At 44.1% G+C, this 243,793-nt stretch overlaps 6 protein-coding genes and 1 pseudogene across 23 annotated transcripts; 2 read left to right on the top strand and 5 right to left on the bottom strand.

The window, feature by feature from the left end:
• Positions 1-4,570: 4,570 nt before the first annotated feature.
• Positions 4,571-74,706, bottom strand: ST8SIA5 (ST8 alpha-N-acetyl-neuraminide alpha-2,8-sialyltransferase 5). 4 transcript variants are annotated; one of them, XM_038124477.1, is made up of 9 exons: positions 74,535-74,706; positions 51,649-52,357; positions 36,606-36,713; positions 25,047-25,139; positions 22,570-22,656; positions 19,080-19,224; positions 16,658-16,770; positions 13,270-13,362; positions 4,571-11,383 (listed from the first exon to the last, which is right to left on the bottom strand). In XM_038124477.1, exons 2-9 carry the CDS (start codon positions 51,777-51,779, stop codon positions 10,921-10,923), a joined length of 1,233 nt encoding a protein of 410 aa, XP_037980405.1. In that variant the 5' UTR covers positions 51,780-52,357; positions 74,535-74,706; the 3' UTR covers positions 4,571-10,920. The 4 variants fall into 4 exon arrangements, with proteins under 4 accessions (XP_037980405.1, XP_037980407.1, XP_037980406.1 ...); XM_038124479.1 differs by having other exon boundaries at positions 51,649-52,217; XM_038124478.1 differs by lacking the exon at positions 74,535-74,706 and adding an exon at positions 68,291-68,421.
• Positions 74,707-76,737: 2,031 nt separating this feature from the next.
• LOC119695517 lies at positions 76,738-92,588 on the top strand (annotated as a pseudogene).
• Positions 92,589-99,111: 6,523 nt separating this feature from the next.
• PIAS2 (protein inhibitor of activated STAT 2) lies at positions 99,112-127,245 on the bottom strand. Of its 9 annotated transcripts, none has more exons than XR_005255331.1 (15): positions 127,137-127,245; positions 117,625-118,099; positions 115,279-115,363; positions 114,617-114,667; positions 114,432-114,522; positions 110,983-111,117; positions 108,909-109,014; positions 108,262-108,335; positions 107,296-107,456; positions 106,592-106,725; positions 105,979-106,150; positions 103,613-103,752; positions 102,112-102,273; positions 101,743-101,780; positions 99,112-101,101 (listed from the first exon to the last, which is right to left on the bottom strand). XR_005255331.1 is itself a non-coding variant. In XM_038124630.1 (14 exons), exons 1-14 carry the CDS (start codon positions 127,158-127,160, stop codon positions 100,919-100,921), a joined length of 1,872 nt encoding a protein of 623 aa, XP_037980558.1. In that variant the 5' UTR covers positions 127,161-127,245; the 3' UTR covers positions 99,112-100,918. The 9 variants fall into 9 exon arrangements, 4 of the variants coding, with proteins under 4 accessions (XP_037980558.1, XP_037980561.1, XP_037980560.1 ...); XR_005255333.1 differs by lacking the exon at positions 102,112-102,273 and adding an exon at positions 103,048-103,106 and having other exon boundaries at positions 100,999-101,101; XR_005255334.1 differs by lacking the exon at positions 102,112-102,273 and adding an exon at positions 103,048-103,106 and having other exon boundaries at positions 101,027-101,075.
• A 7,415-nt stretch (positions 127,246-134,660) lies between these two features.
• KATNAL2 (katanin catalytic subunit A1 like 2) lies at positions 134,661-163,188 on the top strand. Of its 2 annotated transcripts, XM_038124716.1 has the most exons (16): positions 134,661-135,227; positions 141,590-141,660; positions 142,041-142,207; positions 144,244-144,283; positions 144,693-144,816; positions 145,794-145,889; positions 146,404-146,502; positions 147,200-147,277; positions 149,888-149,986; positions 150,568-150,631; positions 151,860-151,978; positions 154,040-154,131; positions 155,675-155,785; positions 161,263-161,425; positions 162,339-162,441; positions 162,766-163,188. In XM_038124716.1, the coding sequence occupies exons 1-16, from the start codon at positions 135,177-135,179 to the stop codon at positions 162,903-162,905; spliced, it is 1,617 nt and encodes a 538-aa protein (XP_037980644.1). In that variant the 5' UTR covers positions 134,661-135,176; the 3' UTR covers positions 162,906-163,188. The 2 variants fall into 2 exon arrangements, with proteins under 2 accessions (XP_037980644.1, XP_037980646.1); XM_038124718.1 differs by lacking the exon at positions 145,794-145,889.
• Positions 163,189-164,850: 1,662 nt separating this feature from the next.
• On the bottom strand, positions 164,851-178,341 carry HDHD2 (haloacid dehalogenase like hydrolase domain containing 2). Of its 4 annotated transcripts, none has more exons than XM_038124722.1 (8): positions 178,192-178,341; positions 177,807-177,875; positions 175,945-176,077; positions 173,651-173,859; positions 171,441-171,525; positions 168,055-168,271; positions 167,267-167,330; positions 164,851-166,120 (listed from the first exon to the last, which is right to left on the bottom strand). In XM_038124722.1, the coding sequence occupies exons 3-8, from the start codon at positions 176,043-176,045 to the stop codon at positions 166,017-166,019; spliced, it is 780 nt and encodes a 259-aa protein (XP_037980650.1). In that variant the 5' UTR covers positions 176,046-176,077; positions 177,807-177,875; positions 178,192-178,341; the 3' UTR covers positions 164,851-166,016. The 4 variants fall into 4 exon arrangements, with proteins under 4 accessions (XP_037980650.1, XP_037980648.1, XP_037980649.1 ...); XM_038124720.1 differs by having other exon boundaries at positions 175,945-176,080; positions 178,192-178,336; XM_038124721.1 differs by lacking the exon at positions 178,192-178,341 and having other exon boundaries at positions 177,807-178,020.
• A 2,408-nt stretch (positions 178,342-180,749) lies between these two features.
• IER3IP1 (immediate early response 3 interacting protein 1) lies at positions 180,750-184,339 on the bottom strand. The gene is made up of 3 exons (XM_038124723.1): positions 184,152-184,339; positions 182,539-182,640; positions 180,750-181,628 (listed from the first exon to the last, which is right to left on the bottom strand). Exons 1-3 carry the CDS (start codon positions 184,240-184,242, stop codon positions 181,573-181,575), a joined length of 249 nt encoding a protein of 82 aa, XP_037980651.1. The 5' UTR covers positions 184,243-184,339; the 3' UTR covers positions 180,750-181,572.
• Positions 184,340-200,365: 16,026 nt separating this feature from the next.
• SKOR2 (SKI family transcriptional corepressor 2) lies at positions 200,366-233,899 on the bottom strand. 3 transcript variants are annotated; one of them, XM_038124625.1, is made up of 9 exons: positions 233,778-233,899; positions 224,681-226,921; positions 223,796-223,856; positions 223,402-223,476; positions 216,062-216,127; positions 215,573-215,671; positions 211,587-211,654; positions 203,334-203,398; positions 200,366-201,096 (listed from the first exon to the last, which is right to left on the bottom strand). In XM_038124625.1, exons 2-8 carry the CDS (start codon positions 226,886-226,888, stop codon positions 203,336-203,338), a joined length of 2,640 nt encoding a protein of 879 aa, XP_037980553.1. In that variant the 5' UTR covers positions 226,889-226,921; positions 233,778-233,899; the 3' UTR covers positions 200,366-201,096; positions 203,334-203,335. The 3 variants fall into 3 exon arrangements, with proteins under 3 accessions (XP_037980553.1, XP_037980555.1, XP_037980554.1); XM_038124627.1 differs by having other exon boundaries at positions 200,366-201,093; XM_038124626.1 differs by lacking the exon at positions 233,778-233,899 and adding an exon at positions 227,449-227,568.
• Positions 233,900-243,793: the final 9,894 nt, after the last annotated feature.

The raw sequence follows: 243,793 nt of genomic DNA, 5'->3' as shown, positions 1-243,793 counted from the left end.
TTGTTAACATGAAGGTTAATTAATCCCCAGAAATCAAATCTTTTGGTCTTGCAGCTACAAAGTTTTCTAATCATAAAAATACATTTTTCAAGCAACAGCTTAGCAATACATAGCAAAACTTTACACTAGGGGTGGCCAAAAAATACTCAGCAGAGGAGATGGAAATGATCTGTGCATAAAGACACACAGCTGGTGCATCAAAGACCCTGCTGAGGACAGTCAGCATCTGGTGAGCTGGTTGAAAACTCACCCAAAACATTTAATGATAAGAGCTTATAAAAATGTAAAAATACATGCCACTTTCTTCAGAGAACCACGGAGTTGCATTTGTACATGTCTGATCAGCCTCTTCTCTGTGACAAAGCTGAGCATCTGCCTGGCAAAATGTCTGCAAACCTATTTGGGTTTAATATTTGGAGTAAATAGTGGCTACTGATGTGATTTCTTACAGAGCACATTGTGTAAGTGCCCTGCCAGTGTCCGTCAGTCTCACCCTTCCACCTTCCATCTCTGGTGCTGAATTTCAACCAAGGCAGACAGCAAGACTTAAACTGCCAGAGGGCAGGGTTAGGTGGGATATTGGGAAGAAATTCTTCCCTGTGAGGGTGGGGAGGCCCTGGCACAGGCTACCCAGAGGAGCTGTGGCTGTTCCATCCCTGGCAGTGTCCAAGGCCACATGGGACAGGGCTTGGAGCAGCCTGGGGTAGTGGAAGGTGTCCCTGCCCATGGCAGGGGGTGGGACTGGATCAGCTTTAGGCACCTTCCAACCCAACCTATCCTATGATTCCATGATATTTACCATCATTTATAGCAGTGGCTCGTCTACTGCTGCCACAACCAGCCAGTCCTGAAGCAATGAGAGGGCCTCAGGGACTCTCTGCTCCCATAAGAATGGAAAATCCAGGGATATCCCTCTGTTCCAAACACCTGCCTTGTTGTGTGCAACTCACTGTGAAAAGTTGCAAGGCAAGAAAGACCAAAGAGCCAATAAACTGTGAGTGCTAAGGAGAAAAAGAAATACATTAAAAAAATGCATCTTCTGCTGAAGGTCAGACAAGCCTGGTGCAGGGGCTATTCTGAGAGTGGTGCAGGGTAATGTGCAGAGCCTCTGTTCAATCTTCCTGTCTCCCTTCTGCTTTTGGGAAGAAAACGAATCAGAAAGATTCCCTCAGGCCATAAATGGCAGCCTTGAGATTGCTGCAACCAAAATTTTTCTGGAGTAATGCACTCTGGCAGAAACACATCCACGTTACCTTGTAGAGAATGCAAACAAGATTCCCAGAAAAAGGCAAGAGGAGCAGTGAGACTCATCCCACTGAAACAGGAGAAAGGAGCTGGTGAACGTAGCAAACTGCACTAAGATATTTAGATGTTTAGATTGGGTACTTTGAAAAAATGGTTCATGTCAAGGGTTGTAAAGCATCAGAACAGAGCATCCAGGAAAGTGGTGGAGTCACCATGCCTGGAAATGCTCTACAAATGTGTGTGTATGACACCTGAGGATTTGGTTTGTGGTGAACGTGGTGGTGGTGCTGGGTTGATGACAGGAATTGGTGACAATAAAGGTCTTTTCCAACAGTAATTCCATGATCCTGTATTCCCTTCAGGGGGTTGTGGCTACACACCCAAATCTCATCAGGAGAGAGGGGCATGTACATGTCCAACGATCTGGAATCAGTAGTTCTGCACAAGCAGCTGACTGTCCACCAAGGACAAAGAGAAATATCTGAGGGTGGTTAATTCCCATTCTCACCACCATCCAAAGAGCCTATTCAATCCGTTTCAAGGTAAGGAGAAATTGAAATTCATCACTATTACAAATCCTTCCCCAGTGTTGCCACATGAAGGAAAAATTGTGAGAGATTTATTAAAGATGTGATTGGGAAGACAGATCTGAAACAAAAATCCCCAAAACCCATTCTGAGTACACAGTATTTCATGAAACACCTAGATGGGAAGTCAAAAATTGAATTAATCTTTTCAGAGGGAAGGGACACATATCCCGTATTTATCATCCTGCACCACATGCTCATGGAAACCTCCAAAGAGCAGGGCATTAGGGACTCAGTATTTCATTTTATCACCTGCTGGTGTCTGTGTAGAGCAGTAAAGATGGCAAATTATTTGCAAAATTATCAGGCTCCCTCAGTGCCTCAGCACTTCTCGAGGGAAATAACGTGCTTAGAAATACAGATATCACCAAGATTAACTTCCAGGGCCTGAAAGGCATTTGCCTGCCTGACCTGAGTGCAGACCATGGCTTTGCCAAGTGATGCTCAGCAAACAAAAATGCTCACGTGGAGCTCCAGACATGAGCTCAGACACCTCAATGGCATTTCACTCACCTTGTCCAGGGGAAGGGTGAACTTCACTCTCCAAAACCTGACTGAGCCCAACAAGGCAGAAAGACTTCTAAAACTGACAATGTGGATGTTTGTACAGCTGACAAAATCTATTCCTTGCAAAAACAAACAGAAGATGCCCCATGAAGGGAAAAAGGTGGATTTTAGCCCCTATTATTTCTAAATATGCAATAAAACCCAGAGAAAACTGGTTTGTGTGGATTAATTTTGTCACCCTCTCTCAGGCCTGGCAGACCACCTTGTATCTTGTATCTGGAAGGCCCTTAATTCACCAGCACATCTGGGGGGGGGTCTCAAAAGGCAGAACTGAATCCCAGGAATTCAGTGGAATTCCGAGACCCTCTTGTCCTTCACCTGCAGGACCAGCTACCCCAACAGCAAGGACCTCTGCACAACTCAGAGGTTCTATTATTGTCTCTGAGGTCTACAGAAGTCTGTATTCACCTTCAACAAAATGCTCATGCTCTCAGCTCAGGGCTAAAACCTGAACTTGCTAAACCAAAAGTTTAAAGGTTTGGAAAAAAGTGAGTGGGGTCTGAAACCTTTCTCATAGGCAGCTTTAGCTCTGACATCCTTGCAACCAGCACCTTCTGCACCTAAAAAGATGACTTAATGTAGTGTTTTACCTCTCTGTGATGGACAATAGCTTCTTTATGGATTAAAATGTTTGTTCTTCTAGCCAGATCCATTGAGATGACTAAAAGATGACTGAGGATGTAGAGCAAGAAAAAACTAAGTGATAAAATTACCTGACTGCTAGCACTTCACCACCCAGGGGCAGATTTGGGTTAGCAGTGCTAGGGAAAAAATAAAGAAAAAAAAAAAAAAAAAGAGCAGCAGATACATAGAAATTCATAAAACTTTCATTCCAAGAGGCACTCCCTACGAGGCATGTGCTGGGAGAAGGGAGGTCAGTACCTGCCTGGCTACATCTGGCAGGGGCCACAACCCAAAAACATCTTGCTGGGCACCCTTGGGAGCTCACGGAAGCAGAAGGAACCACTTAATCACGAGCACAGAGCTGAAATCTGACTCTCAGTACCACACAGCACTGCCGAGGCCAAAAATACAAGCTGTCAATACCAGTCTGAGGGAATACCAGCAGAAGGGCCATTTATTACTTCCCCTGTTTCTTCTGCTCTTTCCCTAAGTGCCCACTTCTGGGCACTGTCAGACTGTGGTGAAACATCTCTGTAATTCACTACAGCTTTTTATGGAGACTTTCTTGGAGCCAAGGCTGCAAATGCCACTGAGGAAAATGACGGATGCTGCAGGCTTTAGGAAATTAACCATTCTTTGATTGCTTGCTTAGCTGAGCAATTTGCAGTGTGATAGACAGAAATTATATCATCCAGTGTCAATTTGTCTATTCATTTTTCCCTCTCCACATGCTTCCTCTCCTTGATTGAATAATCACTAACAATAATCACAAGCATCTGGGGGAAGGAAGTACATCCATCAGTTTTAATGTCAGCAAGAATGAGGGCTGGTTCCTCCAGCATTCACCACAGCTCTGCATCTTCAAAGTCATTTACATTTTCCTTATACCAGCACTAATACCCAGATTGTATTATTTCTGTTACGTACTCCCATTTCAGTTTATAATCTAGGAACAATGGAACGGCAATTGGGAAAATACCCAGTTTCAAAAAATAGATGGTTGTTTCATCTGCTATCACGCATTACCACAAATATTTTTACATCTATATTTTAATTCTCTGAGAATGTTGATGGAAATGTAAACTTGAAAGACTGAGGCTGAATAAGGCAGACCAGATCCAAAGAAGATGATTTTATACGAAGGATGAAGACAGTAGAGGACAGAGCTGTTAGGAAGGTGTAAGTAGGCAAATCCCAGGGATTGCAGAGGCTTTTCAAAGGCTGTCTGTGCACAGCTTGATATTTCCAGCAATAAATTACTTTACTGTGTCTAGATATTTTGTAGACAACAGTCCAGAACATATACCGAATATTCAGGGATCAAAATACCAAATTCTCAGTTTGTATGGTTGCATAACTCTAAATATACTTTTATATATATATATATATAAATGATGCTATATTATCATATAATTCCACAGTGACATTCTCTAGTTTTGTGAACAAATTTCTACCAGCTGATATTCCAACTCCCCCTGTTCAGGGACACAGAACAGCAGAAAATACAAAATCATTTTGAAGGCACAATAAGTGGCCCAATGATTGCCTTTCCCAGGAAACTCTTAAAGTGGTTTGTTTATTCAATAGAATTAAATCATCTTTCAAACACAGTGACACAGACAAAAAAAACCAAACAAACCCAAAAACCCCTGATTACTGTTCTAGTTATGGCTTACAGCAATTGATAGGCTTTCTATCACAACCATAGTACAGCTACAGAAACAATAATAAGCCAAAATTACAAGGTGTAAGGTTGACAAAATAAAGGTCAGCCAAAGGACACAAGAGACTAACATCATCATAAAACCAACATGACTCTGCATGGATTTCTTCACCCTCACTGCCACTGCCTTACAGAAACAACAAACATGAAACAGCTTTATTTTTGTCATAGCCCAAGCTCCCCTACAATGAAGACACAAAGTTTTACTCCAGTATTCCCAAAATAAGCATTTGTTTCCCACCAGGTAAAATCAGGGATATACTCAACAGGCAGCAGTTGCTCAGTACAATTTACATGGGCTCAATGCAGAGGCTTGATCAGGAACCTCAAGGTTGACAGCAAGAAGGGCCCAGAAAATGAAGCAAAATTCACCAGATTTTTGTCCTGTCCCAGACAGAGAAGGGATTTTTCTCCCTCCCCTCATCTCTAAGGGGACAGGCTTAAATGCACACCTAAGTGTGAATCACTTGGCCAACACAAGGTCAACAAATAGGGATTAATTCTGCCTGTTCCATGCTGATAAGAAGGAATTAACCAGAGTCTTCACAAGCTGTATGGAGCACTGGAGATACTTCAGTGTCTTGGTCCATCAGTCAGTTTCAGGTACAGCAAACATCTCGAGAACCAGCCAATGCAGCATCTGATTTTTTCTGGCTTAATTTGTCTCTGTTTTACATGCTAACACATTTTACAGTGATTAGTACAGTCAAAAATGTACATCAGCTTACCCAAAGACCAAACACTGAGAACATGTATGGCTTCTAAATAGAAAGTCAGACACACTGGTAACATATTTACATCTTTCAATCCTTGAAGTGCTGAGGCAGATTGGTCTTTCTTCAAGCTTCCCACTGTGGCCCAGTCCCTCATTTCTCATGTTTCTTGGGTGCTCACAGCTTTGGGGAGCATGGGAGATGCTGACAGCCTGGGGCCCAGGCTCCCTCAACCTAATGCCTCTTGTACATTTGGATTTCCCTTAAGTTTATTTTTAAAAGCACTTAAGTACAATTTCAGTTTTGAAGAGAATCAGGTTTGGTTTTTTTTATTATTTTTATTTTTAATGACATGCAGACAACACAGGATGCCAAGCAAGCTCACCCACATTAGACAGGATGATAACAAGACACAAAATGATAATAATCTGGGAGGGTTTTTTGGGAGATGCAGGTTATTGGCTTGGCTTAAAAGCACTGATGTAAGGCCTGAATTCTCTTTCTTCTGAACCCAAATATGAATGTTGTGGTGGCTTCAAAGGTAGTAGGCTGCATCCTGCCTTGAACACAATCATATCACTGACAAATTCTATACAGGCATTTTAAAGCAAGCAGAAAAAAAACCCTCTTTTCCTGAGGCCTATGGTTCACATACATACAGCCAGGTACAGGGGGCTCATGCATGATTTACACCATCATGATGAAATGCTTTGCATAGATGAGTTTGCAAAGATGAATTGATGAAATCTGGAAGGGAGAGTGACAGTCACAACACTTCTGCTTCCAGGGAAGCTTGTTCTTTACTGATGCCATTAAAAACATGATATTGCTGCTGCACTGTATCTAAAGCATATTAAAAAGTGTATCTGAAATCAAGTGAGGGGAAAAAAGAGGCTGCTCATCTTGCCCAAGATCAAGGCCCATTTCTGGAGCGCACAAAAATTTCCACCCAGTTCACTGGATTTTGTAAAGGCCCTAAGCATAAATACTGACTTCTTTATTCCTGAAACTCAGCTCGCTCCAGAATTTCCCAGGGAACTTGGGAATTCAGCAACCCTTTAAGGATTGCTGAATTTTGCTGTTTCCTTTTTCCTATGCTTGTAAAAGCTCCAAGGCTCTCTGCCCACTCAAATGCGAGTGAGGTGGGGAAAAGGCCCATTTCAGAGCACTTCACATTCGCTACCCAAGCAGACAAGTGGACAAGCCACCTGGGCTCAGAAGATCAGAAAGGACAGATTCCCTGCCTCTCCACCTCAGTTTCCCTGGCAGACAAAGCAGAGATTGCTCCTTGCTGCCAGGGAGGGCTGAGCACGGGCAGCCCACCCACGCAGCTGCATCACCACCAGCTCTCCTGCCTCCAAGGCTTGAGCAGCCCTTACACTGATTCACCAAACACCCACAGAGGGGACTATTCTTGGAGCTGATTTCCTTCCGTCTACTACATCTGGCCATCCCGAGTCACCTCGAATTCATCATCAGCCGAGCCTGCAAGAGGGTGGATTTTTCAAGGGCTGGAGGAGCCACCCCTGATTGCTGCAAGCTGTGAAACTTCGTCTGTTGTCTCTGCCATGTTATTCCAGGGCACTAAAGGCTCTGGAGCAGCGTTGTGCTTGCAGCATCCTATATTCCCTTCACATTGTTTCTCAAGGAGACCATGCTCAGCACGGTGTCTCTCCTCATTGAGATAGCAGCAGAAGGAGCTGCTGCTGTCATGGCATGGTTCTCCCTTTTGCAATTCATGAGCTGGCTTTGACAACTCTGTTGCAATCACAGGAAATATGCTAAAATATTATAATGGCCCTATCGCCATTGAAGCCATTCTGTCCAACAGCAAAGTTGGATTTCATGAATCAAAAGCAATCAGCTAAACTATTCCAGCTAAATACTTCCTTCCTTTTGATGACAGCACTGGCAGATTCATAAGCCTCCTCTGTTGACCCGACAATAAAGTCAAAGCAATCCTAGTTATCATTTCCAAGTCAACTTGCATTGCCAGTGTATGCAGTATCAGGAACTTCTTAAGGGATTCTCCTAAATAATGTGAGGGATTGGGGATTAAACCATAACATTTTCTCTCTGCCTGTCTCAGGCTTCATATCCTCAGCAGCAGAGCTGAGATTTCAGCTGAAGCTCAGGATGTGGTACCAGACAGCTGACAGCCTTTCTTCATGGACAGATCAGAATTATTGGTGGAGGGATTTCTCTGGGGCCTGAAGACTTTTTTTTCTGGGAAAGCACAACGTGCTACACACATCTTTTACTTGCAGCAAACACACCTGACAGTCACTTCTTATCACTCATCTATCCTGTTGTTCAGAGGTTAAGATTGGACATTTGGAGCTTAGACCTCATGGGAGAAGGGAAAACAAAACCAGCCCCAAACTCAGACAAATGATAGATGTCAAAAGAATATTTTCTTATGCTCAGCACACAAAAGAATGATGGCAGAAACCAAGGAGGGTCCTTCTTTCTGCAAAAGCCCTTCTACATATGGCATTTCTGACAAATGCCATAGTTTTGCAATCATTTTTTGAGCAACACCTGAAAAATCAATCAGAAAGTGAACATGTTGCAACATGTATTTCATCCCAAGGACTATTTTATATATATTTAATTAATTATCTTTCTGGCTTGCAAATCACTCCTTAACTGTACACCTATGTACACCTTCACAGAAATATCTGGGCCTGTTTCTGCAGCCCTACACAAATAAAATGCCCACCCACCTGAATGGGGGCTCTTTTCAGATAAATGTGGCAAGATTGGGCCTTTGGTGCATATGTGCAAGTAACCTGCACACACTTCTTAAAATCATTAAAAAAATATAGTAGCTATAGATTTATAAGCAATCAAAATCTAAACACAGTAACACTGCACTTATTACAGTGAATGTACATTGCTCATTTATATGAAGCAAACAATGGAAAGGAAATGTCTGTGACCCTGTATTTACAGATTAACTGTAAATGCAGTTTTGCTTATCCTTTTGTCTGTCCAAAAGGATTTCTTGCAACTAAAAAGAGGGATTTGCACTGTTTCTATCAACATATGGATGCTTCTCAAGTGCTTTCCCATCTTTTTTGAAGTGCCTTTTGCAATGTATCAGACTCCTTTCAGTTGGTTTTGTTCACTTCCATCACCATAGTAAAGAAGAATCTCTTACTAAAGAAGGTAACCTTAGCAGAGCAGCAGCAGCAAAGCAAACCTGAAGCCACTACTAGTCCCAAATCAGGCAGAATTAGGAGTAAGGGCTCTAAGTACCAGCTTCAGTGTCATTACTGTTATCATAAAACAATGCACAGCGAGACGGCCAACCTGCAGTGTCACATTGCTCTCTAAATAGCACTTTCATCACAGCACTTCATTGTCAAAGCCCTTTGCACACAAATTTACAGAACACAGCAAAGACAAAGATCTCTTTTGCATATTGAGTCAAGGAAACCATTTCACCTGCAGGTGGATGGGGGTGCTGCCTATTTCACAGGTAGACGATACGAGGGGGTGCTCAATAACACGCAGTGTAACTGTAAGATCTAAAACACATCACCACAAATAACATATTAAGCTTAAGCACTGGTCCTTCACTTGCCCCTGGCTGGTGTTTCCCAGGTGAGTACTGACTCCTTCGTCAAGGATATGGGTTGCTTCTAAAGTAATCAAACCTCAGGAGTGTAGTGTAAATAAAGTGCACTCTCACATACCATCCAGGTCACTGCTGGCCAGCAGGGGCTTTTGAAATGGTGGCCAACGTGCTTTCACTTTCTTTGTGATCATTTTATCTGTAGTGTGAGTAACTTGCACAGCTCTCAGCACAGCACAGAGGCTTTTAAAAGAAGCTTTGTGCATTCATGCATAACAAAGTCAAAATGCAAGCCCATATTTGGATTTAAACCCTTTCCCCACCAGCCCCCCGCACCAAAAAAAAAAAAAAAAAAAATCCCTCATACAGAACTTTAAACTTCAAATCCTTGATCAAAGATCTTATAATCTACACAAGACAAGACAAGGCAACAGCCCTAGTGCTTCAGACTAAGAAGTTAGACAGGGAAACTCTGTTACTTTAACTATGCCAGCACAGCTGGAACAGCAAACCTCACCTCCTGTGTATGCAGCCATACCAGTACGAAAGGGCATATACCAGCAGCCTGCTACAGCAAAACAAACTCCAGCCACTTGTGGCTTCTGCTCTGCTTCAGGATTTTGTCAACTTTAGCAGGTGAAAAATTAGGCTTGGCATACCTGACAGAGCTACACTGATGACATTTAAAGAATACACCACCAGCCCTTTTACTATCCTAATAACATTCTCAATATACAAAAATGCCACATTAAGACATCTGACATCTCAAGATGCAAAATTTTAAAATAAGCATCATAATCTAAGCCACAAAATAACTTCTCTGAATTTTAACTTCATTTCCTGACATTAACATATTACAGATACCTGAAAGTGTTAACTCAACCTGTACAACAGTGAATCAACATTCAGATACTTTTACAAAGTCTCTAATAAAAATCAATGAGAAAATGTTTTTTTTCCTTATCTTATGCTGGACCAAAAAATCAACTTGCAAAATAGAACTATGTAATCCCCTTGCTCTTCATCTCAAGAAAACCTTGTGAAGGAGCTTGTTTTTTCAGCAAGGACTCCAATGTGATGCTGAGATGGTGGCTGTAGGAGGAAGCGCACACATTGCCATGTGTTAGCCAGAAGGAAAGCATCACAGACAAGGAGAAAGGAAGCACAGTCAGCAGAGGAGAACAGAAATGCAAGGCGCAAGAAGGAAGAAAAAACAATCTCTAAAACAGTATCACGACATGATTCACACAGTTACCTGTTGCTGTGAATGGGAGTTCAACATTCTGTTCTATCCTGGTTGAAAAAATTCATAAAGTGATTTTGTTTATTCCTAACACATCTATCTGCTATTTTTGATCAACACTTTGTGACATTACAGAACAAAGATTTTAAGTTATATATCCCCATTAAGCTATAATGCTAAAGAGTATTTTCAAAAATCTAAAGGCCAGAGAACAGAGTGTTCAATAACATCTGGCAATACCCCAAGGTACTCGATTCAGAAACCTATGTAAAGTCACATAATCTATACTAAAATTCTCCACCTCGGTTTTTCCTCAAAAGTTTGGTGCTTTTCTCCATAGTGAAATGATAAATACATTAATGTGCTCTATTTATCCCTAAATGTATTGTAAATGTGCTTCTTATCTGACTTGCTTTCCAGGACAGCATGTACCCTGGGGCACAGGAGTTTTGCTTCTCCCACACTGTTACGGACCCAACTCTGCTAGCAGGAAAGATGCTGGTGTCCTAGATCTTATGGGATGCAATGCCTTGAGGAAATTTATATCAAACAATTATTGCATAATCTCGGGCTGTAACAAAACCTCCTACACCGTACACAGGCCATCGAGCTCCCGCCACACTCTCGCAGTGTCCCTGTCAGCTGCAGGTCCCCGTGTGAACCCGCAGGATCCCCTTGCTGTGCATGTGGAGGAAGTTGAATATCTCCGAGGGCATCGCGTGGAAGCCGGGGCGAGGCTTCACGTTGTCGTAGTAGTGGTGAGTTATAAAAATCCCTGAGGGGTTCATGGGGAAGGCCCAGAAGCCGAAGAGGTGCACCTCCTCGCAGAGCTCCAGGGCCGCAGTCACCAGGATCAGCCCGGTGCTGACCCGCTTGGCCCGCACGCCCTGGCCGAGCCAGTAGCGCGAGACGTTGATGAGATACTGGGGGTGGAAGTAATAAACTGCCTGCTGGGACTCGAAGTCGTCCAGGACGTACTTGACGCGGATGGACACGTCCGTGTTGCGCGTGTTGTAGAAGGCCGGCAGCAGCACGGAGGCGTTCTCGTACACCTGGAGCACGTCGTAGAAGGGCTTCCTCCACTTCTCCAGCTTGTGGAACCTGCAGGGGAGAGGGTGCGGGTGATGGTCAGACCGTTCCCAGCAAGAAACACCCCGTGGGCTTTCACTGGAATATTTCTGACACAGGGATGATTGAGATGATGTTTCCCGTTGATGGCTTCCCATTATCAATGGGAGTGAACTTATAACATAGCATCAGCATGCAATGTAGGGTAGAAATCACCTACCTCTAGAAAAGTATTAAAAAATAAAAGAATTTTTTTAAAATTTGTTTTTAAATTTTTTTTAAAAAATTAATTTTTTTAATTAAAAAAAATTAAAAATTCATAATTGAGAGGATGCTTCCCGTTGATGGCTTCCCATTATCAATGGGAGTGAACTTATAACATAGCATCAGCATGCAATGTAGAGTAGAAATCACCTACCTCTAGAAAAGTATTAAAAAATAAAAGAATTTTTTTAAAATTTGCTTTTAATTTTTTTTTTAATTTAATTTTTTTAATTAAAAAAAATTAAAAATTCATAATTGAGAGGATGCTTCCCATTGATGGCTTCCCATTTTCAATGGGAGTGAACTTATAACATAGCATCAGCATGCAATGTAGGGTAGAAATAACGTACCTCTAAAATAGTATAAAAAATAAATAATTTTTTAAAAATTTTGATTTATTTTTTTTTTATTAATTTTTTTAATTAAAAAAAATTAAAATTCATAATTGAGGTTATGCTTCCTGTTGATGGCTTCCCCTTGTCAATGGGAATGAACCTAGAATGTAGCATCAGCATGAAATGTAGGGTAGAAATTTACATACCTCTAAAAAAATATAGAAAAAATAAAATACTTTTTTTAAAAAAATTTGGTTTTAACATTTTTTTTAGAAATTTAATTTTTTAAATTAAAAAATTTAAAAATCATGATTGAGATGATGCTTCCCATTGATAGCTACCTGTTATCAATGGGAATGGATTTGTAGCCACAGCATCAGCATGAAATATAGGGTAAAAATTACATACCTCTAAAAAAGTATAAATAAATATAAACCATATTTTAAATTTTTTTTAATTTTAAAAAATATTTTTAAAATAAAAAATTTAAAAATTCATAATAACTTCATATAACCAATAAATTGTGGATATTTCTGATCACATCTCCCTTCTCATGGTATTATTAGAGGTACATAATTTTTCCAAGCTCTTTGGTGCACGGTGCAGTACAGAGCTGTATAAAAAAGTGGCCAACACCAAAGCTAGCAAGTGTTTAAAATGTCTAACCGTAACATTTTTAAAAGAAATCCAAAGTCACAGAAATTATTTTATGTTGCTTGATAAAAAAAATGCATCCCCCCACATTGAGAATGGAAAGGAGTAATGAGCCCCATGGTCCCAAAAATATCGCAAGGCAGCATTAGGGCATTAACAAATTTAAGATTAAAATCACCTAATCAGTCCTGTCTACAGTGAAGTTTCACTGACATTTCCTTAAAACATGTGACAATGTGTGTTACTTTATTTACTTGATATTCTTAATTTTCCAAAGTTAATGATTCTGATCCTATGACTTCAGCATTTCGGGTGGGGTCCAGTTTCTTTCACCCTGGTTGTTTCTAAGATGTTTGACTGGGACTTGCAAGCAGAGCAGGGGAAGGATGGCTCTGTTGTTTTAATTTAATTTTAGCTCATTGCCTTTCCATTTTCTATCATCAAGGTGTGGGTTTAAGTGTTTAACACATTTCTGCAACTTGTTACTTATTCAATTCAGAACGAAATGTATGATTCATAGTGATGGCATTAAAGTAGGATTTGGGAAAAAATTCTGTGTAACAGAATTAAGTTGAAGGCAGATTTGGGAAATCAAGAGAAAATTTAAAACAAAAACAAAAACAAAAAACAAAACAAACAAACAAACAAAAAAACCCCAGAAATAACCTCTCAGTGATTATACTGGGATTGACTGTCACAACATCTGTCTTCACCCCAACGTCCATGAAGTATTTCTCAGATATAGGAGGCAAATTGCATCTGTAAAAAAGAGAAATTAGTAAGAAAGTTTAAAAATTTCTTTGACCTTTTCAGGACTAGTAAATAAAATTTATTTAAGCATTTCTGCCAAGCAACAAATCTAGAAACAGAGTGAGAATTTAAAATTGTATCAAAACATGTTGATGCCCAAACTGTGCAATGATCTAACAAGTTCTTGAGGGCTGTGTGAAGACCTCTCTTGTTCCCTCACCTGTGAGAGATGAACCCTCTTTGCAGGTGTAGCCAATGCTCATTTTGCCTCCTTAATAACAATTTACCTATTTACTCTGGCAGTTTAGGATGCAAAATGGATTAAAGCTCCAAGGCCAATCAGCCTATAAAATCAAAGGCTTGCTGAGCAGTAGTTGAGATGTATTCAATAATTAATGAACTATATCTAAAACACTGCCTTTAAGATGCTCTGGTTTATACCCAGGAGAATTTAGGGGAAATGTTCCACAAGAGAGAAATCAATCCAGACCTGATTAATCCCAAACTATCTGCTTCACTTCCTTTTCCATTTATAAGCATCTCCCAAACATGGTGTAATAGCAGCAATTCTGACTCTACAAGTTCACCAGAGGACATCAAAGTTATTGGAAGCAAACTTGTGAGATTTGCAAGCCTTGACTGTGCCCAGCCTCCATTCACCTTGGCCTTGTCCTAGATACATCATCTCGCAAAATTTAGAGCCTCTCTCAAGAGATGCTGAAGTTACTGAAATGCACACTCACAAACTATCACACTGTCTTTCCTTCCAAAGGAAATCCAGCTGAAAAAAAACTTCAGCATACGTTTTCGGGGATGAAACGTGGTCGGGCAACTGGTTTTACACTCAATTTGAGCTGGAGTTAGGCACAGAGTGATGCTTTGAAAGCTTTTTGAAGTGACCCGCAAGCCTCAATTAAAAGGATCACTGTGAAGACCCCCCACATCTCAAAAATACGGCTGTGCCTCATTCTCAAAGTTGTCCATATTGCTGAAAAACAGGGCTGAGTAAAAACTGTGATGGTGTTTAGGGTAAGAGATGCTTACTGTTTTTACAGTGCCACAGTTCAGCTGACAGGATAATTTCTCAGTCAAAGAGAGAGGAGAGCTTGGGGAGCAGAAGAATTCACAAAATTCCTCCAAAGTCCTTTAACACTCAAAAGGTTCACATCCACCTTATAGACAGTCCATCTTTATCTGGTCAGAGAATTGGTTTTGGCTATCCTTTTCATAGATAATGCCATTTCTAGCACTTTCTTCTGCTGGGTCATGACACTCATGACACTCACTGGGCACCCCCAGTATCACTTAGCACTGGGCACTGTGCTTATTAGATGATATTTGAGGAGGGTTTTCAGATAATCAGCTTCAATGTTTCTGAACAGGAAATTCACACCAGGATGTAGAGTGACTGAATTTTTTGAAGGTGAAAATGCCTTATAAAAATGGTCCCGTCTGCACAAACTGTACTTTTGTCACAAGACTCCAAAAACTCATCCTCACCAAGAGAGCAGTCCCATCTCTAAATTCACCCAGTGTTTCACCACAGAGCTCTGCTCTGGCCAGTAGATGGAGACAGACAGTAACTACTGGTAAATGCAACCCTGGTGTGTATTTTATATATTCTAATGTACTATAACTAATTGCTTTCAGAATTTACTTCACAGAACAATCCTGGCTGCATGCTGCTGGCCACAAGAAGGTATTGCTGAATGTAATCAGGGCTCCATAAACAGCTTGTGAAATATTTTAAATAATTTCACTGGTGGCCAAGATGATGATTCCTGATAGTTTGGTGGAGTGGTGACTGGAAAGCAGATGTGCTCAAGATGACCTTGAACACAAGCTTTACTTAAAAACTGACCCTGAGTTTTAAAACACTGCCACATCTTTTTGCATAATCCATATTTTGGAGCTGGTGAACCTGGGGTTTCTTTGGCACTGATATGTTTATTCATATTCCAGTTCTGACTAAGCCTCTATTTAATTGTTACAGTTACCAAACACACCCCAGTTTCCAAGTTCTGTAATAATCTCCTCTTTTTTTTCACTGGTTTTGGTACCATTCAAGGAAGAGTAGCAGGGGTATAACAGGACCTCTACTAAAAGTCCTTAAACATTAATGAGATTTGCCAGACATATTTCAGCTTCTGCTTAAAAGGTTGCCATCTCCACGTGTCACATGGGCTGCTCCTTTCATCCATACTTACGGTTGTGATCCAACACAACAGCAGGCAATCTACAGTAATTATTTAATGCACATGGAGTACACTGGGCTTTCAAGGAAGAAGTTATGTGAAGCCTGGACAGACTTTTTTTTCATTGAAAGCTAAGATAATAGTTTTCTGTAAAGTTGGAATAAGAGGAAGACACAGGGGTCTGAAAATAACGAATCCTGAATGTAGGACCTGTAAAATTTTCTCATATGATGTCAAATTAAATTAAGACTGCACTGAACCAAAATCTGAGTTAATTTTTGCTGGTGGGAAGTCAGAGAAATTAATTGTTTTATGCATGGTTATTCTAAACTGACAACAACACACCCAAGATCAGAAAATAGGCCAACTGAAATAAAGAGATTTTTATTTTCTAGAGAACAAGTCATGAATCTATGAGCTAGTGGTCATATGCCATGACCCAGGCAAAGAGCTTAACAGGATTTATAGAGGGATTAGTCATGCGTATGAATAACAAAAAAAAAAAAAAAAAAGTCTTTCTCATATATATTAAGGATTATAGAACTGCTGCTAAACTCTCTTATCCAGGGACACTCATTGTGGGACATCTCAGTTTATGCAAAACTTGGATGATTCCACATATAATGAGGAGCAGTGAAGACACTTAACCTTTAAAGTTATTCTGGTGAGTCTGGAGGCCCTGGATTGATTATCAATTACAATAAATCCCGTTATTGAGCACCTGAGCTCTGCACCAGTCCAGAAACACACCTCTGAGGCACATCAGCTGTGAGCTATTAACAAGCTGACTTGTCACTCAATAGAGGCTGTACCTCTGGCTCAGATCTGCCCCAGAAAATTATGCCCAGGTTCATAGGACACTGCTTATAGGGTAATATCCATAGAAGGATAAATCCACAGCCTCAGTGGCAGGGGATATCCTGAAAGAGAGCATCAGACTTTGCCAATAAGTCAGTGATTAACCCCATGGAGTTAGGAAGAAATAATTCCTCAAAGCTTAATTTAAAAAAAAATTTATAAAGTAAGATGTTTTGGGGTTTTTTTTTGTTTGCATAGCTTCACAATTAGAAAAGGCAAAAAAAAGAGGAGAATGGAGCCATGGTGGTTACCGGAACACGAAGTCTGCGCTGTCAATCTCCCGGCCACATCTGCTGTTCTTCAGAATTCCTCCGTTCCCAACCACTGCACACCTCTTGAACTGGGAACGGTGGTACGGCATGTCCTGCAAGAGCACGGCAAGGAAACAGTTAAAGACCCCAAAACACGGACTCAACAAACTCTCTTTTTCACTTCTTCCTTTTTTTTTCCCTCTGCAGCTGCACCTTGATGCATCAACAACAGGATGTTGACACTGGTTCTGGGGTGCAATATTCTCTCTACACAAAGTGATGGGAGGTTTTGCTGTGCAATTTGAGAACACACAGGCAACAAACCCAAATGGAAAAGAATACTAACCTCTTTTCTCCCCAGGTTCAATAACATAAGGAGTAATTTTAGACATTTGCTTTCCTCTTTGATTTCCACGTGAGGGCACAAACCATGAATTAGTGTCGCTCAGGCACTGTTTTCTGGGCTGCCTGCAAACTGCTGGCTCCTCAGGCTCTCGTGTCCTGCTTTTGGGAATTCTGCACACAAAGCTCCAGGGCAGCCAGTAAAGCCCAAGAAGTCTATCAGACAGCACATCACAGAAAGCAGCCCAAATTTCACTGCTTACCAACTCTAATTTTACTAATAGCATTAATGATTATTAATTAGCATTTGCACCACCAGCTCTGCCTTTGGTCGGGCACCTTTATGGACTTGTGGATGATGCATCCTCCTGTAATTTTTGGGCAAAATCCTGCCTTCACACACAGAGATGCAGCTGCTGCTGAAGCCAGAGAGTGAAAATCACATCCTGAGAACAAACTGGGCTGTTAGGGTGAGAGGGCTGTGACGAAGAACTGAGCCATGCTACACCTTATGAATATGTAAGGATGTGCTTATATAAGCATGAGAGTGCTCGTTTTTGGTACATACATATTTTATCAATAATCTCACGCTGCAAACTACAGAGGGATGCAGGAGTGGCTTGACATTTCTGGGTGATTATTCCCAGGATCCTTCCACGGCATCCATAAGCCATGAGGCAAAAAGGGCATGTAATTACACCTGTCTGAGAAAAGCAGCAGCTGCCTGACAAAGAGGAAATATGGAGCTGTCTGTGCTTTATGCAGTGATTTCTTAACTCACAGTCCCTTGGCAGCCCTGCAAGGGAAATCAGAAGCCAGGTGTCCATGCTTAGCACAAGGCTCTTGCTCCTACAGCATTATTCTGGGTTTTCAGCCCTTTATTGCCTACATGTGCCAGGCTGCAGCCCTGCTCCCATGCAGAGGGTGGTTTTGGTCACTGCCCAGTGACTCCCAAAGGCATTTTGGCATGTAATGATGCCTTCACAGCACCCTGATCATACCTGGACAAGAAGCACAGCAGCTCTAGCACACCCCTAGCAGATCTCAGGAGTTTAGACTTTCATCCACTCATCTGCCTAATCAGGGTTTTGAGGATAACAGTCCTGGACTTAGGTGTACTCATTCTTTGCACACCCAGGAAAAGTGCTTTCCTGGATCCGAGCCTTTCCCTGCTTCTGCCCCAGCTCCCCATGCTCACATTCAGACAACAACACTCCCTCTCGGCAGTGCCCGGAAAGTCAAAGGATTAGAAGTGGTTGAACCCTGAAGGACAGGTTCAGTGGCACAAATTCTAAGTACTTAACCTGAATATAGGTCTGACTTTTGAAAAGGGATCAATTTCAGCCACGCCCTCCGAGTATGCTGCTGTAAATTGAAGGGGTGTGCCTCGTGACAAACCTGCAGCCACATCAGCCCATTCCTGCTCATCAGTCACTGTGTGAAGAGGGAACTGCCCACTGATTATAACCTTGAATGCCCCTGGAGGTTCAGCATTATTTGCTGGAAATGCTTTGAATAATCATTATGATGAACACATTTAAAAATTATGAAGCCTTTTCACAGATAATCTGCAAACGGAAATAGGTATAAAAATAGTCATTGTGAATGTTAATTATAAAACAATCATGCCAAAAAGAAAAGCAGACCTACCCTCAAATGTTGAATTTATTATAGGTGAATATTATGCTTTGAAAGAGTTGTGATAAATCAGTGTCTCTTTTATTTAGCTTTCTTATTTCATTATCCACTTTGCTCCTAAGTCAGCAATATTCTGCAGGAAATTATATATATATATATACATATATATATATATATATATATATATATATATATATGTATATGTATATATACACATATACAAACACACACACATATATATATATATGGATGGATGTGTATGTATATATTTTGCAGATGACACCAGAAAACAGAATAATCATCTAAAATATTGTATCAAAAATAAATATTTTCAAAATATAAGCAGTGAATCTTGTACAAATGTCAAAGAACTGCTTGGCTATAGTATAGTGCCTAATGCAGCAAGTACAGTGAAGCTGATCCTGCAAATGGGCAGAGGCACCTTAGGAAACATTTTGAAGATTTCTTGGTTGATATGAAAGATTCCACTCGTGTCCACTTCATATTTCAGTTTAGTTCCCAAGGGAGTATTTTTCTGGGTGGTGAACAGAAAGGATGGGGCGTTGCAACACCTTGACAGAGTAGACCTGTGAAAAGAAAAGGAAATAAGATCAAGGAGATGATGGCATGACACAGGATTTGCAATTGCTGTTACTCCTAACAAGGTATTTTTCACCAAAAAGAAATTTTTTAGCTGTAGGATGGGTAAAATGTTTTGCTGGATTTTCATTCAGAAAGCTTTAGATTCTGTGAAATTTTCTTAGATTGAGAAAACTGTGGCAAAACAAAAAGAAAAGGAAGTAACTTAGATACATGCACTTGTTTCTTCTAGGCTGTGGCAAATTCATGTGCAAATTCTGCCCTGCTCTAGCCCCAAAGATGAGCTTCTGCCTCCCATATCCTGGCAAAACCAGCTTAGTGAAGTAGTTCCTCTCTACTTTAAAGATCTGCAACATTTTATGAATTATATACTCATCAATGGGCAGGAAATGTAGGGGTTCAAGAGTCCCTCTGGAGATGTGGAAATGTGGCAGGGCAATATTTAAAAAAAGAAATACCCAAAGACACTGTCCCACTTGACAGACTGCTGTGGAGCACAGCACACAACAAAAAACCTTCAAAGATCTTAGTTTTGCCCTTGGCCTTGCACATGTGTGCAACAGGAAGGTGATGTGGCCCCGACAAATTGGTGCCAGGCAAACTGGTCATGCCTAAAGCTCCAAAATCTCAGACAAATGACCAAAATTTTCTTTGTCCCTGGGACAAAATGGAATAAATTCCAGCGCAAGTAAGAACTGCATAAAATCCCAAACATGGGATTCAGAGTAAGAGAGAAAAAGCATTCAGCTCTGATCCCTTTGCCGTGTTTCACATGAAATGAAAATGGGAAAAGCAGCTTTGTGAATAAGATTCCCTTTCCCACCTCCCATCCTGCCCTGGATGCTTTTCTACTTTTACTGGTGGCACTGAAAGCCTTGGCTTCTGCTCACCCTTATTCCAGAGATGGTTTATTTCTCAGTCAATGCATTTGATACCTTTAGTGAAAAATACATGTCATGGCAAATTTACAAGCATGAAGACAAAGCCAGATGGCTCTCAAATAACCCAGATTAAATGCCTTGCCTCTGGGGTGCATGGCCTCATATTCTAAGTTGGAAGAATAAGCCAGTCTTCTTTATGGGCTTTATTACAAGCACCAGAAAGCAAATAGAGAATTATGCAAACATTTCGGTGATGTCCAATTACTCTCATACACTTGACTCATGCAGGATGGCACAAAATGACCATCAGATCAAGGCAGCAAATGAGACTGAAAAAGTCAGTGAATAATGTCCAACAGCAAAAATAATTACAAACAGACAGTGGAATTGAATTGTTATAGTAGGGATATGAGAAAAACCTCTTCATTGAATTGTTATAGTTGGGATATGAGAAAAACCTCTTCACTGGCTGCTCCTTAAGGAATTGAAAGAGATGTTTTTCCTTAATGTCTAGCTGTTTCCCAGAGGCACAGTCCTTTTTGTCAATGCCTGATATCTGATGGAAGAAGACTCTCAAGGAAAAACTGCTTTCCTTAGTCCCTAGATACAAACTTTATTGTGATTTTTGCCCTTCATCCCTCTCTGCTGCGCAAGTAGCTGCCATTTAAATCTGCTGGATTCTCCCCATCTCACATGATGAGACTGGACTGGCAAAGCTCAAAATCCCACAGCTTGGAGGGTTACACATTTCATCCTCCTCCTAAACAGCCTCCAAACTCAGAGACCTTGGTTTGCTTGTAAGGGACAGCAGCTTCCCCACAAACTCACACCCTGATGTCTCTGCCCCAATGAACACAGATGAAACAGGCTTTAGGCATTTTTTTTCTTTTTAATTGCAAGCACTCCTGTTGCTCCTGAAACCAGCTGACAGAGATTATGTTTACATCTGGGTGCCAGTGAGGGTTCCTGGAGCAGCGATATATCAGCCAGGCAGGTAGAAGCAGTGACAGTCTTTCATCTCTTTTTTCTCTCAATGGACAGGGTGGAGAGGGATTCTTTGTTTAATGTGCTGGTGTTGGTGGCCTGAGATAGACCGATGGTCCTCCTGGTGGTCTTTGGAAAGTCCTTTCTCATTGCTCCCACCTCTGCTCTGGCCTCCAAACCTCAAAGGGCTCCTTTCCATACCTCAAAGTGCTGCTTCCTCTCTGGGCACAATCATTACTCCTCTCACTCCAGCTGTTTTTAAAATAATGAGCTGTAATCCTGAATGATGCTTCTCTTCAAAATGGGCTCTGATAATTGCCTACCAAGTAATTTCCAGGAAAAATACAGGGAAAAAAACAACAAACCAACAAAAACCAAACACCTAAAAAAACTTAGGTGTGGAGATCACATTGGAGAAACTGTTATGAGTCTGAGACTAACAATGTTATTTTTAAAGATGTCAATGACTAACTCAGCACATGCATTCTCACACTCTCTCATTAACTCCTGACAGCTATTTCCTGGAATCATGCAAGAGAATTTGGGATAAAGCTGGGGGCCTTATTACAAACAACATCTCTGAATTGTACCAGTGGTTTGCAGGCTTCAGTCTACAGCACTTACCCTGAAACAGTTTGTTTTCTCAAAACCTACTCAAATATGGCACTGGAATATATCAATATAAAACATTCAAAAACTGGTTTGGCTTCAATCTACTGTTGCCTTCACAAGGCCAGTTCCAAAAGCTGTGTCTTGAGAGGATCATGGAGGACCTTCAGCAGAGAAGTTACATGAAGAAAGACAGAACACTACAGAAATTAACTGAGATGTCTCAGACGACCAGGAAAAATATGTAGGTAATCTGTAATAGCTAAAAAGCCATTTAAAAAACAAAAAAAAAAACCAAAAAAACAAACAAACAAAAAACCCCAAAAAAACCCAACAACAACAACAACAAAAAAAACCAACAAAAAACCCCAAAAAACAACCAAAGCAAACAAACAAAAAACAAAAACAGAAACAAAAACAAAAACAAACAGACAAAATCATAACCAAGGTCTGACAGTACCTAAAACACCCAGAAGAAATCAAGTTTGAGTATTTTGTAGGCCAAATTTGCAGTATCAGCAGTGATGTTACCATTCCAAGCCAGAGAGTTAGGCTGATGTTTTAGGTGCAGCCATTAAATCTCATCTCCATCCTCACTGCTGCACAAATAACACCTGGAAGTCTTTCCCACACCAAATTCTTTGCCTTTCCTGGAAGACTGTTCCACATGCCAGAAATCTTGTTGCTGAGTTATTTTTTTTTAAGTAGGGGGAAAAGTCCACATTTATTCAAAAGGATGGTACTCCAAGTGTTGTCAGGCTTACTTTTGCTATCCATGTGAAATTTTGACCTCTGCAGGAAGCTAAACTCAAACTAAAGTAAATTTTACTCAGTCTTATTAATGTGAGACATTCTTACTTGAATAAATTGGCTTCTGTGACATTCATCTCCCATTTGCACATCTGTAGGCTCTTCCATCTGTCGAACAATTCGGTTTGTTTCACCCTAAAATATATTTTAAAAAGAAATTAAGTTTATTACAAGAGCTTAATTTTCCAAAACAGCTGCAGATAGAATTGATGCAAATTGATGGGACAAATCAGCCAGTCTAGACAGTACAAAATTTATAATTTTTCTTCCTTTTTCTGCTCAGACATAGCCACTCTAAGCCCTGTGCATGCAAGAATTGGTGCTTGGGACTGATTTCTTCTCCCTGATAGGCTTTCTCTGTTTTTTTAAGAATAAAAAATGCAATATTGAGCAAGAAGCAGCTTCTCTACCAAAATCTGCTGGGAAGCAAATGGCTCCTGATCAGCTGGGTTTTGGGGAAAAGGTGCACCCAGCAGAAGGGCCCAGGAGGGGGGTATTGGAAAAGGGGATTAATTTGGTCAACTAAGGCTGCATTTTGGTGAGGTTAACCTAATCTGTGAGATCCTGCAGCACAACACTGTAGGTAAATTTATTTTATGAACAATTTATAAGCTCACGTGTAGGGATAAGAGTCTGTGATGGTGAGAGGAAATGAAAAGCTCTTTACATAAGGATCTCTACCTCCTCCTCCTCTGCTAATCAATACACCTGTAGTCACATTTAAAAAGAACCAAAACACTCCTATTTCAACTAGGCTGATACAGGCTGACTCATTTTTTGATGATATCACCAATTCCAAGAACTTCCACACTGAAGTTCGCACATATTCTGGTGCATTTGGACAACAGAGATAATGAAGGCTTTGCAAATGTCTAGAGGTAGGAAGCAACTGCATAATCTGGCTAAGAAATTTGGAAGTCTGTGATTTCTGCTAGATTGATAGGTCTTAATGAGTTTTCTTCAGGCTTGAGGGCTTTTAATGTTTGAATAAAGCATAGACTTTTAAGATAATTATATATTTAATGTGAGTAGAACCGAGCATTTCCCAGGCTGAGGAAGTTGCAGGAAGGAATTAGGTCATATTGTACTTTCTGTAGCCCACCACAGCACATTAACTTGGAAATCTTCCATTACCATAAGGGCTGACTTGGGAAACATAGCACATTTGAATCCAGAACACCAGAAGAGACCAGCAGAGTAAAAGAGCTTAATGTCAAACGGCATCTACTGTAGAATTTAGGGTAACTCATATCTAGCTGAGCAGGACTCCACTACATTCCTTGGGCCACTGGGTAGGATGAAGAAAAATGAGGAATTCTCTGTGTACGCAAAAAGGAAAAAAGCAAACCAGAGCTCCTGATCTTCAGCAGAACATTGGCAGAAGTGTGACATTCTCACCCCTCCTATTTATTTTTAAGCGCTGCGAGTCAGCACGCCGTGCAAAGTGTGTTACTCGTGTATCCTTCATCCAGTGCGGGAGGCAAGGACATAACCTACATTTCGCTGTGCACAAAGTCAGTCAGGCAGGCATGCTCAGATTCATGCAGACCTGGAGCAATAAACTGTATTTTCTGTAGCCCTGGCTGCTTTAATGTTATGCACATGTGGAGCTGCACTTTGAACTGACATTCCCAGTGCACTTTTCAGACCCTGAGCATTGCCTGTAACATTACTGGCTTTAGATGTAGTGAGGGATTAGGCATAATCTAAGCACCTAAACTCAGTAAAATGCTGAAAATGCAAAAAGGCAACACTAAAATCACCCAGCTATGTGCTGTCTTACTGGCAAACTCACTTTTTTCACCCAATTCCTTCGCTGTGGCTATACACCTCATTCAACTCATTGGTTTCCTGACATACTTTTTGGACCACAAAACAAAATTTAGAGATATTTTATTGTTTCCCAGAATCACATTTTCTTATCTTTTCACTGAGGGGTTTTGAGTTGTGAAATTCTGCTGTTTGAAGAGGCCAGAAATACAAATGGGCTCAGAAAACATCTAAACCAGTTAATAGAAAAGTCTGTTGTCCACTCTGATTATTCCATTCTGGACTCCTTCTACCAGTCCACAAGTCCCCATGTCAGTATTTATTATCAGGAAGAGCTGAACATTTTCTTCCTTTCTCAGCCTTCACTGCTGGCCGCTGTCAGTGAAAGAGCCTTCAGCTAGACCCTTGCATGAGTCAGTCTGGCTGTTCTTACTCTCTAATTACTGGAAATATGATATTACAAACACCGTATTGAATTCTCAACAATAATTGTGGGCCTGACCAAAATGCCTCCATGTATGGGAAAAGCTTCCACATTCTGTAAATGGACCTCAGATCAAATTCAAACACTGCTTGCTCGGGTGAGAGAAGTCTAGAAATCCCTTCTGAGATCCCTGTTGATGTCATCTCTTGAGCCTTGCACCTTTTGACAGTGTCATTGTAAGATACCATTCCATCCTGCCTCAGAAGTAACACTTTTAGCAGTGTTTTTTATTGCTAAGTACTTCTACTTTTTACATTTAGCTCATACTTACATAGACAAGACCTTCACCTCAATGATGTCCTGCCTTAATTCCAGGCATTTTGTGGAGTTGTATTCCAAAGGCCCTTCATAAAACTCAAAGTACCTGAGGAAGGACAAAAGAAGATATCATAAATAAGGTTTAGGCAAGAATAATTGTCTTGCACATCAACAGAATTTTGCTGAAAGTTGTCATTTATGATTTTTTTCCCAACTTGAGGCTGCACTGCCTGGCCCATAGGCAGCTTGTTCCTTCACAGAAAAGCACAGATATCCCTGCTGGTCCTAGAACAGTCTCCCATGCCCAGTTTGTCCATTCCTACAGGAGATCATCTATCTTGAAGCAACAACAAGGACCAGCTACCTTTTCCAGCAGTTAGCACTTGGCAGCTGGAACTGAAAGTCAGGGCAAAAGCACTGATCATTTAAGGAAGACTGTTCCCACCTTTTGGGTGCCTGACTGTGCTGGGTTGGAAAAAAACAGTACCATAAAAGTGCTAGAGGTTGTATTCCATCTGTGGAGGCTATTCCATAGCTCCTGAGCAACTGAGCTTTTCACTGGGATTTAGTCTTTTGGCCTGTTTGAAAGGGAATGGAAAAAGGATTATATTCTGGGGAAAAAAAATTGAGAACAAAAGGATTTGAATGCTCAGACACAGAACAAATAAGAATGATATTCTTCATTAAAATATAGACAGAAATATTTACTGTATTGGCCAATTTCTTTACCTTAGTCACTGGGCTGAAGGGGAAGAAAACCACAGTGGTAGCTACTCATGCTGAGGGAAAAGAAAAAGCCCAGGCTGACTAGTGAACTCAATGAGTCTGCATTGAAATGACAAAAAAGATTTAGGTTTTAAACCAAGCTCTGCATTAGTTTCACTCCTAATCATTAGAAGTCTGTATTTAAGCCTAATTCCTAAGACCTGCACATACCCATGAAGCACTTGAGAGGACAATGAAAAACTAAGAGAAGGTGACCTGGAGGAATGGGTATTGTGAACAAGGCTAGAGAAAGCTCTTTTTGAAGGATCCTTCAAAATCCTGGAATTCATGAGGTTGTAACTCCAAAAACTTCATTTTTGAATCTTCAATGAGAAATACAAAGATAAGATTTGTGGAAAAGCTTCATTCAAGCCATCACTGGAAATGAAATATTTGAGGTTAGTGTCACTGCAAAAAAAATCAAAATTCATATTTGATCCATGTAAAACTGGAAAAAGTCTAAGAGACTCCCTGTTTTCGACAGGGAATATTTCTGTCCTGTCAAGTGCTGCTTTAGAAAGTGTCTCCTTCACCTCTCCCTGAGGTTTTCACCACCTCATCTTTGTCAAAACCCAAACCAAACATTTCTGTGAGCCAGTGAGAGGCACAAACCTCGAGACTGAAAGGAGGAAGCCCATGCTTAAAAGGTGGCAGGAGGAGAAAAAAAATCCTAATAAAAAAGTCAGAAGAACCCAATAGCTCATCTTTAAAAAATGTGGCTATTTGGAAATATGTTTGTATAGCCTTCAAAGCAACAAACATGTATTTTTATAGGCTTTGTAGAAGAAAATATGTAATTAAAGTATTCCAAAATCAGTAAGAACTCTATGAAAAGACTTCTTCAGCCTGCTGAAGGGACACCTAACATGAATCTTTGAGTGGGTTCTCACCAAAAGGCTCACACTCTCCTTCCAGCTGAATTATTCACCTGGACATTCAGCATTTACTGAGGAGCAGCTGGAATCCACTGCCCTGGCAAATCTCCCATGTGCTTGTCTTGTTGAGCTGGAGCTGAGCAACTTGTGAAAGAGGCTTCAACTGGATTTGGATTAAGAGCCCACCTGCTTGCACCAGGCCAAAGCCCTGTGTGGATGTACTCCAGGTTAACTTCCACAAACTAAACCAAAATCTCTCTTTAGACAGCACCACAGAATTTCTCACTGGTCCCAGAATTTTCCGGGGTTGAAGGAGTACCCTCTGGCTACCAGTACAGACAATATTTTAATCCTCTGAAATAATCGTTTTTCTGACTGTCTTTTTCAGAATCAATCCTTTTCTTTGGTTCTTTGAGTAAGACAATGCTGGCACCCTGGATGTGCATGTTCTACACAGTGTCTAGGGGCAGATACACACCCTCATGCAGCACTCAGCCCCTTACACACCCCTCCTGCTTCTCAGGGCGTGCAGGAGTGAGCAATGCCTATCAGCCTTATCCTCACCTGTCTCCTAACATGTCATTTCAGTACCTTGAATGTGCCTCAGGACAGATAAGCAGAGCAAAAATCTAGATTAAAGCTTATTTTTATCTTTCCTGGGCACTTCTGGCTGTGCTGCTAGGTAAGAGAGCAGCAGCTCAGATGTTGAGCAGCGCATGCTGTCACGTGGGAGCACCACAGCACAGGAAAGCTGCCTTCAGCCTGTGGCATTGGAGTCAAAGATGTCATTTTATGAAATGGAGATGAAATTTCCTGTGTCCCAGCCATTCCCTTTGATCGTTGCCTGTTTACTCAATCCACAAACCAAAAATAGAAATGAAAAAGGATGTGTTACCACAGCAGCAGAAGGTTAAGAAGGAAAGGATTGGGTCAAAAATAAACCACTTCTGGATCTGAAAGGAAATCAATCCATGAGGCAACACTGCGTTTCTGGCAGAGCTATTCCATGAGCCTATAGATTGAAAAAGCACAGGACTGTCCTGCAAGTCTCACAACAGCTTCAGCTTTCCCAATAGAGCCACTGGGAGCATTGAATTCACCATTTACTACCCATGGAAGTGCAGAGGAAGGATGCATGGGACAGGCTGGATGACACATCGCTGGTGGGACATGTGCAGCAAAGGCAGGGGACACCAACGGCAGTGTCATTCTGCTCAGAGAGGGGAGAAAACGCTGCTGGCCATGGGGTCAGCTTGACTGAAGTGAATTCAGTGATCCCAAGCTATTGAATAAACATCCTTTGGACTGTCCTTCACCAGCCTGAACCTCACTGGAGCAGACAGCCAGCCACTGAACCCTCCTTAGCTGTAATGCTATGGATGCTTCTGCACATTAATAATGATGCTGCAACAGCACTGGAATTTTTCAAGACAGTGGCTGGTCAATAGACTCAGGAAAAAAAGGGTTTCTCTCTTTCTCCCAGGAGCATTCATGCTTTTTATTTGCTTCACAGTGATTCCCCCTGCTGCAGATATTAGCAGGATATTAGCAGAGGCTGTTCCCTGGAGCACTGGACAACCTCTTCCCACAGAAGTGCTCCTTTATTGTGCTTTCCTAGAATGCAGCTTTTGCTCAACACCAGGCCCTAGCATAAGGAGCATGGGTTCCCTCAACCTCCAGAGATGTCCCTTAAGCACATGTCCTCATTTTGCAAGGGTCTGGTCCTGCAGGGAGTGTTTGGAGATCAGGCCCCCACACTTTCCCAGAGGAAGCATCAGTCTCACCCACTCCCTGGTCTCTGAGAGCTCTTCCTGCCTATTAACTCCCACTCTAAAACGTGTAGTTCCCTGTGAACGAAGATACATTTGCCTGTCAGAAAGCTTAATTAGCACAAATGGAAACTGTCCTCCCCATCATCCTCCTCAGTCTGATCTCCAGCTAAGGAACAAGGATGTAGTTCAGTTTATTTTGATTTATGTTCTGGATTAGTGACAAGTGACAAACCTGACTATACTACTTACTCCTTTTGCTACAGAAAAGGTCTGTGTTTTGGCTTTACAAGAATGACAGTCAAGTTTTATTATCCATAAAACAGAGTTGATCTGTCACTGCCATAATGTCCTCTCCCTGCATTTTTCCACTGCCCCAATGAAACATAAATAACTTCTATCCCTTTAAAGGTCACAAGTCTACAGGAAAACCAATAAAAGAATTCATGATTCTTTTCCTTGAGATCACAACTGCAAATGAATTACAACGAACAGCTCAGTTGCATGTAGGATTGTGCTTTCCCAGGGCACTGGGTACTACACACCACTCACTGCTCTGGGTCTGCTCACGTCAATCGTAGCTTTCAAACCTGCAACACTTTTCCAGGGTCAAATTCTGTGCCTGAACACCACACAAGCTGCAAGTGCTCAGAGGGCACTGGTTTTTTACAGCCCACTGCACTGAGTACCCAGGAATTAGATGCTATTCACTCTGTAATTTTCCATTTTTGACTGACTGAAACTTTATTATTTTCTAACCTTCACGTCCCCCATTGCAACCTCACCTCCAGCTGAGCTGCCTGCTGAGCTCACTAGTGAGAGACACATTTGGTTTCTCAGTACATCAGCTAACACTTAGGTCTTTGATCATCTGCAGTTGGGCTGCTCCTGCTTTGATCAGAAGTAAGCTTTTCTTGATCACACTACATGAATTAAAAAGCGAGACTTCAATCCTGCCTTCAAGAGACGCTTGGGTTGAGACACTGATTTGTCTGATATACTTAACAAAGGTTTAAAAGTATAATTTACTGCAGTGGTCAGGCATCTTTTAAGCAGGATCATTTTCTGAAGCTGTCTTCCCATTCCTTCTGCTCTTTCCTGGAGTGCCAGTTCTCGACACTGCTTGCAGCGAGGCTGCAGCACGAGCGTGGCAAGACCGCAGAGCATGGCAGGAAGGATTCCACCTACCCTCCAGGAAAAACAAAGATCTTTCCAAAAATATACATTATCCAGTGACTAAGAAATGAGAATAAATGAACCAAGCCCCGCAGGCTTCTACTAAATGCTTATTAAGAGTGCTGTCCAATTAGCAGTGCCTGTGTTCATCAGTATGGGCAGATCCACGGTCAACCTTGGGTCGAGATTCATCTTCCTTACTCAGGAATGTTCCAAGTGTGCCAGAGCACATTCCCCAAAGCACAGGGGACTCACATCACCTGGCAAGGCCCTGCATGGAGTCTTCAGGTCCCTGGAGCAAAAGTACTGCTGGGATGGAGCCTATCACAGCTCTAGAGGCCCTGGACAACTCATCCAGAATAGAACACAGTAGGTGTTGACTTCATCAGAGCCCATTGTGAGAGACAAAATCCCTCACCCACAAGATCTGGTCAAAATGTTTAAGGGCTTTGCATTAATTCAGGAGCTTTTCTCCCTTAATAAAAGCATCCTACCACTTTGCATGGCCTTTTCTCCCAAGACTGTCTTGTCCCATTGGGAAGGGATGATCCCTGTTCAGTAGGTGAAGAAGCTGATGTCGATGTAGCAAGGGAAGCAGGAATCTTTGATGCTCTTAGACTAAGTTAAACATCACCAGGACTGTGGCACAAGAAAAAACAAAAACAAAAACAAAAACAAAAACAAAAAAACCCAAAATAAAACAAAACAAAAAACAACAACTACAACAAAAAAACCAACAAAACAACCAAACCAAACCAAACCAAAACAAAAAAAGAACCACAAAAAAAAAAAAAGAAAAATCACATTGCTTCTTGTGCTGTTTCTTCTATTTGAGAGCCTGAGTCAACTTGTCCACAAAAGGACAATACTTGAAAAGCTGAACTAAGAGAGGAAGAGCTGTGGGCTCAACAGAGGAGACTGGAGAAGCATCAGGCTTCTTTTACACAGCTTCATGAAACTATTTGATTGTCTCAACCTTGGGGACAACTAATATCAAAAAAGATGGTTCACATTCCTCCTGCCTACCACGTGCTGATGACATGTAAACCCTATACCATCTTCATTTCTAATGCATTAGATGTCTAACTGATCATGAAGTTTTAGTATGTGTCTGTAGGTGGAAGCAAAATATGCCACCATGAGCTGTGTCACGTAAAAAAAAATTAAAATATGAGCAAGATAAAATGGTCATTTATCTCTGTATGTATTGTGTAGTAATAGCTCTTCTGAATTACTGCATCCACTTCTGACATTTCATCTTTGGGGTTTGAGACACTGGTGAGAAAAAGGACCTGCAGAAATTTTCTGGATTCTAAAATATTATGAGAGGCGTGTGAAGCTTAATCTAAACATATGGTGACTGAATAAGGAGATACTGCACCAGGAAGCAATTACCCGTGGCAGGAAATTTTCAGTGTATTGAAAACAGTATAGCAAGGAAAAACAGTATTCAATGCCTGGAAGCTAAAGATAGAAATGGCATCTTTAGTTCAAGATTGGCTGTCTTTCTGGAAGAATCAGAGTAACTAAAATTCAGGATCTGGAATTCTTGTACAGAGGCTCAAGTTTTCCAGGAGATTCTTGTAGCTGAGGTTAAAAGCTATTGATCCATTAACCCACTGATCATTCATTTAGGATATTTTGAGATGGTTGGTCTTACAGAGTTGTAAGCTTTTTTGGGGTTTGATAATAGATGGCGTTAGATAGGTCCATCCATCAGGGCAAGGAACAAGATACTGTGCCTGTTTTCCAAGTTAAAATTTTTATTTTCAAAAAACCAAAAGTGCTTCCATGGACCAGCCATAAATCCTCAAGTTTGATCTTCTTCAGAGGAGGAGTGGCTTTTATATTTCTGTCCTTTAAAGGCAGCTCACTGAGCATCCCCAGAAAAGTGGAGAGTACACAATTTTTATATTTGGAGGTGCTCATTTTCTGGATTCCTTTTTCTGACCTAGTCCCATGACTCCACAGGATATCCTACACATCTGTGCAGTCAAGAGGATGGTTGTGATGCCCTCAGGATATATTTTTCATCACAACCATGGAAGCTGCTGGCAAACTGTCACTGGCTGCTCACTGCCATTCTCATTATGATCTCCCATCTCCCAGTCTCCACACACAGATCACTTGGAATTGCTTGGCTCTGCTGCTCATTACCTCATTAGCAGTGTGAATTGACCAAACATCCACTCCTGCCAAAGGCACGTTGTTCCCTTCCCATCTGTCCACTGATTTGGGACACAAGCCTCTCCGCGGTTTCAGCCTAGCACAGCACCAGAGTGAGTTGCAAAACACAGCTCCGCTGCAGCAGTCGTGGGTGTAGCAGCAGGAGCTCCAGCAGAAACAGCCCTAAATGGCACACCAAAGTCCAGGCTGCCTCCTGCTTCTCCCTGGAGATAAGCCCACCTTGCAGTCCACCAGCACCACCACCCCCTGTGCTTCCCAGGTCCTCTCTGAACCAGACTGACACCTGTCCTCATTTAGATGTTTTCCCACTGTGCAGTGTGTGAATGATTTACTGGAAACTGCATTGAATTTGAGTTTCAGGGACGTGTTGGTGCTTCTTGTCTTTTGCTGTATCAAACCAATGCTGTCTGCTAAAGCAGCAGTGGAGTATGCTGCAGGAAGCCTTATTTTCCCAATTTCATTTCAAAACACTCGTATTTTTAATAAACTGAGAGTGTTGAGTGTCTTAATCAAGCCCTTTCCCATTCACTCTGACTGAAATAATCTGTTGATGTTGTTATCCATATGACCACCCACCTAGAAGATATAGCAACATTCAGGACAACCCTTATACATCAAAGACACCTTAAACCCCACATTTTAGCTTATTGCAAGCAACTGCCTTATTTTTTTTTCCTTGTGGTTTTTAGATTTTAGGATCCTTGTATGAGGAACTCAGCAATGTGACTTAAGCAAAATCCTAAGCTCTTACGTCCACTCTTGTAAAACATGTATTTGACAAATCTAATTGATTCTACTTTTTATTTGTGTAGCCAGTGGGGACAAAACTTCAGATTTGTCACACTAGAGAATTCAGTGTACAAATTGACAGGCCTTAAAGCAAGATCTCCTCTCACTCACCAAAGGCTTCTGTGGTCTCATCACAAAAGCTCTACACTGAATCTTATCTGCAGCTCCAGTAGACTGAAGAGAACACTGTAAACCAACTCATATGGCAGATAAGTCATCCTGTCATTAAGGCAGCTTCTTGCCAGTGAAAAATTATTTCAGTATGACGACTCACAATTCCAGTAAGTTGCAAAACATATTAAAAGGAGAGCAGAAGAATCAGGGCTCTGGGAAAGGGCTGTATATATCACTTGTCTTAACCAGCACTAGATAAAACCCTTTATCTGATTCTCCACAAGGATGCTGTAAGGTTTAACGATGTTTAGCACAAAGTAAAATGCAAAAGATAGAAATATGAGTAATGGGTGATGCACAAGAATCAAAAATAAGCCAGTGTTCAACAACTGGTTCTTATTGCATCTGTGTGGGTAGTTCTCCTTTGGTTGAAACCCCTATGGTTTTTGGAGAGCTCCGGTGCTTCACTTTTACTTCTTGTTAAGAATCGCTATTTCCTTGCTACATAGAAGACCTTCAGCAACATAATCTGAATAGAAATGAGGGCTCAGGTGCCCAAAAAGGCCCAGCAAATCGGGATCTGTCAAGTGTCAGCCCAGAGCAGTGTTAGGTGACACAAAGGGGATCCACGCTCTTGGTTGCACCACACACATGACACAAGATTTTATTTCCATGGACTGCTAACCATCTTTAAACACTGTGATGAAAACCTGGGTTAGCTGAGTTACCCCAGCACAGCAGAGCTCTCAGAGCAGGGTTCAGTGAGAGAAGTGAGTTTGATTTCAGACCTCAACCATCAGAGGGCTGGAGCCCCTCTGCTCTGCAGCCAGCCTGGCACAGCTGGGGCTGTTCAGCTGCTCCAGAGAAGGCTCCAGGGACACCTGCGAGCCCCTGCCAGGGCCTGCAGGGGCTCCAGGAGAGCTGCCCAGGCACTGGGGACAAGGCATGCAGGGCCAGCAGCCAGGCAATGGCTTCCCAGGGCCAGAGGGCAGGCCCAGATGGGATATTGGGCAGGAATTGCTGGCTGGGAGGGTGGGCAGGCCCTGGCCCAGGGTGCCCAGAGCAGCTGTGGCTGCCCCTGCATCCCTGGCAGTGTCCAAGGCTCGGATGGATGGGGTTTGGAGCCACCTGGGCTAGTGGAAGGTGTCCCTGCCTGTGGCAGGGGCTGGAACGAGATGAGCTTTAAGGTCCCTTCCAAACTATTGTATGACTCTATTTAAGGAGTGTTTACTGAAATCACATAACACAATAATTATCTCTTTCTTACTTGATCATTTTCATGCAGTGTTTAATCTTCACTGTTCATTGGTTTCTCTAAGGCCACTATTCTCATGAAGTTTGGCTGACTTGCAACTCTAATGCACTCATTCCTTCAGTGTGCTTCTGCTTTGGAAGTCCTCCATTTTCATCTAAAACTTCACTCCTACAGTATGAGTTGCCAGCATCTCTATACCCTGTATTAAGTTACATAATTAAAAAATAAAGAATGTTCTAGAATATGTTCAAGTTGATACTATATATGCATGAAAAACATATGTCTCTCTATATATAAAAATAGTACAAGTTAATGTAAATCATATTCAAATCTATTTCAATTAATATCTTTAAACACAGAAACTTTTACAAGAAGGTGGTGACACAGCAAACTGCAGAGCTATGCAGTGAAAGGCATTCTGTGTGCTTATGCTGACATACAACTAGTTTTGTGCACTTCAGACATCTCTCTGGAGTCCTGTAAATATATACAAATAAAATCAGTTCTGTGAAATGTCGTCTGCAAGTTCTCCATTCAGTGGAAAGAATTATTCATTAGAGGAAGACTTGTTTTCATTTTATATCAACAGCATAAAGTTGAGTGTCAGATTAAGACTCTCAGGAGATGTCTGGTGACAACACAGTCAGAAAGGTGATCAAATGTAAATAGTAAACAATTTTGACACAGCTCTGCAGTAGTCACCACACGGTCTCATCTGCACACTTATACAGTACTTTTTTATTTTCCTATATTCCCATATTCACAGGTTCCATACAGTAGACAAAAGGATAAATAATATCTCTGACATATGTAGGTGTGAAATATGTTGCAGGTAGACTTATCCCTGACAGAAAAGATTTCAGCTCCACTGTCAGTAACACAGAACCACAGAATATTTTGAGATGGAAGAGACCCACAAGAATCATCAGTCCTGCTACTGCCCTGCACAGACCCCCCACAACAATCCCATCCTGTGCATCCCTGGCAGCACTGTCCAAATGTTCCTGGGGCTCTGACAGCCTTGGGGCTGTGCCCATTCCTTGGGGAGCTTGGGCAGTGGAGATACAGTCACTAACATATCACATAAAAAAGGCTTTGAAATACACTTCTTTCCTTCATTGATATTATAACTTTTTCCCATTTATATCTAGCTTGTGTGGTTTGTTTGTGTAAAAACCACTTGCACCTTGAACCTCTTTGTCTTTGAAGAGGCTGAGGAGACTGAGAGCAGCACTGTGGTTCAGCCCCTCCGACTCTGTCTTTTGTATTCAAGGCTTTTGGTTCCCAGTCATGCAATCAATGATGGTTCAATTGTCTCTGTCAAAGGTGTCTAGAGGAGGAAATCTATATTTGTTTATTTCCTCATGCCTTCAAGATGATATGTGTCTTTGTGTCACACTGAGTTCTTTTGTATGCCAAGTGCCTAAACTGAAGACTTTGTAAAGTACAGACTATACATGCAGATACTGAAAAGGCAACAAGAGTGGAAGATAGAGAGATACACCCACACATATACACATGAACCCTTTTTCCCCTGCTCCAAGTGCAAAACTGCAGTGGAGGTTGGTTGCTCTTATAAAGAACCTTTACAAGACCAACAGCCGAGCAGCAGGCAGCACTCTTACAGGATCACATTACAGCAAGAGCCTGAACAGGAGCTGCAGCATTGCTGTGGTTCAATGACAGGATGATTTCTGGCAGGTTAGACTCTGCAACTTCTGCTTGCCTTTGAAGTGCTATTAGCTCCACAGCTGCAGTGGTTTATGGTTACAAAATGGTGATATTTAAAATAAAATGGGCAATTTACCCAGAGTTTTGTTTATACACAAGTACTAAGTGTAATGTTCTTTTAATTGTTTTTAGTTTTTTATTTATTTTACATCTCTTTCCCTGCTGCTTATTGAACTTGATGCCACACATGACTCAGGAATTTTAAACTCCTGTAACTGGTGTTCCAGGAAGAGAGCCCAAATATCCACCCTACGCCCGTGCCTGGATTTGTGCAGATGGCCTGGGATAGCTGTGGAGCTCTTTAGGCACAACTGCTGCCAGTTTTCTGACTCTGCTCATGAGCCTGCAGACACTTGAGCCCACGTCAAACTAGGAAGTACAAAGAGTGCAGCAGCACATCAGTGATTCTCATGTTGCCAAATACTGTAAATAAAGGAAATACTCCAGCCTTATCTTGACAGAACACTTTTCCCCTGCTAGACTCTGAAAAGAATTTAAATTAAACTATGTTTTCATGGAATACATGTTTTACTCTAAAGACCACATTCCCCAGAGTGCTCTGTATGCCCCAACACTGTTGTGTTGGGGCATTCTCTGCCAAAGTCCCATTCTCCCATACTGCCACACCCTGACACACAGCATTGGCAGGGAAACAGGAGAGGCCAGGACATAGAAGTCACCCTCCTGCAGACTTCATGGATGCTTATGGCATATTCCAAAATGTCCCTGAGGCCTGCAAAAGGGAAAACAGCACAGTGCTTGGGCATCCCTGACATCTTCTGTACTGTGAGGAGCAGTGCCAAGCAGCCAAAGCACACCGCAGATCTCATTTTTCATACAGCCTGTGCTCACATTTGTGGTTCACACAAGGAGAGAGAGATGTCTACAGTCATTCCCTCGGGTGTTGGTACCTGGTGCCTGTGTCACTGCCACTCTTCACTGGTCCGTCATCCGTGAAATTAAAGGTGCCGGTCCAATTTGCCAATTCCTCTCCATTCTGCCAGCTAAACTGCAGCCCTCTAGCAAGAAAACGAGGCAGTTGATATTTGATATCATTCATCAGGTTAAGTCTATCAGCATGAGTTCTCATGTCCTATTTCTTAACATACAAATGTGACTATGACACATTCATCAAAAACAATTAAAAGATACCAAGAACAACAAGATATTACCTTACTAGGGTAAACAAATAATTTTTACTTCCCACTGACTCTGCAAGTCTTGGATGAAAACAATGCCAGGCTCCCCATATAAATTTGAAGGCCAGTAATTATCTGTGCTCATAAACAACATACATGTATGAGGAAGTTTTGAAATTTCGTTCTCCAAAAGGCAAGGGCAAAAAGCTGGAGACATGGGAAAACCACAGGGCCAAAGAAGTAAAAGCTCCAAACTTCAGTTTTACATCTACAGCAGTTCCTAAATGTGGTGGGAACTCGGTCCTTCCTCTGATTTGCTGGCTCTTTTAGCAAAGGATGTGTCATTTGATGACGTTTCTAAAGTCATAATACAGGGCTTATTTTGCCTGTTTGGTAAGATGGCATTTTTTTAAGCCAATGCATACAATCATTACAAGTCTCTGTTTTCCAGACTTTCACAGATTTGTTCCAACCCCCATGATGCCTGCAGTCTTCTGGAAACTACACCAATAGCAGGGTAGAAAATTTAAAATGCTGGGGAAATATTTGACAACACAAGCCAAAACCCTTCTCTTATCTCAGAAGCCAACAAAAAAGGATCTTGCAGACTGTTATTTTTAAACTTCTCCTTTTTAACCCTATTTCATTATTTCAGAAGCCTGGCAAGCTGAGTTGCGAACATTTGGTGCTGCCAATACTGAAAGTTAACTTCCCAGTTGGGCTGTGTGGGGACAGCCAGGAAGCAATCTGCCAGCAAGCTTTGTCCAAAGGAAAGGGCATCCAGGACCCTGATAGTTTCACTGGTGACCAGGGTTATGATAAGGGCTGGTGAATCTCTCTGGCCACATCCATCCTCTAGTCTAATTGGAGCAATTATTAGCACAGGGAATAAAGAAGGAACAACACGGGATGTTAGAATATGCCCAGGGGACTCTCATGAGGTTTAACAAGGCCAAGTGCTGGAGCTGCACCTGGGCCAGGGCAGCCCCTGGGATCAACCCGGGCTGGGGGTGAGCAGAGGGAGCAGCCCTGGGAGAAGGAGCTGGGGGTGCTGTGGGGGAGAGCTGGACCTGCCCCAGCCTGAACCCCCCTGCCCTGGGCTGAGCCCCCAGCGTGGGCAGCAGGGCAGGGGGGATTGTGCCCCTCTGGCCCTGGGCTCAGGTGAGAGCCCACCTGCAGAGCTGCCCCAGCCCTGCTCCAACAGCACAAGGACGTGGAGCTGCTGGAGCCAGCCCAGAGGAGGCCACGGAGATGCTGCCAGGGCTGAGCCCCTCTGCTCTGCAGCCAGCCTGGCACAGCTGGGGCTGTTCAGCTGCACCAGAGAAGGCTCCAGGGACACCTGCGAGCCCCTGCCAGGGCCTGCAGGGGCTCCAGGAGAGCTGCCCAGGCACTGGGGACAAGGCATGCAGGGCCAGCAGCCAGGCAATGGCTTCCCAGGGCCAGAGGGCAGGCCCAGATGGGATATTGGGCAGGAATTGCTGGCTGGGAGGGTGGGCAGGCCCTGGCCCAGGGTGCCCAGAGCAGCTGTGGCTGCCCCTGCATCCCTGGCAGTGTCCAGGCCAGGCTGGACAGGGCTTGGAGCCACCTGGGACAGTGGAAGGTGTCCCTGACAGCGGCAGGGGGTGGCCCTGGATGAGGTTGAAGTTTCTCTCCTGCCCAAACCGCCCTGTGATTCCATGATTCATATCAAAATGTGAATATGTTCTGCTACAATGGCCACTGGGTAATGCAGTGCTCTGGATTATCAGGCAGCCCCATAACTTGTGTGTTTCTCTGGCAGCTTTTAGTCTGCTGACCTGCCCAAGGTACAATTTATGAGTGGAATATTGATGTGAAGAAAACATAAGAAAATTACTTGGACACCTTCACTTTGAGGCTTGTTGAAATAAATGCTTGTGGTTCTCTCCCATATACTACAGTCTTACAAACTTTTTGCCACACTGTAAGTGGTATAGAAACATGGTTTCTTCAAACATATCCCTCTGTAAAAACATTTAAGTATACGGCCTTAAAAATATGTTTTAATTGTTAAAGGATCACTGAATCATGATACATTGGGAGACAGGGTAGAAGTGTGGGAAAGCCAAGCTGGAATTGTGCCTTTTAATTTGATTTAAATTCTCTATCTGGGACTTCAATATTTGCTTGCAAACTGAAATAGAGAGCATTAATCCAGATAAATGGCTGGTGTTGGTGTGTCCTTCAGAGGTGAGCTCTCCTACAGCATAGCCAATATATTCAGGCAGATTAAATGAAGAATTAAAACATGCGGTAAAGTCCTTTCCCTGTCTATGTCTTTACTTTGTATGCAACAGCTGAAAGTAAATCTAAGTAAATGTTCCACGGTGGAGGGGGGTGAATCTGTCCATCAAGCAAAACAAATTGTAAAATCACTCTTTAATGCCTCCCTTCCATCAAGCTGGTTTTGTGGGAGGACGTGCACTGCAGCAGAGGCACCAAGTGTAAAGGACATTGACATTTTGGGTAAGATCCAAGGGGAGATTGGAAGACTAGCCCTGAGGAATGGCAGATATGTCTTACGATGACCAGCTTGATATACTTAGCTTTGAAGTGGCAAGGTGGGGATCTAATTGAGGTTCAAAAATATCCAGTGAGAGATCTGGGTATGACACTTCTCTGTGGTTAAGGACAAAGTACAGAGCTGTGAGCTGAGCTTAGGGTCAGATTAAAGTTAGGTGTCCAGCCCTGAGCCAGGCAGACCACACAGGGCTCTTCTTCCAACAGGTACTCCAGGGATTAACAGAATACAGACTTACAAATACACAAAACACTCCACCAAAGAAATTTTGCACAGCTTATAGAGCTATGTGTCTCACTGTGAGTGTGCAAGACGTAGACCAAGCTGCTGCTCGGCATTTTTTGCAGAGGTGGTACAACAAATCTCTTTCTCACAGTAAGAACAACTTCCATACGTAATGGTTTGTAGCATTAGGACTGAGTAGATACCAAGGATGAGACATTTAAAAACACTTAATTAATTCTGTTTCTAACAGGATTACTGAGAGCTTTACCATTGATTTCAATCAGCCTTGAGTTGGGAGAATTTAATTTTTGAAATACAAAATTTTCTAATCCTCTCAGGTTTGAGTTGTAAGCATCCATAAAAAAATTGTCTGGCCAAATGTGCAAACAGCCTGAGAAAACAGAAAAGAGACTTGTACAGCTTCATCTGTGTATTTCCTTGGCATTCTATTTCAGTCAAATTCTACCATGTTCACTCTCAGCAGTAACTGCATTTAAACAGGTAAACAAATTAAGGTTCTGTGAATCAGAATTGCAATATAAAAGCACACAGAGGACAGAAGCACAGAAAAGGAAGAGAAAAAGCATCAGAGCAAAAGGGAGGGTAAGGAAAGATTAAAAGAAGGTGAGGAAAGCTGAGGAAATGACTGAGACATCGAGGTCTACTATGTAATTTACATAGCTCGTATCAAACAGTTTGAACAAAAAAGAAAACGAAAAAGGAAAAAAGAAAATTAAAAAAGAAAAAATTTCAAAAAGAAAAAATAAAGAAAGAAAAGCTAATTTGAAGCGTGGAATGATTGTCAAGTGGAACTTTGCCATTTGCTCAATTTGCCCTAATAAAACAACTTCTAAAATTGGTATGTGTCCCCAACGTGTGATGCTGATGACGGCAAGGAAAGAATTCATAAAAGGTGTAATCACCAGAAAGTCTCTCAGTGCAGAGATGCTTTGTTTTGCCCATGAATGTAAGCAAATTGTTCATCAAGGAAGATGCACGTCAGTTATGGATACCATTAATCACAAGACTTATCCCTAACAAATAAAAGTATGAGCAATGCTCTGCCTTGTGTTGCAGAAACTCAGTGAAGTTGGATGTCTTAGCAACAGAGGCCTTGAGTTTCAGGTAAATGTCAAAGCAATGTTTTGATCCTAATTGGTAACTGTAAGTGTTGAATCAGTGTGTGGTCAAATAAACATCGGTGTAAAGTAATAATAGGAGGAGGGGGTGAAAAGCCAGAAAATTAACAAAGCAGCAGTGACTCTGAAGGGCTTGTCAAAACCGGCTGTCAGGAAGCAGCAGGAAGCAAAGACTGAAAGCCTGTTGCTGCAATCCAAACAAAAAACAACTCCTACACAAGCAGAGGTTTTAATAGCAGAGGATGTCAGATAATTATGAGGATTCTGAACTGCAAGGCAAGAATGAGCAAGCGGATGAACTGCAGAGAGAAGCTTTTCACCCGTGCTGCTGTCACACTGCGATCCCCCCTCTGCCTATTGTCCTTCTGAAAAGGAAAGGTGAAAACTCACTTCAGACCAGAAGGCAAGGTGTATAAAAGGGAGCTGCTAAAAGAAGGAGACCCAAAAGTCTCCAAGCACAGCTGGAGGTCATGTCTGGGCTTTACCCAGAGAGTGGGCCATGACTGTGTGTGCAGCAGAACTCTTCAGGAGAGATCCATGTGCTTCCCAGGCACAAGAGCAGCTTGGTGCAAGTGGCTGAGTGACACTGTCATCACCTCTGGGTGACAGGGGGGCAGTGGGGCCATCACCTGCCACTCCAGGTGGCACTGGGAATACCACTTGGCATTCCCCAAATACCACCAGTTCATCCCATTTAATCCCAGGCAGTAGGCAATTTCCACTCATCTTTAAAAGGTGACAGCTACAACTATCCTGATTTGGCATCTACCACAGGCAGGCTAAATCCAAACCCAAGCAAAACCAGGCAGAAATTAATGTTGTTTTATAATGGTGAAGCTAAGCCAAAACCTGACTCAGTTTGCTGGCCTACACAGATGGGCAAGGAAGGAGAAGCAGAGGAAGGGAAGGAAGATATGGATGTCCCTAAGAACAAGGATAATTATTTGACTTTCTGAGCTCCCTCTGTTGTTCTTCACTTCTGCTCTTGCTTTCCAGCAGTTCTCACATCCCTTTTCCATATGCACTCTCCCTAACAAAGAGGCCATTAGGAGCTGATGGGAAATCCAGGTTTTGTGACTGCGGCTCCTTTTGAAGTTATAAGCAAATAGTACAGTATATTTATTAATTCCATATATATCATTAGCAATTTTATAATCCTGTTTCTGCAGGCCTGGTCATGGTGCTGCACTTCCCTGTTACTCTCAAATAAAGAAGCCATATCCAGTCACTGTCCTGATGACCAGCAGCCCAGGCCATGTAAAGGCTTCCTAAAGTCACTGGAAAATCACTTTCAGCGTACCTCAGTTTCTCTGTTTTGTAATTCTTGTGCCGTTGAGGAGGAGGAACTGAAGACTTTAGTGTTAAATGATCACTCTGCTCTCTTTGAAAATGGAAAGTGATGCCCTTAGCCTATTAACAGGGGTGTCACAGAGGTGTTGGAAAGTCAGATGGTTAATCTTGCCAGAGATCCAGTTCCTTCTTTCCGCAAAATAAGGAAACTATGACTCACTGTGTCCACAGGGTGTACGGAAAATAAAACTAAAACCGTGGTATGCATGAGTGACCTGCAGATGAAAGTGATTTGAAACACTCACTAAAATGGATCGGGGAGTTAGAGGAGCTTGGGTGAGGGGAATTTCAGGAGTCTCCAGTGTGATAGACTGCAGCACAGGTGAAGAGAAGCACAGCAGCTGGCAGAGACAGCAGTAAGAGGAGTTTTGCAGCAAAATCAAGGATCCCTTTTCATTTTTACACAGGCCAGGAAAAGCAAGATTATTTACACTGCACTTGAAAAGATTTCAGAGGTGCTCAAAAGGAGTAAAGGACTAAAGTTACCACAGAGAACAGTAAGACATTGGGCCCAGCAGTGCCCAGTCAGACCAGCCCGTGTCCAAAACCCCTTTCCTGACAAAAGGGCCAGACTTAGTCCCTGAAGACAACGAAGCCAGGTGACAAGAATAAAGCAGATGCTTATTGGAATAGTTAAATATCACTTTAAACACCCCAATCAATTTTGAAATAAATATGTAAAGCACAACAAGTTAAAAGATACAGCAGAGAGGGAAGGGGAGGGGAGGGGAGGGGAGGGGAGGGGAGGGGAGGGGAGGGGAGGGGAGGAGAGGAGAGGAGAGGAGAGGAGAGGAGAGGAGAGGAGAGGAGAGGAGAGGAGAGGAGAGGAGAGGAGAGGAGAGGAAAAGGAAAGGAAAAGGAAAGGAAAAGGAAAGGAAAGAAAGAAAGAAAGAAAAGAAAGAAAGATCTGCCTGTAGCAGGCCAGGTCCAATTCAACAGTGCTGTGCCAGGTAATACCTGTAATGCCAGGCAAATACCATGTGTGTGCTGGCCTCTTTCAGCCCAGAATCCAGGGCCATACCCCTGCCAGGCACGGCACAAATAAATAAAACATTATTGGGGCCAACTCAAGTACTTGAGCAATACTCTCCTTCTTATGTGAATCCATTAAAAAAATCCTATTTTTCAGTGGAAGCAGCTTTGAATCTGACTAGAGGAGTTTGGAGAAATATTTATTTCTCCAGAGAAATTACCAAAATGCAAGTTTTAGTCCTGATACAAGCACATACATTCTTCTGCTCGCTGCTTTAATAGAGATCAAGCTTTGTCTCAGTGACCTACAGCTTTGTGAATATACTGACAGTGGATAATTACTGAGCTCGTCACTTACCATCTCACAGGGACAAGATTATTAAAAGGTTTTGAAAATTGTATGAAAATAAGTGGAAGAGCAGGAATGGTATATTCAGAGCAAAAGGAAGGAATTAAATAACATGGGCCCCCACAAACCACAAAATATGGATGGACAATGTGGGAAAGGAGCACGCCTGGTTTCGCCACACTTTGGCCTTACAGAATTGTACCAGGGACAAGTTTGGCTCTTTATGTTAGAGGGAAATAATAGTATTAAAATGGTGGAGGAGTATATTTTGACTAGTGCAAAAAGTAAAATTGGAAACATAGGTGGGAAGATCCTGGATTATAATCATTATTACACAGAAAAAAGGTTTTGTTTCATGTAGCACATTTCACATTTGGGTTAAATCTTGCCTCAGATGCGCACAAGCAATATCTGAAAAACTTGGCCTAAAATCACTTCCCAGGAAGGATAAAACACATTCAAATAGTTGGCTTAAACTGGATCTAATGTTGACCAGGACATCAAGAACATCAAAGGATACCTTCCACACCTGTACAATCTTACCTTTCCTCATCTGTGGCTGGAAAATAAACATCTAAGGAGTAATAGATAATCTTTATCAATCCTACTGGCAATAATTATTCACAATTATCATTATTTATAAATATTAATGATTGAAATATCATTATTTGTAATACTGAGGGGCAGCACAAAACCAGCAACAGAATGAAATTATAGTGAGGCAGGTGATTTTCAAGGAAAGAAAATAAAAAATGAAAACAACCAAACCCTGAGCACAGACACTCACAGGAAATCCCAAATGTTTTAAGATACCAGCAAATTCTGACATTTGAGATGGTAGATGCCTGATACAGTGTGGGTTCCAAACCTCACCACACCACAAGAGATCTGACTAAAATAATTGCACTGCATCTCACGTTTCCAGTACCAGTACATTCAGCATCAGGTCTAGTGTCCCCACACTGCCCTGAGGGCTCATGCTGAAGACAATGAGCAAAATGCATTCACAGTCAGTGAGTGTGTACCCAGTGCCAGGCACAGGGGTAGCAAATATTCTCTCTCTCCATCACAGAAGAGGATGGCACAGTCTTCTCCTGCCACTTAGGCAACCCTTCCAAAATATTTACAGGCTAAGATGTTCAGTTAGGACTGTCAAAAACCCAGCCTGGCTGTATTTGTTCTGATAGAAAATGCCAAACCAGTGACAGAGGCTGCTTTTAAGGCATTCACCCTGAGAACTAAAGCATAAACCCAACCAAATAAAATGGATGTGAAAGGACATCAACTATCTGCAGGGCTGATGGAAAAGCAAAATGGATGCAAGCAACAGAGGGCAAGCCTGCCTCAAAGAAATGAGAGGTTAAGTCCACAATTTGCCTGAGGGAGACATGGACTGCTGAGCAATGAATACACTTGAATTAAAAATTGAGAAATGAAATGAAAAAGCAATCAAGGGTAAGAATGAAGCACAGTGGAAGTAAGAAAATACAAAGCTTTGCACAGTGAGTATGCCTGAACCAAACCCAGCAAGTGCAAGAACGATCAGGAAACTCCAACTGGGTGAAAAATAAAAGACCAAGTTACCAGGTTGTCAACACGGGCCACAGAGGTCAGTGGTCAAGGGTGTGACCCATCACAGGTGGGGCTGTGGGGAACATGGGTGGAGCACAACCCAAAATAGGAACACAGGGTTCTGGGTTTGGCTTTTTACAAATGAAGGCAAGACTGAACTTTGTACCTGCCCACATACAAAGAGGCCCAGCAGGTAATTCTTTTCAAAACATCATAAAACAAGTTGATGGATTTCTTCTCTAAAAGAAATGTCACAGCAGTTAAATCATGTTGGAGGAAAAGGTGTTGAATGCTGGTCATTGCCAAAACTCAACCATTACTTTGTCATACCAAGGCAACAGATCTATGTAAAATGAGGATTTAACCCAGATATTCAGCCAAATGCACAAGAAGAATTGTTTGCTTGGACAGAAACTTCACACAACAAAGTTAGACTGAAGGGAGCTGCTACTGGGTACTACATGAATTAGAATCAGGATTTAATTGTCCCCGTATTAATCAATAAGGACAATGGCCACTTTTTGGCTGGTAAGCAGGACACCTGTGATTCACTGCTCCAGGGCAAAAAGTTTCTAGAGAGCTTCTACAGCCCAACACAATTCAAACCAACCACAGGGTGGGCTTGTGAACCCTGGTCTAGGAGTTGCTGGGTGGCCACAGTCACAATAAAAGGGGCAAGTGTCCAAAGGCCACCCTGCAGGACACATCCCTCCTCATGATATGAGGTCAGGAGGGACCATGGTATAACACACCAGGGAGTTACACGCTTGGGATAATGGAATTTGCACATGTAAAACGCTGAAATAATGGATGCTCATTACCTCAATTTACTGTCATCTGAAGAGTGGCGAAGGACTGGCAATTCACAGACCAGACCAGCAGGTGGTTTTGCCATCTCAACAGCAGAGGTGGAACAAAACAGTGCAAGAAATCCAGCATAGAAGGAGCAGGGATATAAACTCTGCTGGTTTTCTGCATCAGGGCCATGGGAAGCACTGCCAGAGGAGGAGCACAGGAGAGGAAATAACATTTCCTCGCACTCTAGTACTAAAATTTCAGCCACTTGATGCTCTCCTTTAAAAGAAAATTAAAATCATGGTTAAAAATCCCCAAGCCTTTAAGCAGAAGAAGGAAAAATTTTTGGATTCAGGAGAGTTGCCTCAAGCAACCAACAGCAGCAGTGGAAAAGGGAACTGGATGACAAGTGGGTTGGGGTGACTGCATCCAGTCTCTGGATGGAGGAACATCAGCGTGTTGGAGCCAGTGCAGAGGAAGCCACCAGGATGATCAGAGGGATGGAGCAGCTCTGCTGTGAGAAAAGGCTGAGAGAATTGGGACTGTTCAGCCTGGAAATGAGAAGCCCTGGGGTGGCCTTTCAGCACATGAAGGGAGACAACAAGAAAGATGGAGAGAGACTATTTACAAGGGCCTGGAGTGACAGGACAAGGGGCAATGGTCTCAAATTGACAAAGGGTAAATTTAGGGTAGATGTTACGAGAAATTATTCCCTAACAGTGAGAGTGGTGGCACTGATTGCCCAGAGCAGCTGTGGCTGCCCCATCCCTGGCAGTGTCCAAGGCCAGGTTGGATGTGGCTTGGAGCAAGCTGGGATAGTGGAAGGTGTCCCTGCCCATGGCTGAGGGTGGGACTGGATGAGGTTTAAAGTCCCTTCCAACCCAATCCATTCAGTGGTTCTCTGATCCCATGAATTTGGAGAGAGCTGAATTAATCGATCAGGTCCCTGTTGGTCCTGCCCCCTCCACCCCATTGCCAACAGGGATGCCTGCACCCCATGAAATGGTATTGGGAATGCTCTGCAGCAGGAACAGCATGGCTACAGTCTCAGCTTCTCCTGCTGTGCTCAACTATATCTGGCTTCTTTAAAGTGATGTTCATATCCTGTAAAACACACTTTTTTTTTGTGTGTGTTCTATATTGTTTGAAGACTTTGCCTTGTTCTGAAGTTTCCAGGACTCTTCTCTGAAGAAAGCTTCCCAAACCCAAGACCTGCCCTGCACCCTGTCAGGGATTCATCCAGATGACTCACAGGATACATGTAATTTCTGTGGAGTAGTAATTCCCTCTGGTTAGAGCTGGCAGCACAGAGCTATGTGACCAGAGAGAGATGACTCACTAGGTGACCTTCAGATTACGCCTTTTGGGGAAGATATTTCAATGGAAGGAGAGTTTTAACACAGGAATAGATGGTCTTAGGTTATGGCTAACACTTTCACAGGGTGTTATGAGCTGGCCAGAGGAGCATGAGCCAGGGATGGGGCAGGAGCTCTCAACTGACCTGAGCTGGCTGTAATTAGGACAAAAAACCCAGTTAAGGACAGAATACAACTTGGGCCACATGTAGCCTCCATGTCCCCATTGCAATTCCTGCTGTCCCTGCTGTGAGAATGACATGAATTTAGGGTACAGACTAAATGTGTTTTTCAGGTTCGTTTCCTCTGGGTTTTTCTCTTTAGTCCATGCAGTGCAGAAAGTGATCACAAATAATCTTATACAGTAAGGAAAGAAGTAAGGATGCCTGGGAATTGATTTGCAACTGTTGAATAAAAGCTGCCTAAGATATTAAAAAATGGTGGGTTTACTTTAATTCATGAGATTCTGATATTAGTAAGAGGGCACACATACATAAGAGTGATGTTTTATTCTCATTTAGAAGATAGAAAGCTTCCAAATAATGCAGGCTGCCTGCATGGGAAGGTTTGCTGATTCTTGCTGTGTGACTATTTGCAATCTTTTATTTACCCTCTGGCAGGCCCTGGGGTAATATTTGTTTAGAGTCTTTAATAGTTTTGGAAATGTGTTCTCCTCACTCAGCAGAAAAAAAAAGGAGTTTTAAAGGTGCAAATTCCTTTCTTTACGTGACACTCTCCCTGTGCAGAAGTCAGTCTGTTAAAACACCCAGAACTTAGTGAATTTCCTGCCAACAGAATATTGGTATATAGCAAAATACTGCTCTGATATCTTCCCCTTGCCAGAGGGAAGGACTGTCCTATTGATCTCTCCCATGCTACAGGTTGGGAGATGAAGACAGATTTCAACATTTTTTTACTGTAGTGGCAGTTTCCTGATGTAATCCAGGATTATTCCCTGCTGCCCAAACAAGAGCTGACAAAAAAAGGCCAGCCCTCAACTGAGCATCTGATTCAAAAGAAAATTCAGCTGAAAGGCAAGCATTGGAAAGATGAGTCAATACAAAAGCAAGCAGCAGCTCTGGATTTAAGCAGAAGACCACAGCATTTAACCTACTTTAGCAGATCAATGCAGTGGATTTTTAATCATCACATTAATCCTAAAATAAAAATAATTACCCCAGAGATCGGTATTAAAGTCCCTTAATTATATCTCATTTCATCATCCTTTTTACCCAGGATCAGAAGCTACAGAGACCAGAGCTTCCTGATGTCATTTCTCCAGCTTGTGCTTTGACTGTCCTGTTAGGACTTCAGCTGCAACTGCAGGGATGAGCCACTGGCCTTGTGAGAGCACCCACACCCATCCCACCTGGGAGAAAACTGAAAAAAGGGCAAAAAAGAAGGAGGACAGGGGTCTGCTTTCCAATGACACTGCACAAAACTGCAAAGGAAGGAGTGGGGAACATTACACGGTGGGTGAAAAATGTGTGAATGCCTAGAAATTCAATCTCTACACTGTCCCCTTCTTCCGGCAATGCCAGGAGCCCATTAACATCCCATAAGGGGAAAGAGAGAACTTTGCCCAGAGGCTGGGCCCCTTATCAAATTTCACTGAGCAGAGTTTATTTCCTGGAGCATCTTTTCCTGTACATAGTCCTATAACCCCCACAGATGCTCTGGGAACACGGCTATGGGCAAATTCAGGACCCCAAGCCTCCATGAACAGCCTCAGGTGGGATTTCATGGCCATGAAACCAGCCCATTCCCTGCTTGTAAGGGCAAGTGGCATGGCACAGCTCACAGCCATGCGGCAAACTTTCCAGTCTTTCTCCCAGAAAAGGGTACCTTTCTCCCAGAAAAGGGTACCTTTCTCCACTCTGCTCCTTGGGACCAGTCCTGAGTCTGTGCTGTCACCTTCACTGCGCCCAACCTGCTTGTTTTAGGTCACACTTCCCTGCCTTGATGGCCTTTACCCATTTCCACCATCTTCTTACAGAGAAAAGAGCTACCCTGGTGTTATATTTAGACTTAAAAGCACTGTACACTTACTGAAATAGCACTTTAGGGCAATTTTCTGGTTTCTCCAAATACATGGGGGAATTTCTCCGTGGGGCCTGCTGTTGCTGCAGGTGTTGGGATGCAGGCAAAGGCATCCCAAACAAGCAGCACATGGAATCCCAGAGAGTAAATGTCTGCGTCCCCAAGCTCCAGCTTGGCAAGTGGCACCAGGGCTATAAATATCCCACTTCCCCTCTCCAAGGGGAGCCTCTCCAAAACCACCAGGTACAAGTTAAAACATGTCCAAGGAGCCTCACAGCCGGAATCAGCTTCTAGCAGGGGGCTTAACACCGGAGGTTTGTGAAGTGCAAGAGTAATTAAAGGTTACAGCTGCCCCTGCACAGAGCTCACTGGCAATCAGGCTGCCCTGGAATGCTCACCAGAAGGTACTGCATGGAGAGAGAGGGAAAGGAAAGCTGGAAAAGGAAAAAAAAAAAAAGTACCCTCATAACAATATTGTGGTAACAATACAGGCTGATGTTTAAATCAACTTTCTGTCACCAAAAAACTTACAGCCACATCCTGCATTTTTATTTCCATGGAAGAGGGGAACTGCCAATTCCCAGCAGAAAGGAGCTGAGGTGTTTTGGTTTTTTTTCCCTGTACTGAGTTAGGAGAGCCCTCTATGAGACTATTTTCACATTATTAATTAAAAAAAAAAAAAAAGAAAAAAGTAAAATAAAAAAATCATTGCAAGCTGGAGTTAAAAAAAAAAAAAGTCATATTTTCCAGTCCAAGTGATAACATATATGCTCATCTTCCTACTTGAGACTCTTTGATGGCAGAGGGCTCAGAACCAGATTTTGTCCTTGCAATCCTGGTAATTGGGCTTCAGCCTTATTTCATTCCCTGATGATGACAGGAGAGGTTCCCAGGGCATGAGGCAGGACAGAGGCAGGCCCCAGAGATCACTCAGTGAAAGAGTTTTTGGTTGCATCTCCTCATAATTTTATCTTTACTCTGCCATTTTTCATTTCAGTTTGTACTTGTGATTTATTTTTCTTCTCTCTAACCCTGTTGCAGTAATTCTGACTAGGAAAAGCAAGGATTGGTAGGACTGCCAGGCCTCTAGGACAAATGGGAAAAACTGAGAAAATATGGCAAGATAAGACCTCGACCTGGCCATAAAGTAATATTCTTATTGCTAAGGAAGTTTAGTACTACCCTTGTCTACCTACCAGGTTTCTGAAGCTCCCCAAATATGAAGATTTTATACCTCCTCAGGTAATTTTTTTTTTTTTTTAAAGTTCCCCATCATGATTAAATCCAAATCTTTCCTGATGCAACATTTTAGCACTTTGTGAGTGTTTAGAGAGAGGTGTTTATTGCTTTTTCTTCTATGATTTAATTTGGGTATTTCAAGTCAGTTATCCCTTCTCCCCTCAATTTTCTGCAAGCCAAAAAACCCCATGTCTTATACACTGCTGCTCATTCTTGCTTCTTCCAGCTGAGAAAGTCACATCTTTCTGGAGCTGAGGTGCCCCAAAAAAACCCCAAAAAATCAGAGTCCCTCAGACAAGGCCTTGTGCTCCACAAGGCACACAAATTGCTCTGTGGATAAACAACACCCCTGTCTAAACATATTAATATCATGCTTGCTTTTCCCTCCCAGAGAGAAGTGTTGGCTGGTTTGCCAGCATTTTGCTTGCTCTTGGCACAAGGCAAACAACTACATGAGTTGCAAGCAAGGCAAGAACCAAACCATTTATCTCTCCTGGCAGAATGCAGCTTAATTCCAGTAAAAAATTCCACAGCAGCTGCCTACACAACTGAAACACTTACCTCAAAGCATGTAAGGGAAACATTCATCTTCATAAAATCATGCAAGCTGTTACTTCTCAAACTAGGTTTAAGTAAAATAAACTCTGCATGGGTCAAGGTTAAACATTTATAGAGCCCCATCGGTGTTTGCTGTGAAAAGAGCATTTTCAGATCAAAGAGTGATGTGCTCTACAGCGAAGCAGCAATTCATAGGAACACAGCAGTGCAAAAATAAAGTGCTCTCTCAGTTATCTGGAACACTAATATTGATTTTAGGAACTGCATCTGCATGTTTGTTTCTAAAGACATTGAAGTTTCAGCAATGAACATGCTACTTCAATTCAACCCCTCGAGCCATTTCAGCCTGAACTTACACAGAGTGGGAAGCCTTGTAAAGGGCAAATACTCAGGTGGCACAAGTCTGTTTAAGTTGAATACGAACCCACATTTTTGCCACAGCTGAGGATTTAAACATAATCCAGAAAACTCACAAAACATTATATTTTGCCTAACCATCTCCTGCACCCATAATCTAACAAACATTACAGATGCTGGATGCACCTTCCCAGACTGATAAGATATTGTTATCACCAGCAAAAAACTGAGAAGTGGTTTGAACAGCTATAATGGTCTGCCTGGGGCTCCATCTCCCCTCAGCCTGATCAGACAACTTTTCCCATTCCCTCTGATCCCCCCTTACCTCTTGAGATAGTTTCTCCCGTAGAGGATCTGCTGCAGCAAGGTGACCACGGCAAAGGCGCAGATGAAGATGAAGAACAAAGTTCTGTTTCCCAGCAAATCCCGGCTTGATGAGGGGTCAGTGTATCCCATCCTTCTGAAAAGCCACTGGAGCTTCACTGGGTAAAATTCAGTTCATCGCCACCTTCATGCCCTTTTTGCTGGGGACTGGAGGGGAGTGCCTGCTGGCTTTTCTGTGAGCAATCCAAGGACAAGGTATCCCATTGTTTGTCCCTGCTGCCCCTTCCTTGCCCCTTTTGGATGTTAGCTCCAGGACTGTGCGCAATGGCTTGCTTCCATGGTAAAGTTTCCAGGAGATTCAGACGTGGGTAACATCTAAAATCATCTCTCAGAGCTCTCTCAGCACAGGCAGCCTGTGCTGTGTGAGAGGCATTCTGCTCCCTCTAAGCCTCTCTTGAAAACCCGCTGCTAGCAATTATCTACTTCAATCCCATTTTCATATTCCAGATGGGGGAAGCTGCACACAAACCAGAGAACTGCAGCCAATGGCAAACACGGGGCTCCGGCAACCTGCGTTGGAAGCACATAGTCGTCAGCTCTTCTCTGCTTCTGCTCAGTGATTCCGACCAAATGTGCTCACAAGGAGACGTGACTGGGGCTTGCTATTATTGAACAAGCATGCAACAATCATGAGGATTTCATTCAGAACCCTGCAGGGGAAAAAAAAAAAAAAAAAAAGAAAAAAAGAAAAAGAAAAAAAGAAACACAGCAGCAGCAGCAGTCCGGTCAGGCTAGCAGGAAAGCTGCATTCTGTGTAGCAGCGCCGTCCGTGCCGTGGCTCTGGTGCTGTGGCATTTGCATGCAGAATGCAGAGCCTTCAGTCCCACACTGCTCACTATTTGGGCTCCTCTGTTTCCCCTATTCCTCCAGAGTAAGCATGAGCAAGGTCACTGTGCATCCCTTCAAGGACAGAGCTCTCAGTGCCTGCATGCTGATTTATTGGAGGCTCTGAGTAGCCTCACAGCCGCAGAGAGGGAGCCTGCCTCTCAGTGCAGGCTCTAAGAACCATTCATTTAAAGAGACAAATATTCTGATTGTTCCTCCACTCGACACAGTTCTCTTTTGAAAGGGCAGAGCAACAAGACCCTGTCCACAGCCATCATAACTCCTCTAAACTACCCCCCTTTTCAGGAGAGGCTCAGTTCAGCTCACAGGGCGTTTTGTCACTTATTTCACTGGGAGCAAAATCTGCCGTAACCCTAAAACAAGTTCCAATGAAAGCTTTATCCATGAATGAAACATCCAGACTAGGAGGTTGTTTTGCCCCAATAACAGATGGGAAAACGATTTTGACAACAAAACGAGGGGGGGAAAATCCATTGTCTAAGAGAATAGGAAGATTTTTGTGTGAATAGATTTTCCAACAGTTAAATCAGTGTATGCAAATTGCTCTAGTGTGCCAGCAGCCCAGCTGTGTGGAGCAGCAAACAGAGAGTGTTCATGGACTTTGTTTCAGCTGTAACTGGTGCTCCGTGTGAAGGGCCAAAGGTAACTTAATGAAACCCTTTCAACACAATCCTTAAAGACAGGGCTAGTCCTCAGCATGACCTACAGCAATTTAGGTAAGACAGACAACTGCTAAAGCAGGCTTTGCCTTACCTAATTTTAAGCAACAGAAGTCACACAGGTGTTTAAGGTATGATGCTGGTCACCCTGAACTCCTGCAGGCTAAGAGCAACACTTTAGACACAACTGACTTTGCAGAGAAGTTTTAGGGATCCAGCTCCTGGTATGTCCCCACCTCAGTGCCTCTCACAAATCCCACACCTCTATTTCTGAACCCTGCTAAATGCTTCCATTATCACCTTGCTTATAAATAGAGTGGGGACCCCAGGTCAGATCAAAGATTATCCGGGGAAAAGCAGGGGTAGAGGGCAAGGACATACTGATACTTCCTTGGAAGCACTCTTCTACTATTTTGTCATTCAGGGTCTTCCAGAACAAAGGAAAGAAAACCAATATTTAGGTTAGAGAAATAATTCAGTGGGATGCACTGTCCTGGGAATAATACATATGCCAGGGGACTGCAAGTTAAACACTATGAGTAGTTTGATTCTCTATTGTCAAAGCCATCAGCTCTGAGGCCAAATATTTATCCTTTAAATAATCAGTTCTTATAAGCTCACATTAGATGAGACTGTTTCCATATAGAAACTGTACCATTTCAATGGATCTAACCAAAAACCCTCTCAGGAAAAGGAAAAGCTGTATGGCCATCAAAATTCCCAGTCTGAGACCCCACAAGACCCTACACTGGCAGATTTGTATGCAGTAGCTTAGTCAAGGCCAATAAGTTCAGAAGTGAAGGAAAAATGACTTAATTTCTACTGATAGCTTCAAAAACTCAGAGAAATTTGCCTCCGTTTTTCTGGGAGTCATTTTACAATAACAGCAAATTATCAGAGACTAGAATTTGGCTTCCTATGATTTTCTGTAGGTGTGACACTGATTTTGCAGATTCTTATATCCCCTAGGTTTTGGTGAAAACACTTCCACCTTTTCTACTTTTACTGCCCTCCATTCAAAGGGTTTGTTTTTGTTTTTTTTTCCCTTGAGATCTGTGCAGTAATGCACAAATTCCTGAGCCTAGCAGGAGCTCTTTCTCCTGGAGTGATAGTGAGCCCGAGCTACAGGAAACAGCCCATGTATTCTGTCAGTCTTTGATTTTCTGTGTCCTCTCATCATTCTCTGCTGTATCAGGACTGGCCAGAAGATGCAGAACCTGAGAGACCTATGAGCAGGAGAGCTGCAGACCCAAAGAACAAAGTACAAAGGTATCTACAAAAAATAGGAGAGGTTTTCTGTGCCACGGCTTGCACAGGCATCATTCCTGACGTCACATACAAAAGAAATCTGTTTGCTGCCCTCAGCCCAGTACAACAACACTGCACGACTGGAAGCAGACCGACTCTGTGCAAGCTGAGAGAAATAGGATGTCTGTTGACAAATTTTCATAGGATGCTCAAGGTTGCCTGCAATATTTATTGTGCGTGAAACTGTCTGAGAGTGCAGCAGAAGTGCTGAATGAGCAGTGTCAGCACTCATTCCCAGGGCCCTTTGAGAATTTGACTTGTAAACTGCAGGCCTCCTTGAAAGCATCAGGCCTCTGCAGAGAAAAAAATAATAAATTTTAATAAAAATTTTACACCCTGCACTTAAACAAGCAGCAGACAACAACAGATCCCCTCCAGAGTCTGAGAAAGATTGGAAAAGCCCTGGAAGACAATTGAGCCCAACCATTCCCCCAACACTGACAGGTCCACACTGAGCCATGCCCCCATGAGCTGCATCCCCCTGCTTTAATAACATTTCCAGCACGACAGACACAAGCTCAGAACGGGTATTCCTGCATCCATTCTTGGAGCACAGACTCCAAAATCTAAAGCAAATCTGGCAAAATAGATCTTAATATGAAGCTGCCAGAAGCAGTCAGTCTTACACGTGTCTGGCCTTTATTTGTTGCATGTGAGCTGCTTGCTAAATATCACCAGAGATAATCTGTCACAAGAAACTCCTCCAGCCTGAGCAGTGAGACTCTGAGTGCTCTAACACAAACACAAACACGCTCCTTACAGTGACACCCTCCAATGGGAGCACATCATTTGCTCTTAAGGCCCAAGGAAGCAGGTTTGAATTTATTTATTTTTTTGAAAAGAAGCTAGCATTAAATCTCAAAGACAAAGAAGCCAAGACTGTGCTACTGAAGCTCTGTGTGAGGAAAGAGGAATTGGCAAGAGGACAAAATCTGGTAGGGGTCAGACTCTACTTCTCTCTGGAGGCAATAAGTTCCTATATCTCTTTCTCTCTCTTTCTCTCTCTCTGTTGAAAGGACAATATACAGCCCTTCCTACTGAACTGCAGTTTACTTTTTAGTGCAAATGAACTAGAAAAATTCATTTCTGATAGGCAGACCTGATTGAGAATTTTTTTTAAGTATCTTTCACTGAACCTGTCATTTGAATCAGTGTTTGACTGATCATGCATTCTAATTTCAGCTGAAAGCAAGGGTATTTAGTGTCTGGGACAGCAGACCTGTCTCTTGGTTGTTTAATCACAGAACACTTAACTGAACGTGTAAACTCACAGAATCATACAGGTTCAGGGTAAAACAAGACATGCTTCACGTTCCCCTTCAGGATTTTTTCTCTTCCTGCCTGCTCAGCCACTCTTCATGGCTGTTATTCAGACCAAAGGACTCCACAGCCAGCATTGCAGAATACTATGGGTGGTAAACAGTTTGAGGAGAACATTTTTTACACCTCATTTTCCCCCTAAATTAAAATTAAATCATGCCTATTTACAGTTTCTACAATGCTTCTGTAAACTGCTAGATCCCTGATTTTGCAAAGAGCTGGCGCATAGGTATATGGCTGGAAGGCTCTGCTGAACACAAAACTCATAAACATATGCTTATCAATATTAATTCTTTTGCAGATATAAAACATGAATTTATTAGCATAATCGAGTGCTTAGCACAATGTCTAGTCCCCCATCACTGCCACAAATCCATATGTCTTAAACTGAGAAAGTGAAGGAAGCTGAAAGGATTCAGCTAAGATGTAAACATTTATTTTCTTCTGAGTTGTGCTCAGCCACGTGGAGATGACAGTGGCTAATTTGGCACCAGGCTCCTACCTGTGGAGACAGCTGAATTAGAGGACATGTCCTGAACACAACATATGGTCTGTACACAGGATATATATTACATCATCTCTGAAATCATGACAAAATTTCTTCCAATTATGGGTCACATAGTGCCCTATTATGGGAGAAAAGATGACCCAGTGCATAAAATACCCCTTTTTTACCCTGATGGCATAATCTCTGTTGGAAAAGGAATAAGGTCTTCTGGCAGGAAGCTCTGCAGAGGCTGCCTTGGCTGCAGTGCTGTACATTTACTGTTGACAGTTCCTTATAGCAGAGCCTGCTAAAATGTATAGTAAAATGCAAAACTCAGAGCTGGGGACATCTCTGCTTTCCCAGTGGTATTTCCATGTCCCTAGACAACAAAGGAAGTTAAGTGTGATTGTTATGGTCCTGTTCAGGCTCATGGCCCTGGAAGTAACTGAGAACTGTGGAAGCCCAGCCTCTCTGCAGAGAAAAAGAAGCAGAACCCAAATTCATTTACAGGAATCATCAATAGTAAACATCAGTTTGATTTTGGAGCACTGCATGGGAGCCCTTGGTTCAGCAACAATTCAAGGAGACTGAGATGTTGGCAGAGCCACAGAGGGGTCAAAGGGTTTCCATGGCCAGCAGTTGCCCTCAAATAAGAAACGTGATCCTGCCTCTATTCCAAACAAGTCGTAACTCCCACCCAGTTCACCAAAACCACCTTTAAAACCTGCCAAAGGAAAGTGCTGGAATTAGTGGCAGTCACTTTAATGGGTGTTGAAAGATTGATATTTCTTTTGGATGAAAATATTCCAATAGTAACACCACAATGAACAAATATATCCCATGACCAGAATAAGGGTCACACATTTTCTAATGTTGAAAACCACAATTAATAATTATTTCTCTCTTTCAACAATACATTTTTACAGCAAAAGTGAAAATGTTAACCTCAGATATTTTTAAAAATATGTAATATGGCATATTAATTCACAGAGAGAGCATATCAGATTTTGGAATATGTTTTGCTCTGTCAGTGAGTGGCATTAATCAGAATGGATGTAAATGTGAAAATGAAAATTTTCCTCTGAACTATCAGCTAATTAAAACCTTCAAATTTTTACACTGCTCTTACAATCAATATGTAAAAGAGACCTATTATAGAAAATTATTTAGGAAAAGTTACAAGGGTAACTTTTTATCTCAATTCTGCAGTGATTTTGTATTCAAAGGAATTAAGTATATTCCTCTTGAATTAACCACCAGCTTCAGTTCCCATGACCTTTCAAGCAGCCCAGACATTCAGATTTTGAGCCATTCCTCATTATGTCCTCCAATAGCACTAATTACAGTGCTGGCTACACACATTAGTAATCACTAGTCTAACTGCTACTTCACCTGAGCTCCTCCTCTAGCCAAAGCCAGAATGTATTCAGACACATCACGATTTTTAAAGTAATCCATGCTAGTCCATGTTTAGTCCATGACAAAAATTACTAATTAAAAAAAAAATCAATCTGGCTTTTGTGGTCTTCAAAAATCCCTATTCTTCATGAGGCATATTTTATTTTGCTCTTCTGGCACTGTGGAAATGCCCACTGGAATCTGGACAAGGAACCTGGAAGACAGACACCTCTACCCTTACAGGACTGTGACCAGACACACCTTTCTGCCCCTCCTGGGGCAGTGTGGATTCTGTTTTTAAGCCCTGCACAGTCTCCAGTGTGACCTGAAAGTGGCCACAGAGGTGGCTATTAATAAAGCTGGTGGCATTTCCAAATCCCTTCCTTTGGATCTGTGATCTGCCATAAATCCCTGGGTCGTGCTTTCCTGTGTTAGGGTAACAAATGAAGACCATTCCTGGAACAGTCAGACACTGCAGCCAGGCATCAGCTGAGTCAGCTCCTGCCACGGGCATTTGTAATTTACCCAGGCAAGAAGGAAAGGTGAGAGTGGGATTTATTAGCCCCTTTGGCAGGCAGCAGGAATTGCAATTTGGGAGTCGTGTTTGGTAGCATGGAAACGGCTCGGCTTACAAACAAGTGCAAAACCAAGACAACAATGGTCCATTTTGCTGCCAAACAAGTCCAAGAGTCTCAAGGGCAGCAGCAGCCACCTAGAGGGATAAGCTCCAACCACAGGCAGGGTCTGGATCACCCCTGACCTCTGCCAGCTTGGCCTTTTACAGCCCTGTTACAGGCAGGCAGGGGCAGGGAGATGGAGGGCCGCAGCCAAAAATGTATTTAAGCATCTTCCTCCCCTTAGGATGTTGGGAGTTAAATGAAAATCCTTGTTTGACTCCAGGACTGGGATTAGAGTGAGACCCTAAACTCAGCTGGGATAATGGAAGGTGTCCCTGCTGATGGCAGTGGTTGGAACAAGATGGTCTCTAAGGTTCTTTCCAACCCAAACTGGGATTCTGTGATTTATGATGACCCCATTGACATTAGCTATATTGCAACTACTTCCACTGCTGTATTCCACATATTTCTTTCTATAATTGGACCACCAGTACATCCATCAGTCAGAAAATTTTTAACTTTTATCCATGATCTTTGGTGGTGGTAGAGTTGACCTCTTGCTGGAGACCCTGCAACAGATGTTCATTTAAATAGCTGGGTACAGCCAATTGGATGTGTTTATTTTCTCTAGGAACCTAAAAAGGGGAAGACAGAGTGGCAATTTATCCACAGCCAATATTAACATCCAACACCATACGGCCTACAGGATCCGGTGCTGTGCAGGCAGATATCAAGGGAATGCCTTTGACAGGGAGAGACATCCCCAGAAGAGTGGGGATGAGGAGAGGGTAGCACAGCATGCCATTCAGCCAGAACAGGGCTGGGTTGTTTCTTTTTTTCATAATGTTCCCATCAGCATCACCTTTATTTAAACATCACTTTCAATCAGCTTTTTTATTTTCTTCCAGGTGTATCCAGCAGCTCCTCTGGAGCTAAGAAATTTGTGCGTGGGTTTTCTTTCACGCACTGTGGGTAGGAAGGTATGTGGGAACTATAATTCAGTCACTCTAAATCACATGTAGCTGAAGCTTGAAAGAAAAATAATAATAAATGGTTCAGATTGTCAGGCTCAGTGCATTTCTCAATCAATTAAAGCTTATTTTAGCACCAGGGCAGTTTATTTTTAAAAATGTTCTTCTGGCATTTTGATGCTTTCATGTTACTGTGTAGCTAAAAGGTCCTGCTGGGAACAAATTACTCTTGGTAAAGCATTCTCTGAACTACAATTTCAGTTTCAATGATAATAAATATCAAATGATAATAAATAATATCCACATGAGCATACAGCAGCAAGAAAAGGGCTACTAGAGTGAGAGAGAATGGCTTTGGACCTGGGTAAAGGAGGAAGATAAACCAAGCGCTCAAGCACAGTAAAACCATGGTTGTCTGGGCTCAGAGTCTACAAAGTATTCTTCAATGCATATGACTTCCAAATGTAATTCAATGTATTGAGACATTAAACAGTGAAAATTCACCAGTGAAAATATTCCTTCACTGTCTTGCTGCTTCTTTTCATGAATGGTTAAAATAAAATAGTGTCTGCATTTTCTGTTGTTATCATGGTTCCCCTTTCACAGATATGGATTGCCCAAATCTAAATTTCTCTTTTGCTGCACTTGAGAATTTGAACCTCAGTGTCACACTCACACTGAAGGTTTCAGAGCTTCGAAAGTTGCTTAATTGATGAGGAGAGCTCTTCCCTGATGTAACAACAAAAACCAAAACTAGTACTGTTTGCGGGTCCTTGCAGTGCATGGAAGTAGCTGGCAAACAAGAACAATGCTGTGAGTTCATCTTTCCTTGCTGGAATCAGAGACAAAAATATTTGTTTAATAAGAGGGACAATAATCTCAATAAGTTGTTTTGACAAAGATATTATGGAGGATATATCCTAAACTGTTGCACACTGTCATTATAAACTGATTCAACTTTTGCTCTAAGCTTTACCAGGCAAGGGAATTAAAAGCAAAGTGGGAAGGGTGTATGAAGAATGTCCCTTACCCCTTTTTAATTTACACATTTCTAGCCTTCTAGTTGCCCTCGCTTTTCCTCATTTGGAGTCATCACTCACAATACACTGCTCCAAGTAGAGATTTTCTATTTTCCTTTCACAACTGGAAAAAAGGACTGTATCAAACACAAAACAATAAGAAAATTAAGTCCTTCCAGTGCAGGAGGGAGTTAAGGCAGGGTCATCAGCTTCCCTCCAGCAGCTCATGCTCAGGTGCTGACCCCTCACCTTGGATATCACTAGAGGTTTGGCTTGGAAATCCAAGGAAGCTGCAGCTCAGATCTGTACATTCAGCATTCTTCTGCTCCGGACAAAGGAAGGACAAACTTTTTTCCTCAGCACTTCTCCTTCCAGTTGATGAAGCAGAACCAGCTGGCACTGCAAAAATCAGTGTTTTCACAACAAACACTGTGCTGTGACACATCACCTTAGCTAAGACGGTCACCAGCTCCACAGGTGCTTGCTCTGGGCCACACACCTGGCAAATCCCTGCAAGTTCTGACCAGCCCCACACAGAGCTGCAGATTGAGTTCACCCATTTCTGCCTGGAACCAGCACATCACCTCCCCTAAAATACGCAGAAAAGTCATTAACTCTGCATTTTGTACCCACTGCCTGTCCTTGCAATCTCTACTCTCCCATCACAACATGACTGTGCTCCAGAAATTAATGTGTCCCTCTTAGCAGTTTTATCTCCCCAGCAGCTAGTGAAGAGTTACACAGCTACAAAAAGTTACAGTTCAATATCCACCCAAGGTGATTTCAAACTACAGCTCCAAATGTTTCATACCCTATTGGCTTTAATAGGTTATTAATATTATATGTAAAAGCTTCAATTAAAGAATCGTTAATGATTTTGCTGCTTTTGCAGAACTATCCTGTCTTATTTTAATGTAAAACCCTAAACTTCCTCCCAGCAGGCTAAAAAACCAAGCCTATCCTTATCTTCATTGGACTGGGGACAGCAACCCTAACTATCATTTCCTAATTAGCTGTAGGTTTGGGCTCAGCTCCATGTTTTACCAGGCTTCCTTCCTGACTTCAGGCAGAGCTGCACCACAGTGCTGAGGTCTCCAGGCTGGCTTGGCAAGGCAAGATGGGATTTCTGTGATGGCATGGCTGCTTCCAGCACCTGAACTGTGACTGCTGCGTGCTGAGGGGGAGTCATCTGCCACCTAGTCAGCTCATCCCATGCTCCACATGCAGTGCAGATGGGCGTCTTTGCCCTCCTCAGCAGCTCTTCCCTCTTTTCTGATCCAGCAATCAGAGCATTTCTTTGCCTTGCAGGTGTACTGCAGAAGAACCAAGGACAACTTTCCACTCACTGTGTAAGGCAAAAATAAAACAACAACAACACCACCACCAAAAAAAAAAAAAAAAAATCACAAAAAAACCCCACAAAAATCAAAAAATAACCCAAAACCCAAGAACCAAACCAAATCAAACCAAAAAAAAAAAAAAAAAAAAGAAAAAATATTCCTGCTGCCTTTTAACATATGATTTTGCCAGTATAAAATCCTAAGATCTCACTCTTGCAAGATTTGCAAGAGCAGGATCCACTTGACTGGGCACAGGATCCACTTCCCTACGCAATCCCATCCTGAATTCCTTGACATGCCTGCTGAAGATGCACAAGTACCGTGCACAGCTCTTGGAAAACAAGAAATCTTGATGTTAACAGCACCCAGAGATGAGTCTGACTCCCACCACCAATGAATGTGCCTACACTCACCAAAACCCTCCAGGCACTTAGCTGGGATTTAGTCAATATGCTCCGTGGAGACTAAGAGCTCTTTGAATCCCAAAGTATCCCAAAGCTACGTCAAATGAGTCACATCCCAAAAACACCTTTTTCTTTCCTGAGTATAACAGGAGCTCTGGATGACCATTTCAGCTGCAGGTAAGATGGCGAGAGGGCCAAGTGTGAAAACAGCATGGAAACAAGCTGATGTAAATAATATTAGAAAGTGAGCTATGATTGTTTTCCCCTTCATATTTAATCCACTCAAAGTGCTAGTCTTAAATCCAGTGAAAATGTCACAGAAAATCACACTTCCTGCAACCACCTACCACTGAAGGGGGACAAAGATACAGAATTTTACCCAGATTTCCACTTTTACCCTGGTCCTCTTCTTTCTCTCCCACAGCTACTGTAGATGATCATCAGCAAATGAATAAAACATACTTCCATGTGAATGGAACAACATGTGCCAGCTTTGCTGCTGGCATTCTGTCCACATGACTAGCACTCCCCTTTGCTAACCCTTCTTCCCTCCTCTGCTGTTAACCCTCCACTCACAGACCAAAGGAAAACAAAGCAAACCTTGGGTACTTCTTTCCCCTCAGTGACATCAAAAAATAGTCTGGGATGAGGAGATGGGGGGAGTTATATTTCCACACAATATAAGAAAATCAGATATTTTAAAATAACAGGTCTCACAGAACTATTTTTTTCCCCACAGAAATATTTTTTTAAAGCAAGAAAAATGAAATAATTTGAAATTATGAAAAGGAAATAATTTGAAACTATAAAAAGGAAATGCCCACTTATATAGAAGGTAGCTTTTTGACTGCCCTGCCACAAACCACAGTGCTTAGTGAGCTTGAAAATCTGCTCTGATGGTCCATGCAAAGAGTAAGATCATTGACAGCTTCACAGACTGCATATGAACACCTCAAAATCACTGTGTGAGCCACTCAGACTTCCCTTAGCTCAGCTGTTCTGTATTCATCTGCCAGGAAGGTGGGACACAGGGACAGCTTGCATGACCTGAAGCATTTATTATTCAATATTATTCTGTATTTTCATGTTCTTCAATAAGATGCCTGACCTGCAGGCTACCCCACAGGGATGGCAGGGAATGACGACAGGAATATAAAATGAAAAAATACTAATGTTTGCATAATTTGGCCCCTGGATGAAATCTCAGAGTGAAATCAGAGGATCTGAAGATTATTAAGAGAGTCTGCCCTGATTTTTAGGTTATATTTCACCCTTTGGCCATCTCACTTGGCTGCAGAATAAATATCACCTGCTGTGGCAATAACAAATACAGTTTGCAGGGGCTAAACTTCCTGGTACAGTGCTTTATTTGCCTGGAACACTCCAGGAAAAGAATGCCTGCAAAAGAAATCTTCATTTATTGCACCATTTGAAGGCTAGCAGAGAAACCCTCAAACAACAAGGAGCTAACGACTGGGTAAATGCCAGATTTTACTGAGTTGTGCCAGGGATGTGTTTGGCCATGTATTTTTTTGTTTGTGCATCCCCCATAAAGTTGAATCATTGGGCAAATTTTGCTTAATCAAGAGCCTAAGCCAGTACATGTTTAAGTCAATGGGAAGCAATCTTGATTTTCAAGTGAGAAATGGCAGCCTAAATCACTTTATTATCAATTCAGACTCTCTTTTTTTGTTCTCACAGCAAAATCTACTGCTCAAGTAGCTTTAACCTACCCCTGTTACCATCAGTAATAGAGATCTTTAATCCAGCAAGTGGCCAAGCACCACCCACAAGCTTTTAAAGCCCTGGGGAAAGCTCAGAGCAATCCTGGGAAGCATCCAATACCATACTGGACTGATATGTAGAATAGCTATTTCAAGCTCTTTTCCCTATTTGTTAGCATCCCGGATAAAAAGGCATTAACTAATTATTTTAATTGCACTTTTTGTAGTATTTCTCATGGGACCTGGACTGCAGCTGCCTCAGCTCGATCCCATTTGGCTGGGGGATGGGATGCTACTATAAAATGTGTATTCCCCAGGGTGAATGGGGCTTTCTGCTGCAGCTGTCTGTATCGAGGTGAGGGAGCTGTTGGAACAGGTGTGTGGCACAGAAATCCTCCCTGGTTTGAAACTATCTCATAGACTCCAGCAGCAAATCTTCAGCCAGCTCTTCAGGAGCAAGGCCAGAATAACTCTCTCCCCCACCTTTTTGGTGGGGAGGAAAGCTCACAGTGATTACTTTTATAAGAACAAACACCTAACAAACACCTTTGTGGGACCAATGCCCTGACAATTGTACTGATGGGATTTTTTTTTCAGCCAGAATTTTCTTAGTTTCTGAGAGCAAAATGTTGAAACTGTTTGGAAGAGCCATGATCTCACAGGCAATGAGCTATCTGCAACAAGATTCAGATCAGTTATGGAAAAATATGCTGTAAGAATTGGAGCAAAGGAAAACACCCCCACAGAAACCTGATTAATCAAGTACAATTGGCAGTGAGCGCAGAAGAGAGATTGTGCTCTTTAGGAGATGTTTTTGTGGTGCAGATGAGTTTCTGCTCTCCTCCAAGTGACATTGTCCTGTTTTCCCTGCTCCCATTCCTGTTTCAGGCCTGGTGGAACTGTTGGTGCCTCAAACCCCACACTCATTTTGCTTGGGCTCCAGGCTTTTACAGCTGCTTGGTGAGAGGTAGGAGAGGAAGGTAATTGGGATTTCCAGCCAGACTATCACTGCTGAAAATCCATCTCTCCTCCTGAAAATCCTGCTCAGGTTAAAGATGAGTGACATCAGTATCAGAGACACTGTGGCGGGTGTAAGATGTTCCCAGCAGCTGGTCAGATCCTGTTTCACAAAGGTCCCATGGTATCATCCTCTCCTAAACTTGCTACTGGGAACCTCTTTGTTCAGGGTGGACTAGGGCCTGACATTTCCCCCCAGCACAATTAGAATCTGAGAACCAGAAATGGACATCACTCCTTCTCTATGTGTGATGTTAGGGAGTTAACTTTCTTCCCCCTTTGTTATTTCAGTTCATTTACTGAAAAAAATAACAGATGTGCCCAGAAGAGGAGCTTTGGGAATTATTCCTGGTTTTTTCAGTAAACAAACTCTGACAAGTTGAACATCCAAAGTACAGCAGCTCCCTTCCCCTCTCTGACCTTTGCCTCCCAGCTTGGGGAGATTGTCAAAGGCTTCTCCTCCTGGTCTGTGCACTTGCTTGCAAGTTACCCTGGGGTGAAACAGCATCTCTTGAATCTGGAAGAGACTGAATTATATATTGTATTATGTTTTAGGTGCAGATAGGATTTTCTTTGATTCTCCTACATCTGCACAGTTGTTTAATGAGAGTGCAGCATCTGGTCTAATGGGCCCTAATTAAAAACAAAATATAAAAAAATGACCACTTTCTCAAAAAGTTCTAACTACCTGTTCCAGACTACATTATTTTATGGAAAGGTTCATGGTGTGCCAGGGCAGAGTGGCTTTTTAATGAAGGAAACATGAAGCTGCATTGCTACAAGCACTACAACCTGGCTTAAACTGGAATACCAATGGAAAAATCAAACCTGTCCTGCTCTCAGCCACCTGTGTTTGTTGTTGCACTGCTCCTCATCTTGCTCCTCATCCTTCATTAGTGTTTGCATGGGTTTTCCATGATTAACTGAGAGGCAATCCAGTTTAGAGTAAGCCCAGCAGGGAAAGAATTTTAAAGGTTAGTCGTCAAATGGCTCAGCTTCCCAACAAACAAACAGGCCCAAAAGCAGCAGAAGGGATGCTATGCTGGAATTTGGAGATGAAGGGGTGAGAAGGCTGGACGCTTTTGGCAGTGGTGCTGCTTTCTGGGAGCTGAAAGTGCTTGCAAAGTGGTGGCCTGAAAATGTGACTTGTGGCATTCTCAAGCAAGCCTCGCTGAAATCTTTGGACAGCATCACTTCTCTTTAGTTTTGCACACCACAGGCTGGCTCTCCAGCAAAGCCAGTCTAGCTCAAGCAGGCAGGAGGATAAAGAAGTGTCACACAAGACAGAAAGCCCAAGAGCCACGTAGAGATGGAGAATTTTAAGCACAGGAGAGCTCCTGCCTCATCGTGTCCCCTCAGGAGAGGCACGTGGCCTGCACTCCCTTGGGAAGGAGGTGGGGAGGGATGTGCAGGGGGCTGTGCTTAGCTGTGCTGGATGTTGTGTAACAGAGCTGGATGTTGTGTAGCTGCTTGTGGGCAATTATGTGCAAAGTCACAACAGTGATGCTAGAAAGCTCCAGGCATCTTCACCAGATTTTGCTGGCCATTAATCCAACAGAAGGCTGCTAATGGCATCTGATCGCTTTCTTTGTGCTACTGCTATTTAAGGCCACTCTGAAGGGCACAAACTCTTCCCTATTACACAATGTGAGATTCAGGCAAAATTATAACCCTGGGTTTCAGAAGGATGAGTTCTCAAAATGACAATAAGCTAACGAGATGTGAACTTTATTTTTTAAGTCTTCAGCCATGAACTGGAAAGGAATCAACTCTTGAAAAGCAAGGATCTCTGATCATAAATGAAATATCATCTAGATAGAGGAGACAAAAAATTCACCCATGACATTCCATTACTAAAAACCTTTACAACAACACTGTGGTTATGAATTTTTTCCATTGCAAAGGTCTGTTGCACTGTAGCTCCTGCATGTCCACCCAGCATCCCTGCACATTGGAAACCACACAGCAGCAGCTGGGAATTTCAGGGCACCCCAGTGTGCAGCAGAGGTTTTTAATATGGGTCAGAAAGAGATATGCCAGCACAGGAAAATGGACAGCCAGAGGTATCCTTCATTTCCTCCCTGCAAAGACAGATCCCGGAGTAGGTCCAGGGGTGGGTGACACAGGTGATGGAAGGACTGGAGCATCTCCTGTGAGGAAAGGCTGAGGGGGCTGGGGCTGTTCAGCCTGGAGAGGAGCCCCAGCTGAGAGGCACCCTCAGCCCTGGGTGTCCCTGGGTGTCCCTGTGTGCAGGGAAGGTCAGAGCAGGGCCCAGGATCTGCTCTGGGGACCAGCAGTGGCACCAGAGCCATGGGCAGGGACTGACCCCAGCAATTCCCCTGCACAGGAAGCACAACTTCTGCTTTGGGGAGTGTCCAAGCCCTGAAACAGAAAGAGGGTACAGTCTCTCCCCCAGGGGGATATTCCAGACCCTTCTGGAACACAATCCTTCTGGACACAATCCTCTGCCCTGTGTTGTGGGGTGACCCTGCTGGAACAGGAATGTGGCACCAGATGGACCCCCTCTGGTCCCTTCCAAACTTATCCAGTCTGGGATTCTGGGATCCTGTAAACCAGAGAACAAGACACACCAGGTCCAGCTGGGCAAACTTTCAACATCCAGAACTGGTATCAAGCTTAGGAGGCTTTCAGTCCATCTTTGGGATGAAGGACCTTTAGTGGGGTGATGCAATGGTCAACCCTGGATATGGCAAGTTATTATGATTTTTTCCCTTCCAGCAAAGAGAAGACAGATAGTTCATTGTCTGACTGGGAAAGGGCTCACACAACAGCCCACAGCCACTGACTGTGAGAATTGCCCAAGAGTTGGCCTCACATTAAGAAGCAATAGATCTTTCTCAGAGTCTGGAGAGTCATCTATTATGAGCAAAAGCAGAGCTAAGCTATTGGGAGAGGCAAGGACTCTGCTTATCTTCACACTTGGCAGCTCCTTACAGCCTCAGGGAAAGACTTCACCTGACTCAGGAAGGATGGTGTGCATCATTTTAGTCACCAAAGAGATGTAGCTTCCCTATACCTAAAGACAGTGATGTCAAAATTGTGTCACTCAGAAAGTGTCACACTGCCTGCCTTTCTGCCTGTCCCCAGGGGGGACTAAGTCAGAATCCCAGCATGGTCTCTTCTGCCCTGCACAAGGAAGACACAGGGGGAAAAGCTGGAAGAGGGTAGAAGGGTACCAGGGAGTCAGAGGCACAAACACAGATTTTTCATCCAGACTGAAAAATCCTCCACTCCAACACAGGACAAGGCCAGGAATAATGACTCAGCTTTGTCCAGATCCCTTTAAAACACACTGAAAACACATTCTAAAACACCTATAAAATGGCTGGGTTTATACAGGCTAGTGAATATCTAGAGGGAAATCTAACCAGCTTGTACAGCAGGCGAGTCACATACAGTTTTTCATTTGGCTTGCAGTCAAAAAGAAGATCAAATGATGTACCAAATCCTACCTTCACAAGTACACAGGACAGCACAGGACAGCTGAGAGCAGAATTTGATTGGAAAAAAAAGGAGTGAACTGGCCATTTCAATCCCTGCTGTGAGCATTCCTGATTAACACCAGCTGATACTTTTAGAATAGTAGGTCTGAGGATTAAAGTATTATGCAGGCTGAAAACACTACGTCACATCTCTAAAATTACTTCTTTGTATCATTTAATACTCTGCATTCTCTTAGGTTCAATTCTTAGGTCCTCATTCAATAATGAGAACCTCCACCTCAAATCCAGTTAGTATTTAGGGCTATTCACTTACTCTCAGAGGCTTCTATGAGAGATTTTGCCTCCAACTCTGTTTCATCATATTTTTTAATTTGTTTTCTTCAAATCCTACCTTAATGGTTTCTCTGTGAACAAACAGAATGTCCCATATGTAGATTAAAGAGAACTACTATTTTTGTTTTACTCTGATAGTTCTTAACAGAAAATAGTTATGCAATTTCCATTCACTCAAATATCTAAGCTCCAAATAATACATTATATTAAAAAAAAATTGCATTAAAAAGAAAATTACTCAGACCCTAAAGTTCACGATCCCAATGTCCTCTCTTCACACATTCACCTTCCAGAATTCAGGCACCAGATTGCTTTACCTGTCACTGCTCTGTTTACTGAAAATGAGAGGAAAACAATTTTCTGGATGTCACATTATACAGAAAGACTTTTTAAAAAAGCATATTATAATGAAAGTGGCAAATAAAATCTGATTAATGCTCTATCCTTATATCATTATTATTATAATATACAATATAATTGTATATTACATATCCATGTAATTCAGGATATATTCTGTGCTTTTTCTGAACCAAAATTTATAAAAACTTAAGTCCAGCTTGAAATGTGCCCTTGGCCTGTACAGAACATGACTGCGGTGCATATACGCCAGAGTTCTTCTGATAGAATGTTAGGTCTCTCTCGGTGATAGATCTGTAGAAAAGCTGTTCAGAAAACACATGCTATAAACAGCAGAGAACAGGCATCTCTGGAAAAGTTGCTTTTTAAGGCAGCTAGACAGGCAAATCAGCCCTTGGGTGTGCTTGTCTCTCCCCACTCACTCCAGAAACTGCTTAAATTACCAGTTTAGATATTACAACAGGTTGAGGGAGGGGATTGTGCCCCTCTGGCCCTGGGCTCAGGTGAGAGCCCACCTGCAGAGCTGCCCCAGCCCTGGCTCCAACAGCACAAGGACGTGGAGCTGCTGGAGCCAGCGCAGAGGAGGCCACGGAGATGCTGCCAGGGCTGAGCCCCTCTGCTCTGCAGCCAGCCTGGCACAGCTGGGGCTGTTCAGCTGCACCAGAGAAGGCTCCAGGGACACCTGCGAGCCCCTGCCAGGGCCGCGGGAGCGGGGGCTGATAAAAGAGATGGAGAGCAACTTTTTACAAGGACAGGTAGTGACAGAACAAGAGGAATGGTTTTAACATAAAAGATGAATGATTTAGATGAATTGTTAGGAGGATATTCTATCTTAGTCACTTAGTTATTGTACAGAAGCTAGAGCTCTGAGCTCATCACAGGATCTCCGAATGGTTTGGGTGGGAAGGGACCTTGAAGCTCATCCAGTCCCACTCTGTGCCATGGGAAGGGACACCGTCCACTATCCCAGGGTCTTCCAAGCCCCATCCAACCTGTCCTTGGACGCTCCCAGGGATCCAGAGGCAGCCACAGCTGCTCTGGGCACCCTGGGCCAGGGCCTGCCCACCCTCACAGCCAGGAATTCCTTCCCAATATCCCATCTGAATCCACCCCTGCCTCAGGCAGAGACAATTTACTGAAGGCTGGAACTTCGGGTGATCCTCTACTCCGACTCAGTGCCATCCAGGGAAGGCCCACCCTGCAACTGTGGCCATTTGCTCAGAGGCTTTACCAGTGAAGGTCTGAGTATCTCCAAGGAAATTCCACAGTTCCTCCTAGCAGTCTCTTGTAATGTTGAATGAATGATAATAAGTTTATTAAATTAATACATTTGCCTTGAAATTTCACAAAACTTCAGTCAATTTTCTCAGGATGGATTTACTTTCCTTTCTACCTATGTAGTGATGCCAAAAATTAATCAACAGAGAAAAAAATCATATAAAAAATGGTTTGATTTGTAGCCCAGAAAATCTGATGTAATCTAGGGCCATGAGCAATTTGATTTCAGCCCTTAGTAAACCTTTTTTTTTTTTTTTTGGTCAGATATTGAAAAGTGCTGATAGTAATTTACCTTACTTATAATGTCTCTCATTCTGTTCCAGGCCTTGAGAGATATAAAAAGCTTAGGTGAAAAGCCATAGGAGTCATGTCACTTGCGCTAAGCTCAATCTTTTTTGCAAATAACAACAATCCTGGCTTTTTTGGTGATTTTAATTCAGGAGCACAGGCCACCAGAAGCTGGAATTACTCCAACATATAACACAGCAGTATTTTTTTGTTTCATTGTTAAGAATAAAACCTTCTTGCCAAACAAATCTGCTGAGGTGTGAAGTGGACAGGCATCTGCCCTGCTTTGAATCTGCTCTTTGAAACTGGCATTTTTCTCATTATCTGCCTAACTGGGAAGAGTATCAGTTTCAGCTGCAGGTCTAGGAAGCTGCTAAGAAAACCTCACCAGCTGTTGGTCTTATTTCCAAAATTTAGTTATCCATTGAACTTGAGGTTCTTAGTCCATTTATGGTTACCTTTATGTCAATAAGCACAAGCATATACATCCACTAAAACTGCATGATACTTTTATTTTCAGAACAGAATGTTGCACGTTTGAAATGTCATAAATTACATTACTTGAGCAAGGATAGACTATTGATCAACAAAAGCCCCTTACTAGGACACTGAAAAACAGATCAGAATTTAAATATTTAAAGTAATAGAACTTTAGAATTAACTGCAAAATGAGAATTACTGAAAAAATAAGAAAACTCTTTAAAAGATAGCATTTGATAGTTTGGGAGCTACAAAATATTGACAGCTTGCCAGGACCACATGGAACATACATTCCCTCCAACAAAGATGGTCCACCTAATTTTTACTTGCAAAATCACTTACAAGATATTGACAGGAGCAGCAGCAAAACAGAACTGATAACTGAGCACACAGTTCTCACATTGCCAGGAAAAACAGGCCAACAGCTATTTCCTTCTCAGATCTCAAACTGGGATATATATAACTGAGTTCACAAACCAGAAATTATCATCTGCCCAGTCTTAGAGGTTCAAAAAGTGGCATTTTGCTGAAACTACACAACCAGCTAAGAACACAAAAAATGTCATTAGCATTTAAATTTGTCGCACCAGAATTTCAGACTTTAAAGGTCAAAGACATTAGTGTGAGATTTCACTTCAGAAGTTGCACCTCTCTTCCTCTTCTTGGAAAAGGGAGCAGGAAGCTCCTCGATGGCTCCGCATCCTTGTTGGTAAGACCCAGAGAGACTCAGTGAGAACATAAATGAGGTGGGATTTTTGTACTAATTAAAGTTAATTTTCCTAACAGAGACTGCATTGAGTTATAATCAATAAATTTAAATATTTTACAGCATGTCCTACTGCCCAAATAGCAAGAATCACATTCTTGAGAGTTTTGTAAGGCAATTGCATCCTATTTCTTTGGGAAATAATTGGAAAGTTAATAAATGAACACTAAGAGTTAGAACTGATAATGAGGGGCAAACGCAATAAAAAGTAATTTTCTTGTTCTGTGACTCTGAATCCTATTAGAGCAATTCACCTGCCCTGCATCACCTCCTTTGGCTCACTCTTTCCCAGAAATGAACTATTGATTACACCTCTAGTCTGTCATTTTCAGTGACCTAGCAAGCCTCCCACACACCAATTTAAAAAATAGTTTCCAAGTAAAAGCTGTTCTGAAAATGAGGTAGACGTAAATTCATCAAACCCAACAAAAAAGGAGGTTATTCTGATTCAATCCTTTAACAATATGGTCTTTAGAAGCTCTACACAGTTAGACTTGAGTTATCTGGGAACTTTGCAACAACTTAAGCTTGTCCCTCTCTTCATGCATGGCTCCCCAGGTGCCATCTAAAGCATCCTACCAAGGGTCAGAGAATGAACAGTTGACTTATTTATTGAGACAGGCTGTTTTCCATTTTTCCAAGGTTTTTTTAACAAGTAAATCCTGGAGTTCTGAGGCTTCTGGGTGCACCTACTTCATTGCATTCACTGTAGTCAGTGATAGATCTGTAGCTATCACACAACATTTTCATCTTGGGCAACTTGGTATTTTCAAAGCACTTCCACATCCTATGAGTGAAGATGCTATATAAATGCAAATACTGACTATTCCCATTTTATCATTTTTTCTGACAAGAAAACACTGCTGGTTTTCGATACTTTAAAAGACACTTATGCCTGAAATATGACGTTAACTCCTAAAATAAGTTAATATTAAAGTAAACATAACAACAGCCAAGAATAAAATCACTCTGCAAAAGCAGAGATATAGATTTGGAGGAAACTAAGATTGGTGGTCAAAAATCCCTGTATTCCTTAAACAACTTAATACAAAATAGTTGCAGTCTTTCAAAACCATGATTCATACACATACTGATATGCTCTAGAAATATCAGAATTATTCTAGAAACAGGTTTAGGTGCTTCTGTACATTGCTCTTAAACCAAGCTTATTTGGGCTCTGTCTGAAATTTGGATAATTTTTGAGCAAAAAATAAACTTGTTTGCTTACTGTTGATTTAAAATAATACAAATGATTAGTCCATCAAATCCTTCAAACTGATGTGCCTGTGGAAAAGTCTTGTGAGAAGGGAGCTGTGTGCATAACCCTCCTGGCAAACAGTGCTGAGCGCAGGGCCAGTGGGTGGCTGGGGAGTCATTTTGTGCTTCAAAATAAAGCTGTAATAGGCCGTGGGTGCTGCATCATCCCTCTGGGGTGCAATTAATTGCAATTACTGCAGCCTCTGTTTGTGGCTTCTGACACACTTGCAGGGATAGCTGAGTATTCTCTTTTTTGCCCATGAAACAAGCTGCATTTTCTCTGTTGTGCTTTATCTGATCTGCTCCTGGTCCATCTTGGTTTTGCTTGTTTTTTTTTAAATCTTGGCTTTTGTCTTTCTACCATGATGTCTCTGCACCCTTGAAAACCTTGCATGCAATTAGAGCGTGTAATGGCAGAGAGGTGCAGGGCTGCTATCAGCCTCCCCTGCGCGTGATGGAGAGATTTATTACTGCAATCTCCCAGCAAACTGGTGGAAAGTGGATAATAGATCCTAGATAAGATATTTACTTGAAACCAGAGAAGAATATCTTAAATCTCTTTCTCCAAGGACAGAGCCAGTGTCACATTCGTGGGGTCAGGTGCCAAGACATGGGTTCCTTTTCCTCCCATCTCCACACCACACGGGATCACTTGCCTGCTGTTTAGTTTGATGGGGTCCTGCATGACCTGCAGCCTCAGCAAACACCCTGAGCACTCATCCTTGAAAACTCATGCTTGTGCTCAAATGAACATTTCTTTGATTAACTTGGCAGCATCTGCACAGTGCTCAAATTCTATTGAGGTAGCACAGGAGAAAACACCCCACAACCCCACAGAAATCATGTTGAGGCAAATCAGCTCTGAGTCAGTTTAAATAGGACTTAATTTGACTTCTGATTTGTTTACACTTCATCACACAGCCAGTCTCCATTATGATCCCTCTTTATTTCCTACTTCTACAATTTCACACCATTCTCTTAACATATGAAACTATTATAAGAATTATTCAAGTACTCCGAGGTTTTTTGGCAACTCCATTACCTGCAGGTGTTAGCAGCTTGCTAGCACATCTAAAGGAGGCAATCTTAAGTCCACGGTGAAGTTCTGCACGTAATTTCAAGAGATCTTTAGCTTTCAATTCCCCCTCCCATAGCAGGCATGCATCTTACAGATGTGTCATGCCTGCCTCTGAACTCCCACTTCCTGACATAACAAAGGTATTTTACTTTAGAGAGAAAAATTACCATTTGAAAAAAAAAAAACTTAATTTCTTTGTGTTTGGAGTTGACTCACAGTTTTTAACCCAGCTTTCAGATTAACGCAGATCGCTGTGGAGCCAGGTTTCCTGTAAAGCTCGTGGGAATGATCAGAAACGTGCAGAGCAGAGAACAGCACACACCCTCTGCAAGATACCCAGCCACACTACGAGAGCAGCAGCAACCTGGCGCTTTGCAATCAAATTGCTCCTTATTTTACTGTGATTGCTTATTTACCTGCCACACATGCTGTGGCTACCTTCCTATTTTGCCAGGCTGCCCCTTTCTCTGCGTTTCTCCTCCACTGCCACTCACGGACTCTGCTTCTCTGGCTCTTTGGATCACGGTCTGTGCCCCTCTTTCCTCCCGGATCGTCAAGCCGGATCCAGCCTTCACCTCTGCATCACAGGCAGCTTCCACCAATGCTGGATTTCAGTTTCCTCCTGATGTCAAGTTTCAGCCCAGCCCACGGCTCTTGCATCATGAGCTGGAAAACCCTCCTATGCTCCAGACTTTGCAAGGGATGTTCGCAGAGAAGCAGCAGTTTTATTCACTCTGTGCTTGATGCCCCATTTCTTTTGCAGCTTTTCTCTTTTATGTGACAAGAAACAGCTGTCTGTGTTGAGGGAAGCCTCTTTCTTGAGCTAAATCCCTTTCCTTTCCTAGAAACAGATCTTTCAGTTACTCCAGTGGCACTGAAATCCCCTGGAGTCAATAAAACTTCTCAAAGGAGCATTTCTTCTATCAGACTTTATTTTTAAATCCATAAGAAACATTTAGACCATTTCTAAAGGGGATTATTTCTCTCAAAATAACATTATTCTAAACCTAAAAATTTAAATCCATGCAACTTTTTTATGTTTATGAGTGCTAAAAAGCAAGAAAAAAGAAAGAAATAAAGAGGAAAAAAAACCAAGGGGAGTGCTGGTGAAAGAAATTACCTGCATAAGTTTTAGTTAAATGCTGAATCTACAGGGTAATCCTGCAAACCACTTCATGAGCAACTTAATTCCAACACTGACCTGTTTGGGACCACTCAAGTGTGTACAGTGGCAACACAAAACAGGTTAAAATTGTCAGGATCTGGGTTATTAGCTTAATATCTGATTGAGGTCAGGACTGACTTCTGCTGTTTGTTTAACACACTGCACAAAGCAGTTTTCTGCTCCTGCGAAAAGCCTCGGGTGTAGATCTGCAGTGAGACTGAGCGCTCACAGCAGATTGCTGATGACTTCTGGAGAAACGTCCCTGCCTTATCAACTCTACATCACATTTTGCACAGCAAATCGCATTTGAAGTTTTAAAGCTGGATGAATGTGTGAGCTTGATTACAAACACTCATGCAGATAAGACTGTGGAAGAGAAGTTACATTGCAGGACTACACCCTTTCTCGTACAATTCTGTGCCAGATCTCGGCAATTCTGTACCAGACCTTTGCAATTCTGTAATAATTTAGCAGTTTACTTGACTTAAAAAGCAGTTGGAGAATGCTTTTTCCAAGCTCTGAACAACTTGGTCTGTTTATATCCACCACTAAATCTGTACTCTAACTCAGTGAAATTAAAGGCTGTACCATATTCCGGTTTTCAGAACTCTCAAATCAGATGTATTTGCAGGGATATACAGGAATAGGAGGGATAAAATTTTGTTTCCTCACATGGAAAAGGCAGTCAAAAGAAAGTGAGAACATTTTCACCCAGTCCTGAGGATCAAGGAGAAGTGGCAAGTTCAAACTGAGCATCTCAGGAGTGAGAACTCACGGAGAGTTTTATCTCAAGGAAACAGAGATCAAAAGGCGTTGGTTTCAGAAATGCTGTAAACGTGCATGCACAGGCTACTGAGGAGATCTGCTTCTGAGCAGGGAGAAGATGAGGTCCTACTGCTTCCAAGGGATATTGTTATCAACACAGCAGTGTCCACTGTCACCCTCAGAAAACCTTGCTGCCTTCTTTTGCTCTGGTTGTGGAGCAGTACCCTGACCCCTGAGCAAAAACATCAAAACACAAAATACAACAAACACTCAGCACATGGAGATGCTAATAGAGCACACGCTGGGAAAGCAAGATGATGCTGCCACTTTGCTACTAAATGCCACAAATGACATTCTCCTAGACGCTGCCAGCTCTGCTCTGCTCAACATTTGAGAAATAAAAGAAAGCTTTCTGTCAAGAACATGGCGATGATGATGGTGATGATGATGAAACCCAAATTTTTCAACCAGCATATAGAGGCAGAACTGAAGCAGGGCAGAAAAACTATCTGATGGATGCTCCATGCATTCCACTGACAAGTGGTGACACTCACAAGTCACTGCCTGGAAGTACAACTTGGATTGCAATCAACAAGAGAATCTGCAGTATATACTTTGCATCTCTACTTTTTCGTGAGTTTGAGTCAGGTTGCATCACTCTGCATTTTCATCACCTGGGAACAATAGCCATGAAGGGGATAAGGTAAGAGAAGGAAGAAGCGAGATGGAGGCTCAGCTAGTTTTTAGGAATATAGTGAACAACTCAGTATTGTAGGCCTGTCACAGCCACTCTACAACCACCCTGCAAAGCTGGCAGTTACAGCCTTGCCCAAACAGGCATCCACAATTTCCTTTCAGCCCTGCTGCCAAACATACCTTAAGGTTTCTAAATGTTTGGGTACCACAGGGCAAAAACCTAGTGTAGAAATACCCTATGTGCAGAGAACTTTGTGAGAAGTTCATTTTGCTCCAAGGGATTTTCTGCAGACAGAAATCACAGAGGGCAATAGCCTAATAAGATTTTTATAAAGGACCGCACAATGGAAATACCCACAGTTACGACAGAAGGAGGAGCTCTAGAGATAGTAATTTTTGGAGAGATGTTGCCCCCTCCATCTTCAGAACAGAAGCCAGTCATTAAACTGCTTATGATTCCAGATTAACTTCCTGCATGAGTTTCTAATTTCAAAACTGCCATGTGCCCAAGATTTATGCCTTTTTCCTCAGAAGCCACAAGCAGCAGCCTTCCTCAGAAACTGTACTGTGTGCTGACATGATACTGAGGTATGAGACTGAAACAAATACAACTGTTTCTGCTTTTTGCCTTAATCTCTGATTACACACGTGTCCAAAGCATTTCACTACATCCCACAGAAATTAAGGCCCTAGGGGGACACAGAAGCTCACTGTGCAGTTCTTGGCTTGCCAGGCCAAGCAGAGGGGAGCAGGATGACAGGCACTGAGGTGGTGCTAAAACTTCAGCATCATCACAGCCTGAAGAGAGAAACTTGAACAACAATGAGTAAATTCCAAAATGCAATGCTTCCCAAGCAATCAACTCCAAGGGTAGGAAGGAAACACTAAGACCAAGCCAACTGCAGGTCAGTGTTATTGCAAGGGCATAAAAACTGCCCGAGGACCAGCATTGTTTTCTTTCAAGATGGGGAAAAGTTCCTTCTCCTGGAATTTCAGCATCCTAAAGTCTCCATTAAGACTGGTGAAATCCAAGCCTCTGCAAACTCTTCAACACTGTAAAAGTGGTTCAAACAACCCGTGATAAAAGTTTTCATACCTTTTATCTTTTTCTTCTGGGATTTTCTCTGAAATGGGACCTGATCTTACAGTTAGATTTGAAGATGGAGGAGCACACTATTCCTAGCCACAAACAGAAGAGCCGAATACACATCAGAACAATCATATTTGCCAGAGAAGACAAGAGAAGGAAAATTCACAGTCAGAACTGGAACATTATTGCACCATATGCTTTCCAACAGCCAAGCACAACAGGGGCCCTGCACAATCCTTGCCTTACTGCACCCTGTTGTATTTCCACCTGGAAAGACATATGGCACTGCCTAGGAGAGAAAATGTTCCTTTTTCTTTTTTTATTTTCCTAATGTTAATGTTATTTCCCAGCTTTAAAGGAACATTTGATTATGAAACATGCTCAGCCCAAGGATGAAGAAAAATCTTCCTATCTGTTCCCAGTAATGACAAAAACAGGTCCATTGACCTGTTGGTATTATGACCAAATGAAAATTTGAAGGCATGGTTTGGATACTACTTTGTCTCATGCATCACTGACAAAATTGCCTGCTCTGCAGAAACCTGGTGCCTCCCTGGCAGGGATGCTAAAATTGTCCTGGAAGTGTGACCGTACAAAAATCATCCTTCTGCTTATGAAATGAAAAACACTGTTTTGTAAAGAACTGACCAGGAGCAAACATTCAGCACAGCAAGAGTCGCTTTTACCCCTAATTACAGTCAGTCTTAAAATGCCATTTTTTACTGAGAGTACATCCAACATTACAGTAACCTGCTTATGACTGCTGCTGGGTGAGGGAAGCAGTAGTTATTTTAAAAGTTGTAAGAATAAGAAACTACACAAAAAGCTCTTATAACTACCCTCTCATCACTTGGGTAAGTAGAAATATTTTAACAGTGATGTTACTGTAGCAGTAATGCTTTTCACCTCCTTTCACAGTAGCTCTGAAAGAGGTGTGTTGATCACTTCTGCTAGAAGAGGGCTATATTTAAAAAGAAAACCTGCAGAAAGTTGATTATTACAAGTGTCACCACCCCATATCACCACTGGGTATGAGAGAAATATGGTGAAACTCTGTATTTATTTCAGCAGCCTTGATTAATATAATTGTGAAGGGTTGTTCCACCTCCCTTTAGTGAGGTTGCCCTTCCTCTGGCCACCCCAAACTTAGCCCTGTGATGTCCCCTGCCTCAAAGGAGCACATCTGCCTCAACAGGCTGTGACCAGAGATTGTCCCAGGCAGCTGATCCAGCTGGGCTTCCAAGTGACTGCTCCTCCATCACAGATTTTAGAGTGATCACAGTGGCTTTACCACTGAGTCACAGAATCATTAAGGTTGGCAAAGACCTCAAAGACCATGGAGTCCCAGCTGTGACAATGCCCACCTTGTCACCAGCCCAGAGCCCTGAGTGCCACCTCCAGGCCTTCCTTGGACACCTCCAGGGATGGGGACTCCAACACCTCCCTGGGCAGCCCATTTCAGTGTTGAACAACACTTTCCATGAAGGAATTCCTCCTGATGCCCTGCCTGACCCTCCCCTGGTCCAGCCTGAGGCCATTCCCTCTCCTCCTGTCCCTGTTCCCTGGGAGCAGAGCTCGACCCCCCGGCTGTCCCCTCCTGTCAGGAGCTGTGCAGAGCCACAAGGTCCCCCCTGAGCCTCCTTTGCTCCAGGCTGAGCCCCTTCCCAGCTCCCTCAGCCTCTCCTGGGGCTCCAGCCCCTTCCCAGCTCCGTTCCCTGCCCTGGACACGCTCCAGCCCCTCCATGCCTTCCGTGAGCTGAGGGAACATGGCTGCTGGGCCTGGCTCAGGCTGGGAGCTTTCAGTCTTAATCTCTTCATTTCCTGATAAAAAACACTCATGAATTCCTTGGATACTTCCAGACCTGTGCATGAGGGTTCACCCGTGACTGCTCATTCCCGGTGGAGCATCCTGGATGCCTGCTGAGCCCTGCATGGGCCTTGCTCAGGACAGGCTCCCTGCCCGGCCGCTTTGGCCCACTCTGCTCCGTTCAATCCATGGCAGAACACATCCTGCTCCCAGATAAACCAGATGTGACCTTCCCGGTGCAATTTGGCAGATGTTCTCAATATACCAAAGGCTGAGTGGTAGCCCTTATTTAGTACACTGTAGAAAATCTGCCTGTGTCCTTCCTGAGGCAGAAAAGCACGTAATTCCTTGTGCTTTCCCTTCTTTTCACTGTCTTTTGCAACCGGAATTGAATGAACACTAAAATGTATCCCTTTTGAATCTTTGATAACATAGAACTGCTTCTACATCCATTTCACTATATTAAATATTATAATAAAAATAATCATACATAATTGTAAAATATATTATAATAATACACTATTTTAAGATAAGGAAACATTGTTAATTTCATTCACAAGCAGGGACCTTTTGGCAAAGAAATTATGTAAATTTTCAGTAATGTCTTTCATTTATTTCCCAAATGTAGTCAGATGTCTTTTAATGAGGCCAGCCCTAAACTCTAAATAAGCTTGGATGAGTTACCTACTCATTCATTTGGTCCAGGCAGACAAGCAAGTGTGTTTCACTAGCACAAATGATCACACAATCCATTTCAAATTTACACTTAATTATCTTCGCTTAGCACTCTTTTTCTTACAGCTTTTCAAAAACAGTCATTTGGGGACAAACTGCTTAAAATGACAAAAGCAATCCCACTGATTTAAGGAGAGCTGAATAAATGCAGCACTTTTGAAGATCAGATGTGCTGCTTTTATGTGTTAGAGTTAATATCAGATGTTCTCACACAGCATCCAGTGAAGGAGCAGAAATAATATCATGTGGCACATCCTTCTTGTCATTCAGCCACAGCACATCACAGGCAAACAAGAAGCTGAAATGCCTTCCTGAAGTGCCTGTCGCTCTCCATCCCTAAGTAAGGCCTCCAAGGAAGATATCCCTGTCAAATGCCTCATATTTTGTGAGGTGGACAGAGGTGATTCTGAAGTGAAGGCAAAGTCCAAGGAGATTGCTTGACTGTAGGCAATGCATAATTTAAAAAATATGTTCATCATAAAAAAGCAGAAAAATAATTCATCACCTTTCTGATTAATACCTTTAAAGGTATTGGACTGGTGTAATGTTAGAAAAAAAGCCTGCTTGGGAAAGAAAAGTTAAAGTCACACTTAATCTATAACTATTTTACCCTGATTATCAAGATTAAATTGAGATCCATGCTAAAAGGTTCGAACACACATGCTGCTTGAGGTAACAGACTTAAAAAAAAAACCACCTCAAAAAAAACCCACAAAAAACCAAAAAAACAACAACAAAAAAAAACCAAACCAAAACCAAAAAACTTTCAGTGCTACCCTGGAAAATCCCAAATGCTCAGAGTTTAAATTATCCACTGTTTTTCAAAGATTATTATGCCAAACAACTTCAACTTACAACACAATTTTCTTTTCCCATTCCTGAAAATCAAACATTTTCAACTTTTTCTGCTCTGCACTAGGTTTACTGCCATCAGTTGCACAGATTTTTGTAGATTGACTTAGTAATAAAATCATGAGTTTTTTAATTCTCATGCATCATTACTAGAAATCCAAACAGGTAATATACTAAAATGTGGATAAATCTTCTGTCTTCAGAGGATCCCTCAGAGTTGTTAGTGGTACATATAGAGAAAGGCAATTGGTAACTAAAATAGATAGGCTGCAGATAGGCTAGGTTATCTGCAGTGCTTTAATAATGCAAATGAGAAAATACTGCAAACGAGAAAATATTTCAGTCAATGCATTTGATTTACTGAATAAAATATTTTTTAAGCTAAGTCTAGTGCCATTTTTATCCAGGGAGGGTTCAAATTTGAATTGTTCTGGGCAAAGTCACCTGTGAACAAGAAGGTGAAGGCAGGCTTGAGCTCTTCAGATGTACTTGGAATTCTCAAGATCTGAGGCAGCACCGATGTGGAAAATACAGAGTAATGATAATTGAGTTTTCTTCTGCTTGGCTACTCTGGGTGATAGCCAGAGAGGGTCCTGCCTGTTCACACAAGCCCATGTACCAATAAACTTCAGAAACACTCATCCTCTAAGCCACTAAATGTTACCAAAATTTATTTGAATAGACAAGGCGTGGAAAACCAAGTACTCCATGCACTACAAAGCAAGGCAAACCTATCTATCTGAATTGAACAGAAGGTAGAACGTAGAGCAAAATGAAATGCACAGGAAAAATCTGAATGGGAAAGGGTGGATCCAGGGCAAAACGGGGTAAGTGAAAATGGATTAAAGCTCTGAGAAGAACTGGACATGGGAAATGGCATCCCGTGTTCCATCATGGCATCTCCTGCCACACATGTGGTAACAAGCAAGCAATTTTTTAACTGTTCCAATATATCTTACTGAATAAGAGCTCGGAGTCTTTGTACCCTCTGTACAATGGTGATAAAATATTGGGTACATATTGAACCAACTTCTCCTCCTGAAGCCTCAGCTACCCCTTGACAAACCTCTCTTTTCAACATTTTCCAATCGTCCAGAATTGCTGGCCTGCTCTTATTTACAGTGCTCTAAACACAGATCAATTGATCACTTACACAGAATCATTTTAGACTCTCCTCCAAAGCAAACCCCAGCATATTAAAGAAATCAAGTCTGGCAGAAGGAAAGCACAAAAATAATGTCTCTTCAATTTCCCTTCTGCCTTTAAAATGTGTGCTGAACTGCACACAGCACTTTCATTCTTCAGGAACAATTTACATGATTATATTGATTGAAGATACAGCCAGGAGGGGGTTCAGTACAGCACTCTCCACATCCAGGGCTGAAGGCAATGCTGTGGAGGAGAGAGAATAAGGACAGTAATTGCTCCAGAAACACAAAAGACCATGCTTCTACCAAAAAAAAAAAAAAAAGAGAGAGAGAAAAGTGAGAAGAGGAATGGTTAGCACCTGTAAGAAGGTTTTTGTAGGTAGGGAACAAGCTGAAAGACCATTTGTGGAAGAGCTGTCATTTTTAAATGGAATTGAGGTCATACAAAGAATAAAATGCCCATGAAAATGGCATGCCAGTGTACACTGAGTGATTTTTTTTCCAGGAACTTGTTAACTTGGAAACTTTTCTGCACTTCTCTAAGCTTTGTTTTCTTGCACAGATTGGCATAAATTGGAAAGGAAATTGGCAGAGGAAAATAAATTTCAGTTGTATGTAGAGGACTGTGCCTGAGCACCAGTTTGCAAAATGGTCCAAAAATTGTGTACTGAAATGCACACAGACACAAGGAAAAGCTGGTTTTGTTACCAGACATCAAGTCTTCAGAAAGGACTCTTCATGCTGACAAAGAACTGTGCACAGAGCTGAAGTTCAGACTGCACAAGCAAAGCCCTTACAAGTGCTGCTCCGCTCTTCAGAACAAAATAACAGCACTCTCCCTCTGCTGTGACACAACCAGATTGTTTAAAGGAAGCTGTTTCATATGTGCTTCCTAACCCCTCGAAGATAAGCTGAAAGAAAAATGCACCTTTGGGCAGGAAAATCTTGGCAGAGAAGTGTCTTGTGAACATTTCCTCTTGCCCAGGGGAAAGAGATGAACAAAAGAGCCCTTCTCTTTCTTGGCCAAATAAAGGACTTTGGTTATTTAGATTATTTTGTCTTGAATACAGGTGCTGACAAGGCATCAAACACGCTGGACTTACAGCCTGCTCAACGTGGAGTTGTTAATTGTCTGGCCAAAGAAATTTCGGAGCTCTCAGATCCAGGTTTTCCTCTTTTATGGCTCTGCTTTGAGGAGCACGGCACAACTAATATGAAGAGCATTTTAAGCTCTGAGAGGCCTGCTTGCACAGCCCTGCATGCGTGCCTGCTAGCAGAGATGTGCCAGCAGCGATGTGCTGCCCTTGGACAGACAATATGGAGACACTTGCCAAGATGTGCCCAAGGAAAAGGGATGTGAAGCAGGATGTTCTGAGGATAAGAAAAGAAGATACGGGGCAAGATGTTCAATTGATACTTTTGCCAGGATACGCTACGTGACTAAAGCTATGTTAGCTTTTTGCTTTGTATCCAATCAAATATATTCCCACCTCGCTGAAACCTGCATTGCCACATAAATGTACCCTCAGCTTTGCAATAAACTGAGCACTGATCATTACCTCCATGAGGATTGATCTTTGACTCTGGGGGCTCCTCTCTCCCTCTCTCTCTCTCCCCCCACCCTCTCCCGTTATATTTCTCTCTTTAGTAATACCTGCTTTTTAATAAAATGAACAATGCCCTTGAGGCAACATGTAATTTTGAACTCCAGGCTGAGCATTTATGACCACTGAAATTGTTGTTTAATAAAAAAAAAAAAAAATTCTGACCCTGCAGGCTGGAATTTCCACACTCCCACATTCTGACGCTCTCTGAGTGCGTACTCTTGGTATTTTATTATCTTAAACTTATGTAATCATATTAAGCTTCATCCAGTTGAGCCAAGTCCTGCAAGTTCTCCTTTGGCAGCTCTGTGGAAAGCTACAGCAACAGTTTTCCATGCCCAAGGCTGACAGGTCCTTTTTAATAGGTCCTTTTCGTTCTGTAGGGCTGATATAACCATTTATCCCATCCATAGCCCTTCCTATATAATAATGTGCTTGATTTGATATTCATCTTTCCTGACCTTCAGTGCTTAGGAAGTATTCCTGTATAAATGTTCCCTTAGCTTGGTCCCTGAAGTTGGTGCTTTTCAGTGAAGTCATTCACACACTCACTCTGTGCTTGACAATTTAATTGCCTAATATTTCTAAAAGGCGTTTTTGGATGAAAGTCTGTATTAGAAACGTGGAGTGCTGTTATTACTTTCGTGCCTTCCATGACAGTGAGTTATTTTTAAAGGAACTTGGTGTCATCCCTGCGTTCCAACAGGGAACTGATCAGTCATTTAACTAGTTTTTAAAGGTAACTAATGGGGGGTTACAGCACTGACTACCTGCTCCAAGCCAGGAATCAAAACTAAACATCCACAGAGGGAAAACCCACTGCAAGGGGGAGCCCCTGGAGCAGAGTAGTGAACACCACAGCACGGAGTCGTGTCAGGGCAGGGTTAGGGTGGATATCAGGGAAAGGCTCTTGTCGTGGTTTAGGGCAAATTTGGGAGCAAACTTCCAAAGGGATCCCTCTAGAAAGCAGATGCAAGTGGCCCGTCCCCCAGCTGATAAAAGAAAATATTTCCTTGGAGAAAAGTGGAAGAAACTGTTTATTTAGCAAGCAAAGTATTTACAAGCATAAAAAATTAATATTAAACAACAAAGCCTCTAGGTATTCTGAAGAGATGGCAAATTTATAAAGTCCTTTTTGTGGGATGTAACTCAGCTCACTGAGTCTCTTATCAGTCCCTCCTGCTCTGGAAATGCCACGGCCCAGGGCCAGCCCAGTGGGCCACAGGTGTGAGCTCCTGGTGTTCTCCTGGGTTTTCTGTCCAGAGCAGGTTTGAACAGTTCCAAGAAAAAGAAAAACCACAGTCCAGGGAACTTCTCTGCCTCAGCTAGCTAAAAACTAACTAAAAGTGAAGGAAAGCTCTCTCCCACTGTCTGTCTGTGCTGAACAGAGCAGCTGTGGCTGCCCCTGCATCCCTGGCAGTGTCCAAGGCAGGCTGGATGGAGCTTGGAGCAACCTAGGATAGTGGAAGGTGTCTCTGCCCATGGCAGGGGGTGGGACTGGATGAGGTTTAAGGTCCCTTTCAACCCAAACCATTCTAGGATTCTCTGATTCTGTGATTCTTTTAAATCAGTGCAGTTCTCATCATATGTTTCACTCATTTTGGGTCTATTTTTATTCTAGTGAACCAGTGATAAACAGATGCTTGTACACCTTTGTATTTCTTGAGAACTAATGCTATTAAAATTCTTTCCTTTTTAATTTTTTTTTCTCAAATTCTTGTAGTCTTTCCTTGTATTAATGTTACTTTTTTATTGAAATGGGCATTCTAGTCACCCATGTCAGCTTTTTTTAAGTGTTCTCATTTTTCTTTGGCTTTCAGGATATTTATTTCTGAGGTGAAGCATGTAATTGTTCAACACAATAAGAATTTCAACATATTTAAGAGGAAGAAATGCCTTGCAGAAGAAGCCTAGTCTGGAGGCATCACTGGCAGCACTGCAATGTAAGCTACACAAATTATTTCAGCTAGGAGTTAAAAGGAAGGAAGGTCACCTTCTGCCTGTACTGGCCATAAAACTTGGGAGTTTTGGAAAAAAAAGTGATGTTCTGTTTTTAATAAAGTGGTGATATTTCTCCTTCTACAGATACTGCTTTCACCTCGATAATTTCTTGCTTGCTGGAGCACACAGAGGATCTTAAGCCCTCTGCAGCAAGGATTTCATGGCAAGATACCTTTGATCTGGTTGCTGACTGACACAGCAGAACAGAAATTCTGTAACAGGTCTTCAATTGGAATAACTTAAAATTAAAGTTGCTGATAATTTTTAATCTGAATATGTGTTTTCAATTGTATTTAAGACCAAAAAAACTGTGCTGCCCATGCTTTTCTCTCTTACAGAGCAGCACACATATCCAGGTCTGTTCTGAAATTTGTGTAAATGAAAGGTAAATAAAATGTTTGGAAGTGGACAGCATTTATTGATGCCTAATCCTGAAGTTCTTGCCACAGGATAACAACCAGCCCTGTTGAAATAATATGCCCATTTAGAATTAGTGCAAACGAACACTTGGCTTAAAATATGAAATAAAAATAAATAGTTGTGGCCATCTCTGTTCCTTGTCCCAAAAGAAAACCACAGTGTGGCCTGTGCATATAAATGTGGTGTAAACTTGAAGCAAATGGAAAAAATGCAATTATCTTTGCTAGCTAAATATTTATCGGGGGCAAATTTCAGTTGTACCATTGCGGAAGTCTAAAATTAGGAAGAAAAAAGAGCAGATAGAGAGCATTTTTCAAGCATTCAACAATACTTAGGTATTTATTTGCCTTATGAAACAAGTGTACATAGCATACTTCTGGCACTATATGCTAAGAGTCTTGATTTTAGATTATTTTAGCACAGCACAACTTAAAAAACAGGGAAAACTATGCAAGTAGAAAAGTGGAGGTGCCATCTGTAAATGGAAAAGAAAGAGAAGCAATGAATAGTTCAAAGTTGAGAAGAAGTAGGTAAGTGTTGCTGTGAGTGAGACTTTGGGTGCCAGGACACTGCAGAACTTTATGGAAAAGGAATAAAATTGTTTTTTTTATTAAGCTGAAGAGTAACCCAATAAATTCAGAAATGAGGTACCTTCGTATGAGGTGGATCACTGACAGAAGTGTAAACATACAGTAAAAATTGTCTTGTTTAGACCAAGTTTCCCTTGGTGGCAAAAGAGGGAGGGTTTGGTTGGTTGGTTGTTGGTTGTTTTCAGAGTTTTAAGTAGGAAAGAAACTATAAATGGGAAGACTGTGAGGAAATAACACATTTTTGGGTGAAGAGGCCAAGCTGCTGCTTAGATATTTCTCATTTCCAAAGAGAACTTGGCTATTTTAATTAGAACCAATTTCTGAGAAAACACACAATTAAAAATTGAACTGAAGATCCAAAGTTAGTAAGAGAACATGCAGTGATTTATATCCGCAGTGTATCTGCCCATGCACAAAATAATCCTGTTTTGTCTCTTACATTTAATTATATTTTGAGCTGGGCTGGTTGATATTTTAAATTAATATCTTATCCTTGGAGGAAGATGTGCTCATTAGCACTCCAGCTGTGTTGGAAACTTTTGTTGGTGTAGCAATAGAAACACGTGTTTAATTTGATTTTTCAGTCATTTGTGACTCCAGCTCAGACAAGGAACCTATTTAGGTGTTTCTTATGGGGTATTTTTCTTCACTTGATCAACAAGTACAAACCACTGCTGCAACATGGGATTTCTGTGCTTGCTTGTTTGCTATTCCCTACCATTTTTTCCTCCCACTTCTGTCCTTTTCCCTGTCCCTGTGAAGCACTTCCTGCATTAAGGGGATTTGCAGGAATAACCAATTAAAGGTGCTTGTGACAGACTGAGACAAGCCAAGATTAGAAACATCTCACCTGTCTTTGCTAAGTTGTCTCATGTGATTAACAGATAAATACCAGCACCTCTGGGGGTCAAGATTTTTTTCCTTTCTTTTTTTTTTTTTTTTTTTTTTTTACAATCTGAAATCTCTTAGCATGAGATAGAAGAGTTATGGAAATAAGAACTGTTTCTTTCAGAAGCATAATTTGTGAAAGGGGCTCTAAAAATTCTGCACTTGGCTCATTAATGTTTTTTAAGAGGTTTTTTGGCTGAGCTGGACCACCAGTTTCTAGATCTGGTGTTTTTTCCCCAAAAGGAGGAGACCCAGGGTGTGCTGGAGGCAGGGAAGAGGGGCTCACCTGGGAGGGCTCAGATCCTGGGAGACGGGGAGCTGGAGTGGGAGCAGGGCTTGGCACAGCGAGGAGCAGAGGTGGGAGGAGAGGAGGGGAGAAGGATGGAGCTCTGGAGAGAGCTGCAGCTCTCAGCTGTGCGCACCAAACCCTCCTGGAACATTTGGAAGGGATGAGCTGTTCTGTCTCTGCAAGTGGGTTCTTCATTTTCTGTGGTGGTTGACATTTTGTGGTACAGAACCAGGGATGTATTTTAAGTTATGCCTCCGCTCTTTGTACTCACACAAACATGCCAAAAATGTGAATGGATATTTGTAATACTAAGCCTAAAATCATGGGCAACCTCATTTCCTCTTGAGGCTGTGAATTTAATGACAGTAAAACTTTTTTCATATCATTTGTATACTTGGAAAGAAAGCAATAGCTGATTTTTCATTATTTTTTTTCTCTCTCCTCAGGGTGAATTTCACAGTAGAGCAGAACAAATCAACCTTGTCAGACTCCTCAGTGTGTAGAGCACGATTTCTTCAGCCAGAGCTTGAGGAATCTGATTCACAGACACAGAAAAAGAGCAAGAAAGATGTGTCATAATTGAATCTACGTAAATTCTGATTGTATCGTCTCTTCCTGTCTTATTCTTTAAAACCTGAAGACAGAAGAGGGCTTTGCTGAAAGCCTTGCCTCTTGCCAAATCTCTTTTAGGTTGACATGTGCCTCAAGCTCTGCACTACAGAACAGAAGCTCACAGTCCTCAGAGTGAAATCTCAGCAGTTCTGGGGGTGAGCTTTTTTGTGGTACCCACTGACCATTCCCACCTGCTCCTCAGTGTAGAGAAAGATGCTTTTGGAGAGTTTCTTAGTAGTATATTTCATGGATTTCTTACTCTGGAGGGTTGTGCCTTGTTATTTCCTCTATACTTGAGGTCTGCAACTGCAAAGTTTTAAAGCGAATAAACTTTAAAGGGAATTGGATCATTGCTCTGCAAGTGTCTCACAGTGATGTCATGCTGTGACTGTTAGGTTAGGGTGTTGGTTTTGAATAAGAATAAAAATTAAAAATTAAAGTTAAATAAATAAATAAAAATTAAAAATTAAAATTAAAAATTAAAGCAGAATTTTAGATCCTAGTAACTTTAGGAATTGAAATATTAAGAAGTATATGGAGAAGTATTGGCACCATAACAGTGTTGGCACAGTAATAGCCCAACCGATGCATATTATTATAAAATTATAAAATCAGCAGAAAATGAAATATTATTTACTTGTTACTTTTATTTTCTTCTCTTACAGGGCAATTTCTGAGAATTGTAAACTCTCAGATTACACCTTGGCCTTCATCAGACAGCTCAGGGATGGTTTGAGTTTTCTTATTAACTTAATTGGCTTCCCTGGAAATGTTGATTTCTTCTCTGAATTCACAGCAACCCTCCTGTCGCTGATGGTGCTCATGTTGTGACTGAGTGTTTCAGATAAACATGCTCTTCAGCAGGAAAGAACTCCGTGTATTTTACCTTTATCTTCTTAAGGAAAAAAAAAAATCACAAGTGATGGGGGAGGCTTGTTTCTCTAACAGTTTAACTTCCAATGATATGAATTCTGACATGAATTTTTAGCCCATGGCCTTTCCACTATCTTAGGAGATTGTAGCACTTTGTATCCAATCTGTGGGTTGAATACAGAGTAAATACATGTGTGTAGGAATGAAAGAAATAATGAAGAAATGCAGGAAATAAAGTTGATCTTTCAGGAAAATCCCGGAGAGTTGAAGTGCCTGTGTCTCTTCTCCTTCCATTAGAAAAATACAGGCAACTGAAAATTATGGTTTTGGTACCAGTTTGACTTTCCCACTCACCACTCTTATCAAGTAGATTAAAAGGTCTTAACCATATTAATACCAGTTTTAATTGTGGTTATATTCTATTAAGGGATTTGTGTACAGACAGAGACAGTTCTGTGACAGGCTATTGCAGAACACATCAAACCCATGCTGATGATGAACAAAATGAACCATTCTTTGCTGGGATTGCAGCTGGAGCTGGAGGAACTTTACCAGAATCGTATGGAAAATGTCACTGTCACCACTCCCACATATGGAGAAGGTCAAACTGGACCATTGAGTGATACTGTGGTAAAGAAGATAGAAAAACATCGCTGTGGTTGAAACCCAGTTTTGGAGAGTACCAGCCTTGAAGCAAAATAATTGCATACATTTATGGCAGTTCAGAGTCATTCTCCCTCCCTCATTGTCCCACGTTCTTTCTTTTGGGGATGTTATTTCAGACCAAACAACTGGGGAGTGGAAGGAACTGGGAGGGAGGGGAGAATTCACAAAGCAGGTCATGCTCTGGTGACAAAATGTGTATCCTCAAGGTGGTTGCTCAGTGTCATTCAAACCCCAAATGTCAGACATCTGCCCGGGACAAACTGTGAAGAGGAGCTGTGGGTTTCAAATCCATAAGACTGGCTTCCTGTGCCTCACGTTGCTGCTTCTGTCACGTACACAACAAGAAACATGGCCTTTCTGCTATTCCTAACTGAGAGGATATTGATTTTGCTCTGTTCTCATCTGAAGAAGTCTCTGTTTTTCTATCAGTAATTATATGATAATGTGCTGGGTACCTCTAGAAGCATAGCTGGATAAAAAGACAAACAGTATTTCCTGTGTTGCAGATGAGAACTGTAAAATAAAAAACCAAAGTCAATTGGAAGTTTCCTCCAGTGGTCCAGCTGCTAAGGTGAGGAATTGTCAGAACTGGGCTGGTTCAGATACTAGTTTTTTCAGCAAAGAGTTGTAAGACCAACTTTCTCATCGGTTTTGAGCTCTGTTTCCCTTTGTTCAGATGGAATTCTCCTGTACTGGCTTGTTTTCCAGCTAAAATTGACTGCAGCTTACCTAGTTACTGAAAGAAAGGTCTCTGAGCTAGGATTTTACTCTGATTCTAATATTCCATGGATCCCAGCCACCCCGAAGTCAGGTCAGCTCCATCTGCGTGGCAGGAATGAACCACCTCTATTTTAAATGCCAGAGAAAGCTCACTAACAATTCAGTTAACACTCATCACAAAGCAATCGTCCTCCATATCCTACTCGGAGCTTTACAAACACATTTCTCAAGTTTCAATTTAACCTTTGCTATAAATATTCCCACCGTGTGGAATGAAACTCTTGCTCCAGAGCTGCGGTTGGGCTTGAAATGAAGTGGAAGAGATGGTGAGAAGCCTCTGGGGTGGAAAGGAAGCAGAGGGAAGGTTAAGATCCATGCTGCAGATCCATGCTGAGATACCACAGTGACACTCTGAGGATGTCAGCGGTGCATACAAGTGCTTCTCCTGAGCTGAGCTCCCACAGGCAGCCCCTGGAGGGAGTTTGGAACTCCTGCAACAAAAATATTTAAACATCTGAGTGTTAAACCGCGACGCTGAGAAAGGAAATTTCTCGTCGTGCAGATATTCTGTGTGTGCCTTCTCTTCTCTGTAAGAGCAGAGAGAAAAGATTCACCCTCACAGCTTCAGAACCTGAACTATTTCATTGGCCTGCACAAGTAAAATTAATGGACAAACACAAGATTATGGACCAAATCCAGTCTTAGGATTCCACTGAGTATTTGTGTGAATTTAATGAACCTGAAATTGTTGAAATCGACAGGCTTGATTTGCCATTAGCTGTGTACACAGCTTGCTGTTAACAGAATGATTTATACAGGTGTGAAAGTTCAATGTATTTTCTTATCTTCTGGTGCCTTATAATAAATTGACCTACCTTGACTCATGTAGCTCACAGGTCCCTCCAGGATTTTTCTTTTTAAATTATTTTAGTGAGGCTTCAAAAGGCAGTTAGAGATAGCAGGGCTGACTAGGAGAATTCTTGATAGCAAAATTACTTTAAGTGCTATTTCCCTGTAAAAGCCAAAAAATCAAAGAATCACAGAATGGTTTGGGTAGGAAGGGACCTTAAAAGTCAACTATTCCAACCCCTTGCCAAGGGCAGGGACACCTCCCTCTAGACCAGGTTCCTCCAAACCCTGTGCAACCTGGAAAAATGCAAAATAAGTGTTTATAGTAAAATCAATCAATCAATCGATCGATCAGTCAAAGGCCTAAATTAACAGAAAGCCATCCTTTGCCTCCACAGACTTCTAGCAGTTATTCTATATTGAAATTAGCCACCTTCTGTTTGAATCTCTGCTTAAATGCCAAACTTTGCAAAGCTTTCTTTTAAAAGTAACTGAGTGGAAATTTGCAGGGGAAGTGGATACTCTGCGAGTTCAAACTGGATGAGTAAAAATAAACATCTTCTTCAGATATTTTGATCCAGCAATTGGAAAACTCAGCAAATCAGCCTCTAGCCCAGATGGAAAGAAGTTGCTGAGGACATTCTGCCAGCTAGTTCTGGATCCTGTCTTTAAGGTAAAACACTATTTTGTCTTGATTTGATTGCAAGAGGGTAAGCATAGACTTTTTAAAGTTTAGCATGTTAACCCCTAGGACAGCCAACCTTCTTCTAAAATAGGTCCATACTTTCTGAACAGAGTAGAAAAAAAAAAAAAAGAACGGTGAAAAATGTGGGACAGAAGAAGAATCTGAACCTGGAATAACATATCCAATTGTCTTTTTACAACCTGGTAAAGGGATCCCAGGGAATGTGTAAATTTCTTTAACTCTTCACTGCAGAAAGGAAATCCTAACACATCGCTGTGGAAAGTGGCCAGAGAGTTAATAAAATATTTGGGTTTATTTTTGATATTCTCTATATGGAAAATACAGCCATAAAATATGGCTATCCATGGACCTTTTTCTTTTTAGTACTGTGTAGTACTTTTTTGAAGGACTTTCATGGCTTTTTTTCAGGAGCTTAATATAACCCAAGATCCCAGCCTTTGGCTGGAATGTAAGCCACCAGCCCAATGAAACACAGGCTACAATGAGTGATGGTTTTTAGTAATTCAGTCACAGAGTTATGTCCAAATTGCTTGTTCTAAACAAGTATTTTACTCACAGCTTTAAGAGTTAAAAGATTTAAGTAGTTGCAGGGAAATCTCAAATGGCTGCCATGACTTTTTGAATTGAATAGAATTAAACTGAATTGAACTGAAATGAATCCCTGAGTGAGCCCTTCTACGTGGAATCCAAGAAGTTTATTTTGATGGTTGTTGCAGGTTTGTTGAAACAAGTTTAAATTCCAGTGTGAATTTTGGATTCCTAGGCCATGCTTGATGTGCTGCCCTTCCCTGTACCAGCAAAGAAACCACCACTGTGCACTCCTTTATGAAGGGCCCCCTGACAGTGAAGCTGCTTTGGGCAAAAAAAGAAAAAATCCCCACAATACCAAGGGCTGTCAAAAATACAGCACTCCTCCTGCACACACGAGCAAAACTGCCTAAAATGGATTTAGATTAAGTTTCTGTGTTATAATTAGTAATTTGGCACTGTTGAACAGGGTATTGCAAACAGAAAACAAGCAACAAAAAAGCCTTGGGGTACCACACAAAGTTTGGCTTGCATCTTTAAATGCTGGATGCTGATGTGTGGGAAACTAAATTGTATTTATTTTAGACTCAGAGAATGTGTGGTTGAGATCAGCAGGAATACCATGGAGGAATGCTAGAATTAAATTCTACCTCACTTAATTTTTTTGTAAAGGAGACAAAGCTCTCCTCTAATCCCAGAGTAGTTTGGGTTGGAAGGGACCTTCAGCCTCATCCAGTGCCACCCCCTGCCACTGTCAGGGACACCTTCCACTGTCCCAGGTGGCTCCAAGACCCATCCAGCCTGGCCTTGGACACTGCCAGGGATGCAGGGGCAGCCACAGCTGCTCTGGGCACCCTGGGCCAGGGCCTGCCCACCCTCCCAGCCAGCAATTCCTGCCCAATATCCCATCTGGGCCTGCCCTCTGGCCCTGGGAAGCCATTGCCTGGCTGCTGGCCCTGCACGCCTTGTCCCCAGTGCCTGGGCAGCTCTCCTGGAGCCCCTGCAGGCCCTGGCAGGGGCTCGCAGGTGTCCCTGGAGCCTTCTCTGGTGCAGCTGAACAGCCCCAGCTGTGCCAGGCTGGCTGCAGAGCAGAGGGGCTCAGCCCTGGCAGCATCTCCGTGGCCCTTCTGGACTTATTCCAACAGGTCCAGGTCTTATTTTGGGAGCCATAGAGGTGACCGCAGGATTCCAGGTGGGAATACTGAGTCCAGCCCCTCTCCAAGTTTCTGCATCACTGATCTAAAGACATTGTTCACTGTTCAACATTAGAAGAGAGCTATTGTGGTTTCCTGGAAGTGAATGTGAAAACACACTCAGGTGTCTGTCTGTTGCATCTCTGGTTTTGTCACAGTTCAGTTTACAGCTGGGTCTGGTGATCTTGGGGGTCTCTTCCTCCTCAAATGATTCAATGATTTGGCAATTTCATGTACAGGCTGGGTGCAGAATGGATTGAGAGCAGCCCTGGGAGAAGGAGCTGGGGGTGCTGTGGGGGAGAGCTGGACCTGCCCCAGCCTAAACCCCCTGCCCTGGGCTGAGCCCCCAGCGTGGGCAGCAGGGCAGGGGGGATTCTGAGAGCTGCAGAGGGACTGGGGATGAGGCATGGAGGGACAGGACACATCCAGCTGCGCTGGATCCCTGGAAGTGTCCAAGGCCAGGCTGGACAGGGCTTGGAGCAGCCTGGGACAGGAGAAGGTGTCCCTGCCCATGGCAGGGGTGTGGCACTGGATGGACTTGAATGTCCTTTCCAACTCAAACCATCCTCATTCTGTGATTCCAGAGGCTTTTTGTTCTAAAGTTATGAAAAGGTTAAATGGAAATAGCAAAATGTAGGTGGCAAAATATAGGTGGTAAAATATAGGTAGGTAAATTGTTCTTTATAAATTATCTGTCCTCTGGGGAAGTTACTATTTGAAGGTAACTTTTCTCCTCTCTTTCTGTCACTAAACCTTTAGGATATCAAGCAGTGGGTAGCCTAAATAACCAGAAAGAATTAGGGTTTTTAAAATAAACTCATTTTTAACTATTTAAACATTAACTTCTGGCCTTTGAATAACTGGATTTCTTGGTAAATTAAATTTTTCCACAGAAAGCCTGGAAAATACATTCCGTCCTAAAAGTATTTGTTTATCACTAAGCCCAGCTTTTCATATACCAATTTGTCTTAACTGTCTTAAAAGCAATTGGAAGATTTAAAACCTGCTTTAAAAAGTAATTCCAGACCACAGTGCTGGGTGGTGGGCAGGAAATATACCAGCCCAGCTGCTTAAAAAATGTCATGGCCAGCAGGGCTGAAAGATGAGAGTGCAAGGACAAAAGAGCAAAATGGAGAATTTTTTCCACCTCTGTGACTTGTGAGACCTATCCTGGCAAAGCAGTGGAGTTTTGCAGCTGTAGAGATTTTTCTAAGCCAAATTGATGGGGTTTTTTTTTTTGGTACAGTATTTATCAGACTGCTTGTCAGCCTGTTGCCCTGTACATCTTCAGTTCAGAACATCTCCAGTTCAGATCATTTACTCCTTTTTTTCCTGGCAGGCATCTCCTCCAGGCTTTGGTGCCAGCAGAGGGTGCCAGAAAGATGTGGCAGCTCCTGCACACTCAGGCTTTTCCTTTTCAGGTTGGGTTTCCATCGTTTTAAGCAAAGATTTTCCTTTGCAGCAAGCCTGGGAGGAAGAGTTGGTCACCAGCAGCAGCGGGGTAGAAAATTTAGTACAAATTTGAAGCTTTCAAAGGAGGACAGTGCCAGCCACAGGAGCTTCCATGACAGGACACCCCCTCGCCAATCCTTAGGCTACCTTTAAAACAATGTGATCTTTTTTGTGCTGCTCTGAAACACTTTTCAGTGTGGTACAGAGCCCTTCTTCTGGTACTGTGGTTTGTTTTTGTGAGTCCCATTTCACCCCTCCCTTTTAAAAATGCACTTGAGGAGTGTCCTGTGGCGTCGGGAGGTTTCACAGGGCAGATTTGGAACTCCTCACATGGAAAAACTGCAAGAAATGCCATGCTTTGTTTTGGAGGTGGCTCATTTCAAAGCATCAGTGTGGTGCCTGCTGAAGTAATCAGTGATGAAATAAGAGATGGCCAGCTTATAAAGTCTAAACTGGCAATCTAACTTCTTGAAATAAAAATCTACACACTTGCGTGGCTGGTTTTGAGTATTTAGGAGGTTTTTTTCCAGGTTTAATTTTTATCCCTCTGTACCTGCTGCCTTTCCCACGCTGGAGGGCCTGAATCTGGCTGAGTGTGTTGAGGGCTTTGTTTGTGACTCCCTTCTGGAACCTTCTCTGCAGTAATTGCTTTGATAATAACAGACAGGTTCATGATAAAGGACAGGCTGCCACTGAACATATTGTTTCGTGTCCCATTCCTTTCCTAACAGGTGCAAGCTCTCCATTTCTCACCTTGGCTGCTTCTGAGCTCTGAATTAACACTTCTGGGTGCTTACAATAGCCCAAGGAGCTCAAGCTGACCAGGTCAGTTCCTGTGACAAGTGAAACACCTTTTTCTCCATATCCCATTCTGTCTGTCTGAATTGAATTTTTGCCTTTTAATTGACAATTAATTTGGTCACATGAGACCTTTCTGCAAGTGGGAGTTGGCCTCACTTTTACCTGCTTTAAAGGATTAATTGGAAAGCAGCCGTTTCCTAGCTACCATTGGGGTGTTCTAGGGTTTTGTCTATGCAAAAACTCACAATAAGCCAGTCCTATTTTTTCCTGTAGCTGGTTCATCTCTTTTTCATTTTTTTTTTCCTTCCCACTAGATTTTACAGCCAGTTTGAGATTCCACACTGGCAGCTGGGTTTTTCCAGCACATCTTTGATCATTGCCAGATTCTGCCTAGAGATCCCTGGCAAGCTGTGACTGAAACAGGTAAAGGCAAAGGTTTCAAGGAGTTTGTTCTGGATAACTTCTGGATAACTTCCTAGGTAAGTTGTTATCACTTCTGTTTCATGGTGTGTGATGCATTGCCCAGTTTTGTCCTGACAGTTTCCTCTTAAAACCAGAAAGGAAATGGGAGATTTTTTAGATTGTCACATTGAATACACACAGTGTTAACAAAGTGTGGTGATGACATGACCTCCTAATTTAAAAAATTAGAATTACATCCAAATTTGATTTATGTGGTTGTTATTGCCTGTATGTTGTCTGTGACCACTCTTGCCTGTGTCAAAAACCCACTTTTATAAAAAGCCACCTAGGACCAATGGTTTTCTTTACATTTTGCCTAGGCCACAATTATTTTTAACCTAGCAAGTGCCTCCTGTCACTGTTGCTGTGGCCGGAATTCTTGCTGAATGATCAGGTTTTGTCCTCTCAGACAAAATGTGTTCTTTGATTTCCTAACAGGAATCCTCTGTGCTCTGGGGGATGGATGGCAAAAGGTGGGCAGTTCAGAATCACAGAAAACAATTAGATTGGAAAAGCCCTCTGAGATCATCAAGTCCAACCTGTGACTCCACCACCACCTTGTCACCCAGAGCATGGCACTGAGTGTCACCTCCAGTCTTTCCTTGAACACCTCTGGGGATGGTGACACCACCTCCTCCCTGGGCAGCCCAATTCCATGCCCAATCACCCTCTGTGAAGAATTTCTTTCTGATGTCCAACCTAAACCTCCCCTGGCCCAGCCTAGCAATGCATCCTCCTCCTGTCCCTGGGAGCAGAGCCCGACCCCCCTGGCTGTCCCCTCCTGTCAGGAGCTGTGCAGAGCCACAAGGTCCCCCCTGAGCCTCCTTTGCTCCAGGCTGAGCCCCTTCCCAGCTCCCTCAGCCCCTCCTGGGGCTCCAGCCCCTTCCCAGCTCCGTTCCCTGCCCTGGACACGCTCCAGCCCCTCAGTGTCTCTCTTGTCCTGAGGGCCCAGAGCTGTCCCCAGCACTGGAGGTGCCTCAGCAGTGCCAGCACAGGGATGGGCACTGCCCCGGGCTGCAGCCACACTATTTTCCAATTCAGGAAATGCCTGTTCCCACTGCTGGATGGGTGCACAATCTCCTGGAGCAGGTGTGGTGGTGTTGGGCAGCAAAGTCCTGCCTCCATGGCTCTCTGACAGCTTTATCTGATGGTGCATATCAGAAGCCAGTTCAGGCTGAGCCTTTGAGAAGGTAGAGTCTCTTCCTGTCACTAGAATTTTAGCAGCTAGCTCACTTCCAGAGACTGCAGAAAAAATCGTAGCAAATGAATGGGTGAGGGGAAGAAGGCCAGTGTGTGGAGCAAGGCTTTCATAGCACGCTGGTATCTGTGCACTGGGGAGGAATTCGTGTGTTAACCTCATCAGCTTTTCTGCCCTTCTGCAGCTGGCTCCAAAATGTATTTGACACAGTCCACGCAGAGCAGCAACCATCAACTCCCACAGTGGGAAGAAACAGGCAACACCTTACCTAACCTCTTCTGCAAGCTTTTTCTCGTTGGAAGTTCTTGGATAGACATTCTCATGTGTTTTAGGATTTGCTGAAAGAGAAATAAACCAAAGCCACACCTAGCAACACTGGCCAGTTTGGCCAAGCAGCACGGGAGTGGTGCAAGCTCCACCTCAGTTGCAGCCCTGACCTGCTCCCTACCCATCCCAACAAATTCCTTGTTCTCTTGTGGAAGCAGGAGGATGGAAGGGGACTCTGACACCTCGTTTCACCCTCATCCTCAGCAGAACTAAAGGATTCAGAGGTTGCACAAGCCTTGTACTGACTGGCACTGCAGGAAAAGCGCACACACCACGGCCTGTGACAATCCAGGCTGAAATGTCTTCACCTTGCACTGCTGCTGTCATGGCTCTGGAAGGTTCGAACACAATCCTGCCTCAGCCCCAATTACTGCCTGCTACGTGGGGCACAGCAATTTGCAAAACTGCAGCTGTATTTTATTACACCCTGAGTGGTTTAGAGCACATCCTAAGGACACTTGTCCTTACTTCACTTTCCTGATGTACCTGCGAGATGTTCTCATCCCCTCAGCCAGTTCAGCCACACTCGAGTTTGACATTAGGAGCACAAACAGCATTTTCAGCAGAGACCAGTTTTAAGTCTTTTATTCAGAATTACTCTTGGAACCTCTTTCCACACTCTACTTAAAGGTCAACTCGACGTGCAATGATGATGCAGAAAGCACTGATCTGCTACAGGCCGTCAAGAAACTTTGTAACAAGCATGGTTTTATTGGAAATAAATCATGCTAACAACTGATCCTTAACAGGTACAAAATAGTAAACTGATAAGAAAAAAAAGAAAAGAAAGATTGGGGCACTATTAAGACCAACATGTGAACTCAAGACTGCGTGAAAAATCATACAAAAAAGGCAATAAGGAGCAGTAATGCAGCATTAAAGGTAGGGGTACAGGGCAGACAAAAATTACAGAACATCCTGTTTCAATATACCTCATCCATGTACTTGGTTCAAATACTGTAACAGTACTGGAAGGCAAAAAGCACCAGACATCCAACTAAAGAGGTAAGGAGAAAGGAACACAAAGTTAGCAAAAAAGTAAAGATCTGGTCATTAGGGAAGGAATAATCTCAAATACAGTTACTTAACAGAAATGCAACACTTGAAAAAGCTGTTATTTCAGCATACATAGACAATACCATTATTCCAGCTCCATGGAAATGACTTGGTTTTCCTAGTCTGTAACCTCTTCCACATACAGTACTGCTGAGGTTATCCCCAGGTGTGTGTGGGCAGACACTGCGTACACACTAACAAAGCAGCACGGTCATCAGAGGAGTAAAACGGGGGGAAATTGTTCCCTTTGAAGTAGAAAAGCAACAATCAGGAGGCCAGGAAATGTGGGGCAAAGCATCATTAAGCCCTAAACACACAATTCAAAATTCGGCGGGGACACTGTGCAGCTATGGCTTCTATTTCCTAAAAAGCCAAGCCTCCCTCACAGTCCACATAGAATGCAGCAGCTACTGAGGAGCCAGAAACCATAATCAGGAAATTCCAGAAGACACTCCTGCACTGGAGGAAGTCTCTCCTACTTCATTGGCTTTCAGCTGCCACAGAGAGCAGCTGTACATTCAGCTGTACACTGGGAGGTTTTGGTGGTGGCAAGGTGTCCCAATTGTAACATGGCAGCGCAGAGACTGTGTGATGCAGGGTTTGCATAGATAGTCTGTCCCCTTCCTAGCGCAAAGAACATAAAGAGGAAGAGGTCACAGCTTAGGCTCTTGTTTCATTTGTGAACGACATGAAACTAGGAAAAAAAAACCCCAAGAACTCCATTTATAGAGGCTTCCTGTAGCTCCCCAGCTAAGGTGGAGGTGGGGAACAAGACATAAAACACATGTCATGGCTATTCAAAGCTTCATTCTCTTAATGAAGTTTATTACAGGCCCCAGTGAAAATATTACAAATTCACTAATTTCTACACTTCTGCACCTTTTTCCTAACTGCTGTCCTAGAGCAAGTAAGTGCTTTTCTTTATTAAAAAAAAAAACTCATTTGTTTTTACATTATTGCTGTGTTTTACCACAAAATTAAAAAGCACTTATGGAATCCACACAACATAAAGTCAGTATCCCCAGAACAAACCAAGAGCTTGAACATGTATTCTCAAAAGGGCCTTTTCTACACCAGCTATTCAACGAGCAGGAGAAAGCAAAATAAAAAACCCAACCAAAAATCATCGTATCGCTTCTCTTCCGAGCATCAACGAAATTCACCCTCCCACCCACACTCTCCCAGGAGGGAAATCCTTTCAATAAATATCAGCGCGAGCTCCGAGGTGCTGGAATTCCAGGGTGGGGGGAAGGAGGAGCAGCAGCAGCTGTGTGCAATGCCTGTGGGGTCCCGTGCTGCCCCGAGGGTCAGTCCAGGGAGATGATGTCAGGCGCGCTGCCGCCGCTGCTGGTGATGACGCCGGCCTCGGCCCGGCCCGAGGAGCTAACGTGCGTGCCGCTCTCGTGGTGGCTGGTGGAGGTGATGATGCTGCCAGGTGTGCTGCTTGTTAAGGTTGAGGTGAGACTATCCAAAAACATAGGAGGACAGTACTGCTTGAAACAAACAACGAAGAGTGAAGAGACTAACTGCACGAGGGAAATGTATGCTCTGAAGATACATCTTCCCCACACAACAAGCACCAGACGCGTTCCTGGCGCGGCCACAGCGAGACCTGCAGTTCTGCACATCGGTGACCAAGCGGGGATGGCAGCCACCAGCCTCCTCCCTCACCCCCTCCTTTTTTTGGGCTCCAGAATGGCTTGGGTTGGAAGAACCCTAAAACTCAGCTCATTCCACCCCCTGCCATGGGTAGGGACATTCCACTACACCAGGCTGCTCCAAGCTCTGTCCAACCTGGACAATTCCAGGGATGGGGCAGCCGTAGCTGCTCTGTGCAACCTATGCCAGGGCCTCAAATATACTCTGGGTATATTCAAGTTAGTGCTGAGCACACATTTACTTTTAAAAGGCAAACTATCAGTAAAGAACGAGTTTCCAGGCCTGGATTCATCATGGAAAGGCTAAATTGAATCCTGTTTAATGCATGCTCATTACTAGTTCTTGCTAGGTTTTCCTAGCCTGTGGTTAGGTCTAAGCAAGTGAACTGCAAACACACTTTGGATGATAATTACTGGAGCACATCACAAAAATCAGACTTGGAAATTAACCCCACAACAGATTGGAAACATACCTGTGAATCAACTGGGATTAGCGAAAGAAAATCCAGACCTAGGAAGAAGAGAAGGATGATAAACAGACAAGCCTCTCTTTTATTCACACACAACAAATTTAAGGATTTTTTTTTTGTGGTTGTAGAACAGATTTTGCAATTCATACAGAGTTTCTAAATGGAATATACCACTGTGACACCACTCTCAACGACTACTTCAGGCAGCAGCAAAACGAATTATCTAGTACAAGTGGCTCTTTTTAATAATGAGGATGACATAATGATGTATTATTCACTGAATACTGCAGGGTGGTTCAATGTGGTTGCTTAGATGGAGGTTGCCATTTGGAGCTGTTGGTTCATTAATGCAAGTTTCACTGCATATTGTACCTGACTTGGCCAAACTGGGATATGAAGAGTGTCATCACATTAAAGATGCTGGAATGAAGTAAAGTCACAACATGCACAAGTCCAAAAACAAGCAGCAGGTCTCTTCCTCCACCCACGGGCAGCCAATAAGGAAACATTTCTAATATCATCCCCGTTTTGTGTCTAGACAAATAAAAGGAATGAAGAAGAGGAAACTACAAGTAGTTCAGTGTATATCCTCCAAGAGCAGTGACAACTAGTGTCCATCTTAACACCATTTGCGTGTAAGCATTTAGGGCAAGATGTTTAGAATTATGAAACCAATGAAAAATTACCACATTTTTTGATTTTTTTTTTCTGAATATTGGCCTTGTGTTTGCTATGTCAACAGAAAGAAATGGATATACTCCCTCCCTCTCCCCTCACCTCCAAATCTCTTCTGGCCCATAACATCTCTCCTCCTCTTCTCCATTAGAGAAAAATTTTGAAGGAGATTTTAAAGGTCAGCTGCATTTACAGAATTGACAGCTTCTTTTGTCTGTGCCAATTCTAGAACTTCAGTTGGTAAGAGCTGAACAACAGCTCTATGCTTCTGTTCTCTCAGGTTATTCTCCTGTCCAATTTGGGAAGACAACTGATTTCTTAACAAGGGAGAAGTGGAGGGAGGGAGCAGTAAGGGAGCCAAGATGGACAGAGAAACAAGGGGAATGATATCCATCTCATTGCCAAACTGGTGCTGAAAGAAGAGGAAAAAACCCAGAGATGTTGCAGGGGAGGAATGGAGACAGGCAATGGAGCAGGGAAAGGGAAGTACAGGAGGCCAAAGTGACACCTGTCACCACAAGTCACCACTTCCTGGGCTCTGGGTCTGTTACAGCCGGCCAAGAGAACCCCCAGAGTCCCTACACACAGTGTTCTTTTCAAGGAGCCAGGATAGAAAACAATCAGTATCCCCACCTTTTGTCTGATATTTAGCAGCAGTGTTGAAGAATACATCATAGGCATTTAGGGTATGTCTAGGTAAAGAAAGTCAATAGAGGTCAGCTCACAGATTGTAGCTCACCTTAACCTTTTTCATACAGTCTAGACAGAGCACCACTACAATCAGCTAGCAGAGTAACTACACTGAGGGCTGGGGTGAGTCAGCACCCTCACACCTCTAGTAACTAAAACAAGCAACTACTCTCCCTTGCATCTATAACACGTAACTACTGGATGTTTACACAAAGTCTGGCTGAGCACAGCTAGAGCAGTTTCTGGCTGCCCTGCTCAAGTGCCAGTTTGCACCCCAAAAGCAGTGCTTGTCACATCACTGCTGCAAAATGCAATCTGAAAATGGGCAGACAGCCTGTACTAGGCTTGTCTAGACATCACATCAGTGCCATACTGCATATAGACTTGTTCCATTAAAAAAAAAAAAAAACCAAACAAAACCAAAGAGTTAATAAATTCTTCCAATTTCTACCCACCCCATAAATTGATACTGTTGTCAGAACATACATGAAAAACACCCAGCACCTACCTGGCAAGTCTGATGAAATACTGGATATTGGTGGGTGATGGAATGGTACTGGGTAGTCTGTTAATGAAGGAGGAATAGCAGCAGCATCGACCGTCGTCACGCTGGGCACTCTGGCAGTAGATGGCTGATACATGAGAACCCTGTTTCAAACAGCATGGGAAATTACAAACAACCTGGCTGTTAGTTGCACAAGGGAAACCAGGCACTGCTGTGCACTCTCATTCACAAGTCACCGTGTGACAACACAACTACAGCGTGGCTACTCACTACACAGTACTCCACTCTAATTTCCTTTTTCATTACAGTCTTCATAATAACATGACCGTATCTCGGCTCTCAACAGCAGCTGTGACATAAGAGCAAGTTGGCATTAAAACAAAGTACAGTGCTGGAGTCATTGGCAACAGTCAAAGACAAATGGGTGTCTGTGAGCACCCACAGAGGGATCTAAAGGTGACCAGAGCCAGAAGGAGAGTGTTCCATTTGATTTCTCCACAGAACTGTTACTTAGTGCCCACCTGTTACACCAAGGGCACAACTGACCATTATCCTGCCCCACAGGATGACAGAGATTTCACAGGTAGGAATTAAATATAAGTCTGTCTTTACTCACAGCCTCCAGTTCAGCTCTCAAGGAGCATGTCATAACCCTTCTGCTTCTCCTCATGCTGCCTGACCTCTTGGCAGCATCATTACAAACACTGCCACAGGTGCCCAGGCACCAGCCATGTGCATAGAACAGTTAATGAACTCCAAGTCAGGTGGAAACACACAGAATTCTGCTCCCAGATGCTCTGCATCGCTCCCTCCAGCCTTTAGTGTTATCCACTCATCTTCCTTCCCACACTCCTACCTGTTAACCTACTTCTGATGTAAGAACCTTGGATTTCAGACCCTCCCTTCTCAGGCACCTCTCATAATTCAGCCTATACTGTTGCTTCCTCTAAGAAGACACCCCAGTTTTCCCAAAACCAGCATTCAGACAACACTGTTTAAAGGAGATAAGCTATACCCAGAAAGCCTGACTTGGATCTGGATTTGAAGAATAAAAATATGCCATATCCATACCCAAAAAGCAAGGAAAATACATGGGTCATAGAGAGAAAAGAAGTCAGTCCTCCTACAATTACAGTTGCAGGTAGCCATCTCAAACATAGGAGCACGGAAGGAAGTCTTGGTGCCTTCTGAAACTTCATTAAGAGATGTATTTGTAGCTACACTTTCTCGTAAAAGTGAGGAAGAGTCTCTTGCAGAAGGACTCCTCCACAATCCTCACAAAAAAGCAACAGCATTGCAGTATCACTGCTGAAAGTGGTTGAAGATGACCAACTACTTGCTCACCAAGGACCACACAGACATTCCTGTGGACTAGAGACTCACCACACCTGCTCATTACTTCTGAAACAGAAGGGGAACCTTCAAAACAGAAGGGGATTTGGTTTATTATTATTTTAGTACAGGTTATAAGCCACTACACAGAGAGACACAGACACACACCTCATGCAGGCAGCAACACTAGCTGATGAGCCATTACTAAAAACTGAGCTTGGAGCAGTGAGTGCTGGTGAGCATGACCAGTGGCCCTCACTCCCTGCAAGTCTGGGGTGCCCCACGGGCCAAGAGCAGAAATGTGGGAGCCACAAGCAGCACCCAAGCTGAGGTGCACAGATCAGGACAGACAGAAGGTCTGGACAGACAGAAGGGCACAGCAGCAGAGAAGCTGGTCAAGCCTGGTGCTGAAGTCAGGCCTGACTACAAAGAGGGAGGAGCTGCCAGAGGACTTGGGAAGTCACTGGTTGTGCTAATCAAGGTGCAGGACTGACTGATGACCACAGCCAACAACAGCCACCAAAACATTCCAGAATTTAACAGAGAGATGGAGGAAAAGCTCATTTTGATTCAAAACAGCAAAGTGGCTCCCTTCCAAGACTGACAGGATGGATGAAACACACAACACAGTCTCGTTCCCTGGGCACCAGAGAAGATTAGATAGAGGATATAGGAGACAGCAAGAGAAAAGCCTTTAAGATGACACTAACTCAGCAAGAATGCATGAAGTTCCTCCACTTTGCATAATGTACTTTCTCAGGAGAACACTGCCCACTAGGTTAGTCAGATTCCTTTTCTATGGAGAAATGTCCCTGCAAACACAGCAACAGTCAGCGCAAAAAAAAGTTCTTTTGTGAAGTGAAAATCTATTTAATAGTGTTTTTCCTGTACAAAGTTACTGCATCAATACAACCTTCTACAGGAGAGGCCTACACATTCTCCTCTGCAAGTGCAGAGCTGGATTCCAAGTACATTTCTCTACAGATCAGTTTAGCTGAGACATTACAGAATAACAACTAACTTTAAAATTGACAAACCCTTTGGTTGGGCTCCCGTGTATTTCAGACATAAATATGCACTTCCTTTTGGCAGGAGGATCTTCCTCTTCATCAGAAGAGCTTTCTACTGTCAAGTCGATAACATCAACCTTCTTCTTGTTAACCTCACTGGCCACTGCCACAGAACATGGCTTGCTAACAACACTGGAACCTGAAGAAGAAAAGAAAACACCATTGCTCTCCAAAAGATGGTGATGTCAGCAGTTTCTATTTGCAAGAGAACCAGGAACCCAGATCGCGTATACTAGATCACCTTCCTGGCCATCACAAATAATATTTTGCCCCAGTACCTGCTTTCTGTGTCACATTGAGACTATTAAAGAACAAACTTTTGTTTTCACTTACCATTTTAAGGATGTAAAACAAAAGCAACCTTTTCATTTTCTTAACTGCTATCATAAAGAACAAAGACAAAGACCAAAAATGCACTCTTAGAGATAGAGCCCTTTCTTTTCTAGCTTAAATTACAAGAAGGTTAGTAGTAGCAAGCCCTCCACAAAACAAACACCAACATCCACATGTGTTATCCAAGCTACAATTAAGTCTCCAAGATTCTGTGCTAGTTTGCAACCAGTACCCAAGATGTACATACTTTCTATTTTGGTGCACTGTGGACTTGACACTTTCACAGCTTCCTTCTTTGGCCTCATGGGACACCAGGAACCATCTTCCTGGAATTTGATCTCATCCACATCAGAACATTCATTAAGGATTTCCATAAAGAGGCTGAAAAAATAAAGTTTCACTTTTGATTCTAAGTGACATTTTTATTCTAAGTGAAAAGGACATACAGATAAAAAGATAATTATGATCACCTCCTACCCACTGTGTCTCCTTTCCCCCTAGTTCCTCTTTACCTGAAAGCCTATAATTACAGCCTTTGCAGATGTCAGAAAATAAGATTATCCCAACCCATCCATAATTTACTCCAACACTACTGCAATGCACAGATTTCCATACTGAAGCAGAAACCATCACTCCTTGAACCAAGTTAGACAACTGTTAGGAGTTTGAAGTTAACACCTTCCAGGGATAGAGACACGTAAAAGGAAGACCTGTGCTTATATGTTGCATTTATATTTCTCCAGAGGAAATACACTGAGACTCAGGAGTTTGATGGTGCTCTTAGGAGATAAACTTACATAGGTCCTTATGGGAAGAGAAACTAATGGAGTCTAGTGGTTCCTCCAGTCTCAAGTATTTTGATAAAAAATAGTATGAAATGGCTAAATCTCAAGTCACAAAAGTAGCTACTGAGTACATAATGAAAAATTTTAAGTAAAGCCAGTCTCTTACCCATCTAGTATTAGGCTCTCGTAAGCTGCCTTTTTGTCACAGACAGGGCAGATCCAGGTAGGCTTCTTTTCATTCATTTGAAGATAAAGAGCAGCATCAAAGCATTGCAGGTGTGTGCAAGTCACAGCCCGGCACGGGATTGTCAGTCTCATTTTCCCCAACTGCAGGAGATGCATTTAAAGGGTGTCAGAACAGAAGACAGAGAAACAGGCCTGAATGGTTAAGAATGAATCCAGAGGCACTTGGTAAAACAACTCTTGCTGCTCACTAGAGAAGTGCCTAGGGCTAAGGGTGCTGTAAGTAAATCCACCCCATCACAGCACCCACACAGTGCTCCTAAAGGAAAAATTAAGCCCTGCTCCAAGGCCTCAACACACTGAGAACAGTCAGAAACACTTCTAATGGACCCGAAACAACATTATTTCAAAGATTTCATTTTTATTAATCAATCAACTGAAGTACCCACTTCTAATTCTCTTTTAACCCAGTATTTCAGGCATTTTCCCCAAGCTCCGGGTACTTCTTACACTCAGAATGAACAATTTCTTCCTGGGAAGAGAACCCCCAAGGCAACATTACCCTGTTATAAGGTCAATCCCCTGTTTTTTCTTTGCTTCTGTATCTGCAGTGTAGGCAAAGCCACCAAGATGAGGTGATAAGAGGTTTTAATTATCATTCCAACCTTTAATTATTCTGTCAGCCTGCCTGATTAGCCTCAGCACGTCAATATAGGAGATTAATCCTTCTACAGGCCTCACTGTACACAAGCAGCAGCTTGACTCAGTGCATCACAGCTGAGGCATCCAATCCTGAACCACAGCTGGGTTACTGCTGCTATTTTATCTTAGCTTGCTAATAAAATATAAAACAAGTGAGGTTTCTAAAGCAAGGCCTTTGAAGGCAAGGCCAGTTCTGCACTACAGATGAAAATATGAATGTTATCTGGAAATTTCCAGCCATACTTACAGGACACATCAGAGAAACCCGCAGACTGGTTGTGGCAATCTCACTATCAGGATCTGCAGTTAGTTTTTCTTTAACTATTAAAATAAATAAAGAAGTTATACATAGAGGTCATGATTTCAAATGCTAACCTTGATTCAGCAGTACATGCAATTTTTTTTCAGCTATCTAAAAATATTAATCTAGGAAACTAGTTAATAAACAACAGTTTCATTATTTATAACAACAGTTTCACTACTTATAAGCAACTGGCAAACCACATCAACATCTGATGTTTGACTGCAGATGCAGTAAAACCACACAGAACACACTCATCCCAACATGTCAAGAGATAAAAAAACCATTACAAGTGAGTGAGGTACAGGTGGAGAGAACTCAGGACGTCTAGCTGCCCCTCACAGCCCAGCACAGTAAGGGGTGCTTGTGGCATTTCCAATAACCACATTTCAGATGGGATCTCTGGGTATGCTCCCTAAAAACTCCCACTGAAAACGAGTGTGATGCCTCACCAACAGCCAAGGGAACCTGTGAGACCCTGGGCATGGAATTTATTCTCAAAATACAGCAAATCTCTTCTGTATTACCAATTCTAGTTTTAAAGAGCCTCTAACCACCCTCCAAAAGTACAGACAGGCAAGTTAATTACTTACTTAGTGCTCTGGAATGATCGGGGTTTCTGATACCTTTCATTTTTAACCTCTGCAAAAGCATAGCTGAAGTGAGCTGGCGAACCAGATACACAGACATGGAGTAATTCTACAAAAAGAAGGATTAAAGATCAAATGTTGATTTCATGTAGTACTCCCACTATAACAGATGACTATTTACACTATTTGTAGCATATAGTAAAAACAAAAATGTGACTTTTTGCTTAATCAATAATTATTAAGAGCATTGACAGACAACTTTGACTCTGTGGAGGTCCAACATTCTGCCAGAATTCTCTGGCCAATCAGGTCTAGTTATCCTACTCCAGTTATGACTGAACTAAAAGGTAATTTCACAACCAAGAGACAATCTGAGCTCTTCTCCTGGAAAGATCGTACGTGACACATTTCATACATGTAATCTTTTAAGAACTTCACACATTTTGTCTCCTTAATCTTCCCCTTTTTTCCAGTGTTAGTGGGGAGCTCAAAGAATCATGTGACAAAAGAAAAATGGTCCTTATGGTACAAACAACAGCTTCAGATGGTACAGAGCTGCCGCCCCAGTTTCTTTGTACCTTTTCTTTAGCTTGTTCTGTACTTCTGAGCTCAGCCTTGTTACACCATGTCTGTTCCACTGAGCCTGGCCCCGTTCCCCAGCATTTTCTACTCCTCCCTAACTCACACCACTTGTCAGCTTCTTTTGTTCACTGTTCACTCCCACTTCTAGGTCACTAATGAAAAGTCTGCAAGCCCCAGTGCTGCAGGATAATAATGGTTTCACTCGTGTAACGAGAACAACCCGTGACCTCTTATTTCCACTGCCCGCCAGCCATCTTCCTATGGCTCCTGCACTGCCTGGGTACTGCACGGGAACTTCAAACAACTCCCAGAGCCCTGCTCCTCCTTTACCACCTACAGGAAACCCAGCTCTCACCTAGAGCAGCAGATATAGCATTCTAATTGCACATGAAACCACTAAGAAACATAGGGTTTTGTTCTTTTCCTTAAAGAATGGCCAACTGTTGCCTTACAGAGAGGATTCTACAGGCTCAAGTCTGCCCAGCACTGAGGGGTTTATGCCCCCTTGGGTCAGCAGCCCTCCAGTATCAGCCCAGTCCATGCCAACAAGCCCTTGTGTGACACCCCGTGCTGCTCCCCAGGGTCTCACTTTGAGGATGAAAAGCAGCAAATTCTGGCACCAGCACTAAACTGCAGAACTCGCCTCACCTCTCAGGCCAAGGGAGGATGTCCAAGCATTCCGAGTCATCTGATTCCATCAGAGTATATTTTGGCAATACAGGGAGGAAAGCTAGCAGGCCTCAGCATGAGAGGCCAAGACCACACACAGGACTGCTGCCATTTTAAGATTCTGTGCTTAGACTGGGAAGCAATGGCTCAGATCTTTGTCTCCATCCCTGTTCTAGAAAATCATCCTTTGATGTCAGCACTGCCCCTCATTTATTTTTTGAACATCACCTTTCAATCCTATTTCTTTTTAAAATTTTAATATAAAAGCTTATACTGGAGTCTCTTTGAAATATGTGGTATTTTTAGTCCAGAAAATTTGATTTTGAATAAAACCTTGTAAAGAAAACTACTTTGATAACTGCATCCAGAATTAACACAAACAGTCATAGATAGGGAATAAATAGTTCTTGACGTGACAACAGCTGAAAGGGTGCTGCAACAGTTATTTAAACCTAGGATGAAGTCAAAAATTTCTTGCACTCTCCTTCTCTTTTCTTAATAAATCTGCTGGGGGATTTACTATTCGCACCACAAAAAGAGTTTGTTATTTTTGACATGCATTTCAGGCAAACTCTAAAAGCAGACTTTTGAATGTGAACATGTAAGAAAATCTTTCCATCTGTGTGTAAATCCCACATGTGTTACTGAAAACTACCACCATTCTAGAGCAAACTTTGTATCCTGGCACTGATAATAAGCTCAACCATCTAACAAAAAACACCAGGGGACATCCACAGATGCCAGCCACATCAAGCAGCAGGGGAACAGGAATGCTTGAAGAGGCTATTCAGATGACTTCCCACATCCTACAGAACATGCAGGTTACCTTTCCAATTTCAGAAGCCCAAGAGATGGAAATCTGATTTGGCACTGCTGATGACAGCCTAACTAGAGAAGTGATATTCAAGGGACGCCCAGGTCTCTTCTGTTCAATTCCATTTTTTGGTGGTGGAGCATATCCCTGTGGAAAAAAAGGACAATGGATGTGTTACCCAGTCTCCCCAGTGTACTCTGAAACTGCTGACACATACTTGTTAGTTTTAAACAGATCTATGAGAAGAAGGCAAACTTAGAGGCTTTCTAGGCTGGAGAGCAAAGCCAGCATTTATTCTGAGAAATATCAGACTCTCAAATAGATCACCAGAGACAAACACAGTTGTAAGGCATTTGTTGTTTTAAAAGGGTTTTACAGAAGCACTGGAAAGGTGAAAGAGAATGCAGTTTGGGTCCAGGTAAGTTCACAGGAAGAGTAAAAAGGTCATGTGGATGTTCTGTCCTCTTTCTCCCCATGCCCTACTGGAACAGAGAGAAACACCACAAGGTCAAAGCCTTATGACAAACAGAGCAAGTAATGAAGACTTAATTCAGTGTTTCACACACTGAAAACCCTTCACTGATTAAGAAACGATTACACCTTGTTCCAAGAGCTCCACATCACCTCAGTGACTACTCTGCCTCGTTAGCTACTGGCCCCATTAGCAACAGGTGTCACCTGTCCTCTGCCAAGGCCCCTGAAAAAGGACTGCACATGGAGTACCAGCTGTATTTAAAAGATCATGGAATCAGAGTGGTTTGGGATGGAAGTGACCTTAGAGATCATCCAGTTCCAACACCCTCGTCACACAATAAGCCAGCAGCTTATTCCGTCCACCCTGTATCTGTCACCACGACAACAAGCCAGTCTGACAGAGCCACCCTGAGAACCCCTGCTCTGTGCTCACAGCCACTCATCTCAAACTCATCCTGCACATGAAGGATGCCAGCAAGATGCAGCTCGGCCTCTTGCACAGACTGTATTGATGCATTTCCAGACAGTGTTGTTTTAAACAAAAAACTCACCCAGAAAGGATATGCTGAGAAAAAATATAAGTATTTCTTTAACCAGAGAAATACACACACATTTACAACCTAGTGCTTGGTAAAGGAGTTACTTTGAAAGATGCTAAGTCTGGAAATAAAAACAATAATAATTTTTAAAAAATTATATAAACAGCCTCTTCTACTCACTAGCCCAGTATGCCATGAGGGCTTTCTTCCAGAACACAGAGGCAGCAGACATATGGGAACTGGTAACAATTTCACATTTAAAACAGAATGATTTCAGAAGAGAGTGAATGCAAGCTCTCTTAAACTTCCAAATTTTCTTTTTCCCCAGACAGACTGCAGTGCACATGCTTTGTTTCAGTGAAGCTTTTAGTATTTTCTTCCACAGAGCTTATTCTTGAGAACAGATTCACTCTCATACTCCTACGACAATTCGGAACCTTCTCTTCCTGTCCTTTTAGGAGGTTTCTGCTTGCCTCCCAGCCAGCATGGCCTGGCACTGTTTAGGCAGGCTGCCAACTCTAGTGGCAATATTATTTGTGTCTTGAAGTCTTCCATGATTCTTCAAAGAACCACACTACTCAAGGCAGGTATCATCTGCTACAGCAAAGAAATTCATCAGGAGAAAGCATAACTGGTCATTTACCTGGCTTTTCCCAGTGACACAGATGCAGGATACAAGGAAACATAATGTTAACATAAACACAATCCCATGCAATACTGGCACACAGGCAGCATTGCTGTGAAGCTTCTGGTAAGGATTGCAAGCAAGGAGATGACCAAGAATAATTTACAGCCCAAGAATAATTTACAGAATAATTTTTCTGCAGAGACAGGAACTGCCCTACCAGGCAAAGACAGAAGTTCACTTATGCACTGTGCAAGTGGAAAAAGCTGGCTTCAGAGGTTAGCTAACTAACACCACTGCAATGGAAAACAGTAGGCCTTGAGGCAAAGAAGTTACCTTACACTTCCTGCAACAGAAAGGAAGTGCCTGATGATGCAGAGAGAGGCCAAATGAACAAAAAAAGTCTTGCAGAAGCACCCAGACTGAGACTCAATTTGTTATTCAGCTCACAGCGAATGAGGAGGGGAAGTTGCCAAGGCAATAGTGATTTATTCATTTTCCCACCTAACGTTCAGCTGAACAGATTAAAAAATCATCTTTATCATGCACAGGAAGAACCTGGCGGATTTAAGGCTAAAGCTAAGTAATAATCCAAGATTAGTAGTAGTTTCTGCTACAACTGTGACACCTTATGCACAAAATGGAGAGCACAGCAGGGTGTAACCTATATTAATGAGACTGAGAATCAGCTGACACTGATGCCCAAAAGATAACATCAGACCAAACTCTTTTTTGTTGGTTGCTGAAAGACAACCTCCAGAAGAGACAACCCTCAAAGTTAACCCACAGAACGTACCCAGCATTTGCAGAGAACACTCACCAGAAAACATGAGAGAGAAACCTTTTATAACCTGACCACTGAAGTAGGAGGAAGAGAATCTAAGGAGTCTCATTTAAGCTGAGTAGAGGCAAAGTTAAAAAAAAAGCAGTCACAGTTGCCTATGGGAGGAGGGAGGGTACACGACAATACATCTAACACACCAAGGTGGTTAAAAACAATCTGAAAAAGAGGCTTCACACCTTCTCTCTCCCCATGGTATCTTTCCAAACCCACTACTGAAAAAACCCTCTGTTCCATGACTTTCACCATACTTTATAGCCTCAGTAAGTATTTCTGAATGGGTTGTGCAAGAGTTTCTCTCTGTTCTATTGAAAGAAAAAAGAGAGAAACCCATTCCAGAGATATTTTGAGAATGAGAAAGCTTTTCCCTTTCTGTCCATACCCAAGCCTCCAAATGACCCTGTGACTATGTACTAATTTTTGCAACATCAGACACTCCTGAAGGGTGACTGCCAACAGTGTTCTGTTACAGTATCAGCAATGCAACAGGAACCCTAAAAGGTGTCTGTTCTTCATCCCCACAACAAACTGGGCTCTAACCAGACAGATGCAGAGCAGCGCACAAGTGGCACACAAGAGGCTAATGCCATTCCCTCAGAACAAGAAGGAACCTAAGCCTCTCACAAATACAGGCAGCCCACACAGCAAGGGCTACCACCCTCAAATAAACTCAGTCTGAGCACCTGTGAGGAGGATTCTCCATGCAGACACCAGATTGTTTTTGAATTATTCAGTCGCACTAACAGCAAAAGACAAGGTTTGCTGCAGGGGGCTTAATCACATTTAGTCTGTGCAGTGGCTGTAATATGATTAGCAGCAGTAATGGCTACCTCACACAGCAAATGTACAAACTCCATGCCTAACATTAGAGAAATCTGAGTGATAACAAACAGCTTGACTGTTTTGGTAAGCTAACACTACAGAAAAACACACACACTCCACAAGTCACCAAGAAGCCACAAATACATACATACATACTTACCGGTAATGGGAACAGCTTCCCATTTACTTTAATGCACAAACTATTAGGATAATTATCCTCTTGAGGGCAGCTTGTCTCTGCTAGGCATAGCCTGTATCCATAGAAAGAGAAAGCATCATTCTCAAGTGTCCCCATAAACATCCATCAGCCAATTAAGTTTTCAGAGAACACTGCACAAAACGTACCTCAGCTGAACTTGGACTGTGTAATCTCTTCTTCCTCCAGGCAAAAAGTCCCTGTGACAAAGAGAAAGCAAAAGAGAAGTACCCACTTAGCAGGACTCATATTGCAGCCATGCAGAGAAACAACTGACATATCTGCCCCAGCATCTCTAAACTTTGCTCTTGTTTTTGTTTTATTGAGCTACGAGCACCTTACAACTGACATTTCTGTTTAACTACTCCCAAGTTACACAGGACTTCAGGATCAGCATCCTCCATCAAAAGTTCATAGCAACAATAAAGTAGGATGCTGCCAGGGATGAAAAAGCGCCTATGAATTTTCATAGTTTACATCACCAACCCCGGGAAAAAACAGAAAAGCAGGCTTCCATTCCTAGAGCCAGGAGAAATGTAGAGAAGCTTCCCACCTCTCTAAACAGTGACAATTATTCAGACCGAGCAATTGTTAATTCTTTAACAGGGTACTATTCTCACAAAATGCACACAAATTCTGTGCACAGTTGTTCCTGAAGGAAACAGAAGAGATACAACTCAAGAGTAACTTCAGTGAGGATTATCACTCTGCATCTGCAGAGTAAGTGATGCATAAGGTGCCAAAACCTCACACTTTCTCCTGAAAATTTTGTAGAGATTTACCTACACTATACCACACTCTTACTTCTTACCTGGAAATGCAGATTTCTCTGACCTGCTGAGGGGTTAAAGCAAAGATAAAAAACTTCTCCTGGAACCTCTGAATACTGCTCTGTACTAGAAGAAGAAAAAAGACACAAAAGAGGTTGAACCATGGTGATTAAAGCAGTTGATTAAAACAGATCTACAGTTTACGCCTGGAAGAAGGCATTAAGTCATTCAAATGGTGGCTGAACTGCATGTAACTGTTAACAAAAAAAGCATTGGAACAAATTTTTCATTAAACTACATTCAGATGGTTTAACATCACATTACACTTCAGTACTAAAGCAGCTCGGTAAACTGTCTTACAATCCTTTCTCCCAAAGGAGAAAGGTTCAAACAAATACATAACAAAATATTTCACTGGATACCTGGCAAAAGGAATACCACAGAGATGCCATGTAAGGTAACACAGGAAGAACGTGTGCACCAGAAGTTATTAATGGACAGCTGGAAAATTCACAAACAGCTACAGGTAACGAAATCTTTGGGGAGGAAGGGAAGGACCACAACCCCTCAAGCCAGAGAAGCCAGCTAGACTTCATGTCTGGAGTTACCCTTCAGTGGCATCTGACAAAAAAATAAAGAAATACAATATTCACACCAGAATACAACTTGTCTGTCAGTGATGGGAATTGGCAGTATTTTCGTATTTAAAGCCCACAGTAGGCACATGACACTTTCTTACTTCCTTTAAAACTGAAGAGAAGTTAAAAGTTTTGACCTGAAATAAAGGCAGATTAGGCATGTCCAATTTAAAATAAGCAGCAGGAAGGACAAATGAAAAAAACAGCACAACTAAACCAAGCAAATTTGGAAGAGATGGGCTGTCTTGTGCCCTGTGACATTCAGGGGAGATTGCTTCTATAAGCAGAAAGAAAAGCACAGGAAAAGGAGGAAAACATGAAATGGAACCCAGGTGGAGCAGACATGCACCAAGTTCCTCAAGCAATTCCAAACAGATACAGTGTGCATGTATGCACACACATACCACGTAGCACATTTGATGTTTAAGAATAATACTTGAGCACGTGTAAAAAAAGACAGTGGAAGTATTCTGTTACTTAATTTGGTGTGGGTAAAAACTAAACCCCACACTTACACTTGTGCTCTCATATTAGTGCAAAGGAATACCACACTCATTCCTTCTCAAGCATGAAGCAGTGAGATGGACTATATTCCTAATTCTCTGGCTTAGCTGTTATTTAAATACTTGACTCTCAAATGCACAAAAAAAAGGTGAGTGTCACTATGCACAATGAAAAGTGACAACAAGCACTGTAATTACTGCTTGTTGGTAAAGTTTTCTGCTTTAGGTACTGGAGGATGGTAGATGATCAGTACATCCCTCACTGAGTTACAAGTCACAGCCTAAAAGACTTACGGATCAGTTAAGAAATGAAACTGTTTAAGAGGATGCAAACTATTTTATAAACATGTTGCTAAATAGTATGGGAACATTTTTTGCCATGTAAGGTAAGCCAGACTGTATTTCAAGACAGGAGACGTAGCTCCAAATAATTAAAAATGTTCAAGACTGAGGCACTTGGGGAAGATAACCTAAAATCAGCTTTATCTGGAAGACAATGTCCATTCCATATTATAACACACAGTATTGCAACAACTTTCAAGCTGAGCAACTTCACTACTCTGAGCACAACACTGAACATAGCAGCACAAAGTCTATTTCAGTGCCAGATCTCAGAGCCTGCAGAATTGCTGTGAGATAAGGGTGAAGCAGCAAAGCAATGAACTCATTCTCTTTACCCTGTTCCAATTTGCAAATTACTGACCCTGAAATCCTTTTTCTACTACTCCTGACAAAACTGTTCCTCACCTGCACTAGGCAGAAACTTCAGGTCCAATCTTTCAGCCAAAAAGTGGGGGCTCAGACTAGGTATTAGGAAACTCTTTGATACCAAGAGGGTAGCCAAACACCAGAACAAGGCCCAAGGAAAAGCAGTCAATGCTGTCAGTTGTTAGTGTCTAAGAGGAATTTGGACAATGCCCTTAACTACTATTCTCTAACTTTTGGTCAGACGGTTGGATGATGATAAGTAGGTACCTTCCAACTGAATAACCCTGCTCTTCTCTTTAATATTCAAAAGAAAGAAGTCTTTAATCATATTACTTTTATAACAGAAAACTATTTTCTGAAGTGTGGTTTTGCACTTTTGGGAAAAATGGTAAAGAAAAGGAAAAGATAAAGATATAAAAGGAAAGGAGTTTCCATTTGTCCCAGCTGCAAAAAACCCACTGAAGTCTGGGCTCAGTATTGTCAGAAGCAAAGCTTTATTTAATGAATTAAGCAAGCTGCAGAGGCATTAAACACTTACCTAGACTCGTGGGTTTAATGAGCACGTCGAGCACATCGTAGAAAGGCAAGCTTTTCAGCTGAACATCAGGATGAACAGGCGGAATCGGAGGGGATGGCTGCTGCATCTCAAAGTGGGGCTTGGTGTCTTGGAGGAGCACAGAACTGACAGGCGAGGACGGAGACTGAGGCGTGACTGAGGTGGAAGGGAGTGGGTGAATGCCCGCGACAGCCAAGTCAGGCTCGACTGGAGAGGAACTGCTGTCCAAGTTGAACGCCGCAGGTTTTATAGCCGATAGATCCGACAGTCCCTCAATCGTCCTTGGGTACCGGCGCCTATAGAGTTCTCGGATTTTGATCTGAACTGCTGGGCTGCAGCCGCTCTTCAGTAAGTGCAGTGCCCTCATCAGGAGGTCATGTTTGCGCCCACTTTTATTACGTCCAGCAAATCCTAGCAGCACTTGCAGCTCAGAAACACGAAAACTTGATACCATATTCTAGAAAGGAAAGAGAGAAAAGCACAGGTGAGCCAACAGCACCCCGAGGAGGCCTTTTCAAGGAGTGTGGTGCGGCACCTTTCATCACCTAATCTGACAACTTGTTACTTGGCTATGGGTGCTGCCCACACCTTCACAGAACACAAAAGCACAGTTAGTTTAAAATGAAGAAACAAAGCATCCAGGACGCAGGTTGAGTTTGCCCATGAAAGATTTGTTTCCACACTCAAACAATAGTAACAACAAAATCTTAAATTCACAGCACAAGCACAAGCTGTACCACAAAGAATCTGTCTCACTTTGTGGAACAAAATAACAAACAAAAAAAAAAATCAAGTGAATCAGTATTATCATCTGTTTTCCAACACATCTTAAGGATTTCCTTATTTTAATTCTTAATTTCTGAATAGTTTATTGTGAAACTCCCCTTATTTTGGACACTGTTAAAGGCAAACATAAAGAGAGATAGGCATATCAGATTTCACTGCACAGCAGATTTCATATGCACAGCAAGGAGGACAGTTCTTAAAAGCTGCATTATGTATTGTATACTGTGGCCTACAGTATGATACACAGACAACATAATTGATTCTTCAAATGTTACAAAGAACTCCCTCTCCTTTTCAGATCACATTCTGGTATCAATCGTCACAAAGGTATCTTTAAAACAAATAATACTTGGTTATTTTGGAAGACTAATTTTTTTAACTTCACAATTCAGTCCTCAGAATCCTACTGTTTGTAAAAATAGGAATTAAAAAAAAAGCCCACTGCACAAAAGGAAACAATCTTGTGCTCCACTGCTGCTAACAATTAACTTTGCACAGATGCATCATCTCATTTTTGTGAGCAATTTATACCTCCATTTCAGAGGTATAAAGTTGTCCAGAATAGATCTAACCAACTTCCTTCCTATTTCTTAGGGACTCTTTCACCATAGCAAGGAGACAATTTTATAAAGGCAAAAGAACACCTGCCTCCAATCTGTGCTGCTGCACCATGACAACTCCAGACTCAAGGAATGGAAATGAAGGTGCTAACAGAAGGTATGATATAGCAGACATCTGGAATCACATGCATTTTTAAAAACAGTTCAGAAGTGCATCTGGAATCTTAACTGAAACTTTGGGCATTGATTTCAAAAGAGACACAACTCAGAACAGTGTTTTGCCTTTACCTTCCACGTCCTTGCTACACAGAGTTAATATTCCTGTTCTGACAAGTCTGATCTCAGTTGAAGTTTTAACACAATTTTTGCTCAAACAGTGAGTCAGCCACCAATAAAGTCAAAATCCTCCCTGTGTCCCTGGCTTGTTCCCTATTCTCTTTTTAATATTGTGGAAATTGTTTTGGTAGTAAGAACAATGAATTGTATCAGATCAAAACTGAACTTAAAATCACAGAACCATTTAGGTTGGAAAAGACTTCCAAGATAATGAAGACCAACCATTGCTCCAGCACTGCCAAGGCCACCACTAACCCATGTCCCTAAATGCCACACCCACATTGCCTTTAAATCTTTCCAAGGATGGGGACTCCTCCACTGCCCTGGGCAACTTGTGCAGGGTGGGACAACAGCTTTGGTCAATAAATTTTTCCCAGTATCAGATCTAGACCTCCCCTACAATAACTTGAGTCCATTTCACCTTGTCCCATCCCTTGTTACCTGAGAGCAGAGCCCAACTTCCCCCAGCTCCCTCAGCCTCTCCTGGGGCTCCAGCCCCTTCCCCAGCTCCGTTCCCTGCCCTGGACACGCTCCAGCCCCTCAGTGTCTCTCTTGTCCTGAGGGCCCAGAGCTGTTCCCAGCACTGGAGGTGCCTCAGCAGTGCCAGCACAGGGGACAGGCCCTGCCCTGGGGCTGTGCCACAGCCTGGCTGGGACACCATGGGCACCTTGTCCACCTGGGCACACGCTGACCCAAGTCTGGGCACATGCAGTCCCAAGTCCAAGTCAATGGCTGTTTCTTGTGCCATTAAAACACAGCAGGAGTAAGCAGCCAGGACCTGCCTTCTCAAGGGCCACATTATTTATGCAAATCACAATGACCACCTAAAACACTACGGCAGCAACCTCATCTGGCACACCCTTTCCTCATCATTGATGAGGCAAGGTTATTGCATTTCAGCCCCTGATTTTCAAGATTTCCACAAAGCCCATTTGGATCCAGTGACTCTACTACCAAGAAGCTGTTCTGAGCAGAGATAGCACAGCAGCCTTCACACAGGTATTCCCCCATCACCCTGTCTATAAATGCACCATGGGCACAGAAGCCAGCAAAAAGTCATGTGAGCTGCTGAGTGGCTCACCCAAACTTTGGAAGAGACCAACAGCAGATGTCACCTTAACTTCATCCCAGCAACCTCCCTCAACAACAAAACAATACAATATGGAGAATGTTAGTTTCCACCTGGCATTCCCCTTCTACTTCTCCTCACACTCAGTCAAACAGAGTGATGAAAAGCAAGTGTTCCAACATTCATAAAAATGGCTTGAAATACTGTAACAGCTTTATATTTATGACATAAAAGAGAAACTGTGCTAAAAGATAATACTAGTATTCATGAATTTACAGAAAACTTCACGTTGCATGCTCCTGTAGGTAACTGCATAAGCTTGATAGCAACGCCAGCTCCTTTATTTCAGATGCAGGCAGTAAGCATGACGCTGGATTCCATAATCACAATGCAAATTAGTAAAATAATCCTTTACACAGAGATTATAGAAACAGCATGTATTGCAAAATACTGTCTACTACCCTGCCTGCTGCCTTCTGTGCATTCCTGCAAGTTAATCAAGGTGAAATGTGCAGTCAGTCACGCCTCGACACAGCTAACATTTCATACAAAAAAATTTCACAAACTAGCACTTTGTTACAAGATGGATTTCATTTAACTAGAAGACATAGCCTGGCTTCAATACCACAGTCATCAAAATTTTAAATTAACACCCACATTAAAAATGCTTGCAAGTATGAAAAATATACACTGTTTTGTCCATCAATGTAAAAATCTTTCACAGGCTTTAGAAAGAAGACTTGCAAAAAGCGAAGTTTACAGGAGTATCTAAGCAATAGCTTTTACAACACTTTCCCTCTAAGCCTGTTTCTACTTTCCCTTTAAGGCAACAACAAACACATATATGAAAACAGACCCGCCAGGGCCTGCAGGGGCTCCAGGAGAGCTGCCCAGGCACTGGGGACAAGGCCTGCAGGGCCAGCAGCCAGGCAATGGCTTCCCAGGGCCAGAGGGCAGGCCCAGATGGGATATTGGGCAGGAATTGCTGGCTGGGAGGGTGGGCAGGCCCTGGCCCAGGGTGCCCAGAGCAGCTGTGGCTGCCCCTGGATCCCTGGAAGTGTCCAAGGCCAGGCTGGACAGGGCTTGGAGCAGCCTGGGACAGTGGAAGGTGTTCCGCCCACAGGGGTTAAGCTTTAAAGGCCCTTTCAAACCAAACCTATAATTCTGTACTTAGCTCCTACTCCGTTTTACGAATATAGAGCAGACATCCATTATCATCAATAAACTTTTATGGGTACGTATGTCTGAGAGCATTTATAAAATCATGGTGCAAGGCAGACACTGCTTCCAACAAACCCTTACCAAGTTACTTTCTTTTGGTTTTCCAGCACATTGCAGAAGATTGCAGCCTCACTATTAATATGCTTTTCACATCACTCAATTACAATTAGACATTCAAGCTGTGTCATGTAGATGACATTTTCTCTTAAGAGAAGTTCTTTACAGCTGCACAGCCCAATAAAAAAAGCTTTTTTAACACAAAACCAAAGCCATTTTAGTTTTAACATTACTCCATGAACAGAAAGTAGTTTGACAGAACTCTAAGGAAATCAGACTGGATAATTCAAGCACTTTTATATTCCAGAAATATTTAAATATTTTTACTCCTGAAATTCATACTTGAAGGTTGTAAGAAGTTTCCAAGCTTTTTCTTGCAGTTAAACTTTAGCAGCCATGATTCATCAGCAGAAACACTGTTCTGAAGCATCAAGCTGTAGGTGTATCTGGAATGGCATTAATTTCCCTGGGAGGATGATGTTAAGGAGCCCAGGAAATGCTGACATGCCACTGAAATTAAGGGGCAGGCGTGTTTCAAGCAAAGTAAGGGATCAAACATCTCTCCAAACAAGAGCTGTGTGATTCTCCACACTCCCCTGCAATATTAACAGTCACTCCACATCTCTCTCTCTCTCATTTATTTATATATATATATATATATATATATATATATATATATATATATATATATATATATATATATATATATATATATATATAAAGAGAGAGAGATCAGTGCAAGGTAACTGAAAATGCCTGTTTATCAAGAATTTGTTTAATTCTTGATACACGCCCTACAATAAGCAGCAACAACTGTGGCTTCAAGGCAAGTACTGCTCGAGCTGCCAACTGTACACCTGCACTCCAGAAGCAATGCAGCCTACTCAGAAGTACTGGTCAGCTTGCCCCCAAGAGCTCTGCTTCAGCCCCACTGGCTTCCAGATAATCCCCAAAGTGTCTGAATGCTCTGTACAGAAGGGACACACCAAGGACAGGTTCCACAAATCCTCTCTCCTGACTTTAAGCCTTTCATGGACATTCAGCAAAGTAGTTCATTTGTGACACCTTCTACAGTAGATTTGCATCCATGCTGATTTACAGCAGGCTAGAAATGGGTAATGATGATAAGGAAAAACAACCCGTGTCCTGGGATGGTTGAAGACCTTTCTGCTCAGTGGAAGTCTTTTCTCAAACGGATATAACCACAGATAAAGAAATGCAAGTCATAGGGAGAAATGAAGATGCCATTATTAAAATCTGTGTCAGTAGTACAGGACAGCAAAACGAGTTCTAAAGAAAACCACAGTCAATGTAAATCATAACCACCAGATCCTCAGTATTATGGAGATTTTCCTCTGCACAGACTCTAGCCTGGCTCCTTAATTAGGAATTAGCTCCAAAGTTGCATGCACTTAATAACAGCAAAAATCCTAAGTTAAACAAACACAAATATTTAAGAGATTCAAAACAAAGCCTGGCCATTTCACTGCAGCTTCTTTTGTAGAGTACCCAAAACCTTATTATCTCCTTCCTCGCCCCAGCACTGTATCTCAGCACAATCAGTTAACTGTTAATGATTTTACATAAACAAACTTTTAAGGTGTCTTAATAAATCTCAATGATCTAGAATAGTGACTGTGAACCTATTCAGCACACGGGAACTTTGTGCAGATACAAGGTAAGAGCACATTACCATAGGCTATTAGGAGTATTTTACCAGCATTTATGTTATTTAATACACTCAATTTAACTGCAGCCTAAGGATCATGACAGCACCAACAGCAACTTCTCATATCTATTTGTTCACCATCTTAAGTTTAACCCAGACCATGTGGAATTTGATTTCTACAACAAAAACATAAACTGGCCGTCATAGACAATAAAATTATATTAACACGGATAAAATAAAACAGTGCTTCTCAATGACCTTGAGGAGGACGCATGAAAACAGCTCTCAGCATTTTCTTGTTAGCAATTTAACACTAAGCACTGCTTCACCTGGTAAATGTGAGGCGGTCACTTACACTGCTCTTCCAGACTGGAAAAATAAAGCAAGTGAAGTGGAAAGGCACCAAGTCTGGCATGAACAAGAGATCCAATGTATAAAAGAATGAGACTCCAACTTCTGTATTTTAATATGGTATCCAAACAACATTTCTCCTCTCATTTGAATAGTGTGACTTCAGTGCTGGGTGCACAAGAGCAAAAAGTAGAAGTGGTACCTACTTCCAGCATTTATAAACATGATTTTCTAGTAAATTTTGTGCAATGTCTCCTGCCAGAAAGGATATATTAGCACACTTCCATTTCTTCTCAACCAAATGAGTTCTTTTCCACAATGGCTACGAAACTGATCGCAAGTGTCACAGAGTAGTTTTGGCACAGGCAGAGCCATTTGCCTATAAAGAGCCTTCTTTTTTGCCCCATAAAGATGACACTAACAAATTACTTCAAAACGTGACTAAACACGAACTATGAGACTGATGCTGCCACCTAAACTAGAGATCTGTTTCAAAGATTGCATGCACTTCACATTTTTTGTTTCAATTTTAGAGTCAGGACGCCAGCAGAAACACAAGGGACCCAAGAATACTAAATAATATGTAACTGATCCTCTTATCTGCAGCATTTTGTTGAGATTCAACAAGCTTCAAGCTAAATCTTGGTGAGTTCAGAATCTGCTGGGAGCTGGAATTGTTGCTTCACAGATGGCTCTCAGAAGGAGCTGTAGTTCCCCACTTCTGGGCCAATTCTGTTCGAAAATGTGTCTACTCGTCATCTCTGACCTCCACACCAGACTGATGATTCTGTTCCACATCTGCCTGTGCCTGAATAATTCCTTCATCATTTGGTGGGCTGCTCTGGAGAGGGGATTATGGATAAAGGTATGAGCCAGGTTTAAAAACACATCTGTGAACAGCAGCTCTGGAAATGGTTATCTCAAAATTAACTATAACTAGACACTGTTGCGCTCTCCACATCTTCTCAGCCCCTCCCTAAGACTCCAGAAACCAGTAATCGACAGAAATCAATAAACACTACTAGCTAATAAAAGCTTAATCATATGGTCTGGAAGGGTAAGCCTTAGACCAGACATATTCACCAATATCCTGAAAAGCAGGAAATCCTTTAACAAAACTGAAAATTTCCAAAAGGCCTGATGTAACAGCAGGTTTCTTCAAGTCTGGTTTCTTTCACTACAGCCTCCCAGTTATAAACCTTGGGTCGCAACTCCATATAACTTTTACTGTGAAGATCCAGAGGATGCCAGGGATAGCTCTAACAAATATCAAAATACTCCTTTGCCCAGGAAAAAAACCCAAAAAACCCAACCAAACAACAACAACAACAAAAAACACACAAAAAAACCCCCCAAAAAACCAAAACAAAAACACCAGCTGTGCCTGCTTGTTTCCCTCAAGAAACAGGGTTTAAGAAAGAACTCTGATCTCCTGCCTTTAGACAGTCCTTAACAAATTACTAACATAAATTCCACTCCCAAAATGGCCCAAGTGGCCTTTTATAAAGCAGGTAGAAATTACTTTCTACAGGAAACTGCAATCAACAAGAGAGCAGCAAATAATACTGCCATAAAAACATTCAGAAGGTTAATCTATAAAGCAGCCATTTCAGATCACACCTAAAGGTCAATTCAGAAAATCTACTGGGGATGGGAGAATCGCTCTTATCTTTGGCCAAAAGCAGGAAGATTTGGTTGTCTGAAAAAAAAATTAAGCCTCAAAACCAAGTACCTGGTATTCAAGCAGATACATTCAAATGCATCCTCAAATGCAAAAAAAAAAAAAAAGGAAAAATTCAGCCACGGCCTTGCAGACATGAGGCAGACAATTACATTCTCTTCCAAAAAATTACCTAGAGCTTTCCCACAACAGGCTATGAATTATTATCACATGGATACTGAACATTTAGAGAAGCTCCAGGCTAACAGATTCATCTTACAAGCACTCCAGTTTACAAGTAAGATAAATGGGAATATCAAAAGAAATGTCCATAAGACTTTTTTTTTTTTTTAACTAGTGGCACCTCTTGAGTGATGAAAGGGCAGCCTGGCAGTCGGCCTGAAACACAGTTCCCTTTTCCCTCCATACTTCCTGCATTACATCTATCTGTGCACCTCAGTTTCCTGTCAATTTTAAAGGTATTCAGGAACCTAACGCCCTGAGAGACACTATCAATACTTATGGGTATCTAGATAAGCAATTCCAGCGCTTTGGGAGAGACAGATCACAACTCCACCTCAAGACTGGAGAGGAAGAGATAAAAGAAGAGTCACCACTGGCACAAAGTTTACGCTGGGGCTTCAGCCAAACCCTTTGAGACACCTTGGAATGAGGGCTGAGAATGGGTGAGGACACCAAGCAAGAAAATGTGTAAACACAAATACATTTTAAAGGGCAGGAAAAAACCCCAACAACCCAACACCACAACAACACACAAGGCTCACTTACAAAAAAAATAAGCCAACAATTCCTAAACCTAAAACTGAGACAGAGCAGTGTTGTCCTCAGACAAAGAAACTCAGTTCTTCCCACTATATTTTTATAAGTGAGCTCCTCAGTCGCACTACCAGTGTTAGCGCTGGAAGAAGCCCCAGCATGAGAAATTCTCTGGCGGTTGCAGCACATTTCTCCCTGGTCACACCGACAGCAGCTCTTCCTCTCCACTAAAACCCAACTCACAGTGGTTCCTATTTAAGCGGCTTTTATCCCTCCTGTAACAAAGTCCAGGTGGGGGGGGGAGCGGCCTGCACGCAGAATTCCCACGAAGAATTCCACTTCTGCAGCTGTGGACGCTGCTGAAAGACAACCTCCTCCTTCCACACAAAGGTAACAGCGGATTGTTCAGGGAACAGGAGGAAAAGCACCAACTATGTAGTCAGCTCTTTGTGTACACGCCTCAACAAAATGAAAGGGCACGCACGCACACACCCACACCGACAAATCTGCCACAGAGAGTCCACCACGACAATATGAAAGATAATGAACCGAAGATAAAACAAGTCTGAAAAGCGGCTCTGGGTTTCACGCTGTTCAAGCACAGCTTTCCCGGATGGAAACCGGTCCACAGATTTCCAGAGATTCCACAACTATCAGCATTTTTAACAGCCCGGTGGTTATTCACCGCCCTCCCTTCAGCCGCACGGAGCGCGGGGCCCAGCAGGAGCCGTTCGAGCCCGGGGCCGCTCGGCAGCGCCGACAGGGCTTTTAAAATGTCGGGAGGAGCGCGAAGAACCTCGCCGGCGGCAGCAGCAGCACAACCCGCGCGGCAGGGACGGAGAACCGGGCACTGACAGGGAGGGTCTCCTCAGGCAGACGCCGCCGACCCCCGGGAAGTCGAGGCGGGCCCGCTCCTTCCCTCCCTCCCTCTCACCCCGAGGATGGCGCGGGCCCCCCAGCATCGACATCTTGCCCCCGCAGCCGCCTCTCTCCCTTCTCCGTCCTCACCCGCAGCTCCTCGAAATCCGCCATTTTCTACCCGCCGCCGCCGGGCGCCGCCGCCACCATCATCGTGCACCCGGAGCGCGCTCCCGGCACGTGACGGGGAGGGCGGTCCGGCGGGAAGGGCGGCAGGGAAGGGCGGGGGGACCTGAGGGGAATCTGGGCTAGAGAGGTACAGACACACCGGGAACCCTGAGGGGAATCTGGGCTACAGAGGTACAGACACACCGGGAACCCTGAGGGGAATCTGGGCTAGGGAGGTACAGACACACCGGGAACCCCGAGGGGAATCTGGGCTAGAGAGGTACAGACACACCGGGAACCCTGAGGGGAATCTGGGCTAGGGAGGTACAGACACACCGGGAACCCTGAGGGGAATCTGGGCTAGGGAGGTACAGACGCACCGGGAGCTCCGGAGGGAAAATGGGCGAGAGTGGTACAGACACACCGGGAACCCTGAGGGGAATCTGGGCTACAGAGGTACAGACACACCGGGAACCCTGAGGGGAATCTGGGCTACAGAGGTACAGACACACCGGGAACCCTGAGGGGAATCTGGGCTACAGAGGTACAGACACACCGGGAACCCTGAGGGGAATCTGGGCTACAGAGGTACAGACACACCGGGAACCCTGAGGGGAATCTGGGCTACAGAGGTACAGACACACCGGGAACCCTGAGGGGAATCTGGGCTACAGAGGTACAGACGCACCGGGAACCCTGAGGGGAAACTGGGCTACAGAGGTACAGACGCACCGGGAACCCTGAGGGGAATCTGGGCTAGAGTGGTACAGACACACCGGGAACCCTGAGGGGAATCTGGGCTAGGGAGGTACGGACACACCGGGAACCCTGAGGGGAAACTGGGCTAGGGAGGTACAGACACACCGGGAACCCTGAGGGGAAACTGGGCGAGAGTGGTACTGACACACCGGGAACCCTGAGGGGAATCTGGGCTAGAGTGGTACAGACACACCGGGAACCCTGAGGGGAATCTGGGCTAGGGAGGTACAGACACACCGGGAACCCTGAGGAGAATCTGGGCTAGGGAGGTACAGACACACCGGGAACCCTGAGGGGAATCTGGGCTAGGGAGGTACAGACACACCGGGAACCCTGAGGGGAATCTGGGCTAGGGAGGTACAGACACACCGGGAACCCTGAGGGGAATCTGGGCTAGGGAGGTACGGACACACCGGGAACCCTGAGGGGAAACTGGGCGAGAGTGGTACTGACACACCGGGAACCCTGAGGGGAAACTGGGCGAGAGTGGTACAGACACACCGGGAACCCTGAGGGGAAACTGGGCGAGAGTGGTACAGACACACCGGGAAACCTGAGGGGAAACTGTTCCGCTGTGGCACAGACTGGGAACTGCGAGGGAAAGCTAGTCCAGCTGCATACACACAGGCCGGTAGGTACCAGCCCCGATTACACGGTGCTCCTGCAGCAGCTCCAGGGTACAAAGAATTCAAGTGGCCCTGGAAATGATCCCGGAGGGATCACAGAATTACAAAATAAAGATGATCTCTGGAAATCGCCTAGACCAAAGCCTTGACAAGGCAGGGTCACACAGAGCAGGTCACATAGGAACTCCAGGTGGGTGTGATATGTCTCACAGAGGGACACTCCCCGACCTCCCGGGAGCCCCTCTACCAGAGCTATGCCACCTTCAACATAAAGAAGTTCTTCCTCATGCTGAAGTGAAATTCCTGTATTTCAGTTGTGGCTATTGCTCCTCATTCAGTCGCTGGACACCACTGAAAGAGTCCAACACCATTCTCTAGAACCTGCCTTTGAGATGTTTATCTGAATTAATGATATCCCCTCTCAGTCTCCTCTGGGCTAATTATGCCCAGGTCTTGCAATCTCTCATCACAAGGGATGCTCCAGATCCCTCAGAATCCTTGTGCCCTCCCCTGGACACTCTGCATTAGCTCCTTGTCTTTCCTTTACTGAGGAGCTGGACGCACCTGCCATGTTTCTTCCCCTCCAGAATTAACACTCCACTCTTAAACTAAATTGTTCTATTAAAACCAACCAAACCAAAAAAATCAAAGAATAAAATAAATAGAACATATTCCAGTTTGCAATTGAAGTGGATTAAATAGAAAGCTTATGATTTGCAGCCTAGTTTATCCACCCAACCAAAAGCACTCATAATTTGTGTTATAATGATGATGCAGCACGTTTTAGTAATAAAAAATGAAGCGAAAATGTCACCAGCAGTAAGCTTCAAAAACTGGATAATGGGTTTCCTGCTGTAAGGAATGTAAATGTTGAGGCATTTACAGAAAAATAAACATCGAGGTGCAGCTGAGAATATTGTTTTCAAAAGCAGCCAGAGATCATTACCTAGTCACAATAATTACCTACTCACAATATTCAGTTTCATCAGCAACTTGGCTGTAAAACCAAAAACCGATTTATTGCAATAAAAAATAGGAAAGACTCAGCCAACAAACAGGCGAGCAGCCAGCACAACCCAAACAAGAAGAGACATTAGAAAAGAAAAGAGGCCTGAAATGCAAAACATATTTGCTTGTATTAACCAAAAGGCAGCTAGTTTTGCACGACTGACACATCCAGAGCAGCAACTACAACAGTAACTTACGGGCCAAGGGACAGCCCACATCAGCAGCAGGCTCTGCCAGGAGGGATGCCAGGAGGGCAGGTAATTTTGGGAACAAACAGCTGACCTGGTCTACAGGATACTGATCCCTGCCATACACACTACCTATGAGCACTTAATGCTGCTATAAGAGCTGGACACCAAGGAACTTAATAATTAACATCATTAGTTGTAATCTTGCAACAGCTTCCTGAGACAGTCTTTTCTTTTTATTTACCATTTACTCCAAGATAAACCCTTAAATGTGCCAAAGTTTTCCACTACAGGCACAGATACCTAGTCCTCTGCACTAACAGCTTTTGTGCTTGGTCCTATGACAGCCCTTTCTCTGAAGATTGAAACTTAAGGACTTCATTAATTTCAAACCCTGTCTGTTAGTCAAAACCAAGAATTGACAGGCTAATAAAACATGCCATCTGCCACACCACTGCATGAGTTCAACTCCTAAGTCCATCAAATGCTTGTTTTCCCCTCCAATTCAATACCAGACTAAAGGGGCAAGCTGTAGGTTAGAGTCCCTTAGATCATTAAAGCATGACCAGACCAAAGCCTTCTTTTGTTCTTTTAACAAACCCTCAAGTGTTCCTTCCTTCAAACGCATCGGGAAAGACATCAGTGTTCAAGCTCACATCAGAGCCAGGTGGTTCTTTTCTAGTGTACACTCACCTTTCACTTCACAACCACATCTTTCAACTTTTCCATTCATCTTATCCCCAAAATCTGTGAGGATAAGAGCAAACGCTATTTTTATACATCTCACATGTGTAAGATAACAAGAGTTTACATAGTAGCTTTCCATAATATGTTACTGACGTGTTCCTCCATCATATGTTGTTTTCCTCCATCTTTCCCTTACAGCCTTTCTACCACACATCTCTGGGGCCCTATGCTAAAAAAAATTAAAAAAAAAATAAGAAAAAAAAATTCATAGGGCATTTTCTGTCCCATTCCATTGTCTCCACACAAAAATTTCTTTCAAATCTCCCTCTTCTGTTTTTCCAGTAACTAGAATTAATCTCCCTTTTAATTAATCTCCTTGCTCTAGTTCTTTAAAATCTTGCTGTTTTATCATAACTTCTCACAAACACATCAACTCCAGGCTTAGACTCCACAACTACCAAGTCATCTTTGCTAAATTTCAACATTTCCAATATTTCTCTTTCCACCAAACTTTTAAGAAACCTACCTCAAATGTCAGAAATTCTTCTGGAATTTGAAACCTCTTCTTCTTGGACGTCCATCTCCAACGCCTCTTTCTTCTTCTCCTCTTCCTTCTCTCTAAACCTGCTGCTGCATCTCCTGAACCAGTTCCCAGGCTCTTATCTTGAGCGTTTTCTGAATTTTCAGTGCTGGTGTTTAAACTTGGCCGAGCATCAGCCATTGGAGGAAAAGGAGGAGACCTTCCCCCAGGCAGCTAATGCAGCTGCTACTATCTCCCAGAAAAAAAACACTGAATTAGCCACTGCGGTTTTTGTCTTCCCCAGCAGGCTCTAATTAGGGTAAGGAACAAGCCTATAGGTGCTAAGCAACCTGCTCCCTAAATTGAGGCTTGTTAGGGGAAAAAACCCCCTCTGGTTTTAACCTTTTCTAGTAATCTTTCTAGTGCTGTGCACAGTATGTCTATATAAGCATTGCCTGTTCCCACAGCTGTGTTAACTACGGAAAAACATCTGAACATCAAAATAAACCCTCCCGGCCTTCCACAAACACTGCAGTTAAAAAAAAAAAAAAAAAAGACCATAATCAAAAAAAGCCCAAACCAACAAACAAAACCACTCTATAGCTGCTGGCAGGATTGCAACAATTGCTTTTATCAGCATTCTACCTTATCAAACCTGTCCTGTGCTGCTTAACCAGCTGCTAATAGACTACAGTGTGAACTGCAGGCAGGGATGAGGCTGGGGTGACTGGGTGGAAAGTAGATTTGTTTTGTGTGTACTATATTTAAAGGAAAGAATTTTATGAGTTCAGCCTTAAGCTTCTCCATCATCTGTAATATCCCACAGTCATGTACTTTTTAAGGTAACATTATAAGTGAATGGCAAAAGTATTTAAGTGATGGTCAGAGCCTACAACCCTCTTGTCTGAGGTCTAGAGCTGTCAAAGTAGAGAGGCTGAAAGACACCCTTAATCATGCTGCTGACAAAAAATATGTGTGCTCTGGCTATAAGACAAAATTCTTTAAGTTGCATACTCAGGTTGGACAGGGCTTGGAGTAACCTGGTCTAATGGAAGGTGTCCCTGTCCAAGGCAGGGCATTGGAACTGGATGGTTTCCAAAGTCCCTTCCAACCCCAACTATCCTGTGGTTCTCAGAATCTGCTTATTGGACATAAATAATTTATGTGCCTGCATTGTATCTGCATTTTCTATGCAGCTGTTTGACAAAACAGAGTTTGGATGGGACATAATCTTCTGTCAAGGTGCTGCTGTTTGGGTTTTGCCTTTTTTTCTTTTATATGTTTTCTGCATTCTTCACACATCTATTTGTCACTCTATCACTTATTGTATTAGCAGCTAGTTTTCCCAGTACTTTTCCATGGCCTTTCCCTAAGCAGAAAGACAAATTCCAGAGCTCAAGCCCTGGGAGGTACAGTGCTCCTCACTATCTTGGCTCTTCCTGGGAACCAAAGCTGAGAACAGCCCTTCAAGACACATTTCCATGGGCAAAGCACAGCTAGTGCTGAAGGGGGGACTGAGAGAAGGGGCTTCACCTGGGGGCAATTGCACCACCACTTGTCCACCTAACTGGTGCTTTTTACCAATTATGCTAATTTCCTAAAACCTGTAAAAATGCACTCACCCCTGGCAGGGGGACTGGGCTTTTATGGACATTTTTCTATCACTGCCCCGGAAGGCCTTCATTAAAGATCCTCTTTTATATTGCCTTCTTATTAAAATTATCCCAAGCTTCATTTCCAGGCTGGGACAAAGGCAACAAAGGGACATGATGAATATAATTATATATAACTTCATTGATAACAGATATATTAAAGTTTAGAAAAATCCAAATTAGAAATCTAATGTGTGTGTATACATATATTCTAATCAGTTTTGATAATGAAATATTAATTTTGCCTGCCCATCCTAACATACCACAGTGATACACTTATATTTTGGTAATGAGTGCAAAATATTTAAATTTTGCTTTGAAGTTGCTAACTTGATCATTATTATTTTTATTAAATTATGTCTATTGACATAGGCCTGGATTTCACAGTCTTGAACACAGCCTCTCTGACTCTGGGTGAGCATTTGCCTCTATGGACAATTTGTGTGAAAATTACCCTCAGTTTTTGTTCAAAGGATTTGAAGAGTCTCTTTATCCAACAAAACTATATGAAACCATGTATTAAGGTAGCATTGCACCTTTAACAGTAATGGTGGAAAACTAGTCAAGCACAGCCCTGAACCCAAGCTGTTTTCCCAAAAGTGACGAATTTGGGACGGCTTGAATTCTAAATTCAATTACAGGAATTTCTCTTTCAGAGCCGTAAAGAAAGAAGTCCATGGTAATGGAAAAACAAATGCATTACCACTCTACCACCACATTATGGCCACAAAATTAAGCACACATTTTAATAGGAGGGGACCTAAGTTAGAAAAACATTAATCTGATCCACTTTGAAAAAAACTCCATGTTTTATGGGACAAATGTAATAAAAAATGTGTATTAAATTGCATCCTTGACAGGATGAATGTATACACATTTACAGCACAGCTACCTGAGCTGTGAACACACACTGAAGCCTGTGTTGGCCTGTACCAGATTTGGAACATTTTAGAAAAGGGCTGGGAAACATTCCAGAGTGGGAACAGAGTGATATCAAAAGGACAAAGCCATAACTAAGTATTGATGGTTATGTTGAGGAGTATTTTTGGAAGAAGATATGGATTTCTGGAAAAAACATATTTTTGAGGATGAGATGCTAAGCAAGTGTGGCAGCAGCTCTCTGGCCACAGAAGGCAACGCACAACTTTCCCAGGCATTGTGCTGGGAAAGGCAGTGAGAAGATCAGAGAATAGTAATTCTTATCTCCACTTGCTGCACCTGTTGTTGTGAAAATGTGGAATGTGTTATGGAGATGTGTTTACCAAACAGTGGTTTCTTAATTGGACACTGGTGATAGTGTTTAGATTGAAGGACCAGTTGGGCCCAGCTGTATCGTGGCTGTCTGTAAGGGCGATGGGTTTCTTTATTATATTTCTTTATTTTTTATTTATTAATTTATTTATTATATCTCTTTATAATATTTCTTAATTATAATTATTATATTAATTATATATAATTTCTTTATTATTTATTATAATATAATGAAGTGAGTGATCAGCCTTCTGAGAATCACGGAGTCAATGCTAATTATTACCCAGCTGGAGGCCTGCAATGGCCAGCAAGTGTGGTACAGAATCCCAGAACGTTTTGGGTTGGAAGGGACCTTAAAACTCTTCCACTTCCATCCCCCTGCCGTGGTCAGGGGCTCCTTCCATTAGGCCAGGTCATGTTGCATGATGTGAGAACCTGGTCATTACCCTGTCCAAAAACTGAGCAGCTGCTGGATTTGGGAACAGGGATAATAAAAGCCCTTCCCACAAAGCTGTGCATGTATCCATCAATTCACCTTCCTACTGTGCAAGAAAAGCATAGGATCCCTCATGCAAGAGGAGTTTTGGTAGAGATCCTGAGACTGAGCTTTAGGTTTCGTCTCACCCGATCACAGGTTCTCCTCCAGCCGGACTGAAGCCGGACCACATCCAACAGGCACAATTCACCTCTCCAACGATTCGCCCCCGGAACCCCAGGAGGCTGCAGCAGCCAGGCAGCCGAGTTGTGCTCCGAAGAGAGCGCTTCTCACAGCCCTGTGCTCCCTCACAGCGCTGTTCTCCATTTTAATACCCCTTGATGTGAAAGGCAAGCTGCACTCTGCCACACCTCAGCCGTGTGGGCGAGCTGGGCTGCGCTCATTCGGCTTGTTTTGACTTGATTTGGCTTGTTTGGGGTGAGCTTTGGTTGGACTGGCATGGTTTGGGTTGGTTTGGCTTGTCTGGGGTTGGACTGACACATTTTGGGTTGATTTGGCTCGGTTTATGTTGGTTTGGCTTGTTCGGGGTAGTTTTGGGTTGCTCAGGGGCCGGACCGCTCCATCCCCTCAGGCCGAGCCCCCCGCCCAACCGCCCCGCACCACCCCGCCGAGCCCTGCGCCCATTGGCCAGCACCGCCTTCCACCCACGCTCCTCTACTCGTGATTGGGCAAATCTTCCGTCAATCCTTCACCTTCCGACGTTCCGATTGGCTGCTTTGGGGAGGCGGGGCGCGCCTGTCCCCCTCGGGGGTCGGCGGGGGTGCGGGTCCGGGCTCTCCGTGCGCTATTCCCGGCGGCGTTCCCGGTAACATTCCCGGCGGCACCCCTTGCCGCCATGGATCTCGCCTGCCAGGCGCTGAGAACCACCCACCAGGCGAGGGAAGCGGTGAGAACCGGCGGGGCGCGCGGCTGCGCATCGCGGTTGCGCGTCGTGGTTGCCTTGTCAACGGGGGAGCGGTGCGCTGTGCGCATGCGCGGGGGTTGGTGTTGTCATGGCGGCGGGGCCGAAGTTGGGCCGGGTGGGCCGGGGCGGGCCCGGATCCCTCACAGCCCCTCTCGGAATGGTTCTGGAGCAGTAGGCACGGCCAAAGGAGACAGTCCATATCCCTTCCTCCATTCGTTCTTGTTTCAAAAAGTCACGGCTGTATTGCCCCATCCCAGGTCGGGTTTGACGGGGCAATCTGGGATACTGGAAGGTGCCCCTGACCATGGCAGGGCTTGGAACTGGATGGTCTTCAGGTCACTTCCAGTCCAAACCATCCTGTCATTCAATGGTTCTGTGGTTCTTGCTCTAGAAAGCCAAGAAACAGGAAGATTTTGCTGAATTTCATAACCTGTTCTTCTGCTTCCATCTGCTGGTTAAATTACACCAGACTTAGAGAGGCTGCTAAAAGCCTTTCCCACACAGCTGTTGGGTGCTGTGCATGCATACACCAATCCCTCTTCTCACATAAGAATGAAAAGTACAGGATTTTTCACAAAAGAGGTGTTTTGGGAGGAGTCCTGAGACCGAGCTTTAGATGTTATATCAACTTCTTGTAGAATCATAGAATGTTCTGGGCTGGAAGGTGCCCAGAAGGATCATCATGTCCTTGCTCTTGGGCTTGCACAGCACAGCCGCAAAACTCACACCATGTTCTTGAGAGCATTGTCAAAATACTCCTGGAGCTCTGGCTGCCTTGGACTACTCCCTGAGGAGCCTGTTGAGGGCCTGACCACCCTCTGGGGGAAAAAACCTTTTCCTGATATCCAGCCTAAAACTCCACTGACTCAGTTCCATGAAATTCCAATTCCATTGGATCTTGTCTGGTCACCAGGGAGAAAAGATTGGTGCCTGCCACTCAATTTCCTCTCCTCAGGAGGCGTTAATAGGATAGATATATTTACCTAGGAATAGGATCCTCTAGCATGGTCTCCTTCTGAGCCCTAAAGTGAATTCTGATCTGAACCACTGCAAATGGAGCCTGAAGGTGAGGTATTGAAACAGCATCAACATGCAGGAGGAGAGGAGAAAAGGGGACCTGATTTTTAACTTCACCAGTGGGGATTTGCACGGCCTTTGTCCCAAAGATGGTGCCGGATAATAAATGCAGAAACATTTGTGGCGCTGAGAACTGGAGCTCAAGGGCTCTGTCAGCTGTACCACAGGATTTGGTTTGATGTGCTTTTCATAAGCTGGCTTCTCCATAGCCTTTTGGCAGCATGGATTTGAATAACATTCGAGATTTTGGGTATAGAGACAAGGGAGTAGTTTGTGTTTCGCAGAGGAGCAGAAGTTCGGAGCCTCTTTTTCTGATTAGTGACTTAAGAACCACCTGAAGCTGCCAAGCAGATTTTTTCCTTCTTGTTCCTAGTCATAAGTTCTGTGGTGAGCTCACTGTATGTCTTTAATTATGAAAGCTGATTGTAATCCTTGAAGAACTTTGGCAACTCTGTTGTTTGCAGCAGCCTCGTATTATTTGGAGGAGAGAGGAGGGCAAAGCGCCCTTTCTTTGTCCTGGGAAATTCTATTCAATGGCAGCCAAGTTATACATTGTTTAAAACTCACCAGTTCCATTTTCTGCTTGTGTTTCTCAAAAAGTACGGTCAGCAAGCCAGACAAGAACTGAACATTCAGCCTTCTGAAAAGCCTGTCAAAGGTGCAAATATCCAAAGGGCTCTGGGGAATGGAAGCTGTGGGAATACAGGGTGGTGAGCCCATCAGGCCTCTCTGTCCTGATACATGGTGCCAGCTTGATTTTCAGGAATTCCATACTTGTCAGCATCCTGGGATCCCAGAGACAAAGAGGGAAGTGTGTATTACTGTTAGTGCTTTCCCTGTGTGGTTGCACAGCCACCTGGCTGCCTCTTGTCCCAGTTCCTAATCAGAGATTGTAAGAATCTGTGTGTGAACATGGATTCTTTCTGAACACATCCTGTCTGCTCCAGTTGTTTGCCCTTAGAATGCATACACTAAAGCGGAACAGTTCTTATTCCCAAGCTCCCCAGATGATGACTTACTCTTGCAGGTTGTTTTTTTTCCTTCCCAACAAACATGCAAAATTCATGCAGAATATAGAGGGTCAAATGATAATGAAATGTTACTGATTTGTTACCAATTAATATTTTAATATTTTAATATTAATATTTGTTACCAATTAATATTTGTTACCAATTAATATTTTAGTAGGCCCATTAATTTCAGGAAATTGCGCAAGAGACTTGGTTGATTCAGAATGTAAATGCATTTTAGTGAAAGGTGTGGAAATGACTAAACAAACAATTGCACCTAAAGATGCACAAGTCCATTAGAGTTTAATTCAAAATGACTCAAAAAAAGGAATATGTGCCACCCTTTTGTTAAGCTAGAAATAAAGAAAATAACACTATAAGTGTTGAAGCTAATTAGTTAAGTGCTCAACTATTTAGTTTTTAAAACAAGATCACATTTAAATGCCTTAAGGTTTTATTAATTTCATGGACCCCAAAACTCCCCATAGTAATTGAAAATTTAATTACATATGTTTTTCTGTTCTTTTAAGAATGGAAGCTTATTAAACTTTAAACATTTAAACATCTATTGAAATACCAGTGGCTATAAACAACATGCAATTCTAAATACTAATTAAGCAGGAAGGCTAGATCACTATAAAGCTAAACTGAATTTTAAGTAACTTTGCACTTGTAAGTATACTCCTGTTTTTTCATGCTGTGTAAGATTTGCATTTCCTCCCTGAGCACAGCAGAAGCCTTGGGCAGTGTTAATATCTGCCTGGACTGTGGCAGGGAGCTTTTTTTTTGGATATAAGGGCAGTGGGTCAGTCCTAGAGGACAAACTGGAGCTCAGGACAGCAGACCAGGGCAGACACAGAGCTCTTTTTAGGGGACAGATAAAGCTCCTGGTGGCACTGACACAGACAGAGGCTCATCTGCCTCGTGGAAAGCGTGTGTGCTAAAATAATGGTGAAATAATAATGTGCTAAAATAATGGCTAAAATAATGGAAATGCAGGAAAGGGATTGGTGGGACTGGTCTGGCAATAACCCATATGCCACTGGCTCACCAGATTCGTGCCTTGGTAACAGATGGATGTTGAAAGGTCCTTGAATTTTCTTTGGTTTCTGGAATTCTCACAGAACTGAGCTACCAGAGATATCTTGGTTCTGTTTTTCAGGTCCAACCTAATACAAGTCATTGTCAGTTGATTAACTGATTAACAGCTTAGTTCATTTTCTTTGGACACGTTCGATTCTCAAAATCAGCCATTGCTGTTTGCATTCTTCTTAACAAATGTTAAAGACAGAATTAACTGCTCAGTCCGAACTCTCTTCTCATTTTTAGGTGGGGCTTTTTTGGGATGTAAAGGTTCATTCTTCCTTCAGTTTGGTCAGCACAACCAGAAGAACATTGCTATGTCAAGGCTGAAGCAGGTGGCTCACACGTAGACACAATGTTATCCTACCCCAAAGCAAGTCTGTACTTAAATTATTTGAGGTGCTGCCAATCACTGTATCACTATTTATACTAGAACTTAACATGCTTTAGCGATATCAGGAGTAACAAAAGGGATGAACAGCAGCAGATGGCATGCCAGAACACAAATTCTTTTCAAGGGAAGTTCCAGCCATGGATCATGAACCCTGTCAGTCCATCAGGCCGAGGTAATTCCTCTCTTTTCAGCATATCCATGTTTATTACATGAAACACTTGATGTGTTTGTGTTCTGTGGCGGCCACTCTGTTTGCATACTGTATTTTAAATATTCAGAGGTAGCTGTAGCCTTGCACTTTGATACATTAGCAAACACAACAGTTAATCTTTCTCAGTATAAGCCTTTGGGAGCATTTCAAAGGATGTGCAGATGGGATTCTCAGCAAGTGATGACTCCAGCTTCCTTCTTGCATCTCCAGATGTGTTTCAGAACTTCAGGTCATCCAGGAGAAATGGTAAAAGGGCAACAATTCAAAATCTGTTTTCCAAGCACCGGCATATCAAAAGATTAAGAAGGAAAAGACCCTTTCATCTCAGTGTGTGTGTGTTCTGTCTTTGCTCATGGCAATTTTCAGAATTGGTTCATTTCTTGTTGCAGCACCTCCCGGGAACCAGTCTGCTTCATTCAAGAGTTACCAATCTACAAAACATTTACGCAGCACTCCTTTCTCCCCAAAATGGTTCAGAAAAAATTACCTTTGTACCACCACTGAAGTGGTATTGTAACTTCTTTTGGAAATACTTTCTCAAGTGGGTATCAGAGGTAGAGAGGGGTTATGATTTTTCCCTTTTTCCCACACAGTTTTAGCCTTCATTCTATAAAACCAGAATGAACATTCTACAAATCTTATTTGCAATGTGTGAAATGCCAGTTCACTTTGACTCTGCAGGAAACGTTAAGAGCAAACCCCAGCTCTTCCTTAGTTGTGACACTAGATGGCCCCACGACTGAAGCAAACGTCCCAGGAAATATCTGCTGGACTGGGATACTTTTCCCCAGTTCTATCCATCACATTTTACAGGCTGGCAGATTTTATTTTAAAATAAAACAGTAACTGATGATGCTATCTCAAGTGTTGAAATTGGCAGTGGAATGCCGTGTGATACCCAGCCCTGTGTGCAGAGCAGAGGGAGGTCTAACCTAGCAAAGGAATGGTGTGTAAAGAGGTAACTTGGTCTTGCACCACCCAAAAAACAGCTAAAACACCTTTGATTTTTAGAATAAGCCATTCTCTACTATCAGAAGTCTGCTATGGTTGCTCTCTCTTCCAAGAGACCAAAGTGAATAGAGTAATGGTCTTTATGTATATTTATTTCTTTTGCACATCTTGTGGGGTTTAAGAACATCAGCCTTGGTCAGTTGTAGTTCCTTGGCATCTTTGTGTGCCAGGCACAGGCAGAGAGCAGCCCAAGTCCTTGATACAGGTTCTGTCTGCAGTGTGAAGAGGACAGAAATCTGCATTCATCACCTGCAGGCAGTGGTGACACCTGGGCTGGCCTTTTCTTTTGGGGTAGATGAGGATGCTGCTCAGTTGGGATAGAGGGGAGGGAAATGGGATGGAAGTGGGAGCCTGTGTAGCTTTACTGTGCAGTGTGATCAGGGGTGTGTGTGTGCTGTGCATTCCCCATCCATTAAGTGCCACTCCCTCCTGGTCACACTGGGTCCTCACAATCACAGAATCAGAGGAAAGACACAATACCTCAAGTTGGAGGGGACACATGAGGATCATCAAGTCCAGCTCCCAATGCCTCCCAACCTAAAAGAGAAGGGAAGTCATTAATTTGTTTTCCTGTGGTCACAGTTTCAAGTCCCAGTGAAGAACAACAAAGGCAATGTGCTGATTTCTAGAGCTTTCATTGTAGCACCTTCTGTTATGACCCAAAAATCTCAGAAGTTTTCTGCAGACTGAGCATATATAGCATGTTTCATTAAAGTAAGGCTTTATTCCATCATCTTGCATAATTCTGTTCCCACTGTGCCTTTTCCTCTACTTGATATTGCATCTGATACTCTCTCAGATGAAGCTTCATTGAATGAAGAAAAGGATCTTTTATGCTGCCTTGTTTTTATTGGTGAACCATTTGTGAATGACTTTGGCTTCTCCAGTCTGTGCCAAGACATCCATGGGACTGACTCCACATTGAGTTTCTTCAAGTTGAGTCCTGATTTTGGTCAGTCCTATGTGAAAGTCGTGCAAGTTTCATGTCATCCCAATCCACTAATTCTTCCAGTGTCTGTGTTTCATTTGTTGTGTTTACACAACATCAAGGCCTATGAAATGGGAGGTGTCAGCAAGTGTTACAGCTGGTCTTTGTAGTAGACTAATGCAGATCCCAGGCCTGTTCACCAGATCCCCTTCTCCAGGCACTCAGACAACAGGTTTCTGCTTGCAAGGGAAGGACACAGCCAGGGTGGAGCACAAGGTTTCCTTGCAAGTCCCTGAAGCATTGAGGTGTAGCAAAAGTCCTGCCCTAAAATTCACAGCAATCTGAACGTTTTGGGAGCCATGACTCTAGTAAGGGAAGTAAGTTATTTGTTCAACCCTAAAATAATTTTCTCTTCTCTAGGAAAGGTTTCTACCCATCCAGTAGCCCTGATAATGTGTAAGAAAAATTAGATTGAAAACCACTTTCCTTGTGTTTATTAACAGTGAGTTGTTTTACAGTTCTTACATGCTGTTGTGTTAATTTGTTTGTTTCCAGAGGCTACGTTTAGATGTTGTTAACAGCAATAAAGAGAATATTACATTTGATCTAGAGTTCTGTCTTAATTCACAGGAGGAGATGCGAACAGAAGCTCGTCGGAAAAATCTCCTCATTCTAATTTTGCATTATTTAATCGAGGAAGGGTATGTTTTTTAAATAATAGTGCTCTACCCTTGTAGGATTGTGTGTGTCTGACCTGCTGTACTGCATCTTTCTGTCCTCTGTTGGCTGAATGGACAATGTGGGCCTTGGGGTTGATGTGAGGAAGTGGTAAACTACTATGACATGTCCTCACAGTTTGCTTTGCTAAATTGTTTCATTTTCTAAACTAAAAAATCCCTATATAATTTAAAAATAGTTTAGATCAACCAACAAAGCTTATTAAAATAGAGTTTATACCTCTATAAAAATAGGATTGTGGACAGGTCAAAGGTACCATATGCTTACTAGTGCCTCAGAAATCAGAGTAAGATGATGACTCTCAGTTTTTTGATCCTTGTTTGTTTTGTTTTTAAATTGCCAGATATGTTGATGCCGCAAATGCTTTGGAACAAGAGACAAAATTAGGTTTACGTGGCTTTGAAGTTTGTGACAACATTGATCTTGAGACAATTTTGATGGAATATGAAAGCTACTATTTTGTGAAATTTCAAAAGTATCCTAAAATTACCAAAAAGGTCCCGGACACTGGTATGTGGCTCTGTTCCAAAAAGAAAGCTTTTGTTTCCAAAGTCTAAAATGTGTATTTCCCTGCTTTACTCACAGCCTTTGTCATGTATGTCAGCGTTTAATGTTCCAATCCTTAGAGTTACAGATCTGAAGTTCTAGCACACCAGACACCAGAATTGAGAGAGGTGGCTTTGAGCCCTTATGTTTTTCCTTCTTTCTTTATATAAAGGAACCTGAAGCTGGCATTTTTCTGTCTTCTAAAATCTGCTTTGGTATTGGAAAATGTCAGCTAAGCACAAAGCATTATGGCAAAGATATATTTATCCACTTTCTTCTCATGGGCAGAGAATAGTGGATGAATGACACAGAATGAGGCAAATCAGCACATGAGCATTCTGTTATAACCCTGAGAGCCTGAACGGTTTTGCACTTGAGCACAAAATGTAACTTGGAGAAGCCATAGTAACAACTGCATGAGAATAAGTGATGAAGAGCTTGAAGGATTTAGGTTTGGATTACATATTAGGAAAAAAATTTTTTATGAGAAGGGTTGTCAAACCCTGGTACAGGCTGCTCAAGGAAGTGCTGGAGCAATATCCCTGAAAGGGTTCAAAATGCATGTGAATGTGGCACCCGGGGACATGGGTCAGTGGTAGCCACTGCAGGGGTGGGGGAGTGATTGGACTTGATGGTCTTAGAGGTGTTTTCCAGCTTAAATGGCTTAGTAATTGAAATTATCTTGAAATTTGCTTGAAAAAGGCACGTACATCTAGAACCTATGAATTGGTGTTTATACAAAGAAGAAGAACAGCCCTGCAGGACAAAACAAAAAGGATTTGTTGTGAGGCAAGAGTGAAAAAATATTATAAAGCATTTTTTCAGATCATAGTAAAACAGAGCAGTAGGCAAGACTGAATCCATGATCTAAGTGAAAAAGAATTCCCAAAAAGTCACTCTTGGACACTTAAAAACTCTCATTATGCATTTTTTTTGGCCAGTAAAGCTTCTCAGGCATGGAGTAGTCTGCTACTACCTAAGCTCAGATTTGTGACCATGGCAGGGAGGCATCATCCTTTTTCCTTAAAGCATAAGCAGCCTCTTCTCCTGCACTGCACGTAGTTTTCACCATGCCCAAATTGTGCCTGTTGCCAGACTTGGATATCTAAAAAAAACCCTTGGTGTGGTGCTCCTTCCTACTGAATTCTTGCAGCGCTCTTGGCAAGTCCTATAGTAACAGGTTGGTCATTTCCTTGCTGAATTCCTGTCGGAGGTGTTGCAGATATACCCCAAGCCTATTCCATGGGCTCTGCTGCCCCTAAATACACCATGTTCCCAAGCTCCTTCAGGGAAAGAACTGTTTGGGAAGGATTATTTTATTGTGTGAATCATGAGTGGAAGAGCATTGCACAGAGAACACTGAAAGGAGAGTTGTTTTGGGGCAACCAGGGGCATGCTGGTAGGATACAAACCCTTGGCTTTATGAGTTCACATCTGGGCTTTGCAAGTTTGACATTTTGTGAGAAAAAGGCTCTCCTTTGATAGAAGTTGTTTAAAATTATATAAATGCAAATGATAACGTAGTTTGATAACCACTGTTGCAATGTGACATTTATTCTGTCTTGTTATGTTGAACTTGATTCCTCTTCAGAGGAGTAAGGCAAATTTGTATTTCCCAATTCAGCAACAAAAAAATTATTAGCATTAAATAAGTATTCTGTGTGCTATATTAAATTATTGTACTTAATCTAATTTCTGGTGGTGTCCATTTTACTGTGAACATGATACTGGTTTTAAAATGTAAGCAGAGAAACCAAAGACTGCATGAGCTAAAATGTAAAAAGCTTGAAGCAAAAGCACTCTCACCAGCACCAGTTTGTTTTCAGTAAGTTTTTGCAAGCTTGCAGTGCTTATACTCACACTGTTCCTGTTTATGCGTAATTATTTCCACGGTCATTATTGTGTGCTTTAAAATATTTTTAAAGTGAATAAAAGGTTCAAATTGCCCTCTTTTAGATCCTTAATTATTTTCCATTTTAATATTAATTTTGCCTCAGCAGAAAATAAACAACAGCTGAGAAGTGGAGGAAGAGCAAGAAGGTGAGATATATGTGTGGGGTGTTTTTCTGGGCAGAAAATTTTCCTGGTAAAAGCAAATATTCACAGTGGTTTAGATAATGCTGTGATACCAGAGGAGCACCAAAGCCTAGAGCCATCCTCCTGACTGTGTGGTGCATTTTTTCTGTATGTGCTAGAGGAAACTAGGGACTTGTTTCCCAAATAGAGAGGCAGACAATTTACAGAGCTTCTGCAGTGTGGGTTAAGTGGGGTGGGGTATTTGAGAAAAGTAAGCATTGAACTGTGCTGTCATTGAAATTAACGCCATAACTTCAGTGGAAGCAAAGTTAGCCTAAAACTGCTTTATTTGAAAGCTTTGGGTTTTAGTCTTTTGGTATTTTGAAGAAAAAAAAAAGTCATGGAAGTCTTGCATTTTTTTTCTTTATTCTAGGACAGCAGCTTCTTCTCAGAATGTACAAAGGGTCAAACAACAGACAGTGCAACGATCAGTATCAAAAACATCACCTGGGAGTACAGCAGAACCTAAATCCTCCACCAAGGAGAGCCCCAGACAGGTTTAAACATGTTTTATCTTGGCAGCAGTAGAGTTGAAATTAATGGGATTTTGTCTGGGTTGTCTGTAGGCAGCAAGAGGATGGGAGTTACACAATTAATAATTGTGCAACTAATGGGTTTTACTGATTTTGTCACTTAAGGATTATAGGTGCAAGACCTTGAGAGAATTTCTGGCCATGAGTTTGGGGGCAGTAACAGGCAAAAATTAGAGAAAAAGGAGGCATATAATCCAACCTATACTGAAAGCAATCAGTATTAATAGCATTAATACCAATATATTCATCTTTTAGTGCCAGAGAACAAAACAAACAAATAAAGAATGAAGTGGTATGATTTGTAAGCATCTTCACAGTGCATAAGTTGTTTGAGACTGTGGGAGTAATTTGGGTCTGTAATGTTTAGGTTTGAGAGTCTCATTTTGGTGAGATTGCTATGAACTCTATTATCATCCCTTTACAGAGGGTGGATAGGAACAGCAGGTTGGTGGGCAAGCACTGTGTCTATTGCAGCCTTTTTTTTAAAGGGCTTGGCTATATTTCTGCATCAAGAGGAACTCTTCTCTGACCGATTGCTACCCCTAAAAATACCCCAAAACTTTGCCTTTTGGAATTTACAGCAGTAACTGCTGTGAAGTTACTAAAATTGCTCCTAAAATTGCTCCTCATTTCTGAGTTGACATGCTGTGCCTTTTACTTGGCCTGTCATTTCCACTGTTCATAAGAGCTGCTTCTTACGTAAAATGCAGTTTTCTGCTTGGTACATGGAATACTTCACTGCTGAGCTCCAGAGCTGTGGCTTTCACTGCTGTCACCAGTTAGGTGAAGTCCATTTAAATCTACAGTGGTGTTTAAATGATCAATATTTCTCTTGGAACTTCATCTGGGCCTGTGTGAAGAGAGGGAATGATACCTATCATCTAATACCTTCAATCCATTTACTTGGCAACACATCTGTTTTAAAAGGCATTTTTCTTTAGGATAGTGATGGCGCAGATACTCTGGATCAATCTGATTTTGGCTTAAGCATCTCAGGAATCAGCAAAACTGGAGGTGACAGCTCTCACCCAAGAAAGGTTGGTGGAAACCTGGTATGTGGTTTCTCAGATAAATAGTATGTGGAAAAAGAAGAGCACAGAGGTTTTCAAAAATATCAAATGGTTGGGGGTTTTGTCTATTTTTATATAAAAATGTTTCTGTATAGTCAGTTGAAGAGTCAGTTTCATAATTTTGTGTAAAAAATTTTATAGTTCTTTGCATTGAAGGCACTTTTTGCATTAAATACTATTTCAAACACACTCAGAGAAGAATATTTTTTTTTAAAGCCCGGTGGTAAGTAACTAAAATTGAAGATAAATTCTGAATTCCTGAATGAGGTAATGAAAGGCTCTGAGGTTAAATTATGGAACTGACTGAGTTCTGTGTTCTATCCCCATTGCTACCATGGTTTTCGAGGTCAATTTTTTGCCCTAATTAGGACTGTATATGCAGTAAGGAAACACTCTGTTGTAATTGCAAGCAAAATTTGGTCCAGTGTATTTTTAAGAGTAAAAATGGTAAAGCCTACAGCAATATCTTTTTCTCCTTTAGGGCCAAATAATTGACTTCCGCAAGATGATTCAGGATGCTGTCAGAGTGTCACCAGATGGAATTCCCTTGAACAGCCTTAATTGTGATCCAGATCCATCCGTAAGTGTTTCTGTTCATATTTCCATCCAATCAATACGAACTTGAGTTTTGCAGAACCAGGAACAAAACAAAGCACTGCAACAAGGTTGTTTTTGTTCCCAAGTGCTAAAAAAAGCCTTGGATTTCTGATGGGTGTATTTCCTCCTTGAAGCGACAGCCATACTTGATAGTGGTCTAATTTGATGACAGTTGTTTATTCTGGACATGAAAGCAGGCAACAAATAAAAATGAGGCCTTAAGATGAAAAAAAAAAAAATTGCACACACCTGCAGAACTTGTGGGGGTGAAATCCTGGTTCCTTTCAGCTCAGTATGTCTCTAGCATTTGCGTCAGCTGAGACAACAACAGAATTTTGATGGTTGATATAAATTTTCTGCAAACACTCCACGCCAAAGCCAGAACTTCTCAGATAGTGCATCCACCTTTCATGGTGCTTGTCTGCCTGGCAACTTCCTACACTGGAAGAAGCTATCCAAAAAGAGAATGTGACAAAACAGTGACCTACAGTTACATTTTTCACTCCACTTAATCTGTGTAGGTCGTATTTAGGACTATAATTGCAATAAGAAAGCTGCTGATATTTCTGCAACTTTAAAAGTTGATATTACTACGATGTATCAGTTTTTTAAAAAAAATACATAATAGTTTCCCTAAAAATACTTGCAGTCTGACAAAAACTTCTGGTTTTCTCTTTTAGGAACGATTATTGAAACCTCTTAGTGCTTTTACTGGCATGACTGGTGAGATGAGGGAACTTGCAGTGGTTGTAAGCAAAGTAAGAGCCGATCTCCATGTCATTGTAGAGAAATATTAGTTATCTTTGTCATGTGGGAATGCTGTTTATTTCTTTTTACTGTCACTGATAGTGCTCATTCTTGAATGTGCAAGTTATTTTTCCCTCCCCATAGCTCCCCAACATGTCATTTCTTTACATGTGCCAGGGCAGGACAAGCCTTTCTATGGAGGAATTTTCCCAATATTTGATTAAACCTCCCCTGGCCCAGCCTGAGGCCGTTCCTGCTCCTCCTGTCCCTGTTCCCTGGGAGCAGAGCCCGACCCCCCGACTGTCCCCTCCTGTCAGGAGCTGTGCAGAGCCACAAGGTCCCCCCTGAGCCTCCTTTGCTCCAGGCTGAGCCCCTTCCCAGCTCCCTCAGCCTCTCCTGGGGCTCCAGCCCCTTCCCAGCTCCGTTCCCTGCCCTGGACACGCTCCAGCCCCTCAGTGTCTCTCTTGTCCTGAGGGCCCAGAGCTGTCCCCAGCACTGGAGGTGCCTCAGCAGTGCCAGCACAGGGGACAGGCCCTGCCCTGGGGCTGTGTCACAGCCTGGCTGGGACAGCCCGGGGGCCATTGGCCCGGTACTTGCCCTGTGCCTTGCTTTGTGCAGCCTGCACGGTCTGCACTCCCTGCACATTCTCACGTGGAGAGATGCTGTAACTGTAGGCTCTGCAAGCAGTGCCCTCATCCCAGCACTGCCAGAGCAGCATCAGTAATACACCATATCCCAGGGCAGACTTGGGGATTCCTCCAGGATGAGCAGCTTGACCCCTGGAGGGAACCGCAGCCTTGTCAGCAGCATTTAATTTCACTCCCGGGTTGAGGTGTAGCCTAACAAACAGGCCCTGGTGTGCTGGGGATCCGTGGCTACAGCACACACAAATGCTTAGCATCCACCAATTGTGGATGAGTCACTCATCAAAAAGGATTCACAGCACCACAGTGTTTGGTAGTGTTGTGACTTTCTGGGTATTAATATCATGAGTGGTATCAGCTTGGGTGAACCGGCTTATAATCATCTTTCTAAAAAGCCTGGAAGACTTTTGCTGACTGATTTTTATATCTGTGTATTGCCCAAATTCTTGGTTCACAAGTTTTGTATTTGACATTTAGTAGAACTCAAGAAATGTCTTAGGAAATTTCCAGCCATAAAGTAAGAAAATTCTCATTTGCTTCAATTCCTGTCTGGTCTTTTATTTATGGTAGACCTTTAAAATTATGTTGTTCTTGCTGGTACATTAACAAAAAAAGCAATAAAAAATTGCTTTCCATTTGTTATGGTATGTTGTTTGAATTGTGCTCCATTATGGTATGTTCCTAGTTGCTATGGTAATCAACACTTTATAAATCAATACAAATAAATAGCATGTTATATCTGTTTCTTAACACAATCTAATTTAATTTGAAAACAGTTATGTAAGTCTCTACTTAATAGCAGAAATCTGATTCATCTTAATTCACTGTTAATAGACAGGGAAAGTGTAATCTATTCTATGTAGATAATTTTTTCTAATTGTATTAACTTTTCCCCTTGGATACAACCACATAATTTTTCTTCAGTCTGCGTGGACTATTTTTGTTGGAGAGTAGAAATTATCCTGAGTATTTGTACTGAGGATGCAATATTTTTTGCAGAACAATTAGCCCCTGGAACACAAAGCCACAAAATATTATGAAGGCAAATGGAAAGATTCATAGAAGATTTGGAAAGTTTGATGAATTAAATGAAATTAATTTAGTGAGTGTTTCAGGGCATAGACTAATTACTATCTATCTTTGGATAGATTCTTAGGGGAAAAATTTCTTCCTGTTGCAGTGTTTCTCACAGCTTTTCTTGCAGCATATAAAATTTTGCATAGAGTGGAGTAAATAGAAATTTTTCACTGTTACTTACAACACAAGAAATAACATAAGTAATAGTTACTAACATAATAATGGGTAATAACATAAATAATAGCTGCAGCCAAAAAGTTACTGAGCATGAAGTTTAAAAAAACCCAAAAAGTCACTAACAGGTCCAGCCATAAGGTTACTAAGCATCAAGTTAAAAAAAAAAAAATCACATTGCACATGAGTGAGCTGTGGAACTTGTGACTATAAAATAAACATATTTAAAAGAGGGAAGAAAAAGTCACTGAAGAATGAGTGTCAAAAGGTGTTTCAGCTCAACAATTCAGATGTAATTTGAATTACTGAAGTCCATTGGTGGATGTAAACTTGAAGCAATGTCTTACTATGATTACTTTTACTTCTTTTTTTAAACATCCAATTCTTGCAGCAATAGAGACAAAATATTAGAGTTGGTGAACCTTCTTATCAACCAACCTTATGTTGGTTGATTCCTAAATCAAACTAACAGAAAACAGATCTGAGGAAGATCTGCTCAGCATCTACATTTGCTAGGAATACATTAGGGAAACTGGGGCCTGGAGGGGAAGTGATTGCTGTGTATGCTTCCCTCCTGGGAGGTCCCTGGTACCTAGAGTTAAATAATACAGCCTGTATCACTTAACAGCACCACTATTTTATCCCTGAGTCAATCCTTTTACTTTGCCAGGGTCATTATCCGACTGCAGAAGGAGTTTTGCTAACAAGATGTGATGTGTGTTGCAGGACATTTATCTCCATAAGCCGAACGTGAAGTGGGATGATATTATAGGACTGGATGCAGCTAAAAGGCTGGTCAAGGAAGCAGTTGTTTACCCCATAAAGGTGAGGTGCTGAGTAGTTTTAACAAAACCAGTGTTGGGCTTGTTAGCTTGTTTCCTTGCAGTTACAGTGGTGTTTTAGAGTTCTCAGTATTTCTGTGCTTTTGTAGGCCATTTGTGTTAGAGGTGTTGGTGTTCCTGTTTCATGCCAGAACTATTCCTGTTCTACCTGAAATGGCACCTGCATTCTTCTACAGGAAAATTCCCTTTCAATATTAATATTATATGAGTTAGGTCCAATTCTTTGACACCTTTGGCACTGTAAGAAGTGCTGGATTTAGCCTATATTTATTCCATGAAAAATGACTTAGTGAGGAGAATGTCACATCAATTGCGCTTGAAAAAAAAAAAACAAAAAACAAAAACACAGAAAGCAGATTTCAAATAATAAATACAGCATTTTTCTCAGGACTCATACATGATCATACAGATCATACATGTCACATTGTTTTGATGAGGTTTTATGCCTCCCTTCAAATTTTGTATGTTTCTTGAATGTGCTGGGAGCAGTGAAGGTGAGGACTACAGTCTCCTGCAATTTGTTTTAGATTATACATTTTTAATCCCTGAATTACTTTCCTGCAGTATCCAGAGCTGTTTACGGGCATTCTGTCCCCTTGGAAAGGATTGTTGCTGTATGGACCACCAGGTATGGAGAGCTTTTTTTTTACCACATCTTTGTGTTTGTCACTGCTTCTTGTTTTGTCCTGTGGATAAATCATCAATGTTAATTAGATCAGATTGTTAAAAAAAGAACATGTTCTGTACATAAATTAAAAGGAGAGAATGTTGGATGGTTATGTACATCTCTGATACTCAAACATGGCCTTTCTTGTGAGTCTTGGCTATTTTTATACTGGAATCTTCCAGAGACAGTACTTACACTAACAATTCAGAGGAATGAAAACTCAGATCTCTGTTTTTACTCAGCTTGGACAATTTTAATCATGTTTGGCCTGATCCTATGATATGTCAATAAATCTGCCATGGACTTATCTCCATATTGAAAAATGTCCTTCCTTTCTTCTGCTTTAGGGGTTCTTTTGGGAATGGGGTGGAAGCTTTGCCTTCATCTAGCTGGGTGTTTTCCTTGTTAGTGCAGCTTCCCTGATCCCATTGCCCCGCTTTGACACCAGGATGTGGCTGGAAGAGGGCAGAGGGCACAAGAACCACCTGAGTCAGGTTGCAAAGCCTCTCTCTGCAATGAAATTAATTTTTTCCTGTGAATGTTTAGGTGTTCCTGCCACAGAAAGCATCCGACCATTTCAGCGTGCACTACTTCAGGATTTGGAGAATCTGCACTTGCAGTTCTGTATTACCTGAGCTTCTCCAAACAATCCTGAAAGGACCACAAAATATTCTGAGGGCTGGAGCCCCTCTGCTCTGCAGCCAGCCTGGCACAGCTGGGGCTGTTCAGCTGCACCAGAGAAGGCTCCAGGGACACCTGCGAGCCCCTGCCAGGGCCTGCAGGGGCTCCAGGAGAGCTGCCCAGGCACTGGGGACAAGGCATGCAGGGCCAGCAGCCAGGCAATGGCTTCCCAGGGCCAGAGGGCAGGCCCAGATGGGATATTGGGCAGGAATTGCTGGCTGGGAGGGTGGGCAGGCCCTGGCCCAGGGTGCCCAGAGCAGCTGGGGCTGTCCCTGCATCCCTGGCAGTGTCCAAGGCCAGGGCTTGGAGCAACATGGGACAGTGGAAGGTGTCTCTGGTCATTGCAGGGTGTTGGACTCAATGGCAATTAAAGGTCCCTTTCAATCCAAACCATCCTATGAGTTTTTTACTGGTTTTACCTGACTGGTAGTAGGATGAGGGGGATTTATTGAAACATTCACATTTTATTCCTTTGGAGAGTGAAATTCTCAAACACTGTTGTTTGTAGGTACTGGAAAAACTTTGCTTGCTAAGGCTGTTGCCACAGAATGCAATACAACCTTTTTCAACATATCAGCGTCCACCATTGTCAGCAAATGGAGGGGTGATTCAGAAAAACTTGTCCGGGTAAGAATTCCTCTCTCATGCATTATATTTTAGCAAACATCACTTTCCCCCTTGAAGAACTTGGGTTCAGCACAGAACTGGAAACAAGTGTTCTCTGATGCTCATAATCTTTCCTGATTTAGACAAAACATGACTTTGATTATCCCTAGTTCTGAAAGCAGGAATAACATCACTTCTGTAGAAATCTCATGATGGATTCTTGCTGTGGGACTGCACTTCTCTAATGTAAGAGGGAGCAGATGTTCTGAAGGCAGCAAAGATCTTGGACTGCCTGATCAGGAGTCAGACAATCAGAGTTCCAATCTAGTGTGTGCTTAGTGCTCTTCAGAGCACTTCACATCCATTTTGCAGGGGTTAGCTTCTAGGCACCCTGCAAAATGTAATTTAGATTCCCAGATTCCTAATTGTTCTTCTTGGCATGAAATGGGCAAAGAACTCCCTGGTCACAAAGATCTTCCAGTCAAAGGCAGAGGTAATGTTGTTTCAAGGAAAGTAGTTTGCTGGCAAGTGAGTAAATGCATTTTTGTGTATAAATAGCAAAGTGTCTGCATGGCTCAGCTGTGATACAGAAAGTTCAGGGGTTCATGTGTAGCATCTTTGCCCATCTGAATCTCTCCATAACATCCACTAGCTCAATGGAAATCCACAAGCCCTAAACCTGCCTTACCCTCATCTCTTGGGCTGCACTTCAGGTAAATGCAGAGCTCTTGGAAACAAATCACCACAGCAATAACTGTTCTCTGCACATGGCATTGTTTGTCTCTCTTGGAATGTAGGCAATGGCTGCAGCACACTTACTTGTCCTGCCTCCTTTGTCCTTTAAAATTGCATATTTTTCTTCTGACATTCCCTTTCTCTCTGATTCTCTCGACATCTGTCCCAGTAGCTTCCTGGAATTTTCTTTTCTGGCAGGAGTATGTGGGGACAATCTGGTTTCTGCCAACATGATACAGAAGGCTTTTTGAGCAAGCTGCAGCACATGCATTGATATTGAATTTGTGGCCTTTTACTCTTAATTAAACTTATGACAGAATCAAAAAATAAAGTAAGATTGTCGATCAGGAGACCTCTAAGAAAAGTGCTGTGTGAATTTATATCCTAAAATCACATGTGCCTGGTGAAGGGGAGGTATTTTTGGGGTTTGTGGTCATTTGGAGGCATATCCTCTCATCCTGTTTTGCTCAGTTCTACACAGCATTTCTGTGATTTTATGTATTTTATATATTATATTTCTAGTAAAATTGTATACTGGTCATGGTCTACTTGTTACTCTGGGCATATGACTTAAACCCTGTGTTTCATGCTCAAAGTGATGAAAATAATATGTATCTTTTAAAATTTGATTTTTTTCAAATGTTCAGATTTAAAAGTGCTGGACTAATATATATTGTTAGTGATGCTTATCTAAAAACTCAAAAACCACTTTACTCAAGAAGAACTGACAGTGTTTTCTTACTCCTAACACAGGCCTCTCCATGTTTACGGAAAATTACATGAAACTTCATTCTCCAATAAGCAGATCCACATTTTCTGTTTCAGCTTTCAGTCCATTTTTTAAATTGTGATTATTGAAGTAATTTATGTTTGTTTTGATCATGAAAAAGAGTGCTTGATTCTTATCAAAAGAATCAGTGCATTTTCTTTCATTATGCTTCAGCTGACCTGCATTTTTTTTCCTCAAATCCTTATTAAAAAAAAAAAAGAAAAAAGTACAAATGGAGCAACAACAAAAGGCACATGTTTAATCTCAGTAACAATTTAGGAGTTCCCAGAATCCTCTGATGGATCATTTTCTTCTATCCCATTATTCTCAGGGTACTCTGATAGGATTTAGACAGAAAGATTTACACATAAAGACAGGATTACAAGGCTGTGTTCTTTATATCTCCTTTACAAACCACTCAGATTTTGAGAGGATTCAGGGACCCTCAGCCTACCCAGAGCTTTTTCCCAGCAGATATCCCTTGGGCCGTGGGTGCTGTTAATTTATGTTCCATGCCAGTTCACTTTAGTGCCTTCTTGTGTCAGTTTCTCTCTCACACTTACTCTTCTCTCTGACAGGTGTTGTTTGAGCTCGCCCGGTACCACGCTCCTTCCACAATTTTCCTGGATGAGCTGGAGTCAGTTATGAGTCAAAGAGGCACTGCTCCTGGGTAACTGGTGGGACCACTTTGGGATTAAAAGAGAGAGGTGCAGTGCTTGTGTCAGTCACAGCAGAGAAGCAAGAGAGCTTCTGTGAGAATTAGCAAGGGGCTACAGGGACAGCAAGAGGGAGGGAGGTGCAGAGCTTTATAACCAGTTGTGCTGTACTTTAAAGGGATTTGAAATGGAAATAAAGGGCAGTGGTGAGGGAAACAACAGGTGGATTGTTAGAGGTAAGTAAGAGCAGCTTATTTTGTGACACTTTGAACATAGGCATAGCAGAGTAATAGGGAGTGTACACAGTGGAATGGCATTTCCATTAGTGACAGAGTTTGGTGGCATTGTCAGGACTTCCCGTTGCAGGACTGGGAGTATGTTGTTACTTGAATCCAAGATTCAAGACTGCTCATAATTAAAAACACATTAAAAAAAGGTTAGGGATGGGAAAGAAGCCAGAGACATATAAAAATATTGTTTCAACAATTAGGAACACATTACAGGGCATTTTATGTACAGTGAATTACATGATCACTTTATTTATATTATATTGTATGTCTATATTGTATGCTTACTATTTGTAAATAGAGTATGTCCTATTGTAAAGATGCTTCTTGTAGTCATTCTCACTTAACAGATGTGGATGTTTAGCCAAATTTGTCCTTCATATTTACATTTAAAAGCTCTCATTAACATCACTGGGTTATATATTCTAATAAGGACTTTTATCCTAAATGCTGTACTTATTTTTACATGTACTTATTAAATACTGACTTGGCATTGATGTTTGAATGCCTTTGCAGAAATTAGTCATTAAACCTGAACTGCAGCCCTTACCATCTAAGGTCCTGATGTTTTCCCTGGCCTTGATCCAAGAGTTTCCAAGAGCTTCACATCTGGAACCAAGAGTTCCAGCTGGTTTTCTGCAAAACAGATTACCTGTATGTGGGCCAGAGTTCTTAGCACTTTAAGTTCTCCTTTTTTGAAGAAGGATCCTTTCTGTGTGGTCTCTGCCCCTTTCTAAATTCTTATCAGTATGGTGTATTTTTTCTGTTTTCTTTTGGTAGAACATTTTGCAAATTGTTGAATTCAATAGTAGTTTTATCTGCTTGTGGCCACTTTACATTCATTCACAGAAAAATGTTACCCTGAACAGGTAGGTGTACCTGTGGCAGGTAACCACCATTTAATGGCAACTATCCCATTATAAGAATTCCCTGCTATAGATCAGTCAATCAGTCAATCAATCAATTGGAGCCCTAGCTATTTTGCAGTAGATGTTGGTCTTGCATGGAGATTAACATGACGAAAAAAACAGATAAATACTTTCTTTGGATTCAGTGATTGTGAATTCTCCTAACTTTAATGCACTGAAAAGAGTCCATTTAAGTAATCATTAGAAAGCTTGATTTTAATGCTTAGATGTTAGCTAATGGAGCTTAATCGTGCTTTGAACTGGGGCAAAACTGTGACAAGGGCTCAGTTGCTGTGAATGACACTGTATAAATAAAGATGATTAATGCCCTGAGCAAATACTATTTCTCTGAATCTTGGTAGTGGTGAACATGAAGGAAGTCGGCGGATGAAAACGGAATTACTGGTGCAGATGGATGGCTTGGCCCGATCTGATGATCTTGTATTTGTTTTAGCAGCTTCCAATCTGCCATGGTAAGAGATCCAGAGAGTACATTTTGAATACATTTTCATGAGCTTCTAAGCACAGATAAAGATTTTATTTAGACTTCTGCAGAAAAAGCCTTGATATTTGGTTAAAGCATTTAAAGATTAATTTGGAGCTTTTACTTTTAAACTCTTCAATTCTTGCTATTTGTGTCACATGAGAATAATCCATAATAAAGTCAACATATGCTGGTCGTACCAGCTGCTAATATTTAAAATGGAGTATTTGACTTTATAGGCAAGTTATTTACTATGTTTGAGCTAAGAAGGGTTTTCAGCCTGGAACTGTAAGGTGCTTAAAACATCTGGTGCTTAGAAGGATACTCCATAAATAGGAACGTTGGATTTTATTAGTGTCAAATGTGACTTTGAAAAGTTGAGGGACAAAATTCTCCTGTTTCTTCAACACAATTTAGTATAGGAGAAAAAACAGTTTAAGATTGGAACTGTGGAATTTCATCAAGCTGGGCAGGATGTGTATTGGGAACAAGACAAGTTGGAGAGGATAAGGAACGGAGGTAACATTTGTAATGTAACAACTGTGGGTGCTCAGGAGAGGAGCTGCTGATCCTCACAGCACTGAGATCTTTCTGGATACCTTTGTCCCTAAAGGCACATGGACCTAAGTGGGTCTGTTCCCCTCTCACATGGAGAAGAGCACAGGCTTGGGTTAGAACAGGAGAGGACAGCAGTCCTGTTTCCAGGGAACTTCAAGCCACGGTCTGGAAGTCATTTGTTGGAGCCCAGTGGGAGGTGTTTGTGGAATGACCTCATGTGAGCAGCAGTTCAGCAGCATTTCAAGTGGCAAAACTTGAAATTTGACTTAGAGGTGCCTTGTTTAGTGAGATGACACTTGCCCAGCTCTGCAGTGTGACAGAGCAGGGCACCTAAAACCAGCTGGGAGCCAGAGAGGGCTCTGCACCCACAAAGACACAGGCTTCATTTATGGATTGTTTTTCAAGATCAGTGATTTTTGGCTGAATCTTTCAAATGTTGGAAGAGCCTCTCTTTGTGACTGGAGAGCTCTGGGTCATGATCAGCAGACTGCTGGGAGTGTCTTGAGTCTGGATGTCACTGGCTGTGTAACCACAGCTGGTTCCTTTTACATACTTTAAAAAAAGTCTGAAGTCCTAGAGCTAGTTTTAGCTCTAGGATCTAGTCCTAGAGCTAGTCCTAGAGCTAGAGCTAGTCCTAGACTAGTCTTAGAGTCCTAGTCCTAGTCCTATGTATTATTTTGACCATATAGATGCACATTTTGGTTGTGCATATCACCAAATGTTCTCTCACAAAGTCTGTGGCAATATTTTACTCCTCTTGTCAGCTGATCCCCTTTTTGTCAGGCCTGGCTGAAAAGGTCCAGGGAACAGGCAGATAGAATTAAACTACAGAAGTGGAGTTTTTGCCTGAGAATTGAGGCTCAAAGGTAATATTTTCAATCAGTCCCAGGTGGCAGGTAAGCCTAGCTTGTCTCGTCCAGTGTTTTCAGGCTCTTTAAATGAAAGAATGGCTGTGTGAACACCTAAAATTTGCATAGAAGTTAGCTGTATTAAGTTAGGCTCATCCCTACTCTGGCCCAAAAGTGTGAGTACAGAGCCACAATGGAATTTTTTTAATAGCCATAATAGCAAAGTCTGTGTGTTAGTTTCAGGGATTTATGTCTTGGACAAACTCATGAATTTAAATCAGTGTAAAATCCTCCCCATTTTGTTACTACATAAAAGGAACTGAGCTGAATTAGATTTGTGTTCCAGTTGTGTAAGAAAATGCTGAAAAAAATAACTGCTCTCTGTATGGACAGTTAAGTTTGAAAGAGAATTAATACAGTATTAATACCTTTGTCTCTTTGGTAGTAATGCACTATAAATGTTTACGTTATTGCAGCATTGTTGCCCTTTCAGAAGAAGCTCTAGCAGTGCATTGCACCTGTGATCTCTTAAATTAACCCGTGAGATAATTATTCATGCTGAGAGATTTTTGCATGTGTTTTGTTACCCTGTGTCTGCCTTACACAATAAATAAGCTCTCTGGGAAGTTGTGTAAAATACACAGAATTGAGTTTTAAGTATTTTATGTATTTGATTTTTGATCATTTTATAATACTGAAGTTCTAATTTCTGTAAAATTGCTTCCTTGAAGCATCCAAAATGACAGCCTTTTTTAAGGTTGAGACAAAATGACAGGGTTTCTGTTTTGAGGGACCTGCCCTGAAAGAAAGCAGTCAGTCTGTGTTGGAACAAGAGTGGCAGCTGGGGTGTTCACTTTTGAAACTTTTATACCTGAGACTTTAGAACTTCCTTTTGGACTTTCTCTCTTGTCAGGTGAAAGTGTTCCTACCACAGAGAAAATGCTTTAAGGAGGGGCTGGATAAATGCTTATAAAGGTGTTTGAGGACGATGGAAAGCCTGGTGAAAGCCTGAGCTTTCACATCCCTGGGGTTCTCCAGCCTTGAGGAATTTGGGATTATCTGCCTCCAGAGAGGTCAGCAGGTTTTAAACCTCTTTTAGGATCCCAACTATATATTTACAGATTATTTTTATGAGTATTAGGTGACATTTAGCCCTACTGTCAGACCTAGACTTCATCTCCACAGGAATATTTCACAACAAAATTTCAAAATATCTAGTGCTACCTAAGCTGTGGCTTCACAGCACCGCCCTGTGCTCTTGCAAACATTTGTTGTTAAGCTGGATTTCAAGAGATTTGTTTAACATAGATATTTATTGATCAGGGAAAAAAAATTAGTACCAAGCTGCTTTTAGAAGAATGAAAAGAAGCCTAAACAAAGCTCTTTACACTGTCCTAAGCTGCACTGCAGCTATTGATCTTCCTCTTCAGCCTGTGCTTGCTGCTCAGCCCTGCTTTCTGCTGCTAATCTGCAAGGTGTTTCTATTAACAAATTACTTGTTAAAATGATTGAATGTAATTAAATAAAATAAAGGCCTTGTTAGTGAAGGAATAAAGAGATCCTTAATCATGCAGTGAATGTTTCCTAGTGTATAAGTTAATTTAATTCAGTTTTCATTGCAGTGCTGTTTTCTTCTCACCCTTACCCTCAGGACTGGTGAAGTTGTGCACACGGATAGATCCATACCTTCCAACCCGAACCATTCTGTAAATCTGTGATGCCTCCTAATGTTAATTACAAAAAGTCATCCATCTTATGCATCTGTAGAGCTTTGTTTATCTTTTCACGAGCATCTCTCAGTACTTCCACTGGCTGTTGTTTCAGAGAATGTTTAGGTTGGCTCAGTGCTTTGTATTCTGCTCTGGTTAATGTCACTTAACCTTGCATTTGATCACTGACAAAACAATTCAGCAACAACCTAAACACTCGAGATAACAAAAACATTGTTTCTTTATTTCCCTCTTCAGCCAACAGGTCAGTGTAACCTTCTGGATAAACAGAATCACAGAATCAGGGCATCACAGAGTGGTTGGGGTTGGCAGGCACTGTAGAGCACATCTAGTTCCACTCTCCTGGCATGGGCAGGGACACTTTCCACCGGACCAGGTTGTTCAAGCACCCTGTTTGTGAGCACTTTGGGGATGGGACAGGCACAGAACAGCTGTGGCACAGCTCCTCTGGGCAGAGCAGAGAGATTTCTGTTGGAGACTTCTTTACAGAACATGGCTAAGGGCGTTCATGAAGCTGTGTTCTGAAGCAGAAGGAGTGATGGAAAATGTAATTTGGAGGATTTGCAGGCAATTTGCAGAGGTTGGCTGTGGTTGTCCTTCACCTGCAAAGGCTTTTTAGCATACCTGTGTTTTAGTTTCTCTCTAAAATCATGAGAACTTTTGCCCTCTTTACACAGATGATGTTAATGTGGGTATTAATATGGGTAAATAACAGGAAAGGGTTATCAGCCAGAGTAATTATTTCCAGCCAAGCAAGGCAATTTTAAGAAGTTGAGCTGAAAAATACATTTGGAAGATGAAAGGAGACTAACATGGTTCTTTGTGCTAGGTGGGACCCTCTGCAAGAGGCATTGCACTGAACACTGGACAGCACCTGAAGCATCCTAAAAATAGCAATAATAATATCAATACAGCAACAGCTGTTGATTAACAAATCCTGGTATTTACTTCTGAGGCCTTGATTACAAGCACGGGGGTGGATCTGAGTGAATTCCTGTTGTCCTCCGGGCTCCTGGATTTCTGATTTTTGTTTTCATTATTTGGATCAGTGCATGTGGAACAAGGTCTCCCAAACCAAAACATTCTGTTCCTGCAGAGCTGACAGCCAGGCATGCTAAGGTTGGGCAGGCACCTGTGGGGGGATTTGGGTGCCCATTCTTGTTTTTTTTGTTTTTGTTTTTGTTTTTTTTTTTTTTCATGTGCTATGCCATAGAAACACTTGGTATTAAAAAAAAATAAGGACAGGTCACCAAAGGTGATAGAAATCAGCTCTGGTGCTGGGCTACAAATCCATCTTGAGCTGGCTTTGAACTCCCTGTGAACTACAAGGGAGTTTCCTTTTAGAAGGAAACAAGAAACTCCATTTGTTGCCTCAATGTTGATTTTGCTGGGAAAAATATTTCACCCAGGGAATTGGGGATAGGGGCAGGTTTATTTCAGGGTATCTGCAGTCCCAGGTTGCAGGTACAGCCCTCCAGCAGCTGGTTCCTCGTGCTCAGCCAGCACAAGTGGAAATGATGCTTAGGGCTTCTGTTCTTCTGCCTGTACAAGAAACTTTGAAGTGGGTTTCCCCTGCATGAGATTTTCTTGCAAGGTATGAGGACTAAATAATATTTTAAACTGGAATAATGAGTCTGTGACTGAATGGGGCCAGTAGAGAAAGATTGGTACAGGACCTTTTTCTTATCTTTTTGTCGACAAAACATCATAACCTGTGTTGATGTTGACAGAATCAGAGTTTTTGGCTCACTGACACATTTATCCAGCATGTTCACCCTGCATGTGATACTTTTCATAAGGATAATGTCCTTTGTGGCTGTTTATTTATAATAATAAAAATACAAATAAAACCAAACCAAAACAAAATTAAACAAAATATAAATAATAGAAACAATCATTCATAATTTGTACTGCAGGAGGAGTCTCAGTTTGGTGTCCTGTTCTGCCATAATACACAGCCTCACATCCAAGACCTTCAGTCTGGATTTTATACCCACTGAGCATCCCTTACTAAGTAGCAATTAATTAGTCCTGAGAGTGCCCCAGACAGGCAATTTGTAGTGACTCCTTAATAGCAGAGGGGGAAAGGGAGAGGTTGTTGCTGATGAGACATGCTGCAGACGAGCACCAGGGCGAAGGACGGAAACTGCAACTTGTGACTGTGATCGTTAGCATCGCTGTCACAAGTCGCATATCACTCAACAGGAATACACTGGATAATTAACCCTTGTTTTTCCTTTTGGCACAGCTACAGGTGAGGGTCTTGCTGTCAAAGCCGCGTCTCCGTGCCGAGACGCGCTGAGACGCTCCCCGTTGTCCTGTGCCTGCAGGGAGCTGGACTCTGCCATGCTGCGGCGGCTGGAGAAGAGGATCCTGGTGGACCTGCCGAGCGAGGAGGCACGGCGGGTGATGATCCAGCACTGGCTGCCCCCTCTGAGCAACAGCGGCAGCGTCAAGCTGAGGACGGAGCTGGACTACAGCCTGCTGAGCCAGGTGGGCAGGGCTGCAGCTGCTCCTGGCCACGGCGGTGAGCGGGGGTTGGAGAGCACCTCGGCGTGCAGCCACGTACGGAGCTGGGCACCTCCTGAGCTCACCTGAGGCTCGCCGGCTTCACACAGCTCCGCCTGCAACATGGTGTGTGCTGGCCCTCTCTGCTGGGCCAGCTTTTCAGCCTTAAATACAGGGAGACATCCAGCAACAGCAGATTTTATCACTGCTCTCACCAAGCTGGGAGCACTTCCAATTCATCAGGGTAATGAACAGTTAATTGTGTAGAGAGGGTTTGTCACAGCTCCGCTGCTGTGGCAGGAAAGAGCATTTGGCAGCAAAGAGATTCACTAGGTACCCCAGCTTCCTTCATGTAGACCTTTGTCACATCCTGGATTCTTGGGAAACAGAACCCTAGAATGGTTTGGGCTGTAAGGGACTTAATCTTTTTCCAACCTCCAGCAGTAAGCAGGAGCACCTTCAGTTAGCTCAGGTTGCTCAAGGTCCCAGCCCTTAAATATTTTACTTTACTCAGCTGAGATTCTTACAGAGACAATACTGCTCAGTTCTGGGCTCATAAGGAAATATATTTATTTTACTAACTGGAAACCTGAGGATGGACTCAGAAAGGTGGGTTTTATTTCACCTACAGAAAACTGGCATTTAGTAAGAAAATGCCCATTATTTTCCTTGGTCCTATGAGGTATTGTAGGCCTTCAAAGAATAACAAGCTACATGATTTTGAGGGGACGATAAAAAAAAAATAGATTTTTGAGTGTTTCTCTGTGTTTATAAATGCATTTCAGGCAGCAGTAGACTTCACTAATATCTATATAAATACATACCCAATATATTTGCCTGCAAATTACATTTATGTCTGATTTGTGAACTGTAATGTATCATTCTGATCCCCTCACAGGAAACAAATGGATACTCTGGCTCAGACATAAAACTCGTGTGCAAGGAGGCAGCCATGAGACCAGTGAGGAAAATTTTCGATGCTCTTGAAAATCATCAGCCAGGTACCTCAACTCTGAGCAGAGAATCTGGCCTGGGATAGTGCTGATTTCCTGCTGTAACTCTTGGAACGAACATTCTAACTCCAGCAGGTGGAGCTCTGATATCTGCTTGGGAAAGTTTTAAAATCTACAGTTTCAAACCCTGTTAAATTTCTAAAAATCAGGGCTTCTTTTAAAGCTGTCATTATCTGTGCTCACAGCATTATCTGTGCTCATGCAATTTTTAATTTATCACACCACATCTAGCACTAAGTGTTGGACTCGGCATGGATATAAAAGTGTCTTTTGGTAATAGTAACAGGATTGATTCAATTCTCTTGTCTTTAGGTAACAGTAACTTGCCCGTGATCCAGCTGGACACAATCACAACCGCTGATTTCCTGGATGTGATCACCCACACCAAGCCTTCAGCAAAGAATCTGAGCCAGAAGTACACGGCTTGGCAGAGGGAATTTGAGTCTGTCTGATAGGAAAAATCAAAAATCTCCAAGCCATTTGCCATCCAAAGCGGCCTCCAAAGGATCAAATGGTGATGGGGAAAGAAGTGCTGCTGTTTCAAGGAACAAAATGCATTGACAAGTGTCAGAGGGAAATCTTTACTTTCAAAATGCAAGGGTGGGTGAAGGGGTGATGGTTATTCTTTATTCAAAAAAGTTCTTGGAGTTAATGTAATGGCACAATCCTATGCAAAAAAACCTCCAGCCTTAATTTTATGTATAGACTTAAAAGATTGATTGGTTGATTGATTGATTCTCAGTCTTTATTCATGACAGATTTTGGGTAGAACTGGAGCAAAGTTTGAAAGCAGATAGACAATTAGTGTAACTCTCCGTTTCTGACACTCCATAGAGCATCACAGTCAGTGCAGCTTTCCCAGCAGAGACCTGCACCCTCCTTAATGAAACACAAAACAGGAGTTTTCAGTGAAATTCAGGACCTTAGCAGGGCATGTAAATTTGGCTAGTTTGTCACTATTTTCAGCTGAGTTCAAAGCCTTGAAGTGTGTTACTGTACTATTGGTTTGGGGTATTGCCAAAATGAAAAAGGCAAGGAATTAGACAAAAACTGCAGAAAATCAGCAAATTTAGGATAATTAACTAGAAACTGTATTGGTGGCTACCCAATACTGGTTTGCAGCCAGCCATAAAACAGAATTGCAGAACCCCAGGATGAGTCAGGTTGGAAGGGACCAGAGGGAGTCTCATCTGACCCCACCTCCCTGCTCCAGCAGGGCCATCCCAGAGCACAGGGCACAGCATTGTGTCCAGAGGGCTCTGGAATATCCCTGGTGAGGGAGACTCCCCCCCTCTGGCCTCTGATGTTGTGCCTCCTCTGCAGGGGGATTGCTGGGCTCAGTCCCTGGCTCTGGTGCCATTGCTGGGCCTGGAGCAGAGCCTGGGCCCTGCTCTGCCCCTCCCTGCACACAGGGACACCCAGGGACACCCAGGGCTGGGGGCCCTCTCACAGCCTGAACAGCCCCAGCTCCCTCAGCCTGTCCTCCTTAGAGGGAAGCTGCAGGCCCTTCCCCAGGTGTGCCAGCCTGCCCTGCCCATGGGAGCTGCAGTGAGCTGTGCAGGGCCATGCCAAACGGCCCCCGCGCTGGACTGTCCTGCTCACACACGTGGCCAGGTGAGCAGCCAGCACTGCCACGTGTCCTGCACTCCTCCCATCAGAAACTCCAACATTTTTTCTTTTTTTGTCATTTTTTTCAGGCTCCAGGTCCTATCACTGCTCCCTCTCACAGTCCTTCTTGCTCAGCAGGACACTTCCCCTCATGCAGTTCTCAGTTTTCCTTGGGCTGGTGTGTGTCTGCATTCCAAGCACCAGGGTTGTGCACACTTTCCAGCACATTCCAGGACCTCTGAGGTACTGACAGTCCCTTTCATTCCTGCATCAGTCACACATTATTGGAAGTCTCCAAGGGAATATCCTCACAGGATTTTGCTGGTATATCTCCCACCTCCTGCACCTGCCTGTGACACCAGGCCACAGACCTCCCTCACATCCATCCTTCCAAGCAGAAACCAACAGGTTCAGAATGGCTGGCACAAAACCCAGGTGTGTGAATTTATGCAAAACTGAAGCTGGCAGTACAAGGGCCCACAGACACTGTCTAAAGATGGCTTCTGTTCCTCAGAGGTCTCTTCTCCCAGGCAGAAAGTGTCATGATGAGAGGAAACAACCTCAAGTTGCGCCAGGGAAGGTTCAGGTTGGATATTTGGAATTATTTCTTTCTAGGAAAGACTGTCCAGCCCTGGCACAGGCTGCCCAGGGCAGGGGTGCAGTCTCCATCCCTGGAGGGATTTAGAAGCCATCTGGATGTGGCACCTGAGGACGTGGGTCAGTGGTGGCCTTGGCTGTGCTGAGGAATGGTTGGACTCAATGATCTAGATAAATTTTCCAGCCTAAATAATTCTGAGATTCTCTGATTTATTCTTGTGTTTCCACTAAAAAAATCTCCTCCATCCACCCATTCTCTTCCTGGCAGAGTCTAAATCTGAACGTAGTAAGCACCCACCAAGGGAGGCTGCAGAGAGACACTGTCACATGCGAGGAATTCATTCATCACCGCGGTTTTGTTTAACAAGAAGGAGCATGGCTCATTAACACAAAACTGTATTTTCAATAAGGTTAATACTCCAGTAATGCATAATTACAACCTAATAATTTAACACACAGGAGCACTGTAAAACAACTGTAAAGGACTTTGATTATTACAGTTTGCAAATGGACCAGAAAAGCCATTTACCATCATTACAAAGTTGGTTCATATTGGGGGATGTAGTGCATAGGAAAAGCATTGCACGCTACAGAATTAAATTTCATTTTACAGCTCTGCTAACCAACTGTAAAAACTGGAATCTGTCCCCATGGCTTGTGAAGGATTTTTTCCATAACATTAAAAAGAAACAAAAAAATCCCCAACAAAAGTGAAATTTTGCAACTGTAGCATTAATAGGACCCTGCTGAAGCCTAATTTTAAAAAGTCACAGTCTCTAAGGCATTTAATACCAGAGTTTTGTTTCTGTATCATTCTTTTTAATAACAGGATCTAATTAAAACATCTGTAAAATGCTGACAGTTTTTAATTTTATGAAAAATTTGAAAAGCAAATAACAGGATCTGCTCTAATGAAAGACAGCCACAGTAGTTATTATTAAGCAGTGGTGATGGTTTCATTTAAGAGTCACTTCTAAAGGAGCGTAATCTCTACCTTTAAGTCAGAGCAGAGCAGAGGCATCAGTGAAATCACTACAGGCCACTGAGGCTCTAAGGCTCTGCTTGAGCTTTATTTACTTGAGTGTTTTCAGTGCATGTTTTCAGTTCAGCTTATTCTGCAGAAGGTGATGCTTTCCAGACGATGCTTTTCATCAGGTATTCTTTGAAAAGTGAAAATTAGAAAACACTGCCCTGTGTGTGTGCCTGTGCTGGGCCCACATGGATCCCCTGCCCCTCACAGCCCAGGGTGGTTTCTGATGGATGCCACGCGTGCACTGATCTTGGGACCTTAATTTTTGAAGCAAGAATGAAGGAAATGGTGTGAAACAGATGTTTCTTCAAGCTACCTGTTCCATTTCTCACAACATCTGCTTCAGGATATGTTCCACTGCCTCTGGGAAATTCTCACAGGTTAAGTAGGGAGCTGGGTTGATTTTGTCTTCATCTGCTGGACGGTATTTACCTGTAACAGATTAACACAAAGATCACTTTACCAAACTCCTGGGAGTATCTTTTTTTCCCCCCCTGAAAATTACAGCCTTGTCATAGCAGTACCAATCAGGAAAACGCCCATCTGGGCAAAAAAACATCCCACAAGGCTTCCCTAAACAAATGCTGAGCCCTCCAGGAGATTCCTCCAGGAGCAGCTCTGGATCAAAACTAGTGTTAATCGCACTGGTTCACTCATTTGCTGTACTGGCAAATGTCCATATTGTAGGTTCTTAAAATAATAATCATAGAATCCCAGAATGGTTTGGGTTGCAACAGACCTTAAACTGCATCCAGTGCCACCCCCTGCCATGGGCAGGGACACCTTCCACTGTCCCAGGCTGCTCCAAGCCCCGTCCAGCCTGGCCTGGGACACTGCCAGGGATCCAGGGGCAGCCACAGCTGCTCTGGGCACCCTGGGCCAGGGCCTCATGATCCTCACAGGGAAGGATTTTTTCCTAAAATCTCTAACCTAAATTTCATGTCTTTCTTTTTGAACCAATACTCCCTGTTCTATCACTACATTTCCTGGTGAAGAGTGCCCCTCTCTGAAGACTCTTCTGAAGAAAAGCAGGATTACTTCCCTTCATTTTCAACATACCACACAGTGTGGCATAAGCAAAAATGCCACCTCAAAGAGACCTTTCCCAGTCCATGGGTCCATCAACAACACAAACAATACCTGTCAGTCCCTCCAGGTTCCATTTCCATACAAAGCAAAATTACATTTATAACGACCTGTGTAATTGTTGAGGAATGCCACCAGAGCTCTGGCACCATGAGAGGTTACATTGCTGTGACTGATTTTGGCCATCTAAGGTGTGATTGCAACAGTTCCCTCTGTTCTGTGATTACTGCTCTGGATTTTTGAGTCAGAGCAGATTCTCAGCTACAAGAGCAGCTGTCCCCATCTATGGCTTTGGTCACCCTGCCATCAGCTGGGGGCCTGTGCTGTGCTCTAGCCCTGTTCTGCCTGACAGGCTGCCTCTGCCCCACCCCAGCAGGGCTGTGGAAGGTGGGGGCTGGCCCCAGGGCTCAGAGTCCCTTCACTTCTAGGCACAGGGTGAGATCCCTGAAGGCACCGCTGTCTCCTGAAATGACCAATCCGTCGAGTACTTACCCGTCCTTACCAAAATCCCACGCATGCCTGCCTGCTGGGCACCACCAACATCATCCCTGCAGTCCTGGGACACAGCAGGAGAGCAGAGGGTTAGTGGGCACAGGCACTTCCATAACCTTCTCTGCTTTGCACATCCTTAAAAGCAGTGACACAGAGTCAGATCTTTCAGCTACCCCACTGGTCACACTGTCACAGGAGTGGTTTTCTGTGTGCTCTCTGCCTGATCAAATAGTGACTGAAGTAAGAGAAAAAACCCATGGATTACACACTAAATCCTGTGAACTTTCATGGAATTGTTTAGGTTGGAAAGCCCCTCTAAGACCATGGAGTCCAACCATTCCCGCAGCACTGCGCACACCACCACTGACCCATGTCCCACACATCCACGCAGCTTTTAAACCCCTCCAGCGATGGGGAATCCACCACTGCCCTAGGCAGCCTGTGCCAGTGCTCAAAGTCCTATTTCATGAAGAATTTTTCTCTAATATCCCATCCAAACTTCTCCTGGCCCAGCCTGAGGCCATTCCCTCTCCTCCTGTCCCTGTTCCCTGGGAGCAGAGCCCGACCCCCCCGGCTGTCCCCTCCTGTCAGGAGCTGTGCAGAGCCACAAGGTCCCCCCTAAGCCTCCTTTTCTCCAGGCTGAGCCCCTTCCCAGCTCCCTCAGCTGCTCCTGTGTCCTTCCCCAGCTCCTAGAAAAGACAGTTCCATCCTGGAGCCCCCCTCTGAGGCCCTGCCTGCCCCGGAAGGCAGCGCTGCACGGCAGTGAGGAGGGGTTTGTGCCCACGTACGTCTCCAATCATGACGGCCTCCTCGGGGGCACAGTCAGTGCCCCGCAGAGCCTCCAGGAAGAAGGTCTTCTCTGGCTTCCCCACCACGGTGGCTTTGGTGTCTGTTGCATACTCCAGCCCTGTCACAAAAGGTCCAGGTCCCAGACACAGGCCATCCTTCTTCTTGAAATACCTGGCTTTATGGATCGCTATGAGAGGCGCCCCATCCAAAATCAACCTAAAGAATGAATGAATGAAGAAGAGAGTACAAAAATTATATTAAAGGAATTTATATTCAACAACTGAAGGCCTCAAGTGGCTTTCAACAATCCCAGAATGGTTTGGGTTGGAAGGGACCTTAAAGCTAAATGAGTTCCACCCCCTGCCATGAGCAGGGACACCTTCCACTGTCCCAGGCTGCTCCAAGCCCTGCCCAACCCAGCCTTGGACACTCTCAGGGATCCAGGGACAGCCACAGCTGCTCTGGGCACTCTGTGCTAGGGCCTGCCCACTCTCAAAGGGAACAATTTCTTACAGGTACAGGATGAATCATTTGACCTTAATTTCATATTCTAGCATTGAAGGAATTACAGTAACAAGTTACATTAAAAAAACCTCAAAGCCATTTGAGGTATTCATGTCCCTCTGAATTTCCCAGTTAACCCTGGGAGTTTGAGCAGGCTCGCTTCCACAGCGTTCTCTCATCTCTGTTATGTGCCCTGCAGATTTTCCTACAGCAGACACTGCATCCCCCTGTCCTGCAGCAAAGGGAAGCTGTGTAGGTGCTGCACTGCAGGAATGCTCCTGGTCCACCAAGCACAGAAATATTACTGCAGCCCTCCCCTCCCAAGTTTCAGTGCAACAAGCTCTGAACTGCCATCTGGACTGCCAAACATTTTCCCTTTGATTTTACACTTTCTCCAGGTAATGCAGGTCATTCCAATCTTTATCACAACAGTGTAAAACACTGGCTGTTACTCTCAGGGCAGAAAGGAGGATTCATTTTCTTCTCAACACCTGATTTGCAAAACAAAGCAAAACAAAAGCCTTTAAGAAAACAAAAGTCTTGCTTTGCCCCTGTTGTAGGAGGCTGGCTGAGGTGAGCTGGATTCTCCTTGGAGGATGCCTGCAGAGCAGTCTGGAAGCTCTGAGCAGGGCATAAATGATATTTCATTTCACTTAATTATCACAAAACACTCCTATTGAATCAATGCATTCCAAAGCAAGCTGAACAGGAAGAGAGCTGGGTTGTGTTTCTGTGAGCAGCCAGACATGTTCATGATGGGAGGATGCCTCTAGGACACAGAAAAATTTAATTTGACAGCATCACCACAACCACTATGTTCAGCAGTTTGCAGGAGAGATCTCACCTGAGAGAATTCTTTCAAACGTGGCATCAAAATCCCACTTATACAGGAAGAGAAATTTAGTCTCAGTCATTTCAAGTGGTGCCTGGAGAACGGCCAGACTCTGTGTATCTCATTTTGGGACTCGTGTTGGGTTAGATTTACCTAAGTTAATGTTGGGTGTCAATGGAATAGTTGCCTACCACGTAATTAGTCAGCCTGGGCTCCTCACAGTTGGTGCAGAGGAAAAGGCACTCCTAGGGCACAGTTCAACTGTCCTATTTTAAGCATTATTAGGTAAAAAAATGCCCTGAAGTGCCTCCCTTTATCCCTCCAGAGCCCAGATCACCAGCACAGACACAGTGCTTAGATATCTGCACTTAATCAGATTCACCTCATAGTTCTGCAATCCCGATGCAATTCCATTTTCAATGCAAATCCCAAGTGAGTTAATTATCTGAGCAGTAAAGGAGAAGGAATAGGGCAATGCTCAACAAGAAGAGGATGTGCCAGTGGCCAGTGTTTCCACCAGGCCTAACAGAACTGAGACAGCAGCAAAAGTTTATCCCCCATAGAGAATGGGGGGAAACACCCAGAACAAATCAGTGAGGTGTTACAGGCCAGACAGAACCCATCCTGGCTTTTTTAAAGTGTCTCGGTCTTCAGCCCGAAGTAAACGATGGATATTATTCAACAATTAATACATTTAGGACAGAAATACAAATCAATAAAATGATGTAAGCACTGGGCTACTCAACAGGTTAAGCTCATGCAGTTGTGAAATTAAGAGTCCACTCATGACCCAAAGTGAAATTCCAAAATCAATGCCTTTGGCAAGGCTCACTAACGAGGCAGACAGGGTCAGTTTGGGTCAACATCTGTTGATGTAAGACAGAACTGGCAGCACATGAGGACAGCACTGGCCTCCCACTCCAGGAAACCTCCCTAAGACACTGGTGGGCAGAAACTGATACTGTTTCTTCTAATTTTATGGTTATAAAGAGAGGTTAAGGTGTTTGGTATCAGGCTTTTCACCAGATTTCAAAGCTGCAGAACAGTGGTAGCCACCACCCAGTGAGCAAAGATAGGAAAGGGCTCATCACACACATCACCAGGGCTACACTCAGCTACAGGCTCACACCCAGTGTCTGAAAGCTGAAGGCTTCTCAAGTTAAAATACAGAGTGTGGAGTCAAGCCAGAGCCAGTGAGAAGGACACATGGCTCTGCCCACACTGGTGCAGCCTGGCTCACGGATGGTCACAGACAGAGTGCATCTGACTTACCCCTCAGCCTAGAGACAAAAAGAGCATCAAAAATAAAACACTCAAGATCAGCTCCATAGCCCACCTGGCCCAACAGGCTCTGCTGGCCACTCCTGAACAGAAGATCCTTCAGAAGATACTGCTGGATATCCTGCATTAGGTAGGTAAGGAATAACCTCCCCTAAATACTGGATTCCTTTCCCTACTGCACACAGGCTCTGCAGGCTGGGCTTTGAACACAGAATCTGCCTCTCCTCTTGGAGAAGAAACAACCTCAGGCTGTGCCAGGGCAGGTACAGGTTGGACAAGAGGAGGAATTTCCCCCTGGAAAGGCTGGTCAGGTATTGGAAGGAGATGCCCAGGGAGGTGTTGGAGTCCCCATCCCTGGAGGTGTCCAAGGGAAGGCCTGGACGTGGCACTCAATGCTCTGGGCTGGTGACAGACTGGGGATTGGGCACAGGTTGGATTCAATGGGATGGGAGTCTTTTCCAACCCAAATAATTCTGCGAATGCTTCCCCACATTCCTAGTTTTGTGCATTTCTCCTTCATGAACTGCTAACTTTTCCCCTCAGTAACAGCTGTGACTGTACCTCTGCAGTTTATTTAGACTGAAAGCTGTAAAAATGAGGTCTGGACTGCCTGAAGTTCCTGGTGGAGAATCCAAATCCCGCAAGATTAGTGACTCCCTCACAAGCTGCATGATGTGTGATATTCCTACCACCCTTCTCTTCCCAGAAAGAGAAGAGAGCCCAGCACAAGACAGCTCCCAGTCCACCCCCTGCCAGGGGCTGCCTTACCGAAAGGCTCTGTTCATCATCTCGTAGTGGAAGTGCTCAGGAGCCAGTCCCACCACCACAGCATTGGGGTTATCCGTGCCAATCCCTAGGAAAGACAGGATTTCATTCACACTTAGCAGCCCACAGTCAGCAAAGTGCATTTAATCACTTTAAGGTAAAATAAAGCATTTTCTGACACATTTGCATCACAGAGACTGCTTTTATGTCTTTTATAGATGAAGAAAGCATCTGTGGAAAAGGGGCTGGTCTATCCAGACTGTTCCATCCTCTAGGATCTGGACAGTTTTAAGGCAGTTGTGGGATGATTCTGCTTCTGCTCCCACTGAAATGCAGCAGGACACAAAAATCCCTCTTTTAACTGAATGACTGCTTGCCATCTGAGAATCCCTCTCTACATATATTTATGTGCTTTGTAAGACAGTAAAGCAGGAATTCAAGTGAATCCCATCCAGTTTTTCCATTCCCTCTAGCCACATGAAATTCCACTGACTGTTGTTCCATGCATCAGTCTGATCCTGACAATAAAGACAGTACTGCAGCATGGCCCAAAAGTTGTTTCCCTAGATAAATTTGGGCTTTTCTGGAAGGTCTTTTTTCAAAGTGGATTAGTGCCCTTGGGAACAGCTCCACTGCAGTCCCACCCCTGGACAGAACCAGCAGTGGAAGCAGAGCAGCACCAGCAGAAGGGTTTTACTATGGCATGTTATCAGCTGAGGATTTTGTTCCACCTTCAGACACACCCTCTGCACCTCTAGCAGGACAACTAGAGCTCCTGGCTGGCTCTGCTGGCTGAGGTCTCCTGCTGCATGTCCCTCAGGTGGCTCAGCCAGCAGAACATCCACTCAGAGGTGCCACGGTGCAGTCGTGACATCACCCAGAAGCATCTGAGTCCTTAAACCAGGAAAGGATTCCTTCATCCGCCTGTGACCAACTTTAACAGAGTGATCAGCCAAGAACAGCTCGACAGCAGCCATTAACTGGAATTTAAAGCACTCTCCACTGTACTTACATGTTCCAAGAGCAGCGCTGAGGAGATGTGAGTCAAAGCCCTTGTAGCAAAAACAAATCCAACAACCCACTCCAGACCCCAGCAGTACAGATGATGCACCAATGTGCCCCCGTGTTACCTCTGTCTCTGCCATCTTTTACAAAGTTAGCATCAGCTCCTGAGAAACTGATGGAAAGATCCCAAAACCATGGAGACTGAGCTGATTTAAATGCTGTCAGTGAAAGAGCTGCTGCCTCTGCTGTTTCTCACCCAGGGAAGCCTTCCTGGGAGCACAAATATTGCCGGGGGCACATTTCTCTGGATATGCTGTTAGGAAGAACAGATTACCAGGTTTCACTGCTCTCACAGAGGCTTTTCTGCTGAACATCGACCTCTCTAAAGATTTCTGACCAGACTATGGCACCAAAATATAACAGGAAATTCCTAGATCCTGGCAAGTTTAGAACCTGCTTAAATTACACAGCCAAAAGATTTTGGTTTGTAAGGCAAGGGCAAGGCAAGCCACCCATACTTCAGCTGCCTGACTTTAAATAAAAAATTTTGAGTGTACAGTATGCAGTTTTCAACTCTGAGTATGTTAAAAATGAGGGTATATTTGCTAGTCTTGTTGTCCAAGTGAGAACACATCATTTTCTGCTGAGGGAGGGAAATGGGAGCATCTGAAAGCAAAGCAGATTTTAACCAAGTCTTTAGGGATGACAATTTAGAGGACTCAGGGTGATGAACCTTCTGTCACCAGTGAAGGTATCCAAGTACATGGGGTGCAACCTAAATGTTTAATATAAGATAAGCAATAATTGCCTGGAGATTTTGCATTTAATAATAACCTATTAACAGAGAAACAGCCTGTTGTGTGTGCCTACACACTGTTTTTTCAGCTCTTTATGACCAATAAAGCACCAATGACCTGGTGCTAACAATTACTTCATATTTTACGCTGGAAATGAATGGAAAGCATTGAGTTTTACCTGAATTCCTGACTATTTGAAGGCCTTGGCTGCCATTCCCACAGCTCCTCAAGAAGATACAACTTCAGCCTGTTTGGTGCTTGATTTAAAATTAAGAAAGGACCTTTATGACCCTGCAGAATTCCACATTTCAGGCTCCACCATGGCTGGTGGTCTGCAGATGATCGAGAGCACATCTCCTCAGCTGTTCATTAACTGCTGTTAATTAATTAGCTGCTTCCTGAGCACCTCACCTGTGAAATCAGGCAGGGCCTTGTCGTCCACCAGGAGCAGGGGCCGCACCTGCTGCTGCTCCAGGAGGTTCCTGGCTGCTGTCAGGGAGGTGAAGATCTCGTGCTCGGCGATGTCGAAGCCCAGCCCCGTCAGCCTCTCCAGCAGGTCCCTCTTGCTCTCCTTGGTGGTGTTGGTCACAAACCGGACGGTCAGCGGGGCACTGCGCAGCCTGGGGGGGACACAGGGGCACACTGGGCACAGGCTCCTCCTGTTCTCACCCCTCTGCTTCTCCCTGGGGCTAAAAACAGGCCCAAAGGCTGCAGATGCAAAGAGCACACGGAAGACTGGTGCCACACAAAAACTTGTGTGAGGTGGAAGGGAAAGCAAGAATTACACCCCCCCAGACTAAGACAAGTCATCCTCCTCTCCTTTCCCTCTCTGCCTCAAAAATTCCTGAAGAAAACAGTGATAGCAACTCCCTCTTCACAGCACCAGCCAGCACATCCAAGATAACTAATTCGAAAAGCCTTTTTATTCAAGCTACACAATAAATAAGCCAGTCCTGCTTCTTGATCAAAATAAGCGAACAAAAGAAGCTTGTTGCTGAATTAATATATTGAACTCCACTGCTGGGTGAATTTCCCAGCAGCTGTGGCTCGTTCAGGAGGCTCCAGGAGCCTGTGTTACCTTGGTGGTGGTTTTATGTCAGCTTCTGCAGCCATTTCCCCCTTTCCTGAGGAACACCAGTATCACATAAAACCACATTATAGCCCTGTGCTGACAGTAAATGCTACCAAACAATCAAATAATTTTAAGTGACAGTTTCAACAGCATTCCCTTTAATTATTCCCCCACCGTCACTTTCTCTGTTGCTATAGGAACAAACACAGGCATCAGGACTGTGTGGAGAACATCAGAATAAAGTTGGAGACTTGCTTCCACCTGTCACTTCCTTCTACCTCTTGTTTTACACTGACCATTCACAGGTATGAGATGATAAAAGAGTCCCCTGGTTGATGATAAAACAAAAAATAATATGATTTTTTCCCCCTGGATCTCAACTGTGAACATAGTAACCCTAAAATGGGCACCTCTCCATTTGTTCCCTAAGCAAGCTGCATGCCATTCCTTCTAGCTTCTCTTTGGGAAGGACAGGCATGTGGGCTGGCAGAAAAGAGAGTGGGATGATAATTTTTTTCAAACCTCTGAGCCAAAAGACCTGGCTGCTCTCTGCCACCTGCCCTCCATACCTGTGACAGCACATATATATTATATGGAATTTTAGGAACATTGACTCTCATTTCTCCCTGCAGCAGAAAACAGTGCAGTGAGTGAAAGGGCAATGAATGAGTACCCAGTGTTTCAGCAGGTTTTACTTCCTTGCAATTTTACATCTTAAGGATATAATCATTCCCACAGCACTGTGGGAAATGCAGCTTCCTCATCCCTCTGCGAACTTTTCCTCTGAGCTGCAGTCCAGCTGTATAAAACCCTTAGCAGCCCATTCAGAGAGTTCAGTTCTGCTCCTATATCCTGATTAATCTTTAGTGCCCTAGAATCCTAAAGTGTCCCCCTTCATTCACCACAGTATCACCTATCACTCTGGGATATTTCCTTATCCATTGCAAGATGTCTTCTCCAGGAAAGCGCCACAAATATTCCTGGGATTGTGTGTCCTATTTCACCACTTGGTTGGAATAAATCACTTTGCTGTGCCTGAGTGTCTTTAGGCACCCTTTAACCATGAGAGAAGGAGTTAATTTGACTGTCCTGTTTATTAATGTGTTGAAATTCCTATGAAATAAAAAACAAATGAGGTTGTCTACCTAGCAGAAAGAAACTTTTAAAACAGTAATAAATGAAAAAAGCCTTGTCTAAATGAAATGAAAATGCTACAGGGGTTGCCTGGCTCCCTAGGCCAAGCTTTTCTGTTATCCCACTTTACCTCAGCACAGATCTGAAAGATTTGACAGACAATCAGAGCCCCGAGGAACAGCTCAGCTGAACTGATTTTGGGGTAATTCACCCAAACTCAACTTCTGCTGTGGCTGCCTCACCTGTGAATCAGCAGACACACCTTGAATACTGGGGGTTTTATCTCTAGAAAAGGCTTAGAAAACACAGGAAGAGCCACTGAGGAAAGCAGCAGGGGCTCGGGTGACACCAGTATCTCTCTCCACCCTTTGCCGAGCTCTCCTGGCACGAACACAGCGCAAAGGATTCGGCCGCGTGCTGACCCCACTCACCCACCCCTTTGTGCAAACAGCACTGACACAACCTCCCAGAACAAACCCAAAAGAGAGGGGAAACTTGCCTTTTCAGGGCTTCCTGGGCGCCAGGCACGGCCGAATCCTCGACGTGGAGGGTGCCATTGAGGTCCACCAGCACGGCCTTCAGCGCGCGCCGCGCCGCCATCGCGCCCGGGGACAGGCCGAGGGACCCCGGGACTGCTGGGGATTTAAAAAAAAACCTCACGTAATTGATGGGGGGTAGTTTTTGTCGCAAAGGCTCTGTGGAAATCGGGTGCTGTTTGTTCTTTCAGTGCATCAAAACGAAATAAAGTTCTCTGAAGGACTTGAGGGTGCTGGGGAGAGAGAGGGCCATTAGGCCTGGGATTGCTGGCTCAAGGCCTCAGCAAGAACCTTTCAGCAAGTCCTGCCAACAGCAACAGTGAAAATAAAGACACAGTGCTCTAAAGCTGTGCCTCTAAAGCTGCATTTTGGCTGTAAAGCTCAAAACGCTCTGCCGAAGTGGAAACTGTTGGTTTTATTTTTGTAAGAGGGATGCAGCCCACACCACAGCCACGCTGAGGCTGCTCAGTCAGGATTTTTGCAGATTTTTAGCCAGCAAGCTCTCAGGGCTCAGGCATATCCAGCACCTCGAAGGGTCATTCCATGCTCTTGCAAAAGGGGCAGTTTTTCTGGTTCCACGTACTCAGCCCAAAATAAAAGCCAGGATTTGAAGGGTAAAGGCACCAGGGGAGGAACAGAGAGGTGATGTTTGAGTCTCCCGGCTAAAGATCTGTCTCCAGAAACAAACACTTCCCCTCATGTGGGCTGCAAGTGCTGCATTTTGCTCCGTGAACAAGTCTGAGGAGCTGTTTCTCAGAAAATGTCCAATACAGCTCCAATATAGCATTTTTTTTCCTCTTGTCCATTAGACAAGAACCATCTGAAAAGGCTGAGAGAGTTGGGATTATAGAAGAAAAGCTTCAGGGTGATCTGATTTTGGCTTTTCAGTACCTGAGGGACAATGTCCAAGTGATGGAGGGACAGAGAATGGCTTCCCAGGGCCAGAGGGCAGGCCCAGATGGGATATTGGGCAGGAATTGCTGGCTGGGAGGGTGGGCAGGCCCTGGCCCAGGGTGCCCAGAGCAGCTGGGGCTGTCCCTGCATCCCTGGCAGTGTCCAAGGCCAGGCTGGACAGGGCTTGGAGCAGCCTGGGACAGTGGAAGGTGTCCCTGCACGTCCCAGGGTGTGGGATGGGATGAGCTTTAAGGTCCCTTTCTACCCAAACCACTCTGGGATCTGCCAACCCTACGAGCGACCACAGTTTTGTGTTCAGCTGGTTTGGTTACAGACAGCATGTAGCATGTCTGTACTTCTAAAAAAGCACAGAGACTGGTCAACACCATGACTGGAACCTGCCCTAATAAATTTCTGTCAGTTTTATCTTTGCAGACGGTTTTATAAATGGTCATGTGGGCCTGGGGTCTCAGGTACACCACACACAGACCACACCACGCACACCACAGTTTCCACCACAGGAAACTTTGATATTCCACTACCGTTATTCCTGCTGGTTCTCTGCAATGAGAAAATAAATAAAAATGCTTCTTTTACTGTCTATCTGTTGATACGAAAGCCAAAGTTAAACGTTAAAGACACACAGAACTCCTAAAGAAGCTTCATCAGTTTCAATGGAAATTGCTATTATCATTATTATCATTACTACTATTACTACTGTTTTTATTTTAGTGTTACCATTTTATTTTTACCCTACATTTCCATCGGTTTTGCTGTTCACAGTGCATTTATTTGGGAAATATGGATGTTATCAGCAGAGCCAGTTTTCAGCACAGCCTGATTTTAAGGAAGAAGCTCATGGACTGCCAAGGAAATCCTAAAAGACCGCCAGAACCACAGTTTTTATAATCACATCCCAACGAAAACTCACCTTGTCAGGACAAAGGGACACCCTAGCCCCGGTCTCTGGGACAAGGACACGAGGAACACAAGACACAACCTAAGGGAAAGAGGGATATATTCTATAAAGATATATACGATTGTTATATATCCCTCGGTGAAAGGACGGGGCTGGCACAAGTGCGTGCCTTTCCGCCTCCCAAAACCCCCGTGTTGCGGGGATGGTACCGCCCCTTCCCGCCAGCTCACATCGGGCACACGGGCTGGCCCATTCCCTACCGGGGGAGTCCCGACAGCGGGGAGCTCCCCTTTCCTTGACGCAGATGGTTCCGCCCGCCATTTCGCGGCCGAACGCGGCGGACGCGCCCACGCGGAGGAGAGGGGGGGGCAGCCAGCGCGGCTCCCCCGGCACTGACCTGTTCCCGCCGCCGCCGCCGCGCTCGGCCTGCCGCCCGCGGGGTCCTGGCGGAGCCGCGCCCGCCCAGCCCCGCGCCGGGCCAGGCCCGCCGCCAGCGCGGCAAATAATAAACAGAATGTAATGGTTGTTGTCATAAAATAAACACCGACCTCAGCCCGCAGCGGGCCTGCCGCCGGTCGGCGACAGGCAGCCGCGACAGGCAGCGCGGGGGGCAGCCCGCAGGGCCCTGAGGCTCGGGGCGCACCGTGACGTGGGTATGGTATAAATTATATAAATTACACCCATTCTATCCATTATATCCCTGTTGCAGCCTCTTTGTCCTATATGTGCAATATGTAATCATACCCTGTGTGGATATGGTCATAAATCATGTAAATTATATCCCTTATATCCTATATGGACATATTTATATCCGTAGCCATGCACTATGGATATCCATAAACTAATTATCAAAAACATATCAATAATCTCTACACTATGGATATCCATAAACTAACTATCAAAAATATATCAATAATCTCTATATTATGGATATATTGTGCCCTGTATGGATATTATACATAATAATGTATTCATATATCTATCTATCTATCTATCTATCTATATATATATATATATATATATATAAAAACGTTATATACAAAATCTTATCATATCCATATATGGCTATATTATACCCATAATATATCCACGGTAACTAGTATATATTTATATATAAATACAAATATATATATATATATATATAGGATATATAAAAATATTAAATATTTTTTATTTCTAGGATATATTAAAAATATACCCGTTATATAGCTACAATTTAATGCTTTAAATTACATCCATAATATGTCCACAGTGATAATATAACATATATATTATAATCCACTTATTATATCCATATACAAATATATGAGTATATTTTCATACCTATATTTATAATTCCACATTGATAGGTGTTTATATGTCTTTGTAGCATGACTTTTAACCTACAAACGCAATAGTTTGTAAAACTATTACTAAGGTGAATAGACATGTAAAAACTTTGCTTTGCAGGTTCCTTTCTTTTTGCAGGTTCAGCCGCAGCGCTGCTCCAGAGCTGCTGGAAGCCAGGCGAGGGGATGGCAGCAGTGTGGTTATTCCCAGTGGTTATTCCCTGGCTGTCCCTGCACTCCCTGCTCCTTCCCTGCACACCTGATCCTCGCCTGCTGCCCCACTTTGAATCCCGATTTTTCACCTGTCAGGTGAAGCTCGTCCCAGTTTTGCCTCCGCAGCGCAGGATTCCCGTTGCTGCTTCTCCCTGCCCGCGTGCCTGCAGCCCCTCTGGAAGCACAGCAAGGAGGAGAACACCACTTTGTTATTTTAAAGCTGCTGCAGCTTGCAGTCTTTAGTGCTGGCCTTGACTTCAGCAAGGACAAATCAAGTTTGGATGCAGAAATGGGGTTACAGACTCGCCGTGCCTCAAGCCGTTCAGCACTCACTCCCAGTGCCACAGCCATGGAAACATCTACTGCCGCTTATCTTTCCCAAAAAATTTCATAGGAATACAAAGCATTCCACACACACACAAAGCCCCATTTCCAGCAAAGATCTGTGAGAACAGCTGAGCCTCGAGGCTGCACCCTCCTCACCTCTGACTGACACCAAGATCATCACAGAGAAACTACTTCTAACAGATCCACAGGTTTGAGAAGCTGAGGATCCTGGAGATCCTGTTCTGCCTCAGGACGGCGTTGCCACATCTCACTGGGTTTGCTACATAAACCAAAATACAGCTCCACAGCAGAGATGATACTGCCACGCGCCGCAGGGATGAGGAAAAAGTTACACGTTTCATACAAGAGCATCTGAAGAGGATGAAGCAGTTTTGAGATATCCCCACTGTACACAGAGAGAGAGAGAGAGAGAGAGAGAGAGAGAGCTGGGAAAGAGAGTGCTTAACTTGGAAATTCAGGATTTATTTACAAAAATCACAAGAAAAAAAGGAAACAACATAAACCTGTCCTCCTGGATGTACTTTACTCTGCAAAAACCTGTGACTGAAGATCATTTACATGTTTTACAGATTCTTTTTCATATACAACAGCATAAGCTTTAGTCATCAAGACATTGGGAGAAAAGATGATTGGGCAAGCTGCTTTAAAAAAATGAAACTGCCAGGTCTCCCTTGGCCTCCCCTCTTCAAAATTAAAGTCAAACACTTCAGCAGAAGAACAGACAAAGAATTCTAACTTCTCTATAAAGATACACGAGACTCACCTCTTCCAATCAGACTTAACTCAGTCTTAATTGAGACATGACAGGCAGGAGAGCAATTAGGAGCACTCTCTTCCACAGAACTGCAAAGTCACACACACAGTTGCGCTTTCAAAGGCGTTAATTTAACAAATGATGATGACGATGGAGGGTGGGGGAAGGAGCAGTAACAGAAGAGGCTTCAAATTCGCGGGTTTTTCCCAAAGAAATGCATTTGCAAAGCGCAAGTGTTCACCTCCCGGTGGTATTCCCCTCCCACGTTTCCCAGGAAGCTCAGAATACAAACGGTTCCCCACTTCGACCAAAGTGATCACCATGCAGAAGTTTAATACATATTTTAAAAAGTATAATAACAATTCTTGACAGAAAAGTAACAAATACTAATCACTAATATCCCCAAAGTTAACACAGTTACCCAGCTTTAGGTACAGCTTTGTTTTTTTCTTAATTTTTCTTTTTTTTTCTTTTAATTTTGCACTGCAATTGCACTCATTTTCTACTGACTCTACCATCAGTTTGAAACACTGATTTGAAGATAAAAATCCCCAATCGAAGCATGAAAATTCAGCTTTCAATGTTAACCTGGATCAGGACTTTACTCAGCTGATTATATCTCCCTCCATATCAAAGCTGGACTTCAAACCTTTATAGCAGGTATTCTTTATGACATGCTTTCAGAGCCTAATTCATATTCTCTTAAACAGTTCCGTGGTAGTAACTGAAATGAAGACAAACACGTGGTTATTTTCCTCAATTTAAAAACAAATCGGAGAGCGTACTGAAGGAAATTCATCCCTGAGTAACAAAGCATTTAAAAGCTGCATCCCATTGCCAGTCACTGCAACATCCTATGACATTTACTCTAATAATTAATCAACACTATGAACAGGCACAACAGAACTGGTCACAGTCCAATGTGTTTGCAGCGTTGTTGCATTGATCCCGTGATCCTGCCTAATGAAACTGCAAGGGAACATTAGGAAATGGGATAAATAGAAACGGTGTCTTTTATTATTTTAAGTTGAATGTCAGATTGACAGCTAAACCGTGCTGGATCCCAGGGAACTCCGAGCAGTGGTGGTCAGCAACTGGCTTCTTTGGACATCCAAAGGGTGTCAACCGGGTGTCTTCAGCCGAACAGCAGGAGGAGAACGATTGTGATGGAGTTCAGGGCTATTAACGGCACTGCAGAGGGGGAAAAAAAGGAGAAATTTATAGGGAAAATTTTGCTTTCCGCATCACAAAATGACAGGGCTTCATATAACCTTGGGAGAAGGAGCAGAACCAGTCAAAATTTTAGAAATACATTTCATTTTCCTGTGTAAAGTTGGAGCCAGTGGAATGAGCCAGGCTCGAAGACATTAGCAGAAAGCAATAGCAGAAATATTTTTCCACAGGGGGTTTTAACTTTAACCCAGAGCCTTTAGTTCTGTTTTAACTTCAACACAAATAACTCTTTCTCCAGACGATCTAAAATTCAGCTTATATCCTTGGCTTTACTGTGCTTTAGAAAAAATGTTTTGGGTTTTACTCAGTAGTAGGCAAGACAGGTTAAGATTTGTTACTCCCTCTCTACCATCACCTACAAAATGAATTTTTGGTGTCCTTCACAATGAAGAACTATCAGTAACTTACAAATAAAGTATATTTTTTTCTCCCTATCTTCTGAGGCACATAAGCCTGGCTTACCTTTCAGAAACCCCGGAATTACATTTCCCTCACAGGTACTTCCCACAAAGTTGGATTCAGACAAAGTGATTGACACTAATTGCAGACTTTGGTCGATCACCAAACTTCCTGCCAGCTGCCAAACCCCAAGGGAAGGCAAAAGCTCAGCAGGAGAAACACAAGCCAGAGCCAGGGCATGTTTTTATGTTTTTGCACTTTTACCAGAATTAGGGCACTTCTGGTGAGGCCTGCACCCTCTCCCAGAGAGTCCAGGCCCAGAAGAAATACAGATTAGTGCAGAAACAAGAACTACAGATTGTAATAATAACAATAATAACAATAATAACAATAATAACAATAATAACAATAATAACAATAATAATAATAATAATAATAATAATAATAATAGTAAGTATTGTGCCCTTACCTCTCATAACAGTTCGTATTGATCGAATGAGGTTTGTCAGCTGTGCTTTAATTCCTGGTTCCTCTCCAAATCCTCCAATCCCTTGATCGCTTCCCCAGCCAACTGGGTCACATAAAAACAGACACACACTTTAGGAAAAAAACCCCAAAACCACACGACAAATGCTGCAATTTTAACGAGCAATCTATCCTGAATGTAGCTTACACCAGCACAGACAGACAGCCCAGTAAGCCTTGTTTCATGAGCATGTTTTAGTACAGTAGGCTGAAAGCTGTTAAACCTCAGCCTTAATGACAAATCCATGTTTCTGTAAAGAAAACCCTGGCCTTTTTAATACACCGCTGTTCCCTGCGTGCCCAGACTAACACCTGAGTTCGTCTGTGCTTAAAAAATAAAACAGCTGTCAAAATAAACCCTAAACCAACTGCAACCTTTCCATAGTCTCGAAAATAAAACAGCGAATAACTGCTGGGTGTGAAGTGATGGTGCTTCAGCGCTGAGAAAGAGGCCACACGAGAGAAAAACAGCCAGCGCCAATTCCAGAACTGGGGTGATGATTTCTGCAGCTGCTGTAAAAAAAAAGCTAGAACTCTTGAGGGAAAAAATGGGGGACTTTTATGAGAGTAGCAGAAGTCCTGAAGTTTTACGATGCCTGGACACAGCATGATGGCACCAGGGATGCGTCCAGGGATTTCTAAGACCTGCTGGCTGCAGCCCTTACCATTTTGGGAAGGAGCAGAGCAAGGAGCAGCTCTCAATACACCAAGCTCCACTGCCCAAGCTGTGCCTTTCTTTCTCCAGAGGCCACTCTTCAGTGACTTTTGTTCTCCCTTTCTGGTCTCCCTGGCACCAAACTGAGGGTGGTGGGCGAGTCCTCTCCCTCACCAGCCTTGCCAGCTGCTGCTTCCCACTGGGATGAGCCCGGAGCTATATTCCCAAGTCTCACGAGGCCGACAAGTGGCTTCACCCATCCCACTATTCCCCATAACTCCCTTTTTTAATTCTAGCTGCTCATCAGGAGAGCAAAAGAAAAGCCCAAACCAAAACTGAGCAGATCCACTGAAACAAATCCAGCAGGAGAAAGGGATGCCCTTCTGCACTCCTGCCAAAAATCCTGGCTCAGCCTGACGTGGAGAAGTCAGGATTCTCCACAGCAGTGAACTGGGAAACCATGGATCATGGGCCATTTTTTTTTTCCACGGCTTTGCAGATCTCTGCCGGTGGATTTTCTGTTTGGCAGGGCTTTGGCTTCTTCTGAAGGGCAAGGATGCCCAGCCCTGGGAATCCCACGGACCGACAGTCGCCATCTCATGAAGAACCAGGCACGGCAAGAAAAAGGAAACCTTTGTACGACACCTAACACTCCGAGGCGCGGCACGGAGTGCCGTGAAACAGTTAAAAATGAACAGGAAAAAAGGACAATTATTGGGGGGGGGGGCGGCGGGAAAGAGAGACAAAGGTACGACGAAAGCGGCTGGGAATTCCTCCCCAAACCCACCCCGAATCCCAAACCCCTCCCCCGGGCGCTGCTGCTCCCACCGGCAGGGAGCGGCGGCGGGGGCCGCGGCCACCGCGTCCACCTCCCCCAAGGCCGGGCGGCCCTCCCAGCTCACCGTGGCGGAGGAAGCGCTCCTCGTGCAGCACGGCCACTGCATTGACGATGAGGAGCGAGGCCTGCAGCAGCGAGTAGAGCGTGAACGCCATGGCCCGGCGGGGCGGAGCGGGGCGGCACCGGCGGCGGCGGCGGCGGCGGCGCCCGAGAGAGACGTGGCGGGGCTGGGGGCGGAGCCTCCCCTCACGGCCCGGAGGGGGCGGGGCCTGATGGGCGGGGCCTCGCTCGAGCGCTGGGGCGGGGCTTTTGATGGGCGTGGCCTCTCCGCGGCAGCCGCGCGTTGGGCGAGCAGGGAGAGGGCGCGGCTTAGCGGGGTGGGGCTAATGTGGGGCGTGGCTTGGTGAGCCCGGCCTAACGGGGCGGTTAGGGCGCGGCTTGTGGGGGCGTGGCCTCCCGGCAGCGCCGCGCCTGCCCCAGGGGGCGTGGTCTAGAGGGGCGTGTCCTGGAGGGGGCGTGGCCTCCGGCTGGCGGCAGCCGCGCTCGGCTCGGGGCTCGCCCGCGGATCCCCCGGGATCCCGAACCTGGCGGAGCCCCTCGGGTCCGGCGGAACCCTGGGCATCCCTCGAGCCCCGTGGACCCCTCGGTGCCCCTGGGGTTCCTTGGAGCCTCTGGAGCGCGCTGGATCCATGGATCCCTCTGGTCAATGGATCACTTGGATGCCTGTGGATGCCTCGACTCCGTGGATCTCTCGGAACACCGTGGGTCCCGTGGAGCCCCTTGGGTCCATTGGGTCCGTGGATCCCTCGCGCCCATGGATCCTTTGGAGCCCCGTGGAGCCCTCGAGTCCGTGGATGCCTCAGAACCCCGTGGGTCCCTCGGAGCTCCTTGGGTCTGTCGGGACCGTGGATCCCTTGGGTTCATGGATGCCTCGTAGCCCCGTGGTTCCATCAGAACCCCTTGGGTCCATTGGATCTGTGAATGCCTTCAGTCCATGGATCCCGTGGAACCCCGTGGATCCCCTGGGTCCATTGGTCGTTCAGAGACCTTTGGATCCCTTGGGTCCATTGATCTGTCAGAGCCTCTTGGGTTCACTGGGTCCATGGATCCCTCGTGTCCATGGAGCCCATGGAGCCCTGTGGATCCCTCGGGGCCATGGATCCCTTGCATCCGCATGGGTTCCTAGGAGGCCCTTGGGTCCATCGGATCCATGGATCCCTCGGGTCCATGGATCCCTTGGAGCCCCGTGGTTTTCTCAGGTCCACGGGTCCTTCGCAGCTCCGTGGATTTCTCAGGTCCGTGGATCTCTCGGAGCCCCATGGACCTCACAGCGCAGGCTGTGACGTGGGAAGCTCCGCTCGCTGTGTAGCAAGTGGCCTTTGGATTTGGAGCGGGAGTAAGGCTCATCCTCATCCTCCTCCTCGGTAACATGGTGTCTCCTGGCGGTGGGAGCTGGCTGGGAGACATTGCCCGGCGTGGGGCAGCCCCTGTGGCCATCCGTCATCAGCAACCCAACACAAGCAGAATTAATAAAAAACCATAAACAGTGCACATGCAAAATTACAAGAGTTTATAGCTATATTTAGCCTTACGGACAGCAGGGTTTTTCCGTGTGTTTTCTCGGTACATTGGTTTTCCTTCTGGCCTGTCTGAGGTTTCTAGCAGGAAGCCAGCCCAGATCCCAGATGCTGTTTGTCCCACGCGTAATGCTGCAGAATCCAAAGCACAGTCCGAAAGAAAACAATCACCTTTTATAGCGGATTGATCACGACTTCTGGGCGGTTCTGCAGTCACATTACAAAATAGCCACAACTGGAGCTCGGGGATACTGTATCCCTGTTATAACTCCTGTAGTTACACACTTATCCCTGTACTGTAGTTACACAGTTATCCCAGTGCAGTTATTGATGCACAAATAGACATTTTTTTCCCCTTTGCCTCTTTCAGTCCCATTGGCTGAAGGGGGTGATTTGCATAACCCCCCTGATTTTATTTCCCAGCACCTAAGCCCCTTTAACTCTGGATGGTTGGTACTTTTATTACTCAATCAGGGCGCAATGATTTGCATGATCCCTCTGTGGTGGTGGTTATTAGACCCATCTGCTGCAGTAGAGGCAGCAGCTTTGTGCTCAGTGTGGTGGACTGCAGAGAGCCCGTCTCGGCTCCCTGCCCTGCCACAGCCTTCTGACACAATCTGGACAAATTATTCACCACTTGTCAATATTGTGTCCCCATGCTCTGTGTGGAGATCCCCTCACCAGCAAGTGATGATCTGACACTTCAATTAATCAATTATCATGAGTGTGTAATCAAGAGATGCTCAGACACCACGTGAATCAGCTGTGAAGAAATCCTCAGCTTCTTCTTGTGTTCGTCTTTCCTTTCCAAAACACCCACTTTGGTACAGTCAGTGTCACAATATTGTGCAACTTAATAGCCGCTACTATTAAATAACATTATGTTTTAATACTGGAAGAAAGATAAAACACCCTGGCACCAGAACCACAGCACATTTTCTTTACAATTTACTCCCAAAATTACTGCTATTGTACAAGGGAGAGAGAGCATCCAGGATATTCATCGGAGTTCTCTCATCTGGTCAAAAGTATTTGTCATTTCAGCCTCAGAAAGGAACATAGTCTCCATTCAGGGCAGTGACTAAAACATCTATTGCAGTTCCAGTGAGCTCAATACTTTTGAAGCCTGTACTGAAGTGTTTACTTACATGAAAATTCATTGTTTTTTGCCAAATGCTGGCTTTGGTTCTGAAAACTCTCATGTGTATGATTAACTTCTTGAGCCAGTGGTTAGCGGGAACACTCGAGTGTAGTGGAACATGTGAACACACGCTTGCAGGCTCTGGAGTTCCAACACAGCTTCTCTGTTTCTCATCTGGGTTTTTTTAATTTGCTATGATCACAAAACTCCTAAACCCCACCATTCTAACATTTTAAAATGGAGCCATTTCTGATTGCCTGGTTCCCACTCCCCCTTCCTCCTCAGAATTTGCAGGGGTTTGTAATTCAAATAATCTTTTTCTGTCTGTAAATAACAAAACAAAAAACCCCACTTATCTTGAGTTTACCAAACTCCATACAGGCAGAGAAAGTCAATATTGGCCTGAAAAATGTCATCCTGAAGGTCACTACAAATTTTTAAGAAGTTCTGAGTGGTGACATGTGATGGTCTCACAATCAGAGCTCTCTTCTGTCCTCAGATATAACCTAGGGCATTCTGGCCGTGGTTCTATAATTAAATACAGATGAATATGGGGCTCACTAACATAGATATCTAATAATCACCATGATCAAGTAGCATTTCCTGGGCTACCTCCTTACGGTATACAAGCTATAAATAAATAAATGCTAACCTCAGTGAAGAGCTAATGCTTAGAGTTATGGCCCTGAAAAAAAAAAAAAAACCCGAGGTTTTTGCAATAAGTACACAAGTTATGGCTTAGTATTTTTACCCATAATTAAGATGTATTTCGAAAGAGCAGCTGCCATCAAGCTGATATAAACTTGACATGATTTTCCCCTTAATGAAATCCATCATGGCAACTTAGCAACCACAGGAGCCTTATCTCTGAATCATGTTACGTGGTTGAAGGGAAAACCAGATAAAGTTGCTTGCATTAGAAGGAAAGGGGCTTTTTTTTTTTTTTGTTGTTTCATTAAGGTGTCATGTTTCAGTACAGTAAATTCCCGTGGTGTCATCTGCAGGGTGCAGTCAATCACCATAAAGGAGAGTTTTAAACCACCTTACAGATGTCAAAGGATTAAACTTCAGGCTGGTGAAGTATAGTGAAGGCACTGGTGTTTTTCACTCTCAGTTTCTCTCGTTCAATATTTTCCAGGCAGAACACATCTCCCTGGGTCTCGCTGTCCCCTACACTTAATGAGAACCAAGCTTGTTGCTTGGGAGATTTTGGGGTTAACAGAGTTTAATCCTGATGAGAAAATACCAGGACAAAGGAAGACCTGTTATGACTTCAGCCGCTCTACCCTTCACCTCACTTGCCACCACCATCTTCTGACTTTATTTTCTGAACCAGCTTTTTAACCATTTCCTTCTTCAGGCACTGTACATACCCAGATACACACAGATCAGTGAGAAAATTTTGGGGGCGCAGGAAATCTGGAAATTTGGCACAATGATCCCAAGAAGTGAAGAAACGCATTTTGTTGGTGGCAGGTTTTTTTACCAACTCCTGCCATAAGTATCTTCATTAACTGAAAAACTTTGCGTAGGTGAAAAAAATTCAGTTCTGTGTCTCAGCCAGGTGCTATAAATAAATCCAATAGCTAAATTTCACAGTTGGACTAAAGCCTTTGTCATCCCTCACTCATCACACCTATAGCAACTGTCAAAGAGCTGTAAAGTTAATGGTGCATCCAGCTGATGTAACACGTTCCTGCTAAGCACAAATTGAGTGACTGGTTTAATGTCCAGATGGGTTTTGTTTGTTTTTTTTTTTTAAACCACCAAAGCTGGGAATGCAGTAAGATTTTTGTACATTTGGGAGAATGTGTGGCTGGTCCTCACCTGTCAGCAGCTGTGTGCAGAAGGGAGCCTTGCCTTATCCGTGACTCGTGGGTCACCTCTGCTCTTGCTTGTTTGAGAAGAGAACAGCCATCCCTCCAAAACACAGCCTGACAGCCTTCCTGAGATTTGGGAGGACATTAACAGGGTTTCATACACAAAACAACTGCCTGGGGATTGAGGAACAAAAAGGAAAACCATTCACAATTCTGGATTTATACCTAAATTTATCAATGCTGTTTTCCTAAGTTACTTGGCTCCGTAACCATAACAGCCTTTGAGTGTCATTTGTTGCCTGGTTCTCTCTCTCTCTCACAGACACAGAAACACACACACACACACATGCTGTTGCTCATCTTGCTACCGCCAAGAGAACAGAATGGTTATAGAATCAGGGAATGGTTTGAGCTGGAAGGGAGCCTAAAGATCACCTCTGTGACATGACATCGTTCAATTATTACTGGCACTGTTTGCGTTGCTTTTGCACTGGAATACACCGGTCCAGACCCAAATCCTGTCATGCTTGGTGCCATGCAGATATTTTTCAGAGGCAGGCATGGGGATTTTCCGGTCCATGTCTGAGATGGAAGACAGTGGATATCTAAAGCAGGCCAACGTGGGGAGCAGGGCAGCAAGGAAACAAATGGATTTTTTCAGGGAATTACAAGTCTCTGCTTAGCCCTGCCTCACTGCTGACAGACGGGCAGGATTTTCAGGCATGGAGGCAGCAGAGAGTCTTAGGGAGGGATTTAGAGGATGGGGAAACAGCTCCATGAATTTTGAAAGGTGGGGGATTTAGTCTCTGTGCAGTGAGCAGCATGAAGAAAAGGCAGGGGGATTAAAGAGAGCAAAGAGAAGGGTGTCTGAGGCTGCTGCTACAGCAGAGGACAGGCAGGAGCAGCTCACTTCATGCGGAGAGGGAGGCAGATCCAGGGGACACAAACCTCTACAGGCACAGACTTGGTGTTTGCCACCAGGGACTTGCACGGATGTGTTTCTGTTGGACCAGGGAAAATTGTGCCAGTAGAAACATTCTGTGCGGGGCTACAGCTAACATCAGAGGACCCAGGATAGCTGACACGTGCTCACAGCTTTGGAATCGGGTCTGGCTTCCACCTCTGCTGACAGAAAAGTCACTCAGTGAACCCTTCTGGGGACAAACACGAGGAGCTGCAGTGGTGACCAAAGTTTGACCGCCTTTGTGGCACAGATTTTCCCTCAGGGCTGTGAAATGTGGATCTGTGTAGGGCAGCCTCACCTTCCTGTGCCTGCCCCAAGTCTCTCTTTTGATAGGTGTCATGTAGAGGAGGAGACACGAGGGTTTTGGTGTCCTGGTGTGTCCCAATGGGGCCAGGCCTTCCACCAGCAGCTTCCCCAGGGGACGGTGGCCCCATCTAAGCCTGGAGAAGGAGGAAGCTCACAGGCTGCAGCCTCGGGGTTCCCAACACCAGTTAGCAAAGGGCATGAAGCTGGAACAGGCTGGCCAGATCCAGGGATCACACTGATCCCTCTTGGAGCCAGATCCCTGCCCAGCCTGATCCCTGGAGCCACCACCTGAAGGAGAAGGACAGCCAGGCGAGCTGGTGTCACACCAGACGTCACCAGTGCCCCGAAAGCCACAGCACTCAGTTTAAAGATGTCGCTTTCTCCAGGCTGTAAAAGTGGGTGGGTAAAAACCAAATCACAGGCCTGCTGGCTCTGGAGGCTGCATCCTGTCCAATAATGCCAGCATTAGCAAGCTGGAGTCATGCAGATAATAGGCAACCATGTGCAGGAGGTTAGGTCTCAGCATAAGGTCTGGGATTCTCAGTGAGTCAGAGGGATTGGGAAATCTTTGTAAAAATAACCAGAATTCCCCCTCCTGTATTTTTTTCCCCATGACTCACCCCGCAGAAAAGAGGCAATATGAAAAAGTCGTCAATCTCTGCAGTAAATTTTTAACACAACACGTCACAGAGAAAAGGTACATGTATCTGTGCTTTTTATCCACTTCCATTAAAAAACCCTCAATTTCCCTGCATTTTCTAATACTTTTGTGGTATGAGTTCACATTCCAGCATGTTGGTGGAGAAAATGAAGTGCAAGATGTCAGTCCATCCTCTCAACTAGCACACATCCCCTGAGTCCTTTATCCCCTTTTCTCTCCAGAAGAAAGCTGCAAATGGAAGAAGCTTTGGGCTGTCATTGCTCTGGTGCTGAACTGGGGGGTGTTGTCAAAGGAGAAGCATCAGAAATGGAAATTGTCTCTTCAGAGATGGCAGACTCCGGCTGGGCACGCATTTTGCTTGTAAGAAACATAATTTATGCACATGGGGCCAGTCAAATCCACCGTGGAAATCCTGTCAGAGCTGCAGTTTGCCACCGTAACTTTTTCCACCACCACAGGTGTTTTGAGGTCTTTGGAGGAATAATTGGATGTGCAATGCCTGGCACAACAGAAATGGAGAAAAAACAAATAGCTGGGTGTCTGATCAGCATGAGGAGCTGTTGGTATCTTGAAGCCAAGTCAGTTAATAACAGAATGTCATTTATGGCAGTACAGAACTGATAGCTGGGGCAGAGCTGGTTTAATTAATTTTGGAGGTGACATATTCCTTTTTTCCTTAATCTTCTGCCCTTTGTAAAACCACATCCTATGACCTCGTCACCCTGCTTCATTTGGCTAGATGCATTCAAACTAAAACCGAACAAATTTTCTGTTTGAAGAGACTCCTCAAAACATATAATTTACCCTCTTTTTATGGAAACAGATGCCACAAGGAAAGTCCCTCTTTTTGTGAATTCAGGTGATTGAAAACAATGAAAACATTGGCATTATTGAGGAATCAGGGGGTTAGGTGTCTTGATTTTCCTCTATTAAATTTAAATACATATCTATATAATTATACCTTTATATCTATATATCTACATATCTATATATCTATATATCTATATATCTATATATCTATATATACAGGTATGCAGATACAGATATAAGTATGGCTATAGATAAAGGTATAGATATAGACACAGATATAGATACAGATATAGATAGATACATATAAAAAATCTGGAGGTGGGGAGAATTTGGACCAGATACAAAACAAACCCAATGTCATTGCCCTAAATTGCTATTACCCAAGCACCCTCCCTAGTGATTCTCCAGCCACTGCTATCCCATCCAGCTTTAGGCTGAGGGAGGAGCCTGGGAAAACCCCAAGAAGCCCCACTAGGGCTTGGCAGGCTGTTCCCATGGGGTGATGACTCTTGGCTGGAGCAGGAATTCATCCCTGCACACATTCCCATGGCAACCCTGGTTTCTCTCTTCTCCCCTGACACTCACCTCCGGAGAACACTTACTGCCATGCTGATGGCAACCAGCAGCAGGAGGCTTCCACTGAGAGAAACCATGACAATGGCATAGGTGGAGGGTGGTGAACCTTGAGGAGAAATCACAGGTGAGTTTTGCCACCAAACAGCTTCAGGGAACACGGCCTTTTGTGAAACTACAGGTTGCTACAGGCTGAAAATACTGACAGTCCTCCTGCTCAAAGCATCAGTGGAAGGGGGTGACCAGCTCTGTATTAGAGGGGTGTTTCTGGAACCAATTTCTCTTCAAAAATCTCACAGCTCAATTAAATAACTTTATCTACCAAAGAGCAAAGCAAAACTGCTTTTCAGGACTGAGACTGAAACGCAGCCCTGTGGATCTCGGGGTGGGAAAGTCTGCCCTGCACTGCTAGACCACAAAATCACTTCACATATTATCTACCTATTTATAGTAAAGCAGGATCCTGAATCTTATTGCCTGTCTAGCCAGCACTTTCCATCTACTCCCACCCTTCTCAGTCTGTTTCCATCCTTTTTTTACTCTTGTATATAATTGCAAGCTTAAAGAAATGAACAGTGGCTCACATCCCTGCCTCCAAAGCTCCCACTCTTTTCTGCTGCAACGCCTCCCTTCAATGCCACCGTTCTTCCCACCCTAAACCCCAACAGAAGCGTGTCTAACGTGTCTGATTCAGCCACTCCTTTTGAGCCCACTCAATGCCCTGTATCCGTAACCTGACAGACTTGGTAACATGCTCAGCAGTGTCACCACATAAATAAACACTGCAGAACTGATTTTAAATGCTGGTGGAAAAAAACAGGAGAGTAAAACACCTTCTTCCTGGACAATCATAGAGTTGTTCAAATCTTCGTCACCAGCATGGGCCATCCTGAAAAATTAGGCAAAGAGACAATCAGATCCCAGCTTAATGCTCAAAACCAGCACATTTAGTTCAGATTCCTTCATCACACCTGAGTATTTCACTATCTCTAACGTGAATTATCTTTAACTGGAGATTAAAGCAAGGCGTGTTAAAAGATAGATCCAAAAGACAGAAGTTAATGCATCCTAAAAACCCTGAATGCTTCTGTTAAGGCAATGAGCTTCCACTGCCTTGAGTTTGACTTCATTTTTCTCCATGGCATCTAGTCTTTATAGAATCACAGAATCCCAGAATGGTTTGTGTTGGAAAGGACCTTAAAGCCCATCCAGTGCCACCCCCTGCCATAGGGAGGGACACCTTCCACCATCCCAGGGTGCTCCAAACCCCATCCAGCCTGGCCTTGGGCACGGCCTGGGATGGAATTTTGGCATGGACAAACAGCCCAACAACACCAGCAAAATGCTCTGACATACCTAGCTGATACTTTTATCTAATCCTGGCCAGTTTGCCCCAGGACAGAGAGCCTTTTCTTTTACTGCCTCCAGAAGTGGTAGCTAAGCAATCTGTCCAGGTTTTGCCTCTTGTCCATCAGTGCATGTGAATAAAATGAAATGTCAGCCCAGAATCTGCTCCAGGACGTTGTGTGAAATTTACCCTGGAGACATTCTCCCTCTCCCCAAGGAGAGCTGGGCTGAGTGTTGCTGAGAATGGAAAATCAGCTTGCTTACTGTCCTCCAACCCACAAGGCACCAAATCTTTTTGTCCCACCTGCAAGACGTCCTAAGGAAAACCTCAGTGTCACCCTTGTGCTTAAAAAGAACTCGAGAAAACACACCACAGAAATTAGAATATAAAGCAGAATTAGATTACAAATTTGTGGATTACCTTGTGGCTGCTGAATATCCTTGTGTCAGCATCACACTGCTCAGACCTTGCCTGAAAGTAAAGCTGGTCCGAAGGGTTTCAGACTAATTGCTCACTTCATTTGCCTCTGTTGATTGCTTCCTTCTCTCCGTGGTTTTTATAGGGCAGGGTAATCTCTTCCGTGTTTAGACAATCAATAAAGTGTGGAGGTGGATCAAACAGAGTCTTTACTCACCATCCTTTGGATAAGCAACTATTTTCACAGCCTTTCTGGTGGAGCAGGAGGCACAGCGGGGCTCCACCCAGGAGCCTGACAGGGCTCCCCCAGGGCACAGGACCCCCTTGGATGTGCATGAACTCCTCCAGCAAAACCATCTCTGTAGCTGGTGCCCAGGACTTGCTGCAGAAGCGTGCTGTGTCCCAGGAGGGGTGCCTTTGGGTCTTCTCCAGAAGGCTGGGTGGAGAGGCCAGGCGTGGGTGCTTTCCAGGCGCCCAGCTGTGACAAGTCTGAGCCCTGTCCTTGCTGTCTGGCTGTTGCACGGTCTGATCTGGCTCTCTGCACTGAAAGGAGCCAGGCAGGAGTTTAAGGAGCCGTTGTTGAGCTGTCAGATGGGGGATGGCCAGTTCCGGGCTTCAGAAGTGCTTCATTCCGGTGTTTCTTGCAGCCTGGCCTCACCGCACCGCGGGCAGGGGGAGAGCAGGACTTTATCTCCAAAGCTCCTACCCCTTCCCATGCCTCAGCTAGGGAGGCCACATCTGCACAGCTCTGGGCCTCGTTCTGCTCTGCAGGAGCCTCCATTCCCTCTGCCAGGCTGGGGCTGAGCTGGCAGCTGCCCCGAGTTATCTCCCGAGAGGCTGCGGTTGCCTGTGCTCTGTGGTCAGAGAAGGAGTGGTGCTCCAGGGTGGAGACCCTTTCTTCGTTAATGCAGGCACAAAGAAAACATTAATGAAATCCGTATTGGCAGGTGTTTCAAAACAATAGAGATAGACTGGTTTTTCTGCTGTGCCTAGACAAATAGGTGCACAACAATTCCTGCTCCTCTCTTGCGTCACAGTAACAAACAGGACCCAGGCACCTCTCCAAGTCCCCTGGAGATTGTTTGGAAGGGTTTCAGGCACCCACAGTCTAGAGAATTCTAAAGAATTCACAGTCAACTAGAAATCTAGTTGACCACAACCTTGAATTTTCCTCTGTGGCTCAAGAAAATGGCAAATTAACTACATTAAATAGATTTTACAGAGAGGTGAACAGCAAAGAGCAGGCCTGCAAACATATGCAGGTGTTTTTTCTGTTGAAGCCACACATACACCCTTCATTTTGTGTCATCCATAGAGGAGGACACCTTCTCTCCCTGCTTCAGGGAATCGCTGGACTTGTTTGGCTTTGAGCCTGAACATGCCACAAAAGAGCTCCTGAGCAGGGAGGACTTTGTATTCAGGCAGCTGCCAGCACTTTCCTTCTTTATCAAACAAAGGGAAAGATCAAATCAAAGCTGAGATTGCTTCGTGGAACCCATTTGTGATTTTTGAGTCTGATCCAAAGGTCACTGGAGTTAATGGGAATCTCTGCTGATTTCTCTGGTATCCTGACCATGTTTCAAAAGAAAAAAGCTGGTAAATACACAGCAGACCTCACTCTTGAAAGGCACTGACCATCTGCATGGTGGATCCACGTGTCTTGTGCAAGCCCAATGTGAAGATGTGGTGGAAGCAGCTGGGACATGTTCTTCTCTTGGGAATGGAAATTCACTTTTATAGAACTTTCAGAGACAATAAGGAAAAAAAGCAATGGATGCCCTCAATATTCCTGAAAGTGAATAGTCTTATTAAAAAAAAAAAAAAAAAAAAGTGAATAAATATTCCTTTTTTTATTTTTTTTTATCCCGGTGCCACCTCACCCCAAACTCAGTTCTGTGGAGAAGCTTGAGGTCACAGTGTGGGGAGCTGTGGTGGAGGAGGAGGGGGCAGCTCTTTCCTGCAGAAACACTTTATCTCACGTGGCTTGGGTGCAGTTCCACCACTGAAAACTGCCAGCACAGATAACGAGAACCCCAGTGAGACCAGGACAGGCAGCCAAGTGTGCATAAGGCCACAGAGGCACACGCCACAGGTCGCAAGGATGTGAGCTGTGTGCAAGGACAGAGCTTCTCTGCACCACTGTAGGTGAAATATGAGTTTTTTGAGCTAGGTCTCATAGGCTATTGGAGATATATTTCACACCCAAGATAGCTCAGCTACCTTAAAAGGCGTAAAATTAGCAAGATGGCTTCTGTAGTAGTGTTAAAAACAAAAAGGTTTTAATAAAAGGCAAAATAACAAAACTTTTTACAGAGAAAAACTGAGCTAGGTGCAAGAGTTCTTTGCCTTTAGTAAAACACCCCACAAAAGCCATTAGTTTCTTTGTTCTCTTCTTTTCCTAGTAAATTTCTTATGCAAGACTTTTTAGCTCTTTACCAATTAGCTATCCTTAAGTTTAAAGTCCTCTAAGTCTCATGAAATGTCTTTTCACCGAGTTGAAGAAAGAAACTTCTGAGCTTATTTCCTTTTTAAAGAGACAAAAGATAGTTTCGCCACTCCGTCAACAAAGAGCACATTCCTATATGTAGGTCTTTAACCTGCTCTGGGACTGATTAGTGAGCACTTGGCCACCACTTTGGAGAGCAAAAATTTCACATATGAGGGTGTGCATCAAGGACAATATTATTATAATGAAAAAAACAAAAAAACCTCTCAAAATTGTACCGAATAATCCAAGGCAGCTGGGTAAAACAGTGTCAAAATACATTTAGAATTATAGAATCACAGAATCATATGGGTTGGAAGGGATCTTAAAGCCCATCTTGTCCCAGCCCCCTGCCATGCTCATCTGGGCATAAACTCCATGGACAAACCTCCTGGAGGAAAGAAAAGCTACAGGAGGTGATAGGAAAACAACGGCATGTCCTTGAGGAGCTCTCCCAAGAGCTTTTCTTAGCAGAGTGATTCTGATTTAAAAGCCAGCAGGGTAAACATTTTTTTATCATAGAGGGTCAGAGAAAACACTTCACTTTGTTTTTGTTAACTCCTCGGCGATACAGTCTGGAAAACACAGGTTTTCTGAGGAGGAGCTGTTTTTTGTACACTGCAAAATTTATACCAAATCTTTGGCACAGCTGCCTCAAGGTTTTACACTACATAAAAATTATGGGAAAGGAAAAATAACCCCGAGGAAATCTGAACTCTAAAAGGCACAGGGATTTACTTAATCAATACTACAAAAGAAAAGGTGTAGTGATTTTTTTTTTTTTGCTATTAATAAGCAGAGCCTTATCCTGGTTGCCATACCCACCTCAGACAAAACTTCTTGATCTCTACTGTAACACCTTGAAGAAACCTATTCTGTCAGAGATACCTTTTTTTATAATCATCAAGGTATTTATTCATCAATGTGATCAATCTCAAAAGCAGTAAATGCTCAGATATGCTGTCTGCTTCAGAGAACTTGTTCATGACTCACAAGGCCAGGTTGGATGGGGCTTGGAGCAACACGAGCTAGTGGAAAATGTCCTTGCTCATGGCAGGGGGTGGAACTGGATGAGCTTTAAGACCCCTTCCAACCCAAACCATTCCAGAATCGTGCAGATTGCACCTTCCACTTTAGAGCCAGGTCAGCAAAAGGTAGAAAGGGTCTTTGAGGGAGATGGCTTGAAGGCACATAAAATTTTGGTCCTGAGAGAATGCCTGTTCCCATTTCCTGGAATAAGGGAAAGCACATATCTTCATGCTTTTGCTTGGTGCACTTCTTCACCAACATAAATAGCTGTGGTAAATCATCTCAGAAGCAAACAATGCAAGCCCTAGGTCCTGGAGAAGCACCTGGAGGGCATCCAGAGGACAGAGCCCACCTGGGAGGTGCTGTGGGCAGTTCATGGACACACAGCTGTGTGGGGTAAAAAGCAGTACTCTCATTCCATTTGGATATTCAAACCACAGCTCAGTGCATAGCCTGTGCTGTGGGTTTTGCCATGCTCAGGGGAGTTTGGTGTCCAGAAGGCTAAAACTGAGGCCTGTGAGACTGCTGTTACCCTTTGCCTCTCTTGTGATAGCAGCTGTGGAGGCGATATTTGGTCACTTACGCAGGTTTCTTCAAGGTGTTGACAAGCTGCACGTCACATGTTAGAAAAGCTGAGTGTTTATTTTCCACACCAACACGTCATTCATTTTGTGCAGTGCTGCTCTCTGTGAGCAAATTAACTGTAACTGGGACAGTCCCCACGTGGCACTGGGGAGCTGCAGCCACACCACGGCCCTGCCACCTTCCAGCTCAGGGTGGGCACATCCAAAGTGCCACCAGGACAGGCTGGGGTCACTCCCCAGCCGTGCTGGGATGTGCTCCCCAGTGGGCTCAAACACAACCACTGCAGAGAGGTAGCTGGGTCCAAGTCAATTTGTGTAGACACAGGGTATGTGTGCTGCAGATACCGCCATACCAGCTGCTGGGAAAATCTTCCAGAATCCTTTTTTTTTGGTATTTTTATTTGTGATGCCAGCTGGTGGAAAGGTTGAGTTGGTGAAATACAACAGTGTTTAAGGGGATCCTTTTCACTTTAATGTGTGCAAGCTTTGCCACAAGAGGAAAGCAAACAAAAAGCAACAGGTGATAAGGAGCTTCCATGGATATTTATCAAAGTGATTTGTTTAGGTGGAGGCCTTCCTTTATTTGTTTTCTAGAATCACGTTCTTGACCTTTATCAGCGTGAGGAATTATTTTTTAATTCAAAACACCTCATTCATGCTTAGTTCTGAGATACATGTTCCATCACAGCCTTTGCCATTGTGGTCTGTGAATCAGCTACCAACCAGGTGCTTCCATTCATTTCCTGAGTGGGCACAAATAACCGAGTGGAAATTGGACATTTCGAGTCTGAGTGTTCAGTTTGAAGTGCATTTAATGCCTATTAATTCATGGCAGCTCCATTTAATGCACAGCTCCACAACTGCACCAACACACACAGCTTTGCTCTGGAAAGTCCCTGGGGAGCACGACAGCCTGAGCTGGGAGCAGAAAACAAATAAATCTGCTTTAGGTGCTTTGTGTCTGCTCCTGGGCCTGGCTCTCAAATGGTGAGGGACAACGAGGGCTGCTCTGCGTGCCTGACCACATCCAGGAGCTCTGGCAATCAGAAGCCATTAGGGAGGAGATTTCTTATTGAGCAACAGGATTACTTTATGTCTGGGCAAAACTTTTGATCTATAGTGGTAAGAGATTTTACCACCACCCTGCAGCCGGGTTCATTCATCACAGAAAGCAGAGCAGTGTCACTCTGTGCAATAATCTGTAGAGTATCCTGTGCCCTGAGTGTTCTCAAGTGCAGCTAGTTCTGTGTCTCATAAAGGATGCACCTGATTGGGAAAATGAACATGAGGACTACAGAGCTATGGGGCTGCTCATGTTGCAGGGATGATTACAACTTAATCTGGAAAAAAGACAGCCAAAAAGGCTTGATAGGTGCCTATGAAATCATGTCAGACATGGGCAAAGTGGACAGGGATGGCCAGTAGTCAACAGGCCATTTGTCTCATCCAATACAAGAAGCCCAGGGCATAAAATGAGGCTAAATTTGGCAGCTCAAATCATCAGAAGCTGGTTTTCTCTTTTTTCCCCACAAGCTGTATTTAAGCTGCGGAGTTTACAGCCACAGGATGCTGTAATCTGCTAAAAGTGTGCCTAGGTCTTAAAAAAAATCACTGGTTGTGTTCATGGAAGAAAAAAAATCCATTGAGGGTTACTAAAAGCAAGACATCATGTCTAGGTCAGAAAACCCATAAGCAGTAAATCATTAGTAGCTAAAACAATATTCTGGGAACATATCTCTAATTGCTGGTGTGCTTTCACAAAGTATTTGGTTTCCTCTGCTCCTGGGAACAGGCAACTGGTACAGATGAAAATTTGAGGTGCCCTGGCCCAGATTTTCTGCTGGTTTTGCTGCTTTTTTTTTTTTTTTTTTTTTTAACCCACGCCACAAAAGCCTTAATTCTCTTGGTTCCGTGAGTCCTGCCAGCTCACCTAACACCAGAGCAAACTGTGCAGGGTAGGGCACAAAAACAGGCTGAGCCCTTCCTCCCCTGCCTGCCAGCTCTGCCGGCTGCAGAGAGGAACTGTAAAGCCAGGTGATTTAATCTCACAGGAATTTGCTGGGAATTTGCTGGGAGTATTGAGAGAGCAGCTCTGCTGGGCATGGCTGAAAACACTTTGGGATGCTGGTGGTGCTGTCCCGGTGTGGGAGATCCTTTGTGTTTGGGACCAAGCCCTTTAGCAGGGAGGTGGATTCACTCAGGAAAGCCCTGACAATCAGGGTGCTGCAGGTCACCAAGGAAGGACCTGGGGCAATACAGCTGCAGTCTTCCAAATCAACTGACTGCCTTTATTTCTGTGGATCCACAAGGCACGTCCTGCAATTGTACTAAATCTGCTTCTCCTGAGCGTTTTCAAAATAAACAGAGGCAGATATTTCCACCACAAAACTCTTCAGCATATTATTTGTGAATTAAAATACTTCTAAAAAGGCATTATTGGGGATAAATTTCCCAGTTGTTTTCTTAGGTGGACTAAGCATGGCATTAAATTACAGGGAAGCTCAACTATTATCTCATACTTTTCTTTTTTTTTTTATTATAGACTTTTTATCCACATGAATGATAAAGAAACTACAACAGAGTTAAATACCTTTTTTGATAACAGTGATTATATTCTTAATTACACTCAATATTAAATTGTAAAATATTTCCAGAGGAGTACAATCGTAATTCATACAGCAGGCAAAATACCAGAGGGGGAAAGGGACGAGGGAGAGGGGTGTGAGAATCTCCAGACTGCTTTTAAAAAGCACTGTGTATGGCTAACGCTGCTCTATCCGTCCATCCATCTGTCCACCCGTCCATCCAAACGTGGTTCTGGCCCATCTGGTGAGACGTTCATTTCCTTCCACAAAACAATCACTATTCCAAAGCAAAAGGCGAACTGGCAGATGTTGTCAGTGTCTGCGGCATCGAAAGGACCAGCAGTTCCTTTCACAGCTTATCTGCACGATTCAAAAGCTTTTCTTTTTTTTTTCCTATCAAGCTCAATAGTCCTTCTAAAAACACAAAGACTTAAACTTTGGTACCACCAAAAAAAAAAAAAAAAAAAAAGAAAAATATCAAGGACAGGCATTTTTTTTTTGTTGTTTTGTGTTTACTAATAAATGGCTGCTACATTCTATTTGACATGGTTGTCCATGATACTATGAGGTCACTTGTCCTTAGGTTCAGAGGAACCTGATTTTTTTTTATTTAGATCCCCAAACACTTCCATTTCACAGTCTATATACAAGTCAGGTTTCTGACTGGGTTATAACTTATAAGGTAACAGCTGCAAAAGCTCCTGTGCTTCTGGGAGTGGGAAAAAAAAAAAAAAAAAAAGAGAGAGAGGGAGAAAAAGAGAGAGAAAGTGTTATCAACATTAAGCCAAAGTTTGAGACAGTGACAGAATCATTTATTTACAACCCTTGAGAAAGGGACACACGTGGGTCACCTGCTCTAGCAGCATCCCCTGAGACTTCGACAGTATCTGAGGGGTCCCGTGGAAATATTGGCAATAAAGATGAAGTGCAAACTTTGACAGACTGCAGTGCGATTAAACGCAGCCAGATCTGCCATGGGAAGGGGCAGAGGGCCCCGCAAGGGGCTCGGGGCAGGAACTGAGGGGTTGCTCTGCCAAACAGAGTCTGAAGCCCCTGGAGCGCTGCGTGGGCAGGGATGTGCAAACACGTTTCCTCCTGAGGAGACTTTTCCTCCTTGGCACATCAAGGACACGAAACTGCTCCTGAACGACACAGCCGCGGTTCTCCGCCTGGCTGGCTCGGCTGAGCACTTAAGCAACAGCTAATCTCTCAAAAGAACCGGGGCCCCGTGGAGGCATCCCGCTTGTCCGCGGGGATGGCGCGCCGCTGGAAACAGCAGCAGCGTGAGGAGCGCATCCATCCTCCCCGCCCTGGCCAAACGGGCACGGAATGCTCGCTGCTGGGATGCCAGCGCCGTCCTGGCAGGGACCGGGAGCTGATGGAAGCCCGGTGATGGGAGCAAGCTGCTCCTCTCGTCCGATGCTGCCATCCTCAGGCAGGTTCTTGTTGGGCATCAAGCGCTGCAGACAAGGCACTGGGGCAGGACCTGCTGCTCCTGATGGCGGGAGGCGTGCTGTTTTATTCTGGGCATTAATGCCGCTGATTTTGTTTTAAATCAGCGCCCAGATTGCTGTAGGCTCGATTGGAAGACGCTGGCAGTCAGTGAGGAGGTGTGCACAAGAGCCAAAAGAGACCAGCTCGGTGCTTAGAATAATCTCCTTATCTCAGCGGGCAGAGCTCCGGGCCACAGATCGTGGTTATCTGGTTACTCTTACTCCTACTTACTCCTACTGCTTTTATTTTTAAGAATCTGCTTCTTCTATAGCTCAGGCTCCATCATCTCCACTACCAAGCCCTTCTCAGATGTCCCAGACTCTCCTGAATACCTCTATTTTGTGCATTACCGAGATCTCTGTATGAGTAGCTCTTCTTTTTCTAATCCCCCTACTTCTCCTCGGGGATTTTTTTAGTGAATCCACAAGCCAGATTTTGTGGCATAACACAGTAGCAGGGCTACCAGCTTTTGGCATCTGTCTCCAATCCCTAATCTTTTTGTTTTACCAGGAAAAAAAAACCAAGAGAATGTCATTTAAACTTCAGCACCTGAAACTGGAATCTCCCAGGCCACTGATGATGGAGGTGGTGTTTCTACTAAATGAGCCCTTCTAACAGACAGTCCTGAAAAATGTAGTGCTTGGTTTAGGAAGGCCCTGCACATGAGCAGCAGGATAATTACCTTCTGTAGGACACTGAACTTCAGAACCACAGTCAGTGGGGTTCTGTGAGACTCCCAAAATATGCTGATGTACTGCTTTCTACTGGAGCTGAAGTAGTTTCATTAAGGGCAGAAAAACTCCTCCCTACCTGGAGCGTGAACATTTTTTTTGCACTCTGAATGCCAAGGTATTTCCCTCTTTCTATTCCCTCTTTCCACTGAAGGTACGTTGAACCTTGATGACGCTTTTCAGCGTCAGGAAAAGCACAAGCTCAGGCAGTTAGAGCCATGGAATGGTTTGAGTTGAAAAGAAGAGATCCCTTCATCCTACCCCTGCCATGGGCAGGGACACCTTCCACTGTCTCAGGGTGCTCCAAGCCCCATCCAACCTGGCCTTGGGCACTTCCAGGGATGGGGCAGCCACAGCTGCTCTGGGCACCCTGTGCCAGGACCTCACCACCCTCACAGGGAAGAATTTCTTCCTAATATTTAATTTAAAGCTACTTTAGTATTTAATTTAAAGCTACTCCCCGTTTGAAGCCTTTGTCTTGTCACTGCAGGACCCACGGGTCAGCTCCCAACACCACATCCCACCCCAGGGAAGCCTGGTAATTCACGCCACACGTGATTTATCAGCTTTAGACTGTAGCACAGCACCTGCACAGAGAGGGCTTTGGGACCAGAACCAGCCACATCAAACAACAGAATGATCCTCTTAATTCCTGCTATGGCTGCAGAGGAACGCAGGCAGCCAGGTCAAGTGGAATGGAGTCTCTTTTTCGCAAGCTCACCTTTAGCTTTTGCTGAGGTGTGCACCGAGCTTTTCTTTCCTGATCAAGCTTGCTGCATAGGGAATCTGGAATGACACAGAAACAGAGACACTGCTCAGCCAAGGTTTAGCTAATGAAACACCCAAGCTGGAAATCCCTGTAAATGAAAGGTTTTTTCTCCTTCCTGAAAATGGGGAGGAATTGTAGGAAACAGCACCTTAAATACAAAGGTTCAACTCTTTATGAAACCTCAGGGAGGGTGAAGGCAGAAATAAAATTAAAAATGGCCAGAACTAAAACAACAGATGGAATCTTAAAATTCAGTGTAAAAGATGCATTCTGATGCTTTGTTTATATCAGAGGCTGACAAAGGGTAGAGCCACCTGTGAGATCATAAAAAGTCAGCTGCCTGTGACAGATCAGGCAATGCACACTGATCCCTGCACAGCCACAATACAGCAGGTTGGGAGCGTGAGACTCCGTGTATTTATATCCCCCTAATTAGGAAGTTCATAATAGTTATCTCCTACTTGCACCAATCTGAAGGGAAGCCACTGAAGTGGAACAAATAATTAAAGAAAAACAGAGAACATGGGCATATTAGGGAACACAGTTATATTTAGAAACAAAGTGGGATGATGTGCTCATTGGCCAGGGGGAATACATTACAGGGCTGCTCTTCTTCAGTGCTGGGCCTTTAGAATGCAACAAAACTAAATTGCTCTGAGATTTCCCCATAGCTGGGAATCCAAGTGGCTACAAATTCTTTGATGATGGCTTTTGGAGGGACTGCTGGAGGAATACAGGCTGGGGGATCAAAAAATTCTGTGTCCCTGCACTCCTAGGTGCTGCTGCACACTGAGCTGACCTGCTTCTGCTGCCAGGCACTCCAGAATATGCTCACAAATAATGTCAAATATGTCACTGCAAGCTGACAGTTATGTCACCTGCAGTCAGGATCAAGGCCTTAACCTGCACAAACAGCAGAAGGAACAGATGGGCAAATGCAGAGTTCAAGCAACATGCCTAGACACAGTGAATTTACATCCATATCCACTGACCCCACATGTTCCTGTACATCCCTGTTTTGATTTTAGATACATAATGCCCATAATTATTTTAAATACGTTGTGCCCGTCCGTTTTGAGGATGTTTGTGTGGATTGTGCCCAGCATGCCTCTGGGCTGGGGTAAAGCATCGTGTCTGCAAAGACACGGAGAGACTTATCCATCCCTGCCTACCTTAGTAAGGAAAAAGAGGAGGGAAGGATCAGGATGAGAGGAAAGAGAGGGGTTTTTGAAGCTCGAGAGCTAACCCTTTCATGTCTTGGGAAGGGAGGTCAATCTGGCTGAAAGCAGCAGCACCAGGAAGGAGCAGTGTCTGTGGCTAAAGCCTTTCACAGGGGCACGCTGCTTCCCCCCTGCACAGCCCTGGGAAAGGGGAAATGTGTGTGCACAAACTACTGATTACCAGAAAAGATCAAGATTCCAGGTGTTTTGTCTGACTACTCTGATAATCCCTTCCCCTGGCAGAAGATAATAGACATCAGGAAGATTGTGGCCAGATCTCCCCCACCATGAAACAGAGCTGTCCCCTCCACCATGTCCCCAGGCACAGCTGCCTTTAGGACAAAGTACTTGCAAAGACTGCAAAACTCCTTCCCAAGCTGCAGCAGAGAGGGGGATGCAGAGAATCTGCTTCCCTGATCACCCGTGGCCATGGTTTGGATGCAAAAGGGAGCCACAAACAAACTGCACAAAAGAAATCAGCACGTTCCAGCTGGGACCTGTGGTGCCTCACCAGCTGATTCCTGCCTCTCTCCCACTCACGAAGGCCAACTTGGGTTTGCATGGCCACAAATTATATAGGACATCTCCCAGGCTGTACTGACCTAGATAATACAACGGGGTACATTCTGTCAGAAATTAACTGTTCTTAATCCACTTCTCTGCTATATTTGGCGTCTTTCTAACGCGTGTTGTTTTACCTGATCTCCTGGCAATTGATGGCACTGGGAGAGGTGGGTGTTCAGCAGGGAAATGACTGCTTTCTCCACGAGTTAAATCACCCACAATGTCATCTTCTGTTTCTGTCATTGTCAGAGCACTCTGTAACTCTGATGCTGTGGTGGAAGAGGGTTTAGGGCTCTTCCTGGCAAAAAGGTGTCCCTTTTCAAAGGGTGTACAGGAGTAACAAAAGTGAAGGCAGCTGGGTTTTAAGCAGCAAAAAACCCAGTTTTGGTGACCAGGCCCACATTAGTAGGAAACACAATGAGAGCAGATCTGAGGAGAAACTCCAAGAAAAATGCAACATGGACACTGAGCCCTTTTTCCTACAGGCTGACTCCAGTCTAGTCCTGGTATCCATTAGGAACTGGAGCACAGATCCCCTGTGCATTCCTGGAGCACATCCCCATTTGTTCCACCTGGAAGGAGCCCAGTCAGCCAGCCTGGAGCCTGCCCCATGACTCAAACCAAAGCACGGGTAATGGATTGGACTGGGGAGTCATTTCTGAAGTTCCTGTCTGATGCCTGTTATCCACACTCAGATATCAAAGAAGCTTCAGCACACCATCCTCTTTCAGAGGCTTCACCTCTGCATCCCATCTCTGGTGAGGTACATGATTTTACATTGTGTTGCCTAGAAAAAATGTTTTGTAGCTGAGGCTGGCTTGTGGCTCCCTGCACATCCACACCCATTTTTTATCAGCATTTCTGCAGATTCTAAAGGAAAGGAAGCTTTCTGCTTAAATTTGTACAAAGCATCCTTTTCTTTAACATTTGAATTTACTGGAGAAAGAGGCACAGCTCCATCCTGTCAACCCAAGGCATATGCACATGTGTTGTCAAGATACAAGTTTTGCTCATCTGTCTTTGAAAAAATAAAATAAATTAAAAAAAAACCAAAACAAAAAACTGACAGCGAGAAATAAAATTCTGGTGAAAACAGCTCCCTTTCCTGTACACAATCAGGGATGAGCCTTTTGAGGACACAGAACACAGCGTTCCAGAAATGTTCTTTTACCTGTCATTATGTGTGTGCCTGTGAGCAGGCACTTCAGCACAAGATGCCACTCAAGAAATCCGAGAGCCATTCTGCTGAACAACTGTTTGCATTCTCTCCAAGGTCAATCATCTGAGCTGCACCACTTCAGGCCAAGTGCAGAGATCACAAATGGCACTGAAGCACTGCCATTTCCCATTTCCTGTTTTTGAGAACTCAGATCTCCCCACACAGAAATGTGGGTGCTTCTGGTTTGGATAATGAATGCATTAGTTGTACAAAAGCACCAGCTTTCCATAAGCAGTGTAAACTAGGAATTAGAGCTACTGGTGCTCTTCTGAATTGCAGTGTGACCCAGAGGAACAGGCTCTCATGCCTCTGAAGATTTACCAACATTAACCACATGGTGGATTTTTTTTTCCCCTTTCTTTTAAACATTCCTTGTCAATCTTTAAGGATCAGGGTGAAAGATGATGCAGAGATGGAAATCAGCTTTGGAGAGAGATAGTTCCTGATTTGTTTTATTGCCCGACTCTGAAGAACAGAGTTGATTTAAAGGAGCACTGAGAGCAGAAAGCCATAAAACACAGAGCAGTTCCAGATGGATCCAGTTCTGAGCTCTGAACATTATTATCAGCCTGAAGTGAGGCTGGTAAGGAGGAAGTCGGTTCATGGGAGCATAACCTAATTAAAATATCCCAAACAAAACCAAACCATCTTTTTTCACCTAATCTGGAAAGACAAAGGCTTGCCTGAGTGTTCCACATTTCTAACACACCTCAAAAACCTGTCACCTTTTACCCCAATGTAAAATTAGTGGGATTGATCATCACACCTGATGATATAAACCACAATGGGTGATGAACACCACCTGAGCTTTTCCTGATGGACAGGTCACCACTGAGAACCCACAAACTACTTGTAAGGCACCTCAGAGAGAAAACTAACAAAAGCTCCTCAGTTTGCAGGAGACTTAGATTTCCTGCTTGGCGTTCTACTTTTCCATAGCCATGTTTGAGAGAGGTGCATGAAAACACTAAAGGATGAAAATCATAATGCTGGCAATGCTGCTTCTGATCTTTGTCTCTCACCAGGCAGCTAGGAAGAAAGTTCATGGTTTTAAAGTCTATTCCACTAACACAGTTGCTCAGAAGACAATATCAGACAGATGCAGAGTTTCAGGCAGGAGGTGACTTGGTGCTTGGTTATGGTGCTGAGCTATCCCAGCAGATGAGTTCTGGTCTCATTGGACAGAAACTAAAAACTCTAGAGGGAGGTGAGCTCTTCTAAAGCTGTACCTTGTATGTCATGTCTGAATTTCCCCCATCCTGCTGGGCAGCAGTTCCTCCTCTCTGGCCCTTTGTCTGCAACTCATTAACAAAAGCCAGACGATCCCCAGAATCTCAGAACTTTCTAGGTTCAAAAAGATGTCTAAGATAACTGAGTCCAACCATGCCACCAGTGCCCAGCTCACCACTGACCCCTGTCCCCAAGTGCCACACCCACACAGCCTTTAAAGCCCTCCAGGGATGGGGACACCACCTCTGCCCTGAACAGCTGTCCTCGGTGCTTGACAGTGAAGAATTTTTTCCTAATATCCAGTTTAAACCTTCCCTGGCACAACAGGATCCGCATGCAAAATCCACATTTTATATATGATCTGCACATACACGCCCTGTACTCAGCCAGTTTGGGAGGCAGCACTTTGCAAAAGGAGGAAGAGGAAAATGCATTCAGGGGTCTAAGATACATTTTCTTGTTAAATATGGTGATTGATTGTTTCCTTGCATTTGGCCAAGATCGTGGCACAAACAGGTGGCAAAACTTCCTGCCAGCTGCTTCAGACACTTGGAAAACTCTACAAACTGAAACACAGGAAGTTCCACCTGGACGTCAGGAAGAAATTCCTTACTGTCACAGTCTGCATGGAGAGGTTGTGGAGCCTTCCTCGCTGGAGGTGTTCAAAACCTGCCTGGAGAACTGTTCCGAGCAATGTGCTCTGCGGCACTCCACTCGAGCAGGGAGCTTGGACTAGGTGACCTCCAGTGGCCACTTGCAGCCTTACTCCTTCTGTGATTCCCATCAAAACTACCGGCCACACCCCACCCTGCTCCTCCAGCAACGCCCTGAGCCAGGCTGCCTGCAGAGAACCCAACATCCACCAGTGAAGATGCAAGAGAACAGGGCCCATCACGTTTTCCCAGCGACCTGAGCCTTACTCCTTGGCTTTCAGGAACCCATGAAATATTATTATTTTTTAACTCCGGCGCGGGCAGAGCAACAGGAGCAGCGGGGGCCGCTGATCCAGCCCAGCCCTAAGCCGGGCTCAATTTAAGCCGGAGTTACCGCGCCGCTGCAGTGGCGGCCGGCGGGCGGCAGAGGGCACCCGCGGGCCGCGCTGCGGCCGATCGCTCCCAAAACGGGGAAGAATCTCCCCAAAAAAAAAACCGGGACAAAAAGCGCCACGGCCAGCGCAGGGCACGAGTTCACGTCAGTCTGCGGTGGGTGTTGGCGCTGGGAAGTTTCCAAATGCAATCATAATTGGCTGATTTTTTTTTCGTGGTCACGTTCAGCTTGTATTACAGATATTTCCGAAACAGCAAACATGCTGGGTAAATTTGTTTTAAAGTCTGGTTGCTCAGATCAGGGTGAGTGAAACGATCGTTCTGGAAAAAACTGCTTCTGATACTCACAGTTACAGGGGATCGGGGATGACAGAATCATTTAGGTTGGAAAAGCCCGCCAAGACATTCAAATCCAGCCATTTCCCCCACACTGCCCAGCCCACATTAATCCTCGTCCCCAAGTGCCACATCCACATGGCTCTTAAATCTTTCCAGGGATATTCAGGAAGGACTAATTTAAGTTGTGTATCTTCAGCAGTGAGAAGAGCCAAAAAAACCACCCTGGCATCTGTATTTTTTGTAATTTTTTGTACCTTTTAAAGCAATTAAGTCAAGTTCTGTAGCTAGTTACATCGACAAATTTTGAGCTGATTACTAAAAAAGCATACACCTATGAAGGTCTAATTAAAACTGTGATTTCAGTATGTATGAAATGCTTCTGCTTTTCTCTTTGTACTTCTATGTTAACAGGAAAATTAGGTTAAAGTCCTGTTAAAGTAGTAGTGCAGCATCTCAGGTACAAAAAAAAAGCACCTAAAAGTACCAGTTAAAAACAAAACAACAACAGCAATTAAACAAAAAATCAAAAGCAGACATGCTTTTTGTGTATTCTGCACCAATTCATCCATGCAATAACTCTGGAAGGCCAAAGTAGTTCTATCACTACCACATTCAGTTCATTAATCTTAATTCTAGATATAAACATACAAGATATATTCCCTTGAATGAATTAGAGCCACTGCTGGGATTATCACCTCAAAAATGCTGACTCCATTTCAGTTATCAGCCAAGACATCTCTGAAGATTTCTGCACTCATCTTGAGCAAACACGCTCATTATTTGCAGCAGTCTCTCAGTTTTTCATACAAACACCTTTTTATCAGTCTCACTGATCACAACCTGCCCCACGAATATGAGCATGAAGACTTACCGGTGATTCAACAACATTTCCATTAGTACAAATTATCTAAGGCATCTGTAGTGAGGGAAGAGGTCCTGAGTTGTTGGTGCAGCACATTAAATGTTGAAACTATTCTCTGAAAGTACACTCAGACAGCTCTGCTAAATGATTAAATGACTCTTAGTCTGTCCATAGCACACGTCAGTAAGTGAAAAGGGTGTGAATTACTTGATCATATTTCTTTTCCTGCCCAAAAAAAAAAAAAAAAATCAGGAAAACCACCACAGCTGGCTTGCTGGAGGTCTAGGATATCCAGTTCCAGAAACAACTTCACCACAGGGCCACAAGGTGAATGGCAGAGGTGATCCATTCTCTCCCTGGGAGGCAGAGTTAGCTAGCTCCAAGTTCAGCTGACGCAAGAGATAAAGAGTGGGGTGGGGCCGTAAACTTTGTGCCTAGAAGTTCTTTGCAACAGGAAATTCAGCTGCCCACCTGCCTCAAGTTCAAAGAAGTGCTTTTCAGGATGGCATCCTAATTAGGACTTTCTGTGACAACAAAATTCACGGGTCAAGTCAAACTTCCTGCCTGTCATCAGGACACAAAGGGGGACGCAGTAACAACTGGGGCACACTGAAGGAAAAGAGCGCGGACCAGCTGCAAAAAACACCCAGAGATATTCTGGACCTGTTTCCTCCACAAACACCTCTTCCAAACACCCTCCATCTCTCATTGAAATCTCCGCAGTCAGCAGGAACGGGGCGCGTGGATGCTCGGCTGCTCTAAAAATAAGGCCAGTCCTAAATGCCTCTGAACATCGGAGCACAAGTCTGACAATCCTGGCCTTCAAATTCACTTTTATGTCCTAACCCATCAATTAGAAAATGACAGTACCAGGAGGCTGGGCAATGCCTTCTCTGCACCGTGACAAGCAGAAGGAAAATTTCAGTGGGCGAGCACAGGGGCTGATTCAGAGAAATGGGGATATTTGCCAAGCTTGCCTCAAAAACAAAATGCCATTGGGCAATGTCAGACTGATCACAGAGAAAGCACCAGCAAAGCAAGCATTAGCTGACAGCCTCGCCATGCCCTGCTCTTGAAACCACACTAAGCATTCATTTATTTGAGTGTGGAACAGCTTCCCGTGCTCCAGCCCCTTTGCTTGCACCGGATTAAGAACATCAGCTTTTCAAAACAACATAGTTGGATGTGATGATCCAGAGCTGCACCAGCACACAGGCAAAATCCCCCTTGGTTTTAAAATAACAAGCAGGAGACCCAATAGTAATGTGTGCCTGCACTGAACTGTGTTTTGGCAACTTGATCCTTTACTGCTGAGTTAAGCACTTCTTCTCGCGTCTGAAATGAGGAAAAGACACATCCTAAGGTTTGTTTTCTGGTGGAAAGCAGGGATTGAGCAGATTCCCTAGGCAGAAACGTTTAACTGCTCAAAGTTTACTGATTCACTCCTCCCTGCTCCTCTCTGCAGAAGCGCCTCTCAGTGTTGAGTTGACACATTTTGTTTAGTTGAAACATGAAGACACATCTGGTTACTGTATGAAAGTAAATCTCCAGGTAATTAAGCTCCAAACCAGCTGAGAACTGCATGTTTACCTCTTGCTAGATAAAAGGCAATAGGAGCTCAGTAAAGGTGAATCTGCATGGCTCACAAAGGAAAAAATTGAGGTGTGAGCTTAAGAAACACAAAGCAGCAGCTCAAGACATTTTTATCAGAGAAAGTAAACTTACGATTTGTAGCTGTTGCACCATTTCTTCTCTGTATGCCAGCTCCCGCTTCATCTGATCTTGAAAATTGTCTGTATGAGAGGGAAAAAAGTGTAGGTGCAATAATTAAAACAGAGACCTCACGGCAGCATTGACACCAATCAAGCTAAATCAAGCCCAGTCATTACTGAAGAATCACAAAGCTTTGCAAAAGTCCTTCACTCAATTAAAACATATGCCTAACAAATATGTGTCCAATAGGAAACACCACTGATACCAGAAAAAATGTGGAACAGTTAGATTGCACTGCATCCCCCACCAGAAAATGTGGGATGCTAACTTTGTGTTGCTGTTTTCCTGCACGGGCAAGGCTCTGCAGTCATTAGTCAAAGTTTTTCAGGCCCTGAAGAGGAGAGCAGAAACGGCTCTTCTTTGCTTTGGCATAAATCCGTTGACATCAACAGCGATGTCCAGTGTGTGAGAGGAGAAAGCGTTCAAGGATGCAGGGTTTGATTTGTGGTTTGTAGCATCGTGCTGACGGCTTTGAACAAAACTGAAGCTCCATAAAGAGTGACGTGGAATTCGGAAGGGAGAAAGTCTTTGCAAAAGAGATCCTGGGCAGCTGGGTTACAGCACAGGCCAGCCTTCCTGCTCCAGTAGATCCTCCTTCCCTGATTTTCCTCCTAAACAACCATTTCAGACAAAACTTCGTATGTTAGAAGATTAACTGATGCTCTGTGCTCCTTAACACTCCTGTTGGTAGGTGGGAAAAAGAGGAATATAAACAAAACTATTGACAAGAACCAGAGAATTCCAAGAGCTGCCTGATGGAGGTCAGGGTGCAAGGATGGGCTGTTAAATGGAAGAGGAAAGAAAACCCATCCCAACCACTATCATTTTGATTCAAGTAAGAAGCCTGTCCTGGAAGAAAAAACAAGGGGGCAGAGCTCTGTCCCCCTTTCAAAAAAGAACTTTTTCTTCTGTGAATTGTGAACTGAAGTTGTTGTTTAAAAGAGAAGGAGGCAGGGAAAGAGCAATGAAATGGGGAAAGTGAGAAATTTTGGCAAGCTGAAGCCCTCAGGAGTCCAGAACAACCACATTGAAAAGCACATGGTGGCATTAGCTCAATGAAGTTCTCCAGATTCCCTGTAAATTCCCATGGAACTGTTAAGCCTATACTTACTATCCCTCTACTCTGACTCGACAGAAAAATAAGCCAACAAAAATAAAGCAGATTTTCAATTCTGCTTTTCCTAGACCCCCCCAGAAAACATGCAGTATAACAAGGTAACTGCCTCCTGTCCTGGTCACTAAAGGCTGATCATTGCGACCAATGTCCTCTAGCTTCACTCTGAGTAGGCTTTAAGGAGAAATTTTCCTTTTCCCCCTCAATGCTTTCCTCCCAGCTGCCTCTCCATGGGCTCATCACCTCTCCAAACAAACAGCTCAGGGATCTTGCTCAGCCCTGCACAGCAAATGTCCAGGCTCACAGCGGAAATGGGGTGTTAAAGGTAGGGACAGCGTTTTTTTTCCGGCGGCATTTATCGGAGTCCAAATGCTCACAGACAAAGCCATAAGCAGTACCCAGGAGAAAAGATATGAATATTTAAATAGCTTTCTTAACACAAAATTAAATACTTTAAGTACCCAGACTGCGTCTCTACCATTTTATTGCCACATTGTTTAAAATGCAGACGGACAGAAGGCAGAGCAGCCGACACGGAGGGCACAAAGCAGAGCAGGGCTCCAGGAGAACACACTGTCACCACGCAGAGATGCTTGCATTTCTATCAGGACAGCAAATAGTTTGACTTTCTACACGTGATCTGATCTTTTAGTTGTTTTTTTTTTAATTTTATTTGAGTGATCTCTGCATTGAGAGACCTTAAAGGCAAAAGAAAATTTCACCTGCAGCTTTCAAGCACAACAGCAACGTGAAAAATACAAGATCTTGCTGTTTTATAAATTATCACAGTCCGTGTTTCAAGCAGGTTCAAGAGGCCACTGAGAAGACTGCAGCATAGCGCTGCTTGGAGAGCTTGCAAATAAGCTCAGTTCTCATTTAACAGTGATTGAAACGAGAGGAGAACTCTGAAACCAAGCGCCATTTCCTGCACAGCCCTGTTGTGAGCAGTGGCTTGATGCTGTGAAGGGAGAACACCCCAAATGTGCTCAGTTCCAGGTGGAGGACCCAAAAGAGGTGACTCTAGAGCCCACTGCAGGCAACCTGACATTTTCCAGAGAGAACAGTATTGCCTTCCACATCTCTCATGTTGCCTCCCAGCTGAAACAGGGATGAGTTTTCAATACAATTTAAATTTTGCCTCAACTCTCCTTTTTAGTTGCCTCAACTCTCCTTTAGTTGTCCTCTGCCTGGCTTCTCCCTGCCCAACACACCAATACCATTCTAATACCCGACCTAAAGCAACAGCCCAACAGCAAGAGCCTGGAACAGCCCCCCTCTCCTGTGCTAGAACACACAATGCAATAGAGGCCAAAACACCCTCAACACGGATTTACACTGATTTGCTTTACAAAAGTAATTTTTTTCTTTTTTTCTTGTTTTATTACATGTGGAGGAGGGGTGGGTTTTTTTGGTAAATCTAAATCTGTAAATAGGCTTTACGGTCACTTGTAGGTATGGTTTATAGCACATTATCTGTTTTCTATTTTAATCCTGAAGAAAATTGACCACTACTTTGTGGTCCATTGAAACCACATATTTTTCAGGCCAGCATACAGCAGTCACCACTTCCTTGGTCGGCCGTACTTGTTCTTTTCTTTTATTTGAATTGTATTTCATGTGGTTTAATTGCAGTGTTTATTTACATGGCAAAGACAGAGCATTAATTTTACTGTAGAAGAGCAAAAGGATAAATAAGAGACTTGAATGGCAAAAGTCCAAGATGCCATTTCACCAATACCACACAGCAGCATTTTGATCCCCACGAGTTATTTGAAAATTACCTCACTCCCAAACCCAAGTAATGACTGGATTTATTCTGAAGGATGAGGTTATGCTCCTTTCATTAATATCTGTATCATGTCAAATGACTCTTCTTTATTTAAGGAGCTGTCTACATATTTCAATATTCGGGCTAAAGATGGAGTCATTCCCAGAGTCCTCACGCTTCCTGGCTTCCCTGAACATACCCATCTGATGCTACAGAAAGGGGACAAGCATATTTTCTTTGAACTATAGGAAAATGCTGTCTGTGCTCTCTCCTTTTCCAGTGTGATCATCCTGATCTAGGTGGGATTTCTCCTGGAAGAATCTTTCTGCCGTTGCTCCAGTGTCCTTCAAGAGATCCCAGCCAAGGGGTCTTTTTCCACATCAGTCAGCCCAGCCTTCTGGCAGCTTCACAAAAAACCCTGCTCAGTGCCCATTTTGTTTTATTTGAGATATGCCCTGCACATTCCATCGCCCTGGGCAGCGGCACCCCGCTCAGTGGCCGTGGTGGAAGGGCCACCTCAAACGTCCTCTCTCAACGGGAAAAATCCAAGCAGGAATTTCTACTCCTTAAAAAGTCCAGGTCGATCCTCCAGCATCAGCTGGAACCTCCTGAAAATGAGTATTAGGAACCTCCTCAAAACAAGGATGAAGTATCTTGTCTTCAGAAGCCCCTGAGGTGCTGGCTGAGTCACCAACCTCACCCTGCCCCATGAGGGCCCAGATGCCGTTTCTGTCTACTCACTGCAATCAATGCTATCAAAACTAGCGGAATGCACACCAAAACAAACATCCAGCTTTGTGTTTTCCCTACAAAAGACCTGCTTGGGCAGCTGCAAAGCCACAGGAGGGGCTGAAAGGGACCTTAAAAATCACCTCATTCCAGCCCCGGGGACACCTCCCACCATCCCAGCTTGCTCCAAGCCCTGCCCAACCTGGACCCAGCAGAACTAAGCCCAAGATCACAGCAGCACAACTGAGAGCCTGTCTCGTTTTATCAGCCTGGCAGCAACCAACCACATACACACACAACACCAAAACCACGGATTTTGTGTCTTACTGAAGACTGGGAAAGACGCGTTTCCTTTCAACACCTGGAATTCCTGTTCCAGCCTCCTCCGTAGGTCGATCTGCTCAAACAGAACCTTCTGGAGTTCCTCTAACAAAGAGAAAAAGTGGTTTTGATAATCTGTATAAATAATTCTTGAAAGAACAGTTGCAGAGCAATTCATTACTCTAAGACAAAATATTTTAACGCTTATTAAAATAAAAAAAAAAGTGTTGCATGGACCTACCATAGATTTTGTGCAGAAAGCCATGAATATAAATCAATGTAATATATTATTTTAAAGTATTATATTACAGTGTCATGTATTGATTGATATATATGCATTAATCTCAATTATATCCACCCAAAGGTCCATATATTATTCATATGTTACTTGACAAGCTTAAAATATGGCACAGAACAAAAGTGCCCCCTATTATCCTCATATTCTATTAAAACAAAGAGCAGTTTTATAATGTAAGAGGCCCTTATTTATTTTACCTTTCCCCATATTTTCCACATCCTTCTTCAGAGAATGAGGTGAATTGGTTTCTTGTGTGTGTTCTCCTTAAAAAAGAGAAAGAAAAAGACTATTGATTTACTGATAGTGCTTTTTGTCAGTGCTGTCCTTACTACACATCTGCTTCAGAGAATCTGGAGAGGGGAAAAAAAAAGGGGGCAAAAATATAAAGAAAGAGTAAGATCGAGGTTGATTTACAAATTTCTGGGTGCATAGCAGAAGTACTTGTGAATTCATATTTTCTCTAGTTCAGGGAAGTATCTGTCTACAGCATGGCCTCTTGCAGGCAATAGCTGATGTCTCCTTGATATTCTTCTTGCTGAGCTGATTCCTCCTTTCCCTCTAACCCCTCTCTTGAAGATACTCTTATCAGAGAAAAACTGGGAGCAGGCAGAGAAAAGGGGAGATGTTTCTCTACAGTCTCATCTCTTCTCCTCTCAACTGGAAGCCCGTGCTCTCCATCTGGGCAGGACCCTGCTCCAAAATCCACAGGAAAAATGCCTTTTTGCCTTCATCAGCTCTCCAGCTTTATCATCTTTCAGGGCTCCATGGCATGGGTGTGTTGCAACTGGATATAATTTATACCCAGCTGAGATAAAATTGACATTAGTGGTATTTGGATATGAAGGATACAGCTCCAGGGTCAGCCAGTTGAAGGACTCAATTCTTGGGTTGCCCACATCAACTTTTAATCATATTATAGCACAGAATCTTCCATGTAACAGAATTTGGCTATTTCCAGACACACACATGCTACTTCCTTCAGCCTTTTTTTTTTTGTCTACAAATTGAATTAAATTTTTTAAAAAATTAAAAGTCCCAAGTTGTGAAGTTCACCTGAATGACAGTTTGACTTGAAAGCTGAAGCTTCTGACAAAAGGTGTTACTTTCACTGTCCTCTGCAACTGCAAAATTTTTCCTGGGATTTCTATGAATAGCTTCTATAAAAGCTATGAAAAACTTTTTAAAAAATAATAAAATATCACTGAAGCTGAAATTGATGGGAGAATTTCTGTTATTTACAGCTGAAGTAGAAATGGACTCTCAATAATTAAGAAAATATTTGGTAAATAACCAATTATTGAACTAATTTGATTAATTCTTGTTTTAGTCCAGCCAGTAAATACACATCATTAACTTGACTAATAAGCAATCACAAGATATATATATATATAAATATATTCGTAGGCTTATGTAGTTAGAAGAGAGGTTAATGGAGAAAATACCTTGGGTTTTGATGTTTGTTTGGTTTTGCTTTTTTTTTAGATAAAAACCAATAGCACTGAATAGGTCATCGGACAACATACAACAGTTACTTTAAAAATTATTGTGTCATCACAATAGGCTAATTTTAAAGCTGAATTGGAAAGTCTTGCAATAGATGCAGTCAGAAATCTTTTTGCAAAACATTTTTTTCTGTTTTTTAAAATCGATGCAATCCTATATCCAGTAAACCTTGAAGTTATAGCATATGAAATCTATCCAACAGCTCTGCGTTTTAGCATCTCCACTCTCCTCAATCCTTAAAAAAAACCCAAAAAGCAACCACTCATTCAGGAACATACATTTACACAACTGGTATCTGGTGCCAGCAATTCCATTTTAAAAACTCATTTATGTAACGTGGTGAGTTAAACAAAAAAAAAAAAAAATCATGTTTTGTGGGATAATTTGTGAAAACAAAGAATTTTCCACAGGTAAGTTGTCTCACCACAGTAGAAAATATAGAAGGCTTAAAAATATATCACCTTTTGGGCAGTGGTTTGAGGGGTTTCCACAACGTAAAATGGGTTTCTTGGGGGCTTTTTTTAGCCAGCATGATCCTTTTTTAAACTAGATGGCCATGAAAACAAGGTATTTTGTCAGATAAACTAGGGTACATTAAATCAAAAGGGAGGAATTTAAGTTTAGGAAGGGTGAATTTGTTGAATTACAAATACTACCATATTCCCAACCCATTTCTTCCATTGAGGTGCCCTTTTCTGTGTATTTTATGTGCAGTTTTGAGGGATAACAGGCTCACAGACCTAAGGTAACTGGATCTTTCAAGGAGAAGGAAAGGAAAGGGGTAGAGTCTGGAGTATGGTGACAATGCAGCTCTTTCTCCCTGGCTCAGCTGAGCTCCCAGGGCTGTACAGTTTGAGGCTGCTGACTCGCTGGGACAGAAAGAACTGCATCAAAATGAAGATAAGGGCATGCAGCATAAAGAATAACTTCCCCAGCATCTGCAGCCTCCCTACTAAGCTACTGAAAAAGGCCTATTAGATAATCCTCCATGCTTGCACCTGAAATAAGTAAAGAATGGGAGTGGAAAAATTGAGGTATTTAAAGGCCAAAGACGGGACACATGGTTTTAAAGAATAATTGCATTTCTAAACTGCTTTCTGATGATTAAAAAAAAAAAATTAAAAATCTCCACATTATTATTTTTAACGGCAATAATAATCAGATGGGTTTCACCTTTCCTGTCCCCCTGAAAATTATAATCAGGAGCCTGCTCTTCTCCATTTTTCCATACTTCCCAGAGGCCTCATCACGCGTTGTGTACTGTTCCACCTTAATTGAAAGGGAGGAGGTATTGAATATTTAACCAGCTTCCCTTCTCTTAAATGTTAATTAAAAGCTAAATAGGTGTTTAAAAACAAACAAACAGAAAGCCCAAAGAATTTTAATCAGTCTAAGAAAAAAATCACTTCCCCTCCTAATAGCTCCACCATAACTCTCCTGGGCCTTGTCTGCACACAAACTTGCAGCATTTAGAGCAGCAGGACTGAAAGCTGTGCCACCCCTCTGTGTGGACACGGAGACTTCCTTTAGGAAAGGCTGTTTCAGTTTGTTCAGGAGAATCAAACTGTGCCTCCCCCGTCTCTTGGATAGGGGGAAAGAGGGTGAAATATTTGCAGGCCGCTTAAGAGGCCTCAGCGAAAGCTGTGGGTGCCTCTGTTCCTCCCCACGAGCTCAGGTGCACAGACATTATTTTTCTGGAATAAAGGTACAAATGGCTTTCTTAACCTGGAGGGTGAACACCCACCCATGAAGGACACCTCAAAATTGCTGAAAAATTGGCGCCGTGGAAAACAGAGGCCCCAGGGTTGGGCATTGGCGCAACCTCAGCTCCTGCGAGGCCGCCATTTTATCAGCTCTACATCCACCGGCGCAGCCTAAGATTTGTATTTTTAACATGTGGATTTTTAACATTTCTGAACCTCTCGTCCTCAAAAGAAATGCACTTTGACCTTATGGTAAAAAAAAAAAAAAAAAAAAAAGCCAGACATAGCCAGGTTATCTCTTCATGCTCTGCCACCTCCTGCAATCCTTCCCCAGGAAAGCTCTCAGGACACTTTCTGCAAAGCAGCTAAAAAAAATTCCACGCAGTCCCAGACATCTCAGCTACCTCAATGTGCTGATTTGTCCGGCACAGACCATGCATGGTCTGGGAATATAATTCCATTGTCCCAGCTCTATGCCCTGCTCCTGGTCCCCAGCTTGTGCCCTCCACAATCCTGACCACACCTGAGGTTTCGGACCATGTCATGTAGAACCATCTTCTCTTTCTCTGTGTCCACTTCATCCCTGTTATTCCTGGACAACCACTGTGCTTTGCAGAGCCCACCATGTCTTCCAAAAGCTCTGCACCTCACCCCTGACACTGTGAAGCCCACAGCACTCCTGGTCCATCACAACTTAAACACCCACTAATGTCTTCAGCCAGAGAGAAGCGCTGTCTGCAGACACAAAGACCACAGCAAAAAGTTGCTGGTGTCTTCAGGATATAAATATATATAGATATATACATTTATATCCATTTAAAAAAATGTAGGCAGATGTGAACCAGCAAACTTTCAGCGCTCCAGAGGCTCCCTCTGCATCTGAAATTAAAGACTCGCTCTAAGACATGCAGAGCTCTTGCAAATGTCCTGAAGAAATTCTAAACTTATTGAAAATATTCATGCATCCTGCATATTCATGCCACTTTTGGGGGGAATAATCAATAGCGTATTCAGGACTTGGCAAAATATGCCTACTTTAGGAAACTCAATAAGCATTTTTTTACGTGTTTTTGTGCACCAGGGCTGATAAATGTCTTTAAAAACCTGGAGTTTCAAATGGCAATTTGCCCCCAAAAGTGATTTAAATTTAAAACAAACTAGTTCTTTTTTATATCCAGATAAATCCTCATTTGTAACATCCATTCAAAGTTTAAAACATGAACATCTGATTAAAAAACATCCGCATTGAAGTACTAACAGAGAGGAATCAGGATTTCAAACTAAACACTTACAAACCTATGCGTTACCAACCTAAGATACTGAAATGTTTAAAAAAGATAAGGAATCTGTTGGCTTTTGGTCTGAACCTTATTTCTACGTATGAGAACTATTCCGTAATTTTATTTTAGAAGCACAAAAGCTAGAAAATTTCAAATTCTTGGTATATTTTAAATGGACGGTAATATGCTCACCAGATTCCAGAAGATGAGGCTTTAAAAATGAGCAAAACACACCTAATATTAAGAAAATTGCAAAAAATAAAGAAATTCAACAACGATCCACCCTTTTTTAATAATTAAAAGAGAGTTCAGGGGGTCCTTAATCACAAAAGATGAGAAATGAGAGAAATAAGAGAAATAAGGATGCAGTCCTGCAGTCCGTCTGCAGATTTGTCTGTCATGCATATCCAAGTATTTATACACAATCTTACGTATTAATATGCAGTTCTGGATCCCATATCCAAAACTTCATCTTGCCAACTTTTAATTTCTTTGGTATTTTTTTGCAAACACGTCCCTAATAAAATTTAAAATAATTTAAATTCTGTATCCAATGCTTTCAACTTATCCCAGTTAAGGCTACACAACCATCCAGTCTGCCGCATAGTAAAAGCCGGGCTGTTTTCAACCCTCTATAAAGTATTTTAAATCTACAGCAATTGCAGTATTGGCAGAGTTGCCCTGAATATATATTTAAGAATAAATAAAAAAAAACCCAGCTGACCATTTCCAGCCTGAATTTTTCTGAAACTGCCCGACAAAGCAAAGATCAAAAAATAAAATCAGGGAAATTGCAGCAAGATTTGAGAAGCTGTTTATTAACACCCATTTTTAGGGCTCCCCTTTCTCATGAAAACAGATCAATAATTAGATTGGTTGAGGAACAGCTTGCAGAACTCCTCTTTAAGGAACACGCAGCCTTGCAATGTTCTCCTACCCTTCAACTCCCACCGATGAAGGAGGGTCGGGGTGGCAAACCAAAGGAAAATAGACCAGTTACATAAGTTAGTCACAGTTACCTCTCAAAACTGCCGTGGGATTTTGAATAATTTCGAGCTCTTTCCAAGCCCTGCCTGGCAGGGAAGGAAGGGGGATTTTCACTGGCAGTTTTCTGGCCGGGCAGGGCGAACGGCTGTGGGATCCTCAAGCCCGTATCTATTTCAGCCTTGGAAAGAACTCTGCTGTGGATCTGTGAGTTCATTGACACATCGAGATGAGGAAGCCAAGGTTTGCACCCAGAAACAACCATGCCTGGCACAGAAAACCCTGTTTTTGTTTGAAGGCTCTCTTTAGTAGGTTTAATATATAAATACAAGTCCATCTCACTTCGAAAGGAATTCCCAGGACCACTTCATCTTCCTTAACCTTATTAGGAAGGCAGAGCTTTGAGCAAATCACAAACCTATAAAGTTATTTTAAGGAAACTGGAGAGCCTGGATATTCTGCAAAATGGTTTGACAACCAAGCAGAAAAGCAGTGAGAATAAAATCCACTAACTCTGTGGAAGACTAAGAAGGCCGAGTCCTACAGAGGTGCTCTGATATAATTTCCTCGGAAGATAAGGGGCTGTTCATGCTTGGAGAGTGCACAGAAATCATCTTCAGGATGAACACCTTGCCCTTACACATTTTGCATTTCTTTACAGTTTATCTCAGATCCAGTCCCAAGACCTTCAAACATCCAGGCACGCCTCTCATTTTACTCAATATATTTAAGACTCTGAGCAGAGTCAAAACATGCAGAGCAGTAAAAAAACCCTGAAATTTACATTTAAATTTACCATGGAAATGAACATATAGCTGACATGGACTTACAGTGTTAGTGAACAGAAAACTACTGGAGTTTTAGAGAGGGAGAGGATGCTGCAATATCTAAATAAAAAGCAAACTATAGCCATAATTTACTGCTTAAAATGAGCATGGATACAATAATTTTGTAAAAGGGAAAAATAAACCCAATTTTTTTCCCCAAAATTAATTAGCCAGAGTGCAGGACACTGACTATGCACAGTATTCCTAAAAATTCTCAGGGTTCTTAAGGTTGACTTCTGCTAGTGTCACTGCTGTGCTCTCAGTGGTAATTATTTGAAAGTGTAGAAGATAATGAGGTGTTATCCATTGGTCCACAACCTCAATCCCTCAACCACAAAATTTACAAAAACGTGAAACACTGATAGGTTTCTTCATCGTGTACCAATGCTAAAGCAGGTCTTGTTATTAAATGTTTCTAAAAAAATACTCCCTGAAATGGGATACATTTGCAAATGTTTGCGATCTTACATTGTTCTCTGCTATTATATAAGATTTCTGTAAGATCCCATTTCTTCATTTCCACTCCGTGTACAACTCTCTCTCTCCCCGCTTGCTCTCTCTGTCTCATTTGACAGGCAAATTTGCAGACATTGCCTGAGGATAACAACCTCGTTTGACAGTCAATTAACCGTGAATAGTCAAAGCCAAGGCAGTTTGCATTACATAAATGGAAAATTAGATTCCTTTTTCCCAAGAAACAAAAACCTCTCCTTAAGACACTGCAATAGACAACTTAGTATCAAAACTTCTAATCACGTCTTTCCCAAACCCCTTGGAGACATTTAGCAATCAGTAAAAGGTGGTTTCATTTAATTTGTATAATGTAATTTTTGTAAATGTATTATACATTTTGTGTAGAGATCATTATCATGGAGATAATATAAATGTTGGCATAGATGTCATAAAACACCTTTAATGTCTTTCTGACAGATATTAAAAGCAATAAGCTGTGATCCTTTTTAATGGAAGGTTTCAAAGAGAACATTTCAATTATTGTCATTTTATGCTTTTCCAGCCTGTTTCATTGTGTAACCTGATACATTTCAGAAATTTCTGCTGAAATATGCCCAGCAATTAATAATCTTACTCCTATTAATGTCACCCCTTCCCACCTATTTGCATTTCTCTCAGTTATATTTGCTTGGAATTGTTTTTATCTTTACCCTTGTACTAAATATTCAGACATTTGATTATGAATTGAAGCCTCTGTCTCTTTTTCCTCTACTTCTTCTGAGCCTACCTGCTATATCTCTCCAGAAGTCTCCTCCTGAAGGCTCTGAATCTGTGACGAAAAAATTATGCTCCTTGTTCTTATCTGAAATCCAAAGAAAACGCAGGGCTTAAAAAGCTTTTACCACCAAGAAACCTCAAACCAAAATCAGTATCAGAATCCAAGGGGAAAAAAGTAAATATATATTTGTACATCCACCAGGCACAGAGAAGCATTTCGGATGCGAATTAATATAATGCTAAATTACCACCATGGAGAGACTATTAGAATGTTTAATGGATTTTTTTAATTGAAATCACGGAAGTGATTTACTTTTGTTTAAGCCAAGCTGTAGAGAACAAACCCACTCAGCTCACAGAACTCCCACCTGGAGGTGAGCGGGCAGATCCGCATCTGTACTCACCTGAGAAGGTGTCCTCTTTCGTAGGCAAGATGACCTGATTACCCTCCTTGCTCTTCTGATTCTAGAAAAACAGAAAACGGTGAAAACCACGAGATCAGTGTGGAAAATTACAAGGAGCAGTTGAGCAGTGGTTTATCTCTGAAATGGGATACATTTCCTACGAGCACAAACAGTGCCCAGGGAAACGACACAGGAAATCCCACCGTGGCCTCTTCCAAAGCCACCTCCATGGAGGGAGCTCACATCCTGCTGGAAACCTGAAGGAAATGGGCAGGGTTGGGTTAGGGCACCCATCCCAAAACAGGGGCTGGATTACTTTCTCCCATGTGTTAACCTGGGTTGAGGGGGTCAGGATGTGCAGCAATACCCACAAACGTTGCCTACACTCTGCTGGGAAAGGCACCCACCAAACAAATCTCATATTTTTGTTACCTTTCCAGGGCTGGCCTGTGGATGCTGCACGAGGCCTGGCACGCTTGACATGTTGTACAGCAGTGCCACCATGGAAGCAACTTCCCATGGGAATGGGCGTCCCTGAGATGCTTGCCCAACTGGGTAAAGAGTTTGGGCCACCCTGATTTTGGGAGTGAGGTGAGCAGGAGGGGCTTGACCAGGAGGTTGTGGTGGGCCGTGTCTGACTGTGGCCCACCCAGGCCAGCTTGGTCTGAGAGGTCACTGAGGACCTGGCACCCAGCTTGATGGTGGGGGGTACCCAGTTCCTGACCTGCTGGTGGGGGATTCACGGTGCCTGACACGTAGTCGGGGGGTACAGAGTGCCTGACATGGTGCTGGGGGGTTACACCCATCCATGCCCCCACCCAGGGGGTCCCTCCCGCCCCGGAGAGGGGGTGTCAGTGAGAGGAAGGGGCCTGCCAGGGCATTTACATCTTTGTAGAGGGGCTGCTCCTCGGGCGCCGGGTGATGTGCCGGGCTGCTGCCGCCACTGCCCGCCCGCGGGGCCCCGGCAGGCGGCTGCGGTGGGGCTTGACCATCGCCCGGCTTCTCCTCGACGGGCGCACGGGGGAAGGGGCCGGCGGCGGGGCGCTCCCGGCCGCCCTTCTCCGGCAGACCCCGGGCGGGTGGAAAGCGGCCGCCGGCCGCCGAAGGGTCTCCGCCGCGGGGCTCTTCCTCGCCCTCCTCCTCCTCATCCTCTTCCTCCTCCTCGGGGGGCTTGTGGCCCTCGACGTCCACCTCGGGCTCGTCTTCCTCCTCCTCGTCCTCCTCCTCCTCGCTGCTCTCTTCGCTGGCGAAGCTGCAGCTGGTGCCTCCGGGGGAGAGGAGGCGGTGCGCGGCGTGCGGAGGATGCGGGTGCCTCTCGCATCCCGCATCCTCGGGGGGCGGCGGCGGCGGCGGCGGCAGCAGCAGCTGCAGCGGCGAGGCGGAGCGCGGGGGGCCGCCGCCGCCGCCTCCGTGCAGCTTGGCCAGGCTCTCCGAGTCCTCCTTGCCGCCCACCGGGCGGAAGGCGCTGGAGTGGTGGTACCCGCCGCCCGCCTTGCGCCCGCCCGCCGCCTCCAGCAGGTGCGGGTGGTGCGGGGGGACCCGCCCGCCGCCGCCGCCGCTGCCCCCGTCGGAAGCGGCGGGCGAGGCGGGCTCGGCGCTGCCGCCGGGGGGCGACTCGAACAGCGGGTCCCGGGCGGCGGCGGCGGCGGCGGCGGGCGCGGACGGGGGGGCGGCGGCGGGCGGTGTCCCCAGCCCCTGCGGCCCCGTCGCCAGCCCCGCCGGCCCCGCCTCGCCGCCGGGCTCCGACAGGTCCAGGAAAGCCTGGCGCAGCAGGCCCGCCCCGTCCCCCCCCAGCGAGCATCCCAGGGCGCCGGGGGGCTGCGGCGGCGGCTGCAGGTAGGTGGGTACCGGCAGCCCGCCCGGGGTGCGCGGCGGCCAAAACATGCAGAAGGGAGGGTAGAAGGCGGCGTCCTTCCTGCCCGGCCAGAAGAGCCCCGAGAGCCCGCCGCCCGCCGCCGCCGCCCCGCCGGCCTTGTGCGCGGCCGCCCCGCCGAGGGCATCGCCGCCGCCGCCCTCCTCCTTCTTGTGGCAGAGCCCGAAGGCGGCGGCGGGGAAGCCGTAGGGGTGCGGGAAGAGCCCGCCGCAGCCGGGGAACTTCTGGAGCATGCCGCCGAAGGAGCCCTTGCTGGGCACCGGGATGACGGGGTAGCTCCGCGGGCTTTTGCCGCCGTGCGCCGCCGCCACCGCCTCCTGCAGCTCCTCGTCCTCCTCGAAGCGCGGCCGCTTCTGGTGCAGGTCGGGCGGGGCGGCCAGCAGGTGCGGGCTCAGCAGCCCGCCGCCCACCACGGCCGCCGCCTTCACCGAGCCCAGCGGGTGGCAGGCGGCGGGGGCGGCGGCGGCGGGGGCCGGCGGGGCGGGCGGCAGGGCGCGCTTGCGGCTGCCGCCGTTGAACATGGCCTTGACATCCTCCCAGGCGAAGACCAGCTCATCCTGGGGGCTCTTGTCGGTCAGCTTCAGGTGGCGGCGCCAGGAGTTGAAGTTGGCGGCGTCGGGCTGGGTGTACTTGGCGTCGGGGGTGCGGTGGGAGTGGAAGATGAACTTGTTGGGCGAGAAGTACATGCTGCAGTAGCTGCACTTGATGCACTTGGCCCGGGAGCTGTTGTAGCGGGCCGGGATGAAGCTCCCGCGGCATCCCCAGGCGCACTCGTGGGATACGTCGAAGGCGAAGTTATCCGGCAATTTGGGGGGCCGGTTCTCCCCCAAGAAGGACTTGCAGAGCCGCTCTGCCTCCCTCTTGGTGATCATGCCGCAGCGGCGGGAGGAGATGGGCATGGCCCCGGCCCGCCGCAGGATCTCCAGCTGCACCGGCGTGCACTGCACGCAGGTGATGCCCAGGGCCACCCGCCGGTTGTGGATCTCGTTGTAGCTGAAGTTTTTGAGGAGGGTGTTGGAGATCTGCGCCAGGCACAGCCGCTCCTGCCCGTCGATGACCAGGGAGACGATGGGGATGCCGTAGAGGATCACCTGCCCCACCTGGTTGGGCTTCATGGCGGCGTGGCCGGCCCTCGGCTGGTTCATGGGGTCCGGTGGGTACGCGCTGGACGGCGACGGCAGCAAGATATCGGTGGGGCCGGGCAGCGGGCTGGTCGCCATCGTCTCAGCGCCGGGGGGGCTGCTCTGCTCTAGCTGCGGGAGGGGAAGGGCACAGAGACACAGCGCCGTCAGCCGAGCGCTCACAGGGATGGGGGGTCCCCGCCGCACGCACCCCGTCCTCCCCCCGCTCCTCTGGTCTGTCGGCATGCGGAGGCGCTACCCGTGGGGAGCTTTGCTCAGCGACCCGAGTCCCCCAAACCTCCTCCGTCCTCGCCGGGAGGGTCCCCGGAGCTGTCCGCCCCGCGCATCCCGGGTCTCCCACGAGCGCATCCCACCGCAGGTGCGGAGATGGCGGCACACGAGCGAGCCGTCCCTGCTTGGAAGAATCCCCGACCCGCGGGCGCTCCGACCCCAAACACGCAGCGGAGACGCGCGTCCGTCTCCTCGCCCTGGAAACCCGCCGCCACCCGGGAGGGCTCCGCGCAGAGCCTCCGCGGGCACACGGCGACCGAGGAGGGGTCCCCTCTCCTCGGAAAGCATGGACGAGGAACAAAAAACCCCAAAAAGTTTCGGTGCTCCCCGCGGCTGCCCGGGCATCCTCCCCGCCCGGCGCCCGTTACCTCCGCGGCCGCGCTCCGGCCGTGCCGCCGCCGGACCTTCCTCGTCCTCCTCCTCCTCCAGCAGCCGCCGGGAGGGAGGGAAGCGCATCCCGGCGCCGCGGAGCCGCGCGGCCGGACAGAGCCCCCCGCCCCCGGTGCGCGGCCCCCGTGGGCGCCCTGACGTCAGCGGCCCGGGGGGGCGGACGGGGCCGGAGCCACCGCAAGCCCCCCCAGACGGTGGGAGGCGAGCGGGGCTGGGGGCGGCTCCCCCATCCCTCTCGTCCTCCCTCTCTCCCTCCCCGCGCCGGGAGGGGGGATGCGGGCGCCCCGTCGGGGCCCGGCCCTCCCGCCGCCGCCGCCGCCCCCCGAGCGCTGCCCCGCTCCGCGCACGGTTTCCCGGCGAGAGGCCGGAACGGTGGAAGGGGGAATGCGCTTTGGCTTTTTTTTTTTTTTTTTTATTTAGCCGTTTTTCGGCTTCCTCTCTTCCCTCCGCCCCTTCACGGTCTGAGACAAATCGGTTCCAAGAAACGGAATATTCTCCTTATGTACCCCGCGTCTTTTCGGAAACGGTGCTTTTTGAAGGGGTCGGGAGAAATTACAGGGTAGGGGAGGAGAAAGAGAGAGAAAGTTGATTTCTCGCCACAGCCGTGTCCTCACGAGCGCGAGCAACTTCTGTATCTTCACTGCCATTCCCAAACACACCGGAGTCATTCACCAGAGCCACTTCACAAGCACCCGGGCCCAGATTCTCGCTTCCACAAAGACCAACACGGAGCAAATATGTTCTGCTTGGTTTTTTTTTTTAACTTTTCCCCAAATTGGTTTATGTCCCCAGCTAAGGAAAAAAGAAAACAAAAAAATCCCCAGCAGATAGACTGCAGAACGGTGGCGGTTTCTGCCTCTTTTTTTTTTTTTTTTTTTTTTTTTTTTTTTTTTTTTTTTTTTTTTTTTTGTGAATACAGTGAACTGAAAATGTAGAATTTTTTTTACACGAATCACCTCCAAAAGGTTATGGGTCCCAAATGCCTCTCTGCGCAGCGCTGGGAGAGGACGGGGCGATCCCGCCGCGACCCCCACACCCCAAGGCAGAAGGCCAATGCCGCTCAACGCCGCTGCTTTCCAGGGAGGAAAACCGCAGAAAAACGGCTAAACCCCGGGAAAAATAAAAACTCATTCCTAGCCAAAATGGGGAGACAACTGGACCGCCAAGTGTTTCCTAATACCCTTCTGATTTATTTTCCTTTTATAAAAATGTCTGTATCTTTCTTTTTCTCTCCATGAGCATGACCAGTACTGAATATTTCTGCACATTTAACTATGAAATTTTTTTTTTTTTTGGTTTGTCTGTTTTTTGGTTTTGTTTTTTTTTTTCCTCGGGAATCACAGATCCAGACGGAAATCTCTACAGCGACCTTTCCCAGGACATCCACACTAAAGCTCACACCTTCTCTCCTCTATCCGGGTATTGCTCGTCTCCTGGCTAATAATAATAATAATAATAATAATAATAATAATAATAATAATAATAATATCATCGCATCTCTCCCTATTACTTCTGTCACTTCCTATTAAACCTTGCTCTTCCCCTGTCGCAACTGTCACAGGGAGACTTCCCCCTTTCCCCTCCCTCCTACTTTTTTCCCGATCCTCTTCTGCACGGAGCCTGCTGCTTTCGTGTGAGCAATGGCTATAAGCCTCACATTGGTGACATTTTAATCAATGCTTCCTAGCCAGACTGACATGAATTTTACACTTCAAAACTCTCCTCCGCCAGCTAATTGATTCAAATTGTTTTATTGGTTAAACCCGTGTCACACATTGTATGATCTATTACCACGCCTCGGAGAAAATCTCCCCTCCTGTCTCCGCTCCCAGGTCGGCTCCAGGAGGGACGGGGGGTTTTAGGGAGAAGCCGCTGGATCCTGCGGATGCTCGGTGCCTGCATCCCCGCAGCGGCCGCCGGGCAGACCGCTCCCCTCTCCCGTGGTCACTCGGCGGCTCTTCCCGACCTCTCCCGGGAGAACCGGGGATGGACAACTTCGCCCCAGGCTCTGAGCCCGGCGTTGGAAGAGGACGAGAAGCGGTTGCAGGAGGCGAAAGGGATGAGGGGGTTTTGCAGAACACCTCCAGCGAAGGGAGAGGCGGAAAACTCAGCCTCGGGACAGGGTCGTCGCTAGCCAGCGACTACGTTCTATTTTGTGGTGACTAAACGTAGAGTAAAACTAAACTGCCTTTTTTTCCTTTCCTTTTTTTTTTTTTCCCATTTTTTTTTCTTTTTTTGCCACCTGCTTGGTGCTGTTGTCCCTCCTTGTTTCCGTTGTAAAAAACTGACTGGCTTCCTCCATTCCCTTCAAAGGGAAAACCCAAACCCACGGGTCGGGATGTGAGGAGGTGCAAAGACCACCGAATTTGGGGCAGAGACTGACCCACACCAGCACCGTGGAGAAGCGGGGCAAGAACACACCGTTCCCTACTTTTTCTTGCTTGAGCCTGTTGGGAAGCCTCCTGGGGTAGCAGGACCTCAGCACGGGCATGGCGGGGGTGGCTTGGCACGGAAAGGCTGGCCCACACAGCGGCCGGGAGGCTCCCGCAGGTGTCCCCAGGCGGGCGAGGCCCGGCGGGGCTGCTCGGCCGCCGCCAACCCCACCGGGGTCTCGGCGGGTCGGATGGAGCCCACCCTGACCACGGCGAGGGGAGGAAGGGAATTCCCGCTGGAGGTGGGGTGTCCACACTCCCCCTCATGGGTAGGCGCGGATCTGGGGGCTCCTGTCCTGATGTCGACTCCAATTCCTCCCGTTCATTTCGTTCCTTGCTGTTGCCATTTGGCATGGAGTCACCTCTCAACAGAGGAGTGGAGAAGGTGGAGAAACTTCTCACAGAAGCCTGGAAGGGCTAAGCAGGAGTCGCGACTCCTTTTCCCTCTTCCCTTCTCTATGGCAATTCCGCCTCGGAGCGGGAGGCGACAGCAGCTCGTTCTCCGGCCGCGGATCGCTCCGAGTGGAAGCGAGCAGCGGGGAAAAGCGGCCAAGTTTAAACCACCCCAGCCCACCCTCACGGCCTTTATTCACTTCCAGAGCGCTTAAATATTGTAGCAGAGAGGCCACGAGAAGCAAGATAACCTTGGTGCGTTTAAAAAACCGCAAAGAAACCACCCCCAACGCGATTCCATTCCCTCCTCCCACCTCTGCACATCCCATTGAAACTTCCAGCCCTGTAAGTAGCAGACACGCAAGGTATTGTTATAAAACCTCTTATCCTAACCAAATTTAGACAGCAAAGTTTGGGTTTGTTTTTTTTTTTTTTTTCCCTTTCTTTTAAATACTTTTGTGTAGATTTCCCTTGCGTTGCTTGGTCTGGAGCGAGGCTCTTTTCTAAGTAGCATTTTTTTTTTAATCGCACTTTATTATATTAAGCAGAAAGGGCATTTGGAATAGAGGTGGTCCCATCTGGAAAGCCCCGGAGCTCATTTAGATCACATCACTTCGGGCTTTTGTCTCTGCTCTTGAATAACCCAGCTAGACACAACAAAAGGGTAGAGATCTCTACGTGGAGTTTTTTTTCAGTGGCGAAAGGACGCCTCGGAAAGATGCTTCTATATTCCTAATAGCGAGGGGGGAAACGACTCAACGGGATCTTCTCTTGGCTCTCGAAAGACACCAGGCGAGTTCAGGGATGGGGCAATTTTAGATAGTTTTTTACCCCACTGGTAGCTGGAAACCAGCACGCCGGAGGAAGGGAAGGAACGGAGAACGGCACCTTTTGTCTGGCGGAGGTCTCCTAAATTCTCAGTTTAATGTGCTCGGAGCGACCCAAAGCTGAGATGGTCCTCGCCGAAGGTACGTGCAGACCTCAGCCAGGAGGCGCGGTACCCCCGCCGGGGGAAAGGCTGCCCGCCAGCCCCCCAGCATCCCGATAGAAGCAGCACCTCGTAAAAAAAGCGATTTATCTTTTTTTTTTTTTTTTTTTTTAAATCCTACGGGAAGGGACTGGCAGCCCGGGAGGAGATGGGCGCTCCCCATCCCTCCATGCAGCTCGTGAAAACACGAGGGTGATTCTTTCTGTTCTGCCTGAGGATGGGGTGGCAGGGAGCAAAAGAGCTGCAAGTTTAGGTGTGCGTGAATTAACACCCCAGGGAGTGGTGGACCGGGGGGGCGGAGGGGTGGAAAGAACGATCCCAAACGAAAAAAAAAAAAAGCCACCTCAGCTATTGATTTTTTTTTTTCCCCAAACGCATAAATTAAAGAGCTCTGAACATTTGCATGAGAAACGTGCCTGCTCCGAAGTATTCAAACGAGCAACAAATTTCCACGGTGGCGAAGCAGGGCCCCAGTCGGGCTGTGATGGGGAGCAGCGATCCCAAACTTCCGAGAGGAACGTGACGAGGAGTCATCACGTCAGTAAATAATTCAATTTTGCGTCTTTCAGAACCCAGTAACCTTGGGTGTCTTAGAAAGCAGATTGTACAAACAGGCAATTAAGATGAGCACAGAGACTTTCAGAGGAGATATAATGAACCAGCTTTAATTACTATCTTGAAATTAAAAATGTAATATACAGATTTAAATTTATTTTCACCTAAATTGTGTATAAAATTATACGGCGTTCCCCACCCCCCCCGCCCCTTTTCCCAGGCTAAGAAACGAATTGCCACCAAGCTTGCCACTAAAAAGTCTGAAGTACTTTCCAAACCCTGCTCCCCAGCACGCAGTAATAATGATACATTTATCATTACTGATGACCGCCCACTGGTTTATTATTGCTTTGTTGCAACTATTACAATCAAGAGATTTCTTTATTTACTGTTAACATTCACTTAAAGCTGAATGTTAATGACTCTTCTGAATTCACCGAAGACTTTTCCGTTATATTTCAGGAGTAGTTACGGTTTGGGTTTCAGAAATGGCAGAAAAGGAGGAGAGATGCTGGGGTGGTGGTTTGCTCCTGGTTTTTCTTTTCTTTCTTTTTTTCCTTCTTAAAAGGCTGTTTAAGAGGATTTATCTAAGTCGGATTTTCAACAAAGAGTTGCAAAAGCCTTGGCGTAATGTACGTACTTGACTGTAGCTAATTATGAGTGTATTTTATTACAGGAGATTCATTCATTATTGATAAATGTTTGCAGTAACTTCCTGCTATGTAGAGTTGTATTTTACGAGGAATAAACAACCTATGGGGATTGGGAGTGTTCAGCTTTTACGCTTCTGCACTCTTCGACAGTTCCCATTACCCACTTCGGGGTCTGGCTTGCCACCTTCCCTCTTTCTACATCCAAAAGCGACTTCTTCCCTCTTCCCCTACCACCGCGTTCCTCTCGTTCCTTTACCCCTTGCTATGATTTCAGAATTATCATTAAAAAAAAAAAAAAAGTTATTTGTATAGTAGAGGATTTTACTGTAGGCACTCTTCCCTAAAGCCGGGTCCATATGGATATCTCCAAAGGGCTGCACAGACCGGGATGAGCTCCCGTTTCGGGCCAGCCGATGGGCAGGAGCCGTGCAACAAGCAGGCAACGCACAGGAAGGGCTTGGAGGGCGGGGAAAAGGGTTTCCCCGAGGGCTCCCCGCTTCGTCTCCAGCCCTCGGACCCCCAAAGCTTTGGAGTCGCAGCCAGTAAAAAAATACTAATTAATAACAATAATTTAAAAGATCCATTTCCCCCCTCGGCTTTTAAACATCAGAGCCGCTGATTAAGCGGAGGAGACGCCTCTCACAGGCTGGTGGCCGCCTCTCATCCCACTTTTCTCGCAAAATCAGCCCTTTCCCAGGCGAGGAGGGTCGTTCCAGGGGGAAAGAGCCGAACAGTCTGGGCCAGAGGCTCAGCGCTGCGCGCAGCCCCGCATCCCCCATCCCATCCCGGCGCCGGCAGCGCTGCGCGGGCGCCGAGAGCTCCGTGCGCTCCCCTCCCCAGAGGGCCGGGAGGCCCCCACTTTGGATTTGGGGACCAGCCAGCCCTGATCGTCCTTTCTCATCTCCACGCCTGGCCCAAAGTTCACGACTTGTAAGGAGAATGAAGAACCATGTGCGTGTGTGGAAGTACACACATCTGTGAGAGACACGGGGACGAGGAGCCGCGCATCCGGAAGGGATGAGCGGCGCGGCTCCAAACCATCGCCCCTTCCCTCCGCGGCAGCCCAAACTTGCGGGGGGCTCCTCTCTCCCATCGGCGCTCACCCAGCCACATCCCTCCAGGCAGCGAACAGCCGCCTTACACTCCCTTCCCTCCCCGCGACGGCCGGCGCGACCCCGCGACCCGCCGCGACAGCGAGCGACACCGCCGCTCGCTCCGCAAGGGATGGCTACACCCAAATCAAAAGGTTCCCACGAGCCCCATCCCAGCTCCAGCCGCACGCTTACCTGGACAGCCGGGCTCCATGGGCTCTCCGCGGGTGCGGGGCCGCTCTCGCTGCGCGGCAGCTCCGCGGCGCCTAAGTTTGGCTCCCGCGTCTGCCGCGGCGGCTGTGCCGCGGGTGGGTCGGGTCTCGGACGCCTTCTAGCAGCCAGGCAGCGCCTTGCAAGCGGTGCGGGGAAGCCGCCCCCTTCCCCGGCCCCCTCCCCTCGCTGAGGGGAGAACCGCGGCCGCCCCCGCCCCGCCGCTACCCCGGGGCAGGTCCGCCCCGACGGCTGCGGAGGGTGGGAGGAGGGCACCCCCCACATTCTCCCCGCCTGGAGGGGGGGCAAGAGGGACCCTGTTGCAGGGGCGGACTCTGCTTCCCCAAGCTCCCCCCACCCCAAACTTCCCCTCTTCCCCCAGAATTTTCTTTTGCCTCTTCCCTACTTTCCCGGCAAAACGGGAATGATGGCGAGCCCCCCGCCCCCCCCCCCCCCAAATTGTGAGTGCTTTGAGGGACAGCGGGAAGGGTGCCCCCGCAAACACAAGCCCCTGAGGGAAATTAAGGGGTGGGGGCACTGCCACCTCCTCCAAGCCCTCGCACTCCCGCGGAGGCCCCGTCCCTAGCAAAACGCTTCCCGCAGATCACTCGACGTGCGGAACAAGGCGGCTGCTTAAAAACACAAAGCCGGAGCCCTAATGAGTTCAATTACAATGTGGTAAACACATTGCCTCTACGCTTTAATTAAGCCGGCTGTCCAATTTTAACTCATTAGTAATTCATTAAGAGAACAGCCTTTAGCTGGCTGCGAGGAGTTCCGAAGCTTGTGCGGTTACGCGCCGTGCACATCCCAACGTATCTGAGGATGGGAGAGCGGCGTGTGTCCGTCCTCCCCCAGAAAAGGGGACTCCTGGACCCCAAAGGGACATCACCTGTTGTCCCAGCTGCTGTGGGACACCCTCGTAGGGGAAAGGGACCCGAAGGTGTTGGGCTGGGGAGGAGGAAAGGAGTGCTGAGGTTACCCGGGACCCCCCGTCCCTCTTTCCTCGGGAGAAACCGGCAGGCGGAGGGACACACCTGGGACTCCCCCGTCTTAACAAAAACAAAACAAAAAACCCAACCAAAAGCCCCCACCACAAACACGGAGAGAGTGTTTCAAACGTATCTGGGCCAAGAAACAGGTCAAATTTGCCCGAGAAGCGAATTTGGTTTGATGAGCGAACCCAGGGCTCTGCAGAGCCGAGTCTTGCCTCTCCGCCCCGCGGAGCAGGAGCGGAGCCTGGGAACCGGGGCGCTGCGAGGTGCCGGCGTGGGGCGTGGGAGCTGCCCCCCAAAACACCCGCGTGGAAGCTCGCCGGGTCCCGCCGGGGCTCACCGCGCTCCGTGCGGCGGCTGCTGCGGGGGCACCGCAGCGAACCGGGCTGCGGGAGCCCGCGTTTCCCTTCGCTTTCCCTCCGAGGAGAGGCGAACCGCAGCGTCCCGCACGTCCCGAGGATGACGGTGGTGGTGCAGGGATTTAGGGTTTCCCGCTGCAGCTGCTGCCCCATTAAGGATTCAGGCATTTTCCTTTTAAATTGCAGCGCTTGGGGTGGGTCTGAGGCGGTCCGGGCTGGACATCCCCAAACCTTCCTCAAATCCCATCCCGCTAGAATCGCTGCTTTTGAAGCGTTTGCTTTATGAGCATAGTTACTATTTTAGCACAGCTCCAACAGGCTGGAGGTTGCAGTTATTTTTTTAAGATCTATTGAAAGTTTCTTTTCCTTTCTTCCTGTATTTTTAGCGATCTTTGACATTTGAAATCTGAATATGCAAAAGTGTTTAGCAGGCAGGAGGAGGTTTGGTTTCATGCCCCTTCACTACTGCCAGGTGCTTCAGAGAAACACACACAAGACCACAAAAAAATCTTTCTGAAGTAAGTTTGGGTGGGTTGTTTATTGTTTGGAGTTTCATTTGTTTATTTGTTTGCTTGACCACAGACATTTATCTGATCCCAGACAGATTCAGAAGTCTTTATTTTTTTCTTGCCTTTTTCTTTGGCTGGCTTACTTGCAGTGTCCCCTGCCTAGCACGGGCACTTGTCACCTCTGCTGTCCCCCCTGCGCAAGCTCAGCCCCAGCTCAGTAGAAGGAGGCAGGTTCAGGACCTCCGAGCTACCAAGCAGTAAAAGGGGGACTTCAAACTCCAGATCTGAGTTGTGAACGACTAAATCCCTTCTGAAGAAGCCTTTAGGCAGACATCTCAAGAAGAAGCCCTTAATAAGAGTCGTCTCCTTTGGGGAGTAGATTGGGAGCAGTTATCTCTTTAAAGCAGTTTTTTCCTTTTTCACATCGCCGGCTCTCTCTGCCAGAGTCTTGATTTTCATTTGGCTCCAGGCTTGCAGAATCGGATTGTCTGGAATTAAGAGATTTGAATATTGCTCCTCTTGATGTCAAAGAATTTTTTTCCCGCCAAGAAGGAATATCACACATGCAGGATCAAGCCCCAGTGGAAGGCAAGTCTGTGGGCACCCTAATGAGGGCTCAAAAGCAGAGATATTTAACCTGTTGCTGTGTTGCCTTTGTCACCTTATTTTTATAATCAGATCTTTAAAAAAAATTGCCCCGAAAGCTAAAAGAATATTGCTTATCTATTTCCAGAAACATCTTCCACTGCTTTGTCTTGACTAGCAAAGCACTGGCTTCTGGACACCCAGGGGACAATCTTCCTCCAGAGCCTCCTGGTATAAATCTAAAAATAATCTTGAAGCCAGTGGGCTACAATTCATTTTATTACCCCAGTGTTGATCTAGAATAGGTACATAAAAACTGTTAGGACAATTAATCTGAATTAATTTCCAAAGTGAATTAAATTAAATTGAATGAAGACCACCTGAATTCTGAATAAGAACAACCTTCACAGGGGTTTCACACAGTTTAATTAATCCACTTTTAAATTCTCACCTTCAGCTAATTTGGGTTATTTTCCTGAGTGTCCCCACGTAGGCAAAATCTTAGAGGTAAACGTGGCTCAGGGGAATTCCTCTGGATTTACCCAGATGTAATTTAGAACAGAAATGTATCCTCTAATACTCTTTGACCACGGCACAGAAATTATGCAGAAATGGGAGATATATAAATTGTGCTGCTGCATGGAGCTCTGCTTTAAGAAGGAAACCCTTCCCAAAAGTTGTTGTTGGTTTTTTTTGTAATTGTTTTTCTCTCTCCCTGTACCTCTGTGTGTATAAACACAGGTACATGTGTCTGCAGACGTGCACATTAAGGATGTGTGCTCTGACTTTGCTCGATTTGTTTAATCCATTAAGGCTTCTCCTCTGTGCACCTGGGACTCCCATTGAAGTTAAACTGGGAGCTGAAGAAACAGCAGGATCAGCTGGCTGGGAGACAGCCCAGCGCTGCACCTTCGCAGCTGAAATCGGATGGCAAACCCAAAACCCACAGCCCCTCAGGGCCCAGCAATCTAGGACAAATTTACAAAAGCAAGGTTGTCTTTCAAGGAGCAAAGCCCCTTCCACTGGCTGAGGGGGCGTCATCATCTTTACACGGGTTTTAGGTGCCAGTGATGTTGTTGTGGTATTTATCACGACGCTGCAATATTGCTGAGGTGATGGTTCTCAGTTTTCAGTGGTGCTTGGTCAACTGAGGAGAGCAACTGCAGCAGGCACAGGAAGGTATCAATTCTCTCCTCCCAAAAAGCCACTTCAAACAGCTGACTTGCTATTTCAGCGTGTAAGGTAACTACAACCAGGTGCCTGCTTTATTTAAGCAGCTGTTTTAAAAATCAAGGAAATTATTTTTCCTTCTGAAGACAGTGACTGTAGGACTCAAGGGTCAAAGTTCCCTAAATTGCCCTTCATGACCATACCATAGAGTCACAGAATGGTTTGGTTTGAAAAAGACTCGAAAGACCATCTATTTCTAACCCCTAGCTCTATTTCTAACCCCTCTGAGATGGGCAGGGACACCACGAGTGGCTCCCTGGTGCCTCTCAGGTGAGATTCCTCAGGTGAGAGCAGTCTCCTCCCAGCAGACACTTGTGCCAAACGTCCCAAATTGTCACAATAACAGAATCTCTGAAATAACCAGAATAACCATATTTCAGAATCTCTGAAATAACTCCTCAAATAACCATATCAATGGGGTAAGGTATAGCAGTATGGTCATGCCGGAGCACATCCAGAAACCTGGAATTTCACTCCTTGGCACAATGAATTACAGCGTGACCTTGCAGAGAGACATTTATAGACCAACATTTTAAAGATAAGCTCTCAAATAAGAGTGCCCTGTGAGTAATCTGGTGTGCTGCTCATCTGTCCAGACTGGGCATTTCTGAAAATCAATCTCCTTTGGATTGGGATTTCTCAGTTGACATTCCTAAGTTGGAAAAATACGACCTCTTCTTCAAGCCTCAATTTATGCACCTGGAAAGGATGTGAATGTGTTTAGGGAACAGCATTCATCTACCAGCATCTCAGAGAGGTTTTATAAAATGTAGTTGAGTTAAAAACTCAAACCTACCCTTTATTCTCACTTTTGCATAATACAGTTGAAAATAAATAAATAACCATTCATGAAAGCTAAAAGCATATCTGAAAAGCTGCATAAAATGAAAGATTCCCAAGAATTTAGAAACTGTGGAGTAACTTCACAGTTTAATTCAGGTATTTCCAGACTCATCAGAACAGGAGATTTTTGCCAATCTTTCCCCCTCGCCATCCAAATTTTAATTTCATGTACCATAAGATCAATCCACCTTCTTACATACTCCTTTCGTAAATTTGGATGCATTTTGGAAAAATTCAAGGCCAGGCTGGATGAGGCTTTGAACAACCTGGTCTAGTAGGAGGTGTCCCTGACCATGGCAGGGAGTTGAAAGAGGATGATCTTTAATGTCTCTTTCAACCCAGACTGTTCCATGATGCAAAGGAATATGCTCCCACCAATCTGTCAAATTTAAAAACATTGCAACAACCCAATGGAGTCAATCTTTACAATGGACACGGGAGATTTCCAAAACAGGCAGCAGAAAATTTTATGGCACCTTACATCTAACACAATAGGTGAGGATATGGTCTCAAGTTGTCCCAGGGGAGGTTCAGATGGAATGTTAGGGAAAATTCTTCCATGGGAAAGGGTTGTCCAGCCCCACAGGCTGCCCAGGGCAGTAGTGGAGTCCCTGGAGTGACTGATGCTTGGGGACATGGATTAATGGTGAGCTTGGCAGTGCTGAGGGAATGGTTGGACTTGATGAACTTAGAGATCTTTTTCAAAGTAAATGATTCTGTGATCCTCCTGCCTGATGCTCCCACCACCCTCTGCTGGGGTTGGGACCACTCACTCAGCCAAGCTGATGGCTTCTGCCTTGACATCAGCTCACTCAATCACCTCTACTCCTACCTTGCCAATTCTTTTGTTGCTGCCATCCCCATAATTATAATTTAGGCATTTCCAGAGCCCAGGACTTCATTGGTGTAATAGAATTTTCAAGGGCTAGTGAGTTTTCACCAGTGGCAGAAACAGTTTCATTCCCTTTCCTTGTGTCCTGCCTACTTTTCCAGCCCCCTCATTATGGTTCAGCTTCCTTTTATCTGTGATAACCCTTCTGTCTGCAGGGTCACTTTCCAGCCTCAAATAGTGAAATGCTGCTCAGAAAATGAAATTTTCTACCTCCACAAGAGGAGTGTTCCTCATCACAACAGAAAAATACTGAGGAGAGGCTTAAAAATATCTTCAGCTGATTTTGACATAAAAAAAAAATTACAAGAATTTGTCCCTAGCATAAATTTTTGACTAAGTTCCTATATTAGGTACCTTAAAAAAGGACTTTTATTTCACATCAATGCTAACACACTCTCATGAGCTGATGTTTAGAAATCAAGCAAGCACAAAACTAATTTCAAAGCAGCACCATTGCAGATTAGTTTGGCCCAGAAATTAAAGTCCTTCCTATCTGCTTTCGCTCATGATTGTTAATTAATTGGTAGGTAATAAACACTGACACCAGTTTTGCAGGAGTAGAAACATGAGGATATCCTGGACTAGCTTTCCTGGTGTTATGTTTTTGAGTCACAGCCCAATTTTCAGGAAAACCAAAACCTGCAGAGAAGACATGAGAGGGGTTTTTGAAGAGGTGCCTACGAGCCATCTGCAGCCCAGCTGCTTTTTGTGCAGCTCTCCTCTGGGGCCTGACCTTGCTGGTTTATTTCTCTCACAGTTCCAGCACCAAGATGAAAAGTTGGAGTCCTTGGTCAGGCTTGGGGTGCACACCAGACCGGCAGGACAGCTCCATTAAATTCCTGTCTTTGCTACCAGCTCCTGCTCGTGGCTGTGTGTGAGCCCAGCAAGTGCTTTTGTCTCTCTTTATGAACCAATAGAATCACAGAATGTTTTGGGTTGGATGGGACCTTCATCATCATCCAGTGCCACTCCCTGCCATGGGCAGGGACACCTTCTACTATCCCAGGTTGCTCCAAGCCCTGTCCAGCCTGGCCTGGGACCCTGCCAGGGATGCAGGGACAGCCACAGCTGCTCTGGGCACCCTGGGCCAGGGCCTGCCCACCCTCCCAGCCAGCAATTCCTTCCCAATGCCTGATCTAAACCTAATTCCTTTCAGTTTAAAATTATTCCTACTTGTCCAACCAGCTTCTTCCCAGGACAAACAAAAGTGCCCACAATTCATCACTGCAGGGCTTAAGGAGGCATCTCTGGTGCTGGATGAGGTAACCAGACCTGCCCATGAATAAATTTGGGGGATATGTATTAACCCACAGAAGAAATCCTCAAGAGGATCCTTAGAAATATAATAACAATTTTGGAGGATCAGTGTCTTAATTCCACCCCACTGCAGTCACACCAAGTGCACTGACAAGTGGGTATCCAATTAACAGTGATTATAAATAAGCAGAAAATGCAGTAAAAGTTACTGGAGCCCTGGGATGCAGTGAGAATAGAGGTGCCCGGACCACACACTGAGCTTTTACCCCATGAATTCCTGTCTCAGGAAATAAACTCCAGACACTACATGACACCCCTGCACACCAAACCTGAGCTCTCTGGTCCCCACTCTGCCAAGTCCCATTTCTGCTGCAGGTGGGGCAGACACGTGTCCCCCCCTCAGGGAGGCAGGACAGGTGAGTGCCAGTCCCAGGGGGACAATCTCCTGGACATGCAGTCAGCCTCCTCTTGCTTGAGGGGGTGTCAGTTTCCCAAACCTCATTAACTGAAGCAACACTGTAAATGTCTGGCTGAGTTTTAGGAAGGGAGGAGTTAGAGCATCTACTTTGCCTATTTATATTTGCTGCTGCCAAAGGAGCTGAAAGGCCATTAGCAACCCTGCTGGTCTTTCAGCATTGGAACTAAACACCTTTAGCCCCAGAGGGCTTCACAGCAGTAGGAAAAACCTCGCACTTGTAAGGTCTCCAGCCCTTTATTACTTTTTTCCATCATGATTACCTTGGCTCCAGAAAGTTTTAATACTGTTCAAAATTCAATCCAGTTTTATTGACATCTCCAGTTTTGCCAAACAGTTAAACTGAAGCAGACGGCATGAATTTCAGTCAATCAATATTCATTTAGAACTGGACACCCATATGTAAGCATACTCTCTCCTTGGCAATGAGTAGGGAGGCTAAACAATCAATCCACACTTGTATTTAAACTCGGCGACTGCATTTTCACAAACCCCCACATAAGGCAAAATTGAATGGTTGAATAAGGCAACATGTGATTTCTGTTATGTTATTATTAATAATTAATAATTCACTTAATAACACAGCGGGAGCCTAATCCAAAACCCACTGATGTCAATAGATTTCTTTCCAGGGTACTCAGTAGCACAAGGCAGACACAAAAACTCAGGTTTTTAACAGCATTTAAGCACCTACATCCTGTGCTGGACTCAGACACCTTCTGCTCCACAGCCCCTGGGCTCAGAACAAGGCAGGGAAGTGGTGGTGATATGGTACAGTGAATAGTGGAGTGTGGTGGATGTGTGGTGAGTAACAGAGAGCAGATCAAGAGCTGTCCAGGTACATGTGGCAGGGCTAGATTTGAATTTTGGCTTTACAGCACTGATTGAATATGCCCACCTTTTCTGTTACGGGTACACACCATGTAAGACTGACATTTATTCCATTGTACTTTAATATAACAAGCAGATTGCATCCATTATTGGCAGGCTGAGAGAGCAGTGGATGTTCAGCTGCACCAGAGAAGGCTCCAGGGACACCTGCGAGCCCCTGCCAGGGCCTGCAGGGGCTCCAGGAGAGCTGCCCAGGCACTGGGGACAAGGCATGCAGGGCCAGCAGCCAGGCAATGGCTTCCCAGGGCCAGAGGGCAGGCCCAGATGGGATATTGGGCAGGAATTGCTGGCTGGGAGGGTGGGCAGGCCCTGGCCCAGGGTGCCCAGAGCAGCTGTGGCTGTCCCTGCATCCCTGGCAGTGTCCCAGGCCAGGCTGGACAGGGCTTGGAGCAGCCTGGGCTAGTGGAAGGTGTCCCTGCCCATGGCAGCGGGATGGAACAAAACAGTCTTGAAGGTCCCTTGTAGTCCAAACCATTTTGTGATTAACAGCTGTCATACACTGTCTGCATCCCTGCTTTAGGCTCTGGCTGTGTGCAGAGTCTGATGTGCGAAAGATAAGAAGATCCAGGAAACAGCAAGCTGTTAAGTTTACTTAAAACTTTCACTGGCCTTTTCCTGGCTGCCATCAACATCTTTAGGGCAGCTTCTGAGAAGTGCTGTGGCAGCCAGACACCCAGGCCTTGGACATCTGGACCTTAAAGCAAATATTACTGTTGTAGTTATTACCTTTTTGCCTCCCTAATTAACCGGTTGGGCACTTGCCAGCTCTTTCTCTCTGCATTGCAAGGATTGTTTCCATTGGGTTTAGGCAGACAGTCTTACTTTAAGATCCCTATTGATCAGCTGCCATTCTCACATGGTTAAAGCACTCCTCTTGGGGAACTCTCCAGTGTTTTAAGTGCACACAGTTACTCTCATGACTGGCTTGTAAACAGGTTTTAATGGGGCTATTAGTGTAAAAGGACAGGAAACTTTCAAAAACAGCCTTTTAAATATTCATGAAGATGTTTAATCTGGTGCTTAATCACCACTGTTTGCATATCAGAAAAGAGGGGGGGCAGCAGTGCCTCGCTGTTAACTTCAACAGGACATTAATAAATGGACTTGGACCCACGATTAATGCCCAAATGGCAGCCAAACTCTTTAGAAAGCATTCCCCACCTTCTGCAGAAGAGCTTCCCAAAACTGGTGTCCAAGGAGAGTGTTAGCTCCCAGGAGAGGAGGTTCAGGGCCAGGCTCTGCTCCTGCCTGTACTGAGCATGGCATGACCTACATCTTCTGCACTGGCTGTGTCCCATTGGGTCCCAGGGGCATCAGAGTGGACTTTTCTGCCTGAGTGGAGGGTTCAGAGCCCCAGGGGATCTCCTAAAAGCAGCTGTGCTCAGGTGGGATGTGCTGTGTCCTGTGTCTGTCCCTCACTGGGGCTGGATGGGCCCTCCAGGAGATGCCAGTATCTCCCCGCTCCAAACAAGGGGTTCATTCACTCATGTTTTCCTTCCAGCAAAGCTGTGACTCAGGCTTTCAGCTGGTTTATGCTGGCTGAATTGGTGCAAGGACGTGAAAGATTCCCTGTTTAACTGGTTCAAGCAGTGATTTTATCCTGGTGTCCCATTCTCTGTAACCCCTACTGACCTTTCCTGGCCACTCATGTGGTCACACCTATTCACTCTCTGCTCTGATCCACGCCAGGAGCATCACAGCTTGGGTAAAGGCAGAGTGAGCTAAACACAGAATTTCAGCTTCTGTGTTGCTTTGGGTGTGGATTTTAGCCACTTCTTTGGCAATTTTTGTAACACACGTTTTATTTTCATTTTAAAAGTAAAGGCGGAAAGGATAGTATTTCCCCAGTGGGAGAGACTTCATGCAATTTTAAAAACGTGCATTATTTAATCCAGCAGGCATTAAGATGCCTTGAGCTGTTAACACCTGTTGTGGAAATCCATAATACACAGGCTTAAAAAACCA

Source organism: Motacilla alba, chromosome Z, assembly GCF_015832195.1.
Source record: "Motacilla alba alba isolate MOTALB_02 chromosome Z, Motacilla_alba_V1.0_pri, whole genome shotgun sequence".
Taxonomy (NCBI): domain Eukaryota; kingdom Metazoa; phylum Chordata; class Aves; order Passeriformes; family Motacillidae; genus Motacilla; species Motacilla alba.
Note: the sequence above shows the minus strand (reverse complement) of the source record. Positions and strands in the feature narration are given on the sequence as shown.

Coding starts and splice junctions, on each gene's coding strand:
- SKOR2 (XM_038124625.1), bottom strand. CDS start 226,888: ATGGCGACCAGCCCGCTGCCCGGCCCCACCGATATCTTGCTGCCGTCG. Junction 216,128..223,401: donor CTTCTGGAGAGATATAGCAG/GTAGGCTCAGAA, acceptor CTCTTTTTTAAG/GAGAACACACACAAGAAACC. Junction 203,399..211,586: donor TGGTGCAACAGCTACAAATC/GTAAGTTTACTT, acceptor GTGTCATTCCAG/ATTCCCTATGCAGCAAGCTT.
- PIAS2 (XM_038124630.1), bottom strand. CDS start 127,160: ATGGCGGATTTCGAGGAGCTGCGG. Junction 114,668..115,278: donor AGAGAAATCTGCATTTCCAG/GTAAGAAGTAAG, acceptor TCTTTGTCACAG/GGACTTTTTGCCTGGAGGAA. Junction 114,523..114,616: donor ACAGTCCAAGTTCAGCTGAG/GTACGTTTTGTG, acceptor CTATGGATACAG/GCTATGCCTAGCAGAGACAA.
- KATNAL2 (XM_038124716.1), top strand. CDS start 135,177: ATGGATCTCGCCTGCCAGGCGCTGAGAACCACCCACCAGGCGAGGGAA. Junction 147,278..149,887: donor TTGCAGTGGTTGTAAGCAAA/GTAAGAGCCGAT, acceptor TGTGTGTTGCAG/GACATTTATCTCCATAAGCC. Junction 162,442..162,765: donor TCTTGAAAATCATCAGCCAG/GTACCTCAACTC, acceptor TCTTGTCTTTAG/GTAACAGTAACTTGCCCGTG.
- ST8SIA5 (XM_038124477.1), bottom strand. CDS start 51,779: ATGGGATACACTGACCCCTCATCAAGCCGGGATTTGCTGGGAAACAGA. Junction 25,140..36,605: donor GGCAGTGACACAGGCACCAG/GTACCAACACCC, acceptor GTCCTTCCTCAG/GTACTTTGAGTTTTATGAAG. Junction 13,363..16,657: donor AGCGCAGACTTCGTGTTCCG/GTAACCACCATG, acceptor TCTTTTTTACAG/ATGCAATTTGCCTCCTATAT.
- HDHD2 (XM_038124722.1), bottom strand. CDS start 176,045: ATGGCGGCGCGGCGCGCGCTGAAGGCCGTGCTGGTGGACCTCAATGGC. Junction 168,272..171,440: donor ATGATGAACAGAGCCTTTCG/GTAAGGCAGCCC, acceptor TTCATTCTTTAG/GTTGATTTTGGATGGGGCGC. Junction 166,121..167,266: donor TGGGATTTTGGTAAGGACGG/GTAAGTACTCGA, acceptor AATCTGTTACAG/GTAAATACCGTCCAGCAGAT.
- IER3IP1 (XM_038124723.1), bottom strand. CDS start 184,242: ATGGCGTTCACGCTCTACTCGCTGCTGCAGGCCTCGCTCCTCATCGTC. Junction 182,641..184,151: donor GGAGCGCTTCCTCCGCCACG/GTGAGCTGGGAG, acceptor TATGTGACCCAG/TTGGCTGGGGAAGCGATCAA. Junction 181,629..182,538: donor AATACGAACTGTTATGAGAG/GTAAGGGCACAA, acceptor CCCCCTCTGCAG/TGCCGTTAATAGCCCTGAAC.